This window comes from Aotus nancymaae, unplaced genomic scaffold, assembly GCF_030222135.1.
Source record: "Aotus nancymaae isolate 86718 unplaced genomic scaffold, 86718_ANA_hifiasm-v0.15.2.pri h1tg000041l, whole genome shotgun sequence".
Taxonomy (NCBI): Eukaryota; Metazoa; Chordata; class Mammalia; order Primates; family Aotidae; genus Aotus; species Aotus nancymaae.
In genome coordinates, this window is record NW_026988455.1 from 23,462,703 (window position 1) to 23,751,060 (window position 288,358).

The 288,358-nt window shown below is 46.1% G+C and overlaps 4 protein-coding genes and 1 long non-coding RNA gene across 31 annotated transcripts; 2 read left to right on the forward strand and 3 right to left on the reverse strand.

Annotated features, from left to right (window-relative positions):
* Positions 1 to 20,349: 20,349 nt before the first annotated feature.
* On the forward strand, positions 20,350 to 149,071 carry SEMA4D (semaphorin 4D). Of its 16 annotated transcripts, none has more exons than XM_064361589.1 (19): positions 60,132 to 60,287; positions 94,415 to 94,477; positions 107,072 to 107,418; positions 109,179 to 109,324; positions 113,158 to 113,220; positions 116,997 to 117,095; positions 119,860 to 119,953; positions 120,979 to 121,092; positions 122,102 to 122,253; positions 124,456 to 124,631; positions 124,712 to 124,868; positions 125,928 to 126,150; positions 126,992 to 127,107; positions 130,226 to 130,398; positions 130,474 to 130,517; positions 134,488 to 134,706; positions 146,688 to 146,897; positions 147,110 to 147,207; positions 148,169 to 149,071. In XM_064361589.1, the coding sequence occupies exons 3-19, from the start codon at positions 107,313 to 107,315 to the stop codon at positions 148,193 to 148,195; spliced, it is 2,217 nt and encodes a 738-aa protein (XP_064217659.1). In that variant the 5' UTR covers positions 60,132 to 60,287; positions 94,415 to 94,477; positions 107,072 to 107,312; the 3' UTR covers positions 148,196 to 149,071. The 16 variants fall into 16 exon arrangements, with proteins under 16 accessions (XP_064217658.1, XP_021527567.2, XP_064217659.1 ...); XM_064361586.1 differs by lacking the exons at positions 134,488 to 134,706; positions 146,688 to 146,897; positions 147,110 to 147,207; positions 148,169 to 149,071 and adding exons at positions 98,146 to 98,258; positions 102,212 to 102,339; positions 102,748 to 102,856; positions 131,961 to 134,304 and having other exon boundaries at positions 60,139 to 60,287; XM_012463288.3 differs by lacking the exon at positions 60,132 to 60,287 and adding an exon at positions 102,748 to 102,856 and having other exon boundaries at positions 94,139 to 94,477.
* Positions 140,650 to 141,059, reverse strand: LOC135268677 (large ribosomal subunit protein eL37-like). Its single transcript, XM_064361591.1, has one exon. The coding sequence runs from the start codon at positions 141,014 to 141,016 to the stop codon at positions 140,696 to 140,698; it is 321 nt and encodes a 106-aa protein (XP_064217661.1). The 5' UTR covers positions 141,017 to 141,059; the 3' UTR covers positions 140,650 to 140,695.
* A 1,887-nt stretch (positions 149,072 to 150,958) lies between the features above and the next one.
* SECISBP2 (SECIS binding protein 2) lies at positions 150,959 to 192,652 on the reverse strand. 12 transcript variants are annotated; one of them, XM_012463172.2, is made up of 18 exons: positions 192,540 to 192,617; positions 191,336 to 191,481; positions 185,065 to 185,311; positions 184,680 to 184,821; positions 182,731 to 182,772; positions 182,148 to 182,374; positions 177,841 to 177,919; positions 175,968 to 176,026; positions 172,482 to 172,604; positions 171,093 to 171,182; positions 169,557 to 169,689; positions 164,122 to 164,288; positions 162,968 to 163,106; positions 161,246 to 161,399; positions 160,317 to 160,537; positions 153,080 to 153,234; positions 152,457 to 152,649; positions 150,959 to 151,875 (listed from the first exon to the last, which is right to left on the reverse strand). In XM_012463172.2, the coding sequence occupies exons 1-18, from the start codon at positions 192,573 to 192,575 to the stop codon at positions 151,775 to 151,777; spliced, it is 2,454 nt and encodes an 817-aa protein (XP_012318595.2). In that variant the 5' UTR covers positions 192,576 to 192,617; the 3' UTR covers positions 150,959 to 151,774. The 12 variants fall into 12 exon arrangements, with proteins under 12 accessions (XP_012318595.2, XP_012318589.2, XP_012318580.2 ...); XM_012463166.2 differs by having other exon boundaries at positions 175,968 to 176,059; XM_012463157.2 differs by having other exon boundaries at positions 175,968 to 176,062.
* A 1,637-nt stretch (positions 192,653 to 194,289) lies between these two features.
* CKS2 (CDC28 protein kinase regulatory subunit 2) lies at positions 194,290 to 199,988 on the reverse strand. The gene is made up of 3 exons (XM_012463336.3): positions 199,783 to 199,988; positions 195,914 to 196,041; positions 194,290 to 194,621 (listed from the first exon to the last, which is right to left on the reverse strand). Exons 1-3 carry the CDS (start codon positions 199,839 to 199,841, stop codon positions 194,569 to 194,571), a joined length of 240 nt encoding a protein of 79 aa, XP_012318759.1. The 5' UTR covers positions 199,842 to 199,988; the 3' UTR covers positions 194,290 to 194,568.
* Positions 199,989 to 200,127: 139 nt separating this feature from the next.
* LOC105724601 (uncharacterized) lies at positions 200,128 to 213,875 on the forward strand. The gene is made up of 3 exons (XR_001109054.2): positions 200,128 to 200,272; positions 211,440 to 211,563; positions 213,695 to 213,875. It is a non-coding gene; the product is annotated as an uncharacterized LOC105724601 (long non-coding RNA).
* The last annotated feature ends 74,483 nt before the right edge of the window (positions 213,876 to 288,358 follow it).

Here is a 288,358-nt window from a genome sequence, read left to right on the forward strand (position 1 = left end):
GTAGAGACGGGGTTTCACCATGTTGGCCAGGATGGTCTTGATCTCTTGACCTCGTGATCCACCCGCCTCAGCCTCCCAAAGTGCTGGGATTACAGGCTTGAGCCACCACACCCGGCCGCCCAGTTCTTAAAACTATGGGCTTGGAGGACTAACAGCACCAGCTCCCTGGGTTCCCAGGCCTTTGGGTTTGGACTGAATGATGCCGTGGAAGCACACCACTGGCTGGCTCTCCAGCTTGCAGACAGTAGATTATGGAACTTTTTAGCCTCCATAATCAGGTGAACCAATCCATCATAATAAATCTCTACATCTATCTATCCATCCATCTATCTATCTATCTGTCTATCTGTCTGTCTGTCTGTCTGTCTATCTGTCTATCTATCCATCCATCCATCCTATTGGTTCTGTTTCTCTGGAAAATCCTGACTAATGGAGCCCAAATCCAGTGTGTCCCCTGGTCTTTGCCACAGGGCTCTGTGTATGTGTGTCTGGCATGCCTTCAACACTCCACCAGCCAGTTTATTGCCAATTCTGCTTTGACTTTCACTTCCTGCTGGCACAGGGCCTCAAGGTCAGCCAGAGGTGACAGCTCAGGGCCTTCTTAGGTCTTTCCTGAGCCTGCACAAACCTCTGAGCATGTGCACAGCCTTATGCATGCTTTGCAAATTACCCTAGTAATTTGCAAAGCTAGTAGCTTAAGACAACACCATTGTATCATATGACATTTCACAACTGTAGGGTCAGGAACGTGGGGAGGACTCAGGCGTGTGACTTGCTGTATGGGATCTCTCATGTGGTGATAGGCAGATATCAGCAGGGCTGGAGTCATCAGAAGGTTGACTGAGCCAGCCATCCAGGTGACTCACCAACCTGGCTGGACACTGATGCTGGTTGCCAGCTGGTAGCCCAGGAGTTGTTGAATGGAACCTCTCCATGTAGCCTCTTGCTGTAGCCTGGGCTTCCCACGGCATGGTGGTCTGAGAAGGCTCAGGCTTCTTATTTGGTTGTTCAGATCCTCAAGAATCTAAAGCCAAAAGGGTTTTAGCAAGCCCAGCAGGAGGGAGCTGCCAGCCTTCTACCACCTAGCCTTAGTCACAGGCACCACTTGGTTGTACTCCTGGTTGGCTGGGTACTCTTGGTTAAAGTAGTCTGAAAACCTCCTTTTGCTTCTCATGCCACCCTGGGGGCTTCCTGGGACATGCCCTGGCTGCGTGAGGACTGGAACATTTGCTTGTGAGAAGTAAAGATTTCAGTCCAGGAGGGCAGGGGCTTCCAGATTTTGCTTCTTGACCAGCTGCAGACCACACAGTTGAGCCCTCCCAGGTCTGGTGAAGGGAACAAAACTCACTACCTGCCCAAGTTCCTGTTCTGACCTAGTTTCTCTGCATCCCTGAGGCTACAGTTTCCAAGAAGGCCAATTCCTTCTAAAACCAGACTCAAGGCTGGATTTAACACCAAGGGATTTCAGTTATTTCTGTGCATCTGACAATGTGAGGACTCCTTCCTTCCCGCTCCCCAGAAAAGACTTGGGTTAAGATTTACCAAGACTCAACAAAGCACAAAAAAGAAGTGATTTCTCTATGAGAGGTCTCACTCAGGTGCTGGGCTGTGCCGTCTCCCAGCTCCAGGCCCGCCCTCATGTACGGACAATCAGGGGTGAGAGAGTGGCTGTGCCTCGTGCTAGGGACAGATGTGCTAAGGCCTCACCTGTTACCATCCTGGCAGGGGTCACCAGGCTTTCTTGAAGTCTCCTGAAGCTGAGAGTCACACTCATTTTCCAAAGGTCTAGCAGCAGATATGCAAAGATTAACTATGTGCTTGTCAGAAACTGGTAGCATTTTCTGCTGTCTGTGGCAAAAATACACTATCCCAAGGGCTAGTATCCAGGAGGCAGAGGATCCAGGATACATCCATCTCTCCTTCCTCCAAGCCTGTGGCAGGTGGCTTGCCCTTACCTGGGTGGCATGGAGCCAGTCCTTGACCTCCCCAACCCTCCCTGCCCCTCTTCAGGCTTCCTTCCCAGGCACCTGACCACAGCTATGGAGGCTAAAGGCCCTTAATGGACAGCAGTAAAGCTTCAGCACCTTGAGCACAGTCTGTTAACATGGTGATTTGTCTGCAGCCCCCCTGGGGTATCAAGTGCACTGGGACCACAGACAGCAGCCCTGTGAGGTGTGTAGGCTGCTGTTCCTGCCCAGGACGAAGAGACAGCCTTCAGGCCCCCAACCTTCTGTGCAAGGAGATGGTCTACTTTGCTTATTTTAGATGTTAGAACACACATATGCTTTTGTTTGTAGGAAAAAAAAAAAGACTGGCTGAAAAAGGTTTGAAGACGTACATGTGGCCCCCAAGAATATGAAAAGATGCTCAATATCACTAATCATTAAGAAAATGCAAATCAAAAACCACAATGAGACACCATCTCACACCAGTCAGAATGGTTATTATTAAAAAGCCAGAAAATAACAGATACTGGCGAGGTTGTGGAGAAAAGGAAAGGCTTCCACACTGCTATTAGGAATGTAAACTAGTTCAGCCACTGTGGAAAGCAATCTGGAGCATTCTCAAAGAATCTGCAGTAGAATTATCACTTGACCCAGCAATTCCATTACTGAGTATATATTCAAAGGACCATAAATGGTTCTACCATGAAGACACATGCGCATCTATGTTCATCGCAGCACTATTCACAATAACAAAGGCATGGAATCAACCTAGATGCTCATCAGTGGTGGATTCGATAAAGCAACTGTGGTATGTATACTTCATACTACACAGCTGTAAACAAAATGAGATCATAGCAACATGGATAGAACTGGAGGCCATCATCGCAAGCAAATTAACACAGGAACAGAAAATCAAATACCACATGTTCTCGCTTATAAGCGGGGGCAGGCGCATCAGCTCACAGCTGTAATCCGAGTATTTTGATAGGCCAAGGTAGGCAGATCGCTTGAGCTCACAAGTTTAAGCCTGGGCAAACATGGAAAAATGCTATCTCCACAAAAAATACAAAAATGAGCCAGGCTTGATGGTCTGCACCTGTAGGTCTAGCTACTCGGGAGGCTGCAGTGGGAGGATGGCTTGAACCCACGAGGTGGAGGTTGCAGAGTTAAGATTATACCACTGCACTTCATCCTGGGCAACAGAGCCAGACCCTGCCTCGATAAATAAATAAATAAATAAATAAATGGAAGGTAAACATTGAGTACAAATGGACACAAAGAAGGGAACAATAGACACTGGGGCCTATTTGAAGGTGGAGGGGAGAAGGAGGGTGAGGACTGAAAAACTGCCTACCTGGTACTATGCTTATTATCTGGGTGACAAGATAATCCATACACCAAACCCTCATCACACGTAATTTACCCATGTAACAAACCCACACATATACCCCCGAACCTAAAATAAAAATCGAAAAGAAACAAGTCGATTTAAATTTAAACTTTAAAAAATAACAAATTAAAAATTAAAAAAAAAAAGGAAAATATATCTCAGATAACAAGCATGCATCTAGTAGACCTCCAGGGGCACTATTCCTTAACCAAGGCTTGGCCTCACTGACTGGGCTTTCTTCCAGTGCTTCCTGTGGGGAAGACAGTTCTAGGTGAGGGACCATACCTACCCACGCCGTCAGCTCTGGGCTTACTCCCTGGCCCTTCTCAAGGCACCTTCTCCCACTACCACAGCCTCTCTCTCCTCTCCTCATCCCTGAAAGTGTCAAAGCCTCTTAGAGCATTTGGTCCAGAGAAGCCGAGAGCAGCCCAAGGGCTGGGATGAGGGTGGAGATGAAGACCCAGAGCTGAGTGGGAGCCCCAGGCCAGGCCACCTAGAACCCCTGCTCTCCTGCTCCTTCCTCATTGGCTGGTGAGACACAAGCCAGAAACCAAGAGACTAGGTGCTCACCTCCCTCTGTCCAGCTGTCCCCCACCCCTGGTGATCCTAGAACACGCATCAGTCCTACTGTGTTCCCAAACCTCCTTCTTCTTTCATTTGGCCACCACCTACATCCACAGACAGCTGTAGTAAGATTCAAGCTCAGATACTCTTCGAGGTACCAGCACTATTGAAGACCAGAGCCCTAAAGAAATTAGAAATTCTCACGGTGGAGTGACAGGCACCGTGGCAGGGAAGAGGCCTTCCTTGTGCCCCTAAAATTTGCAGTTCCAAAGCCAGTTCTGTCATTGAGACCAAATGCTATTCCACGGGCCCACTGGCACTGAGCCAACTGGGCAGAAGCTTCCCTGGCAGCCTCCCGCCAAGGTTTCTCAGCCCCAGTCAGCACTGAGAATGAAAAGGAAATGTTTTTCCAGATCAAGGATTTTGTATTATGATATTAGAAAGAGTAAGTCACCAGCCTGGTGCAGTGGCTTACACCTATAATCCCAGTGCTTTGGGAGGCCAAGGCAGAAGGATCATTTGAACCCAGAAGTTCAAGATCAGCCTGGGCAACATAGCAAGAACTCACCACTACGAAAAATTAAAAAAATTAGCCGGGCATAGTGCCATGTGCCTGTAGTCCCAGCTACTCTGGAGACTGAGGTGGGAGGATCACTTGAGCCCAGAAGTTGGAGGCTGTAATGAGCCATGATCATGCCATTCCACTCCAGTCTGGGTGACAGAGCAAGATCCTGTCTCTAAAAACAAAAACAAAAAGAAAGAGTAGGTCACAAGCAGCACAAGCAGTGGGCTATTTACAGGGCAGCCACGGCCCTTCATTACGGTCTGTCATTCATCCAGCCTTTTAGGAACAGCAGATGCCTTTGGATATCCAAGGGGGAGGGGCAGAGAGAACCAAGAGACATGATTCTAACGTGGGCTAGCTGCCGTTTCACACAATTTAATGAAAGCGAGACTCGATAATTGCACAAGAAAAATAAAAGCGTAAAACATATGAGTAAGTTCACAAAAAAAAGCATGCTTTTTACAAACCACCAATGAATCAATTTTCTGCTTTAAAAGGCAAAGCAATAAATTACTTCAAGTTGGCACTGACAAAGGGGACCAGCACCACATGTGGTAGCATCATGGGGATCCTCTCTGCCTTAGGACTGAAGTCAGGTTGTGGGGGCGAGCGGCAGGAAAACTGACCTCAATATGGGGGTGTCCTGGAGTGGGGCCAGCAGGCAGTCCCACAGCGGAGGCCCACCCTTTCTCTCTCCTGGAAAATACATTTCGACTGATGGCTGCTGTCTTTCTCTCTCCACTGGGTTTTTCCAGCACAATCTTTTGCTGCATTCTGTATCTGCTGCAGTAAAACAGACACCCCTCATTGCATCTCTAATTTAAAAAATACCAGTAGGCTTTGTCAAGGTCCTCTTTTTCCTGGGCTCCACTTCTCTCTCCGACCTTGAGCTGCCAGTGGCCCCTTGGCCCTAATGTCATTAGCACGTGGCTACGATGCTTTGCAAACCACTTTACTTAATGAAGAAGGAACCACAGCTTTCTGCTTAGCAGGAGCAGCTTAGCATGGAACGAGTCTACTCTGCCCACCTGAAATGCATTCAAGAACAGGATTTTTTCCTTCCAATTCACTTAGAGCCTTTGAAAATGAAATATAGGGACTTCAATTTCCCTCTGAGCTGAGAGTATTTGTAGTTGAAGAGGAACAGGCTGGGTCTGGGGAGTTTCTGTATTAAATATTGTTACATTATGGGGCAAGAATATTGTGAGGGTTTCCCACTGTGCCTCACCATTGCTTTTGTGTTACCCACTGCTGGCACCAGAGAAAATAGCAATTTTTCTGAACTTGACATTAAATAAGAAGATTTCAAATATAGTATTCCACACCAAAACCCTGCCCATATTAAGTCTGGCTGAAGCACATTGGTTTCTCTTTTGGCTGATACAATTTCCTGCAGGTTCACCGAGTGTGATGGTTTGAACAGATTGTGGCAACAGATGGAAAAAATAACCATCTGATTTTGACATAACGCTGAGAAATAGATTTGATGAGCAATAATTAGAAGAAGCCATACACAGTCAGAGACGACAATGTCAAAACAGTGAGATTTGCTATAGGTCAGAAGAGGTTTAAATACAGAATAGGAAGGAAAAAAGAAACTCCTATAAAAGAGTGTGAAAAAAGGATTCTGAAATAGAGAAAACACCTATTTCTAAGGCTGTGCTGTCTTTCTAGAAGATCGTTTGCTAAGCCCGGCGAGGTGGCTCACACCTGTAATCCAAACACTTTGGGAGGCCAAGGAGGGTGGATCACGAGGTCAGGAGTTCAAGACCAGCCTGGCCAACATAGTGATACGCTGTCTCTACTGAAAATACAAAAAAATTAGCCAGATTATGTGAATTTGCAACCCTTTGGTTCCCAAGAAATCCTTGAGCTGGTCATATTAACCATTTCGTAACGTTAAAGTCTGTAAAATGAGGCAGGGAAATGCCTCAAGGTACATACATGTGTGGTTACAGTGATGACACAGCAACACAAGAGACTGAGAAACACCCACCCCTGTGCTGTAGGCTGTCACGGCGAGCACGGAGGCTGAGCTGGCGGGGGCTGCAGGAGGCTGCTCAGTGCTGGTTATCTCTGTCCTTCAGAGAGCGGTTTGCTGTATTCATTTTCAGTTCTGTTCAACACAACATGTTAAAGTTTGAATATTTAAATACAGTGTTTAACCCAGTGTAGGGCCCACAGTAAGCACTTGGTTGGGACAATGTGTCTTTAGACATCGTTAGGTGTCTGTGGTGAGATGATCATCCTGGTAACCGTAAATGAATGGCTGTTTGAAGCTGCCTAAACTCTTCCGGACTCTTAGGAAGACCTTGTTTCAGTGCCTGTGGCTCCAGGATCTGGACTGATCCTGGACGGGGCCGAGCCAGGAGAAAAGGAGCTGAGATGCACCCAAAGGCACAAAGGGAGAATGTCTCTATGTACAGGAGTCTCTTCACTCATATGAGCTTGGAGCCCAAGACCCCTATTTTTTAAAGTATGATAAAGGGTGGTAACTATTATAACTAAACAAATAGATCTCCATTTTCACCTGGCAGGCAAATGCTTCCAGTCATTAAGCAGTATTAGGAATATTTAACTTAATTATAAACACAATGACACCATCTATATTATGTTTAAAGAAGAATACACAGAAACTGTGAAACTGCCTTCCAAACATAAGAGAAACATTTCTGTGCTTCTCTTCTGCCTTCCAAATAGCATGGTCCATGCTAACTCTAAACAATGCAGGGAAGCTTCGCTGAGGTGACTCCACAGCAGTCCACCAAATCATTCCATTCCACAAAGTGCTGGTGCCCAGCCCAAGAGCCATCTCCCCTACCCCACCCCCATATCCACACCCAACTCACAGCCATCGACCTGCATCACACTCCCTCAGACAACTAGGTCCAGGAGCCGTTTCCTATGGCCGGCTCTCCTACAAGACCAAAGGCTGAGGGAGGCTGTCTTGGACCATTCCTGCTGCCATAGCAAAACACCTGAAACTGGGGAATGTATAAAGAATAGAAATTTATTTCTCAAACTTCTGGAGGCTGGGAAGTCCCAGATCGAGGTGCTGGCAGGCTGGGCATCTGTGAGGGTTGTTCTCTGCTTTCCAGAGGGCGCCTCACTGCTGCATCCTCACAAAGGCAAAAGGGAGTGGCGCTTGTCCTCACATGGCAGAGAGACGGAAGAGAGCGAACCTCCTCCCTCAAGCCCTTTTAGAAGGGCCCTAGTCCCATTCAAGCAGGCTCGGCCCTGATGACTTCATCACCTCCTAAAGGCCCCACTTCTTAATACCACAACACTGGCAGCAAAGTTTCAACATGTGAATTTGGGGGGACATTTTCAGACCATAGTATAGGCCAAGCCAGCCATCTAAATCAGCAAACCCAGGTCTTCGTTCTTAAACATCAACAGATAACCAAGAATTACTGGACACCTGGGAAAACTCACAATAAGAGAGAGGAACTTACCAAAGAGGCAGAACAGCTGACCAGTGTAAAGTCTGCTCTCGCCGAGGATAAAACGAAGAAACTGAGGCCAGCACAAAAATAATCCAATGCAAGGGAATTTATTCAGGCTCCCGGGTGAGGTTCTGCAGTCCGACAGGAGGGTCCGGAGAAGTCGCGAGGACCCCTCTCAGGCACGGGGTTTTACAGGGAGTGGAGGCATTTGATTGGCTGTGCCCAAGGTGAGTGGGGCAAAATGGTGGGGAGTGGGGCCTGGATGGAACAAAATGGCAGGGAGTGGGGCCCAGATAGGACAAAATGGTAGGTAGGGAGTGGGGCCCAGATAGGACAAAATGGTAGGCAGGGAGTGGGGCCCAGATAGGACAAAATGGTAGGCAGGGAGTGGGGCCCAGATAGGACAAAATGGTAAGCAGGAAGACAAAATGGCAGGCATGGAGTGGGGCCTGGATAGGACAAAATGGTATCAGGTAGGTCCTGGCGGGGTTTTTTTTTCCCGGGCTCCGGAGGGGGGGGTGTCTGAACTCCCAGCAAGGGAAGGAGGTGTGTCCAAGCTCCCGATGAGGGAAGCGGGGTGTGCCCGAGCTCCCCGCGAGGGGAGGGGGGTGTGTCTGAGCTCTCGGGGACCCAACCAGCCTTACAACCAGGAAGAAACTCAATAACTGCAGGGACAGAAGAGAATGTCAAGTAATTCCAACTAGTTTCCTCAGACGTCAGGGAAGGAGTGGAAACCACAAAGAGAACCAATGCTAGTTAAAGTATTCAGTCTTAAAGGAGAAGTGTCCTGCTGTCTGCAGTCAGACTGTATTTCTTAAAATGAGATGGATTAATGGCTGGGTGCACGGATCCCCTGGTGCACAGATGTGGGATAAAGCAAGTGTAGCCACCTGCTAATTAGGGAATTAGTGGTGGGTATCCAAGCATCCACCATCCAATTGTTGCACCAAAATTTCATTTTGGAAATTTCCCTATTAAAATGTGTGGGGAGGGAAATGAGCACTCAGGGGAATGAGAGAAGAGATGACGGTGGTTGAAAGATGTCAGCACAATTTTGGAAGCTAAAGAGCAGATGGATGTGTGGTTCTGACTTAGCAGACCAGAGAGAGCTAAGAGCATGGAGGGCAAGAGCCAAGCAGCCAGACAGTCTTGTGCAGGACTCAGGGAAGGCTCAGGAACTGGAGGTCTCTGAAGGTTGAGATGAGCTGGTGACCAAAATGGAAAAAACTGGGTGAAAAGCTAAGCCACAAAGAGACTTCCTTGTCCATTTCCCATTGTGTCCAACCAGGTATAAACTGTTACTTTCTGTCCTCAGAGATACCAGGAGCAGGGGAGGGCAGGGGCCTGGCAGTGAAAATCTATCACGGTAGATGAGGAAACCTTCCAGCCCCATGCTTAATTCAGCCTGAGAACAAGGCAGCCAGGCAGATCCTCACCGGTCTCTAGGCAGGAGAGTGGAGGATTCCAGGGAAATGTACAGCCAAGGAGAAAAGTTCTATTGATATAGAAAGTCAGGTGCCAAAGAAGTATCCGTTCCCTGCCCAAACACTGTAGTGAAGTTCTCAATAACTCATCAATAATTAGCAGCTCCTACTTGATTTCAGGTGTGTAGCCAGGATCACCATGGGGGAAGCCTCACCGCCAGAAGCAAGAAATGAACACATCAACCCACCCAGGAGAAGGAACTCAAAGGAAGCAGAGGAAATGGAAGAGAATTCAACATTTCCCCCCAAATTAAAATTAAGATCCTCAGAGAGAACAGATAACATTGTTGTCATGAAATAAAAACAGCATACTACCAAAAAGTAACCTTTTTAAAATAAAAAGGAGCTCTTGGAAATTGAGCTTTAGATTGCAGAAATAAAAAAGGTTATGGAAGTAGCAGAGAAAGTGGTCGGATTCTAAAAGTAGAAGAGGATGACCAAAAAGGCCAGGTGCTGTGGCTCACTCCCAACACTTTGGGAAGCTAAGACAAGAGGATCGGTTGAGTCCAGGAGTTCAATACCAGCCTGGGCAATATAGCAAGACCCCATCTTTACAAAAATTTAAAAACTAACTGGGCAAGGTGGCACCCATCTGTAGTCCCAGCTACTTGGGAGGCTGAGGTGGGAGGATTGCTTGAGCCTGAGCGCTCGAGGCTGCTGTGAGCTGTGATTGCACCACTACTCCAGCCTGGGCAACAGAGTGAGACCCCGTCTAAAACAAAAGAAAACAAAAGATGGATAGCAGCTAAGAAAAAAAGTTAAGAAAATTAAAACATCAATTCACAAAGACCAACATCTGAATATCAGGAGGTATAGAAAGAAAAAAATCAGAAAAAAGAAAATTATTAAAGTAGTCCATAAAGTGTTCTTAGAAAAAGGAAACAATGATTAAAAAACATCCACACCGAGGTATATCATGAAACTTTAGTACATCAGAGATGAAGAGAAGATTTCAAAAGTTCCGGAGAGAAAAACAGGTCTGAGAATCAGAATGGTCATGGCCTCTCAACAGTGGCGCTGTCAGAGAGGGAAGCCATGCCTTCTGCACAGCCAACCTGGAGTCCTACTTGGACCGTGGACCTTGTTGGAGGTCAGTGAGAGATGTGCCCCATCAAAATGATGGTGTCATCTAGGAAGGGCAAGATGTAGATGTACAGAACAGGGCATCTAAGCAGAAGAGGAAGTGGGGATGCAAATAGGAGGATAACAGGCCTCAGGGTCCCGCCCCGCTGTCTGAATGGAGCAGGAAGGCAGTCAGCTCTGAGAAGCACATCTTCAAGAAGAAATGGGCTACAAGCCATGAAACTAACAGGACAGAAAACCTCAGTGTTACAGTGGAGGTGAGTGCTAAGGAAAATGCATTAGAAGTAACAAAGTTCTAACTAACAGGACAGAACTAACAGGACAAACTAACAGGGCAGAAAACCTAACAGGACAGAAAACCTCAGTGTTACAGTGGAGGTGAGTGCTAGGGAAAATGCATTAGAAGTCTCAAGAAAACAAACACGAAAATAGCAAAGCTGTGGCCCAACAGCACAGCAAATTAAGAGGTGGCATGATTTGGGGGAACTGACAAATGAGAAGAGCAGAGTCCACTTGTCTTTGGCACAGGGAGCATTCTTCTTAAAGGGCACCAAGTCAGTGAGTCAGAATGCCAGGTTCTTCCCTAGGACCTGGTTCAGTCACATCTTTCATTCTGCAGGGAATGTTAGTGGTGAAATTATAAGCATGTAAATATTCTTTGGGGTTGTTCTGTATTTAAAATCAATCTATATGGAGTACAATATAGAAAACTCAAAATTGTAAAAAAAGAATCCCACGACAGGTGGATAAAGGAAAAAGGAAGGTAGAATACTAGTGGGAGGAACGGCAGGATGCACAAAGCATGTGTTTCTCCTCTCACTAAGGGAGTGTGAGGGTAACTCCACGTGTCCACTGGAGTGGGCCTTGGGGTGCCCAGATTGAACATTCTCTCGGGTGTGTCTGTGAGGGAGCTTCTGGAGCAGACTGGGATCATTAATTCGTGGACTCAGTAATGCAGTTCCCCTCCCCAACGTGCATGGGCCTCCTCCAACCCATCAAGGGCCTGAATAGACCAAACAGAGGAAGAAGGGAAGATGTGTCCCCTTCCTGCCTGCCTACTTGTGTTGGGGCATTGGCCTTCTCTTGCCCTTGGACTGGGATTTACCCCATTGAGTCCCCTGGTTCTCAGGTATTAAGATTAGAATGAATTACACCACTTGCTTTTCTGGGTCTCCAGCTTGCAGAAAGCAGACTATGGGACTCCTCTGCCTCTATAATTACTGAAGCCAATCCCTTACAATAAATCTGTCTACATGAAGGTACTTAGGTAGACAGATTGATATAGAGACACATCACCTGTTTGTTCTGTTCTCTGGAGATCACTAATACAGTGGGGAGTCAAATGAAACTGCCTAAAACTGCCTACAGTGAGTGGGAAAAACCAACCCTCAGGCTGTGTTTGACGATATATAGGAGACCAACAGGAAACCTAGTAATAGTACGGTTGACCCTTGAACAACAAGGGTTTGAACTGCGTGGCCCCATCTATACACGGAGTTTTTTCAACCAAACACAGATGGAAAATATGGTATTCACTGAAGGCAAAACCGTAATATAGAGAGGGGTCGACTTTTCCTACATGTGAGTTCTGTGGGCTGAGTTCTGGACTTGAGTATGCGTGGATTTTTGGCATATCCAGGAGTCCAGGAACCAATCCCCCATGTATAGCAAAGGATGAGTATATTAGCATTTTCAAGTATTTAGAAGGTATAAACCAAAAATAAAATTTGACAGACCCCTCCCCCTGCAACCATCTGAATGAACTTCCTCCTCTGCCAGGGCACCCCAAAATTTAACCCGAAAGACTGGTTCAGGCCATGACAGGAAGCAGGGGTTGGATGTGCCTCATTATACCCCTCCAGCATCAACATCAACACAGACCTTAAGTCTGATAAGAAACATTCACAGTCTATTTTTTCTGAAGCCTGCTACCTGGAGGTTTCACCTGCGTAATGAGAACCCTGGTCTCTACAACCCCTTATCTTAACCCACACATTCCTTTCTACAGATAATAACTTTTTCATCCAATTACCAATCAGAATATGTTTAAATCTACCCATGACCTGGAAGCCCCCACTCCCACTTCAAGTTGTCCCGCCTTTCCAGATGGAACCAATGTACGTCTTACATGTATTGATTGACGTATTATGTCTCCCTAAAATGTATGAAAGCAAGCTATGGCTTAACCACCTTGGGCACATGTTGTCTGGACAGCCTAAGGCTGTGTCACGTGAGCACATCCTTAACCTTGGCAAAATAAACTTTCTAAATTGACCGAGACCTGTCTCAGATATTTTGGGTTCACAAAGGGACCAGGAGATGTGGGGCCAAGTGGATGCCAAATCCTCATCTCTCAGCCCAATAAATTGTTAGCTACTATCTACTCCTGATAAATCAGGAAACAGAGTATCTTATTTTAGAGTTACAGAGGTAATTATCAGAATCAAAAAATGCTTTCTCCTAAGATTGGGATAGGAGACAGGGTGGGAAATAAATGTTTAATGTACTTCTAGACTGTTGGATTTGCCTTTGTGCACGTGTTACTTTGATAATAGTTTTGAATTATCTTTAAATGAATGAAGTAGAGCTGTATAGATGCATACTAAAGGGTGTTCCTGAGATTGCAAACCAAAATTTAAATTGTGCACACTTTTAAAATAAATGAGAGAGAAAGAGAGACAGACTGAGTGATTGCTGCCAGGTCTTTTAAGAGAGTACATGCAGGTGAGGGGCTGGGGAGAAAAAAGAAAAAAGAAAAACAACAGAAAAAGAGAGTACATGCATATTTGTGTTTGAGGGGCACAAGGCTTGGAATAAAGCGTATCTAACATTAGGATTGAATGTCCCAGAAGTGGGGGAGAAAGAAGATTGTCGTATTTTCTTTTGTTTACTTCTGTTTTATGTGGTTACTTTTGATATGTGACATAAATTGATAAATGTCTACCTTGTAGAGTGCTTTCTATTGAAACTAAGGTTTTCACTAATAGCTACTATTTTTCTAATATCTTATTTTTACTCTTAAATTTTGCCTCAATCATAGAAAATTCTACCTTTATTTTGGTTACAACTCAATCTTTGCAAACATACTGTCTTTCAAAAGGATTCAGGTTCTGTTGAATAAAGTAACAGTTGAGTGCTTCCCAGGCAGGCATGACGTGCTGGCCTTGAAGAGGGCTGTCTGGCTCTGGAGGCGTGGGCAGGAAAGCAGCAGGTCTGAGCGTCTGATAATGCTTGGACAATGGCCTGATTTGAACGTACTTTTAATTTCTGCTGGCAAGTCCAGAGTTCTTACAGCAGAGTCTTTCCATTTGGCTGCTCCCTACAATGGCTTTTCCAAACTGAATGCTAACCAGGTGGGGCTATTGTTGTTTGCGGGCAGGTGGTGCCTTCATTCAAAGCCTACAATTTCCTTCTCTAGGCCAGGGAAAAACACAGCATGAGAGCACTCTGTGTCCGGTCAGTGCCTCCAATCCAATATGATGAAGGGTCCCAAGTGAAGGAGAAGGCAGATGCAGAGACTCGTGGGAACAGCGAGTAGGCAAAGCTCGGTGCCACGAGGAGATGGCTGTCAGTCACCTGACAGTCACAGACAGAGAAAGGAGAAAACCATGGGTTCATAGGAATAGCAATGAGGGTCTTAATGTTTCTCTTTGAAAAATCCAATTCTTTGTACTCTCCAAATTCCCGAAGAATCAAAGGGAATGAGAACCACTGAGTTCTCCCATGCCCAGGTTCACAGCACCTTTCCTGACAACAAATAACTGGGTGGGGGAGCAGGTGTGAGTTGCCCTTGCCTTTCTGAGGGGCCGGCCTGCAGTTCCTCAGGCGGGAGCCACCCCTGCGCCTGCTCAGCCTCACTGCCTAGTCTGCGCACAGCACCCATGGTGGCCTCTTAACTGCCTGCTGGAAGTCGTAACACGCATTAAAATGTGTGTGGAGACTCTATTGGAAAGTCCAAACACGAGGTCAAAATCGTGCCCAGAAAGGAGAAGCCAGTGAAGAATAAACTTAACTGACCTGCCCTGTGTCCTCCTTCGTGAAATGAGGACAGCATGGCCTGCCCTGCATATTTCTATGGGAAACTCAAGCTCTGGTGTTGTCAACGACAGAACTCAGCCTGCAGGCAGCATCTACCCCTCAGGAATGCTCCACTAGGACTTTTGCTATGTTTGATACACAGTGTAGAGAGCGGGATGGGGGGTGGTTCTCCCAAGCTGGAACAGGGCCCCTCTTGAAAGTTGAACACACCATCATTTTTAATTACAGATACTTCCCTTTACTTCTTTGCATTTTTGTAATTTTCTATTTAGGATAAATTCTAAACATTAAAGTGCAGAGTTCAATGAATTTTGATGTAGGAATACACTCAGGTAACCACCACCCAGCTCCAGATACTCAGGACTTTCAGCCTCCCACTGTGCCTTCTCTAATTCAGAACCTACCCGGGAGTAACTGCTATTCTGACATTGATCCCTTTATTATGTTTGCCTGTTCTAGAACTTCTTATGGACAGAATTATATAGTAGGGGATCTTTTATGTATGTCTGACTTCTTTCAGGATTCTGTCTGAGAGACTCACCAGTTTTGCTACATGGAGTTTTTCCCTTTTCATTACTGTGTAGTATTCCATAGGGTGACCATACCACCATTTATGTCTTTCTACCACTGATGGACACTTGAGTTGTTTCTAGTTTAGAGTCACAATGAATGAAGTTATCATGAGTATTCTTATATATGTGCTCTGGTAAATATATGCACTTAATTTTGTGCATTCTTTCCAGAAGAGGAATTGCTGGGTTACAGAGCATATGAGTATTTAGTTTTAGTAGTACTGTTCTGTATTTTCCAAAGTGGCCATACTATTTTACACTCCCAGCGAAGATGAATGAGAATTCTAGCCACTCCACATCCTTGCCAACACTTGCTATTTTTAATTTTAGACATTCTAGTAGGTGAGCAATTTTCCACTTAAATTTATAATAGCACTAATTACACTACAATGAGTATGGCAGTCTCCTAGTTGTTCATGAGTATCTATTTTTCCATACCTTAATATATTAATTATAGACTTTTAGCTGGTCACATAGTCACTCAGCTAGCAGCTATATTTCCAACTCCCCCTTGCAGCTACATGTGGGCCCCAGACTAAGTTCTGATCAATGGTATGTGACAGAAGTGATGTGTGCTACTTCCTGGTATTGCACTGAAATCTACTGATCATACTCTTCGTCTTTCCAGCTGGATGAATGGTAACATCCAAATGGGTGACAGCAAAGCTGCCCACCAGTCCTGGTCCACACGTCTACCTCCGATAATGTTATGTCAGAAGTGGGCCGGGCACAGTGGCTCATGCCTGTAATCCCAACACTTTGGGAGGCCAAGGTGGGTGGATCACGAGGTCAGGAGATCAAGACCATCCTGGCCAACACGGTGAAACCCTGTCTCTACTAAAAAAATACAAAGATTAGTTGGGTATAGCAGCATGTGCCTGTAATGGCAGCTACTTGGGAGGCTGAGGCAGGAGAATCACTTAAACCCGGGAAGCGGAGGTCACAGTGAGCCGAGATTGAGCCACTGAACTCCAGCCTGGTGACAGAGCTAGACTTTGTCTTAAAAAAAAAAAAAAGAAGCAAATAAACTTCTGTCTTGATCAAACCATTGGATTTTTATCATAGCAGGGAATCGTGTATCCATATAAACACTCTGTGATTGCTCATTTGCCCTCTGGCTTGAACACACCTGGGCAGATGTTGTTTCTGTTTGTTTAGCACTCATCGGAGGCACCTGGAGGTCTCAGAGCCTTTAAAATCCCTTTCAGCTTCCTTCTTCCAGCTGGAGGACATGTTCTAATAACCCAGGGGGCCTGACAGAGACCGGTATGGATTCTCTATTTTTGGAGATGCTGGCCAGGAAGGCCACACTCTTAACAGCAAACTTCTGGGGTGGGGGAAGGGACAGAGATAGGGTAGGGGGTCACAGCATGGTCTCAGAGGCCACTGCACGGTAACAGTGGAGGTGCCGCCCACCCACGTCTCTGCAGAGTATGGTCACATTCAAAGGACATCTCAAGACTTTTCTGGAAGCTGCTGGCAGGTCCTAGACCCAACCTTCCCACAGCCCCTCAGAGGACCCCATTTCTCCACTTGCTGTGCTGACTCTCTCTCTAGGCTCAGTCTGGACACTCCACCCACCACTACAGGTGAGAAGTGGCAGACTGGCTTTTTCTGAAGACATCTCCTGCACTGCCTAAGGCTCCACCCTGGGTGATCTGGAAATGACTCTCAGCCCACTATGTGCCTGTTCCCACCCCACCACCACCACATTGAGAAGCAGAAGCAGAGAAGCCGCTACTTATATCCACCTGGCTGTGTTGGAAGCTGAGTATTATTGGTGCTGCCATACTTGACTTTCTTTCTCATATGGGACTTAACTATTATCTATCCAGTTACCATGCTCATCTGCATATAGATGGTGTCAACGTTCTGGCTGGGAAATGAAAGCAGAGAAACTTTCCAAAGCATGGCCTCAGTATCCACACACTCGGTGTTTCTGAGGAAACTAGAAAATAGATTGGTTAACATGATCTTTGATATGCTTGAAATTAATATGGGGGGGAAGTAAGGGGGTCAGAGGTAAGGCAAGATTGGAGTTCATTTAGCTACTTTCATTTTTATTTTTTGAGACGGAATTTCTCTCTGTCGCATAAACTGGAGTACAGTGGTGCCATCTCGGCTCACTGCAACCTCCGCCTCCCAGGTTAAAGCGATTCTCCTGCCTCAACCTCCTGAGTAGCAGGATTACAGGCGCACACCACCAGGCCCAGCTAATTTTGTACTTATAGTAGTGAAAAAAGAAAACGGTGTTTTGCTATGTTGGTGAGGCTGGTATCGAACTTCTGACCTCAGGTGATCTGCCCATCTTGCCTCCCAAAGTGCTAGGATTACAGGCATGAGCCACTGTACCCAGCCTGCTACTTTTATATGTATGTTTGAAGTGTTCAAATATACATATAAAAGTAAGCCCAGTAAGCAGCCAGGCTGGCATGGGAGGGAGGGCGCATGGGGCCAGGCAGGTGCGCTGGGGGTGGCCTGGACCCTCCATGGAGCCCCCAAGGGGCAAGCTTATCTATGAGAAAGTGTTAAAAAAAAACAGTAAAAATGCAAGTTTGGTCACTTTGGGAGACATGAACAATCATGTTGAGAGAAGGGAACAGGGAAGAGGGTCAGAGGGAGGAGGGAAGAGGAAGACCTAATGATGGCATCCAAGTCCCTCGTCCTAACGGTACCCAGAGCACCTTTAGATGCAAGTGAGCCAACAGTACAAGCTGAAGTTCTATCGCTTACAACCAAGGGTGCCATCTCCTTCATTAATGCAATAAACGTGTTTGAGGGCAATTTTATACAAGCACTGCGCCAAGAAGCTCTTGAGTTTGTAGCCTGGGCACTGTAGAAAGCTTTTCGGAGTTTTTACTGAATTCTCTCACACCCTTCCATACACATTAGGAAACAGGCTAGAGATGACAGAATTCCGGAAGGTCACGACACCAGAAGTGTGGGCTCCAGGACAGCCATGCCAAGTTTCTTCTTTGCCCTGGGCTGCCCTCTATCAGCTTCTGAGCATGTGGGTCTAAAACCCAGGAGAGGCTTCAGCAGTTGTTGAGAAGCACACCCCTCTTGGTCCCCTCCCTGCCAGGTGTTCCCAAGGTGGCTCTAGGCCTGTCTAGACGTTGGCCCTGAAGGGCATGCTCCTGTAGGGGCAGCCGGCTCCTCTGCAGGGAGGTCTGTCAGAAATCCAGGGAGGTGGGCAGAAATCCACTTTCTCATCTAATTTCCACCCATCCATCCTCGTTCTGCCCTTCATAACACCACAGAATAATCCTTCCTCCCTGGACAGTTTTGCAGATATTGGGGTTCTGCTGACTTGTGCTCCACACATTGATTTTCTAGGCTGAAGACTACCAGTGCGTCAACTCCCCTCCCACAGGCTACTGCTGGCTGCCTTAGACAGCAGGCAAGGGCACGGAATTCTAGATGTGTCTCACTAGTGAGGAATAAAGGAGAGTCCCCCCAATCTGGGCAATGCTGGCATGTATAGATCCCAAGTGTGCATCCCTCCTTGGGCATAGAATGCTGTCAAACCAGTTCTGTTCTAATCTGTTCCCGTTATGTTTCAATCCAAATGGGATGTGGAACATGGATTTGTGGACCCCTACATTTGGAAAAGAGCTTGGAAAAGGCATCTTCTCTAGTTTTTTCCTGTAATAGTCGTCTGCGCTAAACCTGAGCACACAGTGCCACAGGCTTTAGCTGCCATTCTCTCTCTCCGTGCTCCCCAAACCCTCCAGGAAGACCACGCTGTCCTCACGTTTCCGGATACGGAGGGATGAGGCCCAAGGTTACCTTGGAAACTACAGAGCTGTGAGTCAAAGGAGTCTATCAGATTCCAGGTCCCGACTCTTCAGAAGGAGGGTAGTGGCTGCCATGCAGCAGAGGGAGGAGGGGTGTGTGCTCCACCCCACCCTGCTTGACACCAGCTTTGTCATCTTAGCCTTTGCTGCACCCAAGCCCTATTCTCAGAGCCTGGGCAGTAAACCACAGGAACCACAGGATGCCCCTGAAGGGAACTCTGTGATTGCTGGGCCTGGGACTGGCTTCCTTTGTAAACTCTGGCTCTCAGAGCCAGTGCTCAGCAGGAAAACAGCCTCAGAGTCAGAGCCCCTGCCTCTCAAGAGCAATCCGAAGTCCAGGGAGGAATCACCTCGCCTGGAGAGGGGCTCCCCAACTCCTCACATTCAGGGGACATCCTGGCTGGTTCCATTGGGAACTGTGTCCCCTTCTCAGGACTGTGTTCCTCTATAGGCCTGCCAGCCTGGCTCGTCACTGTGTGAGCCTGTCACCTCTCCCGGGGGCAGAGGGAGGCGGTCTGGAAGGAGCAGCACCATCTCTGAGGGCCCCCAGATCCCCAAACCCATGGGCTAGTCACAAACATGTCTCACCACTAGCCGCACAGGAGGACCATTTGCCATCTAGAGTGGAAAATGATGAACATTTAGCAAAAGGCTTGCATGGGGGTGCAGGGAAAGCAAGACTCCAGGCAGCGCGAGCCCCTCCCCCTGGGGAATGGAAGCAGCCCAGTGTGAAATATTCTTGCCCAAAGTCAGCAGCCCAGTGTTCTGGTTTCCACGTGCCTCTACAGGTCAGATTCTCAGCAGAGCTGGCCCAGGGTCTGGGAGTGAAGAAAACCTGGGGTATTTGCGGGAGACCTGGAAAGGGTGGGGTGCATCTAGGATCCCAGAAGGGGCAAGCTTGGCTATTAAGAGCCGGTGGGGAAAAGGGTGAGAGGGTACCTCTTAGTCCTGGGAACGGGTGCTTGACTCAGCAGAGACCAAGGCAAGGCTGAGGGACATCCCTCTGGGCCTGGGGAGAGGCAAGAGAGATGGGAGCTGAGGAAGAAGGAGTGGGGAAGAAAAGTGGGGAGAGGGGGAGGGAGGTGGAAGAGTGTAGCCAAGGTGAAGAAAGAGGAGGAAAAACAGAAGGGAGGAAAAAAGAGGTTGGGGGAGGGGAAGGAGGGAGGTGAGCAGGGACGCGGAGGAGGAGGAGGGAGGAGGAAGAAAGGGGCGGGGCCAGGGGAGGGAAGAGAAGGGGGAGGGGAAGGGAAGAGAAAGGGGAGGAGGGGGGAAGGGAGGGGAGCGGAGGAGGGGCCTGCGCGCCCTCGGTTCCCGCGCCGGCCTCCGCGCCCTCGCGCGCCGCAGCATCCCCGCCACCAAAGCTGCCGCCGGGCCTCCTCGCCGCCCCCTCCTTGGCCTGGCCGCCTCCCGCCGCCGCCGCCGCCGCCATTCCTGGCGCCCTAGCTCGCCCAGCCGGGAGCAGCCGCGGGCAGGACGCGCGCTCCAGGTAAGCGGCCGGGCTGTGCTGGAGGGAGGGTGCGCGGGGCCCGGCAGGTGCGCTGGGGACGGCCTGGACACTCCTCAGAGCCCCCACTCAACGCCCCTAGCCTCCTCCTCGGACCGTCGGAGCCCTCCCTGAACCCCTGCGGAGCCCCTTCCCGGGACTCCCCGGATCCCTGGACTCCTTCCTGGATCCCCCCGGACCCCTCCCGGGTCGCCTCCCGGAGACACCTACCTGTCCAGGGAGCCCTCCTTGGACCCCTCCAACCCCCTGGACCCCTCTGCGATCCCTCCCCGGCCTTCTCCCGTTCCTGGGTGCCTCCCCAGTCACTGCGCGCAGGTGGCTCCTCTGGGCGCGGGGGAGCTGGGGCGTGCTGCAGACCCTGGCCAGGAAGGGGGCGTCGCGCTTGGCCAGGCGCCGCCGCGCCCGGCGTTCCCGGTCCAGCCCCGCCAGGTCAGGCCCGCTCTGGCCAGCCCGGACTCCGGCCGGGCCCCTGCGGGCTTCTATTTTGGTCGCGGAGGCCTCGGCCTCTGTGTACCGCCGCGCACTCAGACAGGTGGGGCAGGTCGGGCCACTGTGGTCTGGTCGCCGCCTGGGCAGTGAGTGCTCTGCAGGCCTCGGTTTCCTTTAGGGTTTTGGCTGCATTATTCTAGAACAGCCCTGGAGAACCACAAGCCTTAGCCCGGGCTGCACCTGTTGCAGCCGCCTGGTGAGCTGCAAGGGGCTGGCTCCACTGGGGTTATGCCAGTAAAAACATGTAAAGGAGGGTTGAGCTCGTAGTTGTCCTCTTTATTTATCTGGCTTAGTATTTTGGGGGGCAAGTGGGGGTGGGTGGGTGAATGAGAGTCTGTATGTGAGCAGTTTGCCTCAAATGAGGCCTGGTGTTGAGGGCTGGGTCCTGCTTTCCGGAACGTTTGCCATGTGAAGTTGCTTTGCTTTTGTTTTAAAAACCTCACTCTGTGTTGAGCACATCCCAGGCTCGTGGGTGGCCAGGTCCTTAGAGGCCAAGCTGGACGTGGGGCCTGGGGCCAAGCATCTCACCCTGCTGTTCTGAGCCTTTTCAAATTCACCAGGCCAAATTCGCCACTGAACGGACGTTTCCTTTCCTGGGGGTGAGGTGACACCGGTGGCCTGTCACCTCATATGTGTCCTAGGCCTGGGGCCTGCCTGCTGGCTGCCCAGGAGAGGTTATTTGGGAATGTTTACTGTGTCCCAGAAACAGGCAGCTCTGGCCAGTGCAGGGGCAGGATTCTGGTAGAGATGATAATGCCCTGATTGTCTTTTTGACAGTTGGTGTCTCTATATATCATGTCTTGGTAGTCGTCAGCCGGAAGAAGAAAGCATGCGGGCTCTGCATACCCACGAGGGAAGCTGGGGTGGGAGGGTGAGGGACGCACTGGCCTGTTTCTGTGGGCAAAGACTGCCCTCCCAGAAGCCCAGACCTTCAGACTGAGAAAATTGTACCTGGTACACACAGTAAGTCAAACAAAGAAATAAAAACACATCACCAGTGCCAGGAGCAGCCCTGCGGTCCCAGGAAGGTGGGCTGCTTAGGAGTTGGTAGACAGAGGAACTCAGTGGCTGTATTTCAGAGTGCAGATAGGCAAAGGCCATCATGGGGAGGCAGAACCCCAGCTGCCATGTCGGCCCAAGCTCTTGCAGCACAGTGAAAGGGAGGGAGTCCATGGGAGGGGGCCCACCTCCTGATAGGCACACCCAGAGTCTGCTGAAAATGCAGCCTTGCACAGACCCCTCCCTGAGCACCTGAGGTCCTGGGCAGCGGCCTGTCCTGGGCTGAAGTGTGGAGTGCAAGACCAGTGACCATGTTGCACTTGCTGTCCAGTGGATCTGGGGCCAGGGAGTTGTCCTTGGTGACATCATCCACTTGTGGACAGTCCTCCCTGTGTGGACCGCTGGAGGGAGATGCTCTCTAGAGCTGCCTTCCCCACACCAAGCAGTGTGTCTAGGCCAAAGCTTGGGAGTGCATGCTAATAGCTGGCTTTGAGCGGGGAGGGACCGGGCGCTGCTGCCAGCACAGCAGCAAAATCAATAATGCATTGCAAAGATCAATGGTTTTCTCTATCTTCTGTGCTTCTGGATTGAGCCTGTGCAGGCTTCTGCCTCTCTCGGTTCCATTTCTGGTGGGGAGGGAGCAATGATTGGGTCAAGGAGGGTGGTTGCAGATTCTCCTCCTGACCCCCTAGAGCCAGAGCTCCAGGGGAGGACCCATGGAGGTGAAACTTACTGTGTGAAAATATAGAAATAAACATGCCATTGGCTGACCATCGAGCTTAGTTGCTGAGAGAAAGGCTGCTGTCTGTTCCCAACCAAGGCAATGATTTCTTCCCTGAACTTGGACAATTCCAGGAAGAAGACTCACAGGTGAGAAGGGAAGAGGCAGAGGCACCTGGGGTGGGTCCTCTCTTCCCTGGGCCAGGGTCCACCCTGGGCTTGGCAGGTGCAGCGTCCACAGCCCTGCCTATGGCATCCCCATCACCATGACCATTGCCATCCAAGGTCTAGGGCTGTCCTGGATGTCTCAGGGTGTCACCCAAGAGCTGAGCTTGTAAAGCAGGCTCCCCTGCACACAACAGGGAGAGGTTTGCTGGGGACTTTGCTGTCAAGAGATGACATGGGAAAGCAGAGATTTATTAGGAGGAGCTATCTGCTGATTCAGTCAGGTGGAGAAGGTGTGCCAGGGCCTTCCCTGGAAGCTGGGTGGTGTTTTCGGCACACTAATTAAGGTGATCCTTGGGATAAGCAAATTGCTTTGCTGCATGTGGCTCACTTTCCAGCTTTTGTGACCCTCCCTGAGTGAATTTGCATTTGCCTGGGGGTGTCACGGCAGGGGCCCCAGCTTTCTACTGCCTTGCTGTGATTATCCCTGGGGAATCAACAACAGTGTGAGGGTGCAGAACCCCACAACCACCTTCCCACAGCACCTGTGCAAGCCTCAGCTGGGGGTGGAGGGGGTGGGGTGCAGGCAGTGTCCTGTTATTTGGTCCAGAAGTTTCAGCTGCTGCCCATGAAAGCAATGACTGCATCCCTGTCCTGGATTGCATCTAAGTGGCACCCCGAGATTTCTGGCTTTGATCAAAGCCTGATCCAGAGCTCTCACTTGGATCAGCACTTGATCCAAGTATCACTCCTTTGAAAAAGAGGCTATTGATGTGTCTCCTGGACATTTGTGGAGTGAATGACGATTTTAAGGAATTCCTTAATTACAGCATTGTGGTTATGTTAGAATAATCTTTACCCTTTAGCCATAGATACTGAGTGTTGGTAGATGAAATGATGTTTGGGATCTGCCTCAGATTAGTGTGGGGTGGGGAAGCAGAGGGGATGAGGAGGGATGGGATTGTCTGAGTGGACAGTTTGGGGTCTGGATGAGAGTACCTGGATTATTTGTTCTGTTCTGGCTACTTCCATGCACTTTCAAACTTCTCCATCATAAACAGTTAATAATGATCAGAGATCTCCAATTCCCCTCTTAAAACATGCCATTGGATCTTTTACTTCATGATGATACTATTAAAAGGTTTACTTTAAAAAATGCGCCAGTGTCTTAGGTAGAAACATCGTTCCTTAGTGTAGACTATAGAGAATGTGCCCTTTCCATGCACCAATGCGGGTGCTTAGCACAGAAGCCCATCTGGAAGGACACACACCTGGTATTCAGCAGATCATCATGGAGCTGCCTGTGTGGACCTGGGTGCCAGATGCTGCCCCAGGCTCTAGGGACATAGCCCCGACTGAAAGCAGCACTCCATAGTTAGCAAAGGGTGGGGCCTGTGTGCATGTGAGGGTGTGTTGGGGAAGGAGAGGTAAGAGGAAGAGGGAACCTATGCTTTCCTCTCGTTGTACTTATGTATGGTTTGTTTCTGTTACAAAAGAATTATTTTTGTAATTACAAAATGAATTTTTAAAAAGTGGTCTTCATTAGGTCATTTTAAATAGAATTTGATTTGTGGAAACTGATGTTTCTACACATCTTAATAACAGATGAATTGGCTTCTGTGAGGCAGTCAGTGAATCAGTAGTTATTGACCCTCTGAGTATGTGCTTTGTGGGCTATGAAGGATAGAAATCAGTACACTACTATCTGCATTAGGGGAGACAAGACGAATACCCTGACCATTAAATATTAGTACAGTCCAGCGACAGAAGTACCGAAACGAACTGAGTCTAGTCGGGAGCCTGTGCCCGGTGGGTCCCCATTGCCGGTTGGCTAACCTGGACCTGGGGCTTGTTCAGGCATTTTCTGAGGTGCCTTTGTTTTCTCTTTATATTTAGTGGAAGATATATTAAGTAACCTAAAGCTATAGCAAAAATGTAAAAGTGGTGTGTGCTGCAGAGAAGTCTACAAAGTGAGAAGTACAAGTTGCTTAGAATTCTGATAGTTTTTGTATTTTCCTGGTCTGTTGCAAGAAACTAGAGTTGCTTGAGCAGCCAGCATGTAATCTGCCTGATGTAGAGTCTGGGTGTTTGTTGGGCCCTCTGATTTGTATGTGTGTTTTGATTTTGTTTGGAAGGACAGAAAGTTTCCCGTTAGCCTGCAGTTGGTCCACTTGGTTCTCACTGGGAGTTTGGGAGCTTTAGTTTGTTGTTGTTTCTGACCGGCGTGTCCCATGTGCTGGGAGGGCACAGCTCGGTGCTGCAGCTGGGCTGTGGCACATGTTCATCGCCGTGCTGCCGGGAGCCGCCTGCCTTCTCAACTGCACAGAACCACCCCATGGGTGGATGCACATTCTTACCCCGCATCTGGATCACACTTGTCCTGTACGGTCCCCTCCTTCTGAGGGCCCACAAAGAGCTGAGGCATCTGGGGAAGTCACAGTGCCAGCACCTCTGGGCCCTGGCAGGTGATGCTACTGTGTCTTAGGTTCCGGATGTGAAGGAACTGCTCACCTTTCAGGGCCCTCCCAGCTCTTGAACCTGTCTGCTTCATGAAGTTTCACTGCTTCCCCAGAAAACATGTATTGAATGCCAGTGATGGCTGGGGGCTGCTGGGGGTATGGTCAAGTGGAGGGAGATGGGAGGCTAATGAGAGGGGAGATAGATAGTTCCAGATCTAGGCGCTCAAGGGACCAGCGGTTTGTTGAGGGGTGGTTGTTATTTAAAATCAGATGGCCCCCATGCCCTGCTGAGCCCTAGATGTGGGGGAGGTGAGGAATGGTGAGGGGACACTTAGGCACACATGAGCAATGGCAGGAGGGCTGTGTGGGTGGGCCTTGCAGGAGCTTGGCAGCCTGCTCAAGGTGGGAGGCAGGCCGATTCCAGGCGTTCTGCCAACAAGACTGTGATGGGTCCCATGAGGGCTGTTGCAGCAAGAGAGGGGTCCAGGATGACCCAAGGGTCTTGGATGGGGCATTGGAAGGGTGAAGTTGCCATCACCCTGAGACTGAGGTCTTCACGAGAGCAGTTGTGAGGATTCAGAGGGATGGTGTGGCTCTCAAGATAGTACAGGTGAGAATCCTACTGAAGTGTCCCAGTGCAGGTGAGGAGGAAGTTGGAGAAAGGGGTTTAGAGTTTGGGGGAGAGCTCTGGGCTGGGACCCTAATCTTGGCAATATATTGTAGCTGTAGAGGTGACATTTTGAAAGCTGGGAGTTTGGATGAGACCACTAGGGAGTTGAGGCAGATGGAAAAGAGAAGTCCGAGGACTGAGCCTGGGACAAGAAACGAAGAAGGTGCAGCCAGCCAGGTAGGGGAAGAACCGGAGGGGCCTGGGGGCATCCTGGAGGCCACATGCAGCTTGTGTGAGAGGGAGGGTGACAGCGGAGGTCACAAAGATGAGGACCGAGGACAACCTGGGGTTTATCCAAGTGGTCCAGGGTGGTGGGCTGAAGTATCGGCTGAGTTTCTGAGAGAAGGAAGGAGGGGAGTTTGGGCCAGCAGGAGCCTATAGCTTTTTTGAGAATTTTGCTGCCTTGAAGGGGAGTGGGGAAGTGGAGGGGGTCATGGGTAAATGGGGCTGAGGAAGGCCTGCTTAAAACGTTTGCATCCTGAAGGGAAGGATGGAGCAGAGCTGGAGGAAGCCCTGAGGTGGGCAGGAGGGACAGAGGCTGGCTGGGGCCGCCCCGTAGGTGAAGGATCCCCACGAGCTGCTGTTGACTCTCGGTGTGTGCCGTGCCTCCTCTTGGCCCAGGGTGCACAGAAGCATGAGGCTGTCCTGTCGCTGGTGGACTGTGAGCATTTTCCTCATGACCTTCATGAGTGGTGGCATTGTCTCCAGGCAGGGATGGCCTGCATTTTGCCTGCAACACTGACTCTCACTTCCACGTGGATTGAACACTGGAGGAATGGGAGAGTGCTTTTCTGAGAGTGGTCCCCGCACCAGTGGCATTGCATCCCTGGGAAATGCAGTCTCTCTAGCATCCAGAACTGTGGGGTGGGACCCGTTATCTTGTTTTAACAGGCTTCCCAGAGGCTTCTGAATTGCTACCCTAAGATGAAGACCCGCACTTGGGAGTGGGTGGGACATGCCCATGGGGAGACAATGGTGGTCCCCAGGTTGGATGCACCTTAGGCTCGGGGTGCTTTCCACACGAGTCCCACTAGAAGTGATGTTGTCTTACTCAGTTTTATTGGCATGAATTATGACAAAATATATTCACTTGAAGTGCACAGTTAACTGAGTTTTGAAACGTGTATAGCCATGCAACTGACACCATAATCAGGATATAGACCAGGATTTGATAAGCTTTGGCCCTGCAGGTCAAGTGTTCTGGGCCCATTTATTTTGGAATCGTCTGTGGCTGCTTTTATGCTATTGCAGCAGAGATGAGCAGTTGCCACAGAGACCAAATGGCCCTGAGAACCCCCCCAAATTCCCCTGTTGCCCCTTTTCAACCCCCTCTTCCTAGCAGTCACTGACCCGCATAGATTAGATTATTATAGCTTGGATTTATTTCTCCAATACTTTCAAAGTAGGAGGATATATTTGACAGTTGCTCCTAGACTTGTGATGGGATTACATCCTAATAATAAACCCGTCATTAAGTTGAAGATATCCTCCTAAGTCAAAAATGTGTTTGATACACCTGACCTGTCCAACAGCATAGCTTAGGCTAGCCCACCTTCAACGTGCACTGAACACTTACATTAGCCTACAGTTGGGCAGGGTCATCTAACACAAAGCCCTTTTTATAATAAAGTGTTGACTATCTTATATAATTTATTGAATGCCGCACTGACAGTGAAAAACGGAATGGTTGTGTGGATACTCTCAGTACCGTTTCTACTGGATTCGAAAAATCATAAATGAGACCATTGTGAACGGGGGACCATCTGCATAATCTTTGTGTCCAGCTCTTTTCACTCTGCACAGTGCTTTTGAGATTCTTACATGTTGCTGTGCATGCCAGCACTTCATGTCTTTTTATTGCTGAATAGTTGGTGGACGTTTGGATTGTTTCCTCTTCTGGGTTATTGTGAATAAAAGTGCTATGAGCTACAACTCAACAGCAAAGACAGCCGGTTAAAACGTGGGTGACTGTGTCAGCAACAGTGATAGACAAACGGACAATAAACCTGTGAGAAGGTGCTTAACATCATTAGTTATTAGGGAAATGTGAATCAAAGCCACAGTGAGGTACCACCTCGAACCCTACTAGAATGGCTTTAATTAAAAAATAAAGCGGGGGGATAACAAGTGTAGGTGAGGTGATGGAGAAATTAGAACCCTCAAAGATTCCAGATAGAAATGTAAAATGGTGTAGCTGTTTTGGAAAAAATTTAGAGATTCCTCAAAAAGTTACAAAATTACCATATGACCTAGCAGGCCCACTGCTAGGTGTATACCTAAAGGAATTGAAAGCAGGGACTCATAGACTTAAATGTGGCTGTTCATAGTGGCACTATTCCACTAGCTGAAAGACAGAAACAACCCAGACGTCCAGCAGTGGTTGAATGGGTAAGCTAAATGTGGTGTATTCATCCATGGCCTATGATTCAGCTATAAAAAGGAATGAAGCACTGATACATATTACAATGTGGATTAAACTCAAAAACATTATTCTAAGTGAAGGTAGCCAGGCACAGATTAATAGCTGCATGTTGTATTATTCCATTTATATGAAATGTTCAGGATAGGCAAATCTTTCCAGGCAGAAAACACATTAGTGGTTAATATAATATATTATATTATTCCATTTATATGAAATGTTCAGAATAGGCAAACCTTTCTAGACAGAAAGCACATTTCAGGGGCTGGGGAGGTGGGGGAATGGAAAATGAAGACTTAATATGCATGGGGGTTCCCTTTGAGGTCCTGGAACTAGATATAGTGGTGATGGTTACATAACATTTTGAATGTACTAAATGCTACTGGATTATACTCTTTAAAATGGTAAATTTTATCTCATGAGTATTTTACCACAATAAAAGATGATATAAGAAATGCTATGAGCATTCACAGGCAAATCTTAGCGTGGACATATGTTTTTATTTGTCCTGCGTAACTGCCTACAAGTGGAATTACAGGGTTTCGTGGTAAGTAGATGTTTAACTTGATTTAAAAACTGGCAAACTGCTTTCCAAAGCAGTTGTATCGTTTTACGTTCCCACTGCTAACGTATGAGAGTTGCAGTTGGTTCACATCCGTGCCAACACTTGCTGTTGTCAGTCTTTTTAATTTTAGCTATTCTAGTGGAAATGTGGTAGTGCTGTATCCGGGCAGTTTTGGTTGAGCTTTCATGTGCTTATTAGCTATTTGTGTATATTCTTTTGTGAAGTGTCTGTTTAGATTACTTTGATTACTTTGTCTCTTTGATTACTTTTTAATTGGGTTATGTCTTCTTATATGTGAGTTATAAGTGTTCTTTACATCTTGATTCAAATATTTGTATTGCAAATATTTTCTCTCAGTCTATGGCTTGCCCTTTTATTTTATTAGTTATATCTTTCAATGGACAGACTTTCTGGTTTTAGTTGTTTTAATGGTTTGCGCTTTTTGTGCCCTATTTAAGAAATCTTTGTCTAACTCATAGTGATAAAGACTTTCCACGTTCTCTTCTGAAAATGTGGTAATTGTAGCTTTTGTGTTTAGGTCTGCAATCCATTTCGACTGGACGTCGTGGCTCATACCTGTAATTCCAACGCTTTGGGAAGCCGAGGCGGGTGCATCATCTGAGGTCAGGAGTTTGAGACCGGCCTGGCCAATATGGTGAAACCCTGCCTTTACTAAAAATACAAAAATTACCCGGATGTGGTGGTACACGTCTTTACTCCCAGATACTGAATGTTAAATCATTCTTACATTTCTGTAGTCCCAGCTACTTGGGAGCCTGAGGCAGGAGAATCACTTGAACACGGGAGATGGAGGTTGCAGTGAGCCAAGATTGCGCTGCTGCACTCCAGGCTGGGCAACAGAGTGAGACTCAAAAAAAAAAAAAAAAAAAAAAATCTGCGATTTTCGAGTTAATTTTTAATGGAAAGGACGAAGGATTGAGGTTCATTGTTTTGCCTGTGGACATCCACTTGTTCCAACACCATTTGTTTTAAAATAACAACAAGAAGCCTATTCTTTCTGTAGTGAATTATGTTGGTACCGTTTGTAAAGTAATTGGCCATATCTGTGTGCCTTTGTTTCTGGATTCTGTTCTGTTCCATTATGACTTATTTCTCATAGGTCCCAGTGCCACACTGTCTCTGTAGTAAATCCAGAAGTCAGGTAGCATGACAATTTTGTTTCATTTTCAAAATTGTAGTGTCAGTTCCAGATCTTTGCATTTTCACATATACTTAAGATCAGTTTGTCAGTTTCTGTGGAAAGCCTGCTTGGATTTTGACTGGAATTGTATACTCCTTAGATCAATGTGGGGAAAAAAAAATTGTAATAATATTTGGTCTCTTGACCAGTGAGCATGGAATCTCCCTCTATCTATTTTCATCTTCCTTAATTTCTTTTAGCAGTGTTTTGTAGATGTGAGTGTACAGGTCTTGCACGTTTTATCAGATTTACTCATAAGTAGTTCATGTTATGTTCATGGATTTAAAAAAAATTATTTTCCAGTTGTTACTTGTGATGTATAGAAATTACAATTGATTTTTTATATTTTTTGTTTATACTGTGAACTTTGCTAAGTCTCTATTTTTGTCGCTATTATCAAAATATAATTGTTTTTTTCTATTTTTTGTTTATCCTGTGAACTTTGCCAAGTCGCTGTTTAAGTAGCTTTTTTTGTAGTCTCTCAAGATCTTTCATGTAGATAATTCTGATGATTATGAATAAAGACCAGTTTTTTTCTTTCCAGTTAGAATCCTTTTTACTTCTTTTTCTTCTTTTTTTCACTTCTGGGACCTTCAGAACAAGGGTTAATAGAAGTGGTAAAAGTAGACATTCTTGCCTGTTCCCAATCTTAGGAAGGAAGAATTTCAAGTTTTTCGTTGTTGTTGTTGACGTTAGGTAAAGATATGAAGTGCATTTTACGAGATGGTGGTAGTTTTCTAATTTGCTGCGAGCTTTCGTCATGAGTAGGTGTTGAATTTCCTCATGTACTTTTTCTGTATCTGTTGAGATGATCATATGGTTTTCCATTTTTTGTTTGTGAATATGGCGAATTACACTGGTTAACTTTTGAATGTTAAATCTTTCTTGCATTTCTGGCAGAGATCCCACTTGGTCATGATGTACTATCTTTTTATATATCGCTGAATTTGATTTGCTACAATTTTATTAAGGATATTTGTAGCTATAGCAGAGGAATGTTGTTTTCTTTTCTGGTACTGTTCGGTTTTGGTATCAAAAGTAAACTGCCCCACACAATGATTTGGGAAGTAGTTCCTCTTATTATTTTTGAATAGTCTGTGTAGGATTGGGATTCTCTCTCTCTCTCTCCCTCCCCTCCCCTCCCCTCCCCTCCCCCTCCCCTCCCCTCCCCCTCCCCCTCCCCTCCCCTCCCTTCTTCTCCCCCCTTCCCCTCCCCTCCCCTCCCCTCCCTTCTCCCCCCTTCCCCTCCCCTTCCCTCCCCTCCCTTCTTCTCCCCCCTTCCCCTCCCCTCCCCTCCCCTCCCTTCTTCTCCCCTCTCCTCCCCTCCTCTTTCCTCCCCTCCCCTCCCCTCACCTCTCCTCTCCTCCCCTCTCCTCCCCTCCTCTCCTCTCCCTTCCTCCCTTCCTCCCTTCCACAAGGTCTCACTGTGTTGTCCAGGCTGGAGTACAGTGGTATGATCATAGCTCACTGCAGCCTTGACTTCCTGGGCTCAAGTGATCCTGCTGCCTCAGCCTCCTGAGTAGCTGGCATTACAAGCCTGTACCACCATGCCTGGCTAATTTTTTTGAATTTTAGTAGAGACAGGGTCTCACTGTGATTCCCAGGCTGCCCTTGAACTCCTGAGCTCAAGCCATCTTCCCACCTTAGCCTTCCAAAGTGCTGAGATTGCAGGTGTGAGCCACTGTGCCCAGCCTTTCTGGGGTTTTCTTTATGGAGAAACTTTTAATTATGAATTCAATAGGACTATTAAGATTTTCTATTTCTGTTTGAGTCAGTTGTGGTCATTTGTGTGATTTATTGAGCTATAATTTTTTATGGAGTGAAATCTATCCTGTTAAATGAACCATTCTGTGAGTTTTGGTTAATGCATGTGGTTTTGGTAAATATAACCATCATCAAATCAAGATATGAAAAATTTTCATAATTCCAAAAATTCTCTCATGTGCCCTTTTGTAGTCAGTTTCCTTACCCCAGACCTGGCAACCACTGACCTGTTTTCCACCCCTCTAGGCTTTCCAGAATTTCATATAGGAATTATACAGTTTGTAGCCTTTGAGTCTGGCTTTCACTCAGCATAATTGTACAGGTATTTGAGCAGTAAATAAAGCAATCAGATCTATGTCTCAGGAGTAACTCTGACATTTCAGAGTAATGAATTAGAAAGACAAGGATTGGAGACAAGGGGAAGAAGTTATGGGACAAGAATGCTAGGATGATGTTCGTGGTGGCCTTGTTATAAATGTTATGCTGAATGCTTTCTATACGTCTCATGGAATTTGCACCACAGTCCTGCAAGACTGGGTCAGTTCTTCCCTCTCGTTCACAGCTGAGAACAGAGGGAATAAGAATGTTATTCTTGAGACAACTCAGCCAAGACGTGGTGAAGCCAGGAGTTGTGATTTGACGCTCCTCACTGAGGTGCCGCATCTAATGCACACACCAGGAGGTGGCAGTTGGTTAGTGTTTTAAAGATTTTAAAGACGCATGTACCCTTTGGCCATTGGAGTCTGAATGTGCTAGAAATTTAGTTTATTTGAAGAATCATGAATGTTAAGAAGGATTTATTGAAAAGGGTGTTTCTCAGTGTTTATTAATTAATTTCTCAGTGTTTATTAATAGAGAGAGAAAATCCAGATACAACCTGGGCAGCTACCGACAGTGAAATGGTTAGGCAGGAGGTGCCATAGTAACATTGGTCACTCTTTAAAAATCTAGTGTAAATATGCCTAATGAGATGAGAAGTCAGCATAATACATCATGTGCTAAGAACAGTTCGTGAACCAACATGCACAGCAAGAACTTATAATTGCCTAGAAAGCACTAGACTGTGTCCAAAATGCGAGTCAGATGTTTAGTTGGTGACGTGCCTTCTGTTTCCTCCTTGGTGCTTGTCTGTGTTTCTCTGATTTTCTGCAACAATACTTGTTATGGAAATCACAAAGGAGAAATACAAAGGAAAAGGTTGAAAAATGTAGCTCAAGAACACACACACACACACACACATTCACACACGCACTACATACTACACACATACCCCACCACCATGCACCCAGTACACACACATCAGTCAACACACACATCACACCACACACCCCATATCACACACTACACACATGCCCCCCACACCACACACCCAGTTTACACACATTACACACAATACATCCACACACCCACCACACAATACATCCACACACCACACACCACACCACACACCACACACATACCTGCCACACTATACACACATAACACACAACACATCCTTACACCACATCACAGTCCACACACACACTCACCACACTACATACACACATCACACCCACACACACTACATATACACTGCATATATACACTACACTTCGCACCACGCACACCCCATACCAAACACTACACACATACCCCCCATGCACACACACACCAGACACATACCTCCCCACCCCACACACCTAGTACACACACCACACACACTACACACACCCACCATGCAGTACATACAAATACCATGCCACACACACACACATACAACACACGCTGTACACATCCACACCACACACACCACACATCAGACCCCATACATAACACCACACAGTCATGCTGCAGGTGTTACAGTGCATAGTGCACACACACGCACCCCACATGCATCGGAGTCTTGAGAGCCTTGCACACTTCTAGACTGGTCATGCGTGCCTCGTTGCCAAAGCAGGCAGGTGTTTTGCAGCTTATTCTGCTCCTAAAGGGCACGCAGGCAGTGAAGCCGGCCCTCCCAGATGCTGTGCAACCACAGGTGGGCCTGCAAGGCAGGGTGGCTGCAGTGTCCTCTTCAGGGCTCTGGTTCCTTCCATGCCTGCCACACTGTGCTTGGCCCTCAGTGGTTGCTGGGGGACTGTGGGATTATTAAATGAGATGACTCCTGTAATATCCCTTCTTGCCCATGTTTGAACTGAGATGCATGTGGAATTCAGAGTGATGTTTGAAAGCAAACATCAGAGAGGTTTCAGTGCATGGACAATATTGCTAAAACATTTTTTACTACAATGCAAAAATTTCCTGACCATCAGGAAGCCTGGCTGTGTGGATGTCTTATGCCTGGCTGCCTTCAGACACTGACAGTGATCCACATTCATTTTTATATTGTGAGGCAGGACACTCACACGCACACACACACATTGCACACACATGCACACATGCCACTAAAAGTTTTGCTCACAACAGCCACCCTTAACTATCTGTGATACCCTCTGATATTTTTATTCGATAGCATTTGTTGAAAAACTGCAACCCCCAGGCTGAAAAATACTGACCCCCCATGTAACATCTGGCCCTATGTGTGACTGCATGGAAATTAAACATTTTAGTATGACATCAATATGTGTGCACTGTATATTTTTATCTTATTTCTCACGTTGGCTGACATTGACCGTGTACTCCTCTACCGCTTGATTTTCCTCTCAGTGAGATTTCTGGGGCGGGCATGCCTTAGAGCCTTCAGCACAGTGCCTACCCCAGGGCCTGATGTTGGACCGTAAGCCTGAGAACAACAGGGCAGGGAAACTGGGTCAAAGCAAAGCTCTTGAGCAGGCGGAATTGGATATCTGGCTCTTCTTTGAATGCTGAGGGCAGTGGCTTGGGTTTCAAATGTGGAATCCTGCAAAGCCGCCCAGCTCCCTTGGTCTCGCCTGTAAGCAGCGGCTGCCTCCTAGATGTTTTGTGGGGCTGAGGCAGGGACCTGCCATCCTTATATTCCAATTCCATCCACAAGAGCACGGTTGGAGCAGGGCTTGTTTTTGCCGGCTTGGCAAAACCAGAGAGGTGGTGAGAAGGCAATTTTTTAAAATAGACACCAGTTGCTGCAGGACCTGGAAACAAGCCTTTGGGGAGACGCAGACATTTGTTTACAAGTAGCCATTCTGTGACTCCAGCCAGTGGGCACAGGTTTTAATTCAACTGGAAGAGAGTATCATTTAATAATTAGCAGATTTAGAACTGCAGAAGGGATAGATGGCTTAGCACAGATGTCTCCTGGTGGAAATGAAGGACCCCTGAGAACGCAGACACAGTCTCTCCCCTTTCTCTTTTCTCAGTGAGGAGACCATGCTCAGGCCACAGTGCCATTCTCCAAATAAATGGTGGTGTCATCTGGAGACTTCCACTGAGACGTCTTGTGTCAGGACTACGATGAAGCCTTTTCCAGCGCTTATATTGTAGTTTCTAAAGATGGAAAAACACTTTGCTAAGCCCTGCCTCATTCATAAACTATGTCAGGCCGGGAGTCTGTCCCTGCTGTTGTCACCCTCCCCAAACTGCTGGGCTGGGGGCCCTCTCCTTGTTTCTGGAGGAGGCAGAGCATGGCTTCTGCTGCACAGGAGACAGTTGCTACAGTGCAGTTATCCTGAGCTTGGTGGGGCCTTCTGCTGTCCAGGGCTGAGAATGGCTGGGAGGCTTCCCTGAGGATCGAAGCTGTTGCTGATGCCTGTGTAAACCCTAATGAGTGTGGCCCGTGCTGTTCTTGCGCTGTGACCCTTCCAAGTGCTTGTCTGATCAGAGCTGACATGAAGAGCAGATTCCATGGTTTGAGTCTGTGGCCTGGTGATCATCAGAGTGATGCAGGTGTGGCCCACTTGCTGGCCTTACTGGTGCACATTCTCTGTGGACGTGTCCCAGGAGGGCAGCAGGACACAGCCAGCCCTTGGACGGTGGACATTGCAAGTGCTGTGACCCATGTGAGCTGGTTGGTTCCCAACTGGCTTTGCTGCCTTCTTCCTGGAGCAGCTAGGTCGGCCCCGCAGCCCACTGCTTTGCAGTGGATCCCCTTGCTCATCTGGGCCGTGACCCCTCTCCTGCTTCCTTTCCTCTCTTGGAGTCAAGGGAAGGTCATCCGCAGGAAGCAGCAGCGACGAAGCCCTCTTGCCGGGTTTGCTCTCTGTTTTCATCTTTCCATCTCCTCCTTCTTCTGCAGTGAGATATTTGCAGAATTTACTGTGAAGCACACCTAGCCTCAGTGTGCGGCCCTTGAATCTTCACAAATGGAGCCAGCCGTGCGATGCCCGGGAAGAGGGGCAGAGCACAGCAGCCCTGGGCCCCCGCTCACCACTCCCTGGCTGATCACAGCACTGGTTAATCTTGGCTGGCTTGACTGTGTGCCTTGGATTCTGTAGCACGTCTTCGTGTGTGTCACTCAGCATCCGTCTGTGACATTTGGCTTGCGCTCACCTAGGGCCTTCTCTTCTTGCTTTGCCACCTCGTATTCTGGTGTGTGTGTCCGCCACAATTTAGGCACATTTATATCCACCACAGGTATCTGGGCTGTCCGCTCGGCTGCTAGTTTGGAGCTGTTAGGAATGGGACTTGGAACGTCCTTGAGCACAGGCTGTGTTTTACCTTTTATTCTCCTTTCAGGAAACAGGGGCCTTCTGGTTCTTATGGCTTCACTTCCTGGGGCAGGTCTGGCCTCCGTGGTGGCACCTGTGGTTTAATTTCGTCTCAGACCTTGCACGTGGCACCCTGTTTCCAGCCTTACACTGAACCCCCCCCTCTGAGAAGAAGCCCTTGAACCAGCTCCTGCTGCTTGCTGCTGGGTGCCACCTCCCTCACTGGGCCCTTGGGGGTCTTTCTAGCTGTGCCCTCTGTGCGTCCTGCCCCATCTCTACCTGCTCACCCAGGCCAGGTGGGCACCTCCCTGTCATTCCTAACGCGGTGTTTCTCAGGTCTGCAGTTTCTGTCTCTGGCTGCACGGGGTCTGCCACTCAGTCTGCTGCCATCCACCCCTCAGAGAGTGTGCAGTGCCTGCTTAGTGTGTGCCAGGTTCTGGGATGGCGGTGAGACGTCGGGGGTTGGAGGAGAATGGACAGGACATGTTACTTTTAGCAGGAGAAGGATGTGTGGGTGTATTGATAGGGGATACAGGGGCTTTGAGGAGATCTTGAGGGTGGAGCTGTCCAACGAGGACAGGCCTGAGGTGTCGAAGTCACAAACACTGAGTTAGAACTCAGAGCAAGTAGGAAACAGCTGGTGGCTGAGGTGGGAGAAAAGCTGTAGTTGTTTTAAAACATGGTGGCAATATCACCATTGCTATCACTGAGATGCAGGGTATCTGTCCCCTTGCTGTGGATCTGGGTTACCTCCTGACTGCCTTGATTGGTGGAATGTGGTGGGTGTGAGGCTGAGTGACCCCCAGTGTGGCTTCCCTATTGTTCACCAGGATGCTGTCTCTGGGAGCCCTGTGATGCCAAGGAAGGAGTTGGCCCTCTGGCAGCCATGCTGTGAGGAAGCCCAAGCTCGACGGACTGCCATGGGGGCTCCAGTGGGCAGTCCTGGTATTCAGTCCCTTCCACTCAGCGCTCTCATATATGAGGGGACAGGCCTTCAAGGACTGTAGCCCTTGGTAGTTAGGTGTGTCAGCTTCAGTGTCCTTGGACATTGGAGTAGAGATAAGCCGACCCTGGACGGGGCCCACTGAGGCTCCTTACAGAATTGGGAGTGTAGTAACATGTTGTAGGCTGCTGAGTTCAGGGTAACGTGCAACACAGCAACAGTGACGGAAACAAAAGTGGTGGCTACCCAAGGGAGGGGAAGGAAGGGCCTTGCGGTGGGGTGGGGGATGAGGGGCCTAGGACTCAGGTTTTGGGTGGGAGAGTGGAGTGTGAACAAGGGAAAGACCCCTAAAAAGGGTACAGTGAGGATGATTCATTTCATCTCATCCCACACATTTTCACAGTCTGTATATTGTGGGCTTTCTTGCTTTCCCTGTAAACGAACCTTGAAGGAAACGTAATCCCTTTTCATAGGAGCACAGAGGACACAGGGATGAATCTCTTGTAGCTGTCCATAAAAAGTACCACAAACTGGGTGATTTCCAACAAGAGAAATTTATTCTCCTAGTTGTGGAGGTCGGAAGTAAAAATCAAGGTGTCAGCAGGGCCGTGTTCCCCCAAGGCTCTAGTGGGGCCTCCTTCCTGCCTCTTCCCACTTGTGTTTCCCCAGTGTCCCTTGCTTGTGGTGCATTGCTCCAGTCTCTGCTCCAACATCACATGGCCTCTACATCTCTGTCTTCCCCTCTGAGTGTGTCTATAAGGACACTGGTCCCTGGATTTAGTGCCCACCCAGATAACCCAGCGAGATCTCATCTCGAGATTCTTAATTACATCTGAAAGACCCTTTTAGCAAACAAGATCACATCTTCAATCTGTTAGAGCACACAAGAAGGCGACTGAAATACTGTGTGGCTGGGCTGGTGGCCCTGGTGGGTGGAGACGGGGCTGGCAGGCTTTCACCTTCTCCAGGATATATTTCAGCAGGGCTTTATCAGCAGGAAAATGGAAACCATGGCTGCTTTTTGCCTTTGTGGGAAGCTATAGAAATAAGAGTACAGTGGAAACTCTCTGCTTTGTAAAATAGCTTCATGTTGACTCAGAGGGGAAACAGGAAAGGTGCCTTCTATCTTTTTTATGCGAGTTTTTCTCCTGTCGGTGGGGCCTTTGCTTTTAAGGAGTGTTTCTACAAGAGTATTTGTTGGATATTTAGTGAGAACAGGAAGTAAGATGTGCTGACTAACTTTTCCATTATTTTAATGGCATTTTTATCGCTCAGAAAATGAGACAGAAAGCAAAGAGTGAAAGCTTTCATTGTGCTGGGTGAACGCCATTAACAACCTGCCTTTCTGAGTGTTTTTCTCTGCCGTTTTCAGGTACACACACACACCCGTGAATGCGTAAGTACACACACATCAGGCCGGGCACCGTGACTCACACCTGTAATCCCAGCACTTTGTGAGGCTGAGCTGGGCAGATCACGAGGTTAAGAGATTGAGACCATCCTGGCCAACATGGTGAAACTCTGTCTCTACTAAATACAAAAATTAACTGTGCATGGTGACATGTGCCTGTAGTCCCAGCTACTCGGGAGGCCGAGGCAGGAGAATCTTTTGAATCCGAGAGGTGGAGGTTGCAGTGAGCAGAGATCGCACCACTGCACTCCAGGCTGGTGACAGATTCCATCTTAAAAAAAAAAGTACACACACATCCATAGAGGGGGTGTTTCCCCAAAGCCGCGGTCATACCATGTATACCTTGCGTTATTTGCTCACCACTGTGTCATAGAAGTGCATGTTCTGCAGTGTGCTGGAAAGCCCCTGTGTGCCCTTATGTGTGCCGTGTGCCCCTGGGGCCTTCAATGGAAGTCTCTCCAGTCTGCCACACCCTTGATTGCTTTTCCTGGTGAATATTACTGTTATCAGTGTATCAGTCAGCAGGACATGTGATGGCCCCTGTGAATGGTGGAGCCCAGAAAAAGAAACTGGCAGGTTTGTAGTAGGCTGTGTGTGTGTGTGCGTGTGTGTGTGTGTGCGTATTTGAATGTATTTGGGCATTTGTGTGCATGTGTGTGTGAGTGCCTACCTGCACATGTGTGCCCATATGTTCCAGAATAGCAGTGCACAGCATGCTGGAGGTCTGCATTCTGGGAGAGCTTCTTGGATTTAGGAGTCTCTTCTCATTAGGAGGCTTACTGAACTTATTTTACGGAAGTCTTAGTTGTATTTTTAGCCAAAAGATAAAACTCAATCCCACTCTCCTCCGTGCCTTCAGCTTGTGTAAAGTAAAATGGCCTGGGCGAGAATTTGACATGGTGCCACAGTGGTGTGGTGTGTTTCTCTGGGGTCACATATGTTGGCTGTCCTATCCCTGGACAGGTTAGCCCAGTATCCCAGCCAGATACTGTGTATGTGCCCAGATCCTTCACAGGCTTGAATTTTTGTTGGTGCCACGTGCTCATGGGGGCTGCCTTCCACAGTCAGACTCTGCTCTGAAGTGGGGGTTGTGGGCATCTCTGGAGCCAGGCATGGTACCTTTGCCATGTTCTGATTGATTGTGTCGGTCAGGGTCCTGCAGGGAAATGGAACTAACAGGGGGGTGTGTGTGTGTTTGTGTGTGTGTGTGTGTGTGTGTGTGTGTGGACATTACAAGGAAATGCCTCACGTGGTTGTGGAGATGCAAGTCTGAAATATACAGCAGGCTGGAGACCCAGAGAAGAGTTGCAGCTCAATGGAAGTCTGTCTGGAGGCAGAACTTCCTGCTTCTCTCCTTGGGGGAGGTCAGTCTGTGCTATTCATGCCTTCAACTGATTGGATGAGGCCCACCCTCATTGCAGAGGGTCATTTGCTTTACTCAAAGCCTCTCTTTTAAATGTTAATCTCATTAAAAAGTCGTACCTTCACAGAAGTACCAAGAATAATGATTGGTCAAATGTCTGGGTACTGCGGCCCAGCCAAGTGGACATGTGACATCAGCCATCACACTGGTCAGTGCTCCCCAGTGCTCCACAGGGCTCCTGCCACGGGCCCTGTGGCCGGCTGTGTTTTATAAACAAGTGTGGGCCCTAAGTAAGGTGTGTGAGCTTGCTCAAGATGTATAGTACGAAGGTGTTGTCCTGCTCCCAGAAGCCTGCCCCAGAGCAGGCAGGGCTTGCCACTCTTGCTCAGAGGTCATCAGGCCAGCGTACGATGGCCGAAGTTTGGCACTTCTCACATTCTGATGGCACCGGGAGTGGGTCTGGGGCTTATGCAAGCTGCACTCACACCTCAGCTGACCTTCTGCTTCTTCGGATGGTTGCTTCCGTCCGGTCACCACTGGCCCCATATTTAAGCATGAGTAATATCTTAGGTGCCTCTGGGGATGATTCCTGTTATCCTTTTTCCAAAAACTACTTCATCTTCCTGTCAAAATGTGGCCCGCTTGGACATGCTAGAGGCATTTATTAGCAGAAAGCCTTGGAGCTCTGCCTTCCTGATATTTTCTTTTTCTGGGAAAAAAAATATTTGTGCAAGCCGTGGTCTTGTCATTGTTTCCCGCCCTCTGTGAGCCTGCTGACATTGGCCTCCTGTGCTCTTACCAGACCTGTGTACCATCCTGTGAATTCGGCCATAAACAGTCACGGTGAGGCAGGAGAAACAGCCTGGTGGTCCACGGCGGGCTTGGTCTGGACTGGATGGGAGCTGCCCAGTGGATCAGTAGGGGAACGCAGAGGGGTGCCAGCTCCAGGACTGGTAAAGGTGGCTCTTCTCTTCCTTTTCCATCAGATGCAATGTTGGAGTGAATGAATGATGGATGGGTGAATGAGAGAGAGTGGAGCTGGTCACAGAGGTAGGAAGGACTCAGGTCACTGGCCGTGTGGTGGGAGTAGGGGGCTGAACCCGTGCCAAGGCAGTGACCCTGGGGCCTGTCCTAGTGTGGTTGGGCTGGCAGGAGTGGGTGTTTGTTTCTGGGACTGGTGGTCGGTATGTGTCCTGTTCCCTGCTTCTCGCTGGCTGAGGCTCAGAGAGGTGACACCACCAGGATCTGGGGACCCAGCAGGCCCCTTCTGGCTCTCAGCTGGGTGGGGGAATGGGTCTCAGCACCACATACTTTCAGGCCCCTGGGAGTTCCTGCCCAGCCCCTGTGATATTGGTTCTCACAAAGCCACATCTTTCCTGGCAGCAGGATGGTCTCCAGGTTGTGACCAGTCTCCTCTGGCTGCAGGTTCTTTCTCATCCTGTACCTCAACCCTTTCCCCCAGGAGAGCCTCCTCCTGGGTGGGCCTGGAGCTGGAGAGAAAGAGGCGTCTGGTGATCACATGGTGTCAGCTAGGGCAGCTGTGAAACCCTGCCTGTACCCCCAAGTACCCTCCTCAGGTTCTAAAGCCAGAGTTGCTGCTCTCAGGAGTGCTTTCTGTGACTTTTCAGGATGGGACATCGGGGGCCTCTGCAGCAGGGAACCCTTTTGCAGGGGCCGACAGTCACAGATTTGAGAGCAGAGTCTTCGGTCTTGACCCCAGCCCAGCCTTTCCATAGGAACGTGATGGTGTGCTAAATAATCCATCTGGTTTTTTCATCTTCTTTGAGGGACACGTGTCTGTCAGGCAGAAGAGGCTTGGGGGACAGTGGCTAAATATTTCATGGTTTAGCTCTTGTCCTCGTCCAGGGTGAGCTTGAAAACTGTAATGGAGTGTACACACTGAAAAAACAAAAATCACCTGCAGTTCTGAAGCCAAGGTGGGTTCTGCAGGTGAATTTTAGTGCTTCTACTCAGAGAGAGAGAAACTCATGTAAAGGCAGTTTATGCCGGCTGCTTAGTTGCTGCTTTCTTCTATGTATACAAAGGAACATGGCTAGAAATGAAGAACATGGAGGCATTTCGGTCTGTTTATATTTTATTTGTCCAATGTAATCTTTGTGATGTTCTTATTTGGATTCGAATGCTAGCGATTTCTAAACTCAACCACAAACACAGGGTTTAAACGAAGGTTAATTACTGCTAAAATGCTTGCGATGCACAGGGCTGGGTAAATGAGTCAGCTTATGTTTATCTTCGGAGTTTTTTGGTGCCAGGTATCTAGAAGCAGCAGTTTGCATTTCAGCATCTTTGGAGGGAAGGTTCTTGGCTACCAAAAGGGAAGGCGAGAGGACTTGAGCTCAGAACTTGGTGCCATGCATCTGCAGAGTGGCTGGAACTCCTTTGGACTGGGATGGAGACCGTGAAGGCAGCCCTCGGGGGACCCAGGGTGCTGCTGTGGGCATGGTACCCCCTTCTCTCCACCCCATTTTGCTGGGAGATGCCTGGGGATGACCTGAGAAAGGGGACTCAAACTTCTGTCACTGAATGACCAGCCTGGAGGCTCTGAGCCCTCTGACTGTCTGCCTTCACTTCTTTCTTCTTTTTGTTTTTCTGTTTTTGTTTTTGTTTTTTTGTTTTTTGTTTTTTTTTTCCAAGGTGGAGTGCATTTCCCAGGCTGCAACTTCAACGTCCTGAGCTCAATCAATCCTCCCACCTCCTGAGGTGCTGTGTCCTGAGTAGCTGGACCACTCCTGGCTACTTTTAAAAATTTTTTATAGAGATGGGGGTCTCACTATGTTGCCCAGGCTGGTCTCAAACCCCTGGGCTTAAGCACTCTGCTCACCATAGCTTCCCAAAATGCTGGGATCACAGATGTGAGCCACCATGCCTGGCCCTTTCCAGTACTTTGAGGTCTACAAGATGTATCTAGAAAATTTACTGCTGTGGGAAATGAAGACTACTTAAGTTGAATGGGGGAAAAGGGGAAGGGCCTGGGGTTTTTCCTTTTGATTAACTGTCATAACATTGTCCTTCAAGCAGCTGAGAAAGTTTCCTGTTTTCTTTAGACATCATTAAGACCGACATCATTAGGCCCTGAAGCTCTTGCAAGACAACTTTGATGCTATATGAATTCTACCATTTGTTGTTTTGAGACGAAGTCTCACTGTCGCCCAAGCTGGAGTGCAATGGTGCGACCTCGGCTCACTGCAACCTCTGCCTCCTGGGTTCAAGCGATTCTCCTGCCTCAGCCTCTTGAGTAGCTGAAATTATAGGCATGGGCCACCATGCCCGGCTAATTTTTGTATTTTTAGGAGAGACAGGGTTTTGCCATGTTGGCCAGGCTGGTCTCGAACTCCTGACCTCAGGTGATCTGTCTGCCTTGGCCTCCCAAAGTGCTGGGATTACAGACGTGAGCCATCACACGCCTGGCCAAATTCTGCCATTTTGCTAGCGCTGATTCAGCTCTTAGGCCTACCACGCCATTAGGACTGTTGACTCCACTCATTAATTTTTGTTACAAATCTTACAAAGGTGGGTGCTTCTCGGTGTTTAGGTCCACATTCTATTTTAAGGCTGTATATCTGGCTTTCATAAATTGTTATGGGACACCCAGTGATCATCCCTGTCATCTTGTGTCTTGTCTCCATCATCCTCTCAATCCCAGCTAACTCTGGCATCTGTCTCCTCCTCCTTTCTGGCCTTCATCGACTTCTTACAACAGTCAGAAATTGTGAAGGACTTTTACACCCCAGCCCTTGGTGGCTGCCATCTTGTGTTCTTTACCCCCTACCAATGCCCTCATCCTTGGGATGTGTCTTACTTTTCAGTTGCCTCTTGTTGGAAGCAAAGAGCATGACTCTCTTAAAGTCAAAAGGATGGTACAAATTGACCCAAGGTTTCTGTTTCACATTTAATCATGTCATTAGAAGCCCCTATTTCTGTGTGCACCTAAGCAGGCATGCACCTGAGCTGGCCTGCACCTCAGCCTGTGTACAGCTGAGCCGGTGTACACCTGAGCCAGCATGCACCTCAGCCTGTATGCAGCTGAGCTGGTGTACACCTGAGCCAACATTCACCTCAGCCTGTATGCAGCTGAGCTGGCGTGCACCTCAGCCTGTATGCAGCTGAGCTGGCGTGCACCCGAGCCATGTGCACCTCAGCCTGTATGCAGCTGAGCCGGCGTGCACCTCAGCCTGTATGCAGCTGAGCCGGCGTGCACCCGAGCCGGCGTGCACCTCAGCCTGTATGCAGCTGAGCCGGCGTGCACCCGAGCCGGCGTGCACCTCAGCCTGTATGCAGCTGAGCCGGCGTGCACCACAGCCTGTATGCAGCTGAGCCGGCGTGCACCTCAGCCTGTATGCAGCTGAGCCGGCGTGCACCCGAGCCGGCATGCACCTCAGCCTGTATGCAGCCGAGCCGGCGTGCACCCGAGCCGGCGTGCACCTCAGCCTGTATGCAGCTGAGCCGGCGTGCACCCGAGCCGGCGTGCACCTCAGCCTGTATGCAGCTGAGCCGGCGTGCACCCGAGCCGGCGTGCACCTCAGCCTGTATGCAGCTGAGCCGGCGTGCACCCGAGCCGGCGTGCACCTCAGCCTGTATGCAGCTGAGCCGGCGTGCACCCGAGCCGGCGTGCACCTCAGCCTGTATGCAGCTGAACTGGTGTACACCTGAGCCGGCGTGCACCTCAGCCTGTATGCAGCTGAGCTGATGTACACTTGAGCTGGCGTGCACCTCAGCCTGTATGCAGCTGAGCTGGTGTACACCTGAGCTGGCGTGTACCTCAACCTGTATGCAGCTGAACTGGTGTACACCTGAGCCGGCGTGCACCTCAGCCTGTATGCAGCTGAGCTGATGTACACTTGAGCTGGCGTGTACCTCAGCCTGTATGCAGCTGAGCTGGTGTACACCTGAGCTGGCGTGCACCTCAGCCTGTATGCAGCTGAGCTGATGTACACTCGAGCTGGTGTGCACCTCAGCCTGTATGCAGCTGAACTGGTGTACACCTGAGCTGGCGTGCACCACAGCTTGTATGCACCTGAGCTGGCGTGTACCTCAGCCTGTATGCAGCTGAGCCAGCATGCACCTGAACTGACATGTACCTCAGCCTGTCTGCAGCTGAGCTGGCATGCTCCTGAGCTGTCTTGCACCACAGCTTGTATGCAGCTGAGCCGGCTTGCACCTGAGCTGGCATGTACCTCAGCTTGTCTGCAACTGAGTCGGCGTGCACCTGAGCTGGTATGTATGATAAATATAGGGAAAATCAGACAAGAAGCACAGCAAGCCGTTGACAGCACTGCTATCTGGAGAGCGTGGTTAGGAGGGACTTTAGCTTTTTGCTTTTTGAACTTCTTTTATTGTTGTACTTTTATACAGATATAATTTTGTTAATCTGTTCTGGCAGAAGAACAAGAGGTTTTAAAACTGTGGTAAAATAAACATAAAATATCATTTTAACCATTTTAAGGGTATAGTTCAGCGGCATTAAGTACGTCCATATTGTTGGGCAGCCGTCACCACTTTCCATCTCCTGAGGTTTTTCATCATCCCAAACTGAAGCTCTGTACCCATTAAATAGTAACTCCCAGCCCCCATTCCCCGTTCTGTCTCTGTGACTGACTACTCTAGGGACCGCCTATAAGTGGAATCATACAGTATTTGTCCTTTTGTGTCTGGCTAAAAATAAGGGTATTTTAAAAGACATTTCAATCAAATTGGTGCATTTTATTTTGTTTTTCCTTTTCCTTTATTTTTAACATTAGTACACAGTAAGAATGATTATTCCAGTGTGCATTTCTATGAGTTTTAAGGCATGGGCGTAACCATCACCACAATTAGAATGCAGAGACAGTCTATCCTCCCAGAAAACTCCCTGTACCATCCCTTTATATTCACACCCTCCAGATACTTATAACCGCTGAGCTACTCTTGGTCCCTATAGTTTACCTTTGCAAGAACGTGATATAATGGAACCAGGCAGTACATAGCCTTTTAATACTGACTTTTCACTCAGCACAGTGCCTTTGAGGCTCATTCAAGCTGTCGCAGGTATCAATAGTTTGTTCCTTTCTTTGCTCAGTAAGTAGTCCATTGACTGAACAGAGCTGCTGTAAACATTTGGGTATGAACTTTTGTATGAACATACTGTTTTATTTCCTTTTGATAAGTGTCCAGAAGTGGGATTGCTGGGTCATATGGTCACTGTGTGTTTATCCTTATAAGAAACTGCCAAAATCTTTTCTAGTGTGGTGGTACCATTTTGCATTCTCACCAGCCACGTCACTCTGTATCCTTACTAGCACCTGGTGTTAAGTTTTTTTTTTTCTTAAGCCATTTTAATGTGTATTTAATGTGCTCATTGTGGTTTTAATTGCATTTCCTAGTGGCTAATGATGTAAAGCATCTTTTCATGTGCTAATTTGCCATCTGTGTGTCCTCTTTGGTGAAGTGTCTGTTGAAGTCTTGCTCATATTTTAATTGAGTTGTTTATTTTCTTGATATTGAGTTTCGAGACTTCTTTACATATTCTGAATACAAGTTCTTTGTCAGATATGTGATTTGCAAATATTTTCTCTCAATCTTTAGCTTGCCTTTTAATTCTTTTAACGGTATCTTTCACAGAGCCAAACATTTTAATTTTGATGAAGTTCACTTTAACAGTTTGCCAAATGTTGATAAAGTTCATGGAAATCTGACCACTTTTATGTTGTTGGTCTTGTACCTCTGACTTTGCTTAACCTCACTTATTAGTTCTAAGAACTTTTTTGTACAAAAAGAAATCCTTGCAATGTTCTACATAGGCAATCATGCTGTCTGTGAATAGCCCATTTCATTCCATTCTTTTCAATTTGTGCCTTTCCTGTCTTTTTCTTGCCCCATTTCTTTAGCCAAGACTTCTGGTGCAATGTTGAGAAGTAGTGAGAGCACATCCTTGCCTTGCTTCCAACTTTAGATGGAGGCGTCTGTCACCATGGAGTATGATGTTAGCCGTGAGTTTTCCATAGATGCCCTTTGTCAGGCTGAGAGAGTTCCCTTCTAGTTTAGTTTACCAAGAGGTTTTATCATGAATAGATGTTGAATTTTTTCAAATGCTTTTTCTATATAAGTTGATATGCCTGTGTACTTTTTCTTCTGTGAATAAGTGTATTGCATTTAGAGCATTGAGTCAATCTTGTGCTTTAGAATCAACTCCCTTGGGCTGTGGTGCATCATTTTTACATATGGCTGGATTCAGTTTGCTGATACTTGGTTGAGGATTTTTGCGTCTGTGGTCATGAAGGGTATTGTCCTATAATCCTCTTGTACTGTCTTTTTTGGATTTGCTTCAGGGTAGTGCTGGCCTCATTTAAGTTGAGAAATGTTTTTTCCTCCTCTGTGTTCTGGAAGAGAGTGTATGTAATTGTTGTTAGGTTCCTTACATGTTTGGTAGAGTTTGCCAGTAAAACTATCTGGGCCTTTTCAGATGTCTTTTTCAGAAGGTATTTAACTACATATTCTATTTCTTTCATGTTTATAGTATTGCTCAGGTATCGATTTCATCTTGTGTGAATCTTGGTGGTTTGTGGTTGTGCACAGAGTTGTTTGCAGGGTTCGTTTCTAATGTCTGTGGGGTCTGAAGTGATAACATCTCCTTCTTTCTTGATACTGGGAATTGGGAATGTATTAACATATGAGGACCTCAGAGCTAGTGTTTTAAATGCAGCCTCTATGTAGGACCAGTCTAATCAAGACTGTAGTCTATAGTACTAGGTATTACCAAATTCTGCTGGGGCTGGATTCCCTTGGGTTATGTGGTGCTCCCTGGGGAGTAGCAAATGAGGTGCCTTAGGAGGGACATCAAGGCTTTTAAGCCCTGGGGTAGCATTTGGTGCCTCAGTGGTAAGTTAATAGGAGCTACCCCAGCGACCTGCAGGACTTCAGTGTCTCTGGAAGTTTCAGATTGCTGCCCTGGAGTATTACACAAGCATTACATGCCAGGAGAATCTGGGCAGCCTCCTAGCAGAGTGAAAAGAAACCTGCAGCCACTACCTAGAGGGGGGATGAGACTTTCACCACTTTTTCAGGATGTTTGAGGTGATTATTCTGAGTGGCATGTTAATAGGTACTGATTTATTTATGTTTTGTTTATTTCCAATGAAGGCCACAGATTAGCCTGTTTGAAAAACCAAAGGAAAATAAGGCCAAATGGAGAGTGGTGTTTAAGCAGAGGTTGCTTTGCTGTCGCTTTTCATTTGCTGGACCGGGGACTAAAGATAGTTGATGGTGTGTCCTTCTGAATGCTCTGTTGTCAGCTTTCATCTTAAGTCATAAAGTAGACATTTTTTCATTGACGGACTTTCGGGAATTTGGTTCCTGACCCTGATATTATAGCATCTTCCTATGCGAGGGAAAAGGTCAAGTTTTGTAGTAATTCTTCAAGTGAGATTAATTTTGCTTCACTTAATTAAAAATCTGTGTCATGCTGGGGTTTAAAATAGAGTGATTTATGAGCAATAAAAAGAAAACAGGCGTCTGCAAATGCAGAAGGTTTGGAAATACCCATTGCAGGTGGAGTGGAATCAGGTTCTGTGCAACCCTGGAGCCATCCTAGGGTGCTGAGTTTTCTCAGTGATCAGTCATTTGGATGAGCAGGCCTGACATCGCGACTACCGTAGTCTCTCGGTATCTTCTCGCAAATGATTCTATTTGGACAGGCTGGCTCTCTTTCTGCTGCAGGGATGTGTAACATAAGCATAAACGTCTGGCTACACAGCTCCAGCCTTGGGACAGCCCTTGGTGCTGCTCTCCAAGCCTGAGGCTGTGGGACGTGCCACTGCCAGCTCGCCTGTCCTCACTGTGGGCGTATCCTTGTAGCAGTTTATAAGAATCATGCGTTCCCAAGTGTGATTGCCCCCATATTAAACAAGTAACACATTTACTGTAAAAATTTCAGGTAACTCAAAGGAGGAGAATGAAATCAACTTCTCTACCATGTATGTCCTTATGTAACTGACCGCTCTATTCTCCTTTGGAGCTGAATTGTAGGAACCAGAGAGCTGTGAACTCTAAGAATGCTGTGATATAGGGACCTTGGGTGGAGCATCAGATATGTGTGTGTTTTCAGGAGGTGATCCAGGCTCTGCAGTGTCAGGAGCCGGGAAGCTGGGGACGTGAGGCATGAGGAGAAGGGTAGGCATGTAGTTGTAGTAGGGCAAGGGCTGTGTACCCATGTCCTTGTGTGGCCACCAGGAAGGAGCGAGGCATGATGCACAAGCTGGGACAGGAGTGCTCACATCTAGTCATGGAAACTTTTCAGCCTGACCAAGAGGGAAAACCCCCGTTAACTTCACACATGGGGCTGTGAATGCTGCAGATGAATAATTGTTTCTTTCTGGGAGGTTGGTGACATTTTCGTTTCTTCTCTGGTTGCTTGTAAGAATATCAAGGCCCTTTGTGGCCTTGTCTTCTGGAGCTGGTGGCTCAGAACCTTCTAGTTATAGAATAACAAGACTGCTGAGGGGAGGGGGCAGCATCCTTGAAGAAGGCTCCGATAATGACATCGAACTCATATTGGTCATCGTCATGTATGCTCTGAGGTGAATGCTTGTGACCTGGTAGCCACCTCCCTGCTGCACACAAGGGCAGAACTCACCAGAAACACAGTCCATGCAGGGCTACAGAGCATGTTCCCCCGTGGTGGGTTTGGGTACTAATAATCACTGTGTACTAATTCCAGTGGAAAAGTGCAGTTGGCTGTGGCTTGAGAGTGTGGGCAAGCGATGCTTCTGGAGCATGACCTTGTGCACACAGGAGCTGCGTGCTCCCTCCATGATGCACTGTGTGTGGTCTGGATGGAAAAGTTACTCACGGAGGTCGTGGGCAGTTCTCCGTACGTATGGAGAGCGGTCAAGCATGTGCTCAGGGGGGACTGTGAGTGTTAGTGTCTCCCAGGTGTTGTAGGTGTGGGCGCCTGGGAAAAGCCAGAAGGGAAAGGCCCCAGGCAGCCCCCTCTCTGATGTCATGGATTCTTAGAGGTGTTTGAGGAGCCCAGAAAGAATTCCAGATTGGCAGAAAGAATGTTTCTGAAAATGAGTCCGCATCATTGCATGTATACTCAGAGTGGTGTGATCACCCTGCTTTTTGTATGAGTCAGGGAAAATCATGTTTGTGCATGTCATTGAGCATTTCGTGCGCCTGGTCCCTTGGTGTGTGCCCCAGCAGCGGTGGCACTGTGCTGCAGAAGCCCTCAGCCAGCCCAGGGTGCACCCTACGTGGCCCCACTCCTCCGTGGTTCCTCGGCCACCTCAGCTTCTCACTCTGTCACACGGTGGACCATCTCCTCAAGCCCCAGCACACCAGTGAGCCCACCTTCCCCCCTGCCTCCAAGAAATGCAGGCATCACTCCTGACGCCATCTCCAGGCTTCTCTCATTCCACACCGTCCACCTTCACCGCTGGCTGAAGCTGGTCTCCTCCTAAATCTGTGGACTCCATCTCCTCCTCTTTCCGCCTTGGACTTGGGCATAAGCAGCCTTTGAGTGGAGCACTGGGGCTGCCCAGGGCTCACCTGTCTCTGTACAGCTCTATGGTCATAGATATCTGAAGGCAATGCAAATAATCCTTGTCCCTAGACATGCAAATGGGTTCAGCCTCCTGGAGAGAAAATTGGCTCACCATGGAAAAAGCTGGTATTGTGTCCACTGGAAATCCATGTCAATATTCTTTTACTCTGTATTACTTTTTTCTTGAGGTGAAATTCACATAACATAAAGTTAATCATATTGAAGTAAGCAGCTTCATCGCAGTTAGTACATTTGCAATGTTGTACAACCTCTATGTAGCTCCAGGACATTTGCAGCACCCCAAAAGGAAACTCCCTAATTATCACTCCATCATGGCTCAATCCCCATTCCCCCAGCCAACCCCATGTCATTTTGTGATTCTTTGAATTCTCCTCTGAGGTGATTGTGACATCTCCTTGGCTCTCTTGTGAGTGATGATTTAATAATGTTTTTGAAGCATGGTCATTTTTTTAAGTGACCCATTAGCAGCCATCACCCCTGGACTGAGCCTAGAGCATTCTCACCGGATGGATGATGCTGGTTTCTTGGGGGCTGAGGCGCCTCCTGTCTGTTCGCCACGGAATGCAGCAGACTAAGAGCTCTTTTTAAAGTGAGAATCGGCATCCTGACCGGATGGATGGACGGTGCTGGTTTCCTGGGGCTGAGGCCCCTCTTGTGTGTTCTCCGTGGGATGCTGCCACTCTCACTCTTTTAAAGTGAGAATCTGGTCCTGGAGGGCAGGGAGGAACATTCTGTGGGTGGATCTTCCCAGTCTTGTCTGTAAGCCTGAACCAGTATGAGAGATTCTTGGGTGATATGTGGAAATGTGTCCCCTTCTCTCTGCCCCTGACAGGTTGGTCAGTGAGTAATGGTTAATGATCATGTGCTTGGTGCTTTGTAAAACGTGAAATGTTTGCAGCTATAGAGAGGACATGGTGTCAAAAACAGAGATGCATCCAAATAAAGCAAGCAAGGTAATATAATTTAGAGTAGCTTATGCTTCCATGTACACTGAGGGCAGGACCCTCGCCCTGGGGGTGCTCTCCCCCCTCCCCCGCTGTGGTAACTCAGACTTATCCAGCCCTGTTCCAAGGAGGCTGAGGACCCCTGCAACCCGCCCATTTCCTAATGGACCCAAAGAATGAGGATGTGGTTTTTGTCTAGCGCTCACCTCTGTGATGGTTGACCTCCGTGACTGCCTGAGTTGCTGTCAGTTTCCCCTGGGGGTGCCTCACTCTGGGGAGACCAGTGGGTTTTGAACTCGGTCCTCAGTGTCTCTGTCCTCTCCTTTGTTCCCACAGCTTTGCAGGGAGAGGACCCATCCCTGCCCTTCCTAGCTGGGGTGTTGCATCTCACATCTGAAGGGTCTCTCCTTATTGCTGAGCTCCTGTCTTTTCCGGTCCAGATCCCAGGCATTGGGGAGGTGGCCAGAGGCAGCCTGGCCGCACCCTGCTGCTGGACTCGCTATGTGGTGGCCCCTCCTTGCCCCTGAGGTCCTCAGCCCCACCCCAGCTGTTTATAAGCATCTGAAACCCAGGTCAGAAGGCAGGATTTCCAGCTGTTCCTTTTTTCTCACAGGTAGCAGCTTGGTGAAATAATTCAATTTACAATTAAGCATTTTTATTTTACATCTTTAACATGATTAGACTGAAACTGTCCTTGGTCCCCTGAGAGCATAGTGCATCTGAGAGAAGAGAGGAAGAAACAGGCTCACAGTGCGGTTTTGTGGTAGTTTTCTTGGGGGCGGGGAAGGTGAGTCCCACCCTCCATTTTTGACTAGTGTTCTGATTCTGAAATTTTTTAAAAAAGCACATAGAGCCCCAAAAGCATGTGTCTAAGGTGGAAAGTGAAGAAAGTGCCCCCATTTCTGCAAGGGTTGAAGTTAAGCCCTTGGCTCTAGTTGACAACCATTTGGTTCTTTCTTTAAATTTTTTTTATTATTATACTTTAAGTTCTGGGGTACATGTGTAGTATGTGCAGGTTTGTTACATAGGTATACACGTGCCATGGTGGTTTGCTGCACCTATTAATCCATCATCTACATTAGGTATTTCTCCTAATGCTATCCCTCCCCTAGCCCCCCAGCCCCCGACAGGCCCTGGTGTGTGATGTTCCCCTCCCTGTGTTCATGTGTTCTCATTGTTCCACTCCCACTTATGAGTGAGAACCACCATTTGGTTCTTTAAACACAACACAGTGAGAACCACCATTTGGTTTTTTAAACACAATTTGGTTCTTTATTCCTTGTGTTGTGAATAAACGTTGGAGACTGGTTGATGCTGATTAGTTTAGTACCTTCCCACCTCCGCTGCAAAAATGAAAAAGCAGCAGCAACAAAGGGCTGGTCATGACCTGGATGAGAAAGAGAGAGGTTGAACTTGATCATGGAAAGTCCCCAAGTAGCTCTGCTGAACAGATTTAGCACCTGGAGGTGTACTCCTGTCTGTGAAGAGGACCAGACAGATCATACAAAACATCGCTGGTGTGAGCCTCAAGTAGACTTTCAGCTCAGAAATGGGCTTGGTTGATAAGATGGGTTAAGCATGTTCCATTGTGGCTTTCCCACTGTGAATGCAAGGAGCAGCTATTCAACGATTCTGAAAAGAATATCGTAGGAGGTGGTTGGGGAGGAAGATTAGAATTGGAAGTATTCCTGAACAGGGCATGAGTCTGCCATTTTTCCCCATCTGGTATTCCCCAGTCTGAACTCAAAACATTGGAAACCTGAAAGTGAGTAGTGGGATGCAGAGAAGAGAGTGCCAGAAGCCTTCTAGGTCTGGCCCAAGGACTAGAAAGGGACATTCTAGTGTTCAGAGGGTGCAGACCCTTTTGTTCTGTTTCCCTTGTCTGTGTTCTCTTACATGCTCCTCCCTCCCTCCCTCCCTCACTTCCTTCCCTTCTTCCTTCTCTCTTTCCCTTTCTCCCTCCCCTCCACTCCCGTTCCCTCCTTTTTTCCCAGCACAGTCTTGCTCTTTTTCCCAGCTGGAGTGTAGTGGCACAATCACAGCTCTCTGCAGCCTCAAACTCCCAGGCTCATGTGATCCTCCTGTCTCAGCCTCCCAAGTAGCTGGGACTAGAGGCACATGCCACCATACCCAGCTAATTATTTTTTATTTGTAGAGACAGGCTCTGGATTTGTTGCCTTGGGGTCTTAAACTCCTGGCTTCAAGTGATCCTCCCACCTTGGCCTCCTAAAGTACTGGGATTACAGGCATGAGCCACTGCATCTGGCAGGGAAAGCTTTAAATAGATGTTGTTGGTTTGTTGTTGTTTTGAGTTGTTTGCTGTAGACTGGTATTGGGGGATTTTTACTCCTTCAAATTGAAACATTTCATCATCTTGCCAAAAAAACAAACAAAAACCTATTTTGTAAAGAAAACACAGCTCTCCTTATAAGGCTATGCCACAAGGAAAAAACATTTGCACAGTTTATAGCCAGTTGCCTGCTGCTGCTCACATCAATGTTATTATAAAGGAAAAGCATTGGTGACCACTTCCCTTGGAGCCTACTTCTCTGTAGAAACTAGCCTTGTGGGCTTTTGTATTGTAAGTTAATGTACAGATAATGATCTTAATTACCATGATTTATAATAGCACCTTGTTTAAATTTTGGACTGAGTTAGCCAGACGATCTATACCTGTAAGAAATCAAGTTTCAAGGATTTGCAAGCATTCACGCCAAGCGATTTCTGGCATTTCTTTCTGGGTGTGCAGACCACCCCGGGCAGAGAGGAAATGATTTTAGCACCACATGCTTCAGTTAGGGATTCAGCAAAGTCTGAGAATTTCCCATCTTAACACAAACCACGTTTAATGCATCCCTAGGAAAAGCAGGTTGGTAAAACTCATCCTAGCCTTCTTAACATTATCCATTTGTATTCAAGAAATATACATCCGCCCTAGGATTCAGGCTTCCCAGGACTCTGGGGGCTTATGTCTAGGACACCATGATTTCTATCCTTATGCTACTCTCCTAGTATAGGAGAAAAATGTTTGGAGGTTGATTCTGGCAGCCTTCCTGGTGTGCCCACACCTGTCCTGGGAGGGTGATGAGTCACTGTTGCCTCCTCAGTAAAGCCAGGACTCAGAACTGCAGCCATTTGCTCACAGTCATCCATCCGAAAGACTCAAACATACAATCTGGAGCCAGACTGCTGCTTTATGTATTGACCTGCTCCTCCCTATGGGGCATTTTTCAGTTTCACAGAGTCAAGAGTATATAGGGTAAAACATTTTGTTGCAATTAGCTGCCCCCAATTTCTGCTCATTGCCCCTAGCTAAGAGGTACCCTTGTAGATTCCTGATATCCCTGGCATGCTGCTTGCTAGAAAAGTCATTGGCAGCAGGGAGAGGCTCACACCTCCACACTACCTCCAGCCTTGTAATTATTTTCTCTGGTGCTTTTGAAGGGGAAGAGTGGCTTCTTGCTTTAATCTGCATTTTTCTGACCTCCAGGGAGATGCACATTTTCTTGTTCAGTTGCAGTTTGTAGTAATCTTAGAAAAGAGACCTTGGGGCTTCAGGAGAGTACTGAGGGTTCCTGCAGAACCCCCAAGTGTGACTGCAGGATTAGGCGGTGGGGTTGTCTGCCCTGGGAGCTGTCTCTCTCCATTGTGGGGTGTGTGGGACAGCAGGTTGCCTGCTCCATCCTCCCCCTTGGCGTGTGTGGTGGCCACATATGAGGCTGGGTGTCATCTTCAGCTGGCCCTGCCAAGCCCTGCCTGTCTGCTGGAGGAGGGTGGCTTACACAAAATGCCCAGTGTGCTGAGTTTTATGCTGGAGGGCATGGTTTCTCCTGGGTGTGTAGGATGCCCATGTGTATGAGGGGTGTGGTTCGCCTTCAGTGTTGCTTCTCCCCTTTTTCCTTGCTCTGCGGCTTCCACGGGCAGCTGCACATATGGGGCTGGGGTATCTCTGACTTATTTCTGAGCCATCTCATGAGCTGTGGGCCTGAACCGGCGGGACCTCTGTTAAACCTGTGAGTACCAGTCTTCCAGGCAGCAGAAATCAAAGCTCTTACCTGTGCATCCATTACACGGGTGTGGGACACATTTTGGAGTTCAAGTTGTGTGTAATTGATAAGCAGTTGTCAAATAAAAAACAAATTCAGACTTAGTAAGAAGAGGCTTTCTTAGGAGTATGCAAAGGAGGGAATGGACTATCGCAATAGGGCAGGGGCCTGGCCACGCGCTGACCATGAGATCACACGCGTCTCAAAGATTAGACCAAAGGGCTCTTCTTTGTAGGGTGGTGTAGATGAGGCTTAGAACCAGAAATGGGATGTGGGAGGAAGGTGGTGGAGTCAGAAGATGCCTTACCTGAGGCCAGCCGTTTGTCAGAGGGGCTGCGCTGGCTCCATGGTGCCCGAGGGGCCTGGGGGAGGACAGAAGTGAAGCAGGGTTTGGTTATGAGCATTTTGTTGTGAGTGATCAGGAGGGGGCGGGGGACGCACAGTGCTGCTGGTCATGGAGGGGTGCAGAGCAGGCATTGGTGGGTTTCTGTGTCTGGCCTTATCCTGGGTGGATGTGGGCATCGTGAGCCTTAGCTCAGTCCTGTGGGGAAGGGGCTTTTTTTTTGTAGCGGCTGTGTCTAGAATACAGAGGGCAGGGGATTCCTTACTTCCTGCTGTTTTCTAGGAGCACTTGACATTGTCACAGTTGTCACCCAGAGTTTTGCAGAGAATAGGGCTTGTTATGTGGTGACTGGGTGCTGGCCTGGGATCCTTCATGTTAGCCTCATGGGCCCTCAGATCTTAGCCTAGGTCTTGTGGTGTGTGGTCCTTTCTGACCAGCTAGAGACCTTGGTCCCTGCTTCTAGGTAGGTGGGATTTCAGCCAGGTGGAGACAGGAAGGAAGGTGCCTGCCACACACAGGGGCAGCCCCTAAGACCTGCAGGGAGGATGAGGGTCAGCTTGAGACCCAGGGCTGGGGAGGGGCAGAGCAGGGGCAGCTGCAGGGAAGAGGCCTGGGGTCTGCAGAAGGATTGTCATCCCTCCAGGAGGATGAGACCCTCAGGAATGTAAGAGTCCCTCTAACACCCCTGCAAACTCTTTCTCACATGGATGTGTTCCTGCTCTATCAGTATCTCACTCCCTGAAATGACTTTCTCCGATTGTTTCTTTGCATGCTCAGGAGGGCCAGGGACTTTTGATGCAACTTGGCACACAAAAGGAGCCAAAAGCATTCCCTGACAGAATGGATGAGCTGCATCCAAACCCTGACTCCCTTAAGCTGCCCCAGGGACCAGACACTGTTCACTGGAACAGCAGCAGCATCACCCGAGGGCCTGTTAGAAATGCATGTTCTTGGTGCCCCGCCAGAGAGCTACTGGACTGGGGCTCCAAATAGGGCCCAGAGATCTGGCATTCAGACCCTTGCCAGGGCTCTGCTGCAGGCCACAATGTGAGAACCACTGACCAGAGGCACATGGGGTCCCCAGGAGGCCGCGATGGCTCAGAACTTGCCTCTGAGCTGCTGAGGAGTAGTGGGGTGGTTCTTTTCCCGGCGTGTGAGTGAGTGGGGATGCTGGGCTGCAGCTCCCTTGGGATGAGGATAAAGACCATGTACAGTGTGTGTTTGAGTGTGCATGTGTGTAGGCACATGTATGTAGGTAGGTGTGTGAGTACATGTGGGTGTGTGCAGTATGTATATGAGTGTACATGAAGGTATATATGTTTGTGTATGTGTGCGTGTGTTTGTGTGTGTAGGTATATCCATGTGGACATATGTATCTATGTGTGTATATGAGTGTGTGTTTAGGTGTATTAGGTATGTATGTATGTGAATGTAGCATGTGGGTATGTTTGTGCACATATGTGTGTGTGTGCATGTGTGTGTGTCTGGGTTTGTATGTGACTTTGTGAATATACATGTGTGTCTGCTTACATGGGGGCATGTGTGTGGTGTATCTGTGTGCATGGGTGTATATGTGTGTGCGTGTATTTTGTGGGTGGGTGTGTGTCTGCATGGATGAGTGTCTGTGTGCATGTATGCATGTGTGGGATGTATGTTTGTGGTGTGTGTGTGGCATGTGTGTGGCAGGCAGTCTTTTAGGTGGGCCCAGGAAGGGAACTGTGTGACCAGCCATGAGTCGGCCTTCCTGAGGCTGTATGTACCATGTGAAATTTGTAGGTTCCACTTAAGAAAAAGGGGGTGCTGCTCTGTGGGTGACTATGGCACATAATCTGTTGCAGTGTGCAGGGTAAAAATGTCACTAATACGGAAGCTCAGAAATCAGGGACCAAGTTGTCTTCTGATCCCCAGACCACTCCACAGCATGAGAAACCTGTTACTGCTCTCTTGACTGTCCTCACAAAAGCCCATGTTCCTTGTGCAGCCATTCACACACATACGTAAGGCCACCGTGGAGTGACGGGCTTGCCTTGGCTGCCCCTCCACAGCCTGCCTTTTTATTCTGTCTTGGGCAGTTCCCTTTCCACACAAGGTGACCTCCTCAGGGTTTGTTTTTTGTTTTATTTGTTTTTTTTTTTTGAGATAAAGTCTCACTCTGTTGCCCAGGCTGGAGTGCAGTGACACAGTCATAGCTCACTGCAGCTTGACATCCTGGGCTCAAGCAATCCTCCCATTCCAGCCTCTCGAATAGTCGGGACTACAGGTGTGTGCCACCATGCCTGGCTGACTTTTTAATGTTTTGTAGAGGTGGGATCTCACTGTGTTGTCCAGGCTGGTCTTGAACTTCTGGGCTCCAGAAATCCTCCCTTGTCAGTTTCCTGAAGTGCTGGGATTACAGCCATGAGCCACTGTGCCCGGCTGACCTCCTTATCTTTGTAATGGCTGCATAGACTTCAGTGTTTGGATAGACTATTTGATCCTGGTCAGCTGCTGATGGACTTTGAGGGTTTCCATGGCTTTGCTATGATGCAGAAAGCACCCTAAGCACCCTCATACTGTAGCTTTGTGTCCAAGTGGAATGTGATTCAGGAGCATCCCGTGTGTCACAGTCAGGTGGCCACAGAGTCTCCTCCCCCACTGTCGGGCGCCAGTTTTCCCCGCCCATCACGGGCTCTGGTTGCTCAGCTTTGTAAGTTACTACTCATCGGAAAGATGAAAACGGCTGTCCTGCTTCAGTTTGTTTCTTTTATCATCAATGACATTGAACAGCTTGTCCCTTCACTTGCCATTTGAGACTGTATGCCCTGTGAATGGGGACTTTGTGATGCTCACTCCCTGCTCCAAGAGGCCAGTAGAGGAGGGAAAAAGCCCTTTGCATTTTCTCAGCGTGTTGCTTCATGTTTCTCCTTTACAAGGGGGCATTAGTAAGCCCTCCCCTACTTTAAGATTATTAAAAAACCCTCCTGGCTGGATGCTGTGGCTCACGCCTGTAATCACAACACTTTGGGCCAAGGTGGGCAGATCACTTTAGGTCAGGAATTCAAGACCAGCCTGGCCAACATGGTGAAACCCCGTCTCCAGTAAAAAAAATACAAAAATAAAAAATCATGTAATCCCAGCACTTTGGGAGGCCGAGGTGGGTGGATCACGAGGTCAAGAGATCAAGACCATCCTGGTCAACATGGTGAAACCCGTCTCTACTAAAAATACAAAAAATTAGCTGGGCATGGTGGTGCGTGCCTGTAATCCCAGCTGCTCAGGAGACTGAGGCAGGAGAATTGCCTGAACCCAGGAGGCGGAGGTTGCGGTGAGCCGAGATTGCGCCATTGCACTCCAGCCTGGGTAACGAGCAAAACTCCGTCTCAAAAAAAAAAAAAAAAAAAAAGTCAGCCAGGTGTGGTGGCATGCACCTGTAATCTCAGCTACTTGGGAGACTGAGGCAGGGGAATCGCTTGAACCTGGGAGGCAGAGGTTGCAGTGAGCTGAGAATGTGCCCCTGCACTCCAGCCTGGTGACAGAGCAAGACTCTATCTCAAAAAGAAAAACCCTCCCAAATTCTGATACCTGTTTGGGTTCTTCTTTTCTTCTCCCTCTCTTCATTGCCTTCCTTCTCCTCCCTGATCTGGGTTTTTAAGAATGTAATTAATTTTAAAACTTAAGAAGTGTTGGAATATTGAGTACTAGCACTGACATTGTCTTCACATGTGATTTTAAATTAGGGACTGATTGGGAGCTTTGTGCCACAGTGTTCTTCTTGACTGTGGCTTCATTGTGAGTCACAGGGTTCCTGGGTAAGGCCTCGGCCCACCCTGGCTGCCTCCTGCCCTAGAGCTCACACTCAGCGATTGTGTGCCATGCCAAGGAGATGCTCTCTGCCACCTTGGCACCTGGCCAGGAGTAGAGGGGAGGAGAGATGGGTAGGTGAAGGAAGGTGCAGATGATGCCTCCCTCCCAGTTCTTACTAATCCTTGTCCTTTAGCTGTGATGCCTCCTCTGGCCTTACCTGGCTGGGTGAGCTGTACCCTGTGACTGATGGTTCTCTAGGACGATGCTCCTGCAGTCCCTGGGGGACATTTTTGGCACAGGGTTGGGGTATGGAATTGTGTGTATGTATATTGCAAGGGAGTCTGGTAGTTTATGTTGCTAAAATGCGCCCTTTTCTAACTCTGTTTCAGACTCTGCTAACACCAGATAGTAGAAAGAAACCATATCCTGAAATGTTTGACAACACTGATCATTTGGTAAGTGATGGCGTCCACCTGAGAGCCACAGTTCCTTTTGGAATTGGCTCTTCAGAGGTCTTGTCCCGGTGTTCCACCCCTCTGTCAGCAGCGATGCCTGTTCACTGTTGACCTGCCAGGCAGGCGTCTGGAGAGCAAGGGAGGAAGGCCTGTCTCCGGATGCTCAGGTGGTTCTGTCTGGAGTGGTCAGGGTCCATTTAAGGTATGCAGCTGTAAAAGAAGTCAGAGTGGGTGGGGGCCAGGGAGGCCATGAGCGAGGCGATGCTGGGTACGGGTCGTTTGGTGGTGAGCCCAGTACCCAGCCTGAGCACCGGCTTCCCTGGTAGGAAGGGAAGGGCTCAGGTGGAGGAGGTGCCCCGGCCTGGACTGTCCCCTGAGAACTGGTGCCCCTGGGAGTTCATATTGGGTTGTTGAAGGTGGTCTTTCACCTGACCCTTGGAGTCTTCAGTGGGCAGTTGCTTCTCTTTCGTCCACTAGCTCACACCCTTCATGCCCCATGTTCAGGGAGGTCTGGGGAAGGCGGTGGCTTGGGCTGGGGTGAGGTGGAGGGGGACCCCTGGGGCTGCTGCACCATTGCTCCCACCCCTGCCCCTCGAGTGTGCCGAGTGGAAGAAGGGGCTCTGTGTTATCTGAGATTCCAGAGCACTGGGCCACATGGGCCCTGCTGTGGACAGGCACGTGGGGGTGAGCCTGTATATCATGGCAGCCCTAGAGAGCACTGGCCCTCCCTGTCACAGATGAGGCCACGGAGGTACAGCGTGATGAAGTGATGTGGTTGTAGGCTATGACCCAGGCCACCCATTTTCTCTGGCCCTGTCCCCATCCCCTCCCAACTATTGAGATTGGGCTGCCTGCCTTGGAGGGCTGCTGGGCCATGGGCTGGCCCGTCACTTCATGGGTTCAGTTTCCTCTTCTGTAAATGTGAAGGGGCAGAGCTGCCCTGGGCGGCTTCCTGGAGGAGCGGGGCTTCCTCACCCGTGCTGGGCACATGCCTGGGTGGAGTCCTGTGCCAGGGCTCCACTGGGTCAGCTCAGGGCTGGGGGTGCTGTGGAGTGGCTACACCCCCCCACCATCCCGAGGATGGCCTGGGCTGGCACAGGTCACGTCCCCGTGCTGTGCAGGATCGCAGGCTCCGTCGGACTCACCCTGCGCAGAATGCTGCCCTCAGCCTCATACCCTGCCTTCACTATGGGGCACCGACTGTGGTTTGACACTTTCACTGGATGTGGGAGATACCCTGGGCAGCCCTGGGAGGGACCATCGTCAACTCATCAGCCGCCTCTGCAGGCTTCTCGTTTCTGTCTTGTTTACATGCTCAGATGGAGCCAGAAGAGAAGAGGTCATCAGAAGAATCTGCTCTGTTTGATCTGATAGAGGGCCCACCTGTACAAGGCCCACTCCTGCTAGATCTGGTCATGGAAATAGAAGAGGGAGTGGAAATTGGGGGGGCGGGGGTGCTGACCTTGGCCACAGCAAGCTGGGGGAGCCTCAGCCACTTGCATGCCACTTTCTGTGGCCACTCCTGGAGATGTGGATTAAAGGTTGATGAAGGTGTATCTGTGTTAGAAGGCATTTCCAGATGCGACTTTTGCTGTAAGAAGTAGGATATATAAGTCCTTGCCCTTTAGAAAGCTGGGTCGTGACTCTTACCACCTTGGGAGTGCCTCGGCCCTCCAGGTCTTGCCCAGGCTGGGATCTTCCTGGCTTTCACACATAGAGAGTCTGCATACACAAGACCATTTGCAAAGGACATACTGAAGATTAAGACATATATTCTAGAACTTGGGTTGAAGTGGAAACAAAAATAACTTTTAAGGGACCTTTTCCAGTGTGAAGTGGCCCATACAAGCAAGTTTGCTGGCCTCTGGGTGGGGACAAAGCAGGCATTGTGGTTCTTGGTGCCACTGTGGGCCAGGCTCTGTGAAGCAGGGTCCTGGCGAGAGGACAGCCTCCACAGGAAGCTAACCTTCAGGGCTGTGTGTCCACCCAGCGAGGGCCAGGACCGGATGGATCCGGGAGGTCTGGCTTAGACTTGTCTGGGCTGCTGGAGTCCCTACTGCAGGCCTGTTGGGCATGGCTGGAAACAGCCTGAGGGCCATTGCCTGCCAGCAGCTTCCCTAGAAGCATGGGATAAGACAAGCAGCAAAGGGCTCTGTGTCCTCGGAGGAGGGAGCACAGGTTGGCTTGGACATCTGTCTGGGGGAGTCATAGAGCCACAGGATCCAATGCTGTCTTGCATGTGATTTCTTTTCTTAGACCCAAACTCTTACACTTGCATGTGCTTATGGGGAGAAGTTCTGAGTGCAGAAAGTGAATTCCTTTGAGTTTGGTGGTTGTTTTGATACTACCTGCATTTAGGCTCTTCTTTCTTAAGTTAAAACAACCTGTAGTCTTTATTGTAAGGGTCGTTACCAAGTTTAAAATGAGGAAACTGAGACCAGCACAAGAAGATCCAATGTGAATTTATTCAGCTCCCGGGCAAGGTTCTGCGGTCCGACAGGAGAGGCCGGAGAAGTCGCATGGACTCCTCTCAGACGTGGGGTTTTATAGGTAGTGGAGGCGTTTGATTGGTTGTGGGAGAGCAGGGTGTGGGCGGGGCAAGCTTGCTATTGGCAGGTAGGCAGGGTTTGAATGCTGTTGGGTAGATTTACAAGATTTGACTGCTATTGGGTAGATTTACAAGACTTCTTTTGCATTTTGTTGGGATTCTTCAACGGTTGGCTAGGTGCCAAGTGCAGAGCCTAGTGTTGAGTGCAGAAGTGGGCATGGAGTAATGACGTGGTTTCCAGCTGCAGATGGGGCATGTCCAGGCTCCCGGAGAGGGCGGGGGTGTGCGCGTGTCTGAGCTCGGGGGAGGTGGGGTTGTGTGTGTGTGTCTGAGCTCTCAGCGAGGCGACCGGCCTTACATTTATGAAATGCACTGTGTGGGTGCTGCCCAGCCTCCCTGGGGTCCGAGAGTGCCCCACGGCTTGGAGGCAGGGTTACTTCACCTGCACTGGGATGGAGTCCTGTTCATAGGAGCTGGGCTTTATTTTTAGCAGGTATAGTTCCACGACTCACAGAGCTGAGAGCAAAAAGACAGTAGGTTTAATTAAATGACACTGAAAGGAGAGCTAATTACTTCTGCATGTTTCAGGAGGCCCAGGAGGGTGTCCCAGGTCCTCTACTGCAGCCCTGTGAGGCTGTTACCTGGAAAACGCCCAGGACCCCATCCCTGATGGGCTCTTAGGGTTCTGAGGCATTGCTCTGACTTATGATAAATGATATGAGCTTTGCTATCTGAAGCCTGGCTTTGAAGATAAGCCGTGCAGTCTAGAGACAGTGCAGCAGGTCAGTGTAGAGGAAGCATGGTAAAGCTGTGCATCCCAAAGCTGCGCATCCCAAAGCTGCTTTAACAGGACAGGACATGTAGGGTACTAGCACCATCCAGCCGCCTCTCATACACAGGAGGGGCCCACAGCCGAGGGCTCATCTATAGTAACCAGAAGCTTCCACACCCTCAGCACACTCAGATCCACAGTGCCTCCTCATTTCAGTGACTGTGTGGGCACTACTGCCTCCTTATGCCTCATAGGGTCCCTGTCCAGTATCCTAGCTGGATGCCACACCTGACACGGAATACCAGAAGTGTGGCTGATCAGAGCCGAGATGCCTTGAGTGACTCACAGTTTGCACACAGAAGACAAGATGTACTGCCTTGTTTATGACCTGTGTACGAGACATGTAGATGGATTGTATTTTGGATGTGTATTGGGTTAGACAAAATACATTACTAAAGGGCTGGGTGCGGTTGCTCACACCTGTAATCCCTTTGGGAGGCCAAGATGGACGGATCACGAGGTTAAGAGATCGAGACCATCCTGGCCAACATGGTGAAACCCCGTCTCTACTAAAAATACAAAAATTAGCTGGGCGTGGTGGCGTGCGCCTATAGTCCCAGCTACTTGGGAGACTGAGGCAGGAGGATTGCTTGAACCTGGGAGGCGGAGGTTGCAGTGAGCTGAGATCGCATTAGCGCACTCCAGCCTGGCGACAGAGCGAGATTCCGTATCGCCCCCGCCCCCCGCCCCCCCCCGTCTCTGTGTGTATATGTATATTACTAAAGAAAATATAATTTTTTAGTGCGACTTCTAGGAAAATCTGAAATCATACCTGTGGCTCGCTTGGTATGTGTGGGATCTAAACTGCTCTTTGGTGCCCTTGGATTTGACTTCCTCTCCTGTCAAGGCCCCACCCCTGTAGTTGGGAGCTACTGACTGGTAACAACCATATCAGGCTTTGAGAGTATTTTTAGCCAGCTTTAAGTGCTATTATTTTGCATTTATGCAGACACTACAAGACAGCCTGCTGGGCCTTACCAAATAACCAGGGACCACTGAGACTGCGTCTGCAGAGCACCCAGGCCTGTGCTTCAGTGAACATACTCCTCCCCAAAAGGCCCCGTGTTATCTGGGCTTCTGTTTCTCTTGCTTTCTGTGGGTAAGACTTACACAGCGTGATTGTGGCTGATTTTCCATGTCCCAACTGTACTGTGAATGCATCAGTTGGCGTGCTCAGCCTACAGGTTAGTGATGGTTTGTGATGAGCCCCATCCTGCGTTCCTGTGAGAGGAGGGTTCCCATGTAACCCTTTCAGGCCCTGACCTGCATTTGCTTTGGCAGCCCCTGGGGTCTCACTGAGGGGCTGCTATCTGTGTCGCCGAGGGACACACACTGGAGTCCTGGGAAAAGCCCCTCAGGCACTCCTACATCTGGACAGGCTATTTATATCCCTCATAAGGGCCTGTTTTTCTTTGCAGAGAGTGAACATGTGGGCGATGCTGTCATGCCCACCAGTGGAGCCCGTGAAACAAGCCTTTCATTGAATAGCTTTCTGGGTGCATCTGACACGTTCTCATCCGTGTGCAGAGGCCTCGCAGTTTTACATCTGCCCTGCTGCCATTGTGTGGATCGCTGCTTCTCAGAGTGCAGGTGGGCTGTGGCCCCCACAGCAGCCTGTTCCTGGTGCTAGGGCAGCCTGGCTGGTCTGGGTAGGCACACCCTACCTCCCTGTCTCTATCCCACATCACCCAGGGCAGGATGGGTCCACCATGGCCTGGCATGCCAGTTCACTGAGCTCCCGCCCTGGGTCCTGGACGCCTGGGCAGTGGGGCCTCAGCAGAGGAAGTAGCATTCTGCTGTTGGGGCAGACAGACCCCAAAGGAGATCAACAGGTCATGTATGATTGGAGTTACAGGGGGAAAAATAAAGCAGAAAAAGATGCCAGAGGAAGTGGCTGACTCTTGTAATCCCAGCACTTTGATAGGCTGAGATTGGAAGGATCACTTGAGGCCAGGAGTTTGAGACCAGCTTGGGCAGCATAGTGAGACCCCCCATCTCTATAAAAATATAGAAAATTAGGCTAGGTGTGGTGGCTCACGCCTGTAATCCCAGCACTTTGGGAGGCTGAGGTGGGTGGAATCACGAGGTGAGGAGTTCGAGACCAGCCTGGTCAATATGGTGAAACCGTGTCCCTACTAAAAATACAAAAATTAGGCATGATGATGCATGCCTGTAATCCCAGCTACTCAGGAGGCTGAGGCAGGGAAATCGCTTGAACCCAGGAGGCAGAGATTGCAGTGGGCGGAGATTGCAGTGAGCTGGGATTGTGCCACTGCACTCCAGCCTGGGTGACAGAGCAAGGTTCTGTGTCAAAAAAAATACATACACACACACACACACACACACATACACACACACACACACATAAAATTAGCCAGGCATGGTGGTATGCACCTGTAGTCCCAGCTACTCAGGAGGCTGAAACGAGAGCATGACGTAAGCCCAAGAATTTGAGGCTGCAATGAGCTATGATCACAGCAGCCTGGGTGACAGAGCAAGACCCTGTACAAATAAATACAAATAAAATACAAATAAATAAATAAATAAAGCAGAGAAGGAGATGAGACTGGTTCTGTAGGGGAGCTGGGCCGATGGATGAAGCGAAGGCCAGCGCCGTGCCTGTGCATGGGGAGGAGCACTATGTGCCTGGGGAGCAAAGGAGCAAAGGCCCCGAGGCAGATGAGAGAGAGTCTTGGGGGTCCAGGGAGCACTGAGGTGGGAGTGGAGGGCAGTGGGCTAAGGCAAAGTCAGGAAGGGCAGGGACAGGAAAGGAAGTGGTGGGTAGGGGAGCTTGAGGGGTTTGGGGAAGACCCCTGGCTTCTGGGGAAAATGGGCCCTGGTGGGGGTGCCGGGCACCCAGTTAGAAGGCTATGAGGTGGTCTGGGAGAGTGGTGCTGGTGCGGGCATGGTGCAGCAGTGTCGATGAGGAGGGGCTCCTTTGGGCGCTTATTTGGAGGTGGATCCAGGAGACCTGCTGCTAGCTTGGATCCGGGGTGGGTTATGGTGGGGGTTGGGGAGCACAGAATGCACTGGGGTTTGGCCTGAGCTGTTGGAAAGATGGGGGCTCTACGTGGGCTTCCGCCTGGGCTCTCTCGGAGGCCTCTCAGCTTTGGAGAGGTGCAGAGTGTGGTTTGGGGACACAGGAAGCTTGAGGTGCTTATTAGTGGGGAGGAGGCTGTGGGGTACCTAACCCTGGAGTTGGGGAGACATGTGAGGACTGGCCCGAGGGTGGGTCCTGACTAGAGCCGGGGCGTGGAGCTGTCCCAGGGCAGGCCTCCTCAGAATGCCCTTGTTCCTTCACTGTCAGGTAGAGACATGTCTGTACCTGCTCCTTCTCCATGCTGGCCTGCAAGGGTCACAGGAAAGGCCAACCTTCGGGGGCTCCCACTGAGACTGGAGGGGCAGACAGGCAGCGTGCAGTGGAGGGTCAGGGTTCGGACTGGCTGCTGGGCTGTGGTGGGAGGGGTGGTTTGGGAGGTGGGGTGGGAGGTTCGGACTGGCTGCTGGGCTAAGGTGGGAGGGGTGGCCTGCGGTGGGGCTGGGAGGTGAGATGGACAGACCCGCAAGGGTAGGGCACATGGCAGGGCTTGGAAGGGAAGACGTCTGGGGACTTGAGGGTCTCCTCTCATCTCCTGCAGTCTTTGGGGGCAGCGCTCATCCCACAGGGGCACCCCTAGCTGCTACTTCAAGTCCTCTGAGCTGGGCGCAGTGTGGGCAAGGAGCCCGCCTGAGGCCTGGATGCAGCGTGGCATGGGGAGTAGAAGGCGGTTCCCAAGGGTAGGCACCTTCCTTTCCCACCAGCGTGCCTGGCACACAACCACCTTTTCATGCCTCAGTCTCCTCCTGCTGCTGCCTTGTTTTAGAAGGCGTGGCTGCCAGGGTCCGGGATGTCCCACATCTCTGTCAAGGGGAAGCAGCTACTCCTTTATGCAGGGAGCTTCGGAGCCCTGGAGGCAGCCCCCTCTCTGCCCTCCTTGGTGGCCTGAGAGAGGCCCTGCGGTGTTCGTGATGGAAATAGGATGGTGCGTCATCTTGTCTTCTTTAGCCTATGTTGGGCAGGGCAGGGTCGTGGCCTTGGAGCAGGCCCTGTTCAGAGCCACTCAGTCCATCTCAGGGTTTTTTGTTCTTTGGTTTTGTCCCTTACGGTAGGCCAAATGATGGCCCCCGAAAATACCAGGTTCTAACCCCTGGAATCTGAGAGTGTGACTTTGAAGTTAGAGTCTGCAGATGGGACTAAGTTGAGGATCTTGAGATGGGGAGATGATTCTGGATTAACTGGTGTACCCCAAATGCACTCACAAGTGTTCTTCTAAGAGGCAGTAGAGGAGGTTAGGCACAGAGGGCACAAGACTGGAGTAGTGGTGGGTGTAGGGTGGATTTCATCTGCCAATTGGGCTAGGCCTCGGGGTGCCCGGGTAAGTGGTCAGGTACTATTCTGGGTGTCTGTGCGGGTGTTCCTGGGTGAGGTTGACATGAGAATCCGTAGACTAAGGAAAGCCATGGCTCAGGAGGCAAGGTGAACAGACCTGCAGGGATAGAACACATGGCAGGGCTTGGAAGGGAAGGGGATCTGGGACACGAGGGTCTCATCCTGTCTCCTGCTGGGGGTTCAGTGCTTGTCCTGCATGGCACCTCCAGCTGAGCCTGCAGAGACCTCTGAGCTGGACAGAGGCTGGGAGCGTGGATAGGGAACACGCCTGAGGCCTGTGTACGGCATGCAGAGTAGAAGGTGGGGTAGAAGGTAGCCCTCCCCAGTGTGAGTCGGCCTCACCCAATCTGTAGAAGGCCTCAGTAGAACAAAAAGACCCAGCTTCCTGAGTCAGAGGGGACTTCGCCTGCCTGGCTGCCTGCGAACAGAGGCACCGGCTCTTCCCAGGTCTCTAGCTTGCAGATGACAGATCCGTAATCACATGAGCTGAGCGCATAATAAATCCCTGTCTCTCCCTGTGCACATCCTGTTGGTTCTGTTTCTCTGGAGCACCCTGACTAACCAAGGAACCACAAACCAAGGAACACTGCAGCCACCAGAAGCTGGAAGGGGCCAGGAAGGGAGTCTCCCCTGTGACCTCCAGAGGGAGTATGGCCCTGCTGACACCCTGATTTTGGTCAGTGAAACTGATCTCAGAATTCTGGCCTCTAGAACTGTGAGGGAATACACTTCTGCTGTTGTAAGCTACCCAGTTCATGGTCACTGGTGAGAGCTGCCGCCGGAAAACCATGCAGGCAGTGTAAACAGTGCTTCCGTGAACACCCTGGCCGCGCTCTGGAGCTGTTGTTCAGTGCACGAGTTTCAGGGAGCAGCACTCAACGGTCCAAAGAGCGTGTGTCTCTTCATTGTAATGCATCTTGCAAGGTCCATTTCTGAAAAGATCCAGTAGCTCATCCTTTCCCCTTGAGCACGGGGAGCTCCCTGTTCCCAGCACCCTCTCTCGGCAGTGGCCTGAAAGACTGTAGACGGACTTGTCAGTCTTCATGCGCAGAGTGACTTTGTGGCCTTGATGGCATCACCCCAGATCCTGGTGAGTGTTGAGTCCTTGTTGAATGTTCTGTGGCCATTTGGATCTTCCTGTGAGTCGCCTGTTGTGTTTTGTGAGCCTGTTCTGTCGTGACATTCAGCCCTCTCTTGCCAATCTATAGGCACTCTGGATTTGTTATAGATATTGATCCTCTTTTCTTCTGCTTGGAAAACATTTATTCCTAATTCTCTTCTTGGCTAGTTTCTTTTATTGTATCATTTGCTGCCCAGATTAACTCATTTTATGGTCAAATATGTCTCTCTCTTCTCTTAGCGTTTGTTAAGAAGATCACATGGGTTGTCTGGGGATTTTCTGGCAGGAGTTTTTTTTTGTTTTGTGTGTTTGAATTAAACTCTTGAACGTGTCTAGAATGCTTTTAACATGAAATAATATCCTTGGGGTGGGGGGAGGACAATTTTGTTTCCTTCCAGTGTGCCAGCACTAATTAGTCAATAATCCGTCCTTTGACCAATGAATTGAATGTCAGCTCTGTGATCTGTTAGGGTCTCCTGTAAACTGGGTTCCAACTGGGGATCCTCCATTCCCACTTGCTGGCCTGCTTGTCTCTTCATGTGCCCATATCCCGTCAGTAGCGGCTGCAGAGCATGTGCTGATGGCTGGGAAGAGTCCCCTCGCATGCTGTGTGTGTGATGACGTGCTTTATGAGCTGTGATGGCAGGAGTGCTCCTGCGTGTGTGGGTATGTGTTTGCCTGTGTTTCTTCTTATGGCTCCTGGGCAGAGCTTGATAAAGGCAGGTACACCGTAGCTGTGCTGCAGGGGCAGCCAGGGAAGAGGCCGTGGAGGTGGAGAGGGAGGCCCAAGTGAAGCAGGAAAACAGAGACCACCAGGTGGATGCAGAATTATGCCTGTGTTAGGTATAATTTCTAAAAGGCAAAGTGTCCAGGGCAATCAAGGTAAAGCAGGTTTTATTATGGGGGAAGCAGTGAAAAGATAACTCCTTATGTCAGGGACCCGCCCACTGCTTTGATTTCCTTTGGGGGCGAGTGCCCTGGCTCTACCCGTGGTCAGGGGATGCATGGGCATGCAGTGGGGTAAGCATGTCACTGCAGCTTAGGTGCCTGTACCTGGCCCAGGGCTGCATGACCCTGGGCCCCTGAGGATGCTCACGCCCAGGCACTGCCTGGGCCCCTCTGACAGCTGGCACCCCAGAGTCCCCAGATGCTCTCTGTGTCCTGTCTTCTATGGCACTGCTCAAGTGTGGCAGACCACACCCAAGCAGAGAGCCCAGGAGGTCAGGACCTACTGTTACCCGCTGGTGACCCCAGCCCTGCCCATGCTGTGGCAGGAGGGTAGAGAGTTTCAGGTGCTGGCCCATACAGGACTCACAGCCAGGAGAGGAGGCAGCCAGCTCCTGGCCACCAGCTCAGAGGCAGGCGTCGGGTGGGGTGCGGCCAAGGCACTGCAGGGCCAGGGCCGTCCGCCACCCGCCTACCCCGGGCAGATCCTCCTCTGGCAGCGGCTGCTGGCCCGACCTGCTTCCCGGGTGGCTATTATGGGCGGGTGGAGTCCAGGCTGTGTTTTACAGGGAGGGCTCATTTTCTGTCAGACACCTGAAGGCTCTGCAGGGACAGCAGGACTGTGGTACATCTGCTCCGAGGTCAGTGAGAAGGTGGACAGAGCAGCCAGGCCCTGTGGGAAGGGGGCCAAAGGCTGGGCCCGTGGGCACCCCGGTGGCCCTAGTGATTAATCTCCTTGTTCACCCCACACGCAGCTTGTGGCTGGAGTGTGTGTCCAGGTTGAGCACTGGTATCCGTTCTTCTTTAGGGCTCCCTGTGACCTGGGTTCCATCTAGGGGGTAGTGTGGGTGGTCATAATCCCACCACTGACCGGGAAGTCTCACTCGTGAAGCTGTGAAGAAGTCTTCAGGGGACCTGATGGGGCTGGGCTGTGGGCTTTGAGTCACCTCCTGGGGAGAAGAGCTGCCTTCCTCCTGGGTGGCTTCGGTCCCAGGTCAGGCAGAGGCTGTGCAGGCATGATGTAGGGATGGATGCAGGGGGCCCGCCTGCTGCTGAGCAGGGTCCTGGTGGGCATCGGAGTGAAGACCCCTGAAGTCTCACAGGCTGTGTGATGACAGGCTTGTCCCAGCCCAGGCTCGAGGCCCAGGTTTGCAGACGACACTGGCACATGTGTGAACCAGGGTCCCCAGCATTGACTCGCATCTGCCCGGGTCTGGTGGTTCCTCACTGGGAAATGGTGAGAAGGATGGGGAGGGCCGCAGCCATGCCAGATGCTGTCTGGTGCTGATCCCTCTCCTGGATGGACATAGTTACGACCCCCAGGAACTCTCCCCTCCCCATGCTTTTGTCCTGACAGCTCAGGGTGGATAGGTTTGATTCTTTGCTAGCTCTTGGGGCCTGTGGAAGTGAAACTCATTGTCTTTTCTATATTTACCTTAAGCTCTGTGTTTCTAGCAAGTGGAGGAAGAGGACCCTGGCCAGGCAGATGGTTTATTTTTATGCATGGTTTCAGATGGTGCCTGCCCCTCCTTTCCTCCGTGCTGCTGACCGTCTCGCTGCTTTGAGATGTTGCTGCTGCGTGGTTTCCTTATAATTCTTTCTATTCTACTGCATTTTAACAAACGAAGTCTGTATTCTTCTGCAAAGCTACCATGTTTAACAGAGGACTCTTGGAGCCTGTCAAGCTTGGAAAAAGCAGGTAGCTCCCTCCTTTTCTGGCAAGTGGACCAGTGGGGCTGGAGCGGGGGCTCCAGCAGCCCCCACCGCCTGTGTGGCAGCCGTGGTGCTCAGGGTCAGTCCACTGAGCCCCTCCCAGTGCTCTAGCCAGTGACCTTGACCCAGGCCACACAGGGGCAGCAAACCATGTCTCTGGCGTGAAGATGTGGCCTGGGCCAGAGGAAAAGGGAAGGAAACAGCTCCAGCTCGCTGAATGCTGATGACAGGGAGAGGCGATCAAAAACATGCTGAGCTCACCAGCCAGGCCATTACTGGTGCACACATCCATAAACTGCAAGATTTCAGGCATGTTAAATAACAGAGCCTTGCAGTCAATGAGGAAAGGAAGTGTTTAAACACAGCCGTAGGATGGGTGCCTGGTGAGGGACTGTCAGTACTGCCGACGTTTTCAGCACATCTGCCTCCAACCCCCCCCAGAGATCGTCCCCTGGGGAAGGTGGTCATGGCTGTGAGCCCCCCCCTGCCAGCCTCTAGCCCTCTGTCCGCACAGTGGAAAGCCTGGAGTTGCTGGGCTTCTCCTTCACTTAGATCTCAGGGCTGGGTGGGATGGGAGTGTGGGGGTGGGGGTTAGGGCCCAGGCAGGAAAGCTGGAAGCAGAGTGGTTGGACAGGTATTGGGGGCTGAAATGACAAAGAGGGTACTGAGGACATCCAGGGACAAAGCAGTCACAGCCTTCATGCAGGTCCTAGAAGTCCTGAGGAGGAGCCATGGGGTGATGGGGAACTGATCCTCTCCCTACCTGCTGCCTCCAGGCTGCCCTCACTTCCTTCCCATTATCTGGGGTATTCTGATTCTGACACAGTGATCTGGGGGTGGACTGTCATGTGGGAATGGGGCCCTGGCCTGCACAGACAGACGCCTGCAGCGAGAGCTCAGGGTTGCCTCTGCCATCAGCACCTTGGCCACATCACCCTCCCTGCTGAACCCAGACACATCAGGCTCTGTCTTGCCTGTTGTTCCGTCTTCCTGGGAAGCTCATGTTGTTGGTGCCGAATTCCTGAAGAGTCCTCCATGACGGTCGTCTGCCACACGGAGCCATGGAAGTTGCCCACTGCCGGGAGGAACAGTGCCACCAGGCTGAGTCCTGCATGTGTGTGGAAGTGGAGGTCAAGAGTTGGTATTTGTAAGGTCTGGGAGTTTGGCTTAAGGCAGATCTTTCAATGTGGGTGGCTGGTCTGATTTGGATTGGGACATGTTAACAATGTATAATAAGACTTTAAGATCAGTGGACACAGCAGAGGGTGTGAAGCCAGCCTGATGGTGGTTTGCTGAAAGAGCGGCTTGCCCAGTGGAGTGGCTTGTTGTTCTTAGAAGGACTCCCTGGGTGAGCAGGTCAGATGACTTCGGGAGCTCTGAACGTTCAAGTTGCATGCTGCTTTGCCCTCTTGGGTGGAAGTTTGCTGCAGTAGACCAGTTAAAGCGTGCTTGTGTAGTTCTGACACCTCACCCTTCAGGTCCAACTCAGTCTCCTCACTGGGCCAGCTTATCTCCTGTAATTCTCTTGTCACCCTGTGTGTTCCTACTCAGGACTTGTCACAGTGTGTCATCACACACATGCAAGCACACGCTGTGGGACGCTGATGTCCTGCCCACTGGATGGGTTCCATAGGGTGGAGCCAGCCCCACTTTGTTCTGCTGGCACTTAGCATGTTGCCTGGCACGTAGCAGGTAGTTACTTAAGAAATATTTGCAAAGGAACATGAATAAGTCTTGCACAAGGTGCCGGGGAGCTCAGAGGAGGAAGCAGCCTGTTTTTTCCAGGAGACCAGGGGACACTTGACCCAGAAGGTCCCTGGCTGCTGTGGAAGGTGCAGCCTCCCTGGGGGACGAGTGTGGAAGGCAGGGCCCAGGGGGCAGGATGATGGGAACAGGCGATGCATGGGTGTGGGTGGGAGGTGGATCAGGCAGCACTGTGAGGATAAAGGATTGAGATTTTAAGCAAAAGGCCGCAGAGAGCTGTTGAAGGCTTTTCGGCAGAGGCATGTCAAGACCAGATTTGAAGTTTTGAGACACTCATGCAGCTACACCGTGGGGGTGGGTGAAAGTGTGGGTGGGAGAAGCCACGGGAGCTGGGGAGGAATGGGAGGGAGGGTGGTGTGGTCACTGCTTCCTGGTAGGGGTGGGGAGGGAGCTTTGACTGGGTCTTTGGGGCAGAGGAGCCAGCACCACTCCAGGGCTCATCCCAGGTGGTGTGGATGGAGGTGCTGCAGCCCAGATGGCTCCCGGGGTGAGGGTCAGTCTCAAGGGGAGGACACCAGGCCACTTATCATGTCTCCATTCCCTGTGGACTGCCCTTGGTGGGTTTAAGAGCAGGCAGGTCTCCCTGTGTGTCCCAGACACGGCTCCTGACCCAGCAGGTGCGTCCACTTTTCAGTTGTGGTGAAGGTGACTGAGGGGCAGTGCACCAATGTAGAATGACTGTATGGCGTGTTTGTGGGCTAAAGTGAGTTAATGCTTAAATTGACACTAAGATGTGTTGAGCTTGATAGTGGGTCGGCCGGTTCCCATTCAGCCAAAACTTGTGCAGTTGGGGGCATCGCTGACTTTCTCTTTGTAAAGAGAAAATATAGGACCTGCAAATAGGCTTTTAAAAATAGACACTTGCTCTTGCTTTTTTTGCAAATCAGATTGACCTTTCAGTGCACTCTGGGGTCCAGCCAGCTGTGATGATCTTTGGACCAGTGAGCCGCTGACCGAGCTAATAACACCTTTTAGATGGAAATGGAATAGATGTTGTACCACGTCGTTTGTGTGGGTGGCAAATGCAGGTGTTTGAAACCATTAGCTTCTTTGCATAATTAAAAACCTTAATTTTTTGTGAAATCTTGAATCACAGAAGAAATGGTTCTTTCCAATGTGAATGTTTCTCTTAATATTACCATTACTTTAAGAAAATTGCCTTCAGGTCTCATCCTCTTAGGCAGTTTACAGGCCAGAGTGGTCTCCACTCTCAGCCACTAGATCTTAGAGGATTCAAAGAAACCCTACTCTTTAAACCAGGCAACTCATATATTCTGAATCTATAAACACGTCTTAAAATTGTGAAGCCTTTTGTAGAGGTTATAGAAGTTCTTAAAATACATACATCGTATTCAATTCTAGTCAAAGAAAATAAAGAATACTTCGATTTATTGCTTTGGATATCTTTAACACTAGAAATGTTCTTTGTCTCAGGAATGACAGAATAAAGTGCTTCATAATGTGGGTTTGACTGGTGTAGCTTCCAGCCCGTGATGCGCCGGGTTAATATTTTATCTAATTGCATGATTCCAGCTCTGTCATGAGCAGGAGTTCCAGTGGCCAGGCTCCCGCGGTGAATGTCAGGTGCTCTGCTCACCTTGTTCCATTCTGTGATGCAGCCATCACAAGCCGCCGCAGGAGGTGCTCCGCCCTGAAAGCTCTCTCCAGGCCAGCCTGAGCCTGGCAGCCATGGAGCACAAGGCCCGCGACAGCTGAGGCCCCCAGCCCTTCACTCCTCGCCCTTCCTGGGTCTCCAGTTTCTCATCTCCAAACTTAAAGCTTGGGTTCATGGTCACAAGAGGCTCCCAGGAGAGAAGGAAGGTGCTTGGCTTGACTATTCTCTACGGTGTGACTGTTCTCTACAGCTTGCCTTTGTTGCTTCCCTCTTCCCTCTTCCACACTCAGCCCCCAGGGAGCCTGCTCCCTCCACAGCAGCTGCCCACCCTTCTAGGTAAAGTGTCCCCTGCTTTCTCTCTGCATCTTGCTGAGATGGCCCTGCCCCTCTGTCCCTACCCCTGTGGGTTATTAGAAACCTTCCAGCGAGAAGAGCACGGAGCCTGGTGCCAAATGGCACTATGGGTGTTAGCAGGTTGGATGGCTCATCCTTGGGGCTGAGTTGCTCAGTTTAAGGAATTTTAGACTTGGCATCTAGGTCCAAGCATGTCCCTGTTCTGGCTATGTCCCGAGCTGCGGGTCAGGGCAGAGCACCACACCTTTTATACTGTATCCCTGTCTTGTTCATCTCCGAGGCTCAGAGACCTAATTTGTGTGGCTGTCACCTGTGCCTGCTCAAGTCACGTTGCTACCTTCCTTCAGCACCTGGACACATCAGCCAGACCTCCCTCCCTGGGACCCTGAGGCAGCACCGGGAACCTGTGCCCCTTGCTGGTGGCACACATGGGTGGGTGCCCGTGGTCACTGATCCCAGCCATGTCCCAGGTCTGTGCCTTCCTCTCCCAGGGTGCACTGCAGCAGTGGGAGTCTTGTCGCTGCTGCCTGCTAGAATTGGGGCTGGGTGGGGGTGGGTGCAGGGGCTGCGATCTGGAGGCTGTGTCTGCAGTGTCAGAGACTCAGGGCGAGCCTCACACCTGCTCTGCTGCTTGTTCTGTGGTTGTTTGCTTATTCAAGACCAAGTGTGAGCAACCAAGGTTGGGCAATACTCACTGCATCTCGCTTTCTTACAGGCTTGAGGGCAGATGCCTGCTGTTGTGGGAGGAAAACCTGGTCTACAGAAAAATAAAAACCGCCAGAGCTGCACGAGCCACTCCTCAGTGCACTGTGCAATGCCCACTAGTATCAGGCCACTCATGCGGGTGGGCATCCTGGCCGACAGAGCGGCCAGGGCCCCGCAGTCCCTAACAGAAGAGGCCATGTGCTTCCCGTTTAGGGTCATTTGGCCAGCTGGGAGCAGGCCATCTCACTGCAGCGCTGTTCAGCAGCTCTATGCATGTTCACCTTCCAAGTTTGCCCTCATTGCTACCTCTTGACTGAGCTGCCTTCGTGATTCCTGTGTCCAAGGCTGGACATGAGAGCTCAGAGGGTCCGAGTGATTCGCCCAGGGCTACATCTGCTTCTTTGGGACTTCCCCTCTAGCCCCATTCTCCCGTGGCCCTCGGCAGCTCACCCATCCTGCCATGGAGCCCCAGACGACTGCAGTAGTAGCCCGGCCTGCAGGGTCCTCAGGCACAGAGGAGCTTGCCCTTGGCAGGCCCCCAGCCACTGCATAGGTCGACAATAGTGTGCACGTCTCGGCCCCCCACGGCCTCATCTAAGGCAGCCTTTCTCCTCCTTCTTCAGCCCTGGGGCTGGGCCCTGCCCCACAAGCCCTTGAATTAGCCCACACAGGAAAACAATTGGGCCCACATTGCTGAACAGCCCCGCTGTTTAAAAGGAAGAGAATGGGACAGGCTTGTTCCACAACCTGCAGACAAGGCTTACCACAGGACCTTGTCCCTGCGCTGAAGGACGCCTTGTTGTGGCTGGAGCAGTCCTGGCCTGAGACCCGACTAATAACAGAGCCCTTGAAACGCCTGCGGTCAGGACAGATGTCCCAGGCAGGCAGAGGCCCTGTGTGAGGATGGGACGGCCGGGACAGATAGTATCCTGAGTGCCCATCCTGCCTGGCGGCTGGGGACACGCCGACCAGCGTGGGGTCAGGAGCATGGCCCCAGGAAAGGTGAGGCCAGCCGGGCAGGGTCAGGGGCTTAGGTTTTCTTTATCATTTGGTAAATGGTCTTGTGTTCCCATTTCTCATCACTCACTGGGGTCGAGTGAGAATGAGCTGAGTGAGTGGCCTTCCTTTTAATGTGAGGGGACCGAATGATCAACTGCCGTTCCAGACAACCAGAGGAAAAACACACTTGAGTGGACCTGACAGGCTTCACAGAGCTTTGCAATTCTGTGCTTTGAAGGCAGCAGAGTGCAGGATGTTGTCTGAGAAGTCTGTCTGTCTGTAGCTGGCCAGCGAGCATCCGAGAAGCCAAGGCTGAGGCTGTGATTCTGGGGAGCTGGGTCGGGGTGGGGGTGCTTCCTTGGCCTGGGGCTATCCCTGCTTTCTTCTCAGGGGCAACCAATTCCGTGTGCTTTGGGAAGCAGCACAGCAGATATGGACACTGGGCATCTGGCAGTGTTCATGCCCTTCCTTTATTTAAATTTCATTTGTCTCTAAGTTTCTGTGTTTTGCACAGCCTCTGTAAGGAAAGGCCAGGCCTGCAGTCTGCGGGCGTGGCCCTGTCTGGGGTATACCCCAACCAGGTTTTTCGGGAGCTGGCAGCGGGCGGGTCAGGGCCAGGTGGGGCGTGGGTGGAGCCTGCGGGACTTGCTCTGCATAAAGCCATGGGTGTGGCTGCTGTTAGGATCTTTGCTGACACAGAGGCCTGGGTGGCCTTGTTGTCACTGGGTTTTGTAAATCCAGGTACATGCTGGGCACTGTGTCTAGTATGGCTCAGGTGTGTGAAAGTCAGAGAGCCCTGGGAGTCTGACGTCTCTGTGGGCTGGGGAAGGGAGGAGGGCCCAGAAACAAACCAGAAACTCCGCAGCTCCTGCTTAGGAGCCTCAAGGAAAGAAACAGGGCAAAGCAGCCAGAAGGCTGGGAACTGGAGTGCCAGTCCTTGGACTAGAATTTACATAGGAATGGGGGCTGTGAATGGAGATGTTTGTAATCCTTCCAGAATTGGGGTAAAATTTGCATTTCAATGACTCATCAAGTCAAGATTCCCATGGAATGTACTGGTTTCCTGGGTATTTTCCAGGTCCTGTTAATGGTCATTTGCATGTTTACTCAACCAGCATTTTTAAAATTAATGTTGCCTGTGACTGTCTTTATCCTGACTCTGTTAGTGGGGATTTCTGTTGTCCACATGCCCTGGGGGATGTGCAGCCCCGTGCGCTCCCCGCGTTGGCCTGGCCCTTCCCCCATGCAAGGGGCCCAGGTGGATTCTGAGCTCTGAGACTGGCATCGCAGCCCTCAGATGGGTTTGGTTGGGACTTCTCAGTATTAAAAATATATGTATTATAATTACCTCGCAGCATTGGAAGGCATCATCTAAAAATTGAGGGTTTTTTCTTTCAGGAGAAAAAAATCAAGCCCATACTAGGCCACGTTGCAGAAGGCTGGGAGGTGCAGTGCCCCTTCAGACAGGGCCTGGCCCAGCTGCCCTGCCTCCCCTTCACATTCCCTGATGGGACCTGGGAAGCTTCATTCAAAGGTTCATGGCTGCACATGCCAGGGATCTGCAGGAAATGAATAACGCCCCGAGGTACCCACCTCCTCATCCCTGGAACCTGTGAACGTTTCCGTTTGTGGTAAAGGGATTTTGCAGATAGGATTAAGTTAAGGACCTTGAGATAGGGAGATTCACCTGGATTTTCCAGGGTGGGCCCTAAGTGTAATCACCGAGTTTCTTATGGGAGAGAGGCAGGAGGGCAGAGAAGAGAGGAGCTACACTGCTGTCGGAGGGAAGAAAAACTCACTCTCCTCTCTTAGTTCTGTTTCTAGGACCTGTGAATTAAACTGACAAAAGACATTCACAGGAGAAAAGACAGCCTAAAACATTTTTACATTCATGAAGCTTCATGAAAGAAAATGAAAACCCAAAGAAGCAGTCAGATTGGGAGCCTGCATACTATTTTGACAAAGGTCTCAGTGGAGATTGAGAAGGCGCCCAGTGCCATTGTGCTGATGTCTTCCCTTCTTGAGGTTTCTAGGAGCCTGGCAGGCTCCTAGGCTGTGACCCCTCCCTCTGCTCCATCCATGCATGCTGGGTGGGGGTGGTCATGCATCGTGGAGCCGGGTGGCACTGGGTGACCGGGTAGACGGGTTAGACCTTGTTGCACATTACTGCTGCTCCGGGGCCAAGGTCTGGCAGGTCTTAAAACATGAACAGCTGGAGACAATGTGGTGTGCATGATCCACGTCACTTGGCACTCCTGGTATGCCCCATGTGTCACAGCATCTCTCCCCAGAGTGAGGCAGTCCACGAATGCCAAGTGCTATGTGTGAGTCATGCACAGATTCCTGCTCACATCTGCATGGAGGCTTCTGCAGCTCTTCATAGTGTCCATGCCACCCAGCCCAGAGGGGAGTAGTGGCGCTGGCTGGAGCTGCCCAGTGTGACCCACATGTAGTGCAGAGCTGCTGGGGTATGCTAGTACCAGCATCCAGAGCCTTTGAAAGATACTGTCTCAGCCCTGGGACAATCTGCACCTCGGGCGGTGCTCTTGTGTGTAGTGTGACAGCAGAGGGCTTTGTGTCACCCTGTTGCCCCTGGACCCTGTGACCCTCTGGGCTTCTGCCCTGGGTGATATCCACCCTGTACTTGGACAGACTCTGATTGCTTCTTTCAGAAGCCTGTACTCAGCCATGTGCAGGGGCAGAGATCCCTCGCAGAGGGCGTTAAGTGAAATGCCAAGAGGTGGCTGCATCTGACCTGCTGTGCCTGTGCACAGTCCCCATCAGGACAGATACCATGGGCTCTGAAGGCCGTAGCATGTGGCACCAGCTGTGTTCACAGTCTGCAGTGGCTGCTGGTTGGACAGAGGTCATGGGAACCCCTCTCTGCTGATTGGAGACCCCTCCCCACTATCAAGGACTCTGTCAGTGGTGAGCATGCTGCAGTGGCCCACTGGCTGCTTGGCCCCCTGGGAGTGGGCAGGTCTTCTGGCAGCTCCACATTCTATCTGTCTGCTGCTGGCTGCTGTCTCTGCAGTTTGCACTCATATGGGACTCGTGGCAGCCTCAGGGGGTCACTGCTACATCCATACCCCTAGAGCAGGGGCTAGCACACATGTGTGTCTAGCCTGCTGTAGACAGTGAGGTGAGAAGTTCTTGTGAAAAGCTGGCTTTCGCCCTGTACCCAGGATGCACCAGCAGCACCCTAGAGCCAGCTCTGCCTCGTTCCCAACCATGGTGCACACCCAACAACGCTGCTGTGTTCGCACCATGGTAACAGAGGTCCCCTTCAGGTTGTCCCATAAAGGTGGGGTCACTATCAGGACACGACTGGATGCAGAAGAGATTTCTGGCCCTTGTGGATAGTGCTGTCATGAACACAGGTGTACGCATGTCTCTTTGAGACATCTTTGTATACATACCCAGTGTGGAATTACAGGATCACATGGTTATTCTAATGTTTTAAGGGACTGTCATGATTCCCACAGTGGCTGCACTATGTTGCACTCCCACAGCAACGTGCAAGAGTTCCAGTTTTTCCATATCCTCACCAATACTTGCGTTCTGGGTTTTTTTTGGTAATAACCACTGTGATTGGTTTGGGGAGGTTGGGGGTTGTTTTTGCTTTTTAACCTTATTTTCACACAGGTATTAAGTATCATCTGCTGCAGACCAAATCCATTTTTACCATCAAGGATGTGCAAATCCCCAGAGGGTGTGCCCCGCTGCACTGGTGACTAGAGGTAGAGGCAGGGCACTCAGAGCAGAAGGAGCCATGCAGCCAGTGGTCTTATTGCTGTCCTCACACTTGCCTCAGGCAGTTTCAGGACCTTACTATGGCTGCCCTGATTATCCTGAACTGTCAGATCTCAGCTCCCTCCTCCCCAGGGTCCTGTCTGCAGATCTCCAGGCTTAGTCAGTGTTACAGTTCCACTATCTGGTAAAAATGACCCAATCCATTATGTGGTAGTAAATTTAAATAATACTGCTTGTTAAAACATGCGCTCTGAATGAAGAGAACCCCCAAACAGGCTTTGTGTGAGCAACATGGCTGTTTGTTCACCTGGGTGCGGGCCGGTTGAGTCTGAAAGAGAGTCAGCGGAGGGCAGAGGAATAGGAGTTGGTTTTATAGGTTTGGGGGAAGCAGTAGAAAGTTGCAGAAGTTACAGTTTAGGACGGTTTTTTGCAAGCTGGGAGGGGGTCATAGGGTTGACCAAGGTCGGTTACAAAGTCCAATGGCCTTGTCAATTGAGACCGGAATAAGAAACGATAGAAGAATGTCTCAAGTTAGTTAGGCACCGCAGGGGTTGATCATTTCTTCCAGGAACTCATCTGGGGTGTATGCACAGGTCACAGAGATAACCGTGCCACTCGTGGTGTGGTCAGTCGGCCTAAAAGATCTTACACTACTTACATAAGTAGTTAACATTTATTGTGCTGAGCAGTGTTATAAATAATCCAAGTACCTTTTGCAGCCGACTCTGTCTTGCAGATGGAAGTCGAGGGGCAGAGGGCTAAGTGGCCGGCCCAGGGCTGCACAGCTGGTAAGGGTGAGCCCAGAGGGTGCACCTGTGCCACCAGGCTCCTGTGCTGTGTAAACACGCTTCTCCTGGGGGAACAGATAGACAGGTCAGGGCTTGTCATAGCAGAGCAGCACAGAAGGGAAGGTGCACTGAGGTATGGACACAGAGATGAAGACAGCATAGATGAACCAGAGCTCATATTAGGGTATTGACTGTGTGGATCCCAGTCCAGCCAAGGGGGAGGGGCCGGGAACATGTCCTTGAGGATGGTGGGAATGTGCTCTGGGGGCTTCAGGGCCACCTTCTTTTTTGCTGGGGTGAAACCATCGAAAGAGAGAATCTTGCTGAGTACGGTGGTTCACACCTGTTATCACAGTGCTTTGGGAGGCCAAGGTAGGAGGATCACTTAAGCCTAGGAATTTGAGGCCAGCCTGGGCAACATAGCAAGACCCCATCTCTACAAAAAATAAAAAATTAGCTGGGCATGATGGCTCACACCTGTAGTCCTGGCTACTCAGGAGGCTGTGGTGGGAGGATCACTTGAGCCCAGGAGTTCGAGGCTGCAGTGAGCTATGATTACACCATTGCATTTCTGCCTGTGTGACAGAGTGAGACCCTGTCTCAAAAAAATAAATAAATAAATAAATAAGAATCTGGGGAAACTGCTGTTGTTTCGAAAAAACATAGTTGTTTGTGAGAACAATACTGAAAAATGCCTCCAGTAAAAAAATTTCAGATATTTCAGATACAGGAAAATTCAAAGAAGATATTTAAAATGCCCCCTAAAATTCCACCTCCCAGAATTAGTTCTGGCATTTTGGTGTCCCTCCTCCTGGAGGTCGCTCTGCCTGCATTCGTGGGTGGTGTTCTAGCCAGCCCTGGGTGTGCCCCTGCTGGCTGGCTCATCCGCAGGAACAGGAGCAGGAGCCGCCAGGGTTAGCAGTCAGCCTGGGAGTGAGCCTGGAACGTGCCGGCCAGGCCATTCCCTGGGTGTGGCCTTTCATGACTGGTTTTTTTTACATGAATAAGCTTGCACTTAAGTGCTGTTTTGTCTTCTCCACTTTGCATTTAATAGAATGTTTATCTGTACTTGTCAGTAAACATCGTCAGGCATGGATTGTACTGCCTGTGTAGCATGTGATAATACTATTATTAATTTAACCTGTTGCTGATGGGTGGATATTTGTTTTTATTCCCCTACTAGCCCCAGATGGAGTCTTGCTCTGTCGCCCAGGCTGGATTGCAGTGGTGCAACCTTCGCTCACTGCAAACTCTGCCTCCCAGGTTCAAGCGATTCTCCTGTCTCAGCATCCCTGTAGCTGAGATTACCGGCACCCTGTCGCTGAGATTACAGGCGCCCGCCACCACCCCCAGCTAATTTTTGTATTTTTAGTAGAGACGAAGTTTCTCTACTAAACCCCAATCTTGACCTCTTGACCTCAGGTCATCTGCACGCCTCGGTCTTCCGAAGTGCTGGGATTACAGCTGTGAGCCACCACGCCTGGCCTACCTGATGGAGCATATTTGGATGACAGATTTTTACTGTTAGGGCACCATGGAGATAAACATCCCTGGGCAGGGCATCCCTCTGAGCTTGTGGGGTTGCTGAGGCCCCGGAAATATGCCTGCTAGACTGCAGACATCAGAGGCCGGTTTCCCCCTCCCCAGTGACTGTGGCTGGTCCTATTCCCTGCCTGGGAAGATGTGGGCTGTTCATCCTTCCAGCCTGGCTGCTGCCCCCATGCAGGCTCCTGTCCTGGGTGGGTTTTGCAGCTGGACAGGAGCCACCCCTAAGGAGGCAGTCACAGTCAATTGTCTCCCACTGAAGCTTAAAGGGCATCTAACTCACCCAGTAAGCAGGGTCCGGGCCCTTTGACATGGTGTGTGTGTGATGGGGGTTGCTGTCTGGAGGGTTTACTCTTCAGCTGCTGTGGAGCAGGGGCGGATGCTTTGAGTTTCTGGCCTGCAAGTGGGAGAGTATTCCTGAAAACCCTCCTAGTTTTGAAAAAAAATTTTTTTTTTGAGACAGAGTTTTGCTCTTGTTGCTCAGGCTTGAGTGCAATGGCACTATCTTGGCTCACACAGCCTCTGCCTCCCAGGTTCAAGTGATTCTCTGCCCTCAGCCTCCAGAGTAGCTGGCATTACAGGCATGCACCACCATGCCTGGCTAATTTTGTATTTTTAGTAGAGACAGGGTTTCTCCATGTTGGTCAGGCTGGTCTCAAACTCCCGACCTCAGGTGATCCAGCCACCTCGGCCTTCCAAAGTGCTGGGATTACAGGTGTGAACCACTGTGCCCAACCCTAGTTCTGAAGTTTTGTGGTGTATGTTCGGACTGTCTGGTAATTCCCTTTCCTGTGTGAAATATTTCCAGAACTTTCTGTCATCTGCAGATGCTTTGGGCATGACTTGCCATCCCACCCTGAGGCCTGTCCTCCTCAGCCAGGATTGTGACTGCTCCTACCCACAGAGCTGCCCATCAGGGTTAAGCAGCCATTTGGGAGGCTTTCATACAGGTTTACAGAGTTTTTAATGAGATTTTCTTGTTATTTGCATTTTCAGAGTGCTACTGTTTGACACAGCTTGACCCCAAACAGAAACCCACAGCTGCATTCTTCTGAGCATGTAACTGGCCACTCCTCATCCACCATGTGGACTTCAGTTTGTGAACTGCTTAATTTCTTTGTTGTGCTTCTTTTTAAAGCTAGCAAAAAATTATTGCACCATGCGCTCTGGAATGGCCTGTTAGTAGCATGCACTTCTCTGGAACAGCATGCTTCCTGGGCTTCCGGAGGCTGGATACGTCCCTTGGCCACTGTGACCCGGCTGGGGCCCACGAACTTGCTCTTCATGAAGTGCCCACCAGGCTCCTAGCTTGAGGTGAATTTGAGATTCTGTTAAGAACCGGATTTGAACGAGCGCAGCTCAGCCCAGGTGTGCTCAGGAACTGGCTGGGAGCTGCCCTGCACTGTGTGACCTTGAGCAGATTCCATGCCTGTGCCTCACTCTCTTCCTGCCTGTGATGAAGGGGCTGGTTTCTTGTGCTTCTTTGTTCCTGTGACTGGATATCTGTAGCCCAGAGATTCATGCAGGCTGTGACGGAGGATGTGTGCCTCCCCTCTGCTGCCCGCCTGGCACCCTCTCCAGTGGCTGGGGCATGGCACTGGGCTCTCGTCCCTCCAGTTCAGGTTCCCCTGCAGGGACTATGTTTGGGCAGTGCTGGGCAGCATTGAATATGAGGCCCAGAAAGAAGCTGCATGGGCCTTGGCAGGGGCCGACTGAAGCTGCTGGCCAGTGGTGGTCCTGAACTTGTGACCACTGAGAGGGTTGGGAAGAGCCTGCCCAGGAAATTGTTCAGTGTGGGGGCTGTATCCCTCTATAACAGGTCAGCTGTGGTCAGATGGACAGCAGCATGCCCTCAGTGACGCATGCCAGTGAGAAGGGCCTGGGTGTTGGAGCCAACGTCTTAGGTCAGCCCTAAGCCATCCATGCTTACAGAGCAGAGCCCACCCCTCAGAGCCAGGCGGTCCTTCCACAGGTGGTCACTCTAGTGGTGAGTGCATCCCTGGGGGAAACACGCCTCCTTCCTGGGCTCTATAAGAGACAGAGCAATGGCCAGGTAGCCCCTCCACTGGAGCTCTCAGACCTGAAGATGACTGTGTGTGGGACAATGAGTGACGATGACTCACTAGCTCCCCTCCCCATGTGTGACCCAACACGTTGCACACATTCTGAATCATTGGAAGGTGAAACACTGCTCGGAAAATGAGAACCCCCACATGCGGTGGAACTGGCTTCCTGTTGGAAGGAGGGACACCAGCATGGGGCTCTGCGGGGCCAGAGACTCTTAGGCTTGGGCGCTTTGAAGTCTGCCCGGCTAAATTCCACTTGCAGATGCTACTGAGCTTGGAGTGGAGAGGGGCTTCCAGGTTAATAGGACCAGGTTCCTGTTAGCAGTGCACTTGAGGTCTGTTCCTATTCAGAGGCTGCAGAGTGAATCCTGAAATTGGAGGTTCACTTGATTACCTCAGTGGGGAATTCCTACCTGGGCTCCATTCACACTGAGAGGACAGCAGAGGTCACTCACCAGGCCCCAGATGTCTCGGAGGCAGGGGCTGTGGTTTTTCTGATACAGGCATCACACTGGGGTCACACTGCCTCCTTAGTCCATATGCATTTGACCCTCTTCCAGCATCAACAGCAATTTGGGGTTGGATGGACTGACTGTGTCATTTTAGGCTGCCCCCCTCTTCTGACTCCCCAGGAAGGGAATTGAGGAGCTGCCTCACTTGGGCTGGAAGCATCTGAAAGAGAGGAGAAGAAATATCAGTTCCCTTGCACTGCAAGGGAGGACGGATTTAGTGAGTTGAACTTGGGGATTGATTATAAGTCATTAGAGAAGAGTGAGTCAACCTCTGACCCAATACTGGGCTCATGACATTCAGCTAGAGGGTCATTTGGTGATTTGGAAATAGATATTGATTGAAATTCTGGCCATCCACATGGGCAGTAATTGTCTTAGTGGCAAAGAAGGAACTCACTGGGGACAGGCTTAGGCCTTTGCAGGGGGCAGGTGTGGCCTGCAGTGTTTGCTTCTTACCGTCATAGCCTGGTGTTGTGGTTGTCACATTGTCTATTTTTTAGCACTTTCGTGACACTGGTCACCTGCCCATAGTGACCACTTGGTCCACTGTTGATGGGAAGTGAGTTGGCTTGGTTTGAATATGGTTAAGAAGTAGTAGAGTCTCAAAATAATGAGCTTAGTTGAAGTTGCTTCCTCTGATACTGAGGTCGAAGGGGAGGTTCCTGTGGGCTCAGGGGCTGTGGGGGCTGGTGGGCTGGTGGATTAGGTTGAGGCTGTGTGCACCTGGCATCTGCACATGATGGTAAGACAGAGTTTAAGGTCAGTACCTTAAACTCTGACCTTGAGATGGGAACAGACAGCCCCAGATGATGAAATGGTGGTGTTTCCCGCCAGGAGTGAGGCAAAGCTGGGGCCTTTGCAGAGCTCTGGCTGGAGCTTGGGGTTCTCTGGTGGGTTTGCCACGCTGGAGCTAAGGCTGGCAAAAGCCATGTCCTGGGGAGGAGGCCTGGATAGTGAGGGAGAGCCTCCTGGTGACTCGGGACCCCGCCGACTCTATTTTGGTTATGAGCTGTGGTCTTGCTGGCCTAACTTTGTAATTGCAGTATATATATTTAAGGAATCACTATAGATGAAAGCAAGGACAGTGGCATTTGGTGGTTTTGGGACTTTAAAAAAAGAAATTCCCACTTGGACTGGGGCCTGTCCTGAGGCTTCTGGGCCTGCACCGTGGCAGAGCGGGGAGGCCTCTGTCGCCTTTGCAGCTGGGCTGAGTCTGGGGGCAGCAGAGGAGGAGGATCCTGGCCTGGAGGAGGTCCAGTCCCCTGGAGAAACTGCATGTGCTTTCCCTGTGGACACTTGGTGGGGACCAGGATGCCTCTGGGTGCCGGGCACCTCCCCAGGCCACCCATAGTCCTGAACCAGCTCAGGGTTCCAGATAGTTCCAGCAGATTCTGCAATGTCTTCACCGCTGGCAGATGGCAAGGAGAAGGAGCCATTGTTTCTGAAGGACCTGTTTCTGCCCTGGTGTCCCTGGAGGAGGAAGCTGCTGGCTCAGGGCAGGTGGATCCTCAGCACAGCTGGAGAGCACTGCGCCAATCATGGTCCTGGGGTCACTGCAAGACCCAGAAGGGAAGGCGTCTCAGCTCTTTCAGTGGTTCTAGATGATTGTTGCATTTTTCTGAGCCTGTTTTTTCTCCTCCCAGCAGTGCCATAAAACCTGTCTCCAGTGGGGGCATGCTGGGGGAGTGGGGTGAATGAACAGCTGGTGGGGACACAGGGTTGCGCTTTTGGGATTCCTGCCCCCGATGTTGAGGCAACAGGCTTGTAGGTTGTCCTTGCCCAGGCCTCTCGAACACTGGGATTCAGTCAGGTCTCAGCTATGACAGTTAGTGAGGAGCCTGCCAGGGAGCTGTGGACATGGGAGGCATGGGTCGCCCCTTCCCCGCTGTTAGGGCCATGTGCTGCTTCAAGGTGACTCACAGCCTGACCCTTGCAGAATCCCGTAGAACAGTCACCTTCTCACCTTTGCCTTGTGGCAGATGTTTGTTATTCTTCCTGCTTATATTTTCCGTGAGTGAAGACCAGCTGAGGGGAGGCATCTGTTCCTAGGGGCAGGCCTGAGGTTGCCCTGGCCTTCGAGTTGAGCCACAGTGGACAGCCAGGATTTCAGTGGGTGGCTGTTGGGGATGGACTGGGGACATACCTGGCAGAGGCGGCACGGCTTGGGTGACACTGGGAAAGGCAGGAAATCTGGCAGGTGCAGGCTGGATCTCAGTCCTGGCTGCTGGTCACATGGGCTGCTCTGAAACCGGACAGACCCTGGCCTTACTTGGGAGCTGCTAAATCGGAATATCTAGGGGGCTAGGACTAGATAGGTGGTGTATTCTCGACGTTCCACAGAAAGTGGAAAAGGCACACATATCAAGTTGTAGGGCTTCCTTTTGGGACACTAGATTGGGGCTGGGACCTGGCTCTACAAGCCCTGGAGAGAAACAGGGGGCTTTGGAGCAAAAGAATAGTACGATGCGAGCTGCCTTGTAAGAAATAAGCATGATGGCTGTGTGTAGGGGGAACGGGGGCCTGGGGCACAAGGGCTTTAAGAAGATGGGGCTCTTAGACTGTGGTCATTCCCTTACAGGTAGCAGGAGCCAGGTGGAGGCCTTACAGGAGGGATGGTGGTATGAACCATGAGCGTGAGGGAAGCAGGGGACATTGGGCAGAGGTGGGGGGAGGACAGGAAGAGGATGCCCGGGGGCCCAAAGCCAGGCAGCACCCAGTGAGGAAGGTGATTAGAAGGGTTTGAGAAGGGTCCTAGTCAGAGAAAGAAAATGCTCAGGAATTAAGGGGGCAGGGTTCTGAAAAAAGGGGCTTGAAGGAATTTGGAGTCAGGGGATGGAAGCATCTTGGATTTAAATCATTCCAGACTCATTGAGCTGAGGTTAGCAGTAAAAGCTGATGTGGTGGTCATGGGCTTTAGAAAGAAACTTTCGATTTAGGCATAAATCACAGAGTTAAACCATCGTGGTTTGGGCCACCATTATGGGGATAGTGCTCATTTTGTTGCTTGTTTGTAATATTGCGTTTAACATCCTTGCCTTTCAAGTCCTTATTTGTTCAGTTTCATCTCTGGTGGTAGGGCTGTGTCCTGTCCTCTCCCAGGGAAGTAGCTGAGGGGAGGAGGAGGTGCTGAGGGAGTAGTGGAGGGAGGAGAGATGCTGGGGAGTAGCTGGGGAAGGGAAGTACTGAGGGAGTAGCTGAGAAAGGGGAGGTGCTGAGGGAGTAGCTGAGGGAGGGGAGGTGCTGAGGGAGTAGCTGAAGGAGGGGAGGTGCTGAGGGAGTAGAGGAAGGAAAGGAGGTGCTGAGAGAGGGGAGGTGCTGAGGGAGTATCTAAGGGAGTAGAGGTGCTGAGGAAGTAGTGGAGGTGCTGAGGGAGTAGTGGAGGAAAGGGAGGTGGGGAGAGAGTAGTGGAGGAAAGGGAGGTGCTGAGGGAGTAGCTGAGGGAGGGGAGGTGCTAAGGGAGTAGCTGAGGGAGGGGAGGTGCTGAGGGAGTAGCTGAGGGAGAGGAGGTGCTGAGGCAGTAGCTGAGGAATAGGAAGGGGCAGAGGCCTATTCTAGGTCACAGAGCTGGGATGTGGCAACGTGGGAATCTAAACCAGGCAGGTTGGCCTCGTAGATGGCACTGCAGCCACCACAATATACTTCCTCCGCAGTTGGGGGAGAAATTAATAAGCAATTAAGGTTTCTAATAGGCTTGAAAGAAGCATAAAAAAATGTTTGAGCTAGGTGACTTGTGTTTTATAGCAAAGATTGTATTACTTTGCAAAAATGACTTCAGCTCAACTAACTGGAAATTTTAGGAGAGACTCAAATGAAAATAAATCATGCAAATTATGCGTGATTCTTTCCCTTCCCAGTACAAAGGAAGCAAACTTGTCAGTGTGATCAGTAGAAGCCCTGAGCCTCTGTTCAAGGAAGGCAAGAGAATAACACATTGCTGGCAGTCTCTAAAAAGGTTATACAGGTTATAACGACTATTAAAGTAAGAGCCCAGCACTTGTGTCTTCTGTGCTAACGTTACTAAGAGGTTTCATCAAGATGGAAATTTTCATCAACAGCAGACAGACATGATAGAACCACAGGATCTCCCCCAAGACCATCTCCCAATACCCTCTGTGTGGTGCCCAGACTTCTGTAACATCACCGTGAATGTTCCAGACAGAAAAGGTTCTTGTCCAGGTAATGCTGGAGGTTAAAGAAAAATGAATTGTAAGTGGAATTACAATTGGAAAGGATCTGAATGTCCCACATTATCATACTTAATTATGTAATATTGAACAGCCGTGACAGGCTGCCGAGGGCACTGTATAAGAAACAGCGTGGGGGTGCGCACATGTGGTGGGGCAGAAACACACAGGACCAGGATGTGATGCGCATGAGCTCTCCCCCTCCAGCAGCCCGTGGGCTCCAGCCTCTTTCTTGGACTTCAGGTCCCACCTTCTGTGTTACAGAGCCAGCAGGCCCCCGCAACACCTGCCCTCCTGTGCGGTTGCTGTGGCCTGCCCTCCCCAAGCCAAAGACCAGGGGCTGGGAGTCAACAGTCTTCAGCTGACTCACACCTTCACCCCATGCCCTCCAGAAGTGAGTGTTGAATAAATGAGTCAGAGTTTCTTAAAATGAGGAATTCCAACAAAATGCCAGTCAGACCAGAAACGTATGTCATGTCTGTCTGATGTTCTTGAAAATTTCCATTCTGGTGAAATCTTCCTCTTAAAGTTAGTACAGAAGACACCATGCTGGGGTCTTACTTTAATCAGCGTTACAACCTATATAACCTTTTTAGAGATAGTTAGGAATGTGTTTCTCTTGCCTTTCTTGAATTTTTCAAATTTTCTACAGTTACTGTATTTTACTTTTGATATCAGACTTAAAATATTTTAGTTAGAAAACCACGTGCTTAAGGAAAGAATTTGAATAGTTCTAAAGAATCCAAATCATGAAAAATAAAGCACACTCCTTTCTCAGATCAAATTCTCTTCATAGGCATCCCCTGCCAGCAGGTTCTTGATTAAATTGTGATCTCTTGAATCATCCTTCTGATGAACCTGTGTGCACACCCATTCACACACACACACATGGCCACACACCATGTGCCTGCACAGATGGAAACATATTACACACATTTTTGGGAACCCTAATTTTACCGATCAATGGATCTGGAGTGCCCTTTCGTACAATTGCAGCGTTATTCTTTTTAACAGTTGCATAATGTTCCATCCTCTGGAATGTACCATAATTTGTATACAAAAAGTTCTATGCTATATCTGTGTGTACCCATTTACACAGACACACACACACTGATGGACTTCTGGGTGTCTTTGGAGTTTACCTGTTGAATAACCTTGTACCAGTCATCTCGCACACACGGGGTATATCCACACTGCATTCTTGGTAGAGAACTGCTGGGTCGGAGGTTTTGGAAATAGCTTCTTGGGAGATGTTGGCCCACAGGGCGTGGGAACGTGTCCTCCAGGCCCTCCCTGTGCACTTTGTAGCCAACCTTAATCAGCTGCCCTGCTCAGCAGAGTGTAGTGGCATCGTGTTGTAATATGCATGCCCACTCAGTCGGGGTGTGTGCTGGATTAACAATTTCAGTGGAGGGTCCCCCATTGCTCTCTGCCCCTGGAACTTCCTTACCTGCTTCTGGGCCAGGATGAGGAGATTGAGCAGAAGAGGCTCACGACCCCCTCTGTGTCCACAGCAATAGCAGCACTGCCTGTCACTGTTCCTAAGCTCTGCTCCCAGGAGTCTATGGGGGCATCTTTGGACCCGAGCAAGGATGTGCAGGAGGAGGCTGGTGGAGCCCCCAGTCCCTGGCAGTAGGGGGCGTTAGATGTGCGAACAGCTGTACCCTGCTTGCTGTATCTCTCTTGAGTCTTCTTTGCTAGGCGTGAATAACTGGCTTCATTTCACAGGTGGTAAGAATGATAGTTAATGCTTTCTAGTGCTTAAACAGCATCAGACACCTAGGAAAGCACAGGAAGCATTAACTATGATTAGTCATGGATCCTTATAACACCCTAATGAGACAGGCACTATTAGTATGCCCACTTTTTTATGAGGAAACAGAGGGTCAGAGAGGCTCAGTAACTTCCCCCAGGAACATACAGCTTGGAGAAGGTAGGACCAGAACCCAGCTTCCTCTGATTGCAGAGCCCCTTGCTCTTGCTTCAGCCCACCTGTGTCTTCTCTGTGTGCTGAAGAACACCTGGTCCTTGCTTAGGGAGGACGCCCAGAAGGCGAGGTCATGTCTACAGGATGGAGGCCAGATGAAGGCGCTGCCTGTGATTCTCTGCTGCTGCCATCACTGGCCACTAAATACCTGGGTGTTGGAGCCCCACACTCTCCTTCACTCTTAGGGGTGCACCAGGAGAGGGTGTGAAGGCCATGAGAGGGAAATGCTTTTCTCTCTTCTGATTAATTTCGTTGCTTTTTGGTAAATGGGCCATTGGATTCTTTTTACCTGTGCTGTCAGGAGTTGGGAGGTGCGAGTTGAAACAGCAGGATGAGTAATTACATGAGAAGTGTGGGTTTGCATTCTTCATCAGGGTAACTAATAACTGTGGGGTTTCATGCTGAGGAAGAAGAAGCAAACTGTGTTCGTGTAGAGTGAAGGCAATGTGGGGCCAGGGCATGGGCAGTTCACTAAGGAAGGAAGTGTGTTCCCATTTAGGAATCTCGGGGTTGGCAGCTGTTTTTGGAGGCTAGCTATGAACCCCAGCTGGGAGGCAGGGCACGAGGATGCCAGTGTTCAGGTGGAGTTGTTGGAGGCTGTTGAGATTAGACCCCAGACCTGCTGACATTTGTTGTTGGATGCTATAAAATTACCATGAATATGATACGTGTCGTAAACCACAGGAGGAGCAGTTCTGGGTCTTTTTTATTCAAGTGAAAAAGACTTATTTCATTTCTAGAAAATAGAAGTTTTTCAGTTTTAAAATCCTTGATGTTCACATTATTTACCTAAACTTCTTATTTATGTATGAATCCCTGCCTTTTTTGCCTTGAACTGTTTCTGGCACAGTCCCCAGGCGGCCACTGTCCCCTCTCCCTCCCGTGTGACAGGAAAGCCTCGTGAGAACAAGCGATGTGACACTTTGCAGGTGCCCACAGCAGTGTGGGGTTCCCTCTTTGCTTGTCCAGCAGTTGTGTCCAAATGCCCAGCCCTGCCCTGGGAGTTTCAACAGGAAATATCGGTGTTGGTTCCTGGATGGATGTGGCCTTTTCCAGGATTCTCATAGCCGCTCATGTGAACATACTTTTGCTTATAAAATTGGCCGTAAGAGGTATCCGCTACTGGAGAGAAGACCCCAGAATCGGTCTCTGGAAGCTCCGCTGTGGTGGGGCCTGATGAATTGTGATTGTTTCTGATCCCTGTCCTGGTGGCTCCTTCGCTAACTCCAGGTGCCTGCTCCGGGTTCAGAGGATGTGTTGGCCCCCAGGGGTTAGGGGACTGGACGTTGTGTGCCTGAATGGCCGTGTTTAAGGTCCTGCTCCCTGGGAGGCGTGTGCAGGGCATCTGTAGAGGAGGAAGCTGTCTGGTGAGGGGCCTGGGTGGGAGGGATGGGGGCTTTAAACCTGGGTTTCCAGGGAGAGTCGCCTCCTTCCCAGCTGGCTTCAAAAAAAAGCCGTGGTCTTATAAGCTCCGAAAGCAAAAGGAAAACAACAAAAAAGAAACCCTCTGCACCACAGAATATGCTGGAGTCTGATTCCGAGGTTTAACAATTATGTGGCTCCTGTATTAATAGAATCATGGAGGGATCAGGGTCGGCTCCTGAATGTCTGTAGTCCTGCACATGGCTCTGGTTTTGTGATTCTGATTCTCTTGATCTAATTGTTGGTGCTGTTACTGCACCCTGCAATCCCTGTCTTGAGGCTGCTCTCCCACACTACAGAGGAGTGACAGCCACACTATGAAAATCTTGCCACATCACGGTGGACATCCTTCTGTTTGGCTGAAAATCAACTATCCAAAAATAAAGGAAGATGAGCAGCTCTTTGGTTCTTGTAATTATGCTACATGTGTTTCTGCTTTTTCCTTGTTTGCTTTATGAAGATAAATTTTAAAGGATACGTATCTGGAGCTAATAGACAATTAGATGGTGGTTTTTGGTTCACGGACTCTGCTAACTGGAATGACTTATTTTGCAAGAAAATGCACCTGGTCAGGTCCTGGGGCTCATCTCCAGCACCGGGTGATGGGCTGGGCTGCACTTCCCCTCTGTTTGTGGGTGGGTGGTTGCACAGCCCCTCCCTCCTGTCTGCCCCAGCGCTGTCTTCCCCAGCACGTACAAGCCAAGCTGATCCTGGGTTTAAGGAAGTCTAGAAGTTTTAGAAAACTCACAATAATTTGTTTTCAGTGCCTTTCCAGGAGTGTTGCTGAGTTTAAGTGGATGGACAGTTTAAGGGCTTAAACAGCCTTATTTCCTGTTATTTCCACAGCAAAGATTTCTGAAGACTTCTTTCTAGAAGTGACTGGAAAGTTTCAAGAGGCATAAGATACAGGTAAAGCCACTTTATTCATGATTTGTAATTTCAGTTGAGCAGAGTTGATAACGTGTAGAGGCCTCAGTTGGATCTGGCAGGTGGTTGGTTGCTTGGTCTCTTGGTCCCTGTATATCTGGTGGGGCAAAGCTTCAGACTTGGCTGCCGTCCCTTGGGCTCAGCAGTGGGGAGGTGGGGGCTGGGCACCCGCAGGGATGGTCTGTCTCTGTTCCTGCCCTCCCACTGCTTGTCCCTGCTCCCGCTCCCCGTATTCTTCCCTGCTCTCTCAGCTTCTTCTCCCGCTGGGTCTTGGGCTTATGGCAGCTCTGCGGCTGATGGCCCCTGGTGTCCACACCAGAAATCTTGCTTTCTTCTTTTGGAGGGTACAGGGAGGTGGTTGGTAAGGTGTGGTGTAATGAGAGGGCTATCCAGGTCACCCTCCTCAGATTTGGGCCATTTTTGTGATTAATCTTGATTTTGGTCCATTCCAAGCCAGGCATTTTCACTTTCAAAGGAGAGAGAAATAACCAGCTTAATTTGTAAAAACAAAAGTGAAACCCCCATTTTCTTCCTCGTTTTCATACTACTCAAGTATGATGAATGGGCACCACAAGGATTTGATTCTGCTGGCTTTTAAAGAGTCCTGCTGCCAGTGTAGACGGTCATGGTTCCTATGCATGGGACCGTGATGAGAACACATCTTGCCAGTTAGATAGGGCGGCTTTAATTAGCACAGCGTTTCTGCTAGGGCAACAGCTCTTTCTGTGCTTACTGGCTAGATGTATTATCTGGTCCGTTGGGGTGGGAGCTCTGTTTTCTTACATTTGTTAGATCACTTTATTTATTAGGAATTGGCACTTGTGTTACAAGTATTTTTTGTTAGTGTTTTTTCCTTCCTTAAGTCACTTGTCTTTGAGTTTTGCTTTTTGTTAATCTCTTCATTAAAAAAACATTTTGGAATCTTTAGCTATAAGGTAATTGAAAGCAGGGACAATTTAATCTACTCTGTGCCGTATTAACTAGTAATAGAGTTCCAGTGTGAGAGCCCAGGAGGACTGGCTCCTTCTGTTAATTTTTACTTTGCTGTCACAAAAACCATGAAGTATATATGGGGAAAAGAAGCCACTTCTCATTTTTTATGTAAATTAAAAAGGGTCAAAGGTATGGCAAGAAACAGTCACCCAAGGCAAGAAATGGATTAGCATGTGAAAAATTGCATTACACACAGCTCCACACATTAATGTGGCAGGTTTCAATTATCGGTCTACTGACAAGTGTAGCATGGATGAAACATAGTCTCTTAATGAATTAAATTTTTTTACAGAAGCAATATAAAAGTATGATTCATTTTTAAAAAAACAAAGAAAAATTGAGTTTCCTGGCTGTTGTCCTCTTCCTCCTTAGAAGTGACCACTGTTAACAGTTGGCTGTCTGTCCACGTTCATGTGTATGCATCTGTGTGTGCTCTTGTGTGTGTTCTTGTGACTCTGTGTCTGGTGTTTGTGCATGTTTATGTGTGTCCGTGGCTGTGTGTGTGTGTGTATTTGTGTGTAGACTGACGCATCCTCTGTTGACACGGGTGGGTTGTGCCTTGAGTGTCGTTGCTCTGCACCTGTCTTTGGTGTGTGCTTCGCTCACAGGCAGTCTGTGTAGACCGGCTTTAGTCTTTGTAACGGTGTTGTCTTCCTGGCCTGCCTGTTAACCAGCCCCTCATTGAGGAGCATCCCCTCTGGTTGCACATGTTACTGTCGCAGCATGGCGGGGTGGTCCTCCCACACGTCGTTTTGCAGGCCTGCAGCTGTGCACACATAGTTTGTCTGTAGGATTGCTGCCCAGGATTTGCCAGGGGGTCAGTGTGTGCAGACATCTGGATAGCTCAGAATTGCCCCCAGAAGTCCTTTACCCCACACCTTCCCAGCACTGGCTAGCAGCAGACTTTGAAATTTCAGCCTGCTTTGTGGACAATAAATGGGTATTTTCTTTTAATTTACATTTGTTTTGTGGAGTTAAGCACCCTTGGAGTTCTTTTTTATTTTATTTTTATTTATTTATTTTTTTATGTATTTGAGACAGAGTCTTGCACTGTCTCCCAGGCTGGAGTGCAGTGGCATGATCTCGGCTCACTGCAACCTCCACCTCACAGGTATAAGTGATTCTCCTGCCTCATCCTTCCAAGTAGCTGGGATTACAGGTGCCCACCACCACGCCCAGCTAATTTTTGGTATTTTTAGTAGAGATGGGGTTTCGCCATGTTGGCCAGGCTGATCTCAAACTCCTGACCTTGTGATTCACCCGCCTTGGCCCCACAAAGTGCTGGGATTACAGACATGAGCCACCACGCCTGGCGGAGGTATTTCTGAAGGTAGGAAAGTTTTATAAGATAGGTGGAAAATTAAGAATACAAATAAAGTCCAAAGCAAAACCCTTCTATATAGTATCTTTTATGTAATTTTGCCCTCCTTGCAGGTCAAGCTCTGGGGACTAAAGCACCAGTTTTAGTGTCATATCAAAGGCTCTAGCAGTGTAAATGGTGACCTTTGGCATTCTGAAGCATCTCTGCCTGCTGTGTTATATCTGGTGTTGAGCTCTGCTGGGTGCCAGTGGCCCCTGAATTGTCACTGTCTCAGTCAGCTCAGGCTGCTCAAAGAAAATGTCATAGACTGAGTCACATAAAAACAGACATTTATTTCTCCATTCTGGAGGCTCAGAAGTCCAAGATCAAGGTGCTGGCAGATTTGGTGTCTGGTGAAGGCCCTCCTCCTGGTTCATAGACAGCGTCTTCTCACATGGTTGAGGGGTGAGGGAGCTGTCTGGGACTCAGAGAGTGTAGACTGATGGGACACTAATTCCATTCCTGAAGACTCCGCCCTCCTGACCCAGTCACCTCCCAAAGGCTCCCTCTGCAGAAACCATCACATTGGTGGTTAGGATTTCAACATCTGAATTTAGGGGTAATACAGACATTCAGACCATAGTATCACCTTTGAAAGACATGACCCCAGGCATCCCTTTAGTGCTGCAGGGTGAACACAGTCCTCCCTGAGGGGCTGGCCAACCACTTCCCAGTACAACCCCACACTTTCCCCGGGAGCCAGGTCCAGTAGGGAGACTGTTGGCTCCCCTGTAGGTGGCAGCAGGTCAACATTAGGCCAGTGGAAGATGATGATTTTATTTTTGCTAGCGCTAACCTGTTTGGGCCCAAGGACTCATGCACACACCCACACCCTCCAGAGAAGACAGTATTGTCTGTATCCAAGTCAGAAGAGTAGAGCGATGTTGCACAAGTGTCATGACATTCTGCATCTCTGCCATGGCGGCTGCTGCTTAGAGGGGTCCCCACTCTTCCTCTGAAGCGCCCTATTCCTGCTGCCACTCGGTATGCATCCTCATAGCACTTGCCCTACCGACATTGCTGATAGATGTGTCCTTCACTCCCACCGCCCTCTCTTCCTGGGTTTCCCGTTCTGTACATGCTGCACCCACGGCTTTGGGAAGTGGGTGAGGTTAGAGCATGTCTGAGACATTCTGGCTGTGGCTTGCTTGCCCCTGCAGGGATGTGGCTTGAGGATGAAGTGGACCGGACCTGGCAGCTGCCCTGCTGGGTGTGTCCAGCCCAACACAGGTCCAGGGCTAAGCATGTCCCTGCAGAGCTGGAGCGCTGGTCTCCATGGATCCATTTTAAATTCTAGGAAAACTGAAGTTGGAACAATAAGCTGTTTGTTATACTTGTGACCTGAACAGCTCCTGAAACCCATTCCTGATTCCTGATGGGATAAGGCCATTTTTATCCTCAGTTTGCAAGGTGATGACATCATCACTCTAACTGGAGGTGGGAGAGGGGTTGCTGGGGAAGAGGACGTCCCAGGGTAGGGATGCTAGGTGGCTAGGCACTGGCAGGGCATGGTTGGGGAGGGCAGTGATGTCTTCTGTTCCTTAGCACTTGGCTGCCTGCTTCCAGCTTGGGGGGAAGATGTGGTAAGTGCTTGTCCTCCACTGTCCTCGTTGCAGGGCCTGGAGAGGCTCTAAGCTTTACCTGCCCCATCTGGGCAAACCCCTGAGATAAGAAATAAGCCAGAACATGCCTCCCCAGGCAATGTTTGCAGTGAGCTCAGGGGTCCAGGTAATGACTGCCTATGTTAGATTAGCCAGTCCACAGCTGTCACTAGAGATCCTTTTTCAGTTTCCCTGGGACACCAGCCAGGGCATTTTAATGCCAATGTTACATCCTGTTGCTGGCAGAAGCACTGACACCTGTGTCGTAGTGACTGGTGTCCCCTCTGTAATCCGCCCTAGCTGCCAGACAGCTGATCCCAGGAAGGAGCTGAGACATGGGTGGTTGGACAGTCCCCAGATGGCTTTTTGGTCCATGGTTTTTGCCTTACAGGGCACTTGGCAGCAGTCACTATTCACATCTAAGATGCAACACTAGGTCAGAATGTGTGTGCTGCAACGGTGACACATGCACAGATGCACATATACACACATGCACATATAGATGCATACACATGTCTGCATACACAGACGCATGTATGCGTGCATATTGCTGTGCACACATACACACATGTGTATGCATAAACAGATACAGATATGTGTACACAAACATGCACACAGGCATACACATGCACACGCAGATGTACACATGTACATAACACACCTGTACAGATGTATACAGATGTACAAAATGGATAGGTGCATGTATCTCTGTGTGTTCACGTACACACATGCAGAAATACAGATGCACATGCATGCACATGAACAGATGCATACACATAGATGTATAAACATCCACATATATGTACACCCACACAGACATATATGCACAGTGGTTGCTGGGTACTCCCATTTTCTCTGCTGTGACCTTCTCCCTTGATTTGAAGTCCCCTGGGGGTGGGAGAGCTGCCATCTGACAAGTACTGACAGGCAGGAGTGTGGGGCTCAGAGCCCCCTCGGAGTTCCATTCTGCTGACATTTAAAGTGGGCTCGTGCACCCTCATGAACAGCCCCAATTACATGTAAGTAATGGGAGTGACATTTCATAACCCTGTCTTTCTAATGGGCTTCTGTGTCAAGTTGTTCTTCTGAATGGGAAGGGCAGCAATTTCACACTGTCAGGGCAAAATGCACATGCATACGGCTCAGCTCCCAGCAGGATGCCATTGCCTCTCAGAAATGGTGAAGAAAGCCAGCAAAATGGGCTTTTTCTCCTTTTGTTTTAATTTAACAATTTAGAGTGAGGTCTTTAACGTAACACCCATCAGTGATTATGGAGCCACTGTTCTGAAAGAACTCGTGGGGCTGGCAGATCTGTGAGTGTGATGTGTGCTTTGCTTAAAGCAGTTTCTAAATTATATGAAACAATGCATTTTGTTGAAAAAGGAAAAAAAATCAAACCCCTCCAATGTCACAAAGAAAATGCTCAGCCCCTCCCCCTCCCCAGGAGGAGGAGTGTGTGGTGTGGACCTTCTATCCTGACCTTTGGCTACTCGTGTGGATTGTTTTAAAAGCCATTTGAGAAGAGCAGCTGGGTCTGATCTAGGCCATCGAGAATCTGGTGTCTGCTGGTGAGGTCAATACACTGCAGACCTGGATAGAAATCCATGCCAGAAAGCCTAGTGTCAGTCATTGTTCTCAGGGCAGTGTCTGGAAGCCAGGTGGGTGTGCCCATGCCCTGCTGAGCTCCTACATGGCAGCGTCTGGAAAAGAAAAAGTTTTTTTCCTTCCAACGTAACCAGTTTGAGTAACCACATAAATGACACCAGTCTTGACAGCCCTTTGTAACCATTTAAAGCCACCCAGGAGACAGAACCTGCTGGCTTCCACTGGGGCACCTGCTGCCATTTCTGGAATACCTTCTCTCAGGCACATTCATTCATTCAGGGATGGCTTAGCCATCCCTGGGTTAGGTTGTGGATACTATGGCAAGATTTGTTTTAAAATGTCTCTTCACTGGCTATTTTGTTTTGTGGAACTTTCCACTCTTGGCAGTTTACCTTCGTCCTCTCCAGGTCTGGCCCCAGTCTTCTCACTGAGATGTTTGTGTTTCTCCTGTTCTGCCCCAACTAAGTCAGGGAGGCATTTTCAGGTCCTTAGGTTAAGTGCTATGAAAACAGAGCAAGAAGGGGATGGAGTGTGGGGGTCAGGAGAGGAGAAGAGAGACTGTGGGATGGAGCCAGCCGCCAGCAGCTCCTGGGGGAAGAACAGTCTGGAAGGGGGAGCAGCAAGCACCAAGGCTGCGAGGCAGCCTGGGAGGGGTGGGGTGGAGTGGGGGAGACTGGCCACACTAGGAGCCAGCATTCTGCATTAAATCCTGTGCCACTGCCCAGCACTTGGCTTTGCGGGGAACAATCCTATTTTTACAACGTGTTTGAGCCCCTAAATGTGGCCGCTCTCGGGACCCAGGCTCTGCACAGATGCAGCTCACTCTTCCCGTCCTTGAGAGCCTACCTTCCAGGGGTTGTGTCTTCTGCTTCTGGATCCACTGGGCTGCTGTCCCCAGGCTGTGAGGAACCAGAACATGGGTGTCTTTTTAAGGTTAATTCATGTTATGAAAGTAACTAATGCATGTAATAATAAAGTGAAATAGTTCTTATTTAACGAGAGAAGAAGCAGCACTTGCTTGTCTGTCCCTTTGTCCCTTCCCTGCTGCCCTGAGACAGTGAGTTTCAACTATTTTAGCCATTTGGTATATTCCTTCAAACTAGATACACCTACATTTCTTGACTCTTCCATCTTAGATGGTGTGTTATGATGGAAGACAGGATTGTGTTCTCTGACTCTTGTCCCCTCCCCTTCTTCTCTTTTTCCCCCAGACCCCCAACGGAGTTAGTTGTAATTTTTCTTATGGGGGCTGTGCAACTGCACAGTGATAAGTGCACTCTGGTTACATTTCCATTCATAGGTCACTCTTGCTCCCCCTGGGGTTAATAACTGCTTCATTTTCTAATCTGTGTATCTGTTCTAATTCATTTTCAGACTCTTTGTAAGAGCCTTAAAACGCATTTCTGAGAACAAAGCCACAGATGCAATCAGTAATCCGTTGTGGCTTCTCCTGCTCCGCCCCATTGGAGCCTCTGCCTGCTCCCCGGCCCCCGCTTTCTCTGTCTCTCCTTGACTCACTTCCTAAGAAAGAAGACCTGGGAAGCAGCTCCCTTGTTTTGGTGGAGCAAATCCTGCAGTAGCTTTCTGAAAAAGAATCTGAGGGAGGTAAAACATTTGAGAACGTGTAGGTTTGAAGCAATGTTCTGCACGTACTCATGCTGGTTGAAAATTTGACTGGATGAGGAATTCTAGGTTTGAAGTCATCTTCCCTGGGATTCAAAGGCATTGCTTTGCAGCCTCCAGTGGGGCACTCAGAGGTAATTTCATTGTGGCCTGTTTCTTTCTGGGAGCCTCATGTCTTCCTTTGATCTCTCAGGATTCTCATATTTCCGTATAATGTGTCTGGTGTGGGCGGGTTTTCATTCACTGTGCTCCTGGGCGCTGTCATTCTGAAAGCTCAGGTCCTTCTGTTCTAGATATTTTCTTTTTATTACTGCTTTATTCCTCTTGTTTTGTCCAGAGTTCCTGCCAGTTCCGTGTGGGACTCCTGAATGGATCCTCCAGTTGTCTGTTCACCTTTTTTCTTCGCTGCTACATAGTTAACTTCTAGGAAACCTCATTAGTTTACTTTCCAGCCTTTCATTTCTTTCATCACATTTTCACTTTTAAGCTCTTGCTTCCATTTTCCAGATTGTGTTTCTTTGTGACTTCTTCCAGGCCCTGGCTCAATTGTGGTCTGAAAATCAAAACAGCACCAGTGGTGTATGAGAGAGCTGGTGGTCAGCACAGCCACTGTTCAAAATTAAATACATGGACTTAAAGTGAAACAAATTGTATCTTAAAAGGTAAAATACTCAGAACGCTTTCTTTTCTAGTATTGTGTGCATTCTGCTGTTATCTGTGTGGCTGTGGTTACTCGCCTCTTGTATCTGAGTGGCAGTACCGTGTGCTGGGTGCTACTCTGCACCTCTCCCCAGCTTAGCGACATCATGCTGGGAGCTTGAAAGCAGCATTTACACCACGGAAATCAGCCTGTGCTGCAAGCTGGGCACCTCCACCCCCACCGCTCACCCCACCCTCCACCCCTCCGCCCACCCTGTTGTTACAGCTTGCCAGCACACCATTGGTTACTACTTACCTGTTAATAGATTCCCAAGTCACCTCCTTCTTCCATTTTTATCCTTAAAGTTCATATCCTTTTAGAGTCATTGCACTGGATTTCCAGAGAGAGTTGAGATATATCTCTGTTCTAGACACCAGTTTCCAAAGAGAAAAATTCTCTCCTGGCTCTGGACTCAGCCTGAGCTGACTGCAGCCTGCTTATTGGGACGCCAAGAGGACTAACTGCAGTTGGGGACCTAGGTAAGAATTAGATCCTCTGCAAACCATATACCTCCAACAGGGACCCAGCATCTTTGGTATTTGACCCTAAATGAGCCGGGTCCTGTGAGCCTTGCGTCTCTGCTCCCAGCCCCCTGGTGTGGGCGTTCACCTCTTTCATGTGTCCAGGCCATGAACCCTCACCAAGGCTTCTTTTGTGACTGGCAAGGAACTCCTAGGACTATTCCTGTTGTTACTGATTTTAATAGACTTTATTTTTCAGAGCAGTTTTAGGTTCGTAGAATAATTGAGAAGAAGGTGCAGAGATTTCCCATACGCTCCTTCCCCACACATGCACAGCCCCCTCAAGAGTGGTGCCTTTGCTACAGTCAGTGAACCTGCATAGGTGCCTCATCACCCCACACCTGTACTGGACATTAGGATTGCCAGTTGGTGGTGTATGTTCTGTAGGCTTGGACAAATGCATAACTGACATGTGTCCACCATGGTAGTATCCCTGCCAGAGTAGTTTCCCTGCCCTGAAAACTGTGTTCCACTTCCTCATCCCTCTCTCCCCACAGCCCCTGGGAACCACTGATCTCTTTACTGTCTTCATGGTTTTGCCTTTCCCAGCGTGTCCTATAGGCGGAATCATGCAGTATGTACTTTTAGAGATTGGCTTCTTTCACTTTAATGATAAGCTTTTAAAGTTCCTCCAGGGAGGAACTTTTCGTGGCTTAACGGCTCATTTATTTTTCATGCTGAGTAACATTCCCCTGTCTGGATGTAGCGGTTTGTGTGTCCACTCGCCTGCCCCTGGGCTGCCCTCACTCACTTCCTGTGTGGCTGCAGGTTTTATCTTTGCAGGCTCTGCGTCTGTCTTCAGAACACCTCCCATCCCATGGCAGCTCATCGCCATTTCTTTAGCGTGGGTGGACCTTTGCCCAGCTGGGGGACACGCCCTGCGGGGGTTGCTTCTGCTGTGTCCTTGCTGTGGACGGCTTGGCTTTGGCTGGGACCTGGGGCTGGGTGTGCTTTGGAGGAGCCAATATCAGTTCATTGGGCTTCACTGCACTGTGACTGCAGCACTTGGACCAGGCCACTGGTATCCTTGCTGCATGCATGACTAGAGCCCTCTCTGAGGCCCTGCCTGCTGCAGGCCAGCCTCCTCCTCCTTCTCTTCCTCCTCTGGTGTCACGGGAGCCAGCGTGAAGTCTCCCACTGTTTGAGTGTGCAGTTCTCTTCTGCTGGAAGGGATGGGAAGTGTGGCCACATTGTCACTTCTGACTCTCACTGGTGGTGTGACGTGTGTCACCTGGAAGGGAGAAAGAACACACACCTAAAATGCCAGGAGACCATTGGTTCCAAAGGAGGGTTAGATCGTTTTTAATGGGAGCTTTTCTCTTGAGGGACTGCTTATAGCTTGTCACCACTGTTACCATCCTTTTCTATGTCTGTCATAGCATCCATGAGAACCGAGAAGAGCAAGGGCGGTAGGACCCTGCAGGGCTATGGGATCTTTCTGGGTGCCAGACCCAGGGCTGGTTGCTTCCACACAGCCCTACTCCAGGGTGTGGGTTCCATGGGGCCAGGGCTGGTTTGTTCAGAGCAGGAGCTCCATTTGTATTTGTCAGAGCAATAAACGTTATTGTTATCAGATGCTAATTGATTCATTATGTATTAATATAATTATCTGCTAAATAATCATTTAGCAGATAATTCTCAGAACAACTTTGTAGGCCAGGTGGGTCTACTTCTGTTTTACAGACAAAAAGTGACACCATTATGGCAAGGAACCGCCATTGTGCCTGTAATTCAGAAGACCTGAACCTATAATTTATTGAGTTTTCTTCAGTGGGAGCCTGTGTAGAAAGCATTAATGGTTTGGGAGCTCAAAGCAGAGCAACTTTTGGGAGCCATTGCTAATTAATGATCAGTCATACAGAGGAAAAGCCTCTTAGATAGATGCATGAGACTGTGCAGTGGGATTTAGACCGGCAACTTTAGAACAGACACATCTGAAAATGTTCTAAATGGTGTTGACAGGCAGCAGAGACAGCCGTTACACAGCCTCGCAGAGGGGCCGAGCCCTGTGTGTTCAGGTGCAGCCAGGACAGTGCAGTGCGGGGAGCGTGGACGAGGAGAGGTGGATGGAGGTGGAGTAGGGTTGTCCATGGCCTTGCTGGCCATTATGAAAAATGTGGGCCTTATTCTGAGTGAAGAGAAGGTGTTGAAACATTTCACATGGGGAAATGATATGACATGATTTATGATAACAGCATTAGCAGTGGATTGGAGGGAGATTGTGTTAGTTTGGAATGATATTTGTTGGTAACAAAAATCTGCAAACAAGTAATTTAAAGAGATTAACACTTTTATTAGCAAGTCTGAATAGGGCCAATGTCAGTTCATTGGGTTTCACTGGGCTGGGACTTAATAGACTTGCTAATAAATAGACAGCAGAAAGCAAGTACAAAGTCTCCGTTATGTTATCAGGGGCTCACAGGCTCTTGTGGGTTTCCACTTGGCCGTTCTTAGAATGAGACTCTTATCTTCATGGTCACAGGATGGCTGCCAGAGCTCCAGCCATCAAATTCTAGTTCCAGGCAGCAGTAGGAGGAAGGACCGAGGGAATTGCTAGCTGAATCAGCCTCCTTTAAAGAGCTTTCCTGGAATTGCCATCTAATAAATTCCACTTACATTTGTTTGGCCAGAACTGCCACCAGAGAAGCTGGGAGATGTAGTGAGCTGGGCACACTGCCAACCCAAGTAACCTCGGGATTTTGTTAGTGAGAATGCAGGAACATGGTTGCTGGGGCAGGAAGCCAGTGATCTCTACCATGGAAGCAAGAGCGGAAGCAAAGTAAGGGAGTAGGAGGCTGTTGGAGAGGCCAGGATGAGAGGTGAGCATTGCTCAGAGCTGAGTGATGGTGGAGATGGATAGAAGGAGACAAGCCCCAGATGTATTTGAGGCTGAGTAGCAGCACCATCTACGGAGTGGGGGTGGGGTTAGAGGTAGATGGCGTCGGCCCCTGACTGCTGGCACTGTTTTTAGGTGGGGGACATGGACTGTCGGAATTGTCTGGAAGCAGAGTGAGGTTCTGTTTCAGCTGTGTCTGGCTGGGGTGTGGAAGGTGGCTTGTGGAGGTGGTGGGGTGGAGTGGGGTTCTGGAGTCTGGAGCTCAGGGGTGTGGTTGTTCCATGACCCCCACAGGACTCCTGGATAGAAGGGGGAGCAAGGGACTCAGGGATCCCAGGTTGCTGTTTTCAGTGAACTTTTTACAGAAGTATAATGTTAAAGTGCCTAATCACTGGGTGCCCAGCTCAGGACATTCTCATAGAGTGAACCTGGGGCAGCTGGCCCCAGATCAAGGTGCTAGAGCCCCTTGGGCCAGTCCTGTGGCGGGTTAGGCTATGGGGCCCAGCAAAGGCACACCAGGACAGTAGCCATGCAGTCATCAGAGAATGCTGTGGACATGAGAGATGGGGCCGGAAGGCATGTGCACATCTCCCCCACCACCAGCCCCACAATTTCACTCAGCAGCATTAAGCCTGTTCTTTTACTAAGGGTTGCTTCTTACTGGGCAAACCAGAGTGAGTTACTGTCATTTCTATGGTGCACAGACTTCTTTAGGTGAGACTGGAAGAGCTAGCAGGGGCAGAGGTCAGACACTCCTGCGTGGTGAAGCCTCACGTGTGTGTGTTTGTACAGGTGTACATCTGTGCATGTGTGTGCACTCACATGTACATCTTAGCTGTCTCTGCAGCCTCTAGTTTTTCTGCCTGTTTCCTCACTGAGCATTACAAAGGCAGAGTCTCTAAGGGAAACTGAAACTCGAGTTCCTTCATTTTCATCTCATTACCAGCTGGACACAGCAGCCACACAGGAAGGAAGCTGGGCAGCCAGCGGCCGTGTGTGTCTGCCGGGTGCCCCACATCACCCTTAGGACCCCTCCATGTGTCTGTCCTGCATTCTGGGCTGGGAGCTGGAGGAGTGGGAAGCACTGATTCCTGAAGACCCTGGCCTCGCTTTCCTGTGTCCATGTGGGCTGTCCACTTCTAAGGCCCTCTTTTCCCCCACCACCCTCCCTGTTCCTCAGCAGATGGACCCAGGTGAAGACCCAGGGCAGGCAGAGGGGCTATAGGGCGGTGAGAAGCCCAGGTGGGGACCCAGGGCAGGCAGAGGGGCTGTAGGGCAGTGAGAAGCAGGTTGTCGCCCACCACGGGTCCTGACTCTTCTTTCTCATTTCCTTCCAGCATTTCTTAAGGCCCTAAAGAAGTATCAGGGGGGCTTTGACATTGTGGTGGTGAGAGTGGCCCCTCCTTACCTGGAGAACTGGGAAATGTGGATCTTCAGGGACCACGTCGCTCACCAGCTCCAGGCTGTGCTGTTGGACCTGGTCCTGGGGCGCTGAGTCGCATCCGCAATAGCACACTTGCCTGGCCACTTGCTGCCGTGAGCCTTTGCGGCTGGAGGCCCTGGGGCTGCCCCTACCTGATGAAGATGCGCACCCCCATTAGGGGGCTGCTCACAGCCCTTGCAGTGGTATTTGGGACAGCGACGGCGTTTGCACCCATGCCCCGGATCACCTGGGAGCACAGAGGTGAGTGATAAAGCCTGCAGGGGTGCTGATGGCATGGGATGGGGACCTCACTCCCTGGGGTGCTGAGGTGGATGGCTGTGAATGGGACAGGGACCCCACTTCCTGAGATGCTGAGGTGAGTGGCTGGGGACAGGATGGGAACCCCACTTCCTGGGATGTTGAGACGGGTAGCTGGGGATGGATGGGGACCCCACTGCCTGGGATGCTGAGGTGGGTGACTGGGGATGGGGCAGGGACTCTACTTCCTGGGATGCTGAGGCAGGTGGCTGAGGATGCTGGCATGTGATTTGTTGGATTCTCTGCTCTGAGAACTTCTATCTGAGCAGGCAGGCCTACGCAGCTGATATAAGAAGAGGCTGTGACAGCTGTAGACACTCAGCAGGCCTCGTGCAGACCTCCTGATTTGTTTTCTGAATTTGGGGACCCCTTGACAGGAAGCTTCCCTCCCTCATACCTGGTGATGTTTGAGATGTGCTGCTGAAGCACCCGCCCCTCGGAGCGTCTGCCCCAGGCGCCTGAGAACAGTGAGGCATCATGAGGACGCTGGTCCCATGTGCAGCTGAGCCTCATGCCAGCTGCTTTGCTTTGCTGCTATTTAGTTTTTGTTTTAGTTATTTCTTCTCTTCAGGGATGTGTCTGGGGACCTGGGTTTCTGACTCAGTGAATTGAGAGCTCACTCCCTGGGTCTTGAGCAAGGTGGTGCTTGCAGGTGGCTGAGAGCTGTCAGCATTATAGGCTGTTGTTGTGCCAAGAGAAAACCTGCTACCTGTGTACATCTCCATTCCACACTGAAAACTTAGAACAGAAAGCGTGAACACCTGACTCTCTTTGTGTTTTCTTGAAGTCAGGATCTGGCTCTGTTGCCCAGGTAGAGTGCAGTGGGACAATCATAGCTTACTGCCGCCTCGATCTCCTGGACTCAAGAAATCCTCCCACCTTGGCCTCCCAAAGTGCTGGGGTTACAGGCACCCAACACCACACCTGGACCACCTGACTCTTAAATAAGGCAGACTCTTGGTAATATGTAAAAACCAAGGTCATCATGCTCAAATTGATGCCAGGAAAGTTGAAAAGAAGAAACAGGTCCTAAAAATGTAATGCTGATACATTTATATTATTCTTAAGCAGCTATTGCTCAAGTCTTCATATTCCTAAGTAGCTGTGGATACAGTAACCTAATAAGCAAAGAGATGTCACTTGTTTCTCTGGGCTGTAAGTTTGTGGTGGTGGTCACTAAGAATTGCATGGGTTGATGGATATATTCTCCAAAATCAATTTTGTAAAGATTTTGAAGTAAAACATTCTTTTCCTGAATAAGAAAATCCTAAATCATTATATTCTCTGTACACCTAATCTGTGGATGACTAAAGGCATGTAGACCAGAGCCGGGTGAGCAGAGAGTGGGAGCTGTCACAGGAAGCATCTGGCAGAGCAGGGTTTGGGACTCTGTGGGATCCGAGGGAGCAGGAAGGGACATCCGACTCATAGCCTCAAAGTGAGCACACCAGCTCTCGGCTCGAGCTTTAGGGCGGCGAGTGGGTCCCATGTTCACACTTGCTGGCCACGTTGTGGGTCTGCCATTGACTGAGGCCGACCTCCATTGCAGCAATGCCTATTGCAGCAACACACTGCCCTTGAGACATGACTGCACCCAGATGTGGTCATTGTCATGGAGACGGACCCAGGATGTGCCCAGGCTTACAAATGCTTCCATTGCTCTTCTCTTCCTCCCACTCTGACCCTGCCCTTGCATCCCCCAGAGGTGCTTCTCATGCAGTTTCACGAGCCGGACATCTACAACTATTCAGCCTTGCTGCTGAGCGAGGACCAGGACACCTTGTACATAGGCGCCCGGGAGGCGATCTTCGCTGTGAACGCACTCAACATCTCTGAGAAGCAGCATGAGGTACGTCCTGGGCTCCCCTGTGTGTCCACACAGCCCGGCTTGAGTGGGAAGCCTCTCTTCGCCCCACTGCAGGGCTGAGGGCTGACTCACCTGGAGCTTCCGTCCTGTAGCTGCGACCGTGCAGCGCCATCTTTGGGTGTCCACCAGCAGCTCACCCAGGGACCACCCTCTTTTCATTTTTTGTTTTTGAACTTCTTATTATGAAAAAAATCTCAAACATACCTGTGAGTAGAGACAGCTGTGCTATGAGCCCTGTACCCACTGCAGCTTATGCAAGGCCAGGTGTTCAGTCCTGCCCACAGTGCCCGCCACCTCCTGGGGCATTGAGGCACACCCGACACCACATTCTTCATCTGGGTATCTCTTATTGGAAAGGGCTGCTTGTCGTGCAGATAACCAAAAATAGCGTCTCCAAAATCTACGTCGTCATACATCCAGCCGGTGTTCAGATTTCACTGACTCTTTCATAGATGATGCTTGTTTAGCTTGTTCAGATCAAACGTTTAGTCTGAATCGGGTTGCAACCAGGCTGTTCCCATCCATTACAACTGGTCACCCTGTCCGTTCAGTCTCCCCTTCTAGGAGCCAGCCTCAGTTTCCTTCCTGAGAAAGCCACTCTGTGCAGCCCATCCTGTGTCCCAGCCTTCACATTGCTTTTGAGTCACCAGTGTCTTTAAACATTTTTAAAAATCAAATCAAATTTAAAATTTGTAGCTCACTGCAGCCTCAAGCTCCTGGGCTCAAGTGATCCTCCTGTCCCAGCCTTCTGAGTAGCTGGGACTGTAAGCATGTGCACCACACCCAGCTCCATTCACGGTCTTTAGCATGCGTCTCTGTCTTCACATCCCCAGCTGGGTATCAGGTCCAGGCTCACCACACTTGGGGCCGTGAGGGGCGGGCTTGTCCATGGAGGCAGGTGTTACTCCTCCTGAACCTCAGTGGCCTTTCACCATTGCAGTCTAGATACTCTTCTCATCAAAGATTGCTAAACACAATGTTCTGATTCTACCCCTCTTTTTCCACTTTTAGCTGGAAATCGTATACAAGGGGAAATGCCCATTATCAGCTCTTTCGGTCCGTAGAGGTCCCAGTTCCTTTGGGAAATGCAGAATCGATGCTTGGAATCTTTGCCTTTGTTTACCAGTTTTCAGAATAATGAGTTAATGAGTCAGTTTCCCCTCTAAAGGGCAAGAGTGAGTTTTTTAAATTGATTTTTAGTGTCACAGTGAACTCATGGATTTAAACATATTTGCTGTGCTTTGATCCATCACAGTGAAATCCCTACCGCATGCTCAAATTGTCACATCCACGGCCAACGGCAGCCTGTGTGGGTTGGCTCCTGAGACCTCGCTGTGTGGGGTAGTTTCCTTTCTCTCTGGAATCTGTTCCAGGTTCATGTTGGACATTTTCCGCCCAGATCTCTTTTTGTTTTCGTCTCCAGGTCTAGCTTATTTCTCAATTTTGGTTTGACACATAAATGGGCTTCTGAGCATTATGCTCTGAAAACAAAGTATTCAGCTGGGTGCAGTGGCTCATGCATGTATTTCCAACACTGGGAGGCCACAGTAGGTGGATTGCTTGAGCTCAGGAGTTCAAGACCAGCCTGGACAACATGGCGAAACCCTGTCTCTACAAAAACTACAAAAAATAGCCAGGTGTGGTGGCTCAGGTCTTGGGATTCTGAGTTGCTTGGGAGTCTGAGGCACTTGGGAGTCTGAGGCAGCAGCAGGATCACTTGAGCCCAGGAGGTCGAGGCTGCAGTGAGCCGAGATCATGCCACTGTAGTCTAGCCTGGGCAAGAGAGTGAGACTTTGTCTCAAAAAACAAAAACAAAGTGTTTAGCACTGTGAGGCACTCTGAGCAGAAGGATATGGTGGTCTCACCTCACTCAGCTCTTACTCTTGGCATGTCTGTTAAATTCTCCTCCTCCGACTGCCTTTCTGACCACGCAGGCTCGCTCTCAGTCTTGTGGGAATTGTGGACAGTGTGTTTGTGCTGGCCCCACAGGTGGTCAGTGAGAGCCAGCCATTGCTCTGTGAATGATACCATGGTGGTCCCTTGGGGTTGGGGAGAGGCTTGGGGACCTCTTAAACTTAAAAAATAAAGGCACCCCAGCCAAGCATCTGTGAAAATCGTAATCAAGGGCCTGTTGAAGTGCATGTTCCCTTGTCCCTTAATGCAAGTTGATGAAATCATCTGTACTTTAAATGCTGAAGGAAGTTGCTATTTTAAATGACATTCTGTTCTGCTTTTGTGAGTCCTGATCAGGACTTCCATTTCCATGAAAAGACATTCTCTTGGTACTGTGTCTGCTGCCTGGGTGCTGTGCAGGAACCCACTGAGTTAGATACCTAGACTGGAGCTCCCCTCCTCACACTCTCCCTCCTAGAAGCCCTGTGTGCTTCCTAACCTCTGAGCCCTGACACCCACTATAAGCCTCTGGGTGGAGAACAATGTATTGTTACTGGTTTCTTTTGTATGAGTTATGGAGCATCATGGAGAAAGATGGGGCATTTTGAGGAAGTCAGGGATAGGTATAGAAGCCTCTGTTCTTTCCCTTCTGTCTTCTGTTGCTTTCTTTTTTTTTTTTTTTTTTGTGAGACGGAGTTTCGCTCTTGTTACCCAGGCTGGAGTGCAATGGCGTGATCTTGGCTCACTGCAACCTCCGCCTCCTGGGTTCAGGCAATTCTCCTGCCTCAGCCGCCCGAGTAGCTGGGATTACAGGCACACACCACCATGCCCAGCTAATTTTTTGTATTTTTTAGTAGAGACGGGGTTTCACCTTGACCAGGATGGTCTCAATCTCTTGACCTCGTGATCCACCCGCCTCGGCCTCCTAAAGTGCTGGGATTACAGGCGTGAACCACTGCGCCCGGCCTCTTCTGTTGCTTTCTATCCTGTGGGGGCTTTGGAGGGCAAGGGGCTAAGGCTCCCACCCCATGACAGTTTCTGAACACGAATCGTCCCTGGTTTGAAAGAAGGGGTGGTAGGAATGTGGATCTTAACTAAGACGGTGTCTGAGCTGAGCTGGTGGTGTTACTTCATCACTTCCTCCTGCTGCCGACATGCAAGTTTAAGGAACCGTAATTCTTTCTTTCCACTGATACAGTGAATATTGAGCTTTTTTTTTTTTTTTTAAACCTAGACTGTAGAGTTACTTTTTTTTTTTTTTTTTGAGGCAGAGTCTTGCTCTGTTGCCCAGGCTGGAGTGCAATGGCGTGGTCTCGGCTCACTGCAACCTCTGTCTCCTGGGTTCAAGCGATTCTCCTGCCTCAGCCTCCCAAGTAGCTGGGATTACAGGCGTGCGCCACCATGCCAAGCTAATTTTTGTGTTTTTAGTAAAGACAGGGTTTCACCATGTTGGCCAGGCTGCTCTTGGACTCCTGACCTCAGGTGATCCGCCTGTCTCAGCATCCCGAAGAGCTGGGATCACAAGTGTGAGCCACCATGCCTGGCCTTTAGAGTCACTTTGAATGGATGCAAAAAAGCCCACTTTGATATATGAAAATACTTACGGTTTAGGTATTTCACAAATAATTTAATTTTCTCCAGTTTCACTAGTTTGATTTTTGCTGCTGTTTTGTGGTGTATGATGGAAATTTGGGAGCTGGTCTTCCAGATTCCACTTGTTTCAGGATAAGGATCACAGTTGAGGATGTTCATGAAGGCCCCAGGCTGTTACCCTGCTCTCTGAACCTCGCTTGCAGTCTGAGAATTGATCATCTCAGGAGAAACCTCTAGGCTCTAAACTCGAATATGTTTTTTAAATTGTGCATTTTTATGCTAGTATCTCTTTAAAAGAATATGCACCAAAATGGACTCTTTCCCAACAGGTACATTGGAAGGTCTCAGAAGACAAAAAAGCAAAATGCGCAGAAAAGGGGAAATCAAAACAGGTAATTTCTTTTGTAAGCTACAAAAAAATCCCATGCAAGTATTTCATGGTTGTTTTAATCTACCGAATGCCAGGACTCCTGCAGTGCAGACCAGGCATTTTCTCCAGGTTCTGTTCATTCTGCTGGGCTTGGTTACATTGTTGTGATGCGTCTTGGAGCTCATCCCTCTATTCCTGAGTATCGGGATTGGGTTTCTCAGAGCAGATACCAAGGATGGTCAGCCTTTGGGGAATATTTTTTTAAAGTTTATATGAATTGAATGTATTCAAACGGCCTGAGACTTTGACTACAGAGTACGACTTCTGAAGCCCACTGTGAATGGTACAGAAATTCCAGGTTGGTTCTGCTTCCCTGCACGCAGAGGCCTTAGGCTTGGAGGAGTGCTAGGCATGCAGTTTTTCTCAACCCCTTCACTGGACTTGTGACAGAGGTGCCCCATTTATTCTGCCTGCTGCACTCAACCTCTTGCAGGAGGGAGCACATGAGCGAATGAGTGAAAGATCTGGGTGGCTGGCTGGCTGGCTGTTTCGGGTGCCAGCAGGAGCAGGCTTTGTGTGGGCCCTGTGGCGGTACCCAGGTTGGGGTGCCTGTGCCCCCCAGACCCAGAGGGCATGTTACAGTGCTCTCTTATCTCTGCTCTCTGTGGACAATGGTGTGTTATAAACTCAGTGGGCCCCTTGCCTCATTGCATGGGGCAGCTGCCCTCTGCCAGTAAGGGCAAAGGGCCAGTAGGACAGCCTTTTTTGGGTACCCACATTCAGTGGGTTCTGAGCTCTTGTCTGGCGTCCAAGAAGAATGAGGTCTCATGGACACTTGGAGGATGGTGGAGTCAGAGAATTTTGTTTAGTGATGGAAGTGGCTCTCAGTGGAGAGCGGGGCTGGGGAGGGAACAGGACAGGCAAATAATCTTCCCTGAAGTCTGGCCATTTATGGCCAGCTCTTCTCCAAAGTTAAGCCATTTCTCCAAAGTCCATCCGTCCCTCTGAAGTCAAGTCACCTCTCTCCAGTCCAGCCCCTTCTCTTCTCTACCAACTGAGTCTGGGGTCTTTATAGGCACAGGATGGGGGGCAGGGTGGGCTGCTGTAGGTTTTTATGGAAAAGGCAACATTTGATTGTAAAAAGGCATTATTCAGAAAGAACCAGTCATGAGAGAGCAGACAAACAGAAGTTCTCACTCTGGTCTACAGGTTTCAGGCTTTTTGGCTCAAAGGTGGGGTTTTTGCCAGGGACCTGCCCCTATCTGCCTAGACTTTCTCTGCTTCCTTTCTCTATCACTGCGACTTTTGGATTCTTGGCACACATCTGTCCCTTTGGTCCCTCAGGTTCCTCAGTGTGGTGCTCATTCAGGGAGCCCTGGGTGGAGTGCTCATTCCTGTCTGCAGGTCTAGGTTACCCTTGTCACCCTCTGAGCCATCATGTCCCTACCTGGCATTGGGCTGTCTTCCTCAGTGGTGGTCGAGACAAGCTGAGTTAAGAGCAAAAAAAAAAAAAGAAAGAAAACCCAAGAAGTCTTTGCTAAACTTTCCTAACGAAATGCTTGTGGGGTCCAGCCCTACAGGGTCCCCTCTCTACAGGTGTGGAGATGAGAAACTGTGGAAATAAAAGACACAAGACACCGAGAAAGAGAAAACAGAGCTTGGGCCCAGGGGTCCACTGCCAACCGAAGCGTGGAGTCCGGCAGTGGCCCCGAGGGCCTGGACACTCTGACTTTTATTGAGTACAAAGCAGGGGGCAGGGCAGGTAGGGCAAAGCATTGGTGGTCAGTGATAGGGTCAAGTAAATCACGTGCCTTGGAGATAGGGGCCCAGGACTTTGAAGTAGCCAAGGCGAGGAGAAAACTTAAGCGTCAGTGCTTTTCACATACTTGTCAAAAATATCAAGGACATTAAGATTTATGTTACTATTACTAATTCTTTTTTTTTTTTTTTTTTTGAGACGGAGTTTCGCTCTTGTTACCCAGGCTGGAGTGCAATGGCGTGATCTCGGCTCACCGCAACCTCCGCCTCCTGGGTTCAGGCAATTCTCCTGCCTCAGCCTCCTGAGTAGCTGGGATTACAGGCACGCGCCACCATGCCCAGCTAATTTTTTTTGTATTTTTAGTAGAGACGGGGTTTCACCGTGTTGACCAGGATGGTCTTGATCTCTTGACCTCGTGATCCACCCGCCTCGGCCTCCCAAAGTGCTGGGATTACAGGCTTGAGCCACCGCGCCCGGCCACTAATTCTTATCTTCTAAGGAAAAGAGGATCCAGGTGCAGAAGTGGAACATGAAAGTGGACATGGAACATGACCACTGAAGTGCAGCATCACATAGAGACAGTTAAGCCCCCAAATGTCTGCGGGCCTCCCTGACGCCGTCAGGTCTACCGCAAGAGCTTGGAGAAGCGGAATTTTCTCCTAACTCCCCCAGGAAGGACACATCTCAGCCATTTTGGATGCCTTCTTCCCCAGCTGGCTAAACAGCGGGCACTTTCCCAGTGCTGGTGCTGCTGCACAGCCGAGGCGCCCTCCAGCAGCCCTTACATGGGCGTGACAGAGGGCTTAGAGGATCTTGCCTTAGGATCACTTTGTTCACAATGTCACCTCCGTTCCATGCTTCATTACCTGATAATCATTAGTAAAATTAAAAGGTTATATTGAGCGTGTGTGTGTATATATATATATATATATATATATATATATATATATCTTTATGATTTTATGTGAGTAACTAAATGATTATATATGATCATATATAGGAATAACTATGTGCTGATCTTTCTAATTCTTTTCTAATTCAGTATTCATATGGGAACAGGCTGAGGCTTCAGACCATTGCCTCGGCACTTGCGGGGATTTCCCCCCACAGATGCTAAACACTTGCACTGAAGTCTTTCTCTTCAAATCCAAAGGTAGTTTAGGAAATGAGAGGAAAAGCAGGCAGTGCAGTGTAGCCCCAGTTTCCGGGGGTGTGCAGGTGGGTTGGGGTGAATAGTGAATTACTTCCAACCTGTTTAAAAACAGTCAAGCAAAAAGAGAACTCTCCTAATTTGGGATCATTTCAGACTATAGCACATGTAATCTGAGTACTTTCAGCCTAAAATAGTGGGTTCTGAAATGGCATCTTTGTTTTCCTGCTTGGGCCTTTCTGATGCCAAGCCATGCTCCAGGCTTTCCTAGTTCAGCCTTTCCATGGGGGCTGGACTGGAGCCCTGGGTTGGGTAGACCTAGAATTGCTGTTTCTGTGCAAGCGGGTGGCAGGGTGAGGTCTCTAGGAACAAAGAGGGAATTCTGTAGGGTGGACACGTCCCCAGGTCTGGCAACAAAACAAATGGTCCATGTACTTAGCGAGAGTAAAATGTATTGCTTTCAACAGTGGGTGTCCCAGTAAGAGTTGAGATAAGCATTCATTGAGTTTTTTTTAGTCACCACAACTTAGTGCTGAGTATCAATTAGGGACTGAAACAAAATCCTGCTTGGCACCTGAACAGCCTGTGGACATTGCAGAGATACAATTTCTCAGGCCAGCTTCAGCTTTAGGTTTGCCCAGGGGAGGAATTGGGGTCAGTGACCCTCCCACTGCACGAGAACCGGCCAGTGTGTGAAGAGGAGCTGCAGAGGGTCTAGATGACAAGACAAGGTTGAGAATGCACACATACCTCGTTGGTCCGAGGCCACGCGTGAGCTGGTGTTGGTGAACTTGGGTCTGTGCCCCTGAGATGAACAGCATGAGCAGTTTGAATGGTGGAGGGCATTTGGGCTGGAAAGTTGCTAATGGTGCATTTCTCTTCCCCGCAGACAGAGTGCCTCAACTACATCCGGGTGCTGCAGCCGCTCAGCGCCACTTCCCTTTACGTGTGTGGGACCAACGCATTCCAGCCAGCCTGTGACTACCTGGTAAGGCTGATGGGTACCTCCTTGTGCTCACGCTAGCCTGGTCAGCAGTGAAAGTAGAAGGGGGCTGAAGGCAGACATAAAGTTGTCTCTACCCTAAAAAAACAATAGGATTTTCTCTGGGCCAGCTGCAGAAAATAGGGGCAGCTTGTGGCCCCTCTGAAAGCCTTGCATAACTGCTGTCAGGGGCACACAGCCCACTTGGTTCCTCTAAATGTCGGTGTCCATGGCCAAGGGCGAGGCCTGGGGTGAGGCTGCTGGGAGCCCTTGAGCTAGTGCAGCCCTTGGTGCTAGTGCAGAGCATGCCATGGCAGGGAGCATTCTGGAAAGGACAGACAGCCCGGCCGCTGTGGGCATCTGGGTCAGGTGGAAAAGACAGGAGGAGCATGCTGGAAAGGACAGACAGCCTGGCAGCACTGGGCATCTGGGTCAGGTGGGAAAGTCAGGACATGCTCCTGGCTTTTGTGTTCTTGGTTGGTGCATGTGTGCTGTGGCTGTGAGATCTACCCTTCAGGTGGGCTGTGGTGTGCAGCTTACTCACTCAACCACTCCTGGGTTTGCCCACTCATGGGCAGCGGGTGGAGTGTGCTGAGCTCCTTGAGAAGCAGGTCTGGCCTCTGTCCCTCACCGAGTCCCATCCTTGACTGCCCAGCCTGGTATCCGGCACCTCCCCCTGTGTGAGGGTCCTTTCTATCCAGATAATCTGATGAGCAACGTGATGATCGTCAGAAAGAGAGGGGGAAGGAGCATTTTTAAAAAGTCCATGTGAACATGGAAAATGAAGCACATTTTTGACTGTGTGTCCCTGGGTTTTAATGAGTCCTGATAAATGTAAAATACGCCACAGTGAAAAGCATCATTTGCTAGAACCCTAAATTAATTGGAATTAAAATGTTTTCCAATCTTAAGTCAGAGATAAATGACAAGACAACGTATGGCCTCATTAGAGACTTGCTGAGGAAGCCTGGTATTTGCACACAGACGTCTGGGATGAGATTCATAGCAGGGGTCTACCCAGTTGCCTGTACCACAGATGTTGGCAATGAAAGCTGATAGGGGTGGGAGGTGCTTTGGGGATGGTAAGACCCTTAGTCCTCAAAGACAGTTGTTTGTATTTCTTTTTGCGTAAAAAATGCAGTTGGACTAGGAACATTTTGCATATCAAAGGATTTTTCTGGCTAAACTCAATTTAATCAGAAGCTTAAAGTTCTGTCATTTAAACTTACATTCTGTAGATAGGTTAGTTGAGGTTAGAGGATAGTGTATTTGGTTTAAATTTAGAGCTATAATTTTTCCTAATTTTTAATAAAAATTTCACACCTACAGAAAAGTCGTATCACTTGTGTATACTGGCAACCTAGATTGCACAGTTGGGAGCGTGTATGTGCCCGTGTCTGCCTGTGCATGTCTTTGTCCACATGTGTGTCTGTGTGTGCACATATGTGTGCTTGCTGCACTATGACCCATGACTCCAAATGCCTTCACAGGCGTCTCATAAGAATAGTGACATTTTCCTATGTAACTCCAGTTTTGTCATTATTTCTAAGAAAATGTTCAATAATTCCCCAGTATCATCTGGTCTCCAGTCCCTGTTCAGATTTCCTCAACAACCTCAAACCTCCTTTCAAGGTATGATAAATGGTCACATCGAGTGGAGTTCACATTCCCTAACCTAACAGGTGAAGAGCCGTGTGCTGTTTTAACTGGCCTTTCAAGGGTGTCAACTACGGCATTCCACATGGCCTGAGCTTTCCTGCTCTGCTTCTGAGAGCGCGTTTCCAGCCAGCCTTTTGTGGCAGAGGTGCTGGGCGTCCTCACCCCACCGTGGGCCATGACCGTTTTCTTCAGCATCCCCAGGCTGTTGGCTGCCACCGGCATCCCCACACATGTTCTGTGTGCTCTCTGGCTCCCGGCAGCCTCAGCCCTCCTTTCTCATCTGTGCTATCCAGATGGGTTTCTTCTGCCACTTGCTGGGTTTTGCCTGTGTTTCCGCTGGATACTCTTTCTCACTCATTTGTCCACGCTTCTCACATGTTCAGGGATAGAGATACCTCATCTGCTATTCTGAAGGCATTTTCCCCAGTTTGTTATGTATTTAACCTTGCCGTGTTATTTCCTTGTGTGGAACTTTCCAATTCTCTCTGTGGTTGGCTCTGTGCATTTTTTCCTTGTGTGGCTGTGGGCGCTCTGGCCAGGTAAAGAGATGACCCCTAGATGGAAATGCCAGCCCCTGCTTCATTTTACTGCAGTGCTGTTCTGTTTTTAGTGATCAGATTGTTGATTCATCTGGAATATATTTTGGTGAATGGAGTGCGGTAGGGATTCTGCCTGTTTATGTTTTTCTGTTTCCTATTTATTGGGCCATCTAGCTGCTTAGAATGCCGTCTTTATTGATGTTAAAATTCTGCACAAGGGCTTCCGCTCACATACTGAGCATGTTCTGTATTTGGTTTGTCCTGGCGGCTTTCCAGCCCTAGAGCCATCAGCTTTGTCATTTCCATTTTGAAGATGAGTAAACTGAGGGTCTGAGATCTTGGGAAGCTTGCCAGGGCGTCAGAGCAAGGGCACTGAGGTGCTGATGTCCAGACCCAAGCTGAGCAACACATGGCCTGGCTCTGGTGGGCGGGACTCCGGTGGTGCCACACCCACCTGTAGCCCTGTTGGTCTTCGAGAATAGCAAATTTGTAAAATTAAATGGTACAAAGACACATTATTACCACAGAAATTCAGCCATTTGATGAGGTACTCTCTTTTTATTCAATTGTAGAGCTTAACATCCTTTAAGTTTCTGGGGAGAAATGAAGATGGCAAAGGAAGATGTCCCTTTGACCCAGCACACAGCTACACATCCGTCATAGTTGGTGAGTCCTGCCCCTCCAATTCCTTCACCCAAAGATTACAGTGGCATGTTAATTACCAAACAGGATATTCAGATCTTCTGTGAAGTCCTGTCTTCCTTGGCTTTGTTTAAATACGAGCTATCCTTACAAAAGACACACATATCTGCATAGACCCTTTAACTTTTGAATTCATTGTTCTCAAAGATAATAGCTGCCATGGTAAATGTCACTTTGTATCCATCGCTGGCTCGTGTCATTTGGATAATGCTAGCATGGTGAGCAGATGCTCCTGCTTGAGAGGGAGGTTTTGACCAAGCCACATGCTGTCTGTGGTCTCGCACCCCTGAGCAAGTGGCCATAGCCTCGTGTGCACCCACTGTTGCATCTTGCCAACATTTTCCTGGATGCGGGAGTTACTTGCGTTTACTTATTGCCCTACGACTCTTAAAATGCAGCTGAACATGGAGCATAAAATTATCCTCATCAAAGTGAGAGCATGCCTGTGCTCCTAGCTACTTGGGAGGCTCAGGTGGAAGGATAGGAGTTTGAGACAAGTCTGGGAAACAGCAAGAATTCACCTCAAGCCAGGCACTGTGGCTCATGCCTGGATCACTGGCGGTCAGGAGTTTGAGACCACCTGGCCAACAGGATGAAACCCTGTCTCTACCAAAAAATAAAAAAATTAGCTGGGCATGGTGGCCTGTGCCTGTAGTGCCAGCTATTCGGGAGGCTGAGGCATGAGAATGACTTGAACTGGGAGGCGGAGGCTGCAGTGAGCTGAGATCGCACCACTGCACTCCAGCCTGGGCAACAGAGTGGAACCCTGTATCAAAACAAGAAACCTTATCGTGGAAAAGAAAGAACTAGAAGACACAGGACACCCCAAAAGTTGAGGAGACTGTCTTTCCCTTTCCCCGGGGTCGGGGTGGGGGTGGGGGCTTAATTGGTTTATAAAGGGAACCACTGTGTTGAATGTCTGTCCCAGTGTTGGTGCCATAGCCTGAGAGGTTGGTTCCCTTTTCCTCTTTTCTCCTGGACCCCTGCAGATGGAGAACTTTATTCAGGGACGTCGTATAATTTTTTGGGAAGTGAACCCATCATCTCCCGAAATTCTTCCTCTAGTCCTCTGAGGACGGAATATGCAATCCCTTGGCTGAACGGTAAGGAGGAGCAGTGCACCTTAGCGGGAGGTGCGGTCTCCTTGTGAGCGTGCACACATTGATCTCTCCTTTTGCTGTCTCTGAGCCCTGAGAGTCCCCGAGCTTGTGTCAGCCCCTGTTTGCGGGGGTGGGGGGGGACGCTTCCCGAATTGCTCAGCAATGGCCAGAGTCCCAGGGTGCCTTGTTTGCTGTTTTCTCTACTAACAGTGTACTGTCTTAAGATGGCTCGCCGCTAACCCCCCAAAAATGGATTTGGGAGACTCTCATAAAAGTGAGAATCTGATAGTAAATGGCAAACACAGACTAATCAGATGGGGACATGGTGTAATTTCCAGAGTGATATTAAAGTGTGGCATGAACACTGGTGTGGGCCCTGCCTGCAGGCCAGCCTCTAGCACCCGGTCGGATGGGCTCTGGGTGCCTTGCTGCTGCCAGCAGCACATGTCTGATTTCCATCTTCAATGTGCAGGAAGAAGCTGGCGGCTGTTCATGGGGTCTTTTCTTGTGGGTGCCAGCCTGCAGAGCCCTGGGTTTTGAACCTGTTGACCTCAGGGCAGATCCCAAGACCCAAGATTCAGGGACAGCTGGCTATTCCTCGGGGTGGGGCAGGATCTGGTGGTTAGAGTTTGTTTATTTGAAGCATGTGTTATTTAAACCTGCAAATACATACCTTATGTAGGTCTCTGATACTGATACCATCTGGTTCCCTGCCTTGTAATCAGAAGGCCCAGCCTCACTTCTTCTTGGTAGGATGCGCTCCCCAGAACCACTATTGGGGGCACCTCTCTGAGGCCAAGGAGGTGGGGGTAGGGCACCATCTGGGCTCTGTGCTGTCATCATCCCTGGACCCTGGAATTTCTGCTTGGGTTATGGCATGTGCACACTCCAGATATCCTTGCAGGGAAGCCCTCAGGCCCCCGAAGGCAGTGCAGGCCAGCCTGGTGACCTCGTGGGTGCAGGCAGTCCTCCAGCTCTGTGTTCCGGGATAATCGCTGACCTCTCTCTGCAGAGCCTAACTTTGTGTTTGCTGACGTGATCCGAAAAAGCCCAGACAGCCCCAGTGGCGAGGATGACAGGATCTACTTCTTCTTCACGGAGGTGTCTGTGGAGTATGAGTTTGTGTTCAGGCTGCAGATCCCACGGATAGCAAGAGTGTGCAAGGTGAGTGCCAGGCAGTCTGGCTTTGCTTGGCCCCTGCCATGGCAATAGTGTGCCTGAATGATGAGGGCTCTGACCTTCGTCTGAAATGTCACTTCCCCTAGCACTTTATTTCCTTGGGCCTCAGATGCGCCTCTCAATAGGCCTTATTTCTGGGGGTTGTGGGGACTGGAGGAATGCTGGCCCCATGTGTGACCCATCAGCCTGTTCTCAGGAGGTTCTGTTTTTTGATGCAACCTCCTCAAGCCTTCCCAGTGTATAAAAAGCAAAGCTTTGTGGAATATATTCACCAGAATCTGTTGGAATTTCACCATTTGGCTCTTAATCTACCTAAGAGTGAAACATTGACTGACAGCTTAAGATTAAGAAGAGAGAACCAAGACCGAAGCGTGCCAAAACACAAAGCTTTAGGTACATACTGAGGGAGGGAGGGTGCCTTTAAAGTGACACACTGTATGCACAGTGCTCAGCACAAGAGAACGGCCTGTGGGCTTGACTGTAGGAAATATCAAGGCTGCTCAGTGGCAGTTTCTGGGAGGTGGATTGTCAGGCCTCAGAGGAGCCGTGGGAAACCATGAGAGCCAGCCGCTGTGTCCCTGGCCAGGCGCTCAGCTTGGAGCAGGTAGCTGTTCATCCCTCGTGGAAATTGTTAGATGGTTCCTGCATGGCCCTTTCTTATATAGTGATGACCATCAGGACGTCAGAGAAGCAGGGGTTCCTTTCATGCCTATGATGCACAAAGTGGGTGCTTTTGATGCCGTTCCCTTAACAACCCCTCACATAAAGAAGAAGGTGGGTGATGTGCACACCTGAGTATCCACCTGGTGCTCTGCCTCTGCCCAGGCCTTCTCTAACCAGGGCTCACTGACCAGATCCTCCGCCTGTCCCCTAGCCATAGCTGCTATGCTCCTGTCTTACAGACCAGGAAACCATCCTGCCAAAAGTGTGAGTGTAGGGGGCAGGCCAGTGCCCCTTGAGGTGGGGAGGGTGCTGCAGGGCCAGGGCTCTTCGCAGGTGTGCACAGTGAGTGCTCAGAATGTTCTCAGAGCAGCACTGGCCAGGGGGCTCGAGCTCTCTCCTGCCGTCGGGAAGCCAAGGGTCAGACCTGCCTTGACCTTAACTTATCCAGCATTGAGGGTTTGCAGCAGGATCAGTGAGCACATCCAGTGAGACACAGTGCAGCCAGCCCCACCCCCGACAAATCTCTGCAAGTCATAGCTGCACAGCTGTCATCCCCTCCAATCCCTTTGTATTTTTTCTCCACAATTGTTTGAACTCCTAGACTACTGGGGTGGTTTGCGCTTGGCCCCCACAGCTCCTGCCTACCACCCAGGCACACATGAACCCTTTGCCTACTCCCCATGACCTGAAAGCCAAATGAGACCCATGATGAAAAATGTGCTAGAAATGATTCTTTGCTAAAACATCAAGGAGCAAAATGAAGTCCTTTTATAAAAAAGAGAATTTGGCCTCCTGTAATCACACAGCAGAGATGAAGAGGGAACATTTTCCCTGTGTTCACAATAAGTAAGGCTGCTTCTATTTCATATTCTTCTGCACTCAGATTTTATGGTTTCAGTATTTCTCACCAGACCACACACAGTCATGCATAGTTTATAATTGTGTCTTGGTCATCAGGTTGCTGAAAAGCATTTATAAAGAACCCAGTAGGTTCAAAGCACTTTAGCAGATACTTTGGGTAGAAAGGAAGTGAAGGATCTATTCCTTCAAGGGGAGGAAGGTTTACACATTTGCCCAAGACAGGCTGCAGGGCTGTGGCTGCCCCATGGAAGGAGGCTGCCACCACCTGCCCCACCCAGAGCATGTTCATTGATGGATCATGTGTCAGGAGTCACACAGGGCCAGGGGCCTTGGCAGTTGGAAGTGTTGAGCACGGAAGCACCTCTGTGGTTATAGGACTGAGTGCTGGGCACGCGCAGGCATGGATGATTGAATGAGCTTTCACTGAGCGGGTTTTTGTCCGTTTTGTTTTCCCTTGGATTTGGGATCCAAGCTGGAACGTAGACGTGGCACTGCAGGCCACACATGTAATTGTCTGCAGCCTCTGTCCCCTGGTGCCTTAGCTTTGTTTTACTCAGACACAGCTGCGCTGTGCTGGGCCATGGAGAGGTGCACCTCTGACCTTAGTGCCTGCTCACGGGGGATCCGCCCTCGGCCCACCATGTACTTGTTGTTGGGTTTCAGGGGGACCAGGGCGGCCTGAGGACCTTGCAGAAGAAGTGGACCTCCTTCCTGAAGGCCCGACTCATCTGCTCCCGGCCAGACAGCAGCTTGATCTTCAATGTGCTGCGGGATGTCTTCGTGCTCAGGTCCCCGGGCCTGAAGGGGCCTGTGTTCTACGCACTCTTCAGCCCACAGCTGTAAGTGCCCTGGGTGGAGTCCCCCTCCTTGTTCCCCCCATGCTTGCCAGGCAGTCCCATCACCTCTTTCCCCTCCCCAGGAACAATGTGGGGCTGTCGGCAGTGTGTGCCTACAACCTGTCCACGGCCGAGGAGGTCTTCTCCCACGGGAAGTACATGCAGAGTGCCACGGTGGAGCAGTCCCACACCAAGTGGGTGCGCTACAACGGCCCGGTACCCAAGCCGCGGCCTGGAGCGGTAAGCTGGGGCATTGGGGGCGGGCCGTGCTTTTCCTTTTTAACAGTTTATTTTCCAGTTTATTTTCAAGACCCAGAGTGTGGAGCCCAGTGCAGGCACTGGGGCCTGCCCATGGGCTGGGTACCTGGCCATTGCAGGGCTCTCTGCGTTAGGACTGGGAGGGCCAATGAACACAGCTCATCCTTCTTCCCTTTGCATGTTACATAACAGCCATTGCTACACTGTTGCACAAACAAGAAGGCCGTGACGCTGGGGCAGCTGTTTTGCAAAATTAACATTGCATAACAAAAAGGTCAATTTCATTTTCAGTTTCTTACAGAGAAACATAATTTTCTGGGCAAAGGCCTCTGCACTGTCCACTAGTCAACAGGAGTCACGTTTTTTCCTCCTAAATATAGTGAATGTTGTGTAGAAATTGGGAATTTCCAGTCCAGTTCCCTCCCTCACATGGTGAAATGGGTGTGTGAGGCATGTGCGTGGCCCTTGGTGGGGCTGTGGCCTACCTGTGGTGTCCTGGCCCTGAGAGCTCACTGCAGCCAGCACCAGCTCCCTCCCAAGGGCATCTGTCCCTGACACCACCATGGCTCCTTCTGTGCATAGCTTAGTAAAATGTGTTAACTAGTGGCCACAAATTTTGGTTTACGCACATCAGGGAGCTAGAAAAAAAAAACCTCAGACTCTTATGCTGTTTAAAATTGGCCTGTTTTTAGCAATGTTTAGCATTGTTTTCATGAGAAAGCTGCAAATCAGTGTTCTGTTTTTAAATTTCAAAAGCTCAATAAGTGTTTTCACTTACAAATAGATAAAAATTCCTTCCCTGAGTATGTATTGTGAAGTGCAATTCTCTCTTGCAGATGTGTTTTATAACTGTGTCCTCTGTGGGCTGGGGAGAGGCCACCTTTCCGCATAGTAAAGTGATTCACTGCAACCCTCATTTCAAGGAATGCATTGCGTGGTTTCCAGGTTTTGCAGCCCTCCTGCGTTGGCTGCTTGTGTGGAAGCGCCCATTGGGTGTTGGGAGCACGAGCACGTTAACAGCGGGGGGTTTTCTCCCTGCAGTGCATCGACAGCGAGGCGCGGGCAGCCAACTACACCAGCTCCTTGAATTTGCCAGATAAGACGCTGCAGTTCGTCAAAGACCACCCTCTGATGGACGACTCGGTAACCCCAATAGACAACAGGCCCAGGTTAATCAAGAAAGATGTGAACTACACCCAGATTGTGGTGGATCGGACCCAGGCTCTGGATGGGACTGTCTATGACGTCATGTTTGTCAGCACAGGTGGGTTCCAGCACCTCTGTGTCTTTTGGTAGGAAAACCAGGAAATCCAATTATTCTTATGTGAGTGGATCCACTGCCTCCCTCGAGGTGACCCGGGAGGTTTGTGGGAACGTGAAAAGATTTCTGAGAAGTCACCACACCAGGTGTCTTTCAGATCTGGGACCACCAGGCAACTAGGGGTACTTCTTAAAAATAAAAATGCAAGTCCTGGCCTGCATCTGGGCTGAGCTGGTACAGAGAAGTCCTGGCCGCTGAGGAGTTGGGGCAGTGCCTGTGCAGGGCGCAGGTGTGAGCCAGCCTGGGAGGAGGCGTCAGCCCGGCGTTTCCTAACTGCTGGCAGAAGACCACGTCCCTGCTTCCTGGCTGAGGAGCCAGGTTTGAAATGTGCCCTGGCATGTGGACTCCGAAACAAGCACTTCTGGAACAGGGACAGGGGCCCTGGGAGCCTCCCAGCCGACCTCACATGCCCCCTGCCCTCACTGCCTGCCTAGGGCCCTTACCAATGACACCCTGAGGGCTGGTGGAGCGTGGGAGCCCCCTCATATGGCATCCAGCCTCAAATGTAATGTTGACTGTTGATGAGGATTGTTGGAGTCCACCGTGGAACAGTCTGCTTTCCATGGAAAAAACTGGAATAACCCATAACACTTGAGTTTCCAATTGTTTATTTTGCCACAGGCTTTTCCATTTTTTGTTTCTAATGCAAAATCATCATTGTTTTCTAAGTAGCTTGTTGAGGGAATGACTTGAGAGTGAAGAGTGTGAAGTTTGCCGCTGTGGTCACTGTCATTGGTTTCTGTGCCTGGGTTAGTGTCACTGATTTGTACCTTTGACTCTGCAGACCGGGGAGCTCTACACAAAGCCATCAGCCTCGAGCACTCCGTGCACATCATCGAGGAGACTCAGCTTTTCCAGGACTTTGAGCCGGTCCAGACCCTGCTGCTGTCTTCAAAGAAGGTAAAGTGACACAGGCAGCCAGACCAGGAGGCTTCCCCACTCGGTGGCTTCGATTCTGGGTGACCGGAGAGTTGCCAAGCTAGGGTTGGGCTCCTAGGCAGGCCCCTCTGCCTATCTGCCTTGGATGAACAGACCTTCAGACTTTGACACAAAGCCATTCCGTGAGCCGTGGGATCTGAACTGGGGAAGGCAGGAAGGCAGACCTGGGGAGACGGGACTGTCTCTTCAAAGTTGCTGGAACGTCATTGAGTTGTTGATGCAGGTTTACAGGCTGTGGAGAGGTGGGTACTGCTCCATGAAAACATCTTTTTGTACCCTGAGCTTGGGGGGTGTGCAGACTGCATCTGTGGAGTGTGATAGTGGTAACAGCTGACTCGTCAGCATGGAAACTCCTCGAGAAGTGGTTCGTCTCATCTGTAAAGCTCTCTCCACCTGTGGCTGAGAATCTCTGCTCTGGCCTGCAGTAGTCCCAAGCAGCCCTTGGCAGGGGTGGGTGGGCATCCACATTGGCCTTTGGGGGCTGCCTCCCTGGACCTGGGTCCTGCCAGAATCTCTACCCACCTTGTGGGGTCCAGGCCCAGTCAGGCCCCTCCTCCCTCAGCCGGTAGCAACAGGTAGAGGAAGGGGCCCCTGTCCGGCCAGTTAAGAACAGAGTTACCCTTGGCAGGTGCGTATTTGCAAATGCCCCTCCAGGTCTCCCATCCTCTTCCCTCTCATGTATCCACAAAGCTTCGGGAACCTGGGTCCTTTTACATGGTCACCTCCTCTCTCTGCTAGTGGAGAGTTCTCCTTCAGTTCTGAAAGGGAAAGAGAATGAAATAGCCTGAGTGAGTTACAAGCAGCCGGGTAGTTGGCATCTGTTCCCCAGCCCCTCTGTCTCCAGGACACACAGGGAGCCCTGGAAATTTGAAGGGTCGGTGCTTTAGCCACTGGCCCCGGGGCCTCATCCCAGCCTCATTGTTGAAAGAAGGGGACCCAGAAGCTCTTCTGCGGCCTCAGCCAGGCTGGGCAGGCACCTATAACGTCTGAAAACCGTGGACTTCTCATTAGAATAAAGATTGGGCCCCTGGTGTGAACATTTGTGAAAATGATACTCTGTTCCAGGGGTCACTTAGGGACCTGGGCTGGTGGAGGTTTCCAGGGCACCTGGGCACTGGTCCTCAAAGGCAGAAGGGGGTAGGGAGAGGAGGACCACATGGAGGGCGTTATGGATCATGCTCACCTGCCATTACCCAAAACTCAGTCATGTGGCCACACCAGGGTGGCTGGCCACAAAGGGAGCCTTGTGGTGCACAGGAGGAGGAGTCAGTAGTTTTGGGGAAGCGCTTGCTGGTCCTGCTGGACCACCCAACCTGCCTGTCTCTGTAGTACCCTGTATTCGTGGGGACATGGCTTGTTGCCTGGCCAGGCAGGAATGCATCCTGCCTGCCGTGGGGTCCTGTGCCTTCTCCTTGGGCCCCAGTAGGCTCCAGGTGTGAGTGGAAGACCCAGCTATGTGGCCATGGGAGCAGGAAGCAGCTCTTCAGTGGTAAAAGACTGGATCCCCTTGGGGCAGGCCTTCCCCCCACAGCCCATCCCACCCTCCACCACCACCCTCAAGCCTCTCTTTGGGATGAGGAGTCAGGCAGGCCCTGCTTGGCCACCCAGGGCACCCTGCTCTGCACTGCATGGTGTCCACGCCACCTTGCAGGTGTCCCCGACAGGACCCAGTAGGACCAGCTGGCCCTTGGAACTTACCCAGCTTGGCTTTGCTGCCGGAAAATATTTCCACCACCTCCACAAGCTGTGTGATGCCTGAACTGTGATCTGGGATGTCATCCTCAGTTCTTCCCACAAACGTGGCACACATGTGGCTTCATCTGCCCAGGTCTCTGCTGCTGCTGCTGCTGCCGTGAGGCCGGTGCCAGGCCAGGTTCCCACTGCTGTGTGTTGTCACAGTTTCCATCCTTGGGGGCTTTTCCTTTCTCCTGTGGATCTGTGCCCACACAGCCGGGTGTGTGGCCTGGGGCCTCCTGTGTTGGCGCCAGGGCCTGCGATCCTTCAGCCACACTCTGTAGTTGACTCTGAGCGTATCCTCTGAAGATGAAGGTCATGTTTCATCTGACTGTAAGCCACTAAGTTGTGCGTAAATTTGGGAATCTTGTATTGTCAACCAAAAGGTGTTCCTAGGGCGTTGAGGTAGATGCCCTGGGCAGAGGCTAGAGAGTGTGCTCCACGGGCCGCCTCCAGGTCTGCTGCACGCCCCCGAGCTTCAGGTGGGTGCGGTATGTGGCACCCTCCTTCCAGCTGAGTTCTGTTAAAAAGCCGTCAGCAGTCCTGGTTGCCTGTGTGCTGGGCACTGCTGGTGCCAGGTGGACTGATGGGATGGACCTGAAGCCAGTGTCACTGGGAGCCAAGTGTCCCAAAAGGTGGGAGAGTCTCACCTGCCTTCTGCTGTGGGTGTGGCTGTGGCTGCTCTGGAGCTTGGAGGTTGATTTCCCATCTGTGAGTTCTTCCCATTTACATGTAGACATGTGAAAAGCAAAAGGCATCATTCCTCCTTTTATGTTATCACATCCTCATCCTTTGCAAGTCGTCCGTTCGGCATCCCTGTTACGTTAGGCCCCTGCTGGGTCCAGACTCTCACCAGAGGCTCCCCGCCCACAGGTGCTCACATGCTGGCTCTGGGGACAAGGTTGGGCTTCGAGTGGTGTGCCTCAGCCTCTGGCTGCAGCCCCTTCTCACCTGTGGTGAGGCCGAGAGGATGGGAGTGTCAGGCTCATGCACCCCCCTCTACATGGAGAGTTTTGGATGTGGGGTCTGAACAGCCTGCTCCCAGCTAAGAGAAACACACGCAGAGAAGCACTCTGCTGGTGGGCAGGACCCGAGCAGTGGGTGCCCACACAGGGGGCAGAGGGGTTTGGACCCAAGGCCCAGTGATCCCTGACGTAGCACGTGGATTCTGTCAGGAGGTCGCAGACCTGCCTTGTTTTCCTCTGGTTCTGAGTACCTCTCCTCCTTACTGCAATGTCCCCTGAAGGTGTGCTCTAGCCGCTTCCCACACACTGGTGCAGAAGCAGAGGCCCTGCTGCTGGATGCCTGTTTGCCTGACACTAGTTCTCCTGTCTCACACACGCAGGGCAGGAGGTTCATCTACGCTGGCTCTAACTCGGGTGTGGTCCAGGCCCCACTGGCCTTCTGCGGGAAGCACAGCACCTGCGAGGACTGTGTGCTGGCACGGGACCCCTACTGCGCCTGGAGTCCGCCCACGGCGACCTGCGTGGCCCTGCACCAGACCGAGAGCCCCAGCAGGTACGGGGCGGGATGTGCTGCCCGTGGATGCCCCCCGTGTGTGCAGGTGAGTAACATGTGCTGGTTGTTTTGCAGGGGTTTGATTCAGGAGATGAGCGGCGACGCTTCTGTGTGCCCGGGTGAGTGGCTCCTCGACATCCCGTTTCCTTTGGGCGTGGCGAGGTCCTGTAACCATTTCACGGTGCTTCAGTGCTGTGGCATTTGTGTGTGCTTTGTTTTTCTTTCTCCACTTGGAGCAGAGGTCAAGTTCCTGTAGCAGACTCGTGGTCTTCTCTGTCTTTTTTTCTTGCCAAAAGAGTATTTGAAGCCATTTAGAGTGTATCTGTGTACTGGAAAATGGTCTTCCAAAACCGTCCTGTTTTCTTTCTGCTTAGCTTGGGGCTCGTTAAACAAAACCTAAGCTTATTATAAATGGGGAGAAAGGATCCCATGAGTGGTTAATCCCCAGGCAGTGGAGGGGCTGGAGTGGTGATTCCCCTGGGGCTGCAATCTGGGATTTACCCACCTGTGGGTGTCTGAAATAGCACCATGCCCAGAGGGAGGGATGGAATCACGCCAGGATGCCCCATCCCCAGAAGCCACCTTCCAGGGTGCTAAAGGCAGACTTGACCCTCGGTTCTGTGTCCTCCTGTCCCTGACAAGACAGCTGTCATCAGACTAAGAAAAGTTTAGACATCTGGGCATGGTGGTACACACCTGTAGTCCCAGCTACCAGGGAGGCTCAGGTAGGAGGATTGCTTGAACCCAGGGGTTCAAGGCTGCAGTGAGCTTATTGCACCACTGCACTCCAGCCTGGGTGACAGAGCGAGACTCAAACTCTAAAAAGAAAAGAAAAGCTGGCTGGGCACAGTGGCTCATGCCTGTGATACCAGCATTTTAGAAGTCTGAAGCAGGAGGATCACTTGAGCTCAGGAGTTCAAGACCACCCTGGGCAGCATGGTGAGACCCCATCTCCACAAACAGCACAAAAAGTAGCCAGGCCCGGAGGTGCACACCTGAAGTCCCAGCTACCTGGAGACTGAGGTGGGAGGATCCCTTGAACCGGGGAGGTTGGGGCCGCAGTGAGCTGTGATTGCACCACTGCACTGCAGCCTGGGCAACAGAGCCACACTCTGTCTCAAAAAAATAAATAAATAAAGGAAATAAAGAAAAGTTTAGGCAGGAGGAGAGTACTGAGATGCAGTGAAAGACCAGCCTTCCTTGTAGCCACTAGCAGAAACGTCTTGTGTCTGATTCAGAGTGCTGACACTAGGCGCAGAATGGGCTCTGCTCAGCCTCTCCAGCCTGACGCGTTTTCTTCTGGGACACAGGGGTGAGAAATGGGATTTCTGCTGCTCAGAGCTGTCTCCAATTTCTTTGCCCCCGCTGGGCTGTCATCCAGGGCTCATCTTTGCTTTTTGGTCACGCATGTCTTTATCTCCTTAGTTGTTCTGGAAGATTCCATGTTGCTCCAGTGGGTGAAACTCTTGCGTCATCTTGTGGGTATTAACCTATTTTTTAAAGAAGTTGTTAAGTAGCAAATGGGATTGTTGACACTGTGCACATTTATTTTGATGTTCCAGATAAAAGTAAAGGAAGTTACCGGCAGCATTTTTTCAAGCACGGTGGCACAGCAGAGCTGAAATGCTCCCAAAAGTCCAACCTGGCCCAGGTGTTTTGGAAGTTCCAGAATGATGTGTTGAAGGTCGAGAGCCCCAAGTATGGTCTTATGGGCAGAAAAAACTTGCTTATCTTCAACCTGTCAGAAGGAGACAGTGGGGTGTACCAGTGCCTGTCAGAGGAGAGGGTTAAGAACAAGACGGTCTTCCAAGTGGTCGCCAAGCATGTCCTGGAAGTGAAGGTGCTTCCAAAGCCCGTGGTGGCCCCCACCTTGCCAGTTGTTCAGACAGAAGGTAGTAGGATTGCCACCAAAGTGTTGGTGGCATCCTCCCAAGGGTCTTCTTCCCCGACCCCAGCCATGCAGGCCACCTCCTCTGGGGCCATCACCCTTCCTCCCAAGCCTGCGCCCACCAGCACATCCTGCGAACCAAAGATCGTCATCAACACGGTCCCCCAGCTCCACTCGGAGAAAACCATGTATCTTAAGTCCAGCGACAACCGCCTCCTCATGTCCCTCTTCCTCTTCTTCTTTGTTCTCTTTCTCTGCCTCTTCGTCTACAACTGCTATAAGGGCTACCTGCCTGGACAGTGCTTGAAATTCCGCTCGGCCCTGCTGCTCGGGAAGAAGAAGCCCAAGTCAGATTTTTGTGACCGTGAGCAGAGCCTGAAGGAGACATTGGTGGAGCCGGCGAGCTTCTCCCAGCAGAATGGGGACCACCCCAAGCCAGCCCTGGACACTGGCTATGAGACCGAGCAAGACACCATCACCAGCAAAGTCCCCACGGACAGGGAGGACTCACAGAGGATCGACGAGCTCTCTGCCAGGGACAAGCCCTTTGACGTCAAGTGTGAGCTGAAGTTCGCTGACTCAGACGCAGATGGAGACTGAGGCCGGCTGCGTGTCCCCACCGGTGCCTCGGCTGCGATGCATCCAGGCGTGGAGAGTTTTGTGTTTCTGCTGTTCAGTATCCAAGTCTCGTGCAGTGCTGCGTAGGTTAGCCCGCGTCGTGCAGACAACCCTAGTCCTCTGTCTGTTTTCTCTTGGGTTGAGCCTGTGACTTGGTTTCTCTTTGTCCTTTTGGAAAAATGACAAGCAATGCATCCCGGTCTCGTGGTCCGCAGTCAGTTGGAGCACTTTAAGAAGTCCCGCAGGTGGCACGGAGTTCCTGAGCCCTTTCTGTAGTGGGGGAAAGGTGGCTGGACCTCTGTTGGCTGAGAAGAGCATCCCTTCGGCTTCCCCTCCTCCTAGCAGCCACTAAAAGATGATTTAATTCCAGATTGGAAATGACGTTTTAGTTTATCAGATTGGTAACTTATCGCCTGTTGTCCAGATTGGCACGAACCTTTTCTTCCACTTAATTATTTTTTTAGGATTTTGCTTTGATTATGTTGATGTCATAGGTCATTTTTTTTTAATTACAGAAGCAGGTGTTTTAATATTTAGAAGAAGATATATATCTTCCATATTTTGTTATATATTTGGGATAAAATATGGCTTACTTTGCTTAAGATTCTCAGGGATAAACTTCCTTTTGCTAAATGCATTCTTTCTGCTTTTAGTAATGTAGACATAAACACACCTCAGAGCACACTCACCTTTTTCTTGTTTTAACTTTATTCTTTGAGGGAAGCATCGTTTTTGAAGAAATTTTCTTTCTGTACTTCATTTTTCTTTTTTTTAACTTTTACTCTCTCGAAGACGAGGACCTTCCCATGTCCGTGAGGGGGGTTTTGAGCAAAGGAAGGTGACTGGGGTGAGCTGAGTGGAGCCAGGCTGGCCCAGAGCTGAGACGGGGAGCACAGTACAATCTGGTGTCCACAGCTGTCGGTCTGATCCTCCCATTGAGACAGATGGAACCTTCCCAAGGGCGCCTTCGGTTCTCTGAATATCTCCTTTCTCTTCTTGCTTCAATTTCATACCCACTGCCTGTGCAGACTCTCCATTCAGACTCCCTGAGCTGCCCACCACTGGAAGGCAACTGGGCCCCTTCGAGCACACAGCGCTGTTCCTGGCACTGTCCTGACGATGTGAATGGGTGGTACGATTTCAACGCTGGTTAATTTCATACTCCATCTCCCTGCTTTGTAAATACCCATCGGGAAGAGACTTTTTTTTCCATGGCGAAGAGCAATAAATTCTGGATGTTTGTGTGCGTGTGTGGACAGTCTCATCTTCCAGCATGATAGGATTTGACCATTTTGGTGTAAACATTTGTGTTTTATAAGATTTACCTTGTTTTTATTTTTCTACTTTGAATTGTATACATTTGGAAAGTACCCAAATAAATGAGAAGCTTCTATCCTTGATTTGGGGAAGACGTTCCTTAGCAGAGGCTGTGCAGCCTCCTGCCCCTGCATGGCCCAGGCGGGACAGCTGGGCTTGCTCTTTTCTGTCTGTTTCCTGCTGTGTTGTGCCCTCTCTGGCCTGGGACGTGCTCCTGGCGACTTCTTCCTCAGTGCCCTCTCTTTTCTGTCCTCTCTGTCTCACAGCCTCATCTCCTAAGCCCCTCCCTCCTCCTGGCTCCTCCTCCCTGTCCTGTCTGGGCCATGCAGGGGACGGGAGGCCTTCTTCTCCCCGGACCCCCTGGCCAGCCTCGGGTGCAGAGCCCGACAGCAGCTCAAGCGTCTCCTTGCTGCCACCCTTCCTGAGTGACCAGGCACAGCACGTGCACGTCCTGGGGACCTTCCACCTCTTCTGCCAGGCCACAGGTGAGTCGGGCCCTCTGTGTGCTCTGTGCCCCATCCATCTGTCTCCTCCTGCAGGTGGGTGGTGGGTGGGGGCATCCTCCACATCCCTCCACATGTTCCTTTACCTTCCTTACCTGTCGTGGCTGCATCCCTTGGTTGAGCCATTTCACGCTTTCACTGTGGGTCCATCCTGAGGGAAACTGTAAACAGTATGAAGCCACTTCTGGTATACAGGGGTCAGCCGATGTTTTCTGTAAAGAGCTAGATATTTAGGCCTTGTGGCCACGGGCTGTCACAGCCACTCAGCTCTGCTGTTGTATTGTAAAAGCAGCCATGGTCAGTACACAATGAGTGGGCAAGGCTGTGTGCCAATAAAACTTTATTCACAAAAATCCATGGTGGGCCAGATTTGCCCCAAAGGCCCCAATTTTCTAACCCATGGTATATAGGATTGCTTCTCCCTTAAAAAATTATGTTTTCAAGAGACAGGGTCTCCGTTTGTCACTCAGGTTGGAGTGCAGTGACACAATCACAGCTCAGTGCAGCCCCTGCCTTCTGGGTTGAAGCCATCCTCCTGCCTCAGCCTCCAGAGCCAGAGTGCTTCTATTTCTGCTAACAATTTGGAGGTTGATATAAGTGGTATTTGGAAATTTTTTTAAAAAATTCAGAGCTTCCAGATTGGGAGTTGTTTTACTGACTTGCTTTGTGGTATTTAAAAGCAGAAAAGATTGGGGAGCATAGTCCCCCTGCTTTGGGAGGCCAAGGCAGGAGGATTGCCTGAAGCTAGGCGTTCCGGAACAGCTTGAGCAACATAGCAAGACCTGATCTCTACCCAGAAATGCAAAAAATGAACCAGGCTTGGTGGCACGTGCCTTGAGGATTGTTGGAGCCCAAGGGTTTGAGGTTACAATGAGGCACGGTGTCGCCACTGCATGCCATCGTGGGCCACAGAGCAAGACCCTGTCTCAAAAGTCACCATCATCATTTTAAAATAACAGCAGAAAAGACTGAGTCTAGTATACTCCGTGGGGACATAGGAGGCATTTGCCCTGGATTGGAAAATATTCTGATGGAATGTCTGCTCTTGAAAGATAGCGGAAGGTCCAGAACCACACTTCAAAGATTTATCCGGTGCTTCCGGCAGTGCTTGGTGGCCCTGGTGGCCACTGTGTTGTTGTCTGACTGATCAGTAGATAAAGAAAGGAGGTGGCATCTTAGAGCCTGCCCGGGGGAGGAATGAAGTTAATGAAGAGGAAATGCAAACCCAATTGCTCCCTTTTTAAACATTTTAAACATACTGTCAGTAGCTCCTGAGAGTTTTAAGGTGCTGCCCTCTCCCGTTAAACAAGCTCTGAGAGCCCCAGGTGGCCCATGTCTGCTGAGCCCAGAATGTCTCTTAGCAGTCGGCATCGGACAGGAGAAGCTGCTGGTGCGCGTGGAGCGCTGCGGAGACGGAGCTTTGCTGGGCTGGCTGTGTGGCTCCTGCCCTTCACTGGGTGCCATGGACCAAGCCTGTGCTGAGCCATCTCTGGCTGCTCTCAGCCAGGTAGTTCAGTTTGCCTTGGGGCAGGCAGCCCAGACAGCTTCGTGTCTCCATGGAGCCTGTGTCCTGTCACAGCACTGAAGTCCTTCAGGCAGACCCAGGAAGCTCCTTCCTGGTGGGGAGGCTGGAAAGCGGGTATTGGGTCCCTGTGACTGGCCATGGACCCAGGGCTCCTTTGCTGGCAGGCACAGGCAGAACGTGTGGTCAGGAGCAGTTACGTTTTTTTTTTTTTTTTTTTTTTTTTTTTGAGACAGAGTCTCTCTGTCGCCCAGGCTGGAGTGCAGTGACACAATCTTGGCTCACTGCAACCTCCACTTCCCGGGTTCAAGTGATTTTCCTGCCTCAGTCCCCCAAGTAGCTGGAATTACAGGCACATGCCTCCATGCCTGCTAAGTTTTGTACTTCTAGTAGAGACAGGATTTTGCCATGTTGGCCAGGCTGGTCTCAAACTCCTGACCTCAGGTGATCCACCCGCCTCGGCCTCCCAAAGTGCTGGGATTACAGGTGTGAGCCACCACGCCTGGCCACTGTTACGTTTTTAAATGTGAGGCTCCCAAGTGTGCTCCCTGTAGCTAGTCATGCACACAAGCCCCCTGGGGTCATAGGGAATGAAAGACAGGTGCCCAGGGAGAAGGGACTTTGCTGTTACAGCAACAGAAACCACTCCAGGTATTTCAAGCACAGGGAATTTAACACAGGGAACTGGTTACAAAGGTGTTAGAAGGGCTGGGAACAAAATGGGAAGGTGAGGTTTCTATTACCAGCAGTGGGCAGGAAGAGCGAGATGTCAAACACTGTTACTCGGTCTTGCTGTGCCACCGAGGCTGTGGCCACGTGACCTGCAGCCTCCCCCTGCCCGCCACGCTGCCTTCACCACTGCTGGAGGTCCTACGAGAAGCCACAGAAACGTTTCTTCCTTCTGACTTCCTGTCTCCTGTCAGTGCCTCCCGTGGGCAGACCTCACAGAAATCTGGCAGCCACAGATCAGATCTGGTGAATATAGCCATGGGCTTGTAGCAGCGTGGCCGGGAGCAGTGTGTAGCGGGTAGGGGAGCTGAGAGAGTAGCGGGGTCCTTTCCCAGCACTCAGGAGGGACTGAACAGGTTGGGAACTCAGGCCTCCAGTCCTCTGCCACCCCTTTTCACGTGGTCTTGCTCTCCAGAGGCATTTGGCCCCATCTGGGACCTTCCCGTTCCCTTGTTCCACTGAGGCCACAGCCTGTGAGACCTCCCCATGGAGAACCAGCTTCGGAGAGAGTGGCTTCAGCCCTTTCCGGGGTGGCCCAAGGCCAGGGCATCATGGGCATTCCATGAGCTCAGAGGGGTCGTGGTTGTGAATTTCCCCAGAATAGGCTCCAGGGTTCTGTTGGGGTCTGCAGATGCTTCCTGTGGCAGAGGCCACAGTGTGGCTTGCAGGTCCCAAAGACTTTCCTGAAGAGAGTGAGTGCCATCTTCTGCCCTGTGGGCCAGGAATGAACCATTCCAGGTGAGGCCCAGGGCCTGGAGATGGCATTACAATGTGCTCAAGGCCCAGGCCTGCCGCTTCCTTCTGTGTCCTCCCGCAGCCACCCAGGGCAGGGCTGTTTTGGAACTTGGCTGGGTTTTTCTTTCCTGTAACAGCTGTTTTCATGGTAGTTGTCACAGTGGTTTGGGGGCTGTCTGATTGAAGGGCTAGCATAGTGTTTTTAGAATATGAAACTTAGACGACATCCGTGGCATCTTCCGTTCTCCATGCTGTGTCCTGGTGCCTCCAGCTTTGCTGGGTGACCCTGTGTCTTGGGGAGCATCTCACCCCCCAGAGGGGGCTGACTGATGGAAGGTCAGGTGGTCAAGGTCACACTTGGGGACTGTGTCTGCCCCAGAGCTGGTGGAGGCCCATGTGTCACCCAGGAGACGTCATCCCCACCTACCCCAACACGCTGTTGGCCAGTGCTCAGAAGGTGGCCCCATGGACTGGGCCATCCAGGAAAGATGGGGGCCCTTTGAGACCAAAGCACTCCCTGAAGGGGAATCAAGGTGGGTCTACCACACGCAGCCCATGGTGTGTGCAGAGGCTGCCAGGGCACAAGGGCCCAGCGTGGGGTGCAGTGGAGGTGATGTAGCCACATGGGCAGAGTAGTGTGGAAAGGCCTGTGTCCTGTGGAAGGGAGAGCTTGAGGCCTGATGGTAGGGTGGAGGTCCACTCTCGTCCTGCACCCAGGGGCCTCGCTGCCCATCCAAGGGAGGGACAGGGCCACACCTGTGGGCCCATGTCGGGAGCTAGGGTGGGAGATTGGCTGCCAGTGCCCCTCTCCACCTAGACGCATTTCTTCCCTTCTCCACCACAGTTCTTGCCTCTGGGAAGGGGAATTATCAATGGAAGATGATACAAAAGATCCACTGATGCCTCCCCCTCCCCCAACAGCCCCCCGCACAGTCCAACCTTGTCCCTGGGGCATATTGGGACAGTCCTGAGAAGAGAGGTTATGACACCATGGTTCCCTGATAGGAACCATGCCTTTGCAGTGCTCAGGTGAGATGGTACAAGGTGTCACCCCCAAGCATGGTCCCCTGGGCTCAGTGACAAAGGGGGTGGGCAGGTCAGGACTGCACTCCCTTGGGGCCCGTATCCTGGGAACCGCTCGCCCGGCAATCCTGAGTTCTGGGGGTCTAAGTGCACCAGCAGGGCCTGGAGCAGCTAGGAGCAGCCACCTGCCTCTGTGCACTGTGGCCGCACAGGAGGGACAGCGACCTTGGCAGCGGCCTTGAGAGCATTCACAGCTGCTGCACAGCCATCCTGCACCACTCTGGCCCTGGGACGGATTGCTGTCATGCAACTAACAATGCGTGTTTCCTGTAGTTACCCTGGTGCCAGCCGTGAAGGATGGGCAGGGACACACACACCACACCCGAGACACACACACACACCCCAGACACATAACCCCCCACCCCAGATACACATCCTATCCCAGACACACACCACACCCCAGACACATACCACACCCCGATACATACCACACCCCAGATACACCACACCCCACACACACCACACTGCAGATACACACCACACCCCAGATTCATACCACACCCCAGATTCACACCACACCCCAGACACACATACCCAATACCAGCCACACAGCACACCCTAGACACATACCACACCCCCCATACACACACCGTACCACACCCCAGATACACACACCATACCACACCCCCCATACACACACCGTACCATACCCCAGATACACCACACCCCAGATTCACACTATACCTTAGATGCACACAACAGCCCAGAGAGATACCACACCCCAGATTCACACCACACCCCAGACATAAACACCCAATATCAGCCACACAGCACACTGTAGATACACACCACACCCCCACACACACACCACTCCACACACCACACCCCGCACACACACAAGCTACACACATTATGCCACCTATACCACACACACCACACATATTGTACATATACCACACACTAACACCACACACACTATACTGTACCCCCTCTAAACAACACACACACACAACAGACACACATCACCTACATACCACATACACCAGCCACACACACCACTGACACACCACACACACCACATATACACACATCAGATACACCACAGTCCACACCACACATGACACGTTTCACAACATACATCACAAATTACATAACAGACACCCACACCACAAACACAATCATGTCCACCACACACACACACCACATGATGCACACAATAAATGCACAGCACAAAACACATCATGTACACCAAATCACATACATCACACACAAACACCACACAGACCATGCACACTACACATGTGCACACATATCAACACAGTACACACACTGCACACCACACCTAAAATACAACTATCCCCATACACACCATACCAAACACAACCACTCACACATGCACCACACACAGCACAGCATACCACACACATCACCCAAACACCAAACATACCACTGTGACACGCACACACCAACACACATACTGTAGACACCAAAGCACATATACCACATATACACCACATAGACACATGCACGCTACCCACACACAACGTTGTTCACACATACACAACCACACACACACACGCATTGTTGACTTAGGATCGTTTCAACTCAGGTTTATTGGGATGCAACCCCATGGAAATGGAGAGCATGTGTATTGACAAGGAGAGGAAAGCGGGCTGGAGCTGAAGGAACAAAGTCAGCATGCTGCCAAGCTCTGCTCCTCTGAAGTGATGAACCCAGGTTCCTCATGGATCACTGGGACTGCAGATGGGTGAAAAATGACCCCTCACCCCTGGGTCAGCACATAGCGCGTCTGGCATGCATATGGAAGGATCGATGGAGATGAACGGTGGCGTGGGTTGTGTATACATGCACATACAAATCTTGAGCTTATACGTTAGTGTACACCACATAAATAGATTGATAGAATTTTTTTTTTTTTTTGTATTTTTAAAACCAGAACATTTATTGCGTGACTAATTGGTGAAATTCTTGAGATGAACTGGATGCTGCAACAGCTGCCTTCTTGGGTTTAGGTGTTGTTCCTTCACGGAATCCATGCCTGAATCTGCGATATACAATTTTTAGGTGCCTCATTCGACCAGTCCCGGTGGTATTTCGTCTTTTAGCCTTGGCACTCCAGTTACACTTTCCCTTGTGCTTGGCGGGGTAGCCACATTTGCCGCAGGTCGACTTCTGAAGGTGGTAGGCCTTAGAGCCACAGCGGCGGCACAACGTGTGCGTCTTATTACGACTCTTCCCAAACGATGATGTTCCCTTCGTCATCCTGCTTCTGTGACCGGGACCAGAAAGACCGGAAGACAGGTTGATAGAATTTTTTAACCAAAGCGCCATCTTCGCTCTGTCAGGGCCCTGCTCTCACCCCTGCCAGGACTCTCTTCCATGTCGAGTTTAGACCTGTGTCGTTTTCAAAGCTACTAATGGCTCCCCCATACTTCAGGCAGCATTTGGATATTTGGATTTGGGACGGCCTTTTAGTTTTGACTACAGTGTTAGAAATCAGAGCCCTTGGAGCCACTGGCATCAGAGGGCAGCAGCAGAAGGCACCCTTCGGCCTCTGAGGGGCCATAGGGTCTGGAGAGGGTCCCCATTCCTAGTGGCCACAGTGGCTTGTTGGCACTGTGTGTTCCAGCTGCTCTGTGACATTTCCCTTTGTTTCAGACTCTCCTGAAAGGCCACGGCCATCTTGGGAATTAGTTGACCTTGCGTGTTGGGCCAGCCACCCTTGCCGGCCAGGACAAGGCGGTGCCATCACCTTCCTGTGCTCTGAGGTCCTTAGCATGTTAGATGAGGCAGCTTTGCCAGAAGCTGTGCGTGTGTCTTCTGTTATCTGTGATAATTCCATGTGCCTTTACAACACAGCTGTCTAGTTACCTGGGGTCTGGAAATGCCCTCGGTGCCTCAGTGGTGCCTTCCCACAAGCCCCCGTGGAGCCAGCAATGCCTGCAGGTGCCTCAGTGGTGGTACTCGCTCAGGTCCCTTTGCAGAGAAGGATTCCTGCCCACATTGATAAACCGGCTTGGCCAGTAAATGGCAGGCATGAACAGGGGCATTCCAGAAGCACTAGTGCTGGTCCAATGCCCTGGGTGGTCAGAGCGTACCTGAGTAAAATGTTAGGCTGCGTCGCCCTGATGACTGTCAGGAAGAGGAGGACTCAGAGAAGGGAGCTGTCAGAATTGCTGCCTGTATGGCAGGGGTCTCACTCTCCCCTCCCTCCTCTCAGGGCCCCTGGCTACTCTGTGACTTGGAGAGGACAGAAGGGATGACCAGCAGAGCCTTGGGGCATACCCCCAGCTGGATGGTCCTTGTCCCCAGAAGGGTCCCCAGAGTCTGGGAGGGAGGAGGGGCCAGGGACCCAAGCCCAGGATTAGAAGAGACCCTGCCCCAAGGCGAGAGCAGAGATGGGCTGGGGAAGCAGTGGGCTGCTCAGGGAGAGAGCAGACATGGGCTGGGGAAGCAGTGGGCTGCTCAGGGAGAGAGCAGAGATGGGCTGGGGAAGCAGTGGGCTGCTCAGGGAGAGAGGCTGGGTGCGGGTGTCAGAATGAGGCCTGGGCAGCAGGCGCAGGCAGGGACAAGCCGGGAGTCCCATCATGGAAGACATGATGGCCAGTGGCCAGCGCTGGGTACAGAGAAATGGCCCCTCTGGGAATGTGCCTCGTTACCCCATTAGCTGCAGGAAGGCTACTTGGACATGAGTTTGGGAGATGGGCTGGCCCTGAAGCAGTCAGCCTTGAGGTTAGAGTGGGCCACGTGCAGTAGGGATGCCGGGAGGACACAGTGCTGCAGGGGACAGCACCGGGGGTACTTGCCAGGATGGGCCTCAGTCACTGGATAGATGACTGACCATCCCTCCAGGGCCTCCTCAGGGCAAGGCCACTGCTCAGAGGGCACCTGGTTTGTTACAGAGTAGAATCAGCTCCACTTTTGTGATCACATCCATAAAGCTCTGAAGCTATGGTGGACCTGGTATCAGCCGGCCCTGTTAGAGGCTTGGGGTGGGAGTGAGCAGGCGGGAGGTGCCCCAGCAACAGGCCGAAGTGACTGCTGGAGCCCAGGCCACTGGCAGCCTCCCTGGATTCCTGAGTAGACATAATAAACCCAGCTTTGGTGGATAAACCTGGCCCTTGCTTATACCAAGGTGACCAGTCTTCTCACAACAGTCTCGGCTATAAGAGAAAGATCGTGCCAGCAGTTAAAGTTTATTTGCCTCCAACTTAAGCCAATTCTCTAAAAGTACTGGTCACAGTGACAGGCAGGGGCAGGAGGCAGCATCCATCTCAGGACCTCTACCTGAGATCTTCCAAGCCAGGACAACTTCGCTTCTTTGAGAGCACGACCAGTGTCCCCTGACTAGCCACTGGGAAGAGCCAAGGCACATGCAGGTTGGTGGCTGCTGAGCCCCACAGCATCAGACTAGCCTCCTGTCCCCACCAACAGAGGCCAAGGCCAAGGGGGTGATCTGGGAGTAGGACCCCAGCCTGGCCTCTCTCTTGAGGTGACAGGGTTGGATGATTAGGGGGCTTGGAGCACTGGCCCGAGCAAGAAACCAGCAGTGTTTCCAGGGGCCCCTGCTGGGAGGTGGAAGACAGCGCCCCACTGGCGGCCCAGCATTCCAGGAGCTCCCAAGCAGGCCTCCGGGGGACGGACTTGGGTTGCCACTGCCCTGTCCCGCTGAGGGTGCAGTGCTGATGGGGTGGCCTTGCACGCTGATGTTAACTCTCACTTTCCCTCTCTCTCATGCATTCAGAAAGAGTTGGATAGTTTAAAAAGGAATACACGGAACGTAAGTACTTTTTAAAACATCTTTCATGTCTTATGATGATCAAACACAGATTCAAATAGTATTTACTGATGCCTCATGCTAGCAGTGAGCACAGGTGCCTGTTTCTGCTCCCACCCCCAGAGTGTAGATCTTTGGAAGGTTTTGCAGTCAGTGGTCCCATGATGGGGCTTTGGGTGACAAATCCAGTCCAGCTCAGGCTACCCAGATTCTTAGTCTCAAAGGCTTGGTCATGAGACCCTTCCAGAGGCTCCTGTGACTCAGCGGCTCCAGTCTCCTGGGTGGTTCTTGGTGCAGGTCACCACTGGGTGGTGCCAGCATATGAGGGAGGAGACTAGGCTTTTATAGAACTCACTTCACTGTTCAGAGAAAAGTGTTACTTGATGACAACACCTCAAAAAAATCTGTTTCTTAAAGTGAGGTTTTACCTGGATGCCCATTGGCTGGGGAAGGGAGTATCTATTTCCCAGTTGGTGGGCACCTAGAGAGACATGTTTGTACGTGGATGTAATATGGACTTGTGTTTGCAGATAGATATGTGGACTTATCTGTGGCTAGATTCCAAAACATTTTGAGTGGGAAAAAACAAATTATAGAGTGTTAAGTGTTTTTTTTTTTTTTCTGCTCAAAAACCAAACCTGTCCACAAGGGCTTGTCCAGCAGGCCAGGGCCAGATGGGCTGCCATGCAAAACAGTTTTGGAGCACCTTCTGAATTTCCTTGAGTTCATAGAATGTTTCCTTCAAAATAACACTTTTTTTATTGTTACTATTATAAAAGCAATGATTGTTTGTTGTAAATTTGTAAACTCCAGGAAAGGATAAAGAAAAAAATTTAAACTCCCAAATTTGACCATCCAGAGGTAGTTACCACCAGCATCCCGGCCATTTTTAGGCCATTTCTGTGTGCACATACATGACTGTATCTACATGCACACATGTATACACATGTGTATACATATATGCACACATACTCCTAGATATTCTTTCACTTAACAGTATTTTTCTGTATTGCTGAATATCCTTCGATGAGACTTGGAATGAATGACTTGTGACCCACTTCTTGGACATTTCCCAACTCCTCACTGATAGAAACACGGCTTCACTGGGCTGGTCATTACCTTGGGACTCATTCCTAGGACTGTTGAGCTAAAGGGTCTGAGCTTGGTCAAGCCCTTGGGAGGAACACTCTCTGATGATCATGGACAGTGGGGAATTGTTGACCAAGAGACTGGACAAAGGTGAGTAGATGCTACAGTCAGTAAAGCAGGGAAAATTACTAAAGTCACCTTAACTGGCGATCTCTTCAAAAATCCAGCACGTGCTAGAGAAATGAAAATCTCCCTGGCCACCACTGTCCTCCCCAGGGAGGGGAGCATGGGTCCTCCCACACTATTTAGCACCTGTATCTGGATGCAATCCTCCCCTGACACTTGAGAACGAGGCCAGTTTGTGTGTGTGTGTGCAGGTACTTTTGACTTCTTTGGCTCTGGAATTTGTTTTTCCTGCTTAGTGTTCTGAACTCCTTCCTCTTCACTGCTGAACGTTCATGAAGCCACATTTCGTCATTCCCAGGTTGATGGGCATCTAGGGCAAATTTAACTTCTAAAGACTAATTCTTATGAGGTGTCATGGTCAAGAGGAGCATGGCCAGCGCTGGTCTAGGTGGCTCATGGCCCACTTGGGGGCCTTGGTGGGTTTCAAGGAAGGAGAGCCAGGTCACTGGGCAGGATGTAGGAGGCTATCAACCCAGTCCACGCTGCTGGGGTGCCTGGCCTGATGAAGGCTGCACCTGTGGGAGCCAGAAGCAGCGGCGCAGGCTGGCCAGCCTACCCAGCTCACCACAGGCGGGAGCTTCAGGGACAGAAGGGCACCTGCACCCCCTCACCTGCCCTCCAGGGCCTGGCCTGGCCCTCCTCGTCATCCCAACTCACTCTGGGGCTGGAGCTTAGGGAACGCAGCCCCCCTCACTCCTTTCTGCATTTGAGTGGAAGCCAGTGTGTGAAGCAGATCAAAGTGGATGTGCTTGTTTTTCCTTCAGTAAGGGACAGGGAGTTTAGCCAGTCCCAACATGGCCAGCAGGCCCCTGGAGGGCCACCAAACTTCACAGGGAAGGAAGGCTGGGAGGTGACCTGCTGACCAGACCTTGCTTGTGGGCCCCCTCAACACTCTGTTTTTTACGGCCCCACCCCAGCCACCTGGAACAAATATGGGGTCTGTGGGTAGCCCTCAGGGTTGGCTGTGCAGCCTTTTTGCCCTGGGACGAGGCTAGCCTCCCCAGGTGAGGCAGCCTGGGCCACAGGGGAACATCCCTGTCTCGCCCACCCTCCTGATCTCTCCCTCAGACAAGCTGAGGCCAGCCAGGCTGCACCCTGACAGGGTCAGACAGACTGAGAGTATGTGAAGTAATTGGCCCCTCTACTTTTTTCAATAAGTAATTAAGATCAAAAGCCCAGACAATAATAACTGAGGTTTAGGGGAGAAGTGGCCAATGTTGGGCCCAGGGTCCATGCTGAAGGCTGGAAGCCCATCCTGGATATGCTGCACTCGGCGGTCCCAGCGTTCTAACTCTGCAGGGCCCAGCCCTTGCCAGGGTCTGAGCTCTCCAGCCCCCTGTGGTGTCTGCTCCCCTCCAAGCCTGCCCCAGGTCCCAGTATCTCACTTGGAGAGACAGGCCCTCATGGTCCCCACTCTGGCCCATCCCCCTCCGCACACAGCTGGCCAACCTCTGGGCCTCTGTGCTGTGGCCTGGTGATGGCAGGGCCTTTGGGATGTCTCTGTTCAGGTGGTCATAGGACATGAGAGTGGCAGCTGGGCCAGGGTGAGGTGGGGTGCTGTTCCAAGACCCAGAACCATTCTGCAGGAAACTGGCACAGTGCTGCGAGAAAGGGGGTCATGGGGGACACAGGACACACAGATGTGCTTTGAAAAATGGCATTTAAGGTCAGAGAGCAGAAGTCCACAGGATGAGGGCCAAGGCCAAGGCTCCCACTGGCCATGGGGAAGCCACCTGCAGGGGAATCCCAGGGACTGAATTGGGAGTTGTCCCAAGTCACTTCGGGTCCAGCTGGGACAAAAGAGATAACCCCTTATCCCCCCCCGGGGTAGCTTCGAGTCCTAAATGTGGACTCAGAGCTGGAAACGGTCTGTGCCCCCAGGTCCTGCAGATATCCGCTTTGTCTGGGAGAAGAATGGGCGAGCCCTGGAGACCTGTGTCCCTGTGCAGACCCATGCACTGCCCGATGGCAGGGCCCATGCGCTTAGCTGGCTGCAGGACGCCATCCGGGAAAGCGCCGAATATCGCTGCTCTGTCCTCTCCTCAGCAGGGAACAAGACTTCGAAGGTGCAGGTTGCTGTGATGAGACCTGGTAAGTGATTCCCATGCCCACTGCAACCCTTTTAGGTGATTTTTCACTACTTACAATGGTAGTGAAAAAAACATGCTGTAAAGGCATGCTTGCACGGTAGCATTTTGGGTTTGGGATTTATTGGCTTTCTACTGAGAAAGGTGGCCAGTGGGCACTAAGGGTGCTGTAAATGCCTGCAGAACTGTGATCTGGGGACCCTGCTTGTCTTCCAGAAGCGACCCACCAAGAGAAGTGGACCAGAGAGCTCTCCGCCTGGAGGGCTGTGGCTGGGGAGCATGACCGGATGATGCAGAGCTGGAGGAAGGCGTGGGTACGTGGCTGCAGCTGGGCAAAGAAAGGGGGCTGGAGCCGGGCCAGGGCCCCTGCCACCTCCATCTTTCAAGGGCCCCGTTTGCATGGACCCCACTTGCTCCCTCTTAGCCACGGAGCAGTTTGCTTTATGAAACCTGCAACTCTGCATGGGGAAATCCCATGTCTTGTTGCTGATGCTTCAGGAGATCAAGGGGCATCTGGCCCCAGCACTTACAGGAGACTGGAGGCGAGACTGGGAGGGACTCACGGGCAGGGGTGTCTGGTTAGGTGGGCCTCCACAGCCACTGCACGCCCTGGACAGAACTCTCAACCAGTCACTACTTTGAGGAGAGCAGGAAACCTGGACAGGTGAACTCTCCAGGTGGCTCCTGGCTGGGTGCCTCACCTGCGGCACCTGCTGGAGGGGTGGGGAGTGGCTTCCTGAGCTAAGCCCTGGCAGGTTTAAGCTAAGCCCTGGGCTACAGCATGGAAGTTGCAGGCAGCGAGGCAGAGGCTCCCTAGACAGGGCTTCCCCTACGGAGACAAAGTTGTCCAGCCCTGGCTCCCAAGTAGCCAATACAGAAGACAAAGGCAGGGATTCGTCACTGTGTGTGCTAGCACCCGGCCGTGGGGTCTGTGAGTTACGTGGCTGCCAGCAGATCCCCTGAACTGTTGCCACCAAACGCTAAGCACTTGCAGCTGATCCTCTGTACTTCAGCACACACAGGCTCCCTCTCTCCAGCTCTTCTCCCTCTCAGGACAACCTGGGAGTTGAGTGAATGTGTTGCCACCCTGCCTTGCTGTCGTATGAGAGAAACACTCCTGCTATTTGGATCTTTAGACGCTAAGGAGGGACACCACAACAGGGGGCTGAGACCTTGAGTGCTCTGCCTGGGATGGGCTACGAAACAGACTGGGCTGCAGAGCAGGAAAGGCCCATCTGTTCTGACAAGGATTCAAAGACCACATTGTTCTTTCAGGAAAGCTGTAGCAAGGACACCTTGTAGCCACCAGGAAGCAGACCCCGACACCAACCTCGACCCCAAGCACACCCTGCTGCCACTGACCACAGCCACCCCTGGAGAAGGCCTGGGCCCCCACAGCAGTGAGCTGTCTTACCTAAGCCTGCTCCGAACACAGCCATTGGGCTACCGCCTGACGGGTACCTCCCAAAGGGGGGACAGTGGAGATGCACTGGACCCGAGCAAGCCTGCGACAGGAACCAAGACTTGAAAAATAAGTTGCTTACCTGGGACAGGATGTTCTGTCTGGCACAGGCGGGTAGCTAGGATGGCTGACAGGCTTCGACAGCCGCTCTCTTGATCTAAAACAACTGTGTGTTGTGTGTAGGCTCCTCTAGGGACAGGCAGCAGGCTCTGAAGGCCGATCTTACACTGCCCTAGTGACCCCTTTACAGAGCACCCCCACCCCTAAGAGTCAACAGGGTTAGCATGGCCAGCGCAGATCGCTGCTTTTATTGATGCAAATCAAGCCTGCCACTTCTCCCACCTGCAGACTTAGCCAAGGAACTCTAAGATGCATGACCGGGACAAGAGGTGAGACTCCACATGAAAATGCCTTGCTTTAAACCTTGAATGACTGTGAGATGCGATCTGGGAGTGCATCTGTCAAGTCTTTGTGTTTTCTTCACTAACCTCAAAATACTGGGCTCTATTTTATCAAGCGCTGCAGTTTATGCCTCTTGAGTGTATCCCGTCAATACTCAGTTTCTGCAACAAGACACTGAGCTTGACGCAGAAAGCCAAACAGGTCAATTATGCAAATCTCCTGGTGCCACATTAAATTTCTTGACAATGGAATGAGTCTGATGTTTTGTTCTACCTGCTTTTCAAGTCTCTAATTATTAAAGCTGTATCTCTGAAGACTCTGTCACTGTGTGTGTGAACTTGTCCTAAAGCTGCTCAGCCTTTAATCTTATACACACGTCTCTTCTTGTCTGTGGAATGACAGTTTTCATGTCTATCATCATAAAACCAAAGCCTCTGTTACAAGTCAAGCCGCACCCCTCTGCTGATCCTAGCAAATACTCATTGTCTTCCTAGCACTATGACAATGGCCTGTTTTGCACCCCTTCTTTCTGGAGCCGGACAAGGTCTGTAACAGCCTTTGTGTGGGATCAGCATACATCACCTGCCAATTCCTTCAGGATTCATCACAACAGAGGTGTCCTGAAGATGCTGGAGACGCCCTGGTTGTCTCCACATGTTCTCCCTCCGCATCCCAAGTCGAGAGGCCCAGCTGCCTCCGAGGTGTGTGCTTGCCCATCCAGCTAAGGATGCCAGTCTTGTTAACAGAACCATCACATACTCACAACCTGAAGTTTTCCTGTAAAATATCCATCAGCTTACTGTGGTTCTTGCTTTGGGTCTGGCTCCAGCCACTACAAACTGCTGAGTGAAATGCTGTGGGCTTTGGGCTTATATTCTTGGTGCTGTTTTCTGTACCTTCTCCTGAAGTCTGGATTTTGAGCACTTTCATGCTTAACAAAATAATTACATACTTGAAGTTTTCGTAACGTGGAGTGGGAAATTTAGTTATGAGAATGAATTTTTGAGTCTTTGCTCTGCTGGAAAAAATAAAAATAAGAGTTGTACATTGTTAAGTGATTGTACTTGGCTCCCCTGGCCCAGAGCTGTGTTCATGCAGCACCATCTGCATGCTGAGGGAGCTGAAATCACCTGCAGCAGTGGCCTCACCTGGAGTTCTTCACTGACAAGAAAATGATAGCATCACCAGGCAACCCCGTGACGAGTTTGGTTAAGTCCCAGGACAAATAAAGCTCTCGGCAGCTGCATGAAATGTTAAAAGGCCTACTTACTCTGTTTAAGCTGCTTTTATCTTTAGATTAACAAAACAAATGTCACAGACCTAGAAAGCTCCCAAAAGGGGCTTTGAGCAAAGGAATTAATCTAGTAGATATCTTTAATTTTTTGATTTATCAAATTTTAAAACACTAGCTGCTGAGTGCAGCTGATAGGCTATTTTATTTTTTTCCCCACGAATTAATTTTGGAACTTTTATTCTCAAATAATCTCCTATTTTCAAACTTACCACGACTGATTTGCTACCTACTGATGAGGAGGCAGGGAAGACCTCTCCTTTCCTGCTGGCCCCACTGACTGCCCTGAAAAAGAAATGAGTGGCGATGACTCGCTGCTTAGGACTACTGATGGCCTGGCTGACCACATTGACTTCCCATGTCTCACCAGCTCAGAATGTGTAAAGAACAGCAGGGCTCACGCTGGGCACTGTGAGCTCCACAGATGACAGGGCAGATGGTGCTTCATACACCAACCTCTGGTCACATTTCCAGCCCCTGCCCATAGCATGCCATTTCTGACTCATTATTCCAATTTTATTTGCTCATCACAGGCCACTTCTCAGAGGTACAATATTGGCATGACTGAATTCAGTTAAGAGCACTTTCAAAGCCAAAACAATAACCTGCTTACATGACAAGCAAAAAGCAATGAAAATTCTTTCCTGCCATTGGCTGTGGTGAAAAGAACGCAAGCGCAGGTCGGGACTGAGCCAAGATCTGCTTCTAGCAGGTCTGTGCAGGGTTGGAGGTTTTGATAATCACCACTTCCAGACCTAAGAGTGCTAGGGGTAGCAGAACCCTCCCTGCCCTATGTGGCCCCCTTTACTTCAGGGCCCAGACTGTCCAAAAGGGATAAATTAAGACATAGGAATGATCAAGTAAAACAGAGACCACGGATAGCCTAAAATCACCAGAGTCTGAAACAAAATGTAATAATTACTCTTTATTTAAAATAAATAAGCCCTCTTACTTACAGGGAAAATATGAAAGTAAACTCTGTCCTCCTGGCCTCTAAGACAGAAACCACATTCAGAATATGTTCATTTAAAGGAAAGATTTGTTGATTATCGAACAAATCTAGGTACTTTAATACACATTGTTTCCTTGAAAAATAAAGACAAAGGAATAATTTGTTGCAAAAAGTCACAGGTTAGAAAACCAATTTTCCTTCTGAGGCTCATTTTGGCAAATCCCCCAAGTGTCCCCAAATCGTTAAAAAAAGCTACATCCCCTGAGAAAGGGCCTTTTCCCATAGCCCTCTCGCTCTGATGCCAGCAGCCCTGCATCCCTCTGCCAAGTAGCTCCCTGCAGGATGGTGCTGTTGCCAGGTGGGAATGGCCCTCCATGGCCACCTCCAGCAGGCAGGAGCTCGGCACCTGCTTTCCACAAACTCATTCACTTGGCTCAGTTATTCCGCAATGGAGAGGAAGTTTCTTTAGCAGCCAAAGTATTCTAAATATCACATTTTCCAGTATTTGCCAGATCCACAGTGTGCTCAGAAAGCCAGACTGTATCATCAGGCTTTTAGAGAAGATTACCATCTATGCATCTGAGCGACCTTCTTTGACAGGCTCTGCAGCATTCAAGGCCTGCAGACACTGCTTCATGTGTCCTTTAATGCTGATCAATTTCCAGATTTAACAGTTATACAAATTACGTTGTCATGAAAAACTGAGAAGAAAAAGCCTCAAAGTATTTTTCAGACCTCCCCTCCTTACCCAAAATACAGACAAGGCAAGAACTCTCATAAATTCATATTCATCATTTGAGAGATTGAAGCCTCCAAGGATTGTTCTAGCTCCAAGACACATCGACTGTATGCTTCATGTTTTTTCCAGATTTCAACTAAAATGAGAAAATGGCACGAGTGAGGAACAGGCATCAACAAATTGGAAAATTCCTGTCTGAAAACCAGCAGCATGGGCAAGGGAGCTTGTGGCCACTGCCCTGCAGCTCACGGTGCTCAGAGGTGCCCTAGCAGGCGTTCTCCCACTGTTCTCAGCCTGCTGGGCCGGGGCTGCCCCTTACTGAGCAGAAGCTGGCTGGCAGGGGTGGGCAATCCAGGGTAGCTAGGGCCTTCTGTGGGTAGGCTAGGAGAGGACTGAACCTCTACTTGACCTTCCAAGCCTCTCTTGGGTACAGCCATCCTTAAGGCCACCCACTGTCAGGAGACATCTGACTTGAAGTCTGAGACAGTCAGTGACAAGTCCTTCCAACTTCAAAAGTCTGATAATACCTCTTAGGAAATGGGCTGGATTTACCATGCGTTATTACAACCAGTCTCAGCTGGACTTACTGGGCCCTGCTACTCAGCTGGTCTTGCAGCATCAATGGTCAAGCTGCCCTCCTGGGGACTCTAATTAATTAAAGTCAATAAGTAACTTGGAGGACACTCAACCTGACATGACTCTCCCTTAGGCACTCACTGTAGTGTGGCTCTTCTTTTTCTGTCAGGGCTGGGGGGCCGTCTTCTGCAGGGCAGCTGGGGTCCTGTGTGGGTGGGCTGGGAGGTGACTGAGGCCTGGGCTCTCCCACCAGCTCCTGCTGCACATTCTCCAGCATGGTCTTGTACGCCTGTCGGGCTGCCATTGTCAGCTCAACCATCTTGTGGAACTGATCCTTGGGCACAAGTGAGAGCACACAGGTAACATCCCAGCTACAGAGGATACGGGTCCCCTCAAACTCAGCAATGGCACCCTCCAGAGAGAAGCAGGGGTGACACAGGGCAATGTGGACCCCATGCTTGTGGATGAGTACCAGGGATGCTGCCCCAGAGTGAAGAGTGGGCTAGGCCGATTTCTTGGACCCGCCTGAGGTGCCACTATGTCGGCAGCAAGCCCAGAACAGAGCTCAATTCAGAACCAGACACCTCATGCTGTCAAAAAGACAAATGCTACCTTTTTATAAGAAGGTTCTGCCTCAATGGTGGCTTCTCAATACCAGCCTACTGGAAGTTCTGGGGTTGCTCTGTGGGTGAGCCCACAGTGGCCACCTGCCCCACTTCCTCCCATGGGCAGTGACTGAAGAGGCCTGTGCCCTGTGCGCTTACCTGGGCCCCATCGTAGCTGAAGATCCCCACCACGCTGACAGGAACTGCCTTGTTCAAACTGCGCCCCAGAGCTTTGCGGTTGAGAGCAAACACAAAGGGAATGTTCTGCTCACAGGCGTAATCAATAATTGTGTGCAAAGTGTCATCCAGCCCACCTGGTCAAAGTACAATGAAAGATGACAGGAAGACATGTCATATGGAGTGTGGTATTAATACTGGTCACAAAGGGCTTTTTTTTAGCAACACACCTGTCTATGATTTTACACCCAAGGCAGAAGCCCCCTGAAAATACCAGGAGAGAGCAAGCTGCAGCCACATGAAGAATCAACTCTCCAAAAATATGGGAAAATATGGAAAGAAAACACACAGCTGGTATTATCTTAACAGGGAAGGTTAACTATTTGTTAGTATTACTGAAACTTACCACATGCCAGGCCACTGATCAACTAACTGCTTCACACCTATTAGCTCCTGTGTCCTCCCCCAAATCCCAAAAGGCAGAGAGATGCTTGTGTTCTCACTGACAGATGGAGAACCAGAGGCACAGAAAGGTTAAACTTCCTTACTCCACATTGTACCCCTGGTCAAGGCACAGGTGTGGCTCCCGGGGGCTCACTACCCTCTATTCCCTGACTATACTTCTGGGACAGGGACCAACCAAGGCTGATGCACCAGCAAGAGGAACGAGGTGAAATGAGCACCGTGTGCAGGTGATGCACCTGGCCACCTGAAACCCAACAGCACCTGAGAAGTACTCCTAACCGTGTGAGAAGTAAATAAGGGGCTTTGACACAAGTCTCTATACGTTCACACAGCAGCCAGCTGGCATATGTAATCAAAGAGATGACTCCATTTACAACACAAGTTGGTAGGAATGAATTTTTCAAGAAACATGAAAGAGTTATAGACGTCAACATGCTGTTAAAGAACACATTAGCCTGGGCAACATAGTAAGACCCCATCTCCACCAAAAAAAAAAGAAAAATCTGCCCAGTGTGATGGCATGTGCCTGTAGTCCATCTACTCAGGAAGCTGAGGCAAGCTCAATCATTTGAGCCCAGAAGTTCAAGGCTGCAATGAGCTGTGATCATGCCACTGCATTCCAGCCTGGGCAACGGAACGATACTTTGTCTTTTAAACCATCCCAGCCACAGAAAATGTGAACAAATGAAAAGTCACCTATGCTCCTGGACAGAATGATCCAAAATGATGAAACGTCAACTTTACATTAATCTAACACTTGAAGACAGCAGTCCCCAACCTTTTTGGCACCAGGGACTGGTTTCTTGGAAGACAATTTTTCCACAGGGGAAGATGGTTTCAGGATGAAACTGTTCCACCTCAGATCATCAGGCATTAGTTAGATTCTCATAAAGAGTGTGCAACCCACATCCCTCATATGCGCAGTTTACAACAGAGCTCGTGCTCCTATGGGAATCCAACACTGCGGCTGCTCTGACAGGAGGCGGAGCTCACGCAGTAATGCTCACCAGCCCACTGCTCACCTCCTGCTGTGCAGCTCAGTTCCTAAGAGGCCACAGACAATACCAGGGCTGAAGACCAGGAGCTGGGGATCCCTGCTTTAAAATACTTTAAGTTACTATAGATGGGATTTCTTTGAGAGATAAAAAATATGGAAAAAATATAAAAAGATGTCAGGCTAACATGGTCAGGTATGAAAGTTTACTATAAAGGTACCACAGTGTAAACAAGGTTATGCAGATAAACAGAATGGACACAAGACACAACCAGAGTTTAATGGAAACAGTACATGAGGAACAGCATTTTGGATTAGTCAGGGAGAAGATCCTGGAGGACTGGGTGGGCTCATCCAGTTCATCTTAGACCACAATAAATCCCACCTAAACATATACAAATGAAGGAACCAGGAGATAAACGGAATTTTTAAAGCAAACCTTGTAAACACTGGAATGAGAAGGCTGAGAAATAACACGATACCTAGATGCAATTAAAAAAATTAAATGCCAATATACATAATACTTAACATCTCTGCATGGCCAATTTTTTTTTTTTTTTGGTAACTGACAAACCAGAAAAAACACTTGCAACTTGTACTCAAAGGGAAAAGGTACAAATTAATCTAAAAGAGCAACATCCCAAAAGCACATGGGCAATGAACATGAACAATTCACAGAAAATGCCAAGCTTCTGATGCTGAGACCCTCCCTCATAAGAAAACTGCTAATAAAAACTCCCGAAGAGGATGCCCACACCTCCCCACCCTGGGAGGAGACACAGTGGTCTCTGGAGAAAGGCACAGCATATGCCTTCAAGTTACCAATGCACACAGCATTGCAGGCCAGGCACCTGCCCTACAGGATACTCACCTAGTCCTTATAGAACACCTGTAAGAAACAACTGTTTACAATTAGCATAGTATTACCTGGAACCTAATTACATATCAATCCTCTCATTTCAAGAGAGGAACTTCTACAATGCATGTCCTACAATACTGTGGAAACTGGGAACTCATTCTGCATCTAGTTGGTTAGGAGATTAATTTCTAAGCTCACAGCCCTTATTCTGCCCACCCCCTGCCCCTGATCCACCCAAAGCATTTGTAAAGTGATGAGGAGGCAGCCTCCTGGAATAAAACTTTGAAGAAAAATAACCAGTTCCGGATGGGCTGGAAAAAGGGGAGATGGGGCAGAGGTTGGGTGGAGTGTTCTGTGTTCCTTAGATATAATTATAGTGAAATCTACATTCAGTTTGTTAGGGGAGATATACGAAGTCCCCCTAACGTCAGATGCATGTCTCTCACTGGAGGGTCTCTGCCTGGTGTCCACTCCAGCTCCTGGGAGTGCATTTGAAATGTTACCTGAGCAGTGTGCAGGAACAACCTAACACAGCAGGCCTGGCTACTGTCCTCTCGAGTCCTGCCTGCCAGGTTGGCCCTTGGCTGGGGTCTGTGAACTTGGATTTTGAGAGGGTTCCCACCACCCTAACTGGTAAGAGTAACTCACTGTGCCTCCATAGTGTTTTGTGGTTTCCACTGAACACCTGCTTTCCTTCTGGAGTCTGGACTTCGTATGTGCTAGGCAGAGGATGACTGTGTGACTGGCTCCAAACAGAAGCCCAGGCGCTGAGTCTCTAATGTGCATCCCTGGTTCCCAGGGGCTCTCAACTCGCTGGGGAATTAAGAGTCTCCCATGTGATGTCACTAAAAGTGACTTTTGGAAGCCAGAGCCTGGTTCCCCGACACTTAACCCCATGTGCCTCTTCTCTTTGCTGCTTTTGCTTTGTGCCTTTTCACTGTAGTAAGTCACAACTGCAAGTACCACTCTATGCTGAATCATGTGAATCCTCCTGGCACATCACTGAACCTGGTGGTGGGCTTGGGAACACCCAATACAAGCAGCAGTAAAGTCCAGACTGTTCTGCTCAAACAACCTCCAACCCATTGTTATTAGTGAGATGAAAGCACATGGCAAGGGCCAACTACTGAAGTTCCATAAGAAAGCTCATGTCAATCAAGATGCTCGGCTCAGATAATTTCCATTTCAAAGTTTAAGTTTAGAATTATTAGCAAAATGCCACTCAGAGCAAATACAGTACTTCAATGTAATTCATCAATTTTTATCTTTAAGATGATCGCAAGCCATTGGGTATCTTATCTGACAAATATTTATAAGATATACAATCAAGTCCCTCATGCCTCAAAACAAAAACATGTTGGAACCAATGATTAAGCAAACGCATTTTAAGTGCACAACAAATCCTTATGATGCTGATCAAGTAAAAACCTAGCCCCATGCTCTGGCAGATGCAGAGAAAGGGAATGATGGCTTCTAAGAAAGTGGTGTGGGGGCAGGTGTGGTGGCTCACGCCTGTAATCCCAGCACTTTGAGAGGCCAAGGCAAGCAGATCAAGAGGTCAGGAGTTTGAGACCAGCCTGGCCAATATGGTGAAACCTTGTCTCTACTAAAAATACAAAAATTAGTTGGGTGTAGTGGCATGTGCCTGTAGTCCCAACTGCTCAGGAGGCCGAGGCAGAAGAATCGCTTGAACCCGGGAGGTGGAGGCTGTAGTGAGTTGAGATCATGCCACTGCAATCCTCCAGCCTAAGCAACAGAGTGAGACTCTGTCTCAAAAAAAACAGGCTGCGCGCGGTGGCTCATGCCTGTAATCCTAGTACTTTGGGAGGCCGAGGCAGGCATACCACCTGAGGTGGAGAGTTCAAGACCAGCCTGACCAACATGGAGAAAACCCATCTTTACTAAAAATACAAAATTAGCTGGGCATGGTGGCACATGCCTGGAATCCTAGCTACTCGGAAGGCTGAGGCAGAAAAATTGCTTGAATCTGGGAAGCGGAGGTTGCAGTGAGCTGAGATCCCGCCACTGCACTCCAGTCTGGGCAACAAGAGCAAAACTCCATCTCAAAGAAAAAAAAAAAAAAAGAAAGTGGGGTGACTGTGGGTTGAATGTGTGTGTATATATATATATTATTTATTTTTTTTAAAAGACATAAATCCATAGAAGAATGTGGGAGACAACAGCAAAAAGTTTCAGCAAATGGACAACTGAGCTAGCCAACCTAAGCCAACAGTGAGAAAAGCCTAGAATAGCCAGTCCTGGACCCCAGAATCCCCCAAAGGCCAGGAGTAGGCAGCACAGGGTGATGCACCGGTGAGGAGGGCTGGTTGAACACTGGCAAAGAGGCAAGTCGCTCAGCTGCAGCCCTCTGAAAAGGCATGGCACAGGTTTGCAGGCTATGACACACCACACATCTAACGGTGGTGACCTCAGGATGAGCTCACAGGGTGAAGTCCGCCTGTCCCTCCAGCAGGCAGTGAGAAGTCTTCCTTGGAGATGTGACCAGCCCTAGGGGAGACAGAGATACCCGGGGCACTTCCGACATGGAAGCAGCCCGACCACATCGTCCTACAGCAGAAGTTCTCAGTGCACTCCTCAGAGCAGCAGCAGCAGCAGCAGCAGCACCCAGGAACTTGCTCAAAGTACAAATTCTTGGGCCCACTGGACATACTGAAGCAGAAACTCTGGAATCTGTGTTTTCCCCAGCCCTCTGGGTGATTCTGATGCTGGGTACATTTTGAGAACCATCACCCTCAATGCTGCTCACGGCCTTCAACACCAGCTACACACCCGGATTTCTAGTCGGCTGTTTACTGGCTCTTAAATAAGCACAGACAACTAAGGGATAGTGGACATCTGTGGAAAACCTCCACCACGAGAGGCCAAAACAAACAAAGCAAACTACTGGGAGGAAACAGAGGCAGTGCAGTAAGAGCAATTCAGCATCATTAAAATTCTCAGAGAGGCATCCATGAGGCAGCAGCAATGTGATAAAAAAAGGAATCTTCAGAGGATGAAAACAGCTCCCCAAAAATAAAAATATCAGAAGTAAAAAGTTACACAGAAAGTTTAGAAGACACAGTTGAGAAATCCTAACAGAAAATAAAACCAAAAGGAAGAGATGAAAAGAAGCAGGAAACAAATAATGTGAAGACACCAGTCCAAGAGGCCTGACCCTGACGCAGTTCCAAGAAGAGCTGGCAGGGACTGGAGGAGAGGATTTAAAGCAAAAATTCAACATGTCCCAGAGCCAAAGACACCGGATGCAAACTGTCCCACATCCTGTAACAAGGCACTTACAGTGAACGCACATAGAGCAGGGGGTACAAAAAGATCACAAAGGATCAAGAATCAGAGACTCTGGATTTCAAGCAAGAGGTTCAAAATATGCCTCCCATGTATCCTTTTCTCCTAAACCACTGGAGGAAAGTGCTCCAACAAAACAAGAGTGCACCCCAAGAAGGAGCCATAAATACTACCTTATCGGGAGCAGGGTGAGAGCCAAGGGTATCCCTGAGTGCCAAACGCATGAGGTACAGCAAGCTGGGAATACAGGTTTCTTTAGCAGATAAAACTGCAAAATGCCTGGTATAACCAACTGTCTTAGAAGAGACCAAGGCAGCTGGCTGAGGGCATGAGGTTTCATTAATGCTAAGTATATAGACAATTAAGCAACCACCACAAAACAAGGACAATAACCCAAACTATACTTAGGGTAAGTAACAGCAAAGCCCTTTTGCTCTACTGGGGAGTTGACAAATACTTAAAACTGAAAACATGTGAAGTAGTAGCTCACAAGCCTCTTATATGGAGATATGGAAAGGGAGGGAGCCCAAGCCTGCCTCTCCCTTAACAAACCCTATAGGACTATTTGACCCTTTAGCTATGGACTTGTACAACACTGACAAAAACAGCCACGGAAGCATGTGGCCTGTCCTCTTCGATGACCTGGAAAGGCCTCTGGGCACATAACCAGATGGGTGGGTCACTGAGATCCCATCTGTCATATTCTGTCAGCAGCGATGGTAGACCCGTACCAAGTTAGGACAGGGAAGAGCTGCCGGCTGGGGGCCTCGGCCATGTCAGAAAACCTCCAGGCTTTAGGTAGGAAATGATAACTGGAAAACGTCATCTGCGGGTTCAGTCACAGGATGTGGATGCATTATCTCAAAAAAAAAATTGAATTTTACACTGCAGGAGAAAGGAATGGGGCCAGGGAGAAGCTTGTGAGTTCCCTAGCCTAGATGGAGATGAAGGATAAGAGCGATGCCACATCACTCTTATCAGTTCTCCTATTGCTCAATTTGAGGACACAACAGGGACAGGCAAGTCCTCCAGAAGCCAAGAAAGCACAAGTGTAGGCCAAACATGAGATGTCACAAGTGAGGGTTCACTGTCACTTGACCCAGCATATCACATCCAACAAAACATATATTCCAGTTTAAGTAAAATAAGAAAATATTTGGACAAAGTCACACCTGTAACAAGCAAGCAGATGAGTCAACCACAGACTGAACAACTAAATGTCAAGTAGACAAAAGCCTTAGGTAGGTACTCCTTGGCTGCCAGGCATAGCATCTCTGTGGTGTGAGTGATCAGTGACCATCCCAGCCCCATGGTGGCGGCCTGCACAACAGAGGCATGTCTTTCCCTGATGCCAGAGGCCTGCGTGGGCTGGCTAGGCCCGCCGTGTGCAGGACCACAGGACCCACCTGCCCTACAGAGGGCAAGGCACTTAGTAATGTTCAATGCAGTTGGGAAACAATTCATCAAAACAAAAACCACAAAGATGAGCTGTCAAGGCCTGTGGCACAGTATACCAGGTGTGTGGTGACCACGAGGATGGCACACTAGGCACTCACACAGGGGCCACATGTCACAGGACCACGCCGTGCCTTTACCTTTCGACTGTATCTTCTCACAATTGGGAGAAATAATGACACATTTCAGTTTTTTGAGCTTCAGGTGTTTGAGAACTTCCCTCAACCCCAACACGAGTCGACGTTTAGTCTTGGCCTTGACTGGATCTTTCTGGTACATACGGTCTTGGAAACGGACCAGTTCTTTGAGTAGGTCGGTAACACAAGCATCCACTTCTTTACAAAGTATCTGGCTGCAGTAACTGAAAGAAACATCAGATATCAGGAATTGTGCCACTGGCTGTGACACTGCAGCAATGCTCCCATCCCACTCCAGGGAGAAGAGACGTAGAATGCACCAGACAAGAAGTCGTTTCAGCGAGTACTACTAACCAGAACTGTGAAGCTCCTGATGATTTAAATTTACAAAAGGTAAATACTGGGCTATTTCCCCCCATTCCCAACTACAAGGGAGAAATTTCTCTGGGCGCTGCCCCCTCAAACATAGTTTGCCACAGGTCCCCATCTCAGCCACTACCCTGTGCATCCCCCTGTCATAAAGACAAATGCCAGGAGACTATCCTGGAAGAAAAGTGGGCAGGGGAGAAGATGGAGTGAGTACACAAGGTTAAAAGAATCCTGCTGCCCTAAGAAATTATACAGAGATTGAACCATGAAAAAGGGGCCCAAGGTGATGCATAGTCACCTCACTATCCATTCCCCTGACTTCAAACCTGGGCTGAGGGCCCCTCTTCCATCATTAATACCACAAGAACCTCAGTAGAAGCAGATACAGACACAACGATTAGGCTCTCCCTGAACGAGTGTAACCAGGTTCCTGGCTACTTTCAACCACAAGAGTGAAAGCACAGTGTGGCCCAGCAACATGGATTTACAGAAGAAATCAATGCCATACTGAACTGAAGCACTTCCCTCTTCCGACAGTCCCTGGCAGGCAGGGGCTCACTTACTCCCTGAATCTGCGGCTGTGGATCTTAGGGAAGGTGGCTTGATAGGGAGCAAGGTGGGAGGCCTCTGTGTCCCTCTGGAGTTCTGTGCCTGGTGGCTCCTCTGACTTGCCCTTAACCGCAGGAGTGGAGATCGGTTCGTCCATCCCCTCTGGCCCTTTGTGGAGGAAAAAGTCATTATAAGACATCGCTAAGGCCCAGTGCACACACTGAGGGGCTGGCTCAATACAGTCTTACCGATGCAACCAGACTCTGCACACAACCACCATATCCACAGACAACATGCAGAGAGGTTTACAGAAGGCAGCAAAAACAGACAAGGATGCCTGGGGAAACCAGAAAAGCTGGTGGAGGCTGTCATGCCTGAAGGTGTGCCTCCCCACAATTTACTTATACATTCATTTTTATTATGGTAAAATATACGTTAATATTACCAGTTTCACCACTTTTAAGTGCACAGTTCAGCGGCCAAATTTATTTTTTGATTTTGAAATTTAACCTGAAGAATCGCATTATCAGGAAGTTTTAAAGAATTGGCCTTTAGTTCTAAGTTTTTTCTCAAATGCTTGAGATCATTTCTTTTTGAAATAATCCTTTAGAAAGTGCTGAACTCCAACATTTAAACTATTACAAACTCAAGAGGTGTGTATTCAAACACACCAGGTCTGATGCAGTGATAGCTTACTGTCCCCAACTAGTTACTTCTCCTGACTATCAAAATGCAATTGCATAAGAGATCACCAAGTGAGGGAATGAAAAAACATATACCAGACCTACAAGAACGACAAGCTCAAAAAAGATAGTACCCCGTGGCCCGGTGGAGATGGGGAGCACCTGAAACTCTCAGCCATGCTGGGGCTGTAGCTGGTAGAACAGTTAGAAACCCATTGGGCAGGAGGTACTAAAGCAATTCTGCTCCCAGGTAATGCCCCAAAGGAATGAGTGCTTGTGTCCTTTAAGACACATATAACACTGTCCACAGCAACCCTATTTCTAATTATCCCAAACCAGAAAATGCTGCATGCCCATCCGCAACCCTGTAAGCTCGTCCAGCTGAATTTTACACAGTAATGAAAATAAACGGCAACTCCATGTCGCCAACAAGGCTGAAGGACAGGGGACAGAGAGAGCAGCACACAACACACAGCTGCACCAGAGTCACGTCCACAACCCTGGGTGGGGTTGCCATCAGGGAAGGGTCTCCTGGGGGAGGTCTCTGACCAGAGGGCATGGGAGATTGCTGAACTGTTTTGCTTCTTGATCTGGGTATGGTGGTTACTGTGCAAAGTCCTCAAGTTGTACACTGATGATTTAGGCACTTTTCTGAATGTATAGCTGAATAAAAAGTTTGCTTAAAAACATACATTCGTGTTCATGTCCCCACATCTCAAATACTTGCTGGTAAACAGCTGTGCAGCTAGCGATGTTCATTCTCATGACCACTTTAAGTTGGAGGACCATCTAGCACCACACAGATCAAATTTGGTGGGAAGGGAGGATCCTCACCTCTGTCCCTCACAGACCCCAGAACGAGAGGCACTAGAAACACTCCCCTATCCATGGGGACCTCCCTTCCCTGTAAAGCTGGGAGCTCAATGCTGACCCACTTTCACCACAAAGGCAAGAGGAGTCAGCCAAGTCCTGGAGAGTTTGCTCAGCACAGCTCATCCTTTCTGCAGCTGCTCCCATCTAAATTATTCTTAAGGCACAAAGTGAAGTTGGTACCTGAGGCCTCTGCCTGCTCTGGAACCTGGTCGTCACCACCACTCTCTCCATCTTGTGTGTCATCACTGGCAAAAACTGGACTTACAGCATTTTCTTGGAGACGCTGCTGTTTTCTCTCTTGCCGTTCTTTCAAAATAATCTTAAAAATTAAATAAACAATTAAAATGCCTAAATATTTGTACTTAAAAGATAAGCTCTTCTGCAAATTAGACTGCCCAAGTTCAACCTGTTGGCAACACGCCTATTTGTGCTCTGAGAGCAGCCAAGTGCGCCCCAGCCTCCAGGGAGCTGACCCAAACCTCCCCGCTGGTTTTGGAGTGGCACATTCCTCCCCAGGTATGCAGAGCAGCCACACAGGAAAGCCATGAGCTCTGAATCCAATTCTGTAGCTCAGCCCTCACCTGAGCACCTACACCACAGGGTTGCTATAAGAATTCACCGGAGGGAGGTGGCTCATGTCTGTAATTCCAGCACTTTGGGAGGCCAAGGCAGGTGGATCATCTGAGGTCAGGAATTAGAAACTAGCATGGCCAACATGGTGAGACTTTGTCTCTACTAAAAATATAAAAATTAGCTGGGCATGGTGGCACATGCCTATAATTCCAGCTACTTGGAAGGCGGAGGCAGGAGAATCGCTTGAATCCAGAAGGCTGAGGGTGCAGTGAGCCAAGATCATGCCATTGCATTCCAGCCTGGGCGACAAGAGCAAAACTCCGTCTCAAAAAAAAAAAAAAGAATTCATCAGAGGAGCCTGTGACTGTCCTCCTGGAAGGTCTATAAGGAAGTATGCACTATTCACTGACTTTGAACATCGGATAGATCAGCTAGGGTAGGATGAAGGGGGATGATGAGGAGGAGGAAAATGCAACTCCTCCCATTTCTGGTTTTCTGTCCGCGCCACTGCAAAGTTAAAACAAGAAAAGATGTTCCTTTCTTCTCAAGTAGCTGAAGCATTCCCCACATAACATGTTCCTCACGTGTCATGCTGGGAGGGTGAGGAATCATTTGTTAGAGTATCATTAACATGTTTTACTACAACATATTCAAGTAATGTTTAAGTCATAAAATCTAGAAATCTAAGTGCTGGGAGGGTAACTATGGAAACGTGAAACTAAGATTTCTAGGGCCTTGCTTTGGCTGAAACACCTACACACCTTCTTCAGTGAGGTTGGCTTCTTGGCCTTGGGGATCTCCCTCTGCTTCCCTTTCTTTATCAGGGGGGCGCTGGAGTCCAAGGGATTGTGCGGGGTCTTCACTTGACTCACATGGCGACCTCTCTCCCCTGATGCACATTCTTTGGAAAGGACTGGCACTGCTCCAACTGAAACACAGTGGGAAAAAGGCCTCATGGTCACCTCCCAGATGCTCTACCCAGCTCTTGGACTGCAGCTTGCCCAGGGGCTGCCTCGGGGTATCCAAAGGAGTTTGCCATGTCATCCCCAGCCTGTCCCAACAACCCTTCTCATCTTTGTCAAACAATCTCTTACATATTCTTTTCATTGGCAATTTCTAAATGAAATTTATTATCTTTCAGATGAGATCCCCAAAAAGTATCAAGTAATTTAGGAACACCTACCTTCCTATCCATGTCATCAGATCTCCCATGTTTCCCAGTATAGGCTAATACTGCCTGGATCTCATTTTTTGACTCAGGGCAGTTCTAGGTGGTCTGCACTCACTGTTGCTACTGTGAACACGCCCCTCTCCACTACCATTTCCAGTTGACAATGCCTTTGTGGAAGCTGGCTATTGGTTTCTATATGTGTATCTTGTATCTAGGTACCTTATAAGGCCACTATAAGATTCTATTAATATTTCTAGTTAATTCTCTTGAGTTTTCCAGACATGTTTTCCCAAATCCCATCATGGGCAGTTGGTAATCCCTCTACATAGCCAATGAATTATTGTGATTACTACTGAACAGTTCAATTTTATTCTCCTTTTCTGTTCTATTGCCCTTATCGATAGTTATTTCAAGTAAACAGTTAATTCCTATATAGTTTTTTCCCCCACTTTTTGATCTGGAAAATTTCCAAACATACGCCAAAGAAAACAGAATGGTAAACAAACCCCGCGTCTATGTCCAGCTTCAACAGTCACCAACATTTTTCCAAATATATTTTACCTGCCTTCCTTTAATTTTGGAACACGTTTTTAAAATAACCGGTGCTTTGGCAATCAGGCAGTCCCACTAAGTCTCACCTGTCGGATTCACTGCTTCAATGCAGAATGTAACCTGCACAGGTCAACTAAGATAATGGTACCTGCCTCCCAGGCTGCTCTGGCCTTAGTAAGCACAACTGCTTGCATCTTTGGAGCCTTGTTTCCACATGGGGTTTGAACATACATGTGACTGGCTCAATTCTTTTTCTCAGGTCTTCTTGGAAAACCATGTGTGGCTCATATGTGCTCACTCACCCAGTCCCCAACGACACCACCAAGTTCAGTATCTCACCTGGGCTCCTGCAAAACCTGCCACAAGCCCTCCAACTCTACACCTCCTGCACCCCACTGCCAGGCACCTCTTCACAAAGCACTGTGGGCCTGAGGATAGTCCTTTCCTCACAGCAGAGGAAGATCAACCATTCCCTCCCACAAAAACAACCACCAAGTTCAACATAACTGCCAAAAACAATCATATCAGCCCTCTGGAAAGTGACCAAAGGCTTCCAACAAACCGAGGAGTGCTTACTTCTTAGATGACTAGCCTTTGGATCAGAACAGTATGAGTCTGGACATTCCTTTCTGAGGCTTTTCCCAGCTTCTCCCTGCTCAGCTTTGGCTCATTCAACCAGGTGGCAAGGCTGTGAAAACCAGGAGCTTCCCTGTCAGTGCCATAAGGGGCTTGCTGAATTCAGAGTGTGGTCATTTAAAGCGGTGATTTCAGCAAATGGGGAAGGCAAGGGAGCATGGCCAGTAAGAGGCTGCCATTTTGAATAGGCAAGCAACAGACACCACCAGGCCAGTGAGGACTTACATGGAGTCCAGGGGAAGACTCACTACAGGGATGAGCTATGGGGTGGTCAACCAAGAATTCTATATTCAGCAAAACTAACCTTCAAAAAGTAAATGCAAAATAAAGACATTCCTAGATAAACAAAGACTGTGAGAATTTGTTGCTAGTATGGCTTGTGTCACTAATACTAAAGGAAGCCCTTCAGAAGAAATACAACCAGAAGGGATACAAGATGGCAAATGAATCCAGAGGAATAAAGAACACCTAAAATCGTAATTATGAAACTGGTAAATATAAATTTTTCCCTTATTTCTTCTCTTCTTTAAAAGATATGGCTATATAAAGTAGTAGTTCCAACACTGCAGTGTTCAGTTTATAATATATTTAGATGTACCATATGACAATAGCATAAAGGGAAGGAAGAAAATGGAGATATATTGGAGTAAAGCTTTTCTAATATATAAACTAACACGTATACTGTAATCCATATAGCAACCACTAAGAAAGTTTTTCAAACTAAACTTAAAAAAAAAAAATCAACAAGAAATCAAAAGTGTACTCTAAAAATATTTAACACCAGAGGCAGTAAAAGAGGAAGCAAGGAACAAATAACAAAGCTGACAAAAACAAGCAATGGGGAAAGGACTCCCTGTTCAATAAATGGTGCTGGGATAAGTGGCTGGCCACGTGCAGAAAATTGAAACTGGACTCTTTCCTTATATGATATACAAAAATCAACTCAAGATGATTAAAGACTTAAATGTAAAATCCAGAACTATAAAAATCCTGAAAGACAACTCAGACAATACCATTCTGGACACAGGAACTGGCAAAGAGTTCATGACAAAGACATCAAAAGTAACTGCAACAAAAGCAAAAAAATTGACAAATGGGATCTAATCAAACTAAATAGCTTCTGCACTGCAAAAGAAACATGAAAGTAAACAATCTACAGAATGGGAGAAATTTTTGCAGTCTACCCATCTGACAAAGGTCTAAGATCCAGCATCTATAAGGAACGTGAACAAATTTACAAGAAAAAAACAACCCCATTAAAAAGTGGGCAAAGGACATGAACAGACACTTTTCAAGAGACATACATGTGGCCAACAAGCATATGAAAAAAAGCTCAAAATCACTGATCATTAGAGAAATGCAAATCAAACCACAATGAGATACCACCTCACAATAGTCAGAATGGCTATAACAGATGCTAGTGAGGTTGCAGAGAAAAAGAAACACTTATACACCGTTGCTGGGAGTGTAAGTTAGTTCAACCATTGTGGAAAGCAGTATGATGATTCCTCAGACCTAAAACGGAAATACCATTTGACCCAGCAATGCCATTATATATCCAAAGGAATATAAATCATTCTATTATAAAGACAAATGCATGTGAATGTTCACTGCAGTACTATTCACAATAGTAAAGACATGAAATCAACCTAAATGCCCAGCAACAGTAGACTGGATAAAGAAAATGTAGTACATATGCACCATGGAATACTCTGCAGTCATAAAAAAGAATGAGATCACGTCCTTTGTACAAACATGGATGGAGTTAGAGGCTGTCATCCTTAGCAAACTAATGCAGGAACAGAAAACCAAATACCACATGTTTTCACACGAAGTGGGAGCTAAATGGTAAGAATAACACACAGACACAAAGGGGGAATAGACACTGGGCCTACTTGAGGGTGGAAGGAGGGAGAAGATCAGAATAACTATTGGTATCAGAATAACTACAGACTTAGTAACTGAGTGATTAAATAATCTGTACAACAAACCCCCATGATTCAAGTTTACCTATAAAACAAACCTGCATGTGTACTCCTGAACCTAAAACAAAAGTTAAAAAAAAAGGAGAAGCCACAGATTTAAAAAAAAAAAAAATAGTGCTTTTTGAAATAATTACTTCAAAAGGAAGAAACATTTAAAAGCCTCTGGTGGAAAATTTGCACGTTGCCTTTTATGACATACTGTGTGTTTTAACAGTCTTGGCTCTTAAGATGTGTCAGAGGAAAGAGGCAGCCACATCAGCACTAACTCAACAGTGTTCCCAGCGGTGCCCGATGCACAGGCTGCAATACATGGAATGCAGCTTCCTGACCCTGACCCAGACAGTAAAGATTTTCAGGAACTCGGGGTACCTCTATAGGTAAGGAGATTTTCAGCTACACAATGTCATCAATCAAGTGGAAAGCTCATCTTTTAATAAGATCAATTTTTAAAAATCATCCTATTTTAATAACTTAAAAATGTTTTAACTATGGAAAAATGACATAAAATTTACCATTTTAACTTTTTAAGTGAATAATTCAGTGGCATAAATTATATTCATGATGTTATGCAACCATCACTACTATCCATTTTCAAGACTTTTTCATGCTCCAATGAATACTCTGTCCCCATTAATAACTCACCATTCCTTTTCCCCTCAGCCCCAGGTATCCTCTAATTTATGTTTTCATGATTTTGCCTATTCTAGATATTTTTTAGTGGAATCACACAGTAGCTGTGTTTCTGTGTCTGGCTAATTTTATATGATATAATGTTTTCAGGTTTCATTCATGTATCATGTATAAGAATTCATTCCTTTTTTAAGGTTGAATTATTACACTGTGTAGGTACACCACATTTGTTTACACCATCACGTGGTAACAAACATTTGCGCTGTTTCTACCTTTTGGTTGTGAGTAATGTCATAGCAAACCCCAGTGTAAAAGTGTCTAAGTCTCTTATCTCTTGGGTAAATATTAAGGAGCAAAATCGCTGAGTCATGTAATAACTCTGCATTTAGCATTTTAAGAAGCCACCAGGTTGTCTTCCACAGTGGCTGCACCATTTTACGTTCCGACTGGCAGTGTACAAGGGTTCCAATTTTTCCATGCCTTCACTGACACTTGTTATTTTCTGTTTTAATTTCCCTGATGACTAACAATGTTGAGAATCTTTTCACATGCTTATTGACTACTTGTGTACCCTTTTTGGAGAAGTGTCTTTTCCAGTCTTTTGCCCATTTTTAAATTGGATTGTTTGCTGTTCAGCTGGAATTCCTAAATATTTGAATATTAATCCCCTATCAGATATATGATTTGCAACTATTTTTTTCCATTTTGTAAGTATTTTTTTCACTTTCTTGATAATGTCCTTTGGTATGCAAAATTTTTTAATTTTAATGTAGTCCAAGGTTTTTTTTTTATTGTTGTTGCTCATCTTTTTGGTGCTATTATCTAAAAATCCAATGTCTAATCCAAAGTCATGGAGATTTACCCTGTTTTCTTTTAAGAGTTTTATACTTTTAGCTCTTATATTTAGCTCATTGATCCATTTTGAGTTCATTTGGATCTATGGTATGAGGTAGGAGATATGACTATCCTTTAGCATGTGGAAATCCAGATGTTCTAGTACCATTGTAGAGACTGTTCTTTATTCTTTTCATCGACTTGGCACACTTATGGAAAAATCAATTGGCCACAGATACTCTACTCCACAGGTCCATATCTATGCTATTCCAGCATCACATTGTTTTGATTATCTATAAATAACTTTTGATAACAAGAGGAAATGTTAACACAATAATCTAGCTGAAAAAGACTTCCAACCACTTGCCTGAGATAGACAAACTCTTACCTGAGACCACCACTGGTTTGGAGGACTGCTTTGCATGCTGAGAGTGCTGCTTCTTCTCCAGGGCTGTCAGCATGCCCCCCAAATCCAACTGCACTGGAAGCTGGCTCTTCTTTACATTATTTTTAAAATTACCCTGAAAGTTCAAAATTCATAAGTTTACTTATAAAACTATACAAACTGTGCTTTCATTTTACAAAAAAACTGATGTAATTAAAGACAAAATGAAATAAGGTTTAGAGACTATAAAGAAGAATTTTTAAAAATTCAAGTAACAGGAAAATAGGGAAAAAAAATCAATCCCATATTATCTGCCAATATTACCATGGTTGTTTATGTCATTCTTCTTTCAGAAAGTTGGGTTTATATTAAATCAACTACACTTTTGTCTGTATCTCCATTGTGAGTGGTTAACAATGCACATCTATAGACAAGACACTAGCACTTATATAAAGTCTTTGGCTACAAAGTCTGTGTATGAGGCTCCTTGGTTAGTACTACTGTCTCATTAGCACCATTTTCTCTCCAAATGCCTCTGTAAACCAACAAAATGTCATGAAATTATAGAGATGCAACCAAAAGTCTACATAAGCCCAAATCATACTCAGCAAATAGTATTAAGTGCAGGCTCAAAGTCTGATATGCTTAAAACAAGTATTATTTTTGACATTGTTGTGATTTGGGTTTTGAGACTATAAAAAAGTTGTACAAGGAAGCCCAGTGATATGTCCTAAGGCATGGCGTCCCATTTGCTTAATGCCTCCATTCCACTCTCTTGCCAAGTGTTCTCTTCCCGGACACCAAAAACCGTACTGGCTGAGGGCTCCCATCAGGGGAAAGTACCACGTGCAACAAAGGACAGGCAAGGAGGCCTGCTGCATGGAATGAAGATGAGCAAATTATGACACTGAACTTAAAGTTAACTCACACAAAGGTTTAGAATTTTATTTTTCACGAATCCAGAAACAATCGTTCCCCCTTTAAAAGGCAAAATGACAATGCATATCCTAGCAAATAAATGCCTACAAGCACACAAGTTCCCCATCTAAATTATGAATCACAGGGTCCCTCCTGAATCTACGTTGTAGGTGGTGGAGTGTGGAAGGGCAATCACTTCCACTTTAGCTTCTATTTTGACTACACAGAGTAAAACTGTGGTGCCTCTCTTATTTTTCTTCTGTTAGATACTACTGACTTGCAAAAAAATTTTTGTTTCCGAAATAAACTGAGTCAACTTTTTTCCTTTAAAGTATCATAAGGCAGTATATAGCCCCCTTCTTTCTGACTTAGCAAATGCAGTTACCAATAATCTTATTATAAAATAATCTTATAAAGTAATAAAATCTTATTATTTAAAACATTTTAGCTTAAGAGTAATTCTGTTTCAACATGCTAGGTGCAGTTCTCTAGTGAAGGAATGAATCAAAACAAAACCACCTGTCTCCATACGGAGATGTCTGGAAAGCAGTTTTTCTCAAGCATTTAGTTGAGCCAGAAAAGTTAAGCCTAAAGCAATTGTGGTTTCAATCTAAAAATTACCTGTGGCTGCTGTTTAGACTGAAATTTCGGTCTCTCTATTCTGTCTCTTCTTTCAGATGCAACTGCCAGGTTAGGAAATTCCTCAGCATCCTAAGTAAACCACACACCCCTTTAGCTCTTTGTTAATGCAAACACACCAAGTGCAACCTTTTCCTTGCTTATATTTTCATTCTTCAATAAGGTCCCACAAAAGTTCTTAAAAGTGATTTAAAAAAACAGCCGTGAAACTCTCACGTAAGAGTTTCTACTTTACACAACTTGGAGCAAATTTAAAGACCACAGTTCTAATACCCCTTTGCTCAAAAAAGAGAGTGCCACCAACGATCTTGGTACACTTGAGGGATCTACAGAACTGACCTTGGACTACCTTGGCATGAGAGTATTCAAGTACCTGTTCTTCAAAAGACTATGTTTTTCATTAGAGAAACTGTCTAGATTCAGTAGACCTGCATGTTATATGTGCTGAACCCAGGATAGTAAATGGAGTCAAAGGCAACGGGCCTGCTAAAAAACAATTTTTAAATCACTTGAAAATGCCTATGTCATTCTGTCAGTATTTTAGGTGCCTTGGAAAAAGATAGGAAACATGGGGCAGAAATGTAAATTATTCACTGGCCTAAACCATAATGCTCTGCCATGGTAGGTTTTCAAACATTTAACCCATCTATTCTCAAATGGATGTTACAGGAGCCTTGGGAACCCCCACCCCAAGTCTGTGGGAATGCCCTGGGCTTGCCCCTAAGCTGGGCACCCAGGCAGCACCTCTGAGACAGTCTTCGGCCTGCACAAGCAGCCAGGCTGCCTGAGTCTGGTACAGCAATGTAAAGAAAACAACCAGGCACGTAATTAAGTCAGAATCCAGGCTGGCTCCTTAGAGTACAAGACATGCTTGCAGTATCATGGGACAATTAAAGCCATCCTTTTGGAAGTTCCTGAAATCTTCCTGACTCAGGCCCTCAATGATTCTATAGTATTCTACATTTCTCTCTATAATGAAGCACTTTATAATAAGACTTCTGGATAGAAAAGAAGGCCCTGCAAAAGCCAGCATTCCAAAGCAAGGGAAAAAAAAAACAAAACAGGAAAAGAAGATAACTGAAGGGAACTATTAGTAATATGGCACACAAACTATTCAACTCTGATACAAGTAGTTTTGTCTCCAGACCATGCATTCATTCAAATGTTCACGGAGTGGCTGCTCTGAGACAACTAGGAAGCCAAAATGAAGAGGTAAGAAGAAAGAGTAGCTACTGCTTTCTTTAGCACTAAGAAAATGATCATTAAAAGGCCCTGGAGATTTTCACTTAGGAAAGCAATATGAACTCATATTTCTATTAAGAAAGACCCACTTATTATATTACACAATGTGAGTAATAAATATAAATGTACTTCAATTCTTGGAGGCTCTTGAACTGTCAGGACTTCATATTTTGATGCAGACTTCTCTTTCTTTTTCTTATTCTTTCTTGAGTCTTCATTTTGTTGAAGGTCACTACCTTGTGATGCTTTAGACTAGAACAAAAATACAAAGCAAAAATCCTCAGTTTTTAGGGTGATCAATAGAATGTTTAATACTATGCATCAGCAAAATTAAAGTATCAACTCCTATAATCACATGGCAATTTTATTCAGAGTTAGGTTCCTCATCTCTTTTTAAAAGAGCCAGCATTCATTAGAATAATTCTGAAGGAAAAAAAGTTTGTTGGAATAGTTGTAATACCCAATTCCTTTTGAAAACTGGTAGATTTGGATAGAACCTCATTTTCAGCTTGAGGAGATCATGGTGTTAAGGACCTTACTGATCCCAGCCTAAGCTCTCCCTGTAATTCCAGGCACGCCACTTCCACCAGAATGGCCCAGTGGTTCCTCATCTGTACATCACACCTGTCTGCACAGCAGAATCACCCATGGAACCTTCAAATCAAATACCTGGGCCCACCCCAGGACTTCTAAATGTGACGTCATCATTCCTACAGCCCCCTAACCCCACGGGCCTCTATTCATCCAGGTCAAATGTGCTTTAGCCACAAGGCCTTTGCACTGAAGCCCCTTCACTGGAATTTCGCTAGGCTGGGACTGCTCCCTCATCTCCAATTATCCTTTGCTCTCTACCCTTGGACTTTTCTCTTCAGAGCACTGATCACTCTCTGACATATCCTACGTCTGTCTGCATGTTGTCAGCCTCCCTCCATCAGAATGGAGGCTCTCAAAGGGCAGGGAACTTTTTGTTTTAGGCCCTGCTTTATACCCAGTTGGAATTTACACTTCAGAAGTAAAAGTCTCAGCAGCTTTTAAAAAGAGTATGTTTATCCACTGACCCATGGGAGTGGTCCATGATATTTTTGTAAGTGAAAAAGACAAGTTTAAGGGTAATGTGTATAAAATGATCGCATTTTGTTTAAGAAAAAACAACAACAGAGTCTCTTTGTTCATATTTTCATGAGCCTGAGACAGGACATATGCCTGATTGCTAATGCATGTTTCTCTGAAGGTAGGCATCAAAAGTGTGAGAGAGATGACCTTTTCCATAAGTAGATCCTTGAAGTATTACATTTATTATTTCTGTAATAAAATTTCACAATACACAAAGTTAAAAAAAAAATTCTGATCACTATCAGTCCAGCTATGTAAAATGCAAAATGCAAAGCTATTTGGGTTGTAAGATAACAGGAGATGCTGATATTCTTCTTATCTTTTAGAATTTTTATAAAATAAGCTTTTCTTAGAACTGTAATTAAGAAAATAATTTTTTAAAAAGATCTTGGGAAAATAAAACAAAATCTGTTAACTCTTAGAATGCTAACTGCATATTAGGAAGACTGGCTCTCAGAGAGACTTGGCAGCTGCAACAAAGAATTAGACACTGGCCTGTTGTCCAGCCTGCCCCTGGCCACCCAGAGACAGGCAGGAGGCTTCACTGAGAGTTAAGCTCAATGTGTGCACAAAAGGAAGGGTCTCTCCCTTACACATACTGCTCTCTCTCTCAAATACACGCACAGAGCAGCAAGGAACAAGCACACATCTACCTTCACTGTAATTGTTACCCTGTAAATACACAGCTACCATTTATGTGGAAGAGCTAATTACATTTTTGGAAATAAAAAAGTATCCACTCAAAAAGACAGAAAACCATTATGCTAAACAAGACTGCATTTCAATCTAAAATAATATAGCCATACATAATGAAAACCAAGAACGTAGCTAGACCAATTAAAAAAAGGCTCTTGAAGAAAGAGTTCTAGGAATCAATAACAATGTAACTTAAAGTTGGGTGTGGTGGCTCACGCCTATAATCTCAGTACTTTGGGAGGCTGAGGCAGGAGGATAGTTTGAGCCAAGGAGTATAAGACCAGCCTGGGCAACATGGCAAAACCCTGTCTCTACAAAAAATACAAATACTAGCTGGGTGTGGTGGTGCATGCCTGTAGTCCCAGTTACCAGGAAGCCTGAGGTGGAAGGATTGCTTGAGCCAGGGAGGTCAAAGCTGCAGTGAAAAAAAAAGTACTTAAAATTACTTAAGGGAAAAAAATCTATTCTAAATGTTATGTTATAACAAGTAAATAAATTCCATTAACCAAAAGCCGTGTGTGGTGGCTCACACCTGTAATCCCAGCACTTTGGGAGGCCGAGGCAGGCGGATCACCTGAGATTGGGAGTTCAAGACCAGCCTGACCAACATGGAGAAACCCTGTCTCTATTAAAAATACAAAATTAGCTGGGCATGGTAGCACATGCCTGTAATCCCACTTACTTGGAGGCTGAGGCAAGAGAATCACTTGAACCTGGGAGGCGGAGGTTGCAGTGAGCCGAGATCGTATCACTGCACTCCAGCCTGGGCAACAAGAGCAAAACTCTGTCTCAAAAAAAAAACCAAACAAAAAAACCCCAAAAATCCATTAACTAAAAATCAGTAACATGTACCAGGTGATCACAAACAGTGGAATTCAATTATTTTGCTACTAGTACTCTTATACTGGTAAAAGCCACTTAAATTCAACAAAGACCAGGGGAAAAAGAAGTGGAAACTTTACACACCAGAGCATAAACTTATGCCAACATTTCTTCTTTACATAATTCAAACCGGTTTGCAGATACTTTAAGTAGAGAGATCTAAAACGTACATTCTCACTCATACAAAAAAGCTATCACTTGTATTTCTTGACTCACTACCTATTCTTTATTCAATGTGCAAGTACAATAAACTCAGACTACTAACTACAGTATAGAATGAAACACATTTACAGTTAGGATTTGGAGGGATTACAAAAAGACTATCCTGGCTGGGCGTGGTGGCTCACACCTGTAATCCCAGCACTTTGGGAGGCTGAGACAGAAGGATCACCTGAGGTCAGGAGTGAGATCAGCCTAGCCAACATGGTGAAACCCTGTCTCTACTAAAAATACAAAAATTAGCCAGGCATGGTGGCGGGCACCTGTAATCCCACCTACTCATGAGGCTGAGGCAGGAGAATCGCTTGAGCCTGGGAGACGGAGGTTGCAGTTAGCAGAGATCGTGCCACTGCACTCCAGCCTGGCGACAGAGCGAGACTCCATCTCAAAAACAAAGACTATCTAGTGGCACAGAAAATCAACATAATCAAAATGTGATGCATATCTCTTTTTCCCTCATCTTTTTTATGGTAGTACCATATATATATAACATAAAAGGTACTATCTTAACTATTTTTCTGTGCACATTTCAGTGGCATTAAGTACACTCACACTATTGTGCAACCATCATCACCATTCATTCCCAGAACTCATTTCCTCTCACAAAACTGAAACTCTGTACCCATTAATAAACAACTTCTCATTCCCCACTTTACTGAGCCCCTGGCAACCACTATCTTACTTTCTGTCTCTAGTGATACGTACCTTTTTGGTAGGATGAACAATGTGTTTTTCTTTGTTGTAGGAAGGATCTGAAGATAAAACTGCAGAAGATGGTATGCTAACATTTTTAGGATCTGCTGATGAAGCAATGGTCTTTAAGTTTATCATAGAAGTGACAGTTTTAGGGGCTGGTGACAGTTCTGTAGATAATGTCTGTCGAACAACATAACCCATTGGTGTCCAAGATAACTCTGCTCAAAGATAACCAAAATTGTTGGACAATCTCAACAGTAAAATAGAAAGTCCTTAGTTACTCAAACATGCATTACATGAGGTAACTGCTTGGAGCATAAATAAATGTAGGCTATCATTTACAACGTCCTCTTGGAAACTATAGTAGTCACTAAATTTGTTTTTCTTCCTGGAGCATGCATGCTGAATTTTTTCCCTTTTAACTTGTAAGGTTAATTTTCCTGGAAACTGGTTTTATAACTTGGGGTTTGGAGGTGGGTAGACAGTTTTAGTTAAACAACAATCCACAATAAATGTCCACGTGACAAGCACACAGAATTAACGAACTAAAGATCAAATTTTGGCCCTACTAACCTTGAAGTGTACCTTTAACATCAGAAGTCAAAGATCACTAGACTTCAGCTATCACAATAACTGGTAATTTATTTCTTTTAGAACAGAGCCATAAGTACAGCAACACTACTCCTTTAGGTGCCCATCAAACTCTATATACAGACAAAACAAAAGGACAACTCCTTTAGGTGCCCATCAAACTCTATATACAGACAAAACAAAAGGACATCTATCTATCAAAAGGAGTTGTCCTTTAGGTGCCCATCAAACTCTATATACAGACAAAAAAAGGACATCTATCAGGTGATCCAGGCAGGTGAACACCTGCTAGCAGCCTGTGGCTACCCTCAAGGGTAAGGCAGACTATTCTCATCACTAGAGAACTACACATCCTCAGAGCAGCCAGTGAAATACAGACCATTACTCAATCACATACACATCAAACATGAGAATACAAAAGAAAACACCCTATGAATACATTTGGAATCATTTTGTAAAAATGTCTTCTGTTAGGACAAGCTACTGTAAAAATTTCAAAGCAGGATACATGGAACTCTCTCTGAATGTATTACTTCTTGGTCAGGACAGGACAGATGAATAGTCCTCACAGTATGGCAGGAGGCTCCCAGGACCCTTACAGGGGTCCATGGGGTCAAAACCCCTTTCCTGGAGTACGAACGTGTTAGTTGCCTTCAATACTCTCCCTCTCTCACAAGAACACCTGGGAGTCTTCCAAATGCTGTATGAGGCAGGACCACGAGGCAGGTGAACGCCGTGGCAGATCTACAGAGCCAGATGGCAGAGCTGCACAAGTGGAAAGCAAGGCTGCTCTCTGCACTACAGTTTTTTAATTTTGAAAAATGGTTTTCATAAAAATATGGTATGTTAAAATGTAATACACTTATTATTGTTATTTTCAAGCAAATCAATTATTTAAAACATTTGTTTTAACTTTGAAAGGGCAAATATTGACAGGTATCACCCAAATAAACAGGAGCTCTTTGGGGTTCTCAATCTTTAAGGGTTTCAAAAACTTTTGAGACTAGGCAATACTAAAGGAAGTAGTCATTGCTGAGTTCATAAAATTTCTCACTGAATCGGAAGTATTTCATTTAGAATTCCTGTCTCTTATTTTTTACTCCTTGTGTGTGGATGTGGGATCTCATTTACTTACTTTAACTTTCTAAACTAACATTGATGTTAGGTTACCCACAACTCATTAGCTATCTTAAGGCTTTACAACAGAAACCATTTCAATTTCACTGGAGTTAAAAATGAACTCAGAAAATATATGACATTTTAAAAATTAGTATTTTGTAGCCACTTTTACCTCTTGTACATGAAGGAGAATTGGTAGCAGCATTAGCAGTTACAGATTCATTTGGGTTATTGTTTTTCACCATTTCACCCTAAAAATCAAACACATTAGATGTCAATAGAGAAATGTAAATTAAAACAAGGCGATACTACTACATACCAAAATCCAGAACACTGACAACGGAAATCCTTATTCACTACTGGTGAGAATGAAAAATGACACAGCCACTTTGGAAGATATTTAATAGTTTAGCAACTCCTTACAAAACTAAACATACTCTTACCATATGATCTAGCCATTATACTCCTTAGTAATTAACCAAAGGAGTTGAAAACTTATGTCCACACAAAAACCTGCACACAGATGTTTAGAGCAGCTTTACTTATAACTGCCACAGCTTGGAAGCAGCTGAGATGTCCTTAAGTAGGTGAATGGGTAAACTGTGGTATATCCAGATGATGAACTATTATGGATCCCTAAAAGAATGTACTATCAAAGCCATGAAAAGACATGGAAGAAACTTAAATGCACATTTCTAAGTGAAAGAAGCCAATCTAAGAGGGCTACATACTATATGATTCCAACTATATAACATTCTAGAAAAGACAAAACTGTGGAGACAATAAAAAGACAGTAGGAGGAGTTGAGGGGAGGGAGGGATAAACAAGTAGAACATAGAAGATTTTTAGGGCAGTGAAACCACTCTGTACCATACTACGATGATAGACACACATCATTATGCAGTTCCCCAAAGTCTTAGAAGACACAACAACAGCAACAGTGAACCCTAAAGCAAACTATGGGCTTTGGGTGATGAGGACATGTCAATGCACATTCATCAATAGTAACAAATGCATCACTCTAGTGCAAGATGTTGATAATGAAGGAAGCTGTGTGTTGTGTGCAGGCAAGGGGCATATGGGAAATCTCTGTACCTTCCTCTCAACTTTCCTGTGAATCTAAAACTGCTCTTGAAAATAAAATCTATTTTTTTAAAAAGCCAAAGCAGTTATTTTCCATTTCAAATTCAAAGTAATCACTTAATTTTAAAATATAGGTTTCCTTGCCATTCTTAAATTCTGCAAAATGTATGCTAATTAAAATTTCCAAATATATAAGTACATAAAGTGAAAAGTTAAATTACTTCCTTCAACCAAATCTCACTCCCTAGAGGAAAACACCACCCACATCTAAAGCTTCATTAGTATCCTTCTATTTCTTTGCCTATGATATAAACATTTGTGTATCATATTTTTATATGGATTCCCATAATGGAATTATATCACACATAATGTTGTGGCAACTTTTAAAAAACTTTTAACATATCACTGACAAACTTTCCAAGTTGGCACAGATGTACCACACAATTCTTAAAGCTGCAATGATCCCATGTAAATGAGAAAGCCATCATTCACTAGGCCCACACACTAAAGTCTAACAATCCATCAAAATGTCTGTCTACAAAAACAACAAATGTAAGCCTGCAACGTATGTGCCCCCCAACCCGACCTTTTTTTTTTGGGAGACGGAATCTTGCACTGTCGCCTGGGGCTGGAGCGCAGTGGCACCATCTTAGCTCACCTCAACCTCCACCTCCACCTCCCAGGTTCAAGTGATTCTTCTGCCTCAGTCTCCTGAGTAGCTGGGATTACAGGCACAGCCACCATGCCAGGCTAATTTTTTTTTTTTTTTTTTTTTTTTTTAAGTAGAGACAGGGTTTCACTATGTTGGCCAGGCTGGTCTCGAATGCCAGACCCCATGATCTACCCGCCTTGTCCTCCCAAAGTGCTGGGATTACAGGTGTGAGCCACTGTGCCCGGCCATGTATGCCCCCTTTAATAAAGACAGAAAGCTGTCTCATATATTAAACATAAGATATATAATGACACTATGTGTATGGGGGGTCAAGTACATTAAAAGTCTCCTCCAACTGACTAACAACACCAGAGGTAAAAGTAAATTAAAAAATTCGAAGCTGAATCCATTAAGTAGACAATGGATGTAAAATAATTTTAAAAATTCATATGCTTCACAAATTTACCCATTTGCCAATTCATAACATGATCTGGGAATAAAAAATAAAATTATTAAAGCACAGTCTTTTTTAGTAAACATAACTTTTGTGCTTACCAAGGCCAATAAAAAATTAGAAATAGTTTACCTGTTCCAAGAATGGTTAAATAAATTATATATGTCAGTATGAGAGATCCAATGCAACAGTTGTTTTAAAAAAATACTGAATCACATAGAAAAAATACCAACAAAGTTTTAAAAAATTCAAACATAAGACTACACATATTTATAATTTCAAGTTGAGGGAAATTCCTGCAAGAGACCATTTTTAAAAGATTATATGTTAAGCAAGCTTTTATTTTGGTTGTACAGTTTCAGACAAATTTTGTGTGTGTGTCATTTATAGACATTACTTATATCAAGAAAAAGTGTCTTAGAAGGAAAATAAAGTTTTTAAAAGCCCACACATAATTCAAAAGTATATGGGACTCTTAACAGAGCAATCAGTATGTGTATCTTCTACCTTAGTTCATGTTTAAACACATTAACAGTCACAGGTAATAAGCGACCTTGATATAAAGCACCAGTCACATTCCTGCTCACTCCATGAGCCAACCCTGAGGCTTACACAGCATCCTGGACTACTTCTGTAGGGCACTCGTGAGAGGTGCACGAGATGAAGACCGGGAGCCCAGTGGCTATTCAGCCACTGCACAGACCCAGCCTGGAGCCCCTAGAGCAGGCCAGATGGAACTACGGTTTTTAGACAGCCATCAGTTGACCAGACTTCTCCCAGCTCCTTGACAGGAAAGCACTATGTTACAACAGTGTGAGGGGACAACAACATGAGGGTCCTGCATGCAAACTGCTACACAAAGGTGTATCTTCTGCACATTACCAGTAACTGTCACTGACCCTTCAAGGCCTTAGTGTCCAGGCACCTAACAGAAGTCTAAGGGCAGGAAACAAATCCTTTCTCAATTCAAGAGGTAAGCGAACAAGTGACGCCTGTTTTTTTTTTTCCTTCTTCTTTTTGCTTGCCTTCATACTGGCACGTATCCCACCACTCCTTCAGTGGAAATTTATCAGAAGCCATTTTAGGGACTACTAATCAGATGCTACTTATTCTTGGTAGTCTCAAATCAATCTATTTGAGAGAAATACCTCAACATGGTGGACTAAAACTTTGAGATCAAATGTTGAACAAAGTGAATTACCTGCTGTAATAACTTTTCCTGAATTTGCTGTATCGTTAACAAGACAAGGAGGTAGATAAAAGCCTGCAAAATTCAGAAGTTACACTATGTAGTTTTAAATAATATGACATTAAGTCCTCACTTAACACCATGGATAGGTTCTTGGAAACTGTGACTTTAAACTAAACCATATAAAACAAAATCAATTCCTTTTTTTCATCAACATCATAATGAAATGATGGTGAAGGATATGTTAATGGAAGACCTGCTATACAGCTTTCATTTAAAGTTGCAGTTTCCTTGAGCAGACAAATTAAAAAATAATAATAATAAATAAATAAATAATAATAAAGTTGCAGTTTCCAAGAACCTATTAACAACATTATGTGAGGACTTAATGCATTTCGATTTTTTAAAAAGTCTTTTTTTCCATATTGGAAAAAGTACTAACAGAATGCTAGAAGCAGTGTGTCCAAAATGGTCTGTCAAAGCAGCTAGACTCTGCCAGAATCTTCTCCTTCTAAGGCACTACAATACCTTTCAGCTACCAGATAAAAAGGAGTATACTAGGCTGGGCGCAGTGGCTCACACCTATAATCACAGCACTTTAGAAGGCCAAGGCAGGTGGATCACCTGAGGTCAGAAGTTCAAGACCAGCCTGACCAATATGGTGAAACCCTGTCTCTGGCTAATAGAAAAAAATTAGCCAGGCGTGGTAGCATGTGCCTGTAGTTCCAAGTATTCGGGAGGCTGAGACAGGAGAATTGCTTGAATCTGGGAGGCAGGGGTTGTAGTGAACCAAGAAACCAAGATTGCGCCACTGTACCCCAGCCTGGGCGACAGAGTGAGACTCTGTCTCAAAAAAAAATAAAAGGGTATACTAGGTGATTCTTTTAAAACCACAGCCACACCAGGTGTTATAGCCTCACTGTAAACTGTTCTAACAAAGAAGGTCATTTAAATGCACAATGAAAGGCTTCCCCCACGCATCCTCCCCAGCTCCATGGACGTCAAAGCCCACATCAAGATTCAATGTGTAATGTTTGAAGTGAGACAATTTAAAAAGTGTGTACCAAGAAAAAGTAAGGGAGACAGAAACCCTCACCTCACCTTTGATAACACTGCAGCTGGTTTTACTACTTCTCTTAGAAGAGAAGTGTTGGTAGAGGCAGAGTGGACAGGTCCCCACTTGGGTTGCTTCTGTAACTCTGACATATTGTTCTCTGCACCCTGCAGTTCAGGAAAGTCCAGTGTGGTAAATTCAAACTCAGGTTTGGAGGTAGATACATTTTTTGCAATGACTTTCGATTTCCTGTCTGTTCGCTTATGGTAACCATCTGTAATTACAAAATTAAAAGTAGGAATAAAAATTTACTTACTGGAATATTATGCAGCCATCAAAAACGATGAGTTCGCGTCCTTTGTAGGGACATGGATGAACCTGGAAACCATCATTCTCAGCAAACTGACACAGGAAAACAAAATCAAACACCGCATGTTCTCACTCATAGGCGGGTGTTGAACAATGAGAACACATGGACACAGGGAGGGGAGCACTACGCACTGGGGTCTGTTGGGGGGAAATAGGGGAAGGACAGCGGGGGGTGGGGAGTTGGGGAGAAATAGCATGGGGAGAAATGCCACATATAGGTGAAGGGGAGGAAGGCAGCAAATCACATTGCCACGTATGCACCTATGCAACAATCTTGCATGTTCTTCACATGTACCCCAAAACCTAAAATGCAATAAAAAAAAAAATTTAGTTACTGTTTGATGACTGGTACTCAAGCAAAAATTGCAGAGTATAAAGACTATTGCTATTAATGCAACAGGTTGTTGTCAAAACACCGTAAGTCTCACCAGTGTTGATAACCTTCCTTTGTAAAAGTATAAACTTTAAATGATCAGAAGTATCAATCACTCTGGTTGGGCCATCATGCAGAAAAACCAAAATGCACTGCACATTTTAGGAGTATGTATAGTCACGCACCACACAATGATGGTCTGGTCAACAATGGGTTACATATACAACATCCCCAAAAGATTGTAACAAAGCTGAAAAATTCCTATTGCCTACTGGTAACGTCATGGTGTGAGGCATTACTCATGTGTTTGTGGTGATGCTGGTGTAAACAAACCTACTGAGCTAACAGGTGTATAAAAGTATAGTACATACAATTATGTAAAGTACATAATACTCGATAATGATAATAAACAACTATGTCACTTGTTTATGTATTATACTTTTTATCTTTGGAGCATATACTCCCTATACTTACAAAAAAAAAAGAAAGTTGGCCGGGAACAGTGGTTCACACTTGTAATCCCAGCACTTTGGGAGGCCAAGGCGGGCAGATCACTTGCAGTCAGGCGTTCGAGACCAACCTGGCCAACAAGGTAAAACCCCGACTCTACTAAAAATACAAAAATTAGCTGGGTGTGGTGGCATGTGCCTGTAATCCTAGCTACTTGGGAGGCTGAGCAATTCTCCTACCTCAGCCTCCCAAGTAGCTGGGCTTACAGGCATGCATCACCACACCCAGCTAATTTTGTATTTCTGTAGAGATGGGGCTTCTCCATGTTGGTCAGGCTGGTCTTGAATTCCCCATCTCAGGTGATCCACCCACCCTGGCCTCCCAAAGTGTTAGGATTATAGGCGTGGTCTACCACACCCAGCCTTGTATCTTTTTACTATATTTTTACTGCACCTTTTCTATATTTTGATACACAAATACTTCCCACTGTTACAGTTACCTACAGTATACAGTACAGTTCTAAAGGTTTATAAGTTAGGAACAATAGGCTATATCATATAGCCTAGCCAGGCAGTAGGCTATACCATCTAGGTCTGTGTAAGTACATTCTAAATGTTCCCACAATGATGAAACGAAGGACACATTTCTCAGAATGTGTACCCATCAGTAAGTGAGGCATGACTGTAATTCTAAGGCTGATGAAAAAGATTACCTTAACGTGACTGTGCAGCTGGGCATTTTAATTATTCTTAATATACATTTTAGAGTACTGCAAATTAAAGGGACTCTAATGAATTTTCTGTGCTAGTAAACCTTCCATCTTTCAGTTTGCTGGAATAAACTAGAGGGAAGCAGGCCTCATAAAATGCATAACCTCAGGCCAGGCATGGTGGGTCACACCTGCAATCCCAGCACAGGCAACACAGGGAGGGAGACCTTGTCTCTTAAAACAACAACAACAACAATAAAGCATAACCTCTTTCTCATCTTTCTCATGAAATGCAGTGGATAATAAGATAGGCTGTAGCTCCATGAAGCCCCTCATTTAATTATAAGACCAGAGTTATTACAGTTAATACACTTCCCTTGTACCAGATGGTTTATAAGTGAAGTCAATGAAAAGAGGAAAATGTATATACCAAATAATACAAATTATAGGCACTTCAGAGCCCACAATGCAACGAGTACCAAATTATAATCCCATCCCTGGGAAAAGACCCCTAGAATCGCTCAGGAAGTCTGACGCCATCAGCTGTGTCAGACCCAGGTCTCAATTCTTGGAGTAGTCACAATGAACAAGCCCAGAGAAACAGCTGTATACACAGCAGGAATGTTTCTCGGGCACATGGGGTAGGCTGGCTTATACTACATAGTTGGTTATTTTTACCTGATTTCAAACTATTCTCAGCATAAATGGACAAACGATGTGAACCTCTAGATGATTTTATCTCAGATGATATAGTTCCATCAGCCCTTTTACTGTCAAACTTTTGCTCATCATATGTTTTTTTCTCATCATAGGTTTTTTTCTGCAGGAAAAGATTAAAAAGCAACATGAAATAAGAAAACCATCACTATAAAAAAGGTTTAAAGTAGCAAAATATTAAGTATTCACAATATAATCATTTTTTAAAAGACCAAATTATTTTTTAAAAGGTTAAATACAAAAAAAAAATACACAGTGCTTAAACATGAACAAATTTACCATTTCTTTACATCTTAAACATTAAAGCAACCAACTAACGGACACAACAAACTCCATCATTACTCACCTTAAACAGAGCTTTCATTTCTTGTGGTAGAGGACACATGTTCTCATTTCCATGCTTCACGGTTTGAAAACTTCGGTAACAACTGGGTTGGTTATAGTGATAGTGGGAGCCAGGCACTGAGTAAACATTCTGTGTAGAGTCAAGGGTATAAGAATAGGCATATGGATGAAGAGCTATCTCAGAAGATATATACTGAGGTGGAAAAGCTGAAGCTCCAAAGGCCATGTCTTCAGTGTATATTTTCTGCCTAAGTAAAAAGTGTAAACTTTAGTTGCAGATTTCATACAGCAAACCAAGAAGCTTTTCTGTAATAAACTAAGTCAAACTTCTTAACTTATTAATATTTTTGAGATCATTCACTCCAGCATTCGATCATTCACTCATTTTAAATATCCCTAATTAAAAGCCAAATAAAATCTGAGTGTTTCTTTCTCACCCTGCAAAGAAAGATGTCGACACTATTTTTTCACTAATGAGCTGGAAGTTCATAAGAAACATCAACAGAGCCAGAATATGCTCCAGCAGCTTTTTACTCAACTGCTGCCGAGTATTTGGGAAAGCCTTTCCCAGCAACCCTGGCCAAAATGCCCCTAAAGACCATTATCTCGGCCGGGCACGGTGGCTCATGCCTGTAATCCAAGCACTTTGGAAGCCAAGGCGGGCGGATCACCTGAGGTCGGGAGTTCAAGTCCAGCCTGACCAACATGATGAAACCTCATCTTTAAAAAATAAATAAATAAATAAAAGAAAGATCATTATCTCTGCTGAGGGGGGATCCAATGGCCTGCAATGCCTCCCTCAGGGATCCTGCAAATGGTTTTCTCCAGCCCTTCCCTGCTCCAAGCCCACCACCACATCCTGCGCTTTGCTGACTATCAGAACCAGAGTGCAAAGAAGATACCGCATGGCGCTGTGGCTGGAAACTACACAGTTTACTAACAAGATGGATGCCAGCTTTGAAAACTGCTATTGTCTCAGTTTTTCCCAAGCTGCTAGAGTAAACCAAAATATAATTTAAGACTGATTTTTCTTTGTTAGTCAATTTGATGTAAGGCTACAGGTTTCAAACTTTTTCCCACAAAAGCTGATACAATGACAAAATGCTAAGCAACTGATTCAAAATACAAACAGTAATCTCCTCATTCCAACAAATGTTTGTTAATTTCCAAAGCTGTTCCAAAACGTGCTAGTATACTAAAAGGCAGAAAAATCCAAACCTAATCGTGACACACCCTATAAGATCTTCGCTGTTACACTGTCAGCAGATAAGAGCATAGGTACTGCTTACTAGAAATCGTATTACTGATCTGCTGCAAGTAAGAGACTACACTAAGAAAGGGAGACTACAGGCTCTACCTAAAATATAATAATGTTTACTGCTTTCACTTCTATCCAATACTTAATCATATATTACCTCGTCTCACTGTGTACTATTTCGTGATATGTTAACTTAGATTTCTAAGATCTTTTAATTATAGGTAATTAATTTTAACATGAAATACTCCTAATTAAAAACCAAATAAAACCCTTTTTACTGACCTTTGTCTGTCCCATAAAACAACTGGCCTAGCACTGCTCCAAACATATAGCACTGAGGACTAGCTCTTTGTAGAGAAGAGTAGGCTCAAAGCTTCATCCCACTGCCTATATGTTCCTGTGAATTCAGTGCTGTATTTTGTTTGGGGCTCAGAAAAGTAAGCCGGGGTCAAGTGTCAGTGAAGGTAGGTAACATGTTCTTCATAAGAGAAGATGGGTTGATAGAAAAAAAAAATAGTGAAAAAGACTATCCCAAGTCCAACAAGCAGATAAATAAACAGACAAAAGAAACGTAGCTAAAAAAGGAAAGCAGGGACAGGGTCCATTGTTTTTGACGGCTGCTGTCATCCAGGAAATTTTCATCCAGGAGTCAGGAGTCCTTGGTTGGGGTCCTAGCTCTATTACAATCCAGTTTTCCATTCTAGATAAGTCATTTGGGTTCTGTCCCCTCACTGGTCCTTCCTCCTCTAGACAGTTGGTATTTTCCATTTCCATCCAGTGCAAACACAATTACATGCAGAGAACAATACTAAATATCAAAACAGTAATTCACAGCATCTGGTGTGGCTTCAAACGGCGTGTCTGGAAAATTCTAGACGGCAGGAGTGGCCCAGATGACCCTAAACCCACAGTGACACACCTGTTTCTCATTCACTGTCATACACTGCCCTATCCACACTGTAAGTCAAACTGTCTGAGTACCTGTACAATACCTGCTGGTCTCCTGGCTCCACTTCCCTTTGCCCCTTTTCTACCAACAGCTTCCAGGTCTCCCAGGACCTCCCTCTTGTCTCTTCCTCCAGGTACTCGTTGGGTCTAGGCTTGACCATCACATGACTTAAAAAGCTCCCTGGCCTGGACTTTGCTAGCTTGGCTCTCACCTGCCCTCCAAGGTTCTATCTCTGTCTCTTTCCCTGGTGCAGTCTCCTCTGCACCCTCCTTATCTCACCCATCAGACATATTCTGAGTCAGAACCTCTCATCCTTCTGCTTAGGACTTGATGTAAATACAAACAATCCAGCACCTTCCCCAGTCCAGGCCTCCATCTCCAATTTCCAGGTCATTTCCACTTACCAATTTCACTTGTTCCCAATTCTGTACATATAAATCCCAAATTTAATATCTAGTCCGCAAACCAGCCCCATTTACAACTTCTGTTTTCATGAATGATCCTACAATTATTTCCACGTATTCAACTGAATATCTTTATAATATCTTTCCCACCAAAACCTGTATGGACACTCATGGAGCTCTTTTTTATTTCAACAGGTCTCATGTAGTTTCTTTACTATTTCCAGTACCTAGAATCTGGTCAAAGCTTTCAAGACCCTCTCCTCTAAAAATCTAACCAGAATTCAGGAGTGATTACAATGAGTCCATTTAAAACACTACCAGAAGTTTTCTATTGCCTACCCAGCAAACGTAAAACTTTTCAGCTGTACTATGCAGGCTTCCAAACTACTGACAGCTTCCCCCCAAAATCATCATCTTATTCCTCTACTATCTCCCAAACATATCATGCACATGGTCCCTTCAGTCAGGCCAGGACCCAAAGAGGATGGAGTTTCTCCTCCATCCACCAAACTGACCCAAGCCATGTGCTCAGCTGTATGATGCTATATACCACTAGTTCTTCTCATAGCTGATCTGCTTTAACTCAAAAGCATCAACTGGTGCCAAAATTTTCATAGTATATTGACAGATGGTGATAATGCTCAAATGTCTCTTGTCAACAGCGGTAGCAGTTTTGGAGAATACCACGTTAATTCTGGTTCTGGTGCTACCCATCTGAATCAGTATGAACAAACATTTCTAGCTTCAGTTTCCCATGTGCAAAAATAATTACATCTGCCTGCCACCTCATGGATTGTGGTAACCATGAAAGAAGAGAAAGTATACAGTAATACTCAAACAAAAGGCCCACATGCAGGTGGCACAGGACTTGTCATAAAGGATGGACCATGACAATGGACATTACTTGGAAAAAACTTTGTCTGCATAGGCAAATTTGTTTATTACATCAGTAAATAATCAGTATTTTTCCAAACATGGCAAATGTTTGGAAGTCTGTTAAGACTACTTCTAATGATATTTTTTTTGTCTTGTCCTATAACATAAATGTGGAAGAATTTGGTATGTTCATTTTCATCTCCATCACTTCAAAACTATGGAAGACTTCCAATAATTAATTCCAAATGAATAAATGAGTATCTTTGAGTGCACTGTGAAAGGTACTGGAGGGGAACAGATTCTTTAAAAGGTTACTGTACCTTCTTTAAGGAAAGATGAGGGAAGGGGACATACAAAGATGACTTTGTTATGTAGTTGAACAAGAAAGAGGAAATATTTGTTTCAGAAACTTCCATTCCTTTTATCATGGCAACAAGAGATCTCCATTTACATGTAATCTCACTATAGCAATGAAATTTTTAATCTACATTAGAATTACCCAGATAATCAATTCTCAACTACTTGACGTCTCATTATTTCACCCCCACTTTAAAGGTTCTTTTCTTGGCCAGGCGCGGTGGCTCACGCCTGTAATCCCAGCACTTTGGGAGGCCAAGGCGGGTGGATCACGAGGTCAAGAGATCGAGACCATCCTGGTCAATATGGTGAAACTCTGTCTCTACTAAAAATAAAAAAAATTAGCTGGGCATGGTGGCGCATGCCTGTAATCCCAGCTGCTCAGGAGGCTGAGGCAGGAGAATTGCCTGAACCCAGGAGGCAGAGGTTGCGGTGAGCCGAGATCGCGCCATTGCACTCCAGTCTAGGTAACAAGAGCGAAACTCCGTTTCAAAAAAAAAAAAAAAAAAAAAAAAAAAAAAAAAAAGAACTCTTCCTCTTCAACTTAATACCTTCCTCATCCTTGTTTTCTTGCCAGGCATGATTACTGTGAGTCTATCTTTTCCTTGGTGATAAATCAAAGCTAAAAAAGAAGAGTTAAGAAAACTAATTTTTAAACTCAGCACTGCCCATTCTTGAGTCTGTGATTAGTCTCCACTGATTTTACTGCCAAAATGTTGCTTTAGCCATGTGAATGTTTTCCACCACTATTCTGAGTAACTGGAATACCACCTAGCAGATGGCTTTGAGTTCTTGTCACTGAGATATATTTTTGTATTTTGTTATGTGAGACACTCGAGGTAGGGAACAACTCAAGTGAGACCCATGTCCAACTCCCCTTTATAATGGATGAAATACAGTGGAAAAACAGTATTCCTACCAAAGACCAAATTCTAGCATATAAAGGTAGGGTTTCAACTTTTGTCAAAAAAAATACAACTTTCAGTATTTCCTAAATACATCAGACGACTTGATGATTTTATTATTCATTACAATTCTCATTCTTGCAAACGTTATTCTAGAATTTATACATAGTACAAACTATTTTCAATCACACCATGTGGGCACAAAAAAAGGAAACAAGTATAAATCATATAAAAGAAGAATAAAGCACAATAATTCTTAGATTAGAACTATACCTGATGCCAATATTAAAAACTGATCTACATATAAATCTACAAAATTATATGAAAGATTAATATTTTGTCTAAATTCAGCTAAAAGTGGAAGCCATTTTGTAAATACCTAGAGAATGAATCTTGAGGAGGAAAAAGAAAATATAAGGAAAAATGTAAGCCATCTTTGGACTCAAATTTAGAACTTAAACCTGAAATGTGTAAAATTCACCTCCAGAGAACATATATAAAGCAAAATTGTGGAGAGCCAATGTCAACAATTTCCAAAGAATTATCCACACAGAGGCAGCTATGGTTGCTAGTCCCCTCCCCTTCCCTGAACAAGATTTTAAAAAGTTAAATCCTAAAAATGAGGAGTATGTTTATTTGGTCCCTCCTTTGCCCTTCCCCCCACATTTCATCTCCCATTAGATACATGATATATTTTTAAACCATATGAACAAATGAACCTTAAAACAGTACTTTTTTTTTTGAGACAGAATCTTGCTCTGTCGCCCAGGTTAGAGTTTAGTGGTGTGATCTTAGCTCACAGGCTCAAGGGATTCTCCTGTCTCAGTCTCCAGGATAGCTGGGATTACAGGTGCCCGCCACCAAAGCTGATTAATTTTGTATTTTTGTGGAGATGGGGTTTCACCATATTGGCCAGGCTAGTCTCAAACTCCTGACCACAGGTGATCTGCCTGCCTCGGCCTCCCAAAGTGCTAGGATTATAGGCGTTAACCACAGTGCCCAGCCTGAAACTACATTTCTTCTAATACATGCAACACAGTCTCTATCATGCCTTTGCCCAAAATAACAATGAGTATGGAGAAAAAAACGGCAGTTAAAGCTTTTGTTTTTGGCACAGGACACAATTAAGTTATGCTACTGGCTCAGACTCTTCTTGGCTGAAGAGCATTCTCTCATCATTTGCAGAACTTTAGTGCAACAACTGATGAGTATTTGAAAGTCTAATCACCATTAAATCCAAAAAGCCCCTTGGTAAGACAGTTATTAAGATACATGTTCAGCAACATGGTGAAACCCCGTCTCTACTAAAAATACAAAAAAAACCAAAAAACCACAGTTAGCTGGGCGTGGTGGCGCGCGCCTGAAGTCCCAGCTACCCGGGAGGCTGAAGCAGGAGAATCGCCTGAACTCAGGAGGCGGAGGTTGCAGTGAGCCAAGATCGCGCCACTGCACTCCAGCCTGGCAACAGAGCAAGAATACATCTCCCCCCCCCCCAAAAAAAAAAAACCACGAAAGATACCTACTCGGTCACTGGTGGTTCCTGAACAAACGGATAGTATGTGGCTGCAGAGCTGGGGAAGACACATGCTTCTGAGGACTCTAACCATGTCACATTGAGCCCGGCAAATCTGGGGACAAACGGTTTGACATCTGCTGATAACTTGATGCCCTGAGGAAAAAAATTAGGTTTTGAGTACAAACATTCAGAGATCAAGCAAATGTAAACAAGCAAGCAATACCGAAGAGGCGTTCCTAACAGACCCAGAATTGTTCCCAATGTTGTTCAAAAACTTCTGCCTCGTAAAGGCAAGAATCTGCTTGCTAATGATTTCTCCCCAATGTTTTTTTGTTAGAAAAGGCAGTAGTCCAAATATTAAAAGTGAAAAAGAAGCACAACCAATTAAAGTAGAAATAAAACTTAACCCAGATTATATAGTTAAGAACACAACTGACAATGTTTCCGGAATTTTAATCTTGGAATAAGAGATTCAGTTAGAAATAACAGAACTGTAGAAGGCACACAGTATAACTACTACAGTCAAATATACACGTGGAATGTTTAACTACAGCACGCAAAACACACTGCAGACGTTTATTTTCATTAGATTTTCTTGAAAAAGTTGCACAAAAGCATTCACATTTTACTCATGAACCACTAAGTCTTGTTTTATTGAAATACCAAAGCTTGCTTTGCTAGAAAACCTTATCACCACGAGGCTTTGAAATCTGAATTCCATAAATTTCTTTATTGAATTTTTTTAGTTACGTAGTAAGATTCACTTTCACCGAGAATTTTGGGTCTAAAAGTAATGCATTCGATCGCCAGGGCTCCATCTAGTGGTAATGCTGAGTATGTACAGCGGAGAATGACAGGAAAACGGAAGGTCCTTTAAAACAATCTATCCGTTCCCAAGAACGCGGGAAGCTCGCCAGAATCTCCCCGCCCCGACTGCGGGGAGCGCGGGGCAGGGCGGCAGTCACTGCTCTTGGTGACACCGCAAGGTGGACGCGGCGCTAACTGTGGGCGGGGTCTGCGGCCGCTGACCACCACCCCAAGGCGGGCCCGGGGCGGGGCGCGGAGATAGCGGCCACCAGGTAGGGTGCTGTCGTGCCGTTACCAGCCTCCGACCCACGCTCGTTGAACCAGCCCCGTCACCGCCCGACCGAGCCCCAGTGAGAGGCAGGCCGACGGGCTGAGGCTGCCGAAAGAGCGCCCCCAGCCCTTACCTCGCTTTCGGGCTCCCGCAGCCCCTCCGACGCCATGGCTCTAGGCGTGGAGGAGGCCGCGCCGGGGAGGCCAGCAGCCGGCCGTCGGTTGGCCTGAAAGAGAAAGCGTTTCCGCTCTCGCAGACGACGCCAGGAAGTGCGTCACAGAAAAGCGATAGAGCCCGGCCTTCCTTCCGGCCGGAAGTACGCGGCCGCGGCGGCACTGGACCTGCGCGGGTCGCACGTGGCTAGCAGTGGGGAGCGTGCGGGAGGTGCAGACCCCAGGAATCTTTTGGGCTGGGGACTCACCGTAGCTTACGGGAGGCTCAGATGTGCCCTTTAGTGCTGGGATATCCGAGATAGTCTTCACCAAGGCAGCAGCGAGAGGCCGTGATTTACTCTGGTCCCCTGAACCTCACGAGTCTAGCGTTAGGGCGGCAGATAGCCCGGAGAGGCCATTCGCTGAGGTGACCTTTGAGCAGTCACCTGAAGAGGAAGGAGGTTTACTAATAAGGAGGCCGAGATTATACCTACCCCCACCACTGCATTTCCCTAAGGTTTCCTCAAGATTGGTGACTTACAGGAATTGCATACCCTGTCTTACAAATCTGGAAAGCCTCCAAAGTCTTGTAAATTTCCAGAAACGCTGTTTGGAAGTAGCCACAGAAAATTTAAAAATCCCTCGTTTCTTTCGAAAATTAAAAAAAGTGCTAAGACGTGGTCAAGAGATGGAATCGTAGTTTAATTTTCACGAGGGAAAAAAGCTCTACACACAGCAAATTCGTTAAAATAACTTTTGTCTTAAACATATCAGGCGAGGCGGGGATTGGAGGTTGACCAAACGTACAGGAAAGAATGCAGAGCGGACTTCAATAGATGGAAGAGGAACTTCCTTCTCACTCAAAGGCTTAGAGGAAAGTGCAAGTGGATTTAAGAAACAGAAAATGTTATAGGCAAAATAAGCCTTTTGAGGAATGGGGAATTTATTAGGTTGAAGCAAATTGTAGGTTTTCTCCGTCCCTTGCACAGACTGACTCTACCATTGAATACCAAGTATTTCAAGCAAGCTCCAGTTTTTCCAGATTTCTGTCCAAGTATGTCCCAGTTTGCTACACAGCCTCTAACAGAAGTGAACCTTAGGGTCTGGTCTGGCAGGAATTTATGCTGGGAGTGGTGGCTGTCACCTTCCTTTCAGCACTATTGAGTCTAAGGTGTAATGAAGTTTACTTAATTTTGTCATGTTTGTTAGTTACCCTGGACATGTCCTGTGGTGATGGCAGTGAGGTGGGGGAAGTAGATTCTAGGAATGTTGCTAATCACAAGCTTCAAAATTTATTGCTCTCATGTGTAAAGACAAACTTTCTTAACTAAGGGACCTTGTGTATGCTGGCTGCTCATTTAAGATATTTCTATAGCATAGTAATTAGGATAAATAGCCTACGTCTGCATTTAACTCTGAAACATTTCGTAGCAGCTAAAAAGGCAAAGGTGTTTTACAGTGCTTTTGAACTTCTAAAAATACGGTGATAACACGTAAAACTACTGTGAAAATATGGTAAAATCTACTTTGGCTTTAGTTTAAACGTATCCCTGGTTCTTAATTTCTTCATTAAGTGAGTTAGTTAAATGCTATCCCCATCATATTATGCTATTTTAAACTCATTTAACATTATCTTTAACTTCCTCAGAGCTAAAACTATAACACTGAAATCAATCTCGATAGTCACAAATTAATTTTAAGAAAATATACCTCAGAGATGTGAAACAGTGATAAATGCAACATACAAACTTTATTGAACAAAAGTAACAGGTAAAGTCAAACAGGCACTTAATATTAAGAGAAAAACTGACTGGAAGAACTTTTATCTTAAACATCCTAACAGTAACCTACTTGCAGTTGCATTTAACTGAGCTCTGTTGCTGTGAAGAATACAGCTCATGCACAGGTATGGATGAAAGATTTGTACATTTCTCAAGTATTCACTGAATACTACCTTATATACACATATACATTAAATTTGAAAAAGATTTGACATTCCCCAGGTAAACTTCATTTTTGTTGATCTTTTGGAAGAGGTCGTCTAAACAGAAGAATATGTGGTTCTGTGGAAAGAAAATGTTTTGTATCATTTTAATATGGTTTCCATATACTCAACAGAAATTCAAATGCATTCTCAACTAAGCCAGAATAAAATAAACTAAGTCTGCTATTAACTGGTTTGAGGTATCTAAAATGAATTTTACTTCAGAGTTACTGTCTACAGTAAATAAAGTAAAAGTAAGATTACCTCTTTATAGGGGAAAACACCTCTTTCAAATCACCTACAAGATTTCAAACTAATGCTAATCCTCACAGATTCTGTTTCACATACTCCAATCCCAAGAAAGTGATAGTCCTTTTAGAGTTTTTGATGCAATGTTTTTCTTTAACAGCAGAGTAGAAAGCAAGATAGTTTTAGTTCCACCTACCTCAGCTTCTATAGTACGTCTTCAAAGTTAGAATTACTGATAATCCAAAAATAGAATTTAATCCACACTGTTTTAGTATAGTTTACTATTTAATATGTGAAAAACTTCTGGTAAATACCACATAATAGCATAAGGTACCCATAAGCACATTTGAGTTAATATGCTATTACCTCATTTAAACTTCATGTGGTAGATAACCATCCTTTAAGAGGGCTGAAGAGTGAATCACTTTAAATTAAATCAATATCCACACGTAGAAAAGAACACTTGTCTTAGGATATATTTATAGTAAAATGCTTTGGGATACTTACTATCAACGATGATACAGATTTTAAAACATATATATTTTTCAAAATTTACTTTTTACATGATTTTTCAAGTAGAATAATGCATTACTTTCAATCCTGTGGTATTTTATTTACCAGAAAATTGGAACTCTCTCCAGGGTCAAGAAATTAGTTAAAAAACAATCGAGGCTGGGTGCCATGGCTCATGCCTGTAACTCAGCACTTTGGGAGGCTGAGGTGGACAGATCAAGAGGTCAGGAGATCAAGACCATCCTGGTCAACACAGTAAAATCCCATCTCTACTAAAAATACAAAAGAAAAAAAAAAAATTAGCGGGGCGTGGCGGCACTTGCCTGTAGTCCCAGCTACTACTCGGGAGGCTGAGGCAAAACAATCGCTTGAACCCGGGAGGCAGAGGTTACAGTGAGCCAAGATTATGCCACTGCACTCCAGCCTCGGAGACAGAACAAGACTCCGTCTCAAAAACATAAAAATAAAAATAAAAAAACCCAAAAAACAGTCAATCAGAAGAGTTACTTTGAGGTATCATTTGATGTCAGTGATATTTTAAAAATTTTGATAGCCATACCACCAATATTTCAACAATTAGTGCTTTTACTATAATATAGCAAAACTTACCTGGTTCATGAATCATGTAATGAACCCAGCCTAGACTCTGTTGGACACCAAGTCTCCTCCATTCCTCTTCAGACATCAGATGAGTTTTAGGTACTTGTTTGGAAAGTTCTCTGGGTAACATAACATGCCTGTTAAAAGATATAGCCAAGTATTAGTCCAGTTCCTTTTCTACAATTGTCTCTTTATACATGTACCTTTAGCAACTCTATGTTGCTTTAATATTGAGAACTACACTCTACTACCTATAATTCTAATTTGTGATGGCCTATGTTCAAATTAGGAAGCTAAGAGTGCACAATTCCAAAGCAGAAGGCATTTTCCTTAGGATTAATTTTTTTCTCTTAACAGAATGCTTACTAGTTGCCTTAATCTTCAGGAATAGAACCTCAAAATATAAGCTGAGCATATGGCTACCAGCCACCAAATCATAAGCCAACAAGATGTAAGAAAATGTTTAACTTATATGGAAAGTGTTCTCAAAGGGAAAGAACATGCTGAACTCTTTCTCCTTCTTGTTGAATGCACATTAATATATGATAAGGGAGCCAGAGCAGGAATCCAGGACCATAGAAGCAACTGTAAATTGAGAATGGCAAAGCAACGAGGTAAGGACCCAGCCTAGTCCCTGACTGTAGAGCTGTTATCCCTGCCCCAGATTATTAGATTTTTATGTAAGGAAAAAGTCTGTTACAGTTAATATGGGTTTCCTCTTACTCAACATAGCTTTGTGGTAGCTACTAGTCCTTGTATGCTCCAGAAGTTGCTTTATACTTCAAGTACTTTATTCAAAATTAAAAACAGAAAACCACTAACTGCACATACACATTGTGTGCAACCTCAGTTTTCCAGTTAACTTATTGACTTATATCCAAAACTTACATTGTTCAGTTTCTTAGGCAAACATGGAATAACCTTCAAAGTTAAACCATCAATATGTACAATTGTAGCCTTATGAAATTCTCAAAAACAAATCATTGTTAATAGCATCCCAAAGCATTTTGTCAAAGATTTGCCAAATGAATCTCCTTTCCAAATTGAATAAGAATTTTTACTCAATCATCATTAAAAAGGACTTTCTAAAAGTCACAATTCTCAGCCCCATATCGACCATCTCCAGAAGTAGCAACAGTTTTATAACTGTTTTATACTTTATAACCACCAGCCCAAATTTTGAACCAGTGTAAGATATCTGCCTGGCTAGGGATGAATGAGGTGCAATATGGTCACATTCAGACACAGTAAACTGAATGCCTAACCTATTATAAGCACCAAGCCGTCATTGACTTAAATTTAGTCTGTGGCTGGTTATTTAAGTACCAATTTATTTGCAGGGCAAAGTGAGCCTCAGAAAAATTCTATTATGTTGCTAGATTGCCTTAAAGCCACCAAGTCATAGCTTACTACCATAATTTGTAGCGTTTTTAACCAATTCCAGTGAACTATATGGTGACTTTTAGTAGTTCTTACCAGTAATCACCCACATTCTTGAAATGCTACTTTAACATCTAACTTTTAAAGCTCTACAAAAAAATCTGTTATCTTATTTCTATCTTCTATATTGTTGATTATTCTCAAAGAGAAATGTAGTGCTTTTGTACCTTTTCTTTCAGATTTACAGAGTAAGTAAATCTACCAAGTTATTTAGATAGAAATTACCACCCTTTTTTCTCCATAAACACAGAAACAGGCTCTCCTCCATCAGCGTTTCTTTATAAAGGAAAAATGTTTAAGTAGCATCCAGCCCATATGAGGAGTCTACCTGTATTTTGCCACAGAGAGAGTTTGCAAACTACGCGTAAGGACAATTATTTCCAAAATCTAACGTTTCAGTCGACATGCAAAACAGTGCTTATTACTAATTTGTAAAGCTGCCCAGAGAAATCCTCAGTTCTTCGCCTGTAAAAACAAGACTTCCATGACGTGGGGGTGGGGGCACCCACTGTTATGCCCTTAGAAACATAAGACCCTCATGTAAAAGGACTCGGAAATTAATTTTGTAATCAAGAAAAATCAAAGAAAACTGCACACTAGGAAAAATACTATCCTTTGAAATATACATTGCATGCTGCCCCATTATATATTAATACAAACCACCCTAGATTCATGCCTTAGTGTTATATTATCACTAGTTTCCCCTTTAAAATTATTTGTGGAGATTACTATCCTGTTTCATAAAGGTTGGTGGCCTGGTCATTTAATACCAGCTCTAATTTTTATTGGATTAAAATAAATCACTTCAGAAATGTAAACTTGCTTCTATACATTCCACACACAAATCTGTTGAGTATATTAAAACTAAAATATGGACTTACTGCCATCAGAAAGAAGTCTGAGAAATAGCTTGATTTTCAATATTATGCCCTAAAAGAAACTCGTACCAACTCTTAAATCCTTATCCTAAACGCTTGGCACCAGATGCGTTTCAGAATAATTTTCCAGGTTTTAGTAAGGTTATTATGGTTTACATTGCGTTCCTTATTGAATATTCTCAATAGGGCTCTTAACATCACATAATTGAACACTAGGCCAGCATATTACACGATTAGAACTGTATAGTTTATTATTACTACAAGGTTAAGACAATGTACTTGAAATTTACCTACAGTCAGAAAAACATGAGATTTTTCTAGCTAGGAATACAAAAGGGTGCAATTATTACTACCCATAGAAATCTTCAGTAATCCTCATGTGAAAACAGACTTCCATGCTACTAGGGAGGGGGAGAAAAAGCGAAGCCACCCACTGTTTTGTTATTTCTTCCTTAAATAGCATTCGTAGAAATCTAACCTACAAGGGCAGCAGACAGAAAATAAGGTCGAAATTTGGCCAACGATGGTATGCGCTTTACCTCCCCTTAATCCTGGTAGTATCCCAGAATACAATGTTCTAGTCACCACCTAGTAAGACAAGGGGTTGACTGGTCTTTGAAGCCACGCCCTAAATGAGTATCCCGCATACACTAAGGACAACAAATTTTAAATGTCCCTATCCCTTTCTCCCAGGGACATTTAAAATTTGTCTGATTTTACTGATCGATTATAGCCACTACTTTCTAGTACATCGCTTCAGGACTCAAATGCAAAAGTTCCTCGAAGCCAAAAATTTGGCCAGTGTACACTAGCAGAAAATAATGCCCAAAGTCCCCTCAAGTTCTTAATCGGCCTTAAAATGAAACTCCTTTAATAATGTACTCAATTGTATGTCTGCAGCTAACCTATAATGGCCTAAATCACCATACCCAATAAACATTTTCAAATCCCCATCAAGCTCATTTTTCGGGGGTCCCCCTCCAAAGCTAGTTCTTAGTACCACTCACTTCAAAAACAAGAAAATGAGGTGTATTCCTTTATGCTAACAGATGAAAATTACCATTGTAAACCAGAAACTAGTAAAAGTTCCATCACCCAGGCAGCGAAGGGGAAAAAGTGTGTGGCATGGCTGCGAACGGAAAACGACGGCTCTAGGTGGGTTTTCCGGGTCTGGTTCAAAGAGCTGGAACTGAGACCAGTTACTGAACGGTCTAATTACTTCTGCCACAGCCGAGAGGAGAGTGACAGGATGGTCACTCGGCGTCGCCCAGGACCCGGGGCCCCTCAAGTTGCGCTGGTTCCTATCCGGGCACTAAACGCCGCCCCCTGGGCGCTCTTCCCTCACCCTCCGCGTACACCGAACAAAGGCCCAACCGGCCGGGTACGGCCGCGCACCCAACTTCGGCGGACTGCCCGGGGCGACAGGAGGAAGCGACCACAAACCCCAGCCCAAGCCCTCCGGTCCCGGACTCCGCCCCCAGGCCCCTGGCCCCCACTCCCTGCTCCGCCTTGGGCGCCCCGCCCGCGGGAGCCGGCTCCGGGTCTGAGAAAGCCGCTCACCGGTACTCGTAGTGCTCGTCGAAGTACTTGTCCGAGTAGTAGATCTGCTTGTGGGCCATCCTGCTGGCGCGCTGATGGAAATGAGAGAGCACGAAGAGCGGGCACAGCAGACAACTCGCACAGGTCTGTCCAAAGCAACGACTCGCCAGAGACTAACGACCGCAGTCCCAACGATCCCGATTTGAATCCGACAGCCCGCCGCCGATTGGACAGCAGCGCCGACCAATCACCTTCTGCGGAAGTCAGCCGGCTACCAGCCTATCGTCGCCGCCACCTCGCGGTTTCGGCTTCCCAGATCAGCCAATCAGAGACCTGTTGCGAGGTTGCCCGTTGGAAGAAGTGGAGAATAGGTACGGCACTTTTGACGGGCAGGGGCGTGGCCAGAGGAGGGCGGAGTCGGGACGTTCAGGTCAGTAGATCCTGTGCGCAGGACCGTGGAATGTTCCAGGACACGGAACCGTTGAAGCAGAGGACCTGAGGGTGGAGTAAGGTATCACGGGTTTGGTGATGACGCAGTCGGTCGAGGCCGGAAGCGCGGGCCTCAAAGCTTTAAAAGGAAGCTGTCTTGCGCGGTTTTGGCGCTCTTCGTGCAGCCTTATATCCCTTCGAGCTCAAGCCAGAAACCTCGGTCTATTTTGAAAAGTAGTAGAAAACAGAAAGGCTCTGCGGTGTCGGCTGGGTGAGGGGAGCGCCGGCGGCCGCAGCGTGGCTGTGTCCCGCGGAGCCGTTCCGCCTCCCCTGCACTTGCTGAGCTTCCGGCCTGGCCCGTCCGGGGCTCCTGGCGCGCCACAGGCGAGTGTGTGGAGAGTGGAGGCCGCGGAGCCACGGGTAGTGGCGGCAAGCGCCAGTGGTCCCGCCACTCGGGAAGCCGAGGCGGAGGGTCGTTTGAGCCCAGGAGGTCCAGACAGGCCTGGGTAACAGAGCGAGACCCGGTCTCTACAAAGAAAAAAGATATGGGCGTGAGACCCAGCATGCTTTCTGTAGCTTAACCTACTGTTCAAAACCAAGGCAGACCCAAGCCATGGAAAGCTTGAGGGAATAAAATAATCTGCGGCGGCCAAGAATAACAGTGCTAATTAATTCCTGGGTAAGGGGATTAAAAATGATGTTTAAAAACTCTTTTGGTTTCTCAATATTGACCGTAGTTTAAAAACACATGTTCAGCTGGGCGTGGTGGCTCACGCCTGTAATCCCGCGCTCTGGGAGGCCAATGTGGGTGGATCACTTGAGGTTGGGAGTTCAGGACCAGCCTGACCAACATGGAGAAACCCCGTGTCTATTAAAAATACAAAATTAGCTGGGCATGGTGGCGCAAGCTTGTAACCCCAGCTACTCGGAAGAATGAGGCAGGAGAATCTCTTGAACGTGGGAGGCAGAAGTGGTGAGCTGAGATCGCGCCATTTCCCTCCAGCCTGGGCAACAAGAGCGAAACTCCATATCAAAAAAACAAAAACAAAGCACGTTCATAGAAAAGAAAGTTACTGAAAGAAACTTACGCCAAGATGTACGTAGTGGTTGTTTTTAGATGACAGAATTAAAAGTGATCTTTATGGTATTTTTCACATTTTCCACAATGAACACGTGTCATTTTTATATTAATTTCATTTTATGCTAATGGGTTCAGGGCGGCTGTGACTAAGAGACATAGACTGGTGGCTTAGACGAAGTCCCCCAAACTAGATGCTGGAAGTGGGAGGTCTGGGAGCCAGGGAGGAGAGGGCTCTGTGGGAGCCCTTTTCCACACTGCAGATCACGGACAGGTTTTTGAACAAGTGAGGAAGCAGGCCCTCCAAGGCTATTTATAATCTGGATCCTGAGGGCCCCACTCTCATGACCGTCTAATCTTGATTACCTCCCAAAGGCCCCACCTCCTAACTTCCTAATAACAATCATTGGGGGAAGAGGGTGTTTGAAATTTCTATTTTTTTTTTTTGGAACCAGTCTCACTTTGTTGCCCAGACTGGAGTGCAGTGGTACGATCTCAGCTAACTGCAACCTCCACCTTCAAGCCCTTCTCCTGCCTCAGCCTTCGGAGCAGCTGGGATTACAGGCCCCCACCAACATGCCCAGCTAGTTTTTGTATTTTTAACACAGACGAGGTTTCGCCATGTTGGCCAGGGTGGTCTCAAATTCCTGACCTCAAGTGATCCGCCCACCTTGGCCTCCCAAAGTGCTGGGATTGTCATAGGCATGTGAACCAGAGCAACTCCATCTCAAATAGGAGCTGGGTAAGATGAGGCTAAAACCTATTGGGCTGCATTCCTAGAGAGTTAAGGCCTTCTAACTCAAGGATGAAATAGGAGGTCAGCACAAAACACAGATCATAAAGACCTTGCTGATAAAACAGGTTGCAGTAAAGAAGCCAGCCAAAACCCACCAAAACCAAGATGGTGATGAGAGTGACCTCTGGTCATCCTCATTGCTGCACTCCCACCAGTGCCATGACAGTTTACAAATGCCTTGATAACTTCAGGAAGTTACCCTATATGGTCTAAAAAGGGGAATCATGAATAATCCCCCCCTTGTTTAGTGTATCATCAAGAAATAACCATAAAAATGGGCAACCAGCAGCCCTTAGGGGTCTATGGAGTAACTATCCTTTTATTCCTTTAGTTTTTTAAATAAACTTACTTTCTCTTTGCACTGCGGTCTCACCCTGAATTCTTTCTCGTGCGAGATCCAAGGACCCTCTCTTGGGATCTGGATCAGGACCCCTTTCTTGTAACAGAATTACAGGCATGAGCCATGGCGCCCGGCCTGGAATTGCCACACACAATTTGGTGGGTAGGAGCACACACATTCATTCACACATGATAGAATCCTTCAGGTGTCAGATTAAGGATTTCATCTTCTGAAAGGCCTTTCTTAATCACTTTCTCTAGAGAAAGTCCCTCAGTTTCCCCATTATGCCCTTGCCACAGACTCCACTTGCCTCCCACCGTTGCAATTGCATGTTTGCTTAGGTGGTGTTTGTCTCCCTGTCTCCACTATAAAATACTCTCTGTGAAGCCAGTGTAGAGACCATGTCTGTTTTGTTCACCACGCAGTGCCCAGCACATAGCAGAGTCCCTTGCACATGATAAGCAGACAATGAGAAGTAAATTTTAGGTGCAGTGTAATAACATAAGCGTAAAAAATTCATATAATTACTATGATGGCAAAAATGTGAATAAACTGTTAAGGAAAATGCACAAGGAAATTACTTTCTGGTAGAACCTGGGGAAAACTTCCTAGAAGATATATTTTTAAATAAATGTACAGATGCTCCTCAATTTACAATGGCATTACATCCTGACAGGTCAAAAAATTGTAAGTTGAACCATTGTAAGTCAGGGACCATCTGCATTGTGAAAAGTTTCAAACACATGGAATAATGGAATCAACTCCCATGTACACATTGTGCATCTGAATATCTGAAATGCTCCAAAAATCCAAAACGTTGAGCAGCACTGACATGAGTTCAAAGGAGATGCTCGTTGGAGCATTTCAGGTTTTCCAATTAGAGATACCAAACTGGTAAATAGAATGCCAATATTCCAAATTCCAAAAAACCCTGAAACACTTCTGGTTCCAAGTGTTTTGGGTAAGGGATACTCAACCTGTCCCAATCATTTAGCTTCAGCAATTACTGTTTGCCAATCATGTTTCATCTGTTCCCCTCTAACTTTTTTTCTAGATTATTAATGAAAAGATCCCAGATATGTCAGTTCACTCCTAAATAAAACTTTTCAGTGTATGTTTATGGTGTGCATCTTAGGAAAATTTTTAAAAAATAGTTAACAATGTCATTATTACACTTAAGAGGTACTTAATACTCTCTGATAGCTGGTTTAGATTCACATTTCCCAGACTGCCCCACCAGTGCTTTTTACAGTTTGTTTGTTTGACTCTGCTTTCAAACTTGGGCCTACATCTTGCATTTTGCTATCATCTCTTTTAGTCTTCTTTAAACAACCCTCCCACCACCCTCCCCACACATACCCCTGCCACCTTTTTTTTTAACATCAGTTTGTCAAACCAGGTCATTTTCGCCCGTGGAACGTTCCACATTCTGGATCTGTGTAATTGTTCCCTTGTGGTGCAGTTTCCCTGGTTTTTCTATTTCTTGTATTTGTTAAAATATGGCATTTAGATCTAGGTTAAAACAAAAGAATTTACCAAAAATCCCCAGTAAGTGGCAGACTCATATTTGAACCCAAGCAGTCTGACTCCAGAGTTGGGCCTCTAAACCACTATTCTGTTGTGTCTCTTAGCGTTCCACAGGTAGATAACCAGGAGGGCCAGCACCATTTCAGTAGAAGTATTGGCAGTTGTGAAGGCGTGGGGAAACATGGTACCCACAGAAAATGCTGAACAGGTTGGGCTTAGATTGTAAAAATCATGGAAAGGAAAGTACAGGAAGTGAATGTAGGAGGATGAATGTGGTAGACAGAAAAATGTCTGTCTTCGTCCATTTTCTGTTGGTGTAAGGACTACCACAGCCTGGGTAATTTATAAAGGAAAGAAATTTATTTCTTACAGTTTTGGAGGCTGGGAAGTCAAAGGTCCACATCTGGTGAAGGCCTTCTACCACATCATAACATGGTGGAGGGCATCCCATGGATGGAGGGCTGAGGTGTCTTTTCCTCTTATAAAGCCATCAGTCCCATCGTGGGAGCCCCACCCTGATGACTTTATCTAATCTTTAATTACTTCCCAAAGGCCCCACCTCCAAATACCATCAACATGTGAATTTGGGGATTAAGTTTCCAACACATTAAATTTGGAGGACACATTCCAACCACAGCAGTGTTTGTGTCCTAATATTTGGTATTTGTGAATGTTACCTTACACAGCAAAAGAGGCTTTACAGATGTGATTAAATTAAGGATTTTAAGATCAGGAGGTTATCCTGGATTATCAGAGTGGTCAAATGTTATCACAAGGGGCCTTAGAGGAGGGAGACAAGAGGGTCTGTGAAGGAGCTGGGATGAAAACAGAAGACAGAGTAATATGACCACGAGGCAAGTGCTGCAGGCAGCTTTTTGAAGCTGGAAAAAAGAAAGAAATAGATTTCTTCCCTAGAGTCTCCAGAGGGAACTCAGTCCTGCTGACATAATTTTAGCCTGGTCAGACCTATTTTGGATGTCTGACCTCTGTACCTATAAACTACCTGTGACTAATGGAATATAAACAAAATCCCAGTGTGATGTTCACTGCAGCTTTGTAATTGTAGATACCTTTTTAATTGTAGATACCTTTTCTCATTTTAAGGATTTTTTCATTCCTAGCTTGCTGAATTTTTATCATAAATAGATACTGCATTTCATCAAATGCTTTAAGCCTTTTAGTTTTGTACTTAATTAAAAATTATTTTACAACTATGAATATAAATTGTAAATATAAAAAAGGTAAAAAAGATTTCCTTAAGACTGCAGTCTTAAGGAAAAGTCACATGGAAATATTATTGAAAACTAAATAGCTGAAATAAAAAATTTACTTTGGGAGGCCGAGGCAGGTGGATCATGAGGTCAAGAGATCAAGACCATCCTGGTCAACGTGGTTAAACCCCGTCTCTACTAAAAATACAAAAAATTAACTGGGCACGGTGGCACGTGCCTGTAATCCCAGCTACTCAGGAGGCTGAGGCAGGAGAATTGCCTGAACCCAGGAGGCGGAGGTTGCGGTGAGCCGAGATCGTGCCATTGCATTCCAGCCTGGGTAACAAGAGCGAAACTACGTCTCAAAAAAAAAAAAAAAAAAAATTTAATAAGTAAACTGAATGCACAGTGGATACAAATAAAGAGCTAATTATCGAACTAGAAGATTATGTTGAATACCAGCCCCAGAAAGCATTAGGAAAGAATAAAGAGACGGAAAACATGAAGTAAAAAGACATGGAAGCTAGAAGTAGAGGTGATAACTGTCATTAAAGAAGGTTCCCAAAGGGAGAGAAAAAATGAACAGAAGGGAGGAAATACTTGTACATGTAATGGCTGTAAGTTCCCTACTTTTAGAGAAAGATAAAATGCTTTCGATTGAAAAGGCGTATAGAGTGCTGAACAGTATAGATAAAAATATATAACTACAAAAAGATTATAGTGCAATTTAAGAAGATCAAAGACAAAGGGAAATTCTAAAAGCTTCCAAGAAGAAATTGCAGATCACCTACGAAGCAGCAAAAATAGGCTGACAGTCGAAATCTCAAAAGCCTCACTGGATCCAAGAAGTAAATGTGTTGCTGTTTATAATGTATTGAACGAAAGTAAAAACAAATTTGCTAAAACAATGCAAAATATACTGGAAATAAAGCAAAGTTTTACTCTATGTAAATAATGTTATCAATTCAGAAACCAATGTGGCTAGAATAGAGAGGTTAAGAGGGAAGTTAGTGCATGCTAAGGCACTTACCTTTGCAGCTGCTGATAAATTTAGGAAGTTGAAAGAGATTAGGAGTCCATTACCAGAACTATTGGCTACATACAGTTGCTTTGTTTCTATTACCATCTGCAATAGCAAAACTAGATGCTTTCAAGTACTGCTTGCCTCCTTGGGGAAGATCTGAAATTATTGTCACAAATACTTCCCTTCCTAGTATGCATGCCCCTTTGCAAAGTGACTTCACTGCTCTTTCCATAGATAGGTGAAGTCTATTTCTTCACCCTTGGTCTGGTCTTATGACTTGCTTTGGCCAGTAAAATGTGGCTGAAGTGATGTTACACCACTTCTAAGGCTAGTCCTTAAGAGGCATGGCAGTTTCTACCTTCCCTGTCTTGAAAGGCTGCCTGTGAATGTGATGATCAGGAAGACACATAGACTAGAACTAAGTTGCTTGTGCATCATTAGCACCAGCTGCAAAACATGTTCCTACTGTAAGAATTAAAGGAGAGAAACACAAAGGGTGCCTTGACAGTCAACAGGCTTATTTCAAACTTGGGTGAGACTTCTGACTGAGTTAGGTCAGAAGCTGCACTCTTATACACTAAGTTTTTAAAGATTCAGGGTGGGAGACTTTATCAGAGGCTTGCACTGCTTCTGTGTCTCTTTGTTGTGCTTATCTGGGAGGGAGAATTGTGTGTCTGTTCCTATACATCTTTCTGCAGCTGCAGGCATATCCCCCCTGAGTCTGCTTTTAGCTCCCCTATCTTAGTGCACCTGAAGGAAAAGGAATGTGCTTATTAAGTCCCACTGTTTTACTGGATCCTATTATATAAGGGTGAAGTTTGGCAGTTACCCAAGAGACTATCCCCCCACCTCCCTCCATGCCCGAGCTGTCTTCTCTGTGTTTTACTGTCTGCTCTTTCTGGCTGCTTGTAGTTAGAAGAGAAGTGATTTCCTTAAAATGCACGAGACTAGAAAGAGAGCTGGAACTTAAAGTGGCAGTGTTTGTCCAAGATGACTGTTCTCTTGCTCTATCGTTCCAGACCCTATAGTTATAAAAAGGACAAGGGTCAATGTATTCTTTCTGGCTACTTCCTGCTGATGGTGGGGGCGGAGTGTTTTTTTGGTCTTGGATTCACTGCAGGAGCAACACTGTCTGTAGATGTTTTTGGGTAGTTGTCTGCAAAATGGCCATGATTCTGTTGGTTAAAAATTTTTGGAAACGGTTGGTTAGGCAGGGTAAAAACATTGGTCCTAGGCTTTTCAGCAGAGTTTTTTATTAGGCCTGATGCAACATTTCTTTCCTAATGACAGGCAGAGGTGCATGTTTGGAAAGACCCATGTATTATTTTTTGTTAGTAACTGTTATTCCTGCTATGAGGATGATAATTAAGCAAAGTACTGCAGTAATTGAGATTCTCTGTTCAATATTCCACCCTGAGGATGCTATAGTATATAGTCCTACTGCAAATAATAGAGTTAATAAAGCAATTCCTGCAAGGGTGACATAGTAAATAATTTCTGTTAAAAAAAGTTTTAATATTTGTCTTAAAAGGAGAGGTAGAAATGATAACAAGTATTTGGTGAGGTAGGGTTGAGACTGAGTAAGATGAGTAGTTTTCACTTAGTTATCTTTTATGATTGTCAGCTTAAGATTTCTTTCTTTCTTTTTCTTTCTTTTCTTTTTTTTTTTTTTACATTGCTAGGACATTTTTCTGGACTGTTAGAGATTGCTTTTTCAGCCCTTTAGGCTTTGACTTGAGTGTGATGTATCCAAGAGTTGATTTCTGTAATGGATATAATTTAAACTGTAGAGAATAATGAAAAACATTAGGCAAGACTATCATTTTTTTTTTTTTTGAGACAGAGTCTTGCTCTGTTGCCCAGCCTTGAGTGCAATGACACAATCTCGGCTCACTGCAACCTCTGCCTCCCAGGCTCAAGCAATTGTCCTGTCTCATCCTCCTGGGTAGCTGGGACTACAGGCAAATGCCACCATGCCTGGCCAATTTTTGTATTTTTAGTAGAGATGGGGTTTCACCGTGTTAGCCAGGATGGTCTTGAACTCCTGACCTTGTGATCTGCCTACCTCAGCCTCCCAAAGTGCTGGGATTACAAGTGTGAGCCACAGCGCCGGGCCAAGATTAGAATTTAACAACAAGTGTGCTATAGTTTTGGAAACATTAATTTTCACTCTTCAGTTTCCCGTTTTTATTAAAAGACAAATCATGGTAGGACTGGTTTGCTTTATTATACTTGGCTTAATTATTATATACAGTGCATCAAGAATAATTATTTGCTACATAGGCCTTTTAAATTGGCTTTGATGGAACTTTATTATATAGAAGGAATTTGAGAGAAGACACATTAAAGCCCAGCCTAGCCATGAATTTGTACCATTAAATACCTGAGTTGGGTGAATTCCTCTCCTCTTGAGGTTCTAAGATAACTTGGGGTTCCTAGGCTGTCAGAAAGTGACATTCTTTATTTACCACAGACCAGAAACCCTGAACAGAGACTGTGTACACAGAATATGAGGCCAGTTTCCAAGGGCTTTCTTGGCTTCATAAGTGAAGTTCGATTCCTTAAAGGAGAGCATACCATTCCAGTCAAAGCCTTGGTAAAATAACCAATTTCTTCAATTGTATTCTGTTACAAAAGAAAACAGATTCTTATTGCACTGATACAAACAACCATATTGTTGTAATTTAAGAATACTTATAATTAGTTTTCAAACTCTAGAGGAACTAGGCAGAGGAAAACAAACATGCTTTAAATTCTATTTACAGGAGTATATTTTACTTAGTTAAAGGCTGTAGCTAGCTTAAGGCAAGTTTTCTTGACTCTGAAAAATAAGATAAAGGTTGGCAGTGTTCTAAGCAAAAGATAGAAATTTGTTTTTGTTTTCTATTAGTTTAGTCCATTTTATTAACCTTTGTTTGCTTGATATTTATAAACATTTTTGCTTTTCATGAGTTCTGTTTGCTTTGTTGTTGTTGCTGTTGTGAGTAACCTGCATTTGAAAGAACTTGTTAAAGTTCCACAGCTTGAATATAAACCATGTTTTGAAGAAAATTAAGGCAAAATAACAATCATCTGTAAAAAAATGTCCAGTTTGGATAAAATTAGAAACACAATTGGCAAAGAAATTTGGTCATTTTTGTGGTTTACAATCACCCAACATAACTTTAATTGTGATTAATAGCACATATTTAGACACGAGAGCCTTAGACATCCCGTACAGTTTTGGAACACATATTAATATTATTCCCTAAAATATAACCTATTAGAAATTATTTTGGCAATTTTATGTTGCCAAATAATTCTGTTTACCTCTTTTCATATGGTTCGGGGTCCTGCGCAGCACCCAAAGCCAGGGGTTGGGAAAGACAACCTTGAGACTAAAGTTTGATTTTGGAAAGACTGTTAAATAGGTTTAAAATTTAAAACACGTGGTTTTATGAAATAGAATTTTAGGTAAGTTGTTTTATGTTTGTTTGTTTGTTTTGTTTTATTTTGCCAAAATGATGAGTTAACAATCTGGAAACCACAAACTACTTATTAGCCTTTTCTATTATATGAAAATTCTGTTTAAGAGAGAAAGTTAAATTTTACCCTTGCATTAGTTTGTTATTAATGTTAACCCTAATTTTAATGAAACCTTATAGATAATTTTATTTAATTTTAACCAGTTTGACTATGAAGTAAGATTTTTACATACCTGTTATAACCCTTGACAAATTTTGCTAAAGAGTAGATTAGCATTTTAAGAAAATCTTGTAGTGCTTTTATTTTAATGTTCAATTTACAGCAAAAAAAACATAATACCCTTTTGAGTTCAGTTAATATGTTTACACACAGAGTTTTCTTTGCAGGATTAACTTTTACAATGTTTTTACAATTTACTTAAACCATTCACTTTATTTAATTTTATGACTTTTTTATTCATAAGCAAAACGTATATTTTTTTGCCTTATTATAATGTTAACTAAAAACATTTTTTATTATTTTTATACATTTTGCATACAAATCCATGTTCAGCAGTTTTAATTACATGTTATAATAGTAACTTTTAGCAGTTTTCTTTCTTTTTCTTTGAGTTTTTTTTTTTTTTTTTTGAGACGGAGTTTCGCTCTTGTTACCCAGGCTGGAGTGCAATGGCGCGATCTCGGCTCACCGCAACCTCCATCTCCTGGGTTCAAGCAGTTCTCCTGCCTCAGCCTCCTGAGTAGCTGGGACTACAGGCATGCGCCACCATGCCCAGCTAATTTTTGTATTTTTAGTAGAGACGGGGTTTCACCATGTTGACCAGCATGGTCTCGATCACCTGACCTCGTGATCCACCCGTTTCGGCCTCCCAAAGTGCTGGGATTATAGGCGTGAGCCACTGCACCCGGCCTGAGATGGTATTTCAAAAAACTGAAACTCTTGTTGCCCAGGCTGGAGTGCAGTGGCACGATTTTGGCCCACTGCCACCTCTCCTTCCTGGGTTCAAGCGATTCTCCTGCCTCAGCCTCCCAAGTAGCTGGGATTATAGGCATGTATCACCATGCCCAGCAAATTGTTTTGTATTGTTGCTAGAGACGGGGTTTTGCTGTGTTGGTCAGGTTGGTCTTGAACTCCTGATCTCAGGTGATCTACCCGCCTTGGCCTCCCAAAGTGCCCCAGCACACACAGGCATGAGCTACCACACCCAGCTGCAATTTTTAACTTTAATGTAAAGCCTGTTAATTTCGTTCTTTTTTTTTTTTTTTTTTTTTTTTTTTGTCACTTGAAACTGTAAACACTGACTCATTTTGTAATTTGGGCGAAGTAACTCTCAAATATAATGCTTTTTTAAAAATCCTAATACTTGAGTAAAATCAGAAGGTGAGTGCTTAGGTAGAAATAAGTAACTGCTGAACCAGTGGAAGTGAAGTTCATTTGGGTAATACTCTTTATGATACGGACAAGTCAAGGCTTATTAGTTCCAAAAGTGCTGGCTTTATTTCTGTAGTCACAGAATAGTGTAAAGGCAAGGCTTACGCAGCTCCTGGCTCCCACATGAACATTATTTATTCAGTATGCCAGATTTTCTTAAGGTGCACTAGCCGCTCAGGATATTTTTACTGGTGGGAACTGAGATTTTCTAGATGCCTAAATTAACTGCCAATTCTGGTTTATCTTTGGGACATGCTCATTGAAACGTTGAAACAGTGTTATCACTCAACTTGAACCCTAACTTTTGTTCCCTTATTATCTTGTTAGATTAATGAATATGTTTATATAATGAAGACAACTTTCTTTTGCTTTTTTAGGCTAGAGCTTCAGCATGAGAATTATACTTTGACGCAGAAAAGCAGGTCTACAAGTGAAATATAATAAAGTATTCTAGAAAGAAGGAAACTCTACCTTATAACCACAAGAGAAAAATATGCGGCAGTAAGGCCTGGTTCCTTCTTCCCTCATTGCTTTGTGATTTTTTTCCTCCACCTTTGGGAACTAAAATCTCTTTGCTTAAATACTGAATTTATAAATTGAAACAGACTCTTGGGTTTTGTTATAAAGGCAAAATAATAATACTTCTCTATATTTTATAGGGTTATATAGTATAATAATTCGAATCCATGATTGGAACTAACTGAACCTACGTAAATACTAATCTAAATGACATATATAGAAAATGTGCAATATTCTAAGTATAAAAAAACTGGACAAGTTTTATTTTTAAAATTAGATTAGAAAATGTTACATAACTTGGAACTTTAGTAGTGTAAGGCCGGTTGCCTCACCGGGAGCACGGACGCAGACCCCCCCCCCCCCCCCCCTTCTTTTCAAAAGCTCGGACAAGCCCGGACGAGCTCAGGCAAGCTCAGACATGCTCAGGCTTGTTCCCTTCTCCCGTGCTCACACAGCCTGACCTTCCCTTAAAAGAGCCCAGTATGCAAACAAGGTGTGGTAACCCTAGCGTCTTAACAACCAATAGCAGCCAAGTCTTAATAACCAATAGCAGCCGAGTCTTAACAACCAATAACAGCCGAGTCTTAACAACCAATAGCAGCCAAGTCTTAACAACCAATAGCAGCCAAGTAATTCCAACCAACAACAAGCCAAGTCCTAGGTAAAGGCTTGTAACTTACCCAATAGCAGTCCTGCTCTCCCACAACCAATCGAGCTGTTTCACTCCCTATAAAACCCCCTCTCTGAGAGGCGTCCATGCGAATTCTCCGGTCCCTCCTGTCGGGCTGCAGAACCTCGTCTGGGAGCCTGAATAAATTCCTTCGCATCAGATCTTCTTGTGCTGGCCTCAGTTTCTTCACTTTAAACTCGGTGAGAACAGACCTTACAAGTAGTGTATACTTTTGTTTTATAGTATAAATGAAAATAACCTAGATGGCAAACTATTCAATTATCTGAGCAGAAATTATAAATGGAAGATGTACTCCAGAGCTATATGACTGAGGGACATTTCAACCTGAACTCCCCAGTGGCAAAAGTAGTATATAAACTAATGCTAGTGTATATACATTGGGTCCTTACTGCTGTGTCCTATCTCCATTGGTTGGAGTTAGACCTCACAGTCTAAGCTAAACCCAACTGGCTAGAAACTTAAAACTTTCCTAAATAGGTAAAGGCAACGGAGAACAAAAGGAAAAGAGGAAGTTGCTTGCAAAAGGACTTAGAAAAGTAATAACATTTCCAAATAAGGAAGGGGCATAGGCTGCAAGCTGGGACATGCCTGAGCATGTCCAGAACACATATCTTGGTTAAAGTACAAGGACATAGAATATACTTACTCCCTTATTAAGATAGGACTCAACAAAGAGTTATTAGCAAAACAACACCCAAAAAAGCCAAAAACAATAAGGCTTTGAAGGAAGTTAGTCTTTAAAAGAAACTATTATTTCTAACATTTATTACTTACTCTTTAACAAGAAGGGAAACTTTGAAGAGGAACTTTTTACTTTCCACATAGACTTTTTGATAGTTCTTGTTATTTAATCTTTTCAAGAACATATATAATACTATGTCGCATGTTTGGCTTGAAATTTTTTTTTTTCCTTTCTTTTGAGATGGAATCTCACTTTGTAACCCAGGCTGAAGTGCAGTGGTGCAGTCTCAGCTCACTGAAACCTCTGCCTCTTGGGTTCAAGTGATTCTCCTGCTTCAGCCTTCTGAGTAGCTGGGATTACAGGCGTGTGCCACCATGCCTAGCTCATTTTTTGTATTTTTAGTAGTGGCGGGGTTTTGCCATGTTGCCCAGGCTGGTCTTGAACTCCTGAGCTCAGGCAATCTGCCCACCTTGGCCTCCCAAAGTGCTAGGATTACAGGCGTGAGCCACCGTGCCCATCTTGGTTTTTAAATATTTTGATAACTGTTGCTATAGACTGAATCATATTCCCCCAAATCCATATGTTGGTGTTCTAACCCCCAATGTGACTGTATTTGGAGATAGGGCTTTTAAAGGTAATTAAGGGTAAATGAGGTCATAAGAGGCCTTAATCCAATAGGATTGGTGGTTTTCTAAGAAAAGTTTCTCCCCTCTCCCACCTGTTCCTCTTCTCTCCACTAGCAAGCACTAAAGAAAGGCCATGTGAACACACAGTGAGAAGGTGGCCTTCTGCAAGCTGGAGCCCTCACCAGGAACTAACTCTGTCAGCACCTTGATCTTGGATTTGTAGCCTCCAGAAGCATGAGAAAATAAATTTCTGTTGTTTAAGCCACCCAATCTATGGTATTTTATTATGGCAGCTCAAGCTGACTAATACAACTGCATTTTCGTACAATTGGTTTTGTTCTGAATATGCATTTTATTTTACATATTTAAAATACTGTTCTGAGAAGGGGTTTGTAGACTTCACCAGACTGCCAAAGGAGTGCATGGCATAGAGGTGGATAAGAACCCTTGGGCTCACTGCGTGTATGGGTGAGCCTGTGATTTTCCTTGCTTTTCTCTACTTTGGAGGCTGGAAATTAAACCACTCAACTCCCCAGCCTCTCTTGCAGTTAAGAACAGGCACATTTCTGAGCTCTGGTCAGTGAGGGATAAGAGGGGACTGATGAGATGTTCTATGGGAGGAATTTCCTTCTGGAATAAAATGAAAAAGCCTTGTGAGCATAGACATTTTTGCCTTTCTTTGCCTGTCTTTCTGCCTGGATCATGATGTAGTGTCTAGATGTGGAACAAAAATTTTGCAGTTCTGAAAGTTGCACGTCAAAGATAGCAGTCTTGACAGCAGCCTGGAGCTGATGCATTGATCTTGGACTGACCACTTCTAGATGTTTTGTCAGTTGAGGAAACTCAGCACATTTGGCTAAGCCTCTGTAATTCGGTGTCTGTTATTTGAAGCTGAAAGTAATGCTGACTGATAATCCTGGCAAATTAAGACCCATGTCTAGCAGTGTTTTTCAAACTGGGATCCCTGGACACCCAGAATCCATGAATATGTTCTTAAGAATTTGAGAGCTCTGAAAGAATTCTTTCAATGTTGTGTGCTCATGTTGATGATAATCCAAAATATATACATACAAATAAGAATATATTTGTCTGTTATAAATCCTAAAGTCTCTGTTTTTTTTTTTTTTTTGAGATGGAGTTTCTCTCTTGTTGCCCAGGCTGGAGTGAAATGGCACAATCTGGGCTCTACCTCCTGAGTTCAAGCAATTCTCCTGCCTCAGCCACCCAAGTAGCTGGGATTACAGGCATGAGCCACCACGCCCAGCTGATTTTGTATTTTTAGTAGAGACAGGGTTTCTCCATGTTGGCCACGCTGATCTTGAACTCCTGACCTCAGGTGTTCCACCTGCTTTGGCCTCCCAAAGTGCTGGGATTACAGGTGTGAGCCATCGCGTCCAGCCATTTCTTTTTCTTTTATTTATTTATTTATTTATTTATTTTGAGAGAGTCTTGCTCTGTCGCCCAAGCTGGAGTGCAATGGTAGGATCTTGGCTCACTGCAACCCCTGCCTCCTGGGTTCAAGCAATTCTCCTGCCTCAGTCTCCCAAATAGCTGCGATTACAGGTGTGTGCCACCAGGCCCAACTAATTTTTTTTGCATTTTTAGTAGATATGGGGTTTCACCATGTTGGCCAGGCTGGTCTCAAGCTCCTGACCTCAAGTGATCCACCCGCCTCGGCCTCCCAAAGTGTTGGGATTACAGGTGTGAACCATTGTACCAGCCAGCCTCTTAGTCTTAACAGGTGATAGTTTGCACTTACGAGACATTTTTATAGACTAAGACTTTAAGTCCGTGTTTTTCAAGCTAGGATCTATTGTAGGGATATGGACATGCATTTATAGGCATCCTTGAGAAATTATTTTTATCCTAATGATAGGGTCCTTATTTATTGAGTTGTAGAAAAACTGATTCATGACAAAACTCCTGGGAAAAGTTCAGTTTGAGTTCCTAACAACTGAAAAATGAACTTCCAGAAAGCAATCCCATTCATCAATCAAGGACAGCCATGGCAGAGTTAAGAGCATGGGTTTTGAAGTCCACAGATCTCGACTCACGTGCTGACTTATGAGCACTTTCTGGTCCAGTGACCCTTGACATGTTCTGGAACTTTACGGACCTTCAGCATTTTCACATGGGATGATAACTGTCCTTACTTTGCAGAGTTGTTGTAGCAATTAAGTGATGAGTATCAGGTGCTTCACAGAGTATAGTACACCATAGACATGCAATAAATGCTGATTACCATTCTGTTTTGATTCAAATACCTAGTGAAGAATCACTCACATTACAATCGCTTTTTATTATTGGCTAGCCTAAAGTCATGGGACAGAGAAGGTGAATAGCAAAACGGAAAGAAAAGGGGGAAAAGGTAGAAGGCAAGGTGAAAACTGGGAACCCTCTCTTATGTTTGTTTTAGAGCTTTATCCTGGTCCTGTCAATGATCAGATAATTGGAAGGATCAAAATTAGACCAAACTTGGTATTGGGCCAAAATTGAACCAAAGTTTGTGGCAAGAAGACTTGGGGCAGAGATATGTGACTAAATCACTTGAAATATACCCAGAGCCCAAGAATATTTATGCCCAATATGAATGCTAACCAGAAGCCCCTTAGTGTAGAAGGTTGTAAGGTTATTGTTTTTTGCCGCTGACAGCAAATATTGATGTGTTTTTCAACACCAATTCCCCAATTCTCTGACACCAACTGGGTGTTCAACAATTCAATTACGTTCTGTCACTAATTCCTGCAGCTATCAGCAGGCCCCACAGGTAAAGGCCTCAGTCTCACAAGACTGCTCCCCAGCTTCAGTTGTCAGCTACAATGGGGTGCCCGGACTATCCACACTTCTGCCTAGCTGACTGCAGGTTTTGGGGTTCCCATGACCCTTTTCTCAGTTTTGATAATTTGCTAAAACTGCTTACAGAACTCAGGCAGACATTTTACTTTTGTTTCCCGGTTTATTATAAAGGCTACAACTCAGAGACAGCTAAATGAAGGCAATGCATAGAGCAAGGCATGCCCGGTAGTTGCTGGCACAGAGCTTCCAGGCCCTCTCTAGGCCTGCCACCCCCCTGGAACCTCCGTGTGTTCACTGACCCAGAAACTCATCACCTACCATTCAGGAGGCTTTATAACCCACTTCTAGGCCCCTTCCATTTGTGGGAGGCCAGTGGGTGAGGCTGAGAGTTCCCACCCTCTTTAGTCTTTCTGGTGACCAGAGGCTAGTTAGAACCATTCTAAGTCGTTACAGTAACATAAACTCAGGTGTAGTACTAGATATAGTGGAATATGGCTTGTAATGAGTAACGACAGACACTCCCCTCACTCAGGAAATTCCCAGGGTTTTAGGAGCTCTGTGCCAGGAATTGAGTACAAAAATCAAATAGATTTGTGTAGATCACAGAGAAATTCAAGGTAAGCTGAATGACTGTTTAGTCTATTTGTGCACAGGAACAGAATACCTGAGACTGGGTAATCCCTAAAGAATAGACATTTATTTCTCACAGTTTTGGAAGCCATCTGATGGTGGCCTGATCTCTGCTTACAAGATGGCACCTTGAACACTGCATTCTGCAGAGGGGGACACTGTTCTTCACATGACCAAGGAATTGTTGGGGGTGGGGACCAAACTCACCTTTGTATAATGAACCCACTCCCACAATAATGCTATTTACTCATTCATGAGGGCAGAGTCCTCTTGGCCTAATCACCACTTACAGGTGCCACCTCTTAATACTATTACAATGGCAGTAAGTTTCCAACACATAGTCTTGGAGGGAACACATTCAGACCATAGCAATGACCAATTATGAGAAGATTCTTCTGCTATCTTGGACTCAAAAACATGGACATTTATTTATAAAACACACCTGGCCAGCACCGAGTCTCCCGTTTGCCAGCAAGATAATCCAACCTGTATCTCCCTGCTTGGCATCAGATTCACCTTGGGATGCACTTGCTAGATGTCGTGTTGGGTTGTGCTCCACTGGGGAGCAGTGGGGTCCTCAGTCTGAAGACTCACGAGCAATGCATAACCATGTTTAGTCAGAAACCTCTTGGGAATATTTGTATGGAAAGAAAGTTCTAGATGTGTGTTGGCAAGTCAAGGGGTTTCCCAACTTCAGTCTTCACTCCATGAGATTCTTGGGCTGCCAGTCCAAGGGTCTTTGTTCCTGGACCACAGGAAGTGATAATGCAAGTTAGAATAAGAACAGCTCTTTGGTTTTTTTCAGGAAAGTGAATCTTTATATAGAGACACCCAGAGATGGAAGGCAGCTAGAGTCATATACTGTCACCTCAGGTTGCTGTGATTCTAGCTGTCTTCCATCTCTGGGTGTCTCTATTCTTGACGCCGTCGAGGTCAGAATTCTCGTTCCTGAGAATTTTGGGTTTCCGTGGCTTTCTCCCCTTGGCCTGATTGTTCAGATTGACCAACAATTTCATGAGTTACCTACTGCTGCTCCTGCAAATTTCTTTTTTGCTCCAGTTAGGCTGAGGTTAATGCCTATACCAAATAACCACAATTGATGCTTTTTCCTATTTTACTGAAGTTAATCATTTATATGTTAGTCTTAACATATAAGGTTGTGTATATCATGAGGGCAAGATCAAGTCTTGTTCATTTTTGTCTCTCCAGGGCCTGCGCAATGCTTGGTTTGTAGAAGGTACTGAGTAGCTCCTAATTGTATTAATGAGTGTGTTTTTTTCTTTGACTGATCTTTGGAAAATTTATTTGTCTATTACTTAAGTGGCCATCTTTGTCCTCACCTGTACTTTTCCTTCCGGTGCTACTTGTGATCTGAAATAGCCACAGAAAACCAAATGAGAAGAGTGAGTGTGCTGTGAGAATGGTTTTGAGGGACTCTTATAAGGATTATAGATAGTTAGAATTTTATGTTATTTATTCTCACTATCCAGATACCTTTTACTCTAAATTTCTGCCAGTATGCTGGTTTGTTGGGATTTGCAAGACTAGAATTTTCCAGCAGAGCAGAGTGTTGTTAGAACTTGTATCAAGCTTCTCTAGAACTGGCAGCCTCCTTGGAGGGACCCTTGAAGGCAATGGACTTTTCCCAGGTAGTGGCAATGGGAAATCACTTGTCTAAGAATCATGGAAACAGATGGGAAGTCTTCGATTTCAGCATGGGGTCATTTTCTATTCCAGGAAATGTTGGCCATTTTCTAGTTAAACTTGTTCATGCTTTTAAGGTCCCAGCTGTAGTCTTCAGAGATAGTTGAAAATTAGCTGGTCTAAAACACGTTCCTGGTAACCAGTGAGCCATCACATCTGGCCTTTATTTTTATTTTTATTTTTTTTATTTTTTTTAATTTTGAGATGGAGTCTCCCTCTGTTGCCCTGGGCTGGAGTGCAGTGGCACAATCTCAGCTCACTGCAACCTCCACCTCCTGGGTTCAAGCAATTCTCCTGCCTCAGCTTCACAAGTAGCTGAGATTACAGGTGCCCGCCACAACACCCAGCTAATTTTTGTACTTTTATTAGAGACAGGGTTTCACCATATTGGCCAGACTGGTCTCAAATTCCTGTCCTTAAGTGATCCGCCTGCCTTGGCCTCCCAAAGTGCTGGAATTACAGGCGTGAGCCACTGCGCCCGGCCAGTTATGCTTTAAAGATTGAGAAAGTCTTGACTTGTTTCATACTGCTATAACAAAATAACCCTGACACTGGGAAATCTGTAAAGAACAGACATTTATCACAGTTCTGGAGGCTGGGGCGTCCAAGATCAAGGCACCAGCATCTGATGAGAGCCTTCTTGCTGCGTTCTCACGTGGCAGGAGGCAGAAGGGCAAAAGGGGGAAAACTCTGTCTTCAAACTGTCGAAGAGCAGAAGAGAGAACCACTTCTGCAAGTCCTTTTTATAACCACATTCATCCATTCATGAGGGCAGAGCCCTCACGACCTAAGCACCTCCATTTAGGCTTCACCCATCAACACTGTTGCACTGGGATTGATTTTCCAACTCACGACTTTTGGTATACACATTCGCACCATTTTGTTACAAATACAGGTTCCTGGGGCCCACCCCCAATGGGTTCCAATTTAGCAGAACCCCAAAACCTGCATTGTTCATAAGCACCCCATGTGATTTTGAGTTGTGGTTGTTCACTGGATCACCCTGAGAAATGTCATGAGTGTGACTTCACAGACTCAAGATTTGTGCTCAAGGCTTTTGTCTTGCAAACCTTTTGTTAGCCTTGGAATATATTCAGCAGCGATGGAGAAGGGAAATGAGGAGATCCACAGGTTCCCTCTCCAACATTAATAGTCCATGTCAACTAGTAAAGCTTTGCATACTGCCCTTGCACTCTTTGACCTGTTGCTGGTTCTTCTGATTTCTGAGGACAGATAGAAATCCTGACAAAGGTGGGAATGAGGACTGAAAACAGCAGGTAGGAAAATATGCATGCTCGGTCACTGCTTGTTCTCCACAGCCCTTGGCCTCAGTCCTAGCTGTCTTGTTGCTGACAGGATGATACACCCAACAGGTAGAAATGCTTGCCTGGCTTCTGACAAATTTTCGACAACATGATAGAGATCAGAAGCTCTTCTCTACACTGATCAAGTGATGAGTTCAGATTACACGTGGTTGCATTTTAATTCACCAAATTGAAAATTAAATTTTATCTTTTGAAAGATTTGTTCCCTTCAATGAGTCATTCTAATAAATGTAACCTGAAGGCCAACTGATCCTTTCCTAATTTAGATGACTTAGAAGGTTTAGCTAATGTTGTTAATGTAATTACTTCTTTTGAGGGAGTTTTCTCTCCAGTTCAAGGAGAACTGAAGAAGAATATATCTTTTGTTAATAAGGTGGGGCACAGTGGCTCATGCCTGTAATCCCAGCACTTTGGGAGGTTGAGGTGAGAGGATAGTTTGAGCTCAGAAGGTCAAAACCAGCCTGAGCAATCTCGTCTCTAATTTTAAAAAATTTAGCCAGGTATGGTGGTGTGCCCCTGTAGTCCCAGCATCTCGGGAGGCTGAGGCAGGAGAATTACTTGAGCTCAGGAAGTTGAGGCTGCAGTGAGCTGTGATCATGCTGCTGCACTCCAGTCTGGGCAACAGAGTGAGACTCTGTATCAAAAGAAAAAAGAAAAAAAAGTAACAATTTTTTTTAAAATCAGGAAGAGGTAATGTAAAAGAAACACATGGATAAACTTATTTTAGGAATCAAAGTGACTTAAAGTGGGAAGTCTCTAACCCTACCAGCAATGAGTCATGTGTGCCCTGTTTGTACCAGATTATTTCTGCAAGGACATTTAAAATTAAAAACATTACCTGTGAATACAATACGATCCTTTTTCTTTTTTACAATATGTTGCATATATATTTTAAGTGCTAAGACAAATACAAAGGTATATGTTAAACATCAACTCTGCCAATACAAATAATATTTTTTATGGAATGCTAAAGGGTAATCTGCAAGTTTAATTCTGTTATTCAGAGGAAGATTTTATATTTAAAAAATATCATTTATTTTTCAAAATCATTCCAGAAAGCAATTCTAGATAACATCTATAACCCCGTAAGGTGACCAACCATTCTGGGTTTGCCTAAGGGTAAAGGGTTTCCCAGGATGAGGGCTTTTAGTGGTAAAACAGGGACAGTCCCTGGTGAAATGAGCCAGTTGTTCACTCTACACCCAAATAAGACCTGGGGTGAGAGGGTGGATGGGTGCTGGGCTCCCAATTCTTTTGCCTGTGGGCATCTGTAGCTTTCCCAGTGACTCACACCAGGGGACTGTTGTGGAGAAAACATTGTGTATAAGACAGACAAGGGCTTGTCCACACTGAACTTGCAGCTTCCCTTCCACTGGGTGGGTCAGATTCAACACGTAAGCAAATAGGATGATTTCGGGTGGAGATAAGTGGTGGGAAGAAAACCAAGCCTGATGATGTGACCAGTTAACAGATGGGAGGGTGGGCATTGGTTCAGAGCAGGTGTCCAGAAAAGACCCCACTGAGGAGTGGCCTTTGCCACTGTATAACAGGAAGGGGACAGCCAGGAAAAGCAGAGCAGGAGAGCCAGAAGGAGCTAGGCCACCCAGGACCCATGGGGCTTGGCGAAGAGTCTGGATTTTATTTTAGATACAACAGGAAACCATTGAGGGCTGCTAAGCAGGAGGGTGATCTGATGTGGTTTGTGTTTTAATATGCAGTGGTGACTGGTTTGCATTCCTCGTGTGGCTTAATTGTATGGCTAAGATACACAGACGGTTTCAAGACATGTTGTTGTACCCGAGAGAGCTAAGGAATGTGCCACACTCTGAGATTGAATTATGAGTCCTTTATTAAGCCGGCGACCGACACGTGGCTAACACCCAAAATTCTCTTGGCCCCTAAGAAAAAGGTGGTTTTTTATACCCTAGTATAAGAGGGAGGGGGAACCTGGCTGAAGCAAATTTTTCACAAAAGCAGAGTAAGCAAAAAGTTAAAAGATAAACTAGTACATGAGAAATAAAACAGTGCCAGGTGCAGGGGTAAAGCTGTCATGAAAGACATACAACTTACAGATAATGGGGGCTCTGGGCGCTGGACAGCACCTGCATTCCCAGGCTCTGCTGGTAACTTAACTTGGCCTCTTACCAATAAATGCATTCCTGGAGGTGCCCAGTGTCAGCCTGCCCCAGCTACATTCTATAGTTATATACTTAATGGTGGGAAAATAACTAAAATGAAGAAGCTAAGATGGAGTCTGTCTGGCTCAAGAAGCTAACATAAAGCCTGGACAACTTTTAGTCTGAGAGAGAGAGTTAGTTTTAGCTGGCAAAAAACAAGTTACAATACAACCTTTCCTGTGACCTGCCCACAGGAACCCACAGAAAATGTGTGTCCTTAAAAATGAATGATACGGTCTTTGCTATAGGGACACAAAAGCCTACTCTTACTAAGAAGATGTTTACAACTCATGAGAAAGGGAAACCTAAGTGGTGTTTTTTGGATAGTTTGAGGAAAGCTTGCACAGAGGCAGGAGATATTAAACCACAGCAATCAACACTATCATTTAAAGTGTTATATAAAACGTATTTGGGATGAAATCTTGATCTTTTTACCTCCTTATCCTCTGCAATTCTGATAATAGCCACGAGAGGGCTTGCTATTACTATTGTTTATAAACAGTAACTTAGGATGGACTTTGCTTTGCTTTTTTTGCTGAGGGTTTGGAGGCAGTGGTGTTCTTATTTTATTTTACTTTATTTTGAGATGGGGCCTCACTCTGTCACCTACGCTGGAGTGCAGTGGTGCGATCCGGGCTCACTGCAACCACCACATCCTGGGCTCAAGCAATCCTCCCACCTCAGCCTCCTGAGTAGCTAGAACCACAGCTACCATGGCTGGGTAATTTTTTCCATTAAAATTTCTTTGTTTTTTATAGAGACAGGACTTCACAATGTTGCCCAGCCTAGTCTTGAACTCCTGGATTCAAGCAGTCCGCCCACTTCAGCCTCCCAGAGTGCTGGGATTACAGGCTGAGCCACTGGGCCCCGCCTGCAGTGGTGTTCTAAGTGAATATTTAACAACATGCTCTGGGAGAAGTGGAGGAAGCCCTAGTAGCATTGGCCAATTTCTTTGGTGTAAATACTCTTCCAGTGTCAGATTTCAGACTACCAATGGTTTAGTAACAGGCTCACAGGATTTATAATAATTTAACCATGGGGGAAAACAGGTCTCCCTGGGCCAACTCCATCATGTCACTGGTTGTAGGGTGTGGGGAGTGAAATGATGGCGAGAGATGAAAATAATCGAATGTTCTCAGGGTTTAGTCATGAATAGGAACAGATAACTAGAAAAGCATTATCCTGAATGTGGGCTCATCTCATTAGTAACTTTCAAACTAACAAATAAAATATTTTAAAAAATAGCTAACAGGAAGCAGGAAAAGTAGAAAAATAAGAGGACACCTTCCTTTAATCCAGTTTGAAAGATACTCAGAAAAATATTATATATCCTTCCTGGGAACAAGTATTAATACTACTAAAATCCTTGAATCATGTGCACTTAATATCAATTTCTAATAAGGTAGGACATTGTTTTAACTTGTCATGATTAGACTTATTTTATATTTTATGTTACTGGCTCAGTAAGCGGTTGAATCTACACAAGAAATTCAGAGAATGGAATTTCTATTTATTTTGGTATATTAAATATGTTTGTTTTTCAGTATAAATATGAAGTCTTCAGTATGCTGGATAAGAAGGAAAACATTTTAATTATTTGATTTTCTAATGATTTGACCCTGTAAACCAGGTATATGTGAAACTTTAAAACAAAAAATTATAATTAAAAATTGAGAAACAAATATTGGGTCCAAAGTAAAAGGAAGGTATTAATTTTATTACTCACAAACCAACATACTGAGAAGTGACAACCCCCCCCCAAAAAAAACCATAATTAAAAAGTCAAAAAACAATAAACATTGGCATGGATGTGGTGAAATGAGAACACTTACACTGTTGGTGGGAATGTAAATTAGTACAACCACTATGGAAAACAGTGTGGAGATTCCTTAAGGAACTAAAAATAGATCTACCATTCGATCCAGCAATCTCATTACTGGGTATCTACCCAAAGGAAAAGAAGTCATTATATGAAAAAGACACATGTACATGCATGGTTATAGCTGCACAATTTGCAACTGCAAATATATGGAACCAATCTTAGTGCCCATCAACCAACCAGTGGATAAATAAAATGTGTTATATCTACATCATATACTACTACTCAACCATAAAAAGGAATGACATTGTGTCTTTTGCAGTGACTTGGATGGAGCTGGAGGCCATTATTCTATGTGAAGTAACTCAGGAATGGAAAATCAAATACCGTATGTTCTCACTTACAAGTGGGAGCTAAGCTATGAGGATGCAAAGACATACAGAATGATATAATGGACTTTGAAGACTTGGGAGAGGGAGTTTGGGAGGGTGGAGAGGGATAAAAGGCTACATACTGGGTACAGTGTACACTGCCTGGGTGATAGGCACACTGAAATCTCAGAATTCACCACTAAAGCACTCATTCATGTCACCAATAACCACTTCTACTCCTGAAACATTAAACAAAATAATAATTTAAAAAAGAAAGTAGATCTGACGTGTTCTCACCACATATAATGGTAACCTGTGACATGATGGATGTGTTAATTAGCTTGATTGTGGTAATCATTTCACAATGTATTCATACATCAAAACACGACACTGTAGCTTCGCACGGTGGTTCATGCCTGTAATCCGAGGACTTTGGGAGGCTGAGGCAGGTGGATCACTTGAGCTCAGGAGTTTGAGACCAGCCTGGGCAACATGGAAAAACCCTGTGTCTACAAAAAATACAAAAATTATCCAGACATGGTGTTGTGCACTGGTAATCACAGCGACTGAGGCTAGGGGATCACTTGAGCCAGAGAGATCCAGGGTATAGTGAGCTGTAATTGCACCACTGAACTCTAGTTTGTGCAACAGAGTGAGACTGTGTCTCAAAGCAAGCAAACAAACAAAAAGGATGACCCAGTACTCCTGAAATATATACACCTTTTTATCAATTACACCTCAGTAAAGCTGGAAAAAAAATAGCCTTTGATAGTTAAAGTCAGTTCATTGTGGCATCTAAGGAGTTTGACCCAGTAAAATAGAAGGGTAGAACAAATGAAGATGGTGGAGTGGGTTTAACATGAAATGAATGATCCAGGGCACATATTTCCAAGGCAGGAGGTGTGGTCCCCAGAGCCACAGCAGCATCTGGGAAATTGTTGGGCGTGCAGAGTCTCAGGACCAACCAGATGTGCTGATCAGAAACTCCAGGGTGGTGCCCGGCAGTGTGTGTCTTTAACAAGTTCTCCTGGTGATTCTAAGAATCAGGCTCCTGGAATTTCTTTTCTTATGAGCTGCAACTTTTATTCTGTCCTTGTCTGTATTGGCCTAAGGCCCAAACGTTATGTTTTGAAAGGGAGCTGCTGCTTCTATCTATTCTATCTTTTATAAAATTGTATTATGCAATAAATTTTAGATGCAAAAGATGCTATTTAATGTACATATAAAATCAAAAGAAGAATAAAGTCAACACTTATGCTCCTAACAGTTTAGGAGCTAGAATGTTACTGGCATCTTAGAACATTCTGTTGCATTTTGAAGCAACTGTTTTTTTTCTTTTTTCAAGGTAGAAGGCAACTGGAAGTGAGATATTATTTTTATAAAATCTCTCTCTTTTTTTTTATTACTTCAGAGTCCACACAGTATTAGTTAGACTTAAACTATCTCAAGGTTTAAGCATGGTTTTAATTTAATGCATAACTTCCAGTTTTGTTTTCATTTATAGTGTACTCATCCTCATTAGTGTTCTGTAAAGTCAGCCCTTCTTAAAAAATGGTTCGTTTCTGTAAACTTCAGAGTCCACATTATTGGTTAGTTTCAAAGTTGAAACATTTTAGTTTTATTCACAGCTTCTGATTTTTGTTGCAATTCATAATGTCCTTGTTAAAATTGTATGGTTTAGTCTTCTGTTTTGGTAAAACTGTCTAGTGTTTAGGAAAAGACTGATTAAAACTAGCTATACAGGCATTAAAAGTTAATGCCTTTGTTTCATTTTTACCCACATATCAGTAGTTACCATGGTTACTGAGAAGGGTTCAGGTAGTGCAAACTTGCAAATGTGCTAATATGTTTTCCTGGTCCAATCTCTCAGTTGCTACAAAATTACAGTAGCTAGTTTCTAGGGCGAGCATTTTTTTCTATCCTAGGTTAATTTGGGGACCTTGTAATCTCTTATTTCACACCCTTAATTCAACCAACTCACTTGCACAAAAGGGCTGTTCCATATGCAGTGGGATAGACCATGGTAACCAACCCAGAGAATAATTTACAAGAATGACAATCCTTCTTTCCTGTCTATATATTTATTTATATTTCATCAATAATCATCTCATTTCATAGGTGAGATAGAACTACATTCTTCAAGTCCTGATGTCACTGGGGATATCTGAATTACTTTGGTTGCAAGCAACAGAAACCAACTGGAGAAGGAGGTGCTTTGTGGAACCTGGGACAAGGATGCAGCTGGAACAAAGGACTTGAATGCTTCAGAACTTTGTCTTCTCTTGGTTGTTCCCTGTGATTTTTTTTTAATGTGGTAAAATTTATATAGCATGAAATTTACCATTATAACCATTGTCAGCGTATAGTTTAGTGGTATTAGGTGCCTTCACATTGACCTGCAACCATCATCACTATCCATCTCCAGTACTTAGTCATCTTCCAAAGCTGTCTCTTTAGCCATTAAACAACAACCTCATTCCTCTCTTCCGCCAGCTCATTACAACCACCATTTTACTTTCTGTCTGTATGAATTTCACTACCCCAGGTATCTCACGTATGTGGATTCATTTGTCATTTTGTGCTGGCTCATTTCACTTGGCATAATGTCTTCAAGATTCATCCATGTGGTAGTATGTGTCATAATTTCCTTCTTTTCTTTTCTTTTTAAGAAAGGGGTCTCAGTCTGTCACTCAGGCTGGAGTCCAGTGGTACGATCCCAGCTCACTGCAACCTCCCCCTCCCAGGTTCAAACATTCCTCCTACCTCAGCTTCCTGAGTACCTGGGATTACAGGTGTGCACCACCATACCCAGCTAATTTTTGTATTTTGGGTAGAGATAGGGTTTCGCCATGTTGCTCAGGCTGGTGTCAAACTCCTGGACTCAAGTGATCCGCCCACCATAGCCTCCCAAAATGCTGGGATTACAGGCGTGAAACACTATGTCTGACCTCCTTCATTTTTAAGACTGAATAATATTCTATTTTATGGATATACCACATGTTCTTCATTTATTCTTCCATCAATGGATATGTGAGGTACTTTCATGGTAAATAATGCTACTATAAACATGAATATACAAATATCTCTTAGAGTCCCTGCTTTCAATTCTGTAAATCAAAAATAAAATTCTAAGCCTTCACCCAACTGAATGGATGTCCTCTTGGCCAAGGGGTTCCCAAAGAAACCTGAAAAACTAGTCCAGGCCGTGATGGGAAGAGAAGGTCAGACATGCCTCATTATACCCTTTTCCCTTTGGAATTTAAACACAACTGACTGGTGTTGCTGCTAAAAGAGAGATCCTAAGACTGACAGAACAGACTCTTTGTAGCAATAAGATATGAAACTCCAACTTGATTCTGGTATAGCATCACATGACAGATAATAGGCCCTAAAGGAAATCAAAGTATTTTACCCCAAAATATATATTTTTTGACATATTTTGAAATGGCCCTGAAAGCTGTCTTTTGTGGAGGAAATTTGCATTCTGTGAAGAACCTCTTTTCTAAGTCTTTTCCAGAGAGTCTGACACCTTTCAAGGTCCAATAATAAGAGACATTTACTATTTTTTCTCTCTGAAGCCTGCTTCCTGGAGGCTTCATTTACATAACAAGTACCTTGGCTTCCACAACTCCCTTTATCTTAAACTTCATGCATTTCTTTATGCTAACTTTACTTCTTTAAGCGAAATCTAACTTTTCAACCAATTGCCAATCAGAAAATCTTTGAATCCATGTATAACCTGGAATCCCCACCTCCCCCCACCCCAGTTTGAGATGTCCAGCATTTCTGGGCTGAACCAATGTATACTTTATATGTATTTATTGATGTCTGTCTTATGTCTCACTAAAATATATCAACTCAAGCTGTAACCCAACCATCTTGGGCACATGTTCTCAGGACCTCCTGAAAATTGTGTCATGGGCCATGGTCCTTAACCTTGGCAAAAACAAACTTTTAAATTGATTGAGACCTATCTCAGATTCTTTTGGGTTTACAGTTCTTTTGGATACACTCCCAGGAGTGAAATTGCTAGATCATATAGTGATTTTATGTTTAATTTTTTTGAGGAAATGCCATGCCATTTTCCACAGTGGCCACACTATAGTAGAAAAGCCACACAACAGACCTCTTGAACATGAACTGGGAAGGAAGGGGTGATTTATTCAGCCGGGAGCAGTGCTGCATAGTTGCCTAACAGCTGAGCTCACCTAACAAAGAAAGTCCCTGCCCTTTTAAAGGCTTACAACTCTAGAAATTACATGTGAAAGGGTCTTGGGCTTACAACTCTAGAAATTACATGTGAAAGGGTCTTGACCCATGAAGTAGGCATGGGGTGGGGGTTTGATCCTGTTCTTTATGACCTGTATCTTGTGATGACCTCCTGTCTCATCCAATGACTTAGCATGCCTTAGCCATCTGGGAACGCAGTCCAGTAGGTCTCAGCCTTATTTTACCCAACCCCCCAATTCAAGATGGAGTTGCTCCGTTTTTTTTTTCTTTCTTTCTTTCCTTTGGAGTTGCTCTGGTTTAAACACCTCTGACAGAACTGCCAGCTAAGTAAGAACCGTGGCTTTTATTCTGAGAATGGAAGCCATTGGAAAGTTCTGAAGAGAGAAGTGAAATCATCTTATTTATAATTTTAAAAGATTATCTGGTTCTTATGTTGTCAAGAGATTGTAGAGAGGAAAGACTAGAAGCAGGATTCCTAATTAGAAGACTACTAAAATAGGCCAGGAGAGGAGATGGTGGATTAGACCTGAAGTATTGAAGGTAGTAAGAAGTTCCTTTGCCCATGTCTTATTTACCTATTTTATTGTTTTAGTTCAATTTTTTCTTTTTTGTTTTTTTTGTTTTTTTTGTTTTTTTTAGTGACAGGGTCTCAGTCTGTTGCCCAGGCTAGAGTGCAGTGGGGCAATCATGGCTCATTGCAGCCTCGACCTCCCAGGCTCAAGTAATCTTCCTCCTCTGCCTCCCAAGTAGCTGGGACCACAAATGTGCACCATGAGCCCTGGCTAATTTTTTTATTTTGTATAGAGACAGTGTCTCCCTATGTTTGCCAGGCTGGCCTCAAACTCCCATTTTGCCCATGGTTTAACTGTGTTGTTTGTTCTTTTTGTTGTTGTTGTTGAGCTGTAGGAGTTCCTCATGTATTCTGGATATTAATCCATTACCAGATATGTGATTTTCAAATACTTTTTCCCATTCTGCAAGTTGCAGTTGGCTTTTCACTCTGTTGATCATGTTCTTTGATGCATAAAAGTTTTTAATTTTTATGAAGTTCAATTTATTTTTTGTTGTTGTTGTTGTTGTTGTCTGGGCTTTTGGTGTTCTGTCCAAGAAAGCATTGCCAAATCCAATGTCATAAAACTTTCCCCCATGTCTTCTTCTAAGAGTTTCTTAGGTCTACTCTTATGTGTAGGTTTCCAGTAGATTTCGAGTGAGTAGAAGGTAGGGGAAAGGTCCAACTTCATTCTTTTGCATGTGGATATTAAATATTTCCAACACAATTTGTTAAAAAGACTGTTCTTTTCCTGTAATTCTTGCCTTTTATGAAGACAAGCTTCCTCTGAATCTTGGGTTCACATGATATACAAGAGAGCTCCTAATGGTATATATTATCCATTTAGTCTATTGGATAGAGACTACCATTCTTTCTCGTTCCAGTTCCAGATGTTGCTATCCTAATGGATCACTTATTGACTTAGTATCCAGAGGGTTGAGGCCGCTTGACTGCTGAAGACTCCTTGCTAAAATCATTGATTCAGCAAATATTTATGAAGCACTTCCAGGTACCTCGCAGTGTTTCAAGTATGGAGATACAGCAGTGACAAAGCAATGTCCTTGCCCCCAGAGAGCTTTCATTCTAATAGTTAAGGGAATAGAGAAGAAGAAAGGGTAGCTTCAGAGAGAGGGTTGGAAAGACAATCCAAGAGATGTCCACTACAATAAATAAATAGCAATCTATTTAATATAGCAAATATTAATAATAAATATAAATAATAAAAATAAATATATTTAATAATAATGTTTAATACAATATGCCACTTCCATATGTGCCAAGAAACTATCATATTATAATTATGAATTCCTTTTTTTTTTATTTTAAAAAATAGAGATGGGGTCTCCTTAAGTTGTCCATGCTGGCCTCATACTCTTAGATTAAAATGATCCTCCTCCTTCAGTCTCCCAGTCACTGGGATTACAGGCGTGCACCACAATGCACCTGGCTTGTGAATTTCTTTTAAAAAGATCATTTATTTGACAGATAAATTAACCCACATTATTTTTTAAGTTACATAAACACCATTTCCAAATGAGAAGAACAACTTTTATAAGGAAAGATAAAAGAAATTTTAAGAAAGGCAAGGCAAAATAATTGGGTACGACAAAACAATAACTTTGAGAGAAATTAATTTTAGCTGGACTAAAGTCACAAAGCTGAACGTGTTTCGGTAGTCTTTCCATGATTAGTGGGGCTGCAGAGGGCAGGGAAGAGTGGGAGTGCATGCCTGACTGAGAATACTTGAGCAAAAAGAGGCCTGGAGACTTGAAAGCAGGTCATGTGTTTGGGGTGCTTGTGTGTAGTGTGCACACATTCTTCTGAGATGTCCTTGAAGGAGCTTCAGGATAGCTTAATAGGTAATCCCAGAGAGCTCTGCCTTTCTTGCAGAAGTGGTGGTGCTCTCATGAGCATGAGGTATTTTGCAGGAATGGTAACATATTAGATGGTGCAGTCTCATAGATCCAGCATGAGGGCTGAAAGGATGAGCTTCACATTAAGACCTGTGTGGAAATTTGCTTCCACCACTGTATATAACATTAGGAAAGGTATTTAATTTTTCTGAGTCTTAGTTTTTTCATCTGTGCAATGAATGTTAGAATCAGTCTCTTAAATTTTCAGAGAAGTGTTTTTTTCCCTTTAACAATGCCATTTATTTTACTCCAAAATATAGAATTGAGCAGAGCTTGGGCCATCTCTATTTCACGCAGTGCCCCCTGGGAAGAATGGCTGGGATGCATGCATTTGGAGGGCTCTGTGATGCTGGCTGTTGGCTGGTAGCTTGTCTGGGGCTTTGGTTCCTCTCCATGTGGGCCTCCACAGACCTGCTTGGGCTTCTGTATGTCATGGTGGCTGGCTTCTAAGAGCAAGTGTCCCAAGCGAAGGGAAGTTTGTCTTTTTCTCTCTGATTCCTCTCATTCTAGGTCATCCTTTCTCTGTTGTCTTCTAATCCTGAGGACACGATCTATACAATTATTTGAGCTCCTAGCCATTTTTTGGCTTTCAGGAACACATACCTCCCCATTCTGAGGCCTAAACTGGCATTATCATATTCTTAGCTTTCTGCTCTGGTTGGTGTCTTTCCTGATTCCCTCAGCCCAATTCTTGCTATTTATCTTTGCCTTGTCCCCAGTGTCACTCTCACAAGATAGATGTTAGTTTGATTCCCTCACTCATGATTCACCCATGGAACTGATCTGATTTACTCTATGGCTTGATTCAATGTGCTCTTCCTTCCAGGTAGCACCATTTCTGCTAGATCTCTGCCTCAATCTTGCATCTCTTGTATAGGTATAGGATTTCATAATAACAACAAAAAACAGTGGGGCACTTACAGTAACAGTAGCAGAGGAGGCAATGGTTTGGAATCCCAGTTCTGGGGTTTACTCATCAATGTGTTGGACAAGCCATTTACCTTCTCTGAATCTCAGTTTTCTTATTTTAATATGGAGATAACACCAATAACACATTTGCTGTGCAATTGTGAAGAATAAATGAGATAATTTATCCAAGGAGCATAGTGACAGGTCAGCGCGGGTCAGTTTCCTCCTCCTTGCTCTTTCCTTCTGTTACTCGGAAGACCCAAGTACAGCCTGCTGGGTCTTAGTGCTCAGCTTAATGCGGAGTATTGGACTCTTCAATACTCTGCATTAAGCTGCTGGGTTGGGACAAAGGTGGCAGGGTTGGAAAGGCTTGGTCAGGGCAAAGAGCAGGGATGCAGAAGTGCCACCCTAGCAGAGCAGGTGGGGTGTGGCTTTGGGGCTGATGATCATGTAGGACTTCCAGCCAGGGTAGATGCCAAAGACCCAGGAGTGGATGAGGCTATGACGGCACTGAGGCTGGGCTCCTGAAAAGCAGGACATGGGGCAGAGCCCCTGATAGTGGCTGATGAGGAGCCGGGTTTTTCTTTCGTAGCCAGGAGACCTGGAGGACCAGGCCTCGTGATTCTCCATGTTGCTTACTAGGATAGGAGTACATGGTTGGTTCTTCCTTTAGATTATCAGGGACAGAAAATTTGTTAGGACAGATTGTAAGAGTGATTCTGGGTGTGCAGGAAGTTTTAAGTTTTCCCGTCTGATGAAGGAAGGGCTGAGGGAGGAAATGGTTTGTAAGACAAAGAGAAACGAAGACAGAGATGGTCCTCAGGGTCAGTTACATCCTTATTTTAAAGCCTTAAAATAAATTTTAATACGTCTCATGATAAGACACAGAAAATAAAGGTAAGCAAAAATATAAAATAAATAATACCTGTATTTAAATGTTGTCTTGTACCTTCCTATCCTTCCATCTGCATACACACTGCATACACCCTACGCAAACATCACACACACACAATGCAGCACACACATACACCACACACACACCACAGGACACACACACACCACACATGCCACACACATACTGCACAGCACACACTCAGCACACATGCACCACACACCATACACACACACCACACATATACCGTGTAGCACACACACCCCACAACACGCACATACCACATACACCACACACATCACAACAGCATGCACTACACCACACACACACTGCATACACACACCACATACTCCCCACCACATACACCACAACACACCACACACTACACATATACATGCACACTGCACACATATACACACCATGCACACACGCTTTAAATCAAAATGAGAGTGTATCAAGCCTAGAATTTTATAAACAGTGTGTTTTCAATTTATACTGAAACTGCACCAAAACTACTGAAAAGTAACAGTTTTATTTATTTGTTTATTTATTTTGAGACTAATTAACTTTCTGTCTCTAAGGATTTGCCTGTTCTGGACAGTTCACATAAATGGAATCATATAAAATATGTGGGGGGCTTATGTTTGGCTTGTTTCACCTGGCAGAATGTTTTCAAGTTTCATCCATCAGCACTTTTCTTTTTATGGCTGACCACCATTCCATTATGGGGATATACTATACTTTATCTATTCATCAATTGATGAATAGATTTGGTTTGATTTTCCTTTTTGGCTATTATAAGTGATTCTATTGCAAACATTGTGGATAAGTTTCTGTGTGAACGTATATTTTCAATTTTCTTGGATACGTAACAAGGAGTGGTATTGTCGGGTCCTATGGTGACTCTATGTTTAAGTTTTGAGGAATTTTCTTGCAGTTTCCCAAAAAAGCAGCACGATTTTACATTCTCACCAGCAATGCGTGAGGATTCCAGCTCCTCTGTATCATGGTCAACACTTATTATTATTTGACTTTTTGATTATAGCTATCCTAGTGGGTATGAAGTAGTATCTCATTTTTGTTTTGATTTGCATTTTACTAATTACTCTATGTTCTTTGGAGAAATGTCTATTATAATCCCTTTCCCATTAAATTCTTCGTGTTTTTTTTTTTTTTTTTTTTTTTTTTGAGACAAAGTCTCTGTCACCCGGGCTGGAGCGCAGTGGGGGGATCATAGCTGACTACAGACTTGAACTACTGGGTTCAAGTGATCCTCCTGCCTCAACCTCCCAAAAAGCTGGGGCTGAAGGTGCATGCCACCCCCTAATTTTTTAAAAACTACATTTTGGCCGAGTATGGTGGCTCAGGCCTATAATCTTAGCACTTTGGAAGGTCAAAGTGGGAGGATTGCATGAGCCCAGGAGTTGGAGACCAGTCCTGGCAACATAGTGAGTCCCCGTCTCTACAAAAAGTAAAAAAATTAGCCAAGCACGGTGGTGTGTGCCTGTAGTCACAGCTAATCAGAAGGCTGAGGTGGGAGGGTCACTTGAGCCTGGGAGATTGAGGCTTCAGTGAGCCATGGTCAACCCACTCACTCCAGCCTGGGTGACAGAGCAAGACTCCATCTCAAAATAAAAATAAAGGTAAAAATAAATAAATTAAAAAAAAATAAAAATAAAATAATTTTTGTAGAGACAAAGTCTCACTATGAAACTCCTGGCTACAAGCAGTCCTCCCATCTCGGCCTCGCAAAGCACTGGATGTGAACCACTGCACCTGGGTAAGAGTTCTTTATGTATTCTGGATACTAGACCTTTACAGGATATATGATTTGGAAATATTTTCTTACATTCTATGAGTTCTCTTTTTACTTTTTTGATAATGTTCTTTGAAGTAAAAATGTATTTAATTTTGTTGAAAAAGCCAATTTGTCTTTTTCCCCCTCTTGTTGTTTGTACTTTGGGGATCATATCTAAGACACGTTACCCAATCTAACGTCGCAAAGATTAATGCCTATTTTTTCTTCCTCAAGTTCTACAGGGTTAGGTCCTACATCCAGCTCTTTAATTCATTTTGAGTCAATTTTTATATGTGGTATGAGGAATCTAACTTCATTCTTTTACATGTGGATATCCAGTTGTCCCAGCACCATTTGTTGCTCTTGGTACACCTGCTGAAAGTCAGTTGACCATGGGTATGAGTGTGTTTCTGGATTCTCAATACTATTTCATCATTTCATTGATCTATATGTCTACCCTTATTCTATTATCACACAGTCTTAATTACTATAACTTTGTAGTAAGTTTTGAAATCAGGAGTGAGTCCTCCAACTTGTTCTTCTTTTTCAAGATTATTTTGACATTCTGAGTTCTTTGCATTTCCATTTGAATCTTAGAATCAGCGTATCAATTTCTGCAATAAACTCTTTTTTGTGCAGCTAGAATTTAGGTAGGGATTATGTTGAATCTGAAGACTTATTGGGTAAGTTTTGCCATCTTCACAATATTAAGTATTTCGATCCGTGAACACAGGGTGTCTTCCTACATTTAGGTCTTTAGTTTTTATCCATGGTGCTTGGTAGCTTTCAGTGTGTAAGTCTTGAACTTCTTTGGTTAAATGCATTCTTAAACATTTTATTCTTTTGTAAATGGAATGGTCTTCTTGATGTGATTTTTGTGTCTTCATTGCTCGACTTTTCCAGCTTCTAGGGCCACCTGCATTCCTTGGTTTATGGCCCCTTCCTCCATCCTCAAAACCAGCAACAGCAGATCCTTTATCTCACATCCTCTGCTCCTTCTTCCATCCTTGGATTCCTCTCTCTCAGCCAGAAACCTTCGCTTCTGTTAGGACTCAAGAGGATTAAACTCACCTGGATAGTCCAGGAAACTCTCCATATCTCAAAGTCTGCCCCCTTCAACACATTTGCCATATAAGGTAACATATTTACAGCTTCTGGGGATAGGTGTGGACATCTTTAGGGGGCTGTCATTCAGCTGACTATGGAGAGTAAGGGGATAGGAGAGGTGCAGGGGAAGCACTCAGAGTCCCTGGATGTTCCGGAATCCAGTCCAGCCTAGTACAAGGTGAGAAATCAGTCCGAGACACTAAATTCACTCTTTCCCTTTACTGACTGTAAGATGATAGTACAATTAAGCATGGGTGGGAGAACTAAAAGGACTCCTCATGGCTGGGAGGATTAAAAGGACTAAGTCTTTGAAGGCATCTGGCTGGCATGGGTCAGCCAATACACTCTGTGAAGGCTTCTGGTACCTGCAGGATTAACACTAGGGAGAACTCTGAAAACTGCAAACACCAGGCAAACCCAAGTTATTATAGTGAACTTGGACTGGCTTAATTTGTAGGCAAGAATCCTGATTTAGGATTTTCAAAAGAATATTTGTTTTAAAAGCAATTTGATTTCACTTTTCAAATGCAGTAAGTTTAAAAAAAGATGCAGTGAATAATGTTACTTTAGAAAACTCATTAAAACTATGTTAAAGTAATGGATTTCAGTTTTTAAAGCCAGTCTGTTACCTCTGCAGGTGGCATTGTTTCAGGATGTAGAAGTCACGTGGAGGCTTAGAGCTGTGCCACATTCTTAATTGGACACCTTGTTGAATGGTAATTGAAAAATGTCTTCACGCCCTGCTGGGTGCCTCCCGGAGGCTCCTCCGTAGTGGGTAGGGATAGCTTTGATGGTGGAGGCACTTGCTAGCAGAATCTCGGCCATGCATGGTCCACATGGCCAGGCAGTTGCCTCTTCTCTGCGGAGCCAGCTGCTCTTGTCTGTAACCACTCAGCACAAGAGAAAGATGGAAGAGAAAGGAGGTGTTCAGCACCTGGTGCATGGCTGCTGCGGTCTCCCTTCCTCCTTCCCCCATTCTTCTCCAGATGGCCTGTTACGGCTATGTGTAGCCACTGACTAGGTCTAGAAATTACATATTTTTTCCTTTGAGATTTAAAAAGGAACACACACATGCACACAGACACACTTGCAGACACACATGTATGCACATACACCTGCATACATACATACACATGTACACACATGCATGTGGACATGCACACTCATACACACTTGTGTACACACACCCGATCACTCATCCATATGCTCACACATGCACACTCACATACACATATGCACACTTACATGCTCACATTACAGCAATACCAGGTCTCAGCCCCAGAGATTTTTATTTAATTGATTGGAGTGGGTCCTGGGTATTATTATTTTTAAAAACTCAGCTGGGTGCGGTGGCTCATGCCTGTAATCACAACACTTTGGGAGGCCAAGGCAGTTGGATCACAAGGTCAGGAGTTTGAGACCAGCCTGGCCAACATAGTGAAACCCTCTATATTAAAAATACAAAAATTAGCCCAGAATGGTGGTGTGCACCTATAGTCCCAGCTATTCGGGAGGCTGAGGCAGGAGAATCGCTTGAATCCGGGAGGTGGAGGTTGCAGTGAACCAAGATCACGCCACTGTATTCCAGCTTGGGCAACAGACCAAGACTTCATCTCTGAAAAAAAAAAAAAAAAAAAAAAAAAAAAAAACTGAACACACACACACACACACACACACACACACTCCTCAAAACCGTGGACATAAAAAGTTGTGGTAGTTACTCTATTATACACAGAATGACAACATTTCACATTGCTCACAGATGCTTTTCAGAATTGATTGACAGGGAAGGCTTCTACCAGTTCTGGAAACCACAACTTCTGTTTGTTTTCAGTGGTGGTGGCCTCCCAGGAGCCCACTTGACTATGTGTGCACCACGATTTTTGGTGAATGGAGTTGGTAATGACAGAACTTACTACAGCTTGGACCGCAGCTGGCCGTGCCTGCATGGTTCCTCTCTGTCACCGTAGCTGCCTTCTGGTGGGCTCACTGGGGAGAACTGTGGGTGGGAGGCAGGTGAGGGATCAGGCAGCCTCAGGCAGGCAGGGACTCTCTGTTGGTGGCCACTACTCCTGCCAGGGTGGCTTCTCAGCAAGACCCTCCCCTCTCACTGTAGGGCCCAGGGCATGACCAGCCCCGGGGGGGTTTGCACCAGCCCTTATGGTTGCCAGGTTATATTTTTGCATGATCTCCTTATTAAACTCTCTTCCACTTACCCTAGTGGAGGAGGACTTGTCCACTTTCTGCTGGGACGCTGACTCGAATGAGAGACTGGAGTGAAGTGTGTGGTTGGCTTTGTCTCTGAGGTACACTGTAGGCTGTGTGTCCCAGGGGACTCTGCAGGCAGGCTGAGAGGGACAGGCGTAGCACTGCTCGGGGCGCTGGGCTGTGGCAGGGAGTTGGCAGTCAGCGTGATGATCTTGGGGAGGATGGAAAATTAAAGTAGGTGGGGGTGCATTCTGAAATACATGATGGCACTGAAAACATGGTGCAGCCGGAGGAAAAAGCCCAGAACCACTTATGTGCACTCATACCACACACTCACACAGGCCACACACACACACACCACACTCACCACATATACACGCTCACACATGCCACACTCGCACATGCCACACTCACACATGCCACACTCATCACATACACATACCACACACGCCAGTCACGCCACACTCACCACATACACATGCCACACCCACACATGCCACACACACCACATACACAGCACACACACACGCCACACTCATGCCACACATCACAGACACCACACTCACACATGCCACTTACGCCACACCACATACAGCACACACACACGCCACACTCATGCCACACATCACATACATCACACACACATGCCACACTCACACGTGCCACATACACCACACACAGCACACTCACAACACACCACACACACCACACACAGCACACTCACACGCCACACACACCACATACACCACACACAGCACACTCACATGCCACACACACCACATACACACACCACACACAGCACACTCACATGCCACACACACCACATACACACACCACACACACATGCCATACTTACCACATACACACCACACACAGCACACACACACCACACACCACATACACACACCACACACACACCACACTCACACATGCCACACACACCACATACACACACCACACACAGAACACACACACCACACTCACACACGCCACACACCATATACACACAGCACACACACCACGCTCACACATGCCACACACACCACATACATACACACACAGCACACACATGCCACACTCTCCACACACACCACATACACACATCACACACACCACATACATATGCCACACACACACCACATACACCACATACATCACAGCACACACACACCACACTCACACATGCCACACACACCACATACACCACACACAGCACACACTTAGACATGCCACACTCAAACACAGCACACACACACCACACTCACACATGCCACACACACCACATATACACATGACACCAGTACACACTCACACACCACACTCACACATGCCACACATACTACATACATATACCACACACAGCACACACTCATACACACCACACATCACACACTCACAAATCATACACATGCCACACACACCATATATACACAGCACACACACACCACACTCACACATGCCACACACACCACATACACACATCACACATACACAGCACACACTCCACACACATCACATACACACACCACACACAGCACACACAGACAGCACACACACATGCCATGCTCACACCACGTACACCACATACACACATCACATACAGCACACACACACCACACTCACACATGCCACACATACCACACACAGAACACACGCACATGACACACACATGCCACACACCACATACACATCACACACAGCACACACACACACCACTCATACACACCATGCATATCTCACACACACACACCAGACACACACTGCACACACACCACACTCACACACACCACACACACAGAGCACACACCACATGCACCACATAAACACAGTGCACACAGCACACACACACCACACTCATACATGCCACTCATATCACACACACACACCATACTCACACACCAAACACACCACATACACACATCACACAGCACACATACACCACACTCATACATGCCATGCATATCACACACACACACCACATACACAGTACATACATCATATGCACTACATGTAACACACACATGACACAGACCACACATACACACACATACACCACATAAACACACCACACACACTACACATACTACACACACACAGCACATAAACACAAAGCATACATGCCACACACACCACACTCACACATGCCACACACCACATAAACACATATACCACACTCGCATACACTACACGCACCCCTCAGGCACACCACATACCACATAAACACACAGCACACACTATACACACCACACACAAACACTAATACCACATACCACATATACTCACACACCACACTCATGAACAACGTACATACCACACACTACACATACCACGTAAACACACACACCACGCAGTCACACACACTGCATTTACACATGCCACACACCACACACACTCATACCACATCACACATCACATAAACACAGACACATATCACATAAACACACCCACACATCTCATACACACTACACACACCCCACACTTACGTGTGCCATACACACACTACATAAACACACCACACACTCATAAACACACCCTGCACCATCACATACACCCTCACACATGCCACATATGCTTACACACACTACACACGCATACTTTACTCACACACCACACACATAAACACACCCCTCACAGACACCATGCATTCACAATACACCACACAAATGATATAAACACACACATTCTCACACACACCACACGCACACACACAAAACCACACTACAACGGGGCAAGCACATCTAAGCCTAAGATGCAGCAATTCGGGAGCTGCCGGGTGGAAAAGGGAGGAGGAGATAGATGGAGAGGTCTGAAGTGGGCAGCGACATAAATCTGGAGACTCCTTGCAGACACTGATGCTAATTATATTCCACAGACTGAGGAATGCAATTGACTCGCTCTAGTGGAGGCTCAAAGCATGCGTTTTATAAAGGTGTGCTAGCCACTGTTTTGGGGTAGTTCATCAATTACAAAATACCTGTTTGGTTTTCTTAAGAAATACTGCTTCTGATATTTTTATTGCCTTTGCGTTTTGCAGAAGGCTTGGCTTTGGCCAAAGAACCTGGAATTAATTCCTCCACTCTGTGTTATGGCAAAACATGTGTTACCATGGTTTCTTACAACAAAATTTCAATTAGCAGATGGAGCTACTGAGAGGAAAGTCTTATTGGGGTAGAAATTTGGAGGAGAATTAAGGCAAAAATAACACATTTCAAGGCCCTACCATTTAGAATGATAATGAATTATTGCCAACAGTATGGTTGTGTATCAATCTTTGTGTTAAACATTCTTAATTGATATATATCTAACAAAAATTAGTAAATTCAATACCAGAGTTTAGTTTACAATATGCTTAATTTTAGTCTATATTTTTAAACTTGGAGAATGTTGGATAGAGGTAGATGAAATACAGGAACTTATTTAGAATTCACTGTGGATAATCATAGACTATTAAAACATTTTGAAATGTTGAAGTGAATCAACAGAGATGTTCTAAATCATCACCAGAATTTAAATTATGCTATCTTGGTAGAGTATTTTAAAATTGGAAAATTAGAAGGTGGAACTTAAAGTCAGTAGTTTGTTATTACCAACAATTTGTTCTCCCCAAGATAATATAATATTAGATGAGCACATGCAGTTTAGAACAAAGACTGCATTTCCCAGTTTCCCTTGCAGCTACACGTGGTTGTGTGACTCACATCACAAAGGGGTTCAGAATATTTCAAATTCTTAGAACTGTCCTTAAGATCCAGCAACCTTCACCCTTTGCTGTCTTTTTCATTCATTGCTTCCTTTTGCTTTCCAGCATGTGGTGCTTCTAAAACCTCTAGGATTGATTCATGTGCGAGAGAAATCAATTTCCATCTACAGGAAGTAGAAACTATCTGGAGTTTGCTTGTCACTTGCGGAAGAGCCTGATTCTAAGTGTTGCAAATTCTTCCATGAATTCTATAGGTTTGAGACTTTAAAGGAGCAGCCGGTGTACTTGATAAGTTCTCCTGGAAGAAGACATTGAATATCATGGTTTATAGGGAAACTCAGATGCCTGGTTAGCACATGCTCTGTTCACCCACCATTTCTTGGTACCCACTAGGAATAGGAAGGCATGTGACTATGGACATGAGTCAAAGACTTGTGTAAGTGGAAACTAGCTCATATTTCAGGCAGTTATGTTTGAGGTCAGGATTGGTGAACAAGATGAACCTGTATCATAATAGACCCATTTGTAAAAGGAATCTCCTGCATTTGATGGAGTCTGTTGACACCGCCTTATTCTGTTACTCAGCAGACCCTTGGTTTTGCTGTATTGCTGTCTCCAGGCTTCAGACATCCTGAATCACATGTGCGACCCTCCTCCCTGATTGCTCCTCTCCAGTGCTCTCTAGCTGATGCAGGTGTGGCCATTAATCTAGTGTGGAAAGCCAGACATCCAGGCATCACCCTCAACCCTGCCTCGACCACAAGTCCTCCCCATTTCACATCATGACTCCCCCGGAGCCACCCTCTTCTCTCCATTTCCAGGTTTCAGCTGGGGTCTAGGGCATCAAGGATGGCTGGTCTAGGCACTCTCCTCCTGCCAGGCTTCTGACACCCTCTCTTGTCCACCTCTCCTCTATCTCCACAGAGTGCACAGTGACCACATCACTCCTTGCTCAAAAAAGCAGGGGCTTCCACTTACCACCAAGGTCCAGATCCTTCAGTGTGCAAGAGGGCTTTTCCTGGCTTGTCCTGCTGGCCTCTCTGGAAACTCCTGCCTCTATTCTCCCTTCCTCTCTGCTGTTCATCCACACTGGCCTTTTTCAGCTCTCCTTGTTCCCTAGACCCCTCCTGCCGCAGGACCTTAGCCCATGCCATTCCTACTTTTGGGAACCCTCCTCCCATCTTCACAGCTTTCAGATCTCAACTCCCACATCACTTCCTCAGGGAGCCTTCCTCATCCCTCCAGAGGGATACATAGATTTTCAGGGAGGAGCTGTGTTAGTCTTTGTTCTCATTTTATTCCTGGTTCCTAGTTCTGAGCCAGGCACTTAATTCATGCTCACTAAGATGTTGGAGACATGTGGAATAACATCAATTATTAAAATCATCTTTGGCCCCTTCATATTTGCAGTTTCAGGAATCTGGAGAAATGATGTGGCTCAACTATGCAATAGCAGGCTTTAGCCGTACCAAGTTGTTACATTTTGTAGAAACACAATTTGGTTATCCAATCACCGTGTATCTATGGGTATATCCATATTCTTGTAATTCAGATTTCCACTTTATATCAGAATTCTACTACACATAAATATTGAGAAGAGTCATTGGAAATGTGGATTATTATTGAATGCAACTTTAAAAATATTTCCCCCACCCCCATTTTGGTACCACAGAGGTCCCTATAATTGCAAATTCAGTGGTGCTGTTGGAAACACAACATATTTGCTGCTCTAGTGAAGGACACCCCCCACTGGGCCAACCGCTTCTGAAGACCAGGGCTCTGCTTCTCTTCTTGGATTTCTGGTGTTAGCATGATGCTGGCTACACATTTGATAGGTAACAGGGATTTCTTAATCAATGGAATGATTGAAAGAATTGAGTTATAAGTTCAGTCAATCAATCTACTTATCCTATCTATCTATCAATCAATCATCTATCCATCATCTCTATTGTCTATCAATAGCTATCTATTATATATATCATCTCTATCAATCATCTCTTTCTATCATCTATCCATCTTCTATCTTCTATCATTTATTTAGCTAACATCCTATCTATCTAAATATCTATCTTTCTTCTTCTTCTTCATCATCATCATCATCTTCAAAATAGATCCCAAAGTGATAGTCTAGCAGAACTAAAGAGAAGATTCCTCATACCTCCTCTTCAACTGCATTCTTTTCCTGGCTCCACCTCCCTTTCTGGCCACCACCCCTCCTCATATTGCTTCTCTATTTTATGTTATTATCGCAAGTGTCCTCATAAGCATGGTCTCTGTGTTCTCTCTGCCCACTCTCCTGTGCCCCCAGTGCAATCTGCCACAGCTGCACTTATCTAGGTTGCCAAGGAATGCATACTTCTCTCAATCCAAGGATCCATTCCCCTCCCCCATCTAACCCAGCACCATCTGGCAGAGCTGGGTATGCTCTCCTCCCCATTTTCCCCTTGCTTTGGGCAACTCCTCCTCTCCCCAAACCCCAGATGTTGGATTACCACCCAGATTCAGGATTTGGGGTTTGTTTTCTTTTCTGTCTACACCCATGCCTCGGTCTATGGATTTAGATATCACAGAAATGCTGACAATTCCCAAATTTACATGCTGAGACCTTACGTCTTCCTTCCACTCTAGGTTCCTGTACCCATATGTGGTGGGTGAGCAACCCAGACAATCTTCACAAGCTGTCCCTCCCATGCCACCAGCACCCCCAGCAGCCACTTCTTAGTTAGCCTTCGCTCATGTCAATATTCTCCCACATTCTAACAGCATTGATTTCTTGTGCCTGTTTTTAAATTTTGTACAGTAGAATCATGAAGTGTGTACTGTTTCATGTGTGCCTTTGGAAGGTCTCACATTGTTGGCTTCAATAAGATGCCCACTGGACTTCAGCAGAATAAAAGCTGTCCTGGCTTTCCTGGGATTGAGGGTTACCTGGGACATGGGCCTTCAGTTTTAAAACTGGATCAGTCCTGGGCAAATGAGATCAATTGCTCACCTAAGGCTTGAGCTAGTCAACCACGTGCTCAAGTGTGAAGGAAAGAAATGCCATTTGACTCACAGGTAAAATGCTGGAAGTACACTGTGAGCCTATGTGTCTACACTTGTTCTATAGTCAGTCTCAGCTCTTTGAGAATGTGTGGCTGTAGACTGTATTTGCTTTGTATAGATATCAGCATTTCTGGGAAAGAATGATGTATGAAATAATGAGGGCATCTACTCAGAGGCCAGGGCCTGACTGGGAGGGCTGCTTCCAGGCTGTTCCCTGAACTTGGCCTGGGCTGTGGAGGGCTACTACTTCCACAGCCAGAGAGCCAGGGAGCTCCGACTGCCCCACCTGCTGTCCCCCACCCTCTTTCACCCGGGGGTATCAGGGTATTTTAAAAAGGGATTTAACTCGGAACACTTCCCCTTGCCTGAGACATTTTCTATTCTGGGAAAAAAGATATCTACTGATGAAATGCACTGTGGGATTCAGACTTTTCTTTAGGAACATACTGTATTGTTTTGCAGACACCTGTCTTATTCTGAAAACAGGAAGAAAATTTAGAATAGGTCTCATCTAGGAGAAGAATAAGGAACGTAATTCAATGGCGTGAATGCTGTAAAGTAGGTTCCAAATGAAGAAAATTTAAGGCAACATTTAAGAGAGAGGTAACTGGTTGCAGGAAGTAAAAATTAAAGCAAGATTTTTCCCTAATGAAATCTGTCAGAACTAGATATTTTTGATGTTTTTGTTGCTGCATTACAAGGAAGTGATTCGATATATTTTAAAGTACATTCTGAGAGAGGGTGTGGGGTGTGTTAGAATACAGACATTGTGAAATATGTGGACGTTTTAGGAGGGATACACTAGGGTACAGGTAACTTTGAGAGAGAACCTGGTCCTCCCTCAGAGGTGTGAAGCCTCCGGATTGGAAGAGTTAAGACGTGAACCCAGGAGACATTGCTTTACAAAATGGGCCACAATTTGAAATTGCTGTGGGGATTGGGGCCCCTGTTGGAGGGCAAAGATGTGCAGTCAGGCTGCTTCCCTTCAGGTCCCGTGGACCAGCAGAGAGCAAGCTCACGATAGTTTCCACTTCTCCCAGGCAGCCCAGGAGAGGCCAGGTCAGTTTGCAGGAGGGAGGCCAGTGAAGTGTCCCTTCTACTTAGCACCAGGAAAGTCGGGACATTAAAACTGGGTAAAGGAAATGTCCTTTTCCTGGACTATTTCACCTGGTGACAAAGACTCTCCTTGACCAAATGCTAGTCAGGGTCCTCTGAGCCCTCTGCCCAAGTAGTTCTCAACATTTAGATTCCTGTTCTTTGCTGCACTCAGAACTAGCAATAATCCTGTCAAGTGGGTTTAGCCAGAACATGTCACCCTCAATACCTGATCATTCTCCATATCCAGTATCGGGTTCCTCATCCTCCACCAGCCCCCAGGTCACGTCTGGTCACACTAGCCTGTCTTCAGCAAGACTCCTATTAGGTCACTTTAGCCAGATTTCCCCATCACCCCTGAGGTTCCCTCCTAGTCATTTCCCATCCACTGCCCTCCCCCATCCTGCTCCTTGGCTATGAACTCCCATTTCTCCTTGTATTTGGAGTTATAATTCAGAGCCCAGTTTTGCTCTCCAATTGCAAAGTCCCACTGTGGTGGTCCCTATACCTGCCATGATCGTCCCCTCTGAATAAAGTCTGCTTTCCCATGCTTTAACACGTGTCACAAATCACTTTTGTTTTAACCCCTGTCTGAACATTTAGATGGATCCTGCACTTGGATGCCTTCTCGTGGACCTGGACATGTCTGGCCTCTGGGGGTAGGAGAGCAAAGCTGGCCTGAAGCAGCTCTGAGCACCTCTGTAAGGCCACTGGCCGTGCTCACACTTGTTCCAGTTCACTTGCTGGCTGGGATGTGCTGGGCCCTTTCTTATTTTTGTCTTGTTTTTAATGTGAGCTTGTGCTTACATTATGAAATAGTTTCTTCAACTACTATGCGGTAACATAGCTTGGTAAATTATGTAGGTTTACGAATATGTGTGTGTTACTAAAGATTAGCAGTGAGCCCAAACAGGATGAAATAATGGAAGTGGAAGTATCTGATATTAAAAGCTTCAGACAGATTTTCAGGACTTTGGAAATTGCTTCCTTTGAATACAGCATTACTTATTTTGTGGGCTTTTTTTTTTTTTTTTTTTTTGAGATGGAGTTTTGCTCTTGTTGCCCAGGCTGGAGTGCAATGGCTCAGTCTTGGCTCACTGCAACCTCTACCTCCCAAGTTCAAGCGATTCTCCTGCCTCAGCCTCCCGAGTAGCTGGGATTACAGGCATGCACCATCATACCCGGCTAATTTTTTATATTTAGTAGAGACGGGGGGTTCACCATGTTGGTCAGGCTGGTCTTGAACTCCTGACTTCAGGTGATCCACCTACCTTGGCTTCCCAAAGTTCTGGGATTACATTCATGAGCCACCGTGCCTATTCACATGGTGTTACAGTGACAATATTATCTGTTCCTTACTGGGGAGAGCAGTAAGTCTGTGGAGATAATTTTAGTGTTTAATTTTTTACAGTTTGGTACATTTGTTTTCATTGCTTAGAAAGTTTACTGACTGGATGCAATAAAAGGAAAATACAAGCAAGTATGGCCGAGGTGGATCAATGTTATTCCCAGATTTTGCTTTAGACATTCTTTGTCTTGCCTTTTAAGAGAGTGGAGAGGGGGCCTAGTAAGTGGGGGGCTCTGAATGCCTTCTGGAGAATTTGGACTTTATCTGATGTCCTTTCATGTGCCATTGTGTGTGTTTAACTTTCTAGGCCTGCTTTACATGAATTATGTTCACAACTTAATGAGATTTATTTTTAGTGACTTCATCAGAACTTTTATAGCCAATGGTATTGACTTTCAAAGTGGAATTGCCTCTGCAGAATTATAAGTAGTGAGAGAAATCTAACATGACTGACTTCATCTTGCTTCTAACCTCACAGGCTAAATTATTTTTTTGCATATTTTAGCACAGAGGCCAGGATAACCATGAGAGGAATTTATAGTTCCACTTAGAGTCAAGGGAAACTGACCTGCCTCCTTGTCAGGAGATTGAGGCCATTCATAAGAGGCGGTTAGAATTACAGTAGGGCCTGAACTTTGCTAAAGAATAGGCAGAATTAAACAATGACCTGCCATTGCGGAGCATGTTTTTCTATAAGTTGCTGACTGCCCCAGAGTCACGTAACTTGGAGTTGCAAGATTTATAACTTCCCCAACTACTCCTATAGATAACTACAGTGAAACCTAAAGAACTGGTCTTGGAGAATTTTTTTTTTTTTTTTTTTTTTTTTTTTTTTTTCAGATTTAGCAGCTCAGTAAACCGAGAGATGCCACCTGGTCCTGAGAACCTCCCTTTGCCCTGGATGACTAGGCTTCAGGAAGACAGCTTTAGAGGCTCCTGTGATTTCATCTCCAGCCAATCCATTGTTCCAGTGCCCGAGCCCACTACTTGCCAAAGTACCCTTAAGAAACCGCAGCCTCTGAATCCTCAAGGAGGCGAGTTTGAGAAATGTCTCCCTGTTTTCCTGCTTGGCTGGCCCTGCGATTATTAAATTCCTTCTTTGCTGCAACACCTGCTGTTCTCATTGTGTGTGTGTGTGTGTGTGTGTGTGTGTGTGTGTGTGTGTTTCACGGAATCAGGCAACAAGAACCTGTTTGGCTGTGACAAAAATAGGCATTAGGGAAACTACATTTTTATTTTAATAATTTTTATGATTTACCAAAGCATTTTCAGAACCAGCGAATTTGTTTTTTCCCTTCTTCCCACTCCCTTCCCTTCCTTTCTCACTTATTGAACATCTAGATGGTATAAAACAGATGTGGCATAAAAGGTATAAAACAGATGTGGTTAATTTGGGGTGTCACCTTGGCTAGGCTATGGTACCCACATAGATGGTCAAACGCAAGTCTAGAAGTCACTGCAAAGGTATTTTTTTTTTTTTGGCTGGATTAACATTTAATCAGTAGGCTTTGTGTAAAAGCACGTGGCTCTCCATAATGTGGGCAGGGCTCACCTAATCAGTTGAAGGACTTAAAAGAACAAGACCAACCTCCCTGAGGAGGAATTCTGCCTCCAGACTGGCTTCCTGTTGAAGCAGCAACACAATGTCCCTCAGTCTCCAGCCTCCTGGCCTTTCGTGCAGGTTTTGGACTTTACATTATAGGTTCACAATTCTGAGAGCCAGTTCTATAAAATAAATCTTCTCTCTCTCTCTCCACACACACACACACACACACACACACACACACCCTATTTGATCTATTTCTCTGGAGAATGCTAATACAATAAATGAATTCCATTAAGAAGTATTTTTTGAAAACCTACCTTTTGATGGGAATGATCCTGACATCTGGGCAAATTCATGCAACCAGGGAGCAGACCATCACAGACCAGTGTGCTGGGCACACAGTAGATATATACGTGTGTGGAGTGTCAGGGGAGACCATGGCTGGAAGTGACAATGTTGACTTGATGATAGGATAAGGCTTTTTAGTAAAGGCCTAATCAGGTCTGGATATTGAGTTGATTGATGCTTATGTCCTATAAGAACACCTGTCATGGCCCACACCTGGAGAGACAAAGTGAATGAGGACTGAGGGGGTTCCAGAGGATTGAGAGGTGATTCTGGTCAGCACACAGAGTTGGGTAGTCAGTTGGACTGTTGCCTTTGGAATCAACCAAGCCATAAATCCTGACCCTTAGGTGACTGACTGATGGTTTTTGCAAAGGAATTTTTTCTAACTGTATAAATCCAGGGTATTAGGCAGTAGGCAGAGTTCCTGGGAGGCACAGTGGACCACGACCTGCTGCCACAACCAGGAACAATGCAGCCAGGGGAATCACCCAGAAGCATCACGAGCCCTGTCCTGGGGGCCACAGTTACAGGGAGCAGACCCTGAACTCGCTCCCAGTCTTACCTTCCAGGACACGCCAGCCTCACTTGCTTTCTTATGAGCGTTCCACGCTCTGTACAGGGAAGGCATGACACAGGTGTGGGAAGGCTGCTGGGGGAGCCTGCCACAGCAGGAGCCATGCCCAGCTGCTCAGAGTCACAGCCCTGCTCCTTTCATCTTGTAATTTCTGCACTCAGTACATGCCCTGCAAATGCCTGCTCAGCACAAGTCCTGATCAAAGGAAGTTTTCTTTGGAAAAATAAGTACCTTAAGTTGCGCTTGAAAATAGGTTAGAAATGGTGTCACTTTGTGCGTCCCCAGTGTCCTCTAGCCCAGCAATCGCTGCAGACTGTTTCAAGGAAAGCTGCTACAGCAAGTGGAAGGGAGACTCTCATTAGAGATGAAACTTCCTGCCAAATACGGCTGAAATACTTGCTATTAAGGCATGGAACACTTTTGTTCCTAATTCTAAGCTATTTTCTTTATCTCCATTGATTATAAGTTCTCATTTTCTTTATAACATAAAATGTTAATACTATGTTATTTTAGTGATTTAGTTATCACTAGAGAATTATTTCTATGAGTGTGTGTGATTTCATCTGTTTTTACGTCTAAATGGTTCAGGATTTACTTATTATGTGAAAAGTCCCTTGTCACTGTGATGCCATCATGTCAAAATATAGTTTTGATGTTACAAATTTTGCAACCTCACTGTGGTGGACATCGGCCTGTGGACTTCCCTTCTTGAAATAGATCCCCAGTGCATTCCAGGTAATACAGGTTACGGTGGTCAATCACACGCTCCCGCCTTCCCTATGCCAATGGCCACCTGTGGCCTCAGTTGGCCATGCCCAGCTCTTTTCAGGGATTGGTGTGGTGATTGGGGGAGAGGATTTTGCTCTTCTCTTTGGATGTTGTGTATGAAAAACAATATGGGCTGGAGTTGCCCCTGGCCATCTTTGCCTTCAAGTGGAGAGAGCTGGCCTGAGGTGAATGTGACAGAAAGGAGAGCAGCCCCAAAACCTGGAGAGAACAGGTCCCGATGACATCGTTTGAATCCCCAAGGCCAGCCACACCTGAACCCAGACTCACACCTATAAGCCGATGAATCATTTCCAGGTTTTCTTTGCTTAAGCTAGTTTTAAAAAAATTATTAAAGTTAAAAAGATTTTAAATTGTAGTAAAATACACATAACATAAAATTTAGCATCTTAACCATTTTTAAGTGTATAATTCAGTGGCATTAAGGACATTCATATCGTTGTGCAACTATCACCACCATCTATCCCCACAACTCTTTTCATCTTGCAAAACCGAAACTCTGCTCCCATTAAACAGCATGTCCCCATTCCTCCTCCTGCAGCCTCTGGCAATCACCATTCTACTTCTATCTCTATGAATGTGATTACTCTAAGTACATTTCATCTAAGTGAAATCACACAGTATTTTTTTTTTTTGTGATTGACTTATTCCACTTAGTAGTGTTGTCAAGGCTCACCTTGACATGTTGTAGCATGTGACAGAATTTCCTTCCTTTGAAAGGCTGAATAATATTTCATGGTATGGAGGTAACACATTTTGTTTATCCATTCATCTGTCAATGGACAAGGGTGACTTCCACCTTTTGGTTATTGTGAATAATGCTGCTATCAACATGGATGTATTATTATTGAACTTTCAAATTTTGAGACCGTTGTGGATTTGTTACAGTGGGTAGATAGTCAGACATGAGCAGGGCAGGAGAGGGCCCCATCACCCAGGAATGTCAGGCAATCATCAGGTGACAGTCAGGTGGTTGTTGTCTCTAAAATAATAATTGGTCTAATTGGTAGCAGCCGGTGCCAGGGAACAGCTGCCTCCTAGAAGACAGAAAAACACCTAAGGTTGGTTATCAGCAGCTTCCTGATAAGATCTCAGGAGTTGGGTGAGTGGGCTCAAGCATGCGCAATAGGAGGCAAAATGACAGAGTTTAACTGGTGTATGACCTTCCCTAGAAACTGGACTGTTAAGGGAAAACGCCTCAAGTGAGCATGTGCACAACTTCAGCAAACACACTGCGCATGCGGCCCCTCCCACATGCTGGCAGGTCACTGCACGTGCAGACAGCCCACCCCAAGGGAAGAATTCGGGGAGAGGTAATGCAACCCTGGAAGCATGCCAGCGTAGAAGGCGCAAGTCAAAAGTGAAACCGTACACTTGAATTGGTCAAGTCGCCCTCTGGGCCCTCTTCCAAGTGTGCTTTACTTTCATTCCTGCTCTAAAAACTTTTTAATAAACATTCATTCCTGCTCTAAAACTTGCCTTGGTCTCTCACTCCGCCTTATGCCCTTTTGTCAAATTCTTTCTTCTAAAGAGGCAAGAATTGAGGTTGCTGCAGACCCATACGTGCCGCTGCTAACATACTTTGGTGCTGCGTGACTTGGATATGTTTCCTAGTACTAACAGATTGACATTGTAAACAAAGTAAAATCCTAAGCTCCTCTGCCAACCAAATGGACACTTTCTGGGCCAAGCACCTGAAAAACTAAATTTCAGGCCAGGATGGGAAGGGAGAAGTTAGACGCCCTCATTATACCTCCTCACTTTTGGAGTCTAAGCACTATTGACCAGCATTAACATTAAAATAGAGCTCATAAGACTGACAAAACAGACTCTTTGGCAATAAGATACCAAATTCCAACCTGACTGTGGTATGGCCTCACATACAGATAACAGGCCCTAAAGCAAATTGAAGTATCTCACCCCAAAATATATTTCTTTGACATATTTTGAGATGGTCCAGCAAAACCATCTGTTGTGGGGGAAATTTGCGTCTGTAGAGAATTTCCTTACCTTTCTAGGTATTTCCTAGATCTAGGAGAGATTTAACTAAGAATCTGACACCTTTTCAGGTCTGAAAGTAAACATTTACCATGTACTCTCTGAAGCTTGCCCCGTAGAGGCGGCATCTACATAACAGCTTTATCTACATCTCCGCTTCCACAATGCCCCACGTCTTAACTTCAAGCATTCCTTTATGCTGACTTTACCTCTTAGGCAAAGCTTAACTTTTCAAACATTTGGCAATCAAAAAATCTTTGAATCCACTTATGACCTGCACCCTCCTCTCTGAAATATGTAGGCCGAGGTGGGCGGATCACTTGAGGTCAGGAGTTCGAGACCAGCCTAGCCAACATGGTGAAACCTGTCTCTACTAAACACAAAATCAGCCAGGCATGGTGATGCAGGCCTGTAGTCACAGCTACTTAGGAGGCTGAGGCAGGAGAGTTGCCTGAACCTGGGAGGCGGAGGTTGTAGTGAGCCGAGATCGTGCCATTGCACTCCAGCCTGGGCGACAAGAGTGAAACTCTGTCTCAAAAAAACAAAACAAAAATAAACAACAAAAACAACAACAAAAACATTAAGCTATACCTGACCATCTCTGGTGTACTTAGGGCCTCTTGAGAATGTACCCCAGACCATGATCATTCCTAAAGGCTCTGAATAAGCCCTGTTAAGTATTTTACAGGGTTTGGCTTTTTTTTTTTTGTCAACAACACAGAGTTGCAAGAAATAATACAGAGAGAACTTGTGTACTTTTTGCCCAGTTTTTCCTAGTGGTAACATCTTGACAAAACTATAGTACAATATAGCAGCTAGGGAGACTAATAAAAAAAAAGAGAAGATCCACAAAATGAAGTGATTTTTTTGAACAAAAGTAATAAGAAAAATGTTCGCATTGATGCAACCCACTCCTCTTATTCAGATTTCTTCTGTTTTATTTTATATGTACTTGTCTGTGTATGTGTGCCTCTGTGTAGTTCTGTTACCAGAAAGGGATCTTGATCCAGACCCCAAAAGAGGGTTCTTGAATCTCTCACAGGAAGAATTCGGGGAAAGTCTGTAAAGTGAAAGCAAGTTTATTAAAAAAGTAAAGGAATAAAAGAACATAGCTACTCCATAGGCAGAGCAGCCCCTTGGGCACGCTCATTGCCCATTTTCATGGTTATATCTTGATTATGCTAAATAAGGGGTGGATTAGTCATGCCTCCCCTTTTTAGACCGTAGAGAGTAACTTTCTGATGTTGCCATGGCATTTGTAAACTGTCGTGGCGGGGATGGGATAGGAGTGTAGCAGTGAGGATAACCGGAGATCACTCTCATTGCCATCTTGATTTTGGTGGGTTTTAGCCAGCTTCTTGACTGCAACCTGTTTTATCAGCAAGGTCTTTATGACCTGTATCTTGGGCTGACCTCCTCTCTCACCCTATGACTAAGAATGCCTTAATCACATTATTATTATTCCTTTGAAAGTCTGAATAATATTTCATGGTATGGATGTAACACATTTTGTTTATCCATTCATCTGTCAATGGACGAGGGTCCATTTGAATTCCTCCTGGAATTGCAGCCCAGCAGATCTCAGCCTCATTTTGCCCACTGCCTATTCAAGATGCAACTGCTCTGGTTTAAATGCCCCTGATGGTTCTATGCAATTTTTATCACATCTGTAGGTCTGTGTATCCACCACCACAGTCGAGAGATGGAACAGTCCATGCCCACAAGCACCCCTGTGTTCTCCTGTCATGCTCTCCTCTCACTGCCTCCCTCCACCTTCCATATTGCGGGACAACCACAAATCTGATTTCCACTTCTATAATTTTGTCATTTTAGGAAAGTTATTAAATGGAATCATATAATAGGTAATCTTTTGGGATTGACTTTTTAATTTAGCATAATCTCTGGAGATTCATCCACATCATTGCTTGTGTCAATCATTCATTTAACAAAAATTACTGAGTAGTATTTTGCACTATACCACACATACCACAGTTTATTCACTCACTGAAGGACACTTGGGCTGTTTCCAGCTTTCAGCTATTACTAATAAGGTTGCTATAAATATTCCTGTGTAGGTGTTGTGTGAATATAAGTTTTTATTTCTCTGGGATAAATGCCCAAGAGTACAAATTATGGGTCATATGGTATTTTGCAGGTTTGGTTATATAAGAAACTGACAAACTGTTTTCAGGGTGGCTGTACCGTTCCATACTCCCAGCAATGTAGGAGTGACCCAGTTTCTCTGTTATCCCCAGTGTTTGGTGTTGTCACTAATTTTTATTCTGATAGATGTATATGTAGTGATATCCCATTGTGATTTAATTTACATTTCCCTAATGACTAATGGCATTAGACTTATTTCCATGTGCTTATTTGCCATCTGTATGTCCTCTTCTGCGAAATGTCTGTTCACACTTTTTACCCATTTTCTTTTTTTTTTTTTTTTAAAGAGAGAGAGAGAGAATAGGAAGGAGGAAAAAGGAAGAGAAAGAGAAAGAGAATGGGGAGGACGGAGAAGGAAAAGAAAGAGGGAGAGAGAATGAGAGTATTGTTTTCTTGCCCAGGCTAGAATGCAATTTAGTAATGGATATTGAAAACCTCTTTTATACTGATAATTATACTTAATGATGTAGTCAGGAAGGAATAAGGGAAGAAGATAACAAACAAACAGCCAACCAATATTTAATTTAAACCTATGAAATGCTATGCGATTACTGAGGAGTGATTTTCTTTTTTTTTTTTTTTTAAAGAGAGAGAGAGAGAATAGGAAGGAGGAAAAAGGAAGAGAAAGAGAAAGAGAATGGGGAGGACGGAGAAGGAAAAGAAAGAGGGAGAGAGAATGAGAGTATTGTTTTCTTGCCCAGGCTAGAATGCAATTTAGTAATGGATATTGAAAACCTCTTTTATACTGATAATTATACTTAATGATGTAGTCAGGAAGGAATAAGGGAAGAAGATAACAAACAAACAGCCAACCAATATTTAATTTAAACCTATGAAATGCTATGCGATTACTGAGGAGTGATTTACTTCCAATTATATAGTCACCTTTGGAATAGGTGTGAGGTGGTAATGTATGTTTTGTGTATTTGAAGTGGAGAGTTCTATAAATGTTTATTAAGTTTACTTGTTCCGGGTCTGAGTTCAAGTTCTGAATATCCTTGTTAATTTTCTATCTCGTTGATCTATAGAATCGTTAGCTCTTCTTGTTGCATTGATCCTTTTGCCATTATGTAATGTCATTCCTCGCCTCTTTTGATCTTTGTTGCTTTAAAGTCTACTTTATCAGAGGCGAGAATTGCATCTCCTGCTTTTTGTTTATTAGTTTATTTTTACTCTCTGTTTGATTGGTAAATCTTCCTCCTTCTCTCTGAGTCTTTGTGTATTGTTGCATGTAAGATGGGCCCAGATGCAGCATACCGATGGGTTTTGGCTTTTTATCCAATTAAAATATATATAAGTTTAATACCGGCGTTTGATGCTAGCTGGCTGTTTTGCCCATTAGTTGATATAAATTTTTTATTATGTTAAAGTTCTTTGCTTTTTGATATATTTTTGGAAAGGCTGATATTGGTTGTTCCTTTATATGTATAGTGCTTCTTTCAGAAGCTCTTGTAAAGCAGGCCTGGTGGTGGTGAACTCTCTAAGTACTTGTTTGTTCGCAAAAGATTTAATTTTTCCTTCGCTCATAAAGCTTAGTTTGGCTGGATAGGAAATTCTGGGTTGAAAGTTCTTTTCTTTAAGGATGTTAAATATTGGTCCCCACTCTTTTCTGGCTTGTAGGGTTTCTGCTGAGAGATCTGCTGTAAGTCTGATAGGTTTCCCTTTATGGGTAACCTGACCTTTCTCTCTGGCTGCCCTTAGTATTTTCTCCTTCATTTCAACCCTAATAAATCTGGCGATTATGTGCCTTGGGGTTGGTCTTCTTGAAGAATATCTTTGTGGTGTTCTCTGTATTACCTGGAGTTGAATATTACCCTGCCTTGCCAGGTTGGGAAAATTTTCCTGAATGATATCCTGAAGAGTATTTTCCAACTTGGATTCATTCTCTTCATCACATTCAGGTACACCTATCAAACATAAATTAGGTCTTTTCACATAGTCCCATATTTCCTGGAGACTTTGCTCATTCCTTTTCATCCTTTTTTCTGCATTCTTGTCTTCTCGTTTCATTTCACTGAGCTGGTCCTCGACTTCTGATATCCTTCCTTCTGCTTGATCAATTCGACTGTTTAAACTTGTGCATGCTTCGCGAAGTTCTCGTGTTGTGTTTTTCAGCTCCATCAATTCACTTATATTCTTCTCTAAATTGTCCATTCTCGTTAACATTTCGTCAAACCTTTTTTCAAGGTTCTTAGTTTCTTTGCATTGGGTTAGAACAAGTTCTTTTAATTCACAGAAGTTTCTTATCACCCACGTTTTGAAACCTGCTTCTGTTATTGGAACACACGTGTAATCTATTAAGCCTTGTTCCGTTACTGATGAGGAATTGCAATCCCCTGTAGAGGGAGAGGCATTCTGATTTTGAGTATTCTCTACCTTTTTACGCTGGTTTCTTCCCTTCATTATATATTTGTCCGTCTGTCGTCTTTATAATTACCGACTTTCTAACTGGGTCTCTGACGTCCAACTTGTTGATTCCCTGCGCCGAAATCTGAGCAATCCACTGAGCCGGCCAAAACAGCGGTGTTAAGATTGATGGTGCTTTTCTGCCCTGGAATCTCCAGACTCTGCACCAAGAACTGGCGTGCTAAGGCACCAGCAAAACCGCCACGTCGGCCACAAGAGTCGCCCTGGCGACCCGTGGAGCTCCTTCACTGGGAATCTCCTGGTCCGTGAGCAACTAATATTCGTCTGAAAGTGTGGCGTCCTCTCGTTCTTTGCACTTTCACTGGGAGGTACGTGCCCGAGCTGCTAATCATCAGCCATCTTGGATCTCTCTTTACCCATTTTCTAATTGACTTTTTAAAATTTTCAACTTTTGCAAGTTCTTTGTTTATTCAGAATACTAGTGTTTGGTTAAATACATGGTTTGCAAATATTTTCTCCTGGTCTCTAGCTCATATTTCTTTTTGAGTTTTACTTTTCTTTGGTAACTTTTCTTTTGTTCCTCAATTTTTCCAAATTATTTTCTCTACTTCTAGTCTCTCTCTGGTTGTTTCTTCCTGTTAAGGTTGGTAGAAGGATAACAGGAATTGGAGAAAGAGGAATACAATAGAGGGCGAAACTGAAATAGTAGATTTGAACATTAAGATAAAGAAGAATTAAAATTTCTTTCCTTTTTTTTTTTTTTTGAGATGGAGTCTTGCTCTGTTGCCAGGCTGGAGTGCAGTGGAGCAATCTTGGCTCACTGAAACCTCCACCTCCTGTGTTCAAGTGATTCTCCTGCCTCAGCCTCCTGGGTAGCTGGGAATACAGGTGTGCACCACCATGCCCAGCTAATTTTTGAACTTTTAGTAGAGACGGGGGTTCACCATATTGACCAGGATGGTCCCGATCTCTTGACTTCATGATCTGCCTGCCTTGCCCTCCCAAAGTGCTGGGATTATAGGCGTGAGCCACTGCACCCAGTCGAGAAGAATTAAAATTTCTATTCCTGGAAAAAACCTTGGGGAACTGGTGACAGTTGATGCCACTTGGGAGAGAGGCTGGTAAATGGAGCATACTTTTCATGATTGAATCTTCAATTCATTGTGATGTGTTACTTACTTGTAAGCATCTCTATGTCTCTGTCTGTCTTAGCAAAAGCAGAATATGACTTCCAAACAAATGTAAAAGAAAAAGAATAGGAAGAAAGGATTACCAATTTAATTGAAAGTAAACAGGAAACTAAATCAGATTAAATAAATAACCAAATATATCTGCGATCATAAGAAATGAAAATGAATTAAATACATTCAATAAAAGAAATTTCATTTGAAATAAGAAAAAACAACTATGTTCTATGGTTTATGAGAGAGACACCTAAAACATAATAAGCAAGATATGTTGGCAGGAATGTGATATACAAGTTTTTCTGATAGTAACCAAAAGAAAAATAGTAGAGAAATACAAAATTCGGACAAAGTAGATTCTGTCAGTACTTGATGATGAAAGAATAATTTACCAGGATGATACACCAATCTTAAAACTGTGTGACCTAATAACTCATCTTCAGGCTCTATAAAGCCCAAATATACAAAGACAGTGGCAGATTTTAACATCTCTTTCAGATTAATCAGATAAATATTTAGTAAAGATATAAAATATTTGAAGGGCAAAATTAAAAGCTGGAAGTAAATCACATTCTTAGAATCTTGTGCCAAACAAGTAAATGCTAACATTTGTTGACAGCTTGCCATGTGCTAGTGAGCACTCTAGGTTCTTTACATGATCAACTCATGCTAAATCAGAACATAATGAGGAAACTGAGGCAGCGAGAAGTTAAATAATTAACCCAGGATTACTCAGCTAGTAAGTACAGAGCTGGAATCCCTACTTATCTGATTCCAGGTTTGTGCTTACTAGCTGAGTAATCCTGAATTTAGAAACTCTGGATTTAGAAAAATTAGATAATGAATCAGCCATTCAACTCACGAAGCTAGACAAGGAATACAGGAGTAGATTCATAATAGTAGAAATAAAGAGGTAATAAATGTGAAAATGTAAATTAAAGAAATGGAAAACTAATTAAAAATAGAGAAGATCAACAAAATAAGTTATTTTTTAGCAAAAGTAATAATAAAGAAAAATACTTGGCTAACCAAATCAAGATACAAAAAACAGAAGGGTTTTAAACAATGTTAGTAAAAGAGGAGGCATAATTATTGATATAATACAGACAAAAAAGAGTAAGAGATTACAAAGATTAGCTTTGTGCCAATGAATTTAAAAACTTAGATGAAACTGGCAAAGATCCAATGACCAAAACTGACATAAGAAGAAAGAAATAACTTTAATGGTCTTATAATTGGTAAAGAAATGGAGTTTATGTGAAAAGTCTATCCATAACTTTTACCCTTCACCTTTTGCCCAGGGTCAGATAATTTATGAATGTGCTTTGTCAACATAGAGGAACATATAATTCCTATTTTATAATAGTTCTGGAGAATACAAAATGAACTATGGTTCCCTAAACCATGGGATTGGTATATAATATTTTTCTTAAAAAGATCTAAAAAGCATAATTGACATACAATAAATTGCACATCTACAGTGTAGAATCTGATTAATTTTGACATATGAATATGCCTGTGAAACCACAACTATGATTAATATAATTAACAGATCTATCATTCTCCCTTCAGAGTCTCACTCCTGCTGTTCCTCACTTCTCCCATTCCCAGGCAGCCACTCATCTGTTTTCTGTCACTGCTTATGAGTTTACATTTTCTGGAGTTTTATGTAAATGAAACTCTCTTTTTGTCAGGCTTCTTTCACTCTACCTGATTGCTTTGAGATTTATTCATATTGTTAGGGGTATTAATAGTTCATACCTTTTCATCATTGAGCAGTATTACATGGCTAAGCCATAATTTATCAATTCACCTTTTGATCGACGTTTGGGTTAGTTCCAGTTTTAGGCTATTACAAATAAAACTGCTATGAACGTTCATGTACAAGTCTTAGTATATCTCTCTTGTGTAATATCCTTCTTTTCTCTTGTGTAAATACCCTTCATTTCTCATGTATAGATAGGAGTAAAATTGCTGGGTCATGTGGTATATGTGTGTTTAACTTTTAAATAAAATGTCTCACGGTTTTTTTAAGTGGTTATACCATTTTACATCCCCACCAGCAGTGTATGAGAACTCCAGTTTCTCTGCATCCTCATCATCAATTGGTATGGTTATCTTTTTAAATTGTAGATATTCTAACAGGTATGTAGCGGTATCTCATTGTAGTTTTAATTTGCATTTCCTTAGTGATTAATACTGTTAAACTTCTTATGTGCTCATTTGCCATTTCTATATTTTCCTTGGTTGAAATGTATTCTCATATTTTGTTCATTTTTTATTGAGATGTTTGTTTCATACCTGCAAAATCATGATCAAAATAAAATGATCATAGTTTTATACCACTAAGTTTTGGGGTATTTTTTGATGCCGCAATAATAACCAGAACAGCTTGCCAGGCTAGAGGGCGTAAGAGACTACTCTACTATTGGCAAGAATGCAGGAGCCTGGAGTGCCTGACCATTGGGAGGACAATGGGCCTTCCCCTCGTGAGTCTGTGAGGAGACCACCAAAAACCAGGGACAGAGCAAGAGCAGTTTGGGAGACAGGATGTGTTGTCCACATTCAGGTAGTTGCAGTAGGAGGGATCTCGCGGGGCCACTGCCTAACTGCTTCAGAAGGGCTTGTTTTAGGTTGGGCTGCTATAATAAAATGCCATAGACTGGGTGGCTTAAACAACAGAAATGTATTTCTCATATTTCTGGAAACTGGAATTCTTCAATTGGGGGCCAGCATTTTTGGGTTCTGGGGAGGGCTCTTATATGGGTTGCAGACTGCCACCTTCTACATGTGCTGTCACAAGGCAGAGCGCAGAGAGGAGAGGCAAGCTGTCTTGTGACTCCTATAAGGGTACTGATCCCATTCAGGAGGGCTCCACCTTCATGAGCTCATCTAATCCTAAATACCTCTCAAAGACCCCTATTCCCAATACCATCACATCATGGGGTAGGGCTTCAACATAGGAATTTGGTCGGCACACAGACATTCAGCTCCTTACAGTGCTTCTGAGAGGAAGAGTTGGCATTTGATGGGAGATATGCTGGTCACTTAAAATGACTGTAAGATTTTTTTTTTTTTAACTTGGGAGTGGTCTGCAAGTTTGGGGGACCTGCCCAAGCAGAGGCAATGTTGATAAACAGCCTCTGCTGAGTAAATTTTTAAAGGGATAATGGGAAAGCAAAAACAAAGTTGTGGTTTTGTTGCATTATACCAGTTGAGCTTGTTGGATGTGTTTTATAAACATGCACAACACATACATTTTTAAAGGATCTCTAACATCCAACACACAAAGGAATATTGAAAAGCATTTACTATCTATTTAGGGCTGGCTAAGTAATGCACAACAGGCAGCCACTGTTGAAAATAATTTTTTCTCTGGCATTTCTCTATTACTGCTATTTATATGCAGGGCATCTTTATTTTCATATGATATTGCACACCTGTAGGAGGCGATACTGGTTGCCTTCTCTCATACTGAGGTAAGGAGATGGAGAGTGCGGGTGTAAGTGAGTCACTAAAGGAAGCATGGAGAGGATGTCCTCAGGGAGGGAACAAGCAAAGATTGCAGGAGTCTTCAGAGGAAGTGGGAGGGAAGGCAGGGAGAATGAGCCATCCAGGTAGGCTCCTGGGAAAACGGTGTCTTCCCTGGGGCCTGGACCCCACATGCTGCAGTCAGGTGGAAGCCTGGATCCTAGGTGGCAAAGCTTAGCCATGGCGTGGTTAGTCTAGGTAAGGGAGGGCAGTTCCAAGCACCCAGAGCCAGGAATGGAATCCAGAGCTGGTAAGTGCAACAAGTCAGTGCACCTGAAGCTAAGCTTTGAAACTGCATTGCACATACTCACTTGATGTTTCCTAATACCATTCCTTGTAAGAAAGTCAGATACTGTCTTGAGAGAATTAAGGTGAAAAAGGCAAAGACAAACAACGGTGAGGAACAGAAATCAAGGAAAAATCCAAAAGGGGAAAAAATGTTAGCGGTGTCGATCCTGTCCTCTTCACTCTGGCATCCACTTCCTACCTTTGGAATTTTGGGAATCTCAAAGGGAAAAATACTTTTTTTCCCTCAGCATCCATCCACTTAGTTTTGTGCTGTGTTGCTATTTCCTCCAGCATTGAATGTTTATATATCAAGTATTCAGGTGTTTAAAACTAATAGAGTTTATGGTACCAGAGATTCCTATGACAACAACACTGAATGTTTCAAATAACACAGCTGGTAAATGAGCATGCAAAACTCATGTTTCTGTGGAAGAAAAAGTCTGATGGAGGAATTTGCATTTTCGGTCTCTTGCCTTGTGGGAAATCCAGAAGGAGGAAGCCAAGTACGATGATAAAGACGTGAGATGGATTTTCCCACACTTCATCTGGTGGCAGCCTCCTTCCTCTATAGTCAGTCTACACCAAAAATTCTACTTTACCGGATGAGGGATGGGACATTGTTATCTAGGTGCTATACGATCTCAGAAATGCCCTGTTAGGCGTTTTGTTGTGGATACATCATAGAGTGTGCTTACACAAACCTAGATGGTCTAGCCGATTACACACCTAGGGTATATGGTTTGCTCCTGGGCTACAAACCTGTGCAGCATGTGACTGTATTGAACACTGTAGGCAATTGGAACACAATGCTAGGTATTTGGTTATGTAAACACAGAAAAGGTGTAGTAAAAATGTAGTATTACAATCTTATGGGACCATGGTCATATATGCAGTCCATTATTAACCAAGATGTTATTTTGCAATGCATGACTGTATTGTAATTTGGGGGAATTTTATTTCATATTTGCAGTTCCTGTAACACAACATATGAATAAATGAAGCAGCTATATCAGAGCTGTTAAAAAGGGGCATGAAGTAGAAGAAGCAGTGTGGAATATGGAGCCATTTTTTCCCAGGAGGAACACTGAACAATGGAAGCCCACGGACAACTTCAGAAGTAGATTCCCTCCCCAGCACCGCCTCTCTTCTCCCTGTTTCATCCTTTAAAAGAGAAAAGGCAGATTTGGATTCATGCCTTGGGAAGCCCTAGCTTGAGCTCTTTGATTGCCGAAAGGTCCTTGCTAGATGATCATTCTCTCTTGGGAGACGCGATAACGAGATGACAGAACAGATTTCGCTGTGTCACAGTTCTATGCTGTGTTAATAACATCTACTTTCCCCGGTGGGAAAGATGAGATCTGTTGTCAGTACCTTTGGTTAGAGTATTTCTGATTTCAGGGGTTTCAGTAGCCAGCGCTGTGGTTTTGGGCGCGAGCAAGCGCACGCTCTTTGGGTTCGGTGAAGTCTCTCGGTGCGCCCCCATGCGCCCTGGGCGTCCGCCGGCGCCTGCAGCACCCACGTGCGCCCAGCCTCCTCCGCTGCCTTCACAGCCCGCAGGGTTTACCCTTGGGGAGGATTTGACAGAAATAGTCACGACTCGGTAGATTAACCCTATGCAGATCGGGCTCCGTTTCCATAACCACCCAAGTCAAACCGCTCCTGGAGTGCAGGGTGAGGGTCTAAGTGGCACACATTCGCCATTAAAATGACAAAGACCCAGGGCCGAATCGGAATCGCTCATGAATCCGATGAGCTTCTCGGTGAAATTAAAATGGATTAAATCCTCTTACTAATGAGAACTTAGAAACGATAATACTGAAACAATTCATAGTCTGCTTTGCGGGCTGATATGAGTAGTGACATTTCAAGAGATAATGGTGCAGCAATTGGCGGGGGGTGGGAAGCAGTCAGATCTTCCCATTGCAATATGTCCTTAATTGGCTGCCATGGGTGGTGTGTATTAGCAACCACCAAAAAAAGCAGCACAGACTTAGAAATTGGCTTCCTTTTTTATTGTTGCCTTCTACCAAAATGTAATTAGTGCACTGTAACCAATGTACATTTATACATAAAATATATTGCTGCTATATGCAGGACTAAACAGTTCAAATTTCCTGCAAGCAATTTACCTATTTTTCATTCTCAAGTTTCTTTTTAAAAAATGAGGTTAGTGAAACCATATTCAACAATGACTTAAAAATTGGCATGTTTTGTAAATGTATTTTAAAATATATGTGGAATGTCACAGTGTTCACATATAGTGCTACAAACAGCTTTTTGAATTATTCATAATTTCAAAAGACATTTTCATTTTAATCCAGAGGTTACCTTGTTCATTAAGAAAAAACAAGTGAAAAAGAGAAGGGGAAAAAAAAGAAAAAAAAAACAAGTGATACATTAAAATCAATATGGTTTAATGTGGAGGAATGAAAGGTAGTTAAATAAAAATAAGTACAGTTTACATAAAATTTAACCTGTGTAAATCAATAGACTATATGAAATCACATGACTTCCCTTATCTGATCCCTCAATCTATGGTTAAGACTAATCTCTACTGAGTGGAAATTTTATTCTTTCCTCTTTTTATGACTTTTTTTCTGCTGATTCACAACGTGAGAGGATTTAAAATGTTTTCATATTGAAAAAAATGTCCAAATACGATAATAGACCATTTTCTAAAATGTGGATAAAAGTATTTTTAATGAATTTAAGTATATTATAGAAAACATTTAATTTTTAAAAATTTAGTGGCAAAGTCTAAAACTCTCTCAAAATTAGCTAGTTAGACACGGGAAAGAAGACAAAGCAGAGATATTTGCGGTGAGAATTGAAGGATGGATAACTTTTCAGAGTGGAGGGGGCCAGGACATAGAGAAGCCAGCCTGTGTGCAAGAGCAGAAAAGAAGGATGTAAAATCAGAGTCTCGGACAGCAAAGGGGCCAAGGGGCATCAGACTTGGGTTTCAGAGTGAATCCGTTTAACTAGCGGGAGACCTTGGGAGGTAACATAACCTCCCTAAGCCTTAATTACCTCATTCTAAAATGCAGAAAACAAAAGTAACTGTCCCATAGATTGTTGTGAGGAGCACATGAGCATAATTCCCTGAGGCTCGTCCAAGGTGCTGCTTGACTCAGTAGCGCGTTCCTTTTGATTGCTGAATTACACTTAGCATGGATGTACTACTTAGCACGGATGTACTACTTAGCATGGATGTACTACTTAGCATGGATGTATTGCACGGATGTCTTTCCACACACCGAAAGACACTTTGGTAGTTTCCCCTTTTTGGTTATTGCAAACGAAGCTGCTGTGAACATTTGTGTACAGGTTTCTGCATGGGAATAAGTTTTCTTTTCTCTGGGGTAAATGCCCAAGAGTGCAACTGCAGAGTTACATGGTAAGTCCATTTTTAGTTTTCAAAGGAAAGGCCAGACTACTTTCCAGAATGGTTGTACCATGTTATATTCACACCATGGAACATTTGAATGATCCGGTTTCTTAGCATCCTTATCAGCATTTGGTATTATCACTATATTTTATTTTAGGAATGTAGTGATATTTCTTTATGTTTTTAATTACATTTTCCTAATAGCTAATAAAGTTGAACATCTTTCCATGTGTTTGTCACTTGTATATTCTTTCCAACAACATGTGTCTTTATATCTTTTGTCCATGTTCTAATTGGATTGTTCACACTTTTTAATGCCAAGTTTTGAGAGTCCTTTATATATTCCTGATATGAATCCTTTGTCAGAGACGAGACTTGCAAATATTTCCCCAATTGTGACTTGTCTTTTCATCTTGTTAACACAGCCTTTTGCAGAGAAACATTTTTCATTTTAAAGAGGTTCTGTTTTTTTTTAAATCAATTTTTCTATTCATGCATTGTGGTTTTCAGCTCAAATCTAAGTACTCTTTGTCTAGTTCTAGTCCCAGATTTTCTCCTTATTTTTTCTAGAAGTTTTATAATTTTACACTTTAAATTAATGATCCAATCTGAGTTAATTTTTAAAAATAAGGTATCAGTTATCCGTATTCCTCCCCCCACTCCTTGGGTATTCAATTACCCCGGTATCATTTTTGAAAAGACTGTCGCTCCACCATTGAATTGCTTTAGCTTCTTTGTACAGACATATTTTGGAATTCTCTATTCTGTTTCATTCAGCTACGTGTCTATCCCTCTAGTAGTACTACACTGTTTTGTAGCTATAGAGTAATCCTGAACATCAGAAAGAGTGATTCTTGTCTCCTTATTCTTCTTTTTAGAATTATTTTGGCAATTCTAGCATCTTTCCCGTTCCATAGAAATTTTAGAATAAGATTGTATACCTTACTGATAAGAATTGTGTTAAGTCTATAGATCAGTTTAGGAAGAATTGACATATTTTCTATGATGAGTCTGCTGATTTGTGAACAACAGTATGTCTCTCTGAATACTTAGGTCTTCTTTTTATTTTTGAGATGGAGTTTCACTCTTGTTGCCCAGGCTGGAGTGCAATGGCGCAATCTCAGCTCATTACAACCTCTGCCTCTTGGGTTCAAGCAAGTCTCTGCCTCAGTCTCCCAAGTAGCTGGGATTACAGGCATGCGTCACAATGCCCAGCTAATTTTGTATTTTTAGTAGAGACAAGGATTCACCATGTTGATCAGGCTGGTCATAAAGTCCTGATCTCAGATGATCCACCTGCCTTGTTCTCCCTAAGTGCTGGGATTACAGGCATGAGTCATCATGCTCTGCTCCAAATACTTAGGTCTTCTTTGATTTCTTTCACCAGGATTTTAAATTTTTTTATTGTAAATCTATAAGTAAAAATGCAAGTGACTTTTGTGTGTCACACATAGGTCTTATATCCTGTGATATTAAGGATTTATTAATTTAAGAAGGTTTTGTTTTGCAAATTCTTTGGGATTTTCTAGGTAGACAATTATGTCATTTGAAACTTGGAATCATTTTATTTCTTCCTTTCCAATCTGATTGCGTTTTATTTATTTTTCTTGCCTGATTGCAGTGACTAGAACTTCCAATGCTCTGTTGAATGAGTGGTGAGAGTAGATATCCTTGTCTTATTACTGACCTCTTTCAGTGTTAAGTGTGATATTAGTTGCAGATTTTGTATCAGAAAGTTTTATTTTATTTTTATTTTGTTTCTGATGAGCTGAGAGTTTTTAATTATGAATGAATGTTGGAGATTTCCAAATGTTTTAGTTGCATTCATTGATATAATCATATGTTTTTCTTTTGTAGCCTCTTAACATGGTAGATTAGGTTGGTTTTCATTGGCAGATTTTATTGATATTAAACCAGTCCTTTTATGCACTGTTAGATCCAATTTGGGTCGGATCCCAAACAAGGGATTTTAATTCATGGAATATAAATGAGATGCATGAAAGATACTGGTCTTAGTTTTCTTTTTCTATGCTGTTTTTGTCTGGGTTTGGCTAAAACCCAGTATTACCCTAATGGTAATTTATTTCTTCCTTTTCAATCTGATTGCCTTTTATTTATTTTTCTTGCCTGACTGTAATGGCTAGAACTTCCAATGTTCTGTCGAATAAGAGTGATGAGAGTAGATATCCTTGTCTTATTACTGACCTCATTATTTCTTCCTTTTCAATCTGATTGCCTTTTATTTATTTTTCTTGCCTGACTGTAATGGCTAGAACTTCCAATGTTCTGTCGAATAAGAGTGATGAGAGTAGATATCCTTGTCTTATTACTGACCTCAGTCTTTCAATGTTAAGTGTGATATTAGTCGCAGATGCAGTATTACACTAGTAATACTGGCCTCGTAAAATGAGTTGAGAACTATACCTTCCTCTTCTATCTTCTGAAAGAGAGTGCGTAGAGTTGGCATTCATTCTTTAAATGTTGGCAAATTACTCCAGTAAAACATCTGACTTTGAGATTTCTTCCGTGGGAGCTCTTAAACTACAAATTCAATTTCTAGTGGTTGTAGGACTACTTAGGTAATGATATCATCTTGGCTGGGTTTTAGTGTTATTTTGTGGTTTTTGAGGAATTGGTACATTTCTTCTAAATTGTTGACTATGTGAATGTAAAGTTGTTCATAGTAATATTCCCTTATTTTTCTTTTAATGACTATAAGATCTGTTGTGATAGCCTCCATTTCATTTTTGATATTGGTGATTTATGTTTTCTCTTTTTTATCTTTGTCATTTGCTAGAGGTATATCAATTTGATTGATTGTTTTCAAAGAACCAGCTATTTGTTTTGTTGATTTCCTCTATTGTTTTCCTATTTTTAATTTCATTGACTTTTGTCTGTTCACTTTATTGTTTTCTCCCTTCTGCTTTCCCTAGATTTGTTTTGCTCTTCTTCTTCTAGTTCCTTGAGGTAGAAACATAGATATCTGATTTGAGACCTTTCTTATTTTCTAATAAAACTATTTAGTAGTATGAATTTAACTCTTGACACTATGTTTAATTGCATCCCGCAAATTGTGGCAGGTTGTATTTTCTTTCTCATTTGATTTTGTTTATGTGTTTTTCTTTTTACCTATATCTGTTGCTTCCAGGTTGCAGATTTTTTCAAGGCCCATTCTGAGATATACGAGAGTTGAAAAGAAAACCCAGGGAGCTCACCGTATTGTCATTCCTCAAGTCCTGAAGTCCATAGTCAGTTGCTTTCTTTATCCCTGTTTTCAAATTCCCTTTATAGTTATGTGCTAAGTTATTTCCAGGGTTTTTAGTTATGTTTACAGGAGAGGAGTAGGGAAAACTGAGTCTACAATATCTTCTTCTGAAGCCAGAAGTTTGTAACTGACGTTTTTAAAGACTAGATTATTAATTTTGATAATATATGTCCAATCCAGCTCAGGGTTTGTTTTTTTTTTTCCAAGGAAAAAGATCATTGCAAAATAGTAGATTTCTCTGAATGGTTTCCAGAGCTTACTTCTAGGCTCAAGGTAGGCCAGAGGTCTAGGTAGGCGGGACGCCCAGAGCTGCCGGGGAAATTCCTCTGGGTGGGATGCATGGCCTGATTCTGGTGCTCCACTGTTTCCTGACATCCGATGAAAAGCAGTAGAAAGGCTTTTTCTCCTTTCAAGAAAAAGAGGCAGTGTTGCATACACACATACTCCTCACTTGTAGGTATTTTATTTTTGAACTTTTCCCTCTATTATTAGCAGTTTTTGATTTTTATGACAACAGCCTACATACCGAGAGGTCAAATTTCAGTAACTTTCATTAGTTAGAAAGGCGGAGAACAAAACTAATTGAACTTGTACCCTGTGAGAAGTTCTGGGCCAGTTTAAATCAGTCAGTATAAATCAGAAGGAGGTTCACTGCATGGATGGAGGGAAAGAGAGCTCCTAAGTTAACAAGAAAGGGTCATCAGCAGGGTTAGAAAAAGACTGGCTGGTTGGCAGGTTTTAGAGAGGAGCAGAGGGACGTGGCAGGAGCTGCCCGGCGGGAGGAAAAAGGGTCACATTTTCGTGACCACAGGAGTGGTGAGACAGAGTCTAGGGCTGGATAGAGCAAACACTTGCTAGGTTTCCTGGGCAACAGGCCCCTCCCTTCTGGCTGTCTATTGGGCTCTGAAAGGCTACAGGCAGATAAAGCTACATAGTGATAGAAGAGCATGCCTGGATCAGCCGGCTCCTCAGAAAGGGGCCTGGGAAGCAGCATTTCGGGAAGGCACCCATGCAGGAGGACTTGGGGAGATAGAGGACAGGGAGGCTAGGGGTCCACTGGGTCCTGCATACCTGCTGAAGCTCCTTTGGCTCAGGTGTGTTGATGTACACAGATTGGGAGTTTGTGAAGCCACTTTGCCTGGCTTAGCAGGGCTGAGAACTGAAAGCCACCCTGCAAGACAGGGACTGCCATTCTTATTTGCTGAAGAAGAGTCAGCCAAGACAGGACACCTGCACATGGCTGCCCAGCCAGCCAGTGGCAGGACATGGCATCTTCCGGAATGTGTGGGGCTACCCTCCTCTGGAAGATGGTGACCCAGGAAGAGAAACAGACAAAAAGAGAAATCATAGCCTAAATCCCGAGCACATTTGCATTCCACTCTGTAGGGGTGACCCTGAATCCTTCATTCCGAGCATTTTCTTTCCTGCTGCAGGGAAGTCCATCTTGGGCAGTTGAGGGCCGTCTCAGATTGCATGGATTAAAAGCAAGGGAGGAGGCCAGGGCTGCAGGAAGCAGGCGTCCAGGAGGGATTCCTCCAAGGGGAGGTTAGAAACATCACTGCATAACAATGTTTGTGTATAAATTATAAAGTACTGTGATGTCAGAGAACATGGAAAGTGCTCTGGATGCTGTTACAGAAGGTGGTTGGCTCTGTAATATATTTAAGAGAGATTCGCATCCTCAAAGATAAATACAAAAGTGGAACCTAGTACTCATGCCTCATACCTTTTCTCCCATTATGTGGCCTTTTGGGGTAAATGAATAAAATGTGTGCATTTCCTCTGCTGACAGTCTGACAAATTAATGATGAATTCATAGCAGTAATGTCCCTGGAACCCATCAAAAATACCATGTGTTTAGTCAGTGTGAGGACATGGACTCTACTCATCAAGGTGGCTGTCCCGGAGAGGGCCGGAAGAGCAAAATGGCCCAGAGTCACGTGACTTTTTTGGAGGGTGGGAGAGTCCCTCTTTGCCATTCTAGAATAGTCCTGCTCAGCCTGTGTGGTTTATGTGACACTGGCCCACTTCTGGACAAGCAGATGCCTGTCCTTTGGCCACAATGATGGGCGCAAGGTCTGCCCTGTCACTCACATCAGACAAATCATCACTTTTTTCCCCTGGGAGTTTAGCTCAGAAAATCCCTCACTCTTTCTGGATGGTGATGACCAAAAGAATTCCAAGAGTCAGGAGCCAAAGGGGAATCTTGCTTCCATGTGGGGAGAGAGGACTTACCTGAGAATGAGGCCAGCAGGGAGGGAGAGACAGAGGAGAGAGAGAGAGGAGTGAGGACATCACTTGAACACCTGGATCCTGCCGTGACTGATGCTAGATACACTCGCTTTGGATTTCCCAGCCACACAAGCCAACACATTTCCCTTTTTAAAAAAGCTTATTTGAATTGGGTGTCTGTCACTTATAAATGAATGAGTCCCGATGAATACTGTTAGAGTAAAATATAACTGTTGTGCCAGAGTGGTCTGGTATTCTCAGCTGGGTTGCCCCTAAATGGATTCCATTGTTAGACTAAACACACAAACCTTTCATGGAGGCCTCATAAGATTGTTAATAGCTGCTTAGTTGGCTAACTAGAGCCAAGATGGCTCTGATCACCAGCTAGCAGCAAGAGGGCTACTGCCTTAAACCTGAATAGTGGGGTGCACTGAATTGTATTTCCCACAATTCATATATTGAAGCCCTCACCTCCAACATGATGGTGTTCGGAGGTGGAGCCTTCAGGAGGTAACTATAGATGAAGTCTAAGGGTAGAATCTTCATGATGGGATGACTGTCCTTATAAGAAGAGACAGGTCTTTTTCCTTCCCCTACATCAAGAAGGTGACTGTCTGTAAGCCAGGGAGAGAGCCCTCACCAGAACCTGACTATGCTGGCACCCTGATCTTGGACTTCCAGCCTCCAGGATGGTGAGAAAGAAATGTCTGTTGTTCATGCCCCACAGCCTATGGTATTTTGTTATAGCAGCCTGAGAAGACTGAGACAAGGAACTTAGAGAAGTCCCTTTCCGTGGGAACTGGCCTACTCTCAACATACTAAATCCTTTCCCCACACTTCAGAGGGGAGGCTTCCTTCAGATGAAATATGACTTTAGTGCAGTGGTGTGAGCCATTCCTTGTTAAGCTTCACCTACTAACCATTCCCTTCCCCTGTCTTCTTTGTGTTTTTCTTCCTGAAGACAGAGGGAGGAGGAGGCAGGAGCCAGCACCATCAAGAGGCACTCGGAACACTGCAGAGGGAGGGAGGGAGGGAAATAACTGGACTAGTGGAGAGCAGCCGGTGACTTCTATCAAATGACGAGGCCCCTACGTTCTCCAGAGACGAGAACCTCTGCCTTCCTACGCTGGAGGAGCTCACCCAAACTTCCTGTGTCTATAGCATACATTTGGGCTGTGAATTGCACTGGGAACAATCCATGTTCAGGGATGACTTGGGGATGTTTCATGTTCTCCATGGAGATGTCCCTCCACTTGAGATAGAGAATCACTGTCTACCCTGTTTGCTTGAGCTAGAGAAGAGACCAACAACCTTTTTTTTGTAAAAAGGCAGATGGTAATATTTCAGTCTTGGCAGGCCATACAGTGCTGTCAAAACCACTCAGCTCTGCTGCTGCGGTGTGGACAGTATGCAGACAGAATGTGAACACATGGGTGACGCTCTGTGCCCAGCTGGCTTTATTTATTAATTTGATTTTCTTATAATTTTCGTGTGTCATTAAATGATATTCTTTTGATATTTTTCTCAACCATTTAAAAAGGTAGGAACCACCGTGTTACGGCTTCTCTTCGTTTTGGTCATTTCCTTCAAGTTGCTTCTTCCTGTTGGTCTCTCGATTTTTCTTTATGAAGGGACTTGCCCCACGTGCACGTGGTCGCTGCTCACTTTGTGGGGAAGGGCGTTGCAGAGGCAGTTGGGAGCTCTGGATCTTGTTTTGGGCATGTCACTTGCGTATTTTGCCATGTGGGGATTTAGGGGGCCTTCACAGGAGAATCCCCAAGGTCAGCACTCTTTGGTTTCCTCTTGGGTTGGACAGAGGGCACACAAGGTTAGTTTTCTGCCAGAGGGTCCCAGCCTGGCTTCCAGTTTCTGAGAGCAAAGTAAAAGAATAAAGCTGGCAAGTTCCCCACAGTTATGATGCAAGTGTTTCTTAGACCCCCGTTTTCCCTAAGACTCTCCCCACCCTCAACCATGCCTGGCACACACCAGCCCAGAAGACTCCAGAGAACCACCCTTCAGTCTTGCGCTGGTTGACAGCTGGGATATAGTGGGTACTGGCCTGCCAAACCATCTTCCTCTTCAGGCCACCTGTTTCTTCACTTCCAGAGGTCTCTGGGGCCTCCAGTTTCTCAGCCTGTTGGGTGCTCCATAGTGAAACTCAGCCTGCTGCTCAGCTCTGCACAACCTGCTTAGAATCCAGCTCTCCTGGGCCTGCAAAACCAGATGCTTGCCAATGCCCCAGTCTTCTTGCTGTTGTCTCTCTCCCATTCTCTTTTTTTTCTTGTAGATTTGTGCCTTAAAAAATCTATTTATGGGCCGGGCGCGGGGGCTCACGCCTGTAATCCCAGCACTTTGGGAGGCCGAGGCGGGTGGATCACGAGGTCAAGAGATCGAGACCATCCTGGTCAACATGGTGAAACCCCGTCTCTACTAAAAATACAAAAAATTAGCTGGGCATGGTGGCACGTGCCTGTAATCCCAGCTACTGAGGAGGCTGAGGCGGGAGAATTGCCTGAACCCAGGAGGCGGAGGCTGCGGTGAGCCGAGATCGCGCTATTGCACTCCAGCCTGGGTAACAAGAGCGAAACTCCGTCTCGAAAAAAAAAAAAAAATCTATTTATTATTGCTTTAGCATAGTCTTGGGAGGGGATGGAATTAAGGAATGTGTTTAATCTAGCATCTTTTCCTCAAAATTCCAGTGAGTTTTATTGAAATACTCCATGTGCAAAATGATTATAATTAACACATGACTATAAAGTAATGAAACTGATAGAGCTTATGAAATATATGTTTTTACTTTATAAGCATATATGACTTCAAAAGATTTTTGTAAGTGACTATTGTGTGATAGCATTAATGATCTATTTACCGTCTATTTCCTCATCTTATTTGTCACCAGCACTCACGATCTGAGGTAGCATTGTGCAACCAGCGTGCTGAATTTTGCAGACTCCCTTGTGCCAGAGGTGGCTCCATGGCATAGTCTGGTCCTTGAGACATAAACCTGCTGTGGGTTTCCGGGAAAATTTTGCTAGCCTTTCTTCCTTGTTGCTTCCTTCTCCCTTCTGAATGGAATGTGGAAGTGATGGCTGGAGCTGCAGCAGCCATCTTTCACCCTTGACTTGAGAAAAAGGCCAAGATAATACATACTCTTCTGCTTCTAGACCTACTGATTTAGTGCTAGGGCTACTTGACTCCAGATAGCTTTTTGTATAACTAAAACATAACTTAGCATATGCCTTGGTTTTGCTAGGTTTTCTCTTACGGCTCCAAATAAATTCCTCAATTATATTTTTGGTGAACACGAGACAATATGGAAGTCTTCTTTAGAGCCTGACTGAACTCTGGCTGCCTGCTGGCTGCTGCCATTGTCTGTTTTTCTGAAGTCAGCTGCTCTCTAGTCCCTAGCATCAATGTAAGGAATGCAAAATGATGCTCTGTAGCTTTCAGAGTCTTCAGTAGCCTAGAGAAACCACAGAGGACAATGTTTTCCCTGGGGAAAAGAAAGAGTGTGATGATAACAATCTGCAGCTCTCCTTTCTGTCCTCAGGGAGATGTTGATGTCTGGGAATGCAATGGCCTGACAGGAACAGGTGAACTGTGTTTCTGAGGCTGATGCAACTGGCTATGATATGGTACTCCAGTGAGTGGGAAAGACAGTGCCTACAGGAGAACCTTTCTGTTCTGCAAGTTACAACTTAACTCTCCTGAAAGGGCAGTGGTCTTACACTGGAAGCAAGGCATTACAATGGTACATCTCCATCTTAATTTTAGGATAAAAGGGGGAATAAGACCAAAATAAAGCTAATGTATAGAGCTTAAAGACAAGGGAAACTCTAGATTGTGTCCTGAATGGCATTCATATTTACAATAATTTCCCATGTCATCTACTGTACACATCAGAAGAATTAATTATGATGATGGCTGGAGGAAATCATTCATCACAATAACATTTAATTATACTGGAATTTTTGTTTATTAAGGCAAAGTTGTTTGAAACACATTTAAGAAAGTTTTTCATGAGAAAGAATTGTAAAAAGTTTTATAGTTTTATTGCGTGGCTCTGCAAATGATTGAGTAAGGCATCCAGATGATCCCTGTATTCCTTTGCTGGGGCTGTCATGACAAAGCACCACAGACATTTACTCTCTGGGCTGGAAGTCTCAGACCAAGGTGTCAGCAGGGATGGTCTCTCCTGAGGCCTCACTCCCTGGCTTGTAGACGGCATCTTCCCTTGTGTCCTTACTTGATCATTCCTCTTGGGTGTCTGTGTCCTCATCTCCTCTTCTTATGAGGACATGAGTCGTACTGGAGCAGGGCCCATCCTAATGGCCTCATTTTACCAGAATCACCTCTTTAAAGACTCTGACTCCAAATACGGCCACATTCTGAGGTATTGGGGTTGATGCTGGTGGGGGGTAGGGTGGAGTGTGTGTGTGTGTGTGTGTGTGTGTGTGTGTTTGCATGTTGTGAGCAGGTGTGTGGTGTGTGGTGTGTGTGTAGTGTGTGGTGTGTGTCTGTGGCATGTATGATGTGAGTGTGGTATGTAGAGTCTCTACATGTGTGTGTATTTGTGTGTCTGCATGACATGGAGTCATGCACATGGCCTGAACACATCATCCCTGGACATAGAAGGTGGACATGTTCCTGGGCTATCTCTCTCTAGGGAGGGAAGGGCACGCTGACTGAACATGGAGAAGGTGAATAACAATGGGTGAGTTTCACACCTTGGGTTATGTGGCATGCATCGTGGTAGAGATGGGTCCTATAGCATGTGCCTCCTCAGGATGTCAGGCCTCGGGAGCTGGTAGGTTCCTCAAGAGCCAATCTTCATATTTTGGAGTGGAGTTATAAGGAGGGTGGTCTCCTGGAGTCACTGACTCAGTGCATCAGAGCCAGCAAGTTCACCTCTTGGCGTCCCCTCACCTGTCCCTCATCAGGAAGTTTTCATGGCCTCTCCATAAGCCACTGGATGGGGTGATGGTTGCCTTTGGGTTTATGAGAATGTTGTGGGGCAGGCGTGTGAAGGGCTTGGCAGCCCACCTGCCATGTGATCAGTGCTTGGCAAGTGGCTGCTGATTTGAATTTTTGTTTTCCAGGCTTGGGGGATGTAGAAACAGGGAGGGCCATAAAGGGGCAGGTCCTGAGACCCATGCACACTCCCCATCACCAGCTCTCATTCCCCATCAAGACAGGACAGCCTCAAACCTGTTTCTGTGAAGCTCGGTCCCTCTGGCTTTTCATTGCTCTGCTTTTTCTGCAGGAAAAGTTCATTGGTGGTTTTTCAACCGTCCTCACCAAAGTTCACACACAGCAGCTGCTGCGGCCAAGTGCAAGGCCTCCTCCAGGTTTTCAAAAGCTGACCTGACCAGGCACGTGGGCCAGGGCCAGATGTTCACCCAACTTAGGCCTCGCAGGGGCTTGCCGGTGTGACAGGTTTTCCACAGTCATGAACGGAAACGGTTTTTCTTTCACAAATGAAGACAGGGCCAGTGAATTAAAAGGGAAACACTTGGGCAATGTCATTTTCACTCTTTTCCACATTCGTTTTTCATTTTGTAGATATTTGTATATCAAATTGAATCTGAATGTCGAGATACAGTAACTGATGATAAAACTGTCAACTCTACCAGGCGCATATTCATTCACCAGCATGGAAACCGGGAGACCCTCAGGGGCCGTAGGGTGTTTTGGAATGGGGAATTTCAGGTGCACTGAGATGGCTGGTCACCCTGAAGCAAACGTCCTGACCATTAGCTCTCTTCTTCACACCTGTCCCTGTCCAGGTGTGTGTTGAGAGTGCAGAAATGGGTCTGAGGCAGCTGGGAAGGAAGTGGGGCAGAGCAAGCCCCCCCTGGAGCAGGCATTCATTCTGGGCTGGATGAAGCCCCAAACTTACACTAGCCAGGGAGTTCCTCATTAGCTTGGCTTGCCCTGGCCAGCTGTGGCTGCCTCTCCTGGCGTTTCAGCAGCCTTGATTCTTGATTTCACTGATTTCACCATGTGGTCCCGTAACAGGCCCCCTGGTGGGAATCTGCTGAGGCATTGAGAATTGCATCTGACTGGTACCTCCCTTTTGTCACCAGGACACAACTGAAGGGTTGGAGATTTGGTTTCAGCATGGCTCTTCCACAGCAGTGGATGCCCAAGGCAGCTAGGAAGGCCTGTCTCCTGACGCAGTGCATTTTCCCAGTTTGCACTGGGTGAGGCCCTCATAAGGTTTTCAGGGGTTTTCTGATCAAAGACAACCACCTTGTACATTAGTACAATCAGGAAGGTCCTGTTTCATTATACACAGTCAGGAGCTAAAGAAAATGCAATCAGGAAACGAGCCACTTTAAGGAATTATCCCTTATAATAATAAAGCTTGTCCCCAACAAATAACAGTCCATGAAAGTTGACTGGGTGGAAGAATCTGGATTCCAATCAGGATTTCTGATGAAATGTTACACAATCTGTTTGCCAGAATACGATTTCAGAGACACTGAAAGGGAGACTTCAAAAATATTTTGATTTGCTTCATTTGGGGTTTTCTAAACATTTACTGTTTAATATCTTTCAGATTAATGATTCAAATGCTGTTTATTTCTGACAACTTATGTTTGGTTTATACTTGCCATGTATAAACATCCAAAAAAGCAGTCTCATGTAGCATTTTCGTACTGTTTGCAATTGCTATCACTGTTTTATCCCATGATTCTAGTGTCTAAGTGACGGGAGGATGATGAATAGGTTCTAGAAGGGAGGTCGATGTAATCAAAACAGCATGAAAGCTCAGAGGATAACCTAGGAAGTGGCCATAGTTCTCTTTCTCACAGGGACAACCTCTAACAGTTTCTGGTGAATTCATTGTGAGTAGATGAAAGAAAATGGCACTAAATTAAATAGAAATATTCCAGCCAACCCGGCCTCTCAGGCTAACACCATCTCAGTGCTACAGATAACACGCTGATGTACTTACGGGGTCCCCCCTTAGCAACAGAGTTGCCATGGAAACACATTGTGACTCGCTGAGAGGAAGCAGGCATGAGGAGGCAGGAGGAGTTCGCTGGAATTTCTCATTGAAATAATTACAGTAGTTCTCAGTGTGTTTAAGAAATGAATGTCGCATGTTTTTAAAAATTTTTTTCAAAGCCTGTTTGTGACAGTGGTGCATCCAAAGGATCTTGCTCAAATGCAATTTTAAATCTAAATCATAATGTATTTTTTGAAAAGCACGATTGAGAAGCAATTGGGGGGGCAATTATTTTTTTTCTAGACTACAGAGAGACATATGTGTTTTAAATGTTTATCTAGATATGAAAATCCCGTGGAGGGGACTGGTTGTGTATGTGCACACAGGAAGGAGGTGTGTGGTGCTGTTTTTATAACAGGTTTGTCAAAGAGCTAACTCCATTATGTGTTCATTGAACCACTATGTGCCATTTATACTTCTGCTTAAATACTATTTATAATGAAATGACCACTTTCTGTGGTTGATCCCATTTATCCCGCATAGGCGGATCATGTCAGTGCTGGAACTAGGGTTAACCGTCTAAATGTCTGGTCTTTTAGGAAATTTTATGGTTGCTATGAGATATTCTGTTTATATTTAGAAAGCAGGTGGTTGTCTGAATCAGAACTAAAAGAATAATAAAATGGCACTAAGAGAATTGTTCCTAATTCTTTGCAGGGAGAACTTAATTTTTATCTTAAAAAATAAACTTTGATTCTGGTAGAAAAATGTAGGTGTCTCCCTGGTCAGAACTTTCAACATTTCATTAAGGCATAAAGGCAAATATGAAGATTGTCCAGAACTCTCACCTCTGAGGGATCATCACTATGAAGATTTCTGGTATTTTCCCCTCAGTTTCTATTTTAGGTGTTTGCATTGTTCTTCATTTTAATAATTGTGGTCAGATCAGCATTTAGGAGACATATATTTAACATGCAAAGTAAAAAATGGTAAGTACTTCAGCTAAGAAGAAAAATCAAAGCACAAACAGTGCAACAAATTTGACATAAAAAGAGGTTAGCTTTTTAACTCAAGAAGATGGTATTTTATGACGTTTAAAAAAAATTATGGGAGACCATCGTTTGGGACTGAGCTCCTGCCCAGGGCCCCAACAGATGAGACTAGGTCAGAATGAAGTCACTCAGGCTAGGTGGCATGTAATCAAACCGAACTTGAAAATAGGCCAATCTGCCCCTAGACAGGAGATTCATGGCGACTAATCAGAAGACACCCAGTTTATCTGAGCAGGCAAGATAAGGAAGTCACCTCTGCTTTAACCCTAGAAGGAAAGTAACTTGGTAATGACCAATTCAACTTTTGTTCCTTGTGTCTGCTTTTTTTGTGTGTGTGGCATTTTTCTGCCTATAAAGTTTATCTCCTCTGCTCAGCCCATCTGAATGCCTTTCTCAATCTTTATGTGGGTTGCTGCCTGATGCATGTATTGATAATAAATGCCAATTAGATTTTTTAATTTGTTGAAATTTTGGGGGTTCTTTGCAGAAATTTATTACAATGTTCACTGTAGCAACATTATTTTAAAATATATGTTATATGTGATGTTAACGTATTAAGGTGATTTTCTAGCAACTCAGCCCCCAGAACAGTGGTTTATAGTGACCAGCTCAGCTCAGATTTGCTGCGGCAGGTTTCCCAGGAATAAAGCGCTTTTCTTTTCTTTTCTTTTTTCTTTTTCTTTTCCTTTTCTTCCCTTCCCTTCCCTCCCTTCCCTTCCCTTCCCTCCCCTCCCCTCCCCTCTCTTCCCTTCCCATCCCTCCCCTCCCCTCCTCTCTCCCCTCCCCTCCCCCCTCCTCTCCCCTCCCCTTCCCTTCCCTTCCCTTCCTTTCCCCCTCCCCTCCCCTCCCCTCCCCTCTCCCCTCCCCTCCCCCCCTCCTCTCCCCTCCCCTTCCCTTCCCTTCCCTTCCTCTCCCCCTCCCCTCCTCTCCCCTCCCCTCCCCTCCCCTTCCCTTTGTTCTCTTTCTCTCTTTCTTTCAGCAGGGTCACACTCTGTCACCCAAGCCAAAGTGCAATGGCATAATTACGGCTCACTGCAGCCCCAAACTCCCAAGCTCAAGTGACTGGGACTATAGGTGTACACCACCATGCATTGCTAATTTTTGTATTTTTTATTTTTTTGTAGAGATGAGGTTTTGCCATGTTGCCCAGGCTGGTCTCAAACTCCTGAGCTCAAGCAAGCTTCCCACCTCATCCTCCCAAAGTACTGGGATTACATGTGTGAGCTACTGTTCCTAGCCACCATGAAACGTTTCTATTATTATTTCTTGAGTCATAATTTTCATCTATTTTGATGTAAAAATGTCCAGATTTTTAAACACTTGCAAGGTAAAGACCTCAGATCCAATACGATTATACCAATTAGATTAAGACCCTATATTTATCTGTGGGAGACATGTTCCAAGACCCCCAGTGGATGCCTGAAACGTGGATAGTACCATACCCTATATAGGCACAATGTTTTTTCCTATACGTATATACCTATGACAAAGTTTAATTTATAAATGAGGCACAATAAGAGATTGACCATAACTAGTAGTAAAAATGGAACAATTATAACAATATACTGTAATAAAAGTATGTGAATGCTCTCTCTCTCTCTCTTAAAATACCTTACTGTACCATACTGAGGATAACCGAAACCTCAAAAAGCAAAACCACAAATAAGGGTACACTGCTGTCATGAGGAAAGCATCTGACCATGCCCCTCGCGATGTAATCCCATTGTTTACACTTAGTGCAGAATACGCAATTGAGTCTAAATCCTCTACCATTTAGGGATCTGGGTGTGGTGGTTTTAGTTCACTGTGTTCAACACAGCCTCATTTTAGCTAAGAGGTGCTATGTTCACCTGCCCCAGGAGCTTCTGTGGGGTCTGCCATCAGAGCATGATTCCTTGGTCTAGAAACCAAAGACCAGCTGGAACAAAGTAATAGTAGGATTCTAATGAAATCTAGTTAACCAATGGCTGGGTTCCTTTTTCTGCAGACTTTGGAAGCTGATTGTGTTACTGTGGACATCTTAGAGAGTCTCTTGACCATCACTATGTACTGCAAAAAAAATGCTTGAGACAATTTATTATTTTTTCATGTTTACCAGAAACAGGATAAAGGAGGAATTTTGAAAACTTTTTTAATAGTGATAAAATATACACAACACAAAATTTGGCATGTTAGTTGTTTTTAAGTGTACAATTAGTGGCATTAAGTACATTCACAATGTTAGGTACCCGTCATCGCTATCCATTTCTGGAAATTTTTCATTATCCCAGATGGAATCTCCATTCCCATTAAACACCAACTCCCCACCCAGCCTCCATTCTACTTTCTGTCTCTATGAATGTGACTACTGTTGGTACCTCATATAAGTGGAATCACACAGTGTTTGTTCTTTGTCTGGCTAATTTCACTCAGCATAGTGTCCTCAAGTTGCATCCATGTTGTAGCGTGGGTCAGAACCACCTTCCTTTTCAAGGCTGAATAATTTTCCATTACGTGTATGGACCACATTTTGTTTCTCCATTCATTTGTTTTTGTTTTTGAAATAGAGTTTTGCTCTTGTTGCCTAGGCTGGAGTGCAGTGGCGCGATCTCAGCTCACCGCAACCTCTACCTCCTGGGTTCGAGTGATTCTCCTGCCTCAGCCTCCCGAGTAGCTGGGATTACAGGTGTATGCCACCATGCCCAGCTAATTTTTATATTTTTAACAGAGGTGGGGGGTTTCTCCATGTTGGTCAGGCTGGTCTTGAACTCCCGACCTTAGGTGATCCACCTGCTTCAGCCTCCCAAAGTGCTGGGATTACAGGTGTGAGCCACCACGCCCGGCCCTCCATTCATTTGTTAATGGACTTTTAGGTTGCTTTCACACTTTGTTTATTGCGAATAACAGTGCTGCTATAAACATGTGTCTACAAATACCTCTTTGAAACCCTGCCGTTAATTCTTTTGGGTAAATACCCAGGATAGGAGTTGCTGGGTGGTGTGCTAACTCTGTTTAACTTTTTGAGGTACTACCACAGTGTTTTTAGCACAGCAGGTGTATGGTTTTATATTCCCACCAGAAGTGCATGAGGGGTCCAATTTTCCCCCTACCTTTTTGGTAGTAGCTACCCTAATGGGTATGAAGTGGGGGAGGAAATATTTTTAGGAGAAGGTGGTAGGAGTTGGGGCAGAGACCTAATGGCCAATGTGGCTTCACCCACAGGACCAGCTCTCCCTCGTTCTGGAACAGACGAGGGACACTGTCAACCTCCCAACCCCTGCCATGGCCCTACAGATAGCCTGGTTCCCCTTCTCATGGAGAGCCTCCCCTTCACCTTCTCACTTCTCTTTTTGAGCCAGGCAAAATCACAGTAAGAAATCATAGTTTTATGTCTGGGTTAATTGAGTCTATACTGTGAATAAAAAGAAAGTGTTTGTATAGAAAACACTTTTGGGAAAAGAAAGTGGAAAGCAAACTCAAGTGGGGGCCGCTCTGCTGTGGACCCGGATGGAGATTCGAATGGCCACAGCCCCTACTATTCAGCACTGCTGCCATCTATTCACACTACCCTTGAGGAAAGAGACGCAAGACTCAGCAAACTTAACTCAGTGCTGATTCAGCCCCTCGAAGTCTTTTCCCAGGCCCTGGGTCAGTTGAGGGCCAACATTTGTTTACTAATAAGGTAAACATTTAAAGGAAAGTACCTCTCTGGAGTATTTCCATGAAGCTGTTTGTTGAGTTCAGATGCCACCTGAGGGGAATTGTCCTGAAAACTCCTAGGAGGAATTTGTTACAATCCCGCTTAGTTTCCTCCAGAACCTCTAGGGTTGTAAAACTCTGTTTTGTTTCAGAAATCGCAGTCGCTTGCGGGGAATGGCTGCTGTGTACTCAGTACCATGTGGGGTTAACGTGGTCTAGACTGAGAGGAAAAAGCCCTTGTTGGAAGTGCTTTCATGGTGTCAGTAGAAATATTATTTGCCTTTCACCCTTTTGAAAGGCTGGAAGAAACAGAGGCTTCACAAATTTTACTAGGGCGAAGCATGTCGGTTTATCTTCCTGCTTCACCAGGTGAAATGCCTCAGGTTCAGGGATTAGGGCCCCCTTTCCGTTTTGCTACAGAACTCTGAGGTGATGCTCAACATTTCTGCATCATTTTGCTGCGGAAAGTTCCTGTCTTCCACTCTCAGGAAAGCTCAAGTCCTACTCTTGACTTCTCCCTGCTGGGCTTTTCTGCATCCGTTCTCTTGGTACGCGAAACATCTGCCCACTCACACTCTGAACTGGTCCCTCTCTCCATCTTCACCACTGAATCCAGGCCCTCCCTCCCTGTCACCTGGCTGCCGCTGCATGCCTCAATCTAGTCTTGACTCAGCACTCAGAGGGGCGTTCGGGAATGCAAATGACGACATGGCAGTGCCGGGCTTTGAACCCTTCCATTGTCTCGACTCTCAGTGCCCCTGCCTGGGAGGAGGTCTTGCTTGACCTGGTCTCTGGCCTCCTTGCCTCCTGGTCACCTGCACACTCACTCGCCACCAGATCGAGCAGAGCACCCAACTCCTCTGCCCCCGGCAACTGCTGGGGACACCTTTCTCCCTTGCCTGAGGGGCTTGCTGGGAGTTAGAAAGGCACATAGTGGTTGTTGGAAAGGCCCCCGGGCTCAGGTGGTAAAACCCGAGCCTAGCCTGCTATTCTCCAAAACCACTTCTTACTCTCACAGGGTTCTCAGCATTCCCTACCACAATGTGGAATTACATGCAGATGTAAAAAATTTTTACTTCCTCCATTCTATTAATCTAAATGTCACATGCAAAATATATTATTTTATACCTTACATTTTTTGAGGAATTACTTTGTATTTTTGTCTGCATCTAATTTTCAAATTTTTGATCGTACTTTTAATTTTGTGATAAGTGTGGATTCGCATACAGTTGTAAGAAATAATACTGAGAGATCCCATGTACCCTTTACCCAATTTACCCAAAGGCCACGTCCTGCAAAACTGTAATGGAGTATCACAGCCATAATGTTGATATTGATACAGAACACTTCCATCACCACAAGGATCTCTCATGCTGCCTTTTTATAGCCACGCCTACTTCCTTCCACCCTTGTCCTCTCTTTAACCCTGGGGCAAGCGCTAATCTGCTCTCGGTTTCTGTGATTTTGTCATTTCGAGAGTGTTATATAAGTGAAATCATACAGTATGTAATGTTCTGAGATTGGCTTTTTCACATAGTATAATTATCCAGAGATTCCATCCAGGTTGTTGTGTATATCAACAGTTTGTTATTTTTATTGTTGAGTCATATTCCAGAATATGGACACATCAAATCTGTTTAACCATTCACCTGTTGAAGGACACCTGGGATGTTTCCAATTTTTGGCTATTACAAATAAAGCTGTTATAAACATTGGTGCATAGGTTTTTGTGTGCACATAAGTTTTAATTTCTCTGGGATAAATGCCCAGGAATGCAATTGCTGGGTCACGTGGTAGTTACATATGTTGTATTTTAGGAAACTGCCAGGCTGTCTTCTGGAGTGGCTGTACATTTCATATTCTCACCAGCAGTGTCTGAGTGATCTAGTTTCTCATTGTGGTTTTAATTTGCATTTTCTAATGGTTAATAATGCTGAATAATTTTCTGTGCTCATTTGCTATCTATGTGTCTCCTTAGTGGAATGTCTGTTTATGTCTCTGGCCCCTGTTCTAACTGGATTGTTGGGTTTTTACTATTGAGTTTTGTGAGATCTTTCTATATTTGAGATACTAGTCCTTTATGGGATATGTTGTTTGCAAATGTTCTCTTCCAAACTTGCCTTTTCATCCCTTATTTTTCTAAATGTCTCCGCATTTCAATGTAAATTCTATGAGATTCTAGGGGATTTCATGAGACAGACTCATGTTACCTTAGTTACTACAATATCTCAGTCACCAGAGGCATGCAGATTAAATGGAGAGTGAGGAGCAAATGTAAAAATGGTGACAGGCCTTTAATGAATTTTATTTAGTTGAAATCATTGTACACGTAGTTTTAAAAGTGTTTTTATTGCTTTGTTTCTGATTGCAAATAACACATATCAGTTATAGAAATGTGGAATGTGGGCATAAGACAAAGAAATGATTACTTGTGACACGATCATCAGAGATAACGGTGTCTGTTTGTATGCATATGCTAATGTACAACACATATACGTATTCGGATCTATGCATATGTATACAAACATCACATAAATAGATGTTGTCTGGCAGTTAATTTTTTTATTCCTGTTAGTCTTTTGTGTATTCTGACAGATGCCGTAAGACTCCTAGGTCAGAGATAAACCACATTATTACTCACAGCACAGCAAGCAGCCTGACCATCAGCATGTTTGTGTCAGATCCTCTTGCTCCGAAGTCCCATGGGACTGACACAGGGCACCCACACAGCACTTGCACAGGCAGTGAGCTGCACACAGGAGAAGAATGCAAGCTTGCAGGAATCTGTTGCTTTTATAGCAAGCAGTAAGCAAGCCTGCTCATTTTTCCAGAGGGAAACATGATCTCATCTTTCAGTGCAGCTTGCTGCAAATACAACCTTGAGAAGTGGTCTTGGCAAAGAGTAGTTGGGGACTCCCATTCTTTTTTTTTTTTTTTTTGAAATGGAGTCTCACTTTGTCACCAGATGGAGTGCAGTGGCATGATCTCAGCTAACTGCAACCTCTGCCTCCCAAGTTCAAGTGATACTCCTGCCTCAGCCTCCCAGCTGGGATTAACGGCTCCCGCCACCCCACCTGGCTAATTTTTGTAATTTTAGTCAAGATGGAATTTCACCATGTTGGTCAGGCTGGTCTCAAACTCCTGACCTCAGGTGATCCACCTGCCTCGGCCTTCCAAAGTGCTGGGATTGCAGGTGTGAGGCTCTGTACCTGGCCTGGGGCCTCCTATTCTTTTCATACCTGGTGAGATATGTAGAAGCATGAGAGATGCATAGAGGACTGTCTCTCTCAACACATAGGTGTCATATAACTGTTTTGCATATTCAGGAGCATAGCTCATAATGTTTTGTAACAAGATTGTTTTCCATGTAGCAAAAATATATTAATGTTTTATATAAAATACATATACCTATAACATATATTACATGTACACATCTATGTATATATCACTTTAAATATTTGTGATCAGAGTACCTGTTGTTTTCTGACACACTTGTTTATTTTTCAAAATATGTCAAAATAATGTATAATTTTTAAAGATTGCATAATATTTTTGCAAATGAGTCCACTGTAGTTCATTTAAATGAATTTCTATTATATGTTTAAATTGACAATAAAATTTTTATATAAAAAATTTCTTGATCATAATATGATTTTAGAATAGGAACTAGCTGAGAAGATCTATCTTACTTTAGGGTTGTTAATGAGACAGGATGGGTTGGAGGTTAAGAGTAGTGGGTCTGGAGTTGAAGATACATGTGTTGGAATATGGCCACTACTTACAGCTGTGTGGTCTTAGCTATGGTTTTAACCTCTTCTGAGTCTATTTTCTCATCTGCAAAATGGGGGTAACAATTTCTGTAGGTCTGGTGTGAGGCTTAAAAGGATCATCTTTGTAAATTCTTAGCTCAGTTTCTGTGCTGTGGACTGAATATTTGTGTCCTTCTAAATTCATCTGTTGAAGTCTTAATCACAGTGTGATGGTCTTAGGAGGCAGAGTTGTTGGGAGGTGATTAGGTCATGAGGGCAGAGATTCATGAGGGGATGAGGACCCTCATAGGCTAAAGAAACCAGAGCACTTTCCTTCGACCATGTGAGGACACGGTGAGGAGGTAACATCTGTGAACAAAGAAGAGAGTCCTCACCAGTCACAGAATCTCTCAGAACCTTGATGTTGGACTTCCAGCCTTCAGAACTGTGAGAAAGAAATGTCTGTTGCTTATAAGCCCCCGAGTCTGTGGTATTTTGGTATAGCAGTCTGAATGAATTGAGACAATCTGATAGCTAATAATACATATTTGCATAGTTGAGAGGAATCAAATTTCTCAATTAGAGAAGACAGCTATAGACTCTGCTTGCCTCAAACAGAAGCTATTGTTGATTGGACCCACTCATTCTTGCTTTTGCTAAACTGCATTTCCAAGAAGTTAGGAAACATAGCAGATGCATCATCTACTTGAGAGTAGAAAGGATTCTGAACCAGGAAAAGGTGCAAACCCTGTCAGGTGAGAGCCACAGTAACGTGGTGTATTAGTCCATTCTCACACTACTACAAAGTATTGCCCCAAACTGGGTAATTTCTGGAGAAAATAAGTTTGTTTAGCTCACAGTTCTGCATGGCTGGGGAGGCCTCAGGAAACTTACAATCATGGCGGAAGGGAAAGCAGGCATGTTTTACATGGCAGCAATAGGCCGGGCGTGGTGGCTCACGCCTGTGATCCTAGCACTTTGGGAGGCCGAGGTGGGTGGATCACCTAAGGTCAGGAGTTCAAGGCCCGCCCAGCCATCATGGTGAAACTCCATCTTTGAAAAAAAAAAAAGAGTGAAGGAAGTAAAGGGGAGAGAGTTCTTTATGAAACCATCAGATCTCGAGAGAACTCACTATTGTGAGAACACCATGGGAGAAACCACCCCTATGATCCAATCACCTTCCACCAAGTCCCTCCCTCAATACCTGGAGATTACAATTCAATATGCGATTTGGGTGGAGACACAAACCCAATCAGTATCATGTGGTCCTCCCTAGTACTCCGCAAGACTGGAAGACAGGTGACTGAGGAGAGCCTTCTGTGGCTCAAAGTCGTCATCAGTAGTGACCATTTCAGCCCAGTGCTCAGCAGAAATCCGGGGAACTATTGAAGCCAGCAAAGACCAAGAGATAAAAGTGCTTCTGTGGAAACCTCTGTCCCAGGGGTTGGAGGCTATGGGGGTTTGCACGGCAGCACTGTGACAGAGGAGAGAGGAAATGGAGCAGCTGCCAGTGTTCACAAAGATTGCCATGGATGGGATCATCTTCTCAACACATTCTCTAGGTAGATAGTACATCTGTTTTTGAAAGTGAAAGAGTAGTCCTTGTTTCAGAAAAGAGAACAAAAGTTTAGTATTTTTGAGGAATCATCCCCTTTGGTGGAAGTCATCTGATAAGAGTGAATTTGGACCTGTGAAAAATGGAGAGAAGCCCATTCCAGAGCAAGGTATGGGGTGACCATGGGGAGGAGATGACAGTGGCTTCCACTTCACAGGGTGGACCCAAGCTTGCCCCTACTGCTCTGGCCTTTGCCACCTGGATGCCAGACATCTTCCAAATAGCCCAAGGTGATTACTAGCAGGCAGGCAGTTCACATTTGCCAAAAATCCAGCAAATGGAAGGAGTTCTTCAGCCTTTCCTGCACTTTGAAAATGTCACTATCCCTAACTTTGGCATTCTTCTTGAAGAAAGAGAAGAAACTTTGCAATCCTTCATTTAAATGTAAAACTAGGGGTGTAAGCATTAAAAAAGAAAAGAAAGGAAGGGCAATATGAACCTC

Bases quoted from the DNA above. Each gene is read 5' to 3' on its own strand.
- SEMA4D (XM_064361588.1), top strand. From the start codon at position 107,313: ATGAAGATGCGCACCCCCATTAGGGGGCTGCTCACAGCCCTTGCAGTG. The intron at 124,632-124,711 runs GTAAGTGCCCTG...TCCCCTCCCCAG, and splicing joins GCACTCTTCAGCCCACAGCT to GAACAATGTGGGGCTGTCGG. The intron at 124,869-125,927 runs GTAAGCTGGGGC...TTCTCCCTGCAG, and splicing joins CCAAGCCGCGGCCTGGAGCG to TGCATCGACAGCGAGGCGCG.
- CKS2 (XM_012463336.3), bottom strand. From the start codon at position 199,841: ATGGCCCACAAGCAGATCTACTACTCGGACAAGTACTTCGACGAGCAC. The intron at 196,042-199,782 runs GTGAGCGGCTTT...ATCTTTTAACAG, and splicing joins GACGAGCACTACGAGTACCG to GCATGTTATGTTACCCAGAG. The intron at 194,622-195,913 runs GTAAGTTTTGCT...TTCTTTCCACAG, and splicing joins TTACATGATTCATGAACCAG to AACCACATATTCTTCTGTTT.
- SECISBP2 (XM_012463126.3), bottom strand. From the start codon at position 192,575: ATGGCGTCGGAGGGGCTGCGGGAGCCCGAAAGCGAG. The intron at 191,482-192,539 runs GTAAGGGCTGGG...TTTTTTCCTCAG, and splicing joins TGCGGGAGCCCGAAAGCGAG to GGCATCAAGTTATCAGCAGA. The intron at 184,822-185,064 runs GTGAGTAATGAT...CTTTTCCTGCAG, and splicing joins AAATGAAAGCTCTGTTTAAG to AAAAAAACCTATGATGAGAA.
- LOC135268677 (XM_064361591.1), bottom strand. From the start codon at position 141,016: ATGACGAAGGGAACATCATCGTTTGGGAAGAGTCGTAATAAGACGCAC.